The sequence below is a fragment of the Amphibalanus amphitrite genome, unplaced genomic scaffold (assembly GCF_019059575.1).
Source record: "Amphibalanus amphitrite isolate SeventyFive unplaced genomic scaffold, NRLGWU_Aamphi_draft 000640F_arrow, whole genome shotgun sequence".
NCBI lineage: Eukaryota > Metazoa > Arthropoda > Thecostraca > Balanomorpha > Balanidae > Amphibalanus > Amphibalanus amphitrite.
This window is the reverse complement of record NW_024882134.1, coordinates 1-280,366: the sequence shown is the minus strand read 5'-3', so window position 1 is coordinate 280,366 and position 280,366 is coordinate 1. Positions and strand designations below refer to the sequence as shown.

Below are 280,366 nucleotides of genomic sequence, written 5' to 3'. Positions count from 1 at the left end.
GAGCTCCGATGCCAGGCCTGCCCCAGTGTCCTCGTCCTCAGCAGCAGCTGGTTGGCGAGGACTAAGGTAGCAGTCTGGGAGGCCATCTGCCATCTCCCTATCACCCATCTACAGACTGGTAAATGAAAGATAACAGAGGTCACTACTTGCACTAGTCACTACTTGCAAACATAGGCGTCGCCAGACATTTTCGGTTGGGGGGGCAAAACCAAGTTTTGTGTTAAGTCTTGCCTTTCCCCAGTCGGTACTCACTTGTTTTACATATCATTCGACGTGCAATGGTGCGAGGAATCCGATGGTGACAAAGTTTTCCTTCTAGCTATGACATATATTTTTTTACAGAAAAATTCGAAATTTTGAAATTTCTGAACAAAACGACCGGTAAAATTACAGTGCAGCTGACATTACCCGACGCACTGCAGAGGGCCCCTGTGCAGACGCTCGTCGCCCATGATCATCACTCAGAAAAAGATGAAAAAACACTCCATTTAATCGGATCACCATGCTAAAACCTCCATTCACGCATGCATGCAGAGGTTTTACATGAAATGCATAAGGCTTATCCGAGCCGCCGATTGTAGCTAAGTTGGGCATTCGGCGGAGAGTGAATGTCGGGAGTGTGAATCGGAAGTAATTCATCTTTGCTCCAGTGAGAGGAAGTGTTTTGTTCACTCGAGTGTGAACAAAAAGTTTCTCGTTTTTTTCGTGTGAAGGGAAGCGCTGCAAACGCGAACAAAAAATGTTTAACGGAAACCAAAGTTACGCACGGCATAGCGACAAGGGATCCCTTAGAGATAGGCTTGGGACTTTCAGGCCATTTCAGGCCACTCAGGCTCAGCGTAGACTCTCAGAAGCCTGCTTAGGATCCCGGAGATCGGCGTGGGTTACGCCAAATATTTACGCGTATGTGGTGCTTTAGGGCTTTCCGAGCCTAAGGTGGGGCCCTCAGAAGCCAGTGTGGGCGGCGGGCGCTAGGAGACTAGGCCCAGGTTGAGCCTGGAGCCCTCAACAGTGTGAAGTGTGAACCCTCGGGGTCTGTGTCGAATCCCTAAGGACCCTACGTAGGGACATAAGACACGTGTTTCGCGGCCCTCAGAGGGACACGTGAGTTGTGACCCCTCAAATGCCGGCTTGGGGTTAGCAGTCTGTCGCCTCAAAAGTTCGCTGCTGAACTATCAGAACTTTTCAGTTAAGGTTCTCAGAAATTTTCGAAGGCATCCTCAAAGATTCGTGTGGCCCTTCAGAGGTCTACGGATATATAATGTCCTCAAAGATTCCCGTATGGGCCCTCAGAGAACATGGACACCAGTGGGACCCTCAGAGGCCGGTTTGGGCCCTCTGAAACCCTCTTAGAGCTAGCTCAGTGGAGCTCCTTAGGAGCCTGTGTGAAAAGCAAGCTCATGAGCCATGCGGCACTTGAACGGTACTTGAGCCTGTCCCAGACATTTGACGTCAGTTTAGAAAGGCCCCGAAGATTTCTTGTCCCGCTTTGAACGAAAATTATGTGTCAGCACTCCAAAACTTATGAAAATCAGGTAGACAATGTAATACAGAACCAACTAGGAACAAGGAATGAATCACAGCATTGACATTTCCGGGTCTGGAGTCGGAGTCTTAACCCTATTCCTGGCGGGGGGGGCCTCAGGAGCCCCCCCCCCCCTGAGGTTTTTTGGTTATTTCTCCCAAACGCGTTGAGCTAGGAAGCTCAAATTTTCTGACTTTTCCTATAAGGCTTCTACACAACATGTCTGAAAATTTTGAGTTGATCTGACCTCAGGTCAGGTCACCAGAGGCGGTTTGGTGACCCTACCTCAGAAAAGTTTGCAATCACGCCAGAGCTAGAGTTTTTGACCGATCGATTTCTTCTCTTCAGGCTTTAGTTAGGGTACCAGTATGTGCAATTTGTACATCTCGGAATTTTGATATCGGTGACCTAAGGTCAGGTCAGTTTCGCGACCTCCCCATTATAAGTCAATGGGGGAAAATCAACTCCCTGTTTTTACCACTAAAACGGGTCGGAATGGCCCCATATACCATACATGACTTCATATACGATCAACCTTCACTACCTTGAGGTCTGTTTTGCTGTTGGGCAGCTGTGAGGTCATGTGACGTCATCAAAGGTCACCAAAGGTTTTTGGCCAATAACTCCGTACAGGAACAAGATACAGACGCGTGGATGGTCTCATTGTGTTCAGCTCGTCAAGACGCATCGAATGATATACATGATGACCTCGAGGTCACGTGACCTGAGGTCAACCTTTGACCTTGACCTTTCGAGGTCAACATATATATCATTCGATGCGGATTGACGAGAGGATCACGATGATGCCCTTAGTTTGTTCCTATCTTGACTAATTCGAAAGTTATTCGAGAAAAACTCTCTCCATATCTAGCGCCGCCATTTTGACTTTTCGACCCCTGTGACGTCATCTTTGACCTGACCTGAAAATGACCTAAGTAAAAATTGTAGACCTTGTCCATGCGTATCCGATGCCGTTTACCGCTTGTCGCTATCTTGCTTCGTTCTCGAGATCTCAGGGGGGGGCCGAATCAGCCCCCCCCCCCGCCAGTTTCTTGTCCCGGCGGAGCCCGCCAGGAATAGGGTTAAAGATTTTGGTGATTGCAACTCCGACTCTTGTGTGAACTTCACGCTCCAACCGAGTCTGACCTCACAGGCATTCTCAGAAAGGTACCCCCATTTTTTTCCCTACTCCAAAATCTCATCGGATCTGTATCGATCTCAGGGGGTGCCCGGTCCGAGGTTGGGGGGCAAGCTGCCCCGCTTGCCCCCCCGTGGCGACGCTAATGCTTGCAAATATCAAAATCAACATACTACAGGAACTAGGAAAAGCAAAAGCTGATCATGATCAGAACTAAGACATAGTGAGTTATGCAATCAAGATATCTAGAGTCAACAACATAAAACATTGTTGCTAAATTGACCACAGCTACATAATGATAATGTACAATTGAATCAATTCAATTGAATTCAATCAATTGAACAATTGAATCAATTGTACCTACCTATTTAAATCAAAGGACCATTGCAATGGGTTCTAGCTGGTATAGTTGTTTTTACATTAACATTATGCAACCAAACTTAAATTACCTTACTGATGTATTTTGATGAGACAGACAAAAGCCAAATGAAGATTAAAAATGGTGTCAAAATTTTAATGCTTCAAAATGCAATTTGACCAGCTTGGCCCTTGGGTTAACAATCTTTTATAAATTTGGTTTGAATGTTTGAATGCACAGCTTGAAATAGCCAGAGCCTATGCTAAGCAGAGCTTGTTGCATAGACTGAAGCCCCCTTCTGTCCTATTGAGCAATTTCGGGTAATGGGAGAATTAAACGCCAAAGTTGAACCTGCCCTTCAAAGCCAGACACAGCCTGTCCTCCTCAACTAAATTCAACTGGCTGCAGCAGCTACCACCAAACAGAACCACAGCCCATCTCTGTCTAGAGTCTTATATATTGAGCGCCCGAGCGACTCAAACCCAGGCTCTCACTACTGGCCACTGGGAGTCCAAGGCTCTACCAACTTGAACTGAGCTGTGGGACAGGCTTACTAAGGTAAATCAGCAGTAAATAAAATAATTATGCCTTTTCAAAATTCAATGCATTCATAGATTCAAAACAAAATACATCTCTTATCACAAATGAATGATGCAGCTGCTGCTAAGGCACTTTGATTTCACAAGCAAAATAATGTAGAAGACACTCTGATATTTGAAAGCCATAGAAATGCAAGTCCCCTACCTTAAAATACCACTGGTCACCTAAATCCAATTTACTACCATCATCAAAATACGATTTTGCTGAAAATATTTGCATAAAACAGCATACAGCGCCACCGAGAGTCGCGACTCGCGAGGGTGTCGCTCGATTTTGAATTGAAATGTAAACAAAGACAAGGCTTATTTATTGACGTCACTTCCAGCTTCGTTCTATTCTTCACATCTTTCAGCTTTAATATTCTGATATTATTGTTGAATAGCAGCTTTAAATATAAAGTTTATTTTATTTCCGATTATTTCCGATATTAAAAATCGTGGTTATCATTTCAGCATCTACGTCAAGCATTTGTGACTGCACTTTTTGCGTCGTTTAAGGTATGCACCTTCTAGTATCATGGCAATAAATTAACCTTTTGCGGTTTGCCAGTTGGCAGTTATCCAAGTCCTGTTTGCATGCCCTCGACTTCTTTGAGGATAAGGTTATGGCAGCAGTACTCACAGTAGGATATGAACAAAACCGTGTCAGAAAGATCAGGGAGATCACTGATACTGATGTGTCTGACTGGTAGGTCGGTGACTGCAATTTCAAACTTTGGGACTGGTAAAATATGTCTGTTGGTCTCAAGTCTTTGCTGTTGCCTGTTGTGCAGGTGGAGATGGGATGGAAGAGGGAGTGCCAAGTTAGAACTCAAAAGGACAAATATACCCTGTGTGTAAGACACAACTATCTATCATTGCCAGTTAAGCATTAATCTAGGTGCAAGGCTCTGTCCCTTTAGTCAGTACTCACTCATTTGTAAATCATCACAAAATATATAAAATGAAATATGTCAAGAAATTCTTGATATATTTCAAGAGGTTTTAGAGAAATATTAGATAACTGATGTTTAAAAGACTTCTTTATAAACCTCATATTTTGAAGCATTTACAAATTTGGCACTATTTTGTCACTTTACACTAACACATGCAATGTGTACAGTGTACACAGCACCTATGCATTCCAGATATGTATATTTTTCATGAATTGGTGGTGAACAGATACATATGATGCATCTAATGGTTAAGTCATCATTAACTGAACACCAGCTTTAAATGTAGAGCATGTGTGATTTATCTGATTAGTGATCCACATTATTCAGGCAGTCAATAGTTGTGCCATTCTCCAGTGGCATCTTTGGCATGGAGGCCAAGCTTGCAGCCTATCGCGCTGAGAAGCAGAGGCGCTGGGAGGCGGAGCAGCGGCGCCAGCGGCTGGCGGGGCTGTACCAGACTGCCACCGGCCTGTTCCGGCGTCAGGCGCCCGCGCCGGCGGAGATGGAGCCGTCGGCGGCGGCCACCGAGCCCCTGCTGCCTCCCTCAGCGGCTGCTGACGGTCCTCCGCCGCCGGCGGAGCTCCGTGACGTCACCGGCAGCTCCGGCGGCGCGCTCGACTGGGTCATCCTGGCCTGCAAGATCGGCCTCTACCTCACCCTGTTTGGTATCTGCTGCCATTTCCAGTTCGGCGCTGCGTACGTCGTCGTGACGGCCATTCCAATCATCTACTTCAGGTGAAGATCGGGTTTTGCCATAGATAAACTTATAGCAGGCAAGCAGCGCACAGTGCGCACTCGAGCATTGGGTATGGGTACCTACACTGTCTGGTGTGTGGCGTATGTCGACTGTATGTTGTCTCCTTTGATAGATCAACTGAAATAAATGCATGTAATTTTCAACGTATTTGATAATAAGCCTATGTATTTCAGCGGATGACATTCTTCAATTCTACGCTTTTTCGATTTACTTTTTGCCCGTCAACTTGTATCACCACCTGACGCTGATCTCTGTTCACAGCACCAGCACGCGAGGCCGACGGCCGGGCGAGGCCAGTGCCTACTCTGTGTTTAACCCCAACTGTGAGGCCATCGACGGCACGCTGACGGGCGATCAGTTCCAGCGTGAGATCATGTACGGTCCCGGCGCCACCTAGCCGCGATTCGTGTACTAGTGGTGCCTGGAGTCGCCGCGGGACGATGGCAGCGTCAGACGGTGTTGGTGATGATCGGTGGTCTGCAGGATCTTCGTGAAACAAAACCTGAAAGTTTCAGATGTTATTCATAATCCTGCATTAATCACATGAATTTATTTTTGGTATGATAACAGCTCCAGGCTGTTTCTAATTCGTGTGGTTCTTTATATGTTATGTCTGCAGTGATGGCAAATAACTAGCAATTTCGAACACAGGCACTTAACATTCGCGTGGGATGGTCGCTCTAATGCCCTCATATAAGTTGCTAAGAGGTAGGCAATGCCTGCTAAGAGGTAGGCAATGCCTTGGCGCCTTTAATGTTATGACTGGCGAATGTCTGTGCTCTCTATGTAGAGCTATCGAATTACGGCGGATGGCCTTTGGGGAGTGAAGGATTTGCTTTACACTAGCTACCGTTTGGTTTAGTTAGAGAGTTGCGATGCTTCCGGGTGTATTTGGTCTAATTGATAGCTTTAGTTTCAAAACTCTTTCACTCTTTTGCTTCGGGGCTTGCCATTACAACGGCGTTTGCTGTTTTTCCTAGTAGGTATTCTAGCGTGGAGCATGGATAAATTCATGGTATGATATCTGTGGATTGGTTCAGCTGCGAGCTCTGCTTTACCGTTAGAAATGCGTTTCATGTTAGTTGAGCAAGACCAGGTTATTTTTTCGTGAAGGGTGGTCTGAGCAAGATGCATTTACCTGATAAGAGTGTATCTGTTGTCCTTGATATGTTCACTGGGTTGTGCTTGTTATTGCTCATATCATTTATAGTACCGCCTGTTTTAAATTCAGTTCAGGTGGGTCAATGTAGGTTGTGCGACAGTTGAAATACCTGCTATTATTTATTACAAAGGCTTGTAAGGCGTGTTCATAATCGTAAATGTGATATATTGAGCGGCACAAATTGCGCCTAATTACGGTGCCGACTGTTTGTCGTTGTTGTTAGTGTCAGCACGAGGGTGGCGTTGTTGTATGGTGCGTGGATTTATCACTCGCCGCTGCTCAATACACGTTTACGGACGAAATCGGCTCTTGATAGCACCGGCATCCCGCGTTGCCAGGTCATGACGGGTCAGTCAGCATATAGGTATGCGGATAAGGTGGGGGGGATATTGTGGCAATGAACTGGTGACAACTGGGGATTGGGATTGGCGTTGGTTCTAGTAGACAGCCGTGAATACGGCGAATGATTTTGATGTTTTTCACTATCCGTATAATCCACTTTAAACCGTTTTTTATCAACACAAGTGCATTTGTCCCAAAGCAGCACCTGAAACAGTCACTGGCATATGACTTGCCTGTCACTTCAAACTGCTAGGAAGAATAATTAACTTACAGTGTCTTATGTCAGAAGTGAGAAAAATATTACGCAATATTTCACTTTAAGTTCGCGGCAATTTTGTCACAAAGTTACCATCAAGTTGGGCAGAAAGACAAACAGAATAAGAGAGATTAAGGGCTGAAGTTGTTGCACGGAAGACGTCAGTTGACAGTCATGTATGAAAGTGTCTCTGAGTCGCTCGGTTCATCGTACTGTTCTCAGCTACTGATGCCTTTCCCCCAGGTGTATCCGCCGCAACTGGCAGCCCCCGGCGGACGGCTGTCCGCTGTTCACGTACTGCGGAGGCGGCTCGGCACCGGCCGCTCCCCGTGGCATCGATCCCCGCTCGGCGCTCCGGCGGCTGTACGGCCGGTCGTACCGGCAGGCCGTCGTACCGCGCCGCGCGGCCGGCTCGCTTGTTGACCGATCAGCTGACGCCGCGCCGGCCCGAGGGGCGGGGCGTCGATGCCGGGAGCAGAGGGAGAGGGAGAGAGCGAGGAGAGAAGCCGCAGCGCCGATGCCACTCGCCATGCGCACTTATCGATTTTGTCCGGCCGCTATTGTGGCGCGCCGGCCGCATCTGAGCGACGGCGGCGGCGCCGTCAGAGAGAGCGGCAGAGCGCGGGATGAGCGGGCGCGCGCGCAGTGGAGCCGCCGCCGCGGCCGCCGCCTGACCTGTGCCCTGACCCGAGCTGACCGGACGGCGTGCGCCAGCCGCCCATGTGAGCGCGCGGACGGCGGCGCAGCCAGCGGGCCAGAGCGACCGACCGGCACGTGAGTGCCGCTGCAGACAGAGGAGGTGAGTGACGTGGGTAGAGGGGAGGGACGGTCGCGGCCGGTCGCACCGCGCGGCTGCTGTCTGCTGGTTCAGTCCGTGCTCACTGCCTGCTGATTATATGTATGTGTCTGTGTGTGTCCCTATGTGCAGGGTTGCGCTCTCCATCCGCGGCGCGTCGGTCCAGCGCGCGTTGTTTGTCCGTCACAGGGAGAGGAGAGGAGCGCCGGCCTGAAATAGCCGTCGGCGGCCGGCGGCCGGTGCACGTCCAGTCAATAGCTGACTCACGCCGGCGCCGCCGCTCGGCCGCCCCGGCCGGCCGGACTCGGTGGAGCGGGGAGACCGAGACGCCTCCTCCCGTCAGCGCGGAGACGAGCGTGTGCCGTGACCGTGTCCAACCGTACCCGAGTGTCACCGTGCTGTTCGCTGCCGTCCTCCCCGCCGGCTGTTGGGAAGCGTGTGCTGCTGTCTGGATACTGACCGTCACACCCGACCTGGCACACAGCGAGTGGGCGGGAAAGTGGTGAGTTCACGCAGGGTTCCGTGCCGCGCACAACACCGACCGGCGAGTCTGGTGGCGCCGGATACCAGAGAGATACGCTATCGCACCCACCCACCCGGAAACCGGATGGGGTCGGACCGTTTTTCCCCGTTAACTGTTACTGTAGTATGTGAGTTGTAATGGTTAACAGTGTCGTCTTGTTGCCCAGGTTGAGCAGCATTGTTTACTCAGCAGCTTGAATAGATTAGCTCTGAGTTCGGTTTACATATTTATATACACTGTGGGGTTTACAGACCTTTTTTATTACACACGGGTCTCTTTGATCTGTGTTTGCCTAACTTTTTGTAAGTGATATGCCTGCATTTTCATTCCGAGTGTTTTGATCTCAAACACCCTTTCACTTTTGTGAATAGCTCGACGAAGGATCAATTAGTGTGTGAATAAAAGTCGTTTGTTTTACTTGCATAATTATCCAATAACCCCAGTTTGCTCATATCCTCCGGCAGGGTAGTTAATCACACGATGATGTGTTTCAAAGGTGTTTTCGTATTCAAATGGTTCTGCAGAGGGGCTCCGTTATCCAAGCATACTGTGGCAGCCGCTTAGTCTAACTGAATGGAGAGCTGTGTGAACTGATTGAGTCATCTCCCGTGTTTGTTTGACCTTCCCCTGTGGCGTGAGTACTGACTCGACCGTGGCACTGCTGGCTGTCGACAGGGGCCGCGCCGCGCGTCCGCCGCCGTGGCTGCGCTGACGGCGTTTCCCGTGCTGGACTCTGAGCCGGCGGCCGGGCCGGCCTGGAAGGGCCCGCTGGCGCCGGACGCGGGCGCGCCGGCCGGGCCGCCGTTCGGCCTGGCCGGCCCCGGCACGCCGCACTCCCAGCACAGCTTCACACCGCCGGCTGGGCCCGGGCCCGGACAGGCGGGGCCCGGACAGGGCCCCGGACCCGGGCCCGGGCCGTTCGCCAGCCCCGGACACCCGGGCACGCCGTTCGCGCCGTCCCCGGCGCCGTACCCGCCCGGAGGCCCGAACGGCGGCCCGCCGGGTCTGCCCGGACCGGGGCCCGGACCCGGACCCGGGCCGCCCGGTCTGCACCCGCACTTCAATGGTCTGGCCGGACCGGGCGGGCCCGGCGGCGGGCCGGGCGGCTTCTCGCCCCTGCCGCCGTTCGGCGGGGGCCCGCACGGACCGCCGGGGCCCCACGGGCCGCCGCAGGGGCCCCCGGGCGGCTTCTCGGGCCCGTTCCCGCCGCACCCGGGCCCGCCGTTCGGACCGCAGCACCTGGGCGGGCCCATGGGCCCCGGAGGACCGCTCGGACCCATGCCGATTGGTCCGGACCACCGCCTCGATCACGGGTGAGTTATTGAGCCGCCGAGCTCGGCCCGGCTTACTACTACCGCCGCTATCACTATGCTGTTACGTTGGCATTGCACAATGCACATTGCACAGGGTTGTTGCCTGTTGCACGGTTTCCTTTGTAGTGCCGTTTAATTCCCTCTGATTTTCCTCAGTTTTCTGCAGTCTGCAGAGACTCGGGTTCTCCCTCAGCTAAGCATTTGACCGATTCTGTTCAGCTCATATTATGCTGTCTACATTTTGCTACGTTTGGGGATGTTCGACTTCGGACCATGCTCCCCCGCCGTAGCTTCCTGGCTCAATCGTTTCTGTGCCTTTATAGGAAGGATTCATACATCATATAATTTATTCATACATTATGCATTATACAATTTATAACTATCCATCCTTCATAACGACACTTCGATGTTTTTCATTATAACGATCACAAGGTTTACGGATAGGCTTCAACTCCAACAGAAGCAGTGATGGAGACCATCCACAAACTTTTGTGTGGCGTGTCAACAGTGGGAACACAGTCTGCAAAAGTTCGCTAACCCTTAGAAAGTTAGTCTTCCTTGCTGTTGTGGTCGTTGGTCGTTGGTCGCCTGGCTGCATTGACAAACAGGCGGCTGCAATGGATGTTGTTAGTTGTTACCCTGCTGTGTACTTCCATTTGCTTGCGTGAAATGTGACTTCGAGATTAAATCCATTCACTACAGTGCCGTTTATACACAGTCGTGCGATTCCCATTGTAAATTTTGGAGGTTATAGTTTGTTACTGATGGATGTGAACCACATTTTCGACTCCTCTTCATAACCGTCAAGACACGATCGGAATGTCTCAAGTCTCGACTCTCAAGACTCCCTCAAGACTCAGAATCGTATCTCTTCCCTTCCTTCTTCAGTTATCAGATTCGGCACGTTAACCATCTTCCTTCGACCTCCTAGTACCGAACGTCTCACGGTTCTCCCCAGCCTACATTCAGTCCGCGCCGACCGGCGCCGCTCCCCAGTGAGCCCTGGACTGGATCCGCCCCTGCTGCCCGGCGGCGACTCCCCTGCACCGGCCGCCTGGCGGCGTGCGTGCGCAGGCGGGCCGGCGCTCCGCACGCGCGGGCCGGCACCTGGCCGCCGCCGCCGCCGCCGCCGTATTGATAATCCAGCCGGACACTGGCGGCGGCTGCGCGGAGGCTAGCGCGCGCCGGCGGCGTCCCGGGCGGAGGGTGCCGGGCGGCGGCGGCGGCGGCCTCGCCGCCAGTGCGGCCGCCGGCGCCCGGCCCGTCGACAGCGCGACGCCGCGCGCCGCGTCGCTGCAGTGTTTGTGTCGGTGCGTGCGCGGCCGGTGGGCGGTGCCGAGTGAGGCAGCGGGCGCGCTGCAGTGTCGCTGCGGGTGCAGTGTGTGAGAGGAGAGAGGTGGTGATCGGTGGGACACGGAGCCTCCCTTCCTCCTTTCCGGCCGGCGGCGGCGGGTTCCTTTGTACTGGGGCTGCAGGCCGTCCGACCGGGTGACCCGCGTCTCCCGGCTGTAGCGGGGTCAGCAGCCCCGTCTCTGTCCGACCGGGAGGGGCCGTCCGTCCAGCGCCGGAAACCTTACACAGTATTCGTGTCACATCACACAGAGATGAGAGCTTGCATTACGCATTCACATCCCGGATCAGCTGCAAGTTTTTTATAGGATCAATCGTCACTGTCCTGTCCTTTTCGGTTTCTTCATTGTTTACATCGGACTGCTTTTAGCTCATTTTTATAGGGAAATATGTATATTTAATGGAATAACCTTCTGTTCAAAATTCTAAAAATTGCCAAAAGTTACCCGGGAGGAGCTCGCTGTCATGCGTGCGCGGCGGGTCTTCGAGGACGATGTCACACATCCGGAGTCATCTACCAACTGACGTGTACCCTCTGTCAGAAGACATACATCGGGGAAACCGGCAGAATGGTGCGACTCCGGTACAATGAACATTTACGAGACGCGAAAAACCAACGCAGAGATTCACCTCTCGGGGACCATTTCCGGGAAGATCACCGTGGCATACAACCGAGCCCATCACACGTGACAGCTGCAATAATACAAGTGTGCAAGACTGAGCGCGAGAGAAAGATTGCTGAATCTCTTCATATTAGAGACGAGCGACCAGCACTCAACACAAACGTGGCATCATGGACGATCGTGTAAACCGTCAAGTAGTGGTGTCCATTACGGGTCCCCGGTAGGAGCTAGAATACCACACGGTTATTGATCACAGGCTCTGGTATAAGACGTGTTTCGATTTGTTGAACGACCCCCCCCCCCCCACACACACACACAGACACACTTCTTATGTGAAGCGATTATTATTGTGTGTATTTCTCTCTCTCTCTCTCTCTCTCTCTCTCTCTCTCTCTCTCTCTCTCTCTCTCTCTCTCTCTCTCTCTCTCTCTCTCTCTCTCTCTCTCTCTCTCTCTCTCTCTCTCTCTCTCTCTCTCTCTCTCTCTCTCTCTCTCTCTCTCTCTCTCTCTCTCTCTCTCTCTCTCTCTCTCTCTCTCTCTCTCTCTCTCTCTCTCTCTCTCTCTCTCTCTCTCTCTCTCTCTCTCTCTCTCTCTCTCTCTCTCTCTCTCTCTCTCTCTCTCTCTCTCTCTCTCTCTCTCTCTCTCTCTCTCTCTCTCTCTCTCTCTCTCTCTCTCTCTCTCTCTCTCTCTCTCTCTCTCTCTCTCTCTCTCTCTCTCTCTCTCTCTCTCTCTCTCTCTCTCTCTCTCTCTCTCTCTCTCTCTCTCTCTCTCTCTCTCTCTCTCTCTCTCTCTCTCTCTCTCTCTCTCTCTCTCTCTCTCTCTCTCTCTCTCTCTCTCTCTCTCTCTCTCTCTCTCTCTCTCTCTCTCTCTCTCTCTCTCTCTCTCTCTCTCTCTCTCTCTCTCTCTCTCTCTCTCTCTCTCTCTCTCTCTCTCTCTCTCTCTCTCTCTCTCTCTCTCTCTCTCTCTCTCTCTCTCTCTCTCTCTCTCTCTCTCTCTCTCTCTCTCTCTCTCTCTCTCTCTCTCTCTCTCTCTCTTTCTCTCTCTTATTCGACTGCTCACCTATAATATGTTTATGCCCCTCTCTTTCATACTTCATTCATTCGTGCATTCATTCAAGTCATTCATTCGTTTGCATACTTATTTATCCTGTCAGGCAGCGGTGTTTACTTTTGGTAGGCATAGTACTGATGTGACCTGCCTAGAATTCTCCCCCCCCCCTCATCCCTGCCCGCTTTCTCTCCCCCTATATTGTAACCTATTAACATTGTAAGTGTGAATAGTATCAACATTATGACCTATTAACCTGTTAAGTGTAGGAGCTAATTTTGTTCGTACGCTGTAAAGGTAATTCTGTCGATGTAAATTAGAAGACACATCTCAACCTAGACGCGAGATTTATATTTAAAAAAAAAAAACATGGATCAGATATGTTAACGGCAAATGTGGCGCTATAAATGTTTATCACTTGAACCGATGAAGGAACGCCTCCGAAATATATTCAAGTGTTTTTGGTAACTTTTGGCAATTTTTAGAATTTTGAACAGAAGGAAATATGTATAATTTGTTTCATGGTTCACTGGTATGAACTGAAGATCCGCCCTCTCCGAAGAGCCCCTCATGGGATGCTGTACCGATGAGGTTTGTCAATGAAGGACGCCAATTTGTTTCGGCTCGCTCCGCCCTTACTTTCATACATTTGGTTAGACGTTGAGTACGTAAGTTTCCGCGCTTGCCGAGCTGGTCAGACAGCATAAGCTGGATTCAAGATTGTCATCAAATATATACCTTTTGATTGATATCGTCCTCGCGCGAAGATATCTCTTTAGGCTTTCGTTGTTCGACTGTCGCGCTACTCTCGATTCGATTTGTCGGCTTTCACCGATCATCTGAACCGTTCATCTGACTAGCCACAGGCAGTATGTAGGCCGCCCGCGGCCGGGGTCCCTGTAGGCCCGTCGGGTCGCGCATGAGGATGAGGCTTAGCTATACCACCAGGGAGTGGTGGATCCCCTGGGGATAACTGAGGGCACACGGTCTCAGTCATCAGGCACTCCTCTGTGTACATCTGAGAACCACTACTCCCTCATCACCGCTGGGAACCACGGCTCGGCTTTGCCTCAGAAGGCGTTGCCTTTAGGGTGTATTTGAGAACCATGGTTCATAATATCACGGTGCCTCAGAACCACAACCTTTTCCAGGGTCCCTCAGGGAACCGCAGCCGGAGAACCGGCACCGGCCGATACGGCCGGTGCTCCGCTCGCCGCTCGGTCGTTAACGAGCATCTCCAACCAATTCTTAGTGCCACTATGAATCAGTCGAAGATAATTAATACTCAGATCGGATGAGGGGCTTTTACAGCCCGTGCTCTGAAGTTCACAAAATTAATTTTTCATCGACTCGTAACGCCAGGAGCACGTAATGTGTATGGTTACATGACAGCTGTACCGGTTGACCTGAAAGCGTTTGAACAGGTTTGTACCTCAATATGTGAGGTCTCATCTCGTCATGCTGCTTTTGACACGAGAATGGCTTGCACTCTTGGGTGCCGTAGGAGGGTGCTCTAAGATTCTCTTTAGAGCTTATTCGCCGACATTCCGCTACTCCTTTCCCTCTGACTGGTCCCAATGGTAATGGTACGTCTTGCTCTTTTCGGGCTATGTCTGGATTCTCTGTCTCGATTCTGCCGAGCAGGTCTTTTGGAAACAATGGAAACAGAAGCCACCGCTCTGGAAACGGGTCGTGCCTCCACGCCTTACTCTGGCCTTCAAATCTGTCTTGGGAAACGTGCCTGCTGCTTGACTTCGTCTGCACTGCAGGCACTTTTCACAATAGCCGTTTTCACGACGGGCTATCCAGCGAATGAACCTAATTTGACCAAATCTGCACCTAATCTCTTTTACAGCAAATATCTTCATTTTATGAATTTATTTCAGTGTTTAAATCGATGATGCTCTCCGATAATATGACAAAGCAGGCATATAAGCAATTAGCGCAACCCTAGCTGATAGCTACTAAGAGATACACTGAACCTAATTTGACCAAAGCTGCGCCTAATCTGCACCAAATTTGCACCAAATGTGTACCAGATGGCCGTCGTGGAAACGGCTAATATCGTCTCGTATCGGCTCAAGATGTCGTCTCATGTATCTCACCGCCCTACAGCATTGTCCTCCTTACTCGTGATTTTACACTTCCCCTCAGTCCTCACACAAGGAAGCCTACATCGAGTATTCGTAATTTCAAGAAACATTTATTCCATGATCCGACTGGCCTATTTGCACGCAAATTTATTAATGCGTTTTGGCTGACCAACGATGAATGTTCCAAGTGATTGGGAGCCAAACTTCTGGCACCTTTGCTACTTAGCTCGCCCTTTCTATATCCTGTTCCCCTTCAGCGTTTTCATGGTTCGGTTGACCCGGTGTTCTGTTGGATCACACCTTTCGTGATGGTACAATGCACAATGCACGTTACGCAGTACGTTTCTGCGGCTTACGACTGTTATATGTTGTGAGTATATGTTAACTGCTCTGTGCTTAGTTCCGATTCCTTTTCCAGTAAGCTATCGTTCCTTCTTTTCCTAGTCGGGATCCTAATCCAGCGTTTTTGTCCCTAATGACCGGATACCCGGGCCTCGGACAGCCCCGCCACATGCAGGGTGCAAATCATCGCGCTGAATCGCTGGATCGATGGTAGCGAGCAGCGCAGGCCGGCCGGCCCGACTTACTTCTGTATCTCATTGATTTAATGCTGGGCCCGTCGGCGGCGGAGCGGGGCGAGCCGCCCGGCCGGGGCCCTTACTTTGATCCGCTGCTGCAGGGAGGAGGGCTGACCCGGACCCACTAGTGTGGGTATGACCCACCCGGGAACCTCCTGGTCAAGGTATGACCGAACCCGAAAGTGTTACCGATGGGGGACCCGCCGCTGGAGCTGGGTACCGGAGTCTAGTCTATACCCACCGTAGCATCTTTGTTGCGGATTATGGGGTCTTCTCCCGGACACGGGACCTAAGACGGATGCACTGGCGGAGGTGGGAGGCATTACCGATCCCGGATTCAACACCCACCCTTGTCATCAGCTCGCACCATTTTCTGCGAGATGCGCCGGCGATCACAATCAGCTCTGCAGTAGGTGGTGCCAGCGATCTGACCTTGGCAGGCGCGCCGGTCACCCTCCCCCGTACTGACGGGGAGGGGAGTATAGCTCCACTCTCTGCACTCTGCAGCCAACCGTGGCGGGGTGGTGCACGTGCACACGGCTGGGGCGCTGCCGTGCCCCATCTGCCTCGGCTGCCGTGCCCCACTCCTGGCTGCAGCCGGGCAACCCGCACGGTGCACACTGGGGGTAGAGCTTCTGAGGAGCAGGAATCGCAGTCTGCCGCACCACAGATCCCGCGTTCCTCGCGTACTCACCAGCGGACGTCACTCTCGTCGGGGTCCTTGTGTTCTCTCGCCCGGTCACTTTCCCCAAACTCCATTTGTCCACATGCTGATTCACCCATCCGCGTCCCTCGTGTGTCCCCGACCAAGCCCTTTTCTATTCACCATCTCTCGTCCCTCGCGTATTCACTCCTACGTATTCACCAACCGGTTCATGTGTTCAGTGAGCCTGCGGCGGCCCTCGGCCGTTTTACGACCTCCCAATGAAGGCTAATGGTCCGGCTTTATGACACGGATACACGGGGTCTCTAATGTGCACTCAACTCTGGCTACACGGAGTTCGTTGGGCCGCGGAAATATCAGAGTGTAGGGGCGAGTCTGGACGTCCCCTTGGGTGGGTCGTAAAATGCACCGCTGTTACAGGCTGGTTATATATGACCTTCATATAACAGCCCGACTGTAGAAGGATGTGGATTGTGGAGTGGTCATTTCCTTTGTTATCCTTTTCTTGTAATGGAACTCTGCCGGTCAGCATACAGCTGGCATTGACACCGTTTCAACCAGCTTTCGCTCTGCCATTCACGTTTATGCAAACGAACTGAGGACGACACTCGAACTCATTACATACTCTAATGCATCATCTCGCTCATTTCACTACACGCACACCACAATCCGGCCACAAACGCATGTTACCCAGTGTCCCTATTTATCGCTGAGGCCGCCGCTGTCCGAAGAGGAACTGGCTCTGTGTCCTACCGGATCGTGACCTGAACGTGACCTGTGAATCGCGATCATCAGCGGAGCGTCGCCCTATCGCCGGGGAACCAGCCATGTCGAGAGACGCTCGGTCGTGTGCGGACGCAGGCTGGTGGCGGGACTGTGTCGTCGCCTGCAAGAGGCCACTGGTAGCGCCGTGAGCGCCGCTGTGACTGTAACCAGTCTGTGATACCGTCCTCCGCGCGCGGCGCGACCCGTCTAGCCGCAGGTCTCTGTTGAACTGAGTGGGTGCATCCGAACGGAGCTACAGCTCAAACGAGCATCAGAGGAACGTCAAACGAACAACAGAATAGCGTCAAACGAATAGCAGAGCGTCGTGAAAGTTTGAGCCAAGTGCCGTTAGACGAATAGCGAGTGTCGCCAAGCGAGCTGCGGTGCGTCTGACTCGTGACAGGAGCGTGTGGTGCGTTGACTGTGACAGTGACGGTGACAGTGACAGCAGTGACAGCAGCGCGGCTGTCTGCTGACAGTCGCCCCGGGAGCCGGCGCCGTTGGCCGGTCAGTCAGCCGCCACCCGTGTCCGTCCGTCCGGTCCAGCGGCCCGCGCTGTGCCGCGGACGCGTGGGAGGCGGGCCCAGCGAGCGAGCGAGCGTCCGCGCCGCCCGCCTGCTATGCCCGTGAAGACAAAGGGCGAGCGACGTCCCTCGAGCCGGCCGTCCAGCCGCCTGGCGATGCAGGAGCCGGGGCCGCCCGGGCCGCCGGTGGGGCCGCCCGGACCGCCGCAGGGCCCCCCCGTTCCCCATGCAGCACCCGCCCTTCATGCACCCCATGATGAGGTATATACTCGGCTTCGCTCTGCCCTGTCGATTTAGAGAGAATTGTCGCTACTGTTTGTTCGAGCACCAAAATGAATCAATCCACCCAGTTTTGTCGGATGATTCCGAACGAATCCAGCACGTTTGCCGTTTGACAGATTGACATGTGTTTTACATCATGTATCATGATGTTGCTTTTGCTGATTAATCGACTCCTGATCGTTGACTGACAAGTCATCAATCAGATGTTCATTATTGAACGATAATTCATGGGGACTTTTTACTAGATGATCGGGCGTTTAGTGTCAATGTCAGTTCTGGCTTCTGTGGCTGACGTGCTGTGATGTTTGGGCTTCCTTGAACATTTCCCCAGTTGTGATCTGTGGATGAAATGGATGGACTGAGTCAATTTCGGCAATAATCATCGCGATAGACCGTGACTAATGTGGGCCGTAGTTCATTAGGCTGGGATAATGAGCTCCTGGGCGGGCTGGTGCACGACACTTAATTGAAAATGGATGACCAATTCACCTTTTAGTAGAAGGTCTATCCAAAGTTTTCAAGATTCTATTAGCTATAAATCGCTCGGACCTGTGCTCCTAGCTCTGTGCAAAGGAAGTTTACGTTTTGACGCATAAGTGACAAGTGTATGGTTGGAGCATGTATTGTACCTATCTATCTTGCATAAAATTCACTTTATGTTTCTGTTTCAGGCGTCACACTCCCTACTTCAACCAGCCCGACTACAGGATACACGAACTCAACAAGAGGCTGCAGCAAAAGTCGGAGGTAAGTCTGCCAATGTGTTCCGCCCGGCTGTGGGCTCACTACCGACCGAGTTTCAGCGTTCAACGACTTATCTGTTTGTTGTTACATGTGCTGCCGGGACCGACTTCCGCGTTGACGAGTGTCTCTGGCATGTGTCAATTGGACCAACGGGACTCTGACCGTTATCAGCGAGACGGTCACCGGAACTTACAAACTACTGTTAGCTAGTCGGGGTTACGTCTTCCTGAAGGTTGTTTCTAATTATTAATGGGTAGTACCCCTGCAAACAATGGTATCTTTTCGCCGCATCTGTTTTCAATCAGTGGCCTTGAACGTGACTAATCACACCCCTGTCGTGAGCGAAGCGGCCCGGTAAGATACAGTCAATCGCTAACTCTCAGGTTCAGATGTTAACGGTTCGCAGTGAAGCCGCCGCTTCGCCAGCATACTCAAACACAGTCCTTATACACAGCCTTAGAGATAAGAATCGGTCATTCCAGTCCTGTCAATTGGGACACAAGTTTTGAACTTCTAAATTTGCTTGATATGGCTCAGCTAAATAGCTCATATTTAAACTTGCTTTTTTAAACACGCCCTGTTGTCATTTTCATCGTCACATGCAACTAACCACTAACGACTTAGGTTAGTTGATGTCCTGCATTATGGTTGTTAAGTCTTCTAGGACAGTATGCCGTCGCTTATCGCGCTGTGACTCATCGCGGTCCTTCGAACGGGAGTCCGGGACCTGCGACGTCCGGAACAGTTCATTCAGAAACAGCAATGACACTGGCTATCTCCATAACATATCTTCCCTAGTTGAGCCGTTCTGTGTCGCAGTCACAAATTTGACGTGGCCCCTTCTCCCCCATTTCAGGACAGTGACAGTCTGTGGTGGGATGCGTTCGCCACCGAGTTCTTCGAGGACGACGCCACTCTGACCCTGACATTCTGCCTGGAGGACGGGCCCAAACGATACAGTGCGTAAATACCTACCGCCGGCTCGCAGACGGGTGGCGAGTCGCTAGATAATGCGATATAAGAACGGAGTAAAAGACACATAGCTATGGTATATAACTTATTACGATAATAGAGCAAAGCCAAACCGCGTCAGCGTCTTGGTGCTGAGGATGTCCACCGTATGGTGAAGTGCCATCGGCTGTCATTTATTCGTCATCTCGGCTGTCGCGTTTGTTGGATGGGTCACGGTTGAAGAAGCCGGTTTTCATGCTAATCAGACACATGACCTGCCTGTTCATGCGCAGTGCAGAGGATAAATCATCGGACTGTCATCTACAAATAGCAAAGACATGTCGGCGCCGGCGCGCATGGGGCGATATGTTTGCATGCAGTGGCAAGGTTCTGGCCTATTCATGCATACTCGTGATCGGTTCCGCTATTGAATGCCATTCGTATGTGTCATAACCACGCCAGTTCTAAAAAGCAATTTACACGTTACAGAAACTTATAAAGCAGTATGACCGGTAGTTAGTGACATTGGTTCATTCGAATGTATTCAGTGCACTTACATTGATGTGTCATTTCGCCGCCAAAGTTTCTCAAATAGCTAGTGAGCCAGGTTGACGGGTAGCACGTCTACCCCCCCCCCCCCCCCCTCTGGCAGCCATCGGACGCACGTTGATCCCGCGCTACTTCCGGAGTATATTCGAGGGCGGTGTGACCGAGCTCTACTTCAGCCTGCGCCACCCCAAGGAGTCGTTCCACAACACGAGCATCACGCTCGACTGTGACCAGGCGTGCATGGTCACCCACCACGGCAAGCCCATGATCGCCAAGGTAAGAGAAGGACCGGGGACTGGCCCCGTGGGTGGGACAGGGAACGGAGGAGTGGGAGGACTGGTGCGTCCTGCCCTGCCTCAGACTGCCTGAGGGAGCTGGGTGCAGCGGGGGTGGAGGTGATGTCGTGAGCGTGTGCAGAGGAACGGGATGTGGCCTGTAGATGTCATGTACCCGACATGAAACATAACGGTTCCATGGCTGTGAAACATTCCCTGTATTTCACTCGTAACAAAATATATAGACTGCTGCAAGTATCTCGGGTGGCAGGATGCTACATATCTACGTTCCCCATATTTTCCGTAAAAAAAAATCATTTCCAATATTTTGTCTTCATGCAGCTAGGCAACAGGCATGCTGAAAGATACGTATTTCGTGGATCGGTATTTCCCAACTATGCACTACCTAAATATGTTTCGGATGTTCAGATAGCGTTGTTTTGTCGTGGTGTCCCTACTGTCTGCGCCATCTTCATCATCACACACAGTAACACACAAGCCTATTATCCGCGCCGCCCGGGCCGGCGACGGCCGCCCGCCAACTAACCGGTTTTTTCGCTCGGCCGCCGTAAAAAGGCATACCGCCGCTACCGTGTTAGCCGCTAATGCTCCCAAATCCCCGGGCGCCGCGCTCGGGCGGTCTCAAGTAGCTGCCGTTTTCCGCACGATCGATCCAAGCACGTCATAGTCCTTTCGTCCTCCCGCTTCTGTGTGCATGTGTTTGAAAAAAAACTCCGCTAGTCCATTCGTCCGTTCGCGTATAGATAGCCATTCGTTTGTGTCTTGAGTTTATACTGGCCCGGTGGGTGTTGCAAGCAGTGGTGAACCGTGAGACTAGATTCAAGCAGATTGTTTGATTGAGAGTGCTATAACTCCACTCCCCTGACGGATATTGATGACACATCTTGCTCCCCTGCCCCCTCAGGTGTGCGCAGACGGCCGCTTCATCGTCGAGTTTACCTTCGACGACCTGATGCGGATCAAATCGTGGCACTTTGCGACGCGCAACGTCAAGGAGCTGATACCGCGAGCAGTGGTGTCGGTACACCTTCAGCAGGATCCCGGCCTAGTGGAGCAGCTGAGCAAGAACATCACCCGGCAGGGGCTCACCAACGTCACGCTCAACTACCTCAGGGTGAGCGGGGTAGGCGGGCAGGCTACTGCGGTCAATGCCTGATAGAGCGGCGAAGTAATGGACATTGGACACGCCAGGGCAGTGGTGATGCGTGTCAGGGTACGGCGAGGGATAGAGGCGCTGCTCTTCAACCGACGACTTTGATGAGCTTCTGCATGATTTATGCAGACATGGAGGATGGCGCCTAATGATTTTCCGAGGCAAACAGGATGTTCGCTTTCACGTCAAGTTCAGAACATTAGCTTGAGTTGTGTCTCAGCTGACAGCATGAGTGCTTGTCCATGTGTCTATCGTGTTATTAGCTTGCGATATAATAATGGCTCCTATTCACATGTCGCATTATGCCCTATGCAACTCTAATCGAGCTGTCTCGGTTTATTGAATTATTGTGATCCCCCTGGTTGTAAACTAACTCATGCCACCAATGTATGCATCTAGAATGGCCATATACGATGATTGTCTCCTAAAACTGAAATGGTTATCGATCTGTTAAATGGTGCCTCCAGTACGATAACTGAGGCCGTTCTCAGACCTGCCGTCAGTAGTAGCCGCCAGTTAGCCAGACACCCAGCGGGTTGACCCCTCCCTCCCGACTCCTCAGCTGTGCGTCATTCTGGAGCCGATGCAGGAGCTGATGACGCGCCACAAGGCCTACTCGCTCAGTCCGCGCGACTGTCTGAAGACCACCCTGTTCCAGAAGTGGCAGCGCATGGTGGCACCCCCTGGTGAGTGACTAGAGGGTTCCCTCCCCACCCCATCGCTGGCCTGGGGCGGCTGGGTCAGCAGCTCTGCCCCGTGTCCAGTGGAGCTAACCGGTGCTTACGAGGCTTTAACTCGCTTATACATGTCCTGTGTGCTGACCTCTAGAAACTCAGAGTGGGACAGTAACTATGATGTCCATTTGTTATTGTAAAATGACAAAATGGCAAACGTAGCTTAATCATACCCGAGTAGTTAATTAACGGAATTGCATTGCACAACACCAGGCAAGTAAACATTGTCGTAACTCCCAAAGCAGTAATTTCAACGATGATGATCTTGGGGAGAATGCACAACAGGAGTCATTAAAATGTACTATTTTATTTATCAAATGTTAACTAAGTCAGTCTAGTTTGGTGGGGTCCGTAGAGCCATGCAACAGACCTGTAAGATTGCACATCAGCTTGATGTCGCCTCTGGCCTCGCCCTCGTCCTACCCTGCCCTTTCCCCATGTCTGTCTGCTGCTCCCGACTGACCGCCAGCCGCCTAGTATGTGTTGAGATGGCCAGTTTTCGTTGCCGTTCTGTTTCGTTTGGTTGATTCGATGTTTTGTGTTCCGCCCGATAGGTGGGCCAAATCGCAACCCTAGCAAACCAGAAGGTAGGTCGCCGGTCCGCCTGTCGAGGGGCGGTAGGACGCACCCCTCACTAACCGCCTGTGACCCCGAGTGACCTGAGCCCGCTGACCTGCCACTCACCGAGCCCTCACCATAAACCCACCGGTCCAGCCGCAACTGACACAGCCTGGTGGCTTCGGTTCGTTCTTTGGTTTGCTTTTTCTTTGTTTGCTCGTTATCTTTCTTTTGTGCTATGATTTCGCTGCTAACCCCACACCACCTGGATCCCGCCCAAGTTCGGAGTGAGCACGCGTGCGGTGGCATTGGTCATGGGATATGGTGGTTCAGATTCACTGCACTGCACGTACACACCTCACGCACACGGGACACTGTGCTGTGTGCGCCTGACCAAAGGACGCCGAGGAATACTGGCAAACCCATCCGATCGCGTATTGTTTTGTGATGATAAACTGCAAAGATATTTAACTGTTAAGAATATAGCATGAGCTACTTAAAATATTGACATAATCGATGAATTGTTATACAAAATAGCCGTATCATTAAAAAATGAGAATCAAAACCAACTTCCCAAGCAGCTACCCTCAGCTGTGTTGCTCTTTATGTCCTTGTTGAGTTGTGTTCTCTCCGTATAACCCCACCACTCCCTCCCACAGAGAGCCAGCGGCCGCCCAGCAAGCGACGGAAGCGGAAGGGCGCCACGGGCGCGGCGGCCGGCGGAGGCAACAAGAAGGGCCGCCCTCCGATCAACCTCGCCGGTCAAGTCAGTGTAAGGGCCGCCTGATGGCGGAGCGGGCCCCGCGCCGGCCGGCCGGCCCGCCGCCTCCCCCTGTCCGTCTGTGTGTCTGTCTTTTTGTGTATGTCTGTCGGTTCCCCTGTGTATTTGTATTTGCCGCTACGTCCAACCCTAGCCAGACCCCGGTATGTGTCGGTGGCCGCTGCATGGAATGTCGCGAGGGTTTTGTAGCTCCCTGTGTGGTTGTCCCAGAGCTCGCATGCGTGAAGACTGAACCCCACCCGCTCGTCCCGACCATCCGCTTACCTACTAGCGGCCTCTAGAGCCGTCGGTTAGAGAAGGCCCGAGCGGTAATGCCGTCGCCAGATGTCAGTCTGTGCCGAACCATAAGGCAGACCGAGTCCAGACAGTTTTCCACTCTGCGAGTCTGTGTGACACAATCTTGAGTGTTGTGTTGTTCTCTCCCACTGTCGAGGTTGCCGTTTTATGCTGATCAGGCATACAAATGCACTTTTTGTTTAAATGCAACCTTGTCCTGAATGCTGAGCAGTGTCTCCAGTTTTGGACGCTTTCCGTATTTCGGAGATTGTAAAACAGTTTCGTGTGTGGTTGGTTACTACACCTTTTTTCAATCCGAATCGGCATCCGTTCATTCAATTACGGCAGCGGGCACCTTATATCGACAGGCACTCCAACAACTCGACACTGGAGCACGCATTTGGACACGTTTCACGGATTTAGACTAGCATCTGTTGATATTCGACCAGGGTCATTGAACAACGGCAGGGGCATTTAATATCGACAAAGGACATTCTGTTTTGTCATGTTGCATTTTACGTCGGCAGCTTGCAGCCAAGCTAGACAATGGTCAATTTATCTCATCAGTGAATTAAGCAACTCTTATCTTTTCGGAAAGGCATTTTAAGAATGTGCGCTAAAATGTTCCACGGTACTGTAAAGAGACACTCAATATGGGCGCTTGGTTGCTAAGTAACCACACCTTTTTCCCAAATCGGCAACCGTTCATTGGAATACGGCAACGGGCACCTAATTTCGTCAGTCGCTCTGGAACCTTAACACCGGTTCGTCCCTAACATCACCCGTTTCCGACACACAAGCTGACCTCATTCGAGGTCACCATCCTTGCGTCACTCTGTGACAATGTGGAAGCACTGGCGAATCCAAACGGCGACGGGGGTCATTCGGGGCCACGCTCCTGGCGAATCCAAAGGTTGACGGGGGTCATTCGGGGCCTCGCTCCTTTCAACGCATCTAAAGTTGACAATGTTTTAGCCGTATTTCTTGCATGAAAAACAAAAATATTTATTTTTTCATTTGTGTCGATCTGTCGACACATTGTGAGTGGCGCTGACCGCCAGCGCGGATGGTTCAGGTCTGCCGAGATGGGAATGGGCGTGTCACCGGAGAGCGGCAACAATGTTTGCAGGACGGCGGTGTGGTCAGTCATGGTCAGCTGTATTTCCGGACAAAGAACTGCCCTCTGGAAAGGTGGAAACCCTACGGGCTGACCCATCGATCGCTTTGGCTGCATATTTTGTGTTCCATTAATCCAAGGGAATTCTAAAAAAAGGAAAAATGCTATAAATTCTAGTGGTGAGCATTGAAAACGCATCAATATAAAAAATATGGTTTGAAATTTGTTCGATTTAACTAGTTATACCACCAACGAAACTGCATGACCATTGCCATTGTAAAATGAAATTTGCCTTTTTCCAATGCCCGATGTTACAGTCCTATGCCGTGTGCCGAAATCCATTGGCCAGTGTCGAAATCACGCTCATTGTCGACATTAAATGCCCCATGTCACGCTGCTGCACTATGCCGAGTTTGAGGCGTGGTTTGTCGAAAGCGCACTCCAGCTGACGTTCCTAATGCAGATCTGCCGAAACTAACTGACCAGATGCCGATTCGGATCGAAAAAAGGTGTAGTAAAAAATGTGATGTACATTAATGGCCATTAAAGCTGTGAATATTCATCACTAGAAATTCGCCTACGACCCCTGCATTTATGCGTAACGCTAGCACCATTTCAGGTTGTTTGCGATGGTTGGTCATCGTCCTTGTCCGCTGCATGTTGCTTCAGTATTGTGTGTTGTCAGTGTTATGCCCCCCCCCCCCTATATTCCCTTATGCTATGCTGGTGTGTAATGGTGCGTCTGCTCCCGTCCACATGTGCCCTCTCGCTTAGCATTATTCTTACTAGTTTTCTAAATGCCTGACATCCCATTTTTCCGTTCAAAACATGCTTTATCTCAATTCCTATCACGCTGCATCAGCTCAGCTCATGACACCCCTTGTTCCTGTCAGTGCCTGAGAACATAGCGAGATATGACCGTTGGCATTAAAATTCATCTGAGGGCTCATCGACCGCGCCATTTGTTTTGAGATGGGTATTGGAGCATAAATATGACGCACTTTTCTACCATAACGTAACACTGCTGCTTGTTATATTATGACGATACCCTTCCCTCCGTTCTCTCACTCTGCCACACCGTCGTCCTTCCCTCACGGTGTCCTGTCACCGGTCCCCTAGTCTCAGCACGCTGTGACACATGTCCTCCCTCGGCAGGACGTAATGATGGTCGGCGAGCCGTCTCTGATGGGTGGCGAGTTTGGCGACGAGGATGAGCGACTCATCACGCGGCTGGAGAACACCCAGTGCGACCCGGCGGCGGCCGGCGGCGGCGGTGGACAGGCCGCTCCGCCTGCCGCGGGGCTCCTCGAGGAGAACAACTACACCTCGTCACCGCTGACCTCCGGGGGCAGCTGGACGAGCGGCGAGCGGCCGCTGCCGCCGCAGGCCTCCACGCCCAACTCGCAGGATTCGGACAAAAAGTCGCCGGCCGTCGGACAGTGAGCCGGCCGTCGGACGACCACCTCAGGTGTACAGACGATAACTATTGACACAAGTCAGATACCCGGCGATTTGTGGTGCATCGGTGCAATGGAGAAAATCAACTAGATGTGTCGGAGAAGATTATTGGACAAGATTTCGGAGGTTTTTGGTGAACAATTCGTATCTTTTATAAGGTGTGTTTGCTAGCACCTTTGCGAACCACTGCTGTTTTGTCCTTGAGAGCTGATTCTTGCGACGCCGGATTAGACGGGTCATTGGACATCTGGTGACGTCAGAATCAGCTGATGCGGCTTTCGTGGGATGACGTCACGGGGCGGGGTGGCATTGTGTATTATTGTACGTCGTGCGCGTGCGGCGATGCCGCCAGCTTCTACTATGTTCCATGCGGCGCTGGCCGGCGGCGTCGCGTCTCTCGTGTCGGTTGCAGTGTCTCGATGTTTTTGTGTTACATTGACTGCGTTGTATTGCGTATATCGGCTATATGTCGCTCGCGGCTGACGGTGCATGGTTCGCCGTTGGCCCGCTGGGCGGCGCTGTCGGCACCGTCCGCCAGAGGTCGACGCATCTGTACAAACGGCGAATACAGCGTCTGAAGCTGTCCATGACTGTGAGCGTCACTGCCGGGCTGCCCTCGGCCTCACCGCGCACTATCGAGATAGCCTCCTCACTGGACACCTGTCTACCAGCGGTTCCATCAGCCACACACGAAGCAGTACAGCTGTCACTCGCGGTACCTTGGTCCGCCACAGTTCACGTGCGAGGCCTCTATCGCTCGCGAGCCGCACGTATTCCCTGTCCGGTCACCATTGGTCGTTACCTCTCATAGTGAGGTCAGATGCCACGCAGTCCGGCCTTTTGACGCGCCCTTGGTCCGTGAGTCCGGCCGACCGGCCGCCTCGCCTTCACTAGGCCGGGTCGCTGGACGTGGTAGCGTCCCAATCGTCGGTCTGTCGCAGACAGCCCATCCGCGTCACAAACTTCTTCAGCTTCCCTATGGCGTCCTCCTGCATCAGCGAGAAACACATGGCAATGAGCGACATACCTAGCAGGAGATACACCGCACACAGACTCAGCTTGACGTCGACACTGGTGCTGTCCGTATCGCGTACCGAGAAGCCGGGGACGAGGTCGCCGAATCCGACCGAGACGAGCGAGATGAAGCAGAACCAGCAGCCGTCGAGGAAGCTCCAGCCCTCCCAGCGGCCGAACAGCACGCCGCCGGCCAGCACGTAGCCGGTCATGACGAGGACGCAGCCGGTGATGGGCACGGTGGTGGGCTCCGGCCGGCGGGCCAGCGACGCCAGGCATTCCTCCACGCTCACAGAGGCCGCGCCGCCAGACGTGAACGCCAAGTAGTCGGAGCGCAGCTGGGCGCGCCGCCGCCGCCTGCCGACACGGGTCACACAGCGGGTCAGGTCAGGTCAGAGTTGCAAGCACTGTCGTTATTGAGCACACCAGTCATGGTACGCTAGTGCTGCACCAATTATGGTTTTATTCATTCGTACATTTCACAGAAATATGAAAAATATCAAATTATATCTGACAGGAAAAGCGGGGAGAGAGCGAGACAGGGGGAGAGAGCACATGACAGCACGACTCATTACACAGCGTCTCAAAACTGGCTGACATACGGTCTCTGGGTATCGCCGGAGCGCGGGCTCCTGGACGCCGTCCAACTTGTCAGCGACAACCCTGTCAACCAGCTATCTAATCACCCGCGCCGCTGAATGCGCCGCTTTGTTAGAGCCGTGAGCCGGCGTGACGTCACGGACGGCGGCGGTGACGTCACTGAGCTCACGGTGAGCCCCGGAAGGTCGTTACGGTTCACGGCTCTAGGCTCTAACTCTAAGTGACATCAGTGTCTCATGGGTGGCAGCAAACCTAGAGAACGGCCGCTGAAAACAAAAGTAAAGAAGGAATTACAGCGGAATCGCAAAGAGAACAAATGTAAAAGTTAGCAGTCCAGTGCAGACATATGCCCCCCATTAGCGTTTGGAATGGCGTTGACCTGGCCGGAATGTGGGCATTTCATCATGCCGGACAGACCATGTCACAGTCTCCACAAAACGTCTCGGTCCGCAGCGAAACGTTGTGACAGCTGGCCAATAGATGGCGCCTGGCGGTAGCTCGATGTCCACCTAGAGTGCCCGGGCATGACTTTATTCGTGATACGTGTAGTGTCTACGCATGATAAATTAATTACCATTCGCACGCCGATTGCAACATAAGGTCGAGTAGGATTTTGCGTTTCCAGTCATTGGCTTTTTAATTTAAAATATTTTAAACAGGGACAGGTTGTAGGAATTTTCTCGCACCAACCGACTCAGATAGCGCAGTTGGGAGTTGAGACCACGAGCATGAGCAAAGAAAAACGTCATGATTTAGAAAGACAAACGGCGGCCTGGTGGCAGAAGATCAATGGTGGTTGTACAGGTGTGAGACGGCAGGTCAAATCCTGACAAATGGCACACCTCCGTCTCAGTCGGAAAGTAGACCCCAGCGGCCGGAGACGGTCATCACGGTCGGTCCCGCGGTAACGCAGGTTGTCGAGGTGACGGGCCGGCGCAGCGCACACTGGTCGGAAACGCCCTCACGAGAGGCCACGGGCGATTCCGGAGTTTCGGATTATTTTTTATATAGATCGATTTGAAATTGATCAAATTATTATACTTAGGCCAAAAAAACTAATTCGGGTAACCAAAAATAACTGTAATCAGCCCCCGAAGATGGGGTATCCCAGAACTCGGAAACTGACGCGGAGCAAGAGGTTTCTTGAGCCGGATATTCAGAGTCTTAATGCTGATAGACACCAAATTGAAATCCCACATATTATGCAGCAAAATGTTCGTTATGAAGTTGCCGACTGGTCAGTGCAAATTTTTTGGTATACTTTTTCCCTAACTAAGATTTACTGTAGCTTTTTTATGAAGGCTCTCCTACAGTGATTCTGGAATATAACTGCAAAGTTTAGGTAAGGAAACAACAGGTAGTCCCATCTAGTTCCACTCTGATTTTTTGTGAGATGAAGCAGGATTTAAATTTACACCAGGGCAACATAAAAGCTAACTGCGCATATTTGCGCAAAATTTGCAGGAGCCGCTCTTCCTACCCAACTACCGCCCGCCCCGCCCCAGTTTCGGCTCGGCCGCCGCGCCCGGCTTACGCTGACCTGTGTGGCCTGCACGCATCCATGCGTAGTTGACTGGTCATTAAAAACAGATGCGCTTGAGTTTATGAACTTTGTGAAAAGCACGTTTTATGTATGCATTTAGGTATGTATGCATTGACATCAAAAGCCTTCCACAAATTGCGTGGCAATTACGGCTTGCATTTAGAGAGCCTTGCTCATTGACAACCATCACTCGGCTGAAGAAGAAATTGAAACCTTCGTGAATATAAGACGCTGCAAATATAGGACACCTGTCACTGACGTCGGGTTACCTTGGGCCGTCTTTTTACATTAGCTCACAATTCCGGTATTTAACCCATGGCCGGACCGATTGGTTTTCTATATTGACCGGGGAGGGTTGGTAAGTACAACTCCCTCGCCGTTTCGCCTCTAATTGAGCTAGAGCCTCGCGGAAAAAACGAGCTTGTGTGCCGTTATAAGACGCAACAATTAGGTACTACCCGATTTTAAGGTCTTAGGTCAGCCAGTGGCCTCTTAGGTCAGGTAAGTGCCATAAGGCACGGGCTCGGTTTTAGGTTAATTACTTTGCCAAAAATGGTCGCACTGCCGCGATTTTGGCATCATCGTGTTTGTCTAGCTCAGGCGCGTTGAATGCTATACTTGGTGTTCGGGTGAAGTCAACTTAACCCTCGCCTGTATTGGTGTTTTTCCAGCCGCGAACGTATAAGGGGGGGGGGGGGTCCGTTGGACCCCCCTTGCCGTTTCGCCCCTGATCGAGCTAGAGCTTCGCGGAAAAAACGAGCGTGTTGCCCGTGACGAGAGGGAGCCGATGATACCCAATTTTAAGGTCCTAGGTCATTGGTTGACCTTGCAGGTCAGGTCAATGACCTAAAAGTCGGGAAAATCGGGACCTGTTAGAACGTCGCAAAGTGTAGCTGCTATGGGGTTTTTTGGGGTGCTGATCACGAATATCATGTTAGTTTTGATCACAGATGATGTCTTCATGCATTTAGTCCAGGTCGGCTCAGGTCAGGTCAGGTCAACCAGTAGGGGTCCTACCGGGTATTCCTAGTAGGTGTCAACCGCCTCTGACAGCTTCGTAACATGTTACGAAGGCACCAAAACTACTTCGTAAATGTTCATATGGTTGCTAAATTCGAATTCAGCTCCAAAAACTGGCCTAGAAACATGTAAAACTCGAAAAAGTGAACCGAGGTCATCAAAGGTCAATGACCTGACCTGACCTTCAGGTGACCTTGACACCCACCCTAATGCATGGGGGCAACACCATATCACATGTTTGAACGCTTGAAACCACGAAAAGACTGCAAACGCGCCGCTAATGCGAGCCGACATACGCCGAATCGCGATTCTGGCCAAACATGGTCTCGAAAAGTAGGTCACAGGTCAAAGGTCATTCGGGTCAGGGTCATGAAATTTTCAGGGTAAATGTAAAATTGAATAACGCGAAGGTACTGAAAGTTTCATCGCGATCGGCCGCTTTTTACGCGAGTTATTCGCGAAAAACCATGGGGGCGGTCCGTTCGACCCCCCTATACGGGCGAGGGTTAAGGTGTTAACCTCGGGTCAAGGTCAAGTCGGAGCCCCTCAGGTCACAAAAATGGTTGAAGGAGGTCATATCGCATATCATTCGATTCGGTAGGTCTTCCTGAGTCCAATGGTGGCTTTCCCGACTCTCTAGCTCCACCTGCTCAGGAGTTATTGACGAAAAACTTATATGGCCTTAGTGACGTCATAAATGACGTCACGCAAAGTCAACAATGCTAAAGTGAAGCACTGGACCTTGCAAGGAGTGCATGAAACCATTCCCGGTGCCCGAATAGCAGCTCCCAATTTCCCTTGTTGACTTAAAGTAGTGCTAGATCCTGTATTTTACTCAATTATGACGTCATAACTTAACAGGTTCACGTCATATATTTAGTGCTTGACATCCAAATGATAGCTTACATATGACAGAGAAGGTATGCAAAGTTTTATGAAGTTTGCTTCACTAGTTGTGGAATAACAAGCAAAAAACTTTTGCGGAAAGGCCGCTGGCCTCTCGCTGGAGCGTTTCCGACCAGTGTGCAGCGGGCCGGTCAGCGGCGCGGCCGGCACGCGGTGACCGGTCGCCCAGTTGGAGGGGACCCAGCCGGAGTGGCAGGCGGCGACACCGGCCGTCAGCCGGCCACCGGCTGCCAACTCCGCCGTCCGTCCGGCCGGCCGGTCGGCCCGCCCTCCGCCGCCGGCCGCCGGTCCGCGCGCTGACGGCTGCTCGCGGAGAAATGCGTCCGTCTCGGGGTCGGTCCGGCCCGGCCACCGGAGCTGCTCTGTGTCACGGACCGTCGGACTGCACTGGGCCGGACCGAGCCCTGAACTGCAGGCGGATGTGGCGGGGGGGACCAGACCACCCCGACGGCAGTGGTGTGACCGTCCGTCCGGACAGCAAACCAAACAACAGCGGACGTGTGCTGGGGCGTCAGCGAGACGACGGTCATCTTCACGTGACATTAACTCTCGCCATAGAATCCACTAGCCAAGCGCAGTAAAATGGAAACCATCCACGCACGACCGGACGCCGGGCTCGTGTTTTCTCACGGGACGCGTTCACGGCTTTACGAGGTGATCACGCTCCAGTATCGACGGGCGTCGGTTCTCACGGAGCTGGAGGGTTCCCACGGCCGGACCACGGCACCACAACGTCACTACAGCCTCATTCTGCACTGCGCAGCAGAAGCCATGGAATCTCCCCTAGCGTCTACCATGAGTAGGTACCGACCGATATATACCTACTCCTTTACCACGGCGCTTGCCACCGACTCTTATAAGGTGTTTGCTATAAAAATGTGCATGCTGCACTGTCTTCCCACGGAGTCTCCCACCGTTCCGCTGCCAGCAGTTGCAGCCCGCAGTGGTTTACTACGGCGTCTGGCACCGTTAATAACTATCCAGTACCTAAGTAGCAAACAATCGGTCATAAAGACGTCTCAGCCTCGCATTTCATTTCGACCCTAAGGCCATTCTCCAGGCACTGCTGATAACCAGGGCCTATTTTAACATGTTAACTGGGGGGGCAAATGCCCCCGCACTCAACAGAATTGCCCCCCTAGTCGTCGAGATTTGCCCACTATAAAAATGGGCATAAAGGAACAGGGTGACAAACATACTACGTAACTACTGTGACTTGTTTTGCAATGGATGTCAAATGAGTCAGTCTGTAAGTAAATGACCAGTGGTGTATCTAAGGGTGGGTCATATGGGTCATGACCCCCCACCCTCTTGGGGCCCGGGGACACCACAGGCCTGCCAGGGGCACCACCGGCCTGTCAGGGGCACCACAGGCCTGTTGGGAGCACCATCAGCCTAGCAAGAGCACCATAGGTCTGCCAGGGGAACCACAGACCTGCCAGGGGCCCCACCGGCCTCGCAGGGGCACCACCTTGGGCCTGTCAGGGGTACCACCACAGGCCCGCCAGGGGCACCATAGGCCTGCCAGAGGCACCATAGGCCTAGCAAGGGCGCCACGGACCTGTCAGGGGCACCAGAGGCCTAGTATGGACACCACATGCCTGGCAGGGACACCACCGGCCTCGCAGGGACTGGGACACCTTGGGCCTGTTAGTGGCACCACGTGCCTGTCGGGGACACTCCAGGCTTGTCAGGAGCACCACAGTCCTGTCAGGGCCCAGGGGCACCACCGGCCTCACGTGGACACCACCGGCCTCGCAAAGGCATCATGGGCCTGTCAGGGGCACCACGGGCCTGTCGTTGGAACTTCAGGCTTGTCAGGGGCACCACAGTTCTTTCAGATGCACCGGCGGCCTAGCACCATGGCACCATGTTTGGCCGAGGTCGCGATTCGGCGTATGTCGCCTCGCATTAGCCGCGCGTTTGCAGTCTTTTCGTGGTTTCAAACGTTCAAACATGGGATATGATGTAGCTCCCATGCATTAGGGTGGGTGTCAAGATCACCGGAAGGTCAGGTCAGATCATTTACCTTTGATGACCTCGGTTCACATTTTCGAGTTTTATATGTTTCTACTTTCTAGGCTAGTTTTTGGAGCTGAATTCGAATTAAGCAACCATTTGACGTCCGTGAAGTTAGCGTCGTATTCCGCGACGGATTCAGCGTCGAGTCCGAATTTCAACTAAACCCAACCTATCCGATGCAGTTTGGGACGCTGATTCCGAATATCGTATTCATTTCAAATTTCAAGGTCATCTTCAAGGTCAAATCAGGGATTGAAATTGAGTCCCCGATTTTTCCTACACCGATCGTCCGATCCGATTTCTGAAGGTCGCATTCGAAAGCTAGGGTCAGAATCTCGAATTCCCTAATATATACCTTATTAAAAATATTTGACCTTAAAGGTCAAATCACGGATTGAAATTTTGAGTCCCCAATTTTTTCTACACCGATCGCCCGATCCGGATTCTGATAGTCGCATTCGATAGGTAGGGTCAGAATCTCGAGTTCCCTAATATATACCTTATTAAAAATATTTGACCTTAAAGGTGAAATCACGGATTGAAATTTTGAGTCCCCCTATTTTTTCTACACCGATCGTCCGATCCAATTTCTGATGGTCGCATTCGATAGCTAGGGTCAAAATCTCGAGTTCCCTAATATATACCTTATTAAAAATATTTGACCTTAAAGGTCAAATCACGGATTGAAATTTTGAGTCCCCTATTTTTTCTACACCGATCGTCCGATCCGATTTCTGATGGTCGCATTCGATAGCTAGGGTCAGAATCTCGAGTTCCCTAATATATACCTTATTAAAAATATTTGACCTTAAAGGTCAAATCACGGATTAAAATTTTGAGTCCCCCAATTTTTTCTACACCGATCGTCCGATCCAATTTCTGATGGTCGCATTCGATAGCTAGGGTCAGAATCTCGAGTTCCCTTATATATACCTTATTAAAAATATTTGACCTTAAAGGTCAAATCACGGATTGAAATTTTGAGTCCCCCTATTTTTTCTACACCGATCGTCCGATCCGATTTCTGATGGTCGCATTCGATAGCTAGGGTCAGAATCTCGAGTTCCCTAATATATACCTTATTAAAAATATTTGACCTTAAAGGTCAAATTACGGATATTCGACCTTAAAGGTCACATCACGGATTGAAATTTTGAGTCCTCCGATTTTTTCTACACCGATCGTCCGATCCGATTTCTTAAGGTCGCATTCGATAGCTAGGGTCAGAATCTCAAATTCCCTAATATATACCTTATTAAAAATATTTGACCTTAAAGGTCAAATCACGGATTGAAATTTTGAGTCCCCCTATTTTTTTCTACACCGATCGTCCGATCCAATTTCTGATGGTCGCATTCGATAGCTAGGTTCAGAATCTCGAGTTCCCTAATATATACCTTATTAAAAATATTTGACCTTAAAGGTCAAATCACGGATTGAAATTTTGAGTCCCCCTATTTTTTCTACATCGATCGTCCGATCCAATTTCTGATGGTCGCATTCGATAGCTAGGGTCAGAATCTCGAGTTCCCTAATATATACCTTATTAAAAATATTTGACCTTAAAGGTCAAATCACGGATTGAAATTTTGAGACCCCAATTTTTTCTACACCGATCGTCCGATCCGATTTCTGATGGTCGCATTCGATAGCTAGGGTCAGAATCTCGAGTTCCCTAATATATACCTTTTTAAAAATATTTGACCTTAAAGGTCAAATCACGGATATTCGACCTTTAAGGTCACATTACGGATTGAAATTTTGAGTCCCCCGATTTTTTCTACACCGATCGTCCGATCCGATTTCTGAAGGTCGCATTCGATAGCTAGGGTCAGAATCTCGAATTCCCTAATATATACCTTATTTAAAATATGTGACCTTAAAGGTCAAATCACGGATTGAAATTTTGAGTCCCCTATTTTTTCTACACCGATCGTCCGATCCAATTTCTGATGGTCGCATTCGATAGCTAGGGTCAGCATCTCGAGTTCCCTAATATATACCTTATTAAAAAATATTTGACCTTAAAGGTCAAATCACGGATTGAAATTTTGAGTCCCCAATTTTTTCTACACCGATCGTCCGATCCGATTTCTGATGGTCGCATTCGATAGCTAGGGTCAGAATCTCGAGTTCCCTAATATATACCTTATTAAAAATATTTGACCTTAAAGGTCAAATCACGGATTGAAATTTTGAGTCCCCCTATTTTTTCTACCGATCGTCCGATCTAATTTCTGATGGTCGCATTCGATAGCTAGGGTCAGAATTTCGAGTTCCCTAATACATACCTTATTAAAAATATTTGACCTTAAAGGTCAAATCACGGATTGAAATTTTGAATCCCCCTATTTTTTCTACACCGATCGTTCGATCCAATTTCTGATGGTCGCATTCGATAGCTAGGGTCAGAATCTCGAGTTCCCTTAAATATACCTTATTAAAAATATTTGACCTTAAAGGTCAAATCACGGATTGAAATTTTGAGTCCCCTATTTTTTTCTACACCGATCGTCCGATCCAATTTCTGATGGTCGCATTCGATAGCTAGGTTCAGAATCTCGAGTTCCCTTATATATACCTTATTAAAAATATTTGACCTTAAAGGTCAAATCACGGATTGAAATTTTAAGTCCCCTATTTTTTCTACACCGATCGTCCGATCCAATTTCTGATGGTCGCATTCGATAGCTAGGGTCAGAATCTCGAGTTCCCTAATATATACCTTATTAAAAATATTTGACCTTAAAGGTCAAATCACGGATTGAAATTTTGAGTCCCCAATTTTTTCTACACCGATCGTCCGATCCGATTTCTGATGGTCGCATTCGATAGCTAGGGTAAGAATCTCGAGTTCGCTAATATATACCTTTTTAAAAATATTTGACCTTAAAGGTCAAATCACGGATATTCGACCTTAAAGGTCACATCACGGATTGAAATTTTGAGTCCCCCGATTTTTTCTACACCGATCGTCCGATCCGATTTCTGAAGGTCGCATTCGATAGCTAGGGTCAGAATCTCGAATTCCCTATAATATACCTTATTAAAAATATTTGACCTTAAAGGTCAAATCACGGATTGAAATTTTGAGTCCCCCTATTTTTTCTACACCGATCGTCCGATCCAATTTCAGATGTTCGCATTCGATAGCTAGGGTCAGAATCTCAAGTTCCCTAGTATATACCTTATTAAAAATATTTGACCTTAAAGGTCAAATCACGGATTGAAATTTTGAGTCCCCCTATTTTTCTACACCGATCGTCCGATCCAATTTCTGATGGTCGCATTCGATAGCTATGGTCAGAATCTCGAGTTCCCTAATATATACCTTATTAAAAATATTTGACCTTAAAGGTCAAATCACGGATTGAAATTTTGAGTCCCCCTATTTTATCTACACCGATCGTCCTATCCAATTTCTGATGGTCGCATTCGATAGCTAGGGTCAGAATCTCGAGTTCCCTGATATATACCTTATTAAAAATATTTGACCTTAATGGTCCAATCACGGATATTCGACCTTAAAGGTGACATCACGGATTGAAATTTTGAGTCCCCTATTTTTTCTACACCGATCGTCCGATCCAATTTCTGATGGTCGCGTTCGATAGCTAGGGTCAGAATCTCGAGTTCTCTAATATATACCTTATTAAAAATATTTGACCTTAAAGGTGAAATCACGGATTGAAATTTTGAGTCCCCATATTTTTTCTACACCGATCGTCCGATCCAATTTCTGATGGTCGCATTCGATAGCTAGGGTCAGCATCTCGAGTTCCCTAATACATACCTTATTAAAAATATTTGACCTTAAAGGTCAAATCACGGATTGAAGTTTTGAGTCCCCCTATTTTTTCTACGCCGATCGTTCGATCCAATTTCTGATGGTCGCATTCGATAGCTAGGGTCAGAATCTCGAGTTCCCTAATATATACCTTATTAAAAATATTTGACCTTAAAGGTCAAATCACGGATTGAAATTTTGAGTCCCCTATTTTTTCTACACCGATCGTCCAATCCAATTTCTGATGGTCGCATTCGATAGCTAGGGTCAGCATCTCGAGTTCCCTAATACATACCTTATTAAAAATATTTGACCTTAAAGGTCAAATCACGGATTGAAGTTTTGAGTCCCCCTATTTTTTCTACGCCGATCGTTCGATCCAATTTCTGATGGTCGCATTCGATAGCTAGGGTCAAAATCTCAAGTTCCCTAATATATACCTTATTAAAAATATTTGACCTTAAAGGTCAAATCACGGATTGAAATTTTGAGTCCCCCTATTTTTTCTACACCGATCGTCCGATCCAATTTCTGATGGTCGCATTCGATAGCTAGGGTCAGAATCTCAAGTTCCCTAATATATACCTTATTAAAAATATTTGACCTTAAAGGTCAAGTCACGGATTGAAATTTTGAGTCCCCATATTTTTTCTACACCGATCGTCCGATCCAATTTCTGATGGTCGCATTCGATAGCTAGGGTCAGAATCTCGAGTTCCCTAATATATACCTTATTAAAAATATTTGACCTTAAAGGTCAAATCACGGATTGAAATTTTAAGTCCCCTATTTTTTCTACACCGATCGTCCGATCCAATTTCTGATGGTCGCATTCGATAGCTAGGGTCAGAATCTCGAGTTCCCTAATATATACCTTATTAAAAATATTTGACCTTAAAGGTCAAATCACGGATTGAAATTTTGAGTCCCCAATTTTTTCTACACCGATCGTCCGATCCGATTTCTGATGGTCGCATTCGATAGCTAGGGTAAGAATCTCGAGTTCGCTAATATATACTTTTTAAAAATATTTGACCTTAAAGGTCAAATCACGGATATTCGACCTTAAAGGTCACATCACGGATTGAAATTTTGAGTCCCCCGATTTTTTCTACACCGATCGTCCGATCCGATTTCTGAAGGTCGCATTCGATAGCTAGGGTCAGAATCTCGAATTCCCTATAATATACCTTATTAAAAATATTTGACCTTAAAGGTCAAATCACGGATTGAAATTTTGAGTCCCCCTATTTTTTCTACACCGATCGTCCGATCCAATTTCAGATGTTCGCATTCGATAGCTAGGGTCAGAATCTCAAGTTCCCTAGTATATACCTTATTAAAAATATTTGACCTTAAAGGTCAAATCACGGATTGAAATTTTGAGTCCCCCTATTTTTCTACACCGATCGTCCGATCCAATTTCTGATGGTCGCATTCGATAGCTATGGTCAGAATCTCGAGTTCACTAATATATACCTTATTAAAAATATTTGACCTTAAAGGTCAAATCACGGATTGAAATTTTGAGTCCCCCTATTTTATCTACACCGATCGTCCTATCCAATTTCTGATGGTCGCATTCGATAGCTAGGGTCAGAATCTCGAGTTCCCTGATATATACCTTATTAAAAATATTTGACCTTAATGGTCCAATCACGGATATTCGACCTTAAAGGTGACATCACGGATTGAAATTTTGAGTCCCCTATTTTTTCTACACCGATCGTCCGATCCAATTTCTGATGGTCGCGTTCGATAGCTAGGGTCAGAATCTCGAGTTCTCTAATATATACATTATTAAAAATATTTGACCTTAAAGGTGAAATCACGGATTGAAATTTTGAGTCCCCATATTTTTTCTACACCGATCGTCCGATCCAATTTCTGATGGTCGCATTCGATAGCTAGGGTCAGCATCTCGAGTTCCCTAATACATACCTTATTAAAAATATTTGACCTTAAAGGTCAAATCACGGATTGAAGTTTTGAGTCCCCCTATTTTTTCTACGCCGATCGTTCGATCCAATTTCTGATGGTCGCATTCGATAGCTAGGGTCAGAATCTCGAGTTCCCTAATATATACCTTATTAAAAATATTTGACCTTAAAGGTCAAATCACGGATTGAAATTTTGAGTCCCCTATTTTTTCTACACCGATCGTCCAATCCAATTTCTGATGGTCGCATTCGATAGCTAGGGTCAGCATCTCGAGTTCCGTAATACATACCTTATTAAAAATATTTGACCTTAAAGGTCAAATCACGGATTGAAGTTTTGAGTCCCCCTATTTTTTCTACGCCGATCGTTCGATCCAATTTCTGATGGTCGCATTCGATAGCTAGGGTCAGAATCTCGAGTTCCCTAATATATACCTTATTAAAAATATTTGACCTTAAAGGTCAAATCACGGATTGAAATTTTGAGTCCCCCTATTTTTTCTACACCGATCGTCCGATCCAATTTCTGATGGTCGCATTCGATAGCTAGGGTCAGAATCTCAAGTTCCCTAATATATACCTTATTAAAAATATTTGACCTTAAAGGTCAAGTCACGGATTGAAATTTTGAGTCCCCATATTTTTTCTACACCGATCGTCCGATCCAATTTCTGATGGTCGCATTCGATAGCTAGGGTCAGAATCTCGAGTTCCCTAATATATACCTTATTAAAAATATTTGACCTTAAAGGTCAAATCACGGATTGAAATTTTGAGTCCCCTATTTTATCTACACCGATCGTCCTATCCAATTTCTGATGGTCGCATTCGATAGCTAGGGTCAGAATCTCGAGTTCCCTGATATATACCTTATTAAAAATATTTGACCTTAATGGTCCAATCACGGATATTCGACCTTAAAGGTCACATCACGGATTGAAATTTTTAGTCCCCTATTTTTTCTACACCGATCGTCCGATCCAATTTCTGATGGTCGCGTTCGATAGCTAGGGTCAGAATCTCGAGTTCTCTAATATATACCTTATTATAAATATTTGACCTTAAAGGTCAAATCACGGATTGAAATTTTGAGTCCCCATATTTTTTCTACACCGATCGTCCGATCCAATTTCTGATGGTCGCATTCGATAGCTAGGGTCAGCATCTCGAGTTCCCTAATACATATCTTATTAAAAATATTTGACCTTAAAGGTCAAATCACGGATTGAAATTTTGAGTCCCCTATTTTTTCTACGCCGATCGTTCGATCCAATTTCTGATGGTCGCATTCGATAGCTAGGGTCAGAATCTCGAGTTCCCTAATATATACCTTATTAAAAATATTTGACCTTAAAGGTCAAATCACGGATTGAAATTTTGAGTCCCCTATTGTTTCTACACCGATCGTCGGATCCATTTTCTGATGGTCGCATTCGATAGCTAGGGTCAGAATCTCGAGTTCCCTTATATATACCTTATTAAAAATATTTGACCTTAAAGGTCAAATCACGGATTGACATTTTGAGTCACCCAATTTTTTCTACACCGATCGTCCGATCCGATTTCTGATGGTCGCATTCGATAGCTAGGGTCAGAATCTCGAGTTCTCTAATGTATACCTTATTAAAAATATTTGACCTTAAAGGTCAAATCACGGATATTCGACCTTTAAGGTCACATCACGGATTGAAATTTTGAGTCCCCCGATTTTTTCTACACCGATCGTCCGATTCGATTTCTGAAGGTCGCATTCGATAGCTAGGGTCAGAATCTCGAATTCCCTAATATATACCTTATTAGAAATATTTGACCTTAAAGGTCAAATCACGGATTGAAATTTTGAGTCCTTTAACCTTTAAGGTCAAATATTTTTAATAAGGTATGTATTAGGGAACTCGAGATTCTGACCCTGGCTATCGAATGCGACCATCAGAAATTGGATCGGACGATCGGTGTAGAAAAAATAGGGAGACTAAAATTTCAATCCGTGATTTGACCTTTAAGGTCAAATATTTTTAATAATGTATATCTTAGGGAACTCGAGATTCTGACCCTAGCTATGGAATGCGATCATCAGAAATTGGATCGGACGATCGGTGTAGAAAAAATAGGGGGACTCAAAATTTCAATCCGTGATTTGACCTTTAAGGTCAAATATTTTTAATAAGGTATATATTAGCGAACTCGAGATTCTGACCCTAGCTATCGAATGCGACCATCAGAAATTGGATCGGACGATCGGTGTAGAAAAAATAGGGGGACTCAAAATTTTAATCCGTGATTTGACCTTTAAGGTCAAATATTTTTAATAAGGTATATATAAGGGAACTCGAGATTCTGACCCTAGCTATCGAATGCGACCATCAGAAATTGGATCGGACGATCGGTGTAGAAAAAATAGGGGGACTCAAAATTTTAATCCGTGATTTGACCTTTAAGGTCAAATATTTTTAATAAGGTATATATTAGGGAACTCGAGATTCTGACCCTAGCTATCGAATGCGACCATCAGAAATCGGATCGGACGATCGGTGTAGAAAAAATAGGGGGACTCAAAATTTCAATCCGTGATTTGACCTTTAAGGTCAAATATTTTTAATAAGGTATATATTAGGGAACTCGAGATTCTGACCCTAGCTATCGAATGCGACCATCAGAAATTGGATCGGACGATCCGTGTAGAAAAAATAGGGGGACTCAAAATTTTAATCCGTGATTTGACCTTTAAGGTCAAATATTTTTAATAAGGTATATATTAGGGAATTCGAGATTCTGACCCTAGCTTTCGAATGCGACCTTCAGAAATCGGATCGGACGATCGGTGTAGGAAAAATCGGGGACTCAATTTCAATCCGTGATTTGACCTTGAAGATGACCTTGAAATTTGAAATGAATACGATATTCGGAATCAGCGTCCCAAACTGCATCGGATAGGTTGGGTTTAGTTGAAATTCGGACTCGACGCTGAATCCGTCGCGGAATACGACGCTAACTTCACGCACGTAACCATTTGACCATTTACGAAGTAGTTTTGGTGCCTTCGTAACATGTTACGAAGCTGTCAGAGGCGGTTGCCACCTACTACGAATACCCGGCACTCCCTTACTGGTTGACCTGACCTGACCTGACCTGGCCTAAATGCATGAAGACATCATCTATGATCATAACTAACATGATATTCGTGATCAGCACCCCGAAAAACCATAGCAGCCACTCTTTACGACGCTCTAACAGGTCCCGATTTTCCCGACTTTTGGGTCAATGACCTGACCTGGAAGGTCAACCGATGACCTAGGACCTTAAAATTGGGTATAATCGGCTTCCTTTTATCACGGGCAACACGGTCGTTTTTTCCGCGAAGCTCTAGCTCGATCAGGGGCGAAACGGCAAGGGGGAGGGTCCAACGGACCCCCCCCCCCTATACGCTCGCTACTGGAAACACCAATACGGGCGAGGGTTAATGGATTATTAAAGACAATTTTCCAGGTTGCCCCCCCCCCCAGTCAAATTCCCTTAAAATAGGCTCTGCACCGGTTGAACGGTGCCGCGTGAGCTACTTCAAACGTGACTGAAACGTGAAAGGTTATTCGCATGAAGAAGTTAAGAAAATAGCAACAACCATTCCGCACTAACTTAATGTTCTGTCAAACGTACAAAATAACAATTTTCGAGTCAATGAACGTGTACCGTTCAGCCTCTCTATTGTGTTCGGCTCAATAGCAGTGTCTGCCGGAATTTACGGCGCGTTCTGCCGTGACGCTGTGTTGTGACGCCGCGTGACGGCTGGTGACGGTGCCGTGACGGTCGTCCGTCACCTGTCCGGCAGGCCGCGGGCCGGGCGTGCCGTCCCGAATGACACCCCGCGGAGCCTCGCTCCGCCCCGACCCCGCCCGGCGTGCCAGACCCGACCGTCGCGTACGCCGCTCGGAGACGGGAATCGCTGCGCATCTTGCCAGAGCGGAGCAGACGGGCAACTAGTAAATGAAAGGCACCTGGTGACTTTTCAGCTGCTCCACAATGACATGAGACAGACACTAAGGCCAAAAACTGACGAAGGAATTGATCTGATCGAAGTCGCAACGGTCACCGACACATTCGTCACGAAACAAATAAGCATTTTGAAGCGGCGATAAATATTATCCGACATGAGTATGTATGCAAGCATTAAAGGGACCCTCCCACCTTCAAAAAAGTTTATGAATTGGCATGAAAGTGATGTCGCTCGGTTCAGAAAGAGCGAAAACAAATATCTACCAAATTTCACCGAAAAATATCCACCGGTTTTCAAGATATTATACTTTTACTTTTGTTTACTTTTTTGGTATCTCCGCTGTTTCTAGCGACTTTATTTTAGAAGTGCGGCGTTTGCGGCAGATGTTGCGCGCAAATAGCATATACCACCGCGTGCTACAAAACGTTTTAGTCAAGCATTTAACCCTCGCCCTGGCAGGGCATTTTTCATAACACGGCCTGGCAGGGGGGGGTCGATGCGACCCCCCCCCTCGCGATTGGCTCCTATGGCACCTAGAAACACCAAATTTGGTAGGTAGGTGGGCCCCCTGGAGTTCTCGCCCCTGTGCAAATTTGGTTGCTCTAGGTCAATATTTAGGGGGGTTTGGGGGGTATAAATGCAAAAATTTCGCTAAAAACAGGTCAAAAGTTTTTCGCTTATAACTTTTGATCTAATTAAGATAGAGCAAAAAGAAAAGCACCAGTGAACTCAGCACGTCAAGGCGCGTCGAATGATATACTTTTTAGATTGCTTAAGTGTACTTAAAGTTTTTCTTAAATTTTAAGTAAACTTAAATTAATAAATTAAGTTAAAGTTAACCAAATTGCATCATATCGCATATCATTCGATTCGGCTGATCACCAGGAACACAATGATACCATTTTTTAAGCTCTAGCGTCATTATGTGCCAAGTTATTGGCAAAAACGTCATTTGACCTCAGTTGACCTCATTTGACCTGACCCATGGATAAGTACACCAAACAAAGAAGCACCAAGTGACCTGCTGTTAAGTACTTTGGTTTCAAAGCACAAAAGTGATAGAACGAAGCGGATATCTCCAGTATTTTCCGAATTTAGTATTTTCCCATAGGCTTAACATTACGACGTTATGACCTCTAACTGACCTCAGGTCAGTGACCTCAAAAAACCCGAACTATATGTAATACAACTCGGTGACCTTAGCACATCCTGAAAGTTTGAAGGAAATCAGTGCAAAACTGTGAGTTGGACAGGTGCAAAAAGAAAATTGAAATTTGACCATGACCTTGTACCGGTTTTTCTGACCTGGTGACCTGACCCAAGGTCACACGGACCTGAAATTTTCAGGTCATATGTAAAAAGGTTGCCCCATAGGCTGTGCCAAATTTGGCGGCGCTGCGCGCCGCCGTTTTTACGCTATCCTCGAAAAACCTTAGGGGGGGGGTCGCATCGACCCCCCCCTGCCAGGGCGAGGGTTAAAAATCGTTAGATATCTGCTCTGACGTCACACATTCAGAGGGGTATTCCTAAGCATTAGCCCCTCTGAATCAAAATGCTGCAATTTTGAAATTCAATATTTCCGATTTAAGGCATTTCTCGATGTTGTGAGTGCCGAAACCGGTAATTGTGAGCCAGGGACCCCATTTTGGCTATCGCAACTCAAATCTAATGTTAAGGTGGGAGGGTCCCTTTAAAGGTTCATATGTACATAGACGTTGGAAAAATTATGTACTTACCGGAGCATTTTGAAATAGACGAACTTGAAGCAGTTGGCGAGCACTGCTCCCACGTTGGACATGTAGAGTAGCATCAGCGGGATGCCCACGATGGCGTAGATGATTGTGCAGATCTTGCCCCAGGTGGTGTGCGGCGTCAGGTAGCCGTAACCTGCGCGTGGACAGAGAGATCAACCGTCAGATAATCCAGCTAAGGGTCAGAGTGGTCGGCATTGCCCGTTTCATTGTTTTGGCCAGACAAATCAGGCCAAAACTCGGCTAAATTTTTCATATTCATCGTTTAATTACTCTGCTGATTCGTGGAATACGGCCATACGAAGCCAGATGTGGAGTATTTATTACCAATGAGCGCACCAATGGAACGTTTAATCTGTGGCTTATGATGTGGCCTTCAATCCCATCATTCAGTGGATCCGGTTATATTGGCCCGGAAATGTATCTCCGGTATTACCAGTTCGTGCGGCTCGCCGTAGAGCAGTAAGCGCGGCCCCGTGCTCGGCGACCGAAACTGCCGCCGTCTCTGACCTTCGGCCGTCGTGACCGATGACCCGTGACCGGTGACCGGGTGACCGCGGCTGGCTTTCTGAGAGGCACCCTGTCATCCGATGACTCCTCGCCCAGGTCCGGGAGCACGTGACGGCGGCGCCCCGCGCTGACGAGCGTCATTACTGCGGCCCACGAGCGGTGGCCCGCCGGGGAGCCTGTTTGTTTGCACGGGGTCCTCGGCGGCCCGCCGACCGCCCGCGGCGGCAGATGGGCCCGCAGGTCGGCTGAGGTCAGACTCCGTCCGACGGCGGCGGTTCGGTCACGTGACAGTGCCCCTGAGCCCGGGGCGCTGGTGGGGCGTCCCTGTGAGGTGGGAGGGACGGGCCGCGATCCATCAGGCGGGCGGACACCGCGCGTCATGTCTGGCCGGCTCGGTGGCGACAGTGGCCGGCCGGCTGCTCCATCTCGGCTGTCCGCCCCCGCCCCTGCCAGAGGAGGAATCACGCCCCGACACACCGGCTCCAGACGAACACCGCCGTCCGATCACCCGAGCGAACCGTCTCAGAAATCCGGACGCCGTCACGGCCGATGTGTGTGTAGTTTCCGAAGCGGCATTCGTCAGTGTCAGAGGTTGTTTACTGTCGACGGGGGATCATCGGCAGCGCGGCGGACCCGCTCATCTGTCGGGACTGCAGGCGGTGGGATGATGCCGTATGTGTGTATGGAGGCGGGTGGGAGAGAGGAGAGTAGCGTGGGTGGGACAAACGACGTGCACAACACGCCGATGGACTATGAGGATCGTGGCAGCTCTTATATTTAATTATTGGCATTGACAACCGGGTGAGACATGGGATAAGTGCAGAAATGTGATCTCAGAGTCGAGTGCTGCAATAGTCTGATTTCCTGACGACACGCACTAATTCTGAAATTTATATGTTGAAACGGCACGCCCGTTATCAGTACATGCCTCTTAACATTGTATTATTACCTGCATCATTTCCTGGTATATTTCCTGCATCACACATTATTCCCGATTTCGCAGCGCCAATCGACAGCAAAAATGCCCTAAAAGGTTATAACTACTAACGTTTCATAGGCATAACCCGCCAGCAGTTGCGCTGCGCCGCCGTATAAACGCCTGCATCTATACTGTGCCGCAAAGCAAACGCCTGCTAAGTAGGCTGCACCGCAATGCCCGTAAAAGCGTCTGCGCTGCACTAGACTCGTTCAACGGCCGTGGACGCGTTGTGCGGCACTGCAACGTCGTGGTAACGTAGCTGGACTCAGTGAAGTCTATCATTGCAGTAAATGCTAGATAATTAGGAGGACCAAGGTGTAGCAGAGAATTTGCTTTATTGGTAATTGTCGGGACGTTTTCAATTAACAGGTCGGTCAGAAAAGTCACCATGGTCGTGACAAGATATCCAGCACGGACAGGTTGAGTGTGGTCGAGGTTCCTGAGCTGAGAGAGAGCTGATGGAGATATGACGCCGCTCCATATGATTTATCAGCGGTGCCCCAATGGGCGACGAGCGCCGGCGAGATTAATTGTTCCGGAGACACGGAACGAGCCGAGCACGGGCCGCCGCCGCCCGGGAGACGGCATGGCGGACCGTGTCCCCTGTCGCTCGCCGCCAGCCGTCAGCTCGCGGCCCGATTAGTCAACGGAGCTCCGACAATCGCTCACTGTCGCCCGACGTCCTACCATATGACAGCCAGCGCGGACAAACATAGCTGCAGAAAGGTGACCGTACAACCTCAACCCTAAACGACTCAGCTGTTGTCGGTTTAAATCGGAGCAATTAATAAGTACAGCAATATGTCGCCACTATATATGTCCACAGATAGAAGCCAGGGGACCGTAGATGTCAGTTTTGTTTTCGCAATCATTTCATATTCGTGATTCGTGAAGGCCCCCAGTTCGGTGAAAACACTCTCGGGAACCAAGCCCGGTCAGAACTGATCCGCTCGTCATGATTTGGAGCCTCAGAGGGCTCTCGTCTGTACGTATTATACTATCCGTCAGTAACGTGGATCCTGGAGCACACACCAGAGTTCCGAAAGATAGTATCGTCTGTAGGGGAGATCCGTGTAAGACGCCCAGGGTCGGTAAGAGGCCCCATCGCTTTTTTTACCAAACCAATAATGTTATTTATTTTTTAATGTACTTGTAAAGCAGAAGCCCTCTTGAAACAACAACTCACGAAACCTGAGGTATCAGGTGCGTCGCAGAGACTTTTGGTAAGCCTGTTTCTGTTTTTGCCCCTTTACTTGCCAGATATATGCATCTTTATCACCCTTATATTAATATCTGAAAAAACAATGGCTATCAAATGCAATCTTATCTCATCGAAATTTGTCACATGTTAGCTTCAGAATAGACCATGTTCTGGTGCGCTGCAAATGTCTCATAAACCATAAAGATTGTGACGTTAAAACACTGCATTTTTTTAAGAGGCCCTCCCTTCGAGGATGATAAAACGCCCCCCCGATAAAAAATGCCCCCGATGCTAAAACGCCTGCACCTGCGGCAGGCGTGGCATTCTTTTTTCAAGGAGTTTGTTTTTGTTTCTTTTTTCTGTTTCTTTTCTTAGAGGTAATAGGTACAATTTTCGTTGGTCATCAGCGTTTGGTTGTGCTAGTTTTCGCATTGTTCGAGCGCTTTGGAAGTGTTATTGGTTTCGACAACACCGTATTTGCTTAGCGTTTCGAAATAAAAGGCCTTGCAGCTGTGTTCGCAAAGCGTCTTTTACAAGTCGACTTGACTTGTAAAACGCCCGAGGGGGGGGTCTTACCATACCCATAGGCCATAGTGTAAGAGGCCCTTTTGCAACTTTTTCCGAAATGTTAAAGTTTACGGTTTGTGTACCCCCTAGATTCATTTTGAATGCAAATATGTATGGGAAAATGATGCATGCTCACAGCGCATGCACACGTTAGCTCTTAAATATTATCATTTGTCTAAAAATAGCAACTGAGCTTAAGGGGGGGCCTCCTGCACCACTCTCCCCTACATAGTCTGTACCGCAGACACCGTGCAGGTCTGTGCCAGCCGTCGTTCGCGAGTATAATGGAGGACACCTGTCTTTGATAGCTATGTTGCAGGCACTTTAGAAAATCAGTCATTTTGTAAAATGCCTAGGCATTTTGCAAAATGACTGATTTTCCAGGCTTTTTGCAAAAAGCCTAGGCATTTTACAAAATGACTGACTCTCCAGTCATTTTGCAAAATGCCTAGGCATTTTACAAAATACCTAGCCATTTTACAAAATGACTGAGCAGCGTGTTGTAGATACGAGTATCTAATTATATACGTTTTGGTAGCGTGTAGGTGGACCGAGGAGTCCAGCATTATGACCAGAGGAGTCCAGCAATGGGAAGTCCATACCTACCTCTATTTTGAGAAGTGCAGGCCCGCGACATTTCCAACCCCCACGTCAGCGACGCTGCTGGATTTAAAATGATCGATCTGGAGCGTCAACAAACGACTGGCCCTATGCCGGCCTGCATCTGTAAAACTATTAGAGGTCGCGAGGATTCGATCCCACACACTTAGGCGTTAGTGTCTTCTGAAACCAACGCTCTCGTCCTACGCCAAGCGACCTGATGATTCTCCTGATGTGGAGCTTGATACTCGTATTTTTAACTGGGACCATGCAAGTAGGTACTCAAAGCTGTTGCCACAGAACAAAATTAATCGTGTTTTGTTCATTATTGCTTTAATATTCATTGTGATCAGAAAGCTTTTTTATTCCAAAGAAAAGTTAGGAAGAAAACCTAAACAATAATGCTGTAAACAATTGCGTGGACTAGGCCTAGGGTAGACTTGTTGAAGTTCCTTAGAGCCAATGAGCGCTGTCTAGTCAACTGAGGAGGGGAGGGGTGGTCCACACTGGGCTTAAGCCACACAATGCTTTATGCTACAGTCGAGTCTGCAACTCAACCTGGTCGTTACTCAGCATTGTCGTCATCACAGAGCTTCAAATCGATCAGCTACAGACTGAACACGTTCCTATAGGGTATAGGAAGACGTCCAAAAACTGTTGGCCATAGTAGGTATCTGTAGTGAGATCTACGTTCCATGCTGGTCAGGCATTTTGCAAAATGCCTAGTCATTTTGTAAAATGGCTAGCCATTTTGAAAAAAAGCCTGGTTGCGTTCAGTCATTTTTCAAACAGCCGTCTTTTTGTAAAATGCCTAGGCATTTTACAAAATGACTGATTTTCTAAAGTGCCTGCAACAGCTATACCATGGAGGGCGCCCGTCCGCACCAGCCCGTGCCGTGTAGGGCGCCCGTCTAATGGTTCCCGTGTGACGGGGGTGCCCGTCCGCCCCTGCAGGCATGACGGAGGGCTAGACGTGGTCTTTGCCGGCCCGTGCGCTGTAGGGCACCCGTCTAGCCTGTGGTGTCCCGTGGGGGGGGGGGGGCACCCGTCTGAGCCGGCCCGTGCGCTGTAGGGCGCCCGTCTCAGTCTGTGGTGCCCCGTGTAACGGCGGGTGCCCGTCTCAGCCTGTGATGTCCGTGTGTCAGGGGGCGCCCGTCTGCGCCGGCCCGTGCGCCGCACAGTACCCCGTTGGCCCGGTGTGACGCGGCCCGGTCAACCCGCTGAAATACTGGGCCATCGCGGTGAAACAACGCAACTATAACGACCGCCCGACGTCTTGGACTACTCCAAAACCAACAGATTTCGGCCGAGTGGCTACCAGCGACCGACGCTCAATGTCGGCTCTAAATAGTCCGAGGTACACAGTGTGAACACCGCGTGGCCTGATCCCATTCCCGGAGAACTATGTACTTACAGGTCGGTGAGACCGAGACGGGGTCGCGAGACGAGAGTCGGAGAACGGCTATTGACGGAGCTAATCCAGTGTGGCAAAACACCAGGGTGCCATCACCAGTGAACTCGACGTGGTTTTAACAGACACAAAATGGTGTCTTATTCTTCCGTAATGTGATGACAGATAGGTGTCTGTCAAAACTATCGTTTTCACCGTGGAGAAACAAACATGTTTTATAATGGATCAGCAGCACGGCGTAATTTAAACACTGGCCGGTAGGTATGTTGATAGTGAAAACGATGTCACTGACACCCAGGTGACATTTACAAGTCAATTAGCGTTTTACAGCGAGGGTGCTGAAAAATAAACCTTGCTACGTCGGCGCTTTGAATGAGTCTGAAATCCCGGCTCGGTTGACAAAAACGCCCGGCCGCTGACGGAGCTTGACGGGCACAGGTCGGTCGCGCAGTGGCGCCTGACGCCGCGGGGCGGGCCACGCCGTTCTCCGACCGGTGACGGCAGCACGCCGCCCCGGGCCGCTCCGTCGGCCGTGCGCGCCGAGAGGCCGCCTCTGTTTTGCCAGGTATAAACAGTGGGGTGGGTCGAACGGCCGCGATTCCGCACTGGCTGACGGACCGCCCGCCCCGCGGGATGCCACCAACAAAGCGCCCCTGAGCGCGCCGGGCTCGCGGACAAAGCGCCGCGGCCGCGCCGTGTATTTAGCGAAGGTGGGCGCTCCTCCCGATGATCGTCGACCCTCCAAACACCTGTCGACGTCCCTCGGAGGTGGGCGGACGGCCACCGCCGACGGAAGCCGTCACTTGGCTGCAGGATCTGTCCCGGCGGAGAGGCACGCTCCAGGGAGACACGCCCGAAATTTTCTGCATTCTGGTGAATCACGGTCCACAAAAACCCGAATTCCTCCTTCATGAATTGTGCAAATGCCTTAGTAAGGTAAAATTCATATGAAGGTGAAGAGAAAACGCCCCGATATCCGCGATTTTCGGTAAATAAACACTTTTTACCATTTTGTACCTTCTTTTCTGTTAATGAAAGGTAAAATAATAGCTATCCCGCACCGTAGACAGTCAGTGGCGGCGGAACACCTTCAATTAAAGGGAGGCGGGGGCACCGCCGACTTTTGGTCCCATTCTTTCCATGCAACGCGCATAGGGGCGGGCTTATGTTAAAATGCCAAAAGCAAAGGGGGGGGGGGCACGGTGCCCCGGTGTCCCCCCCCCCCGTTCCGCCGCCTATGTAGACAGTGTTTACAATTGCTTCACGTGCAAAGAGAGAAAATTATCAGATGTCGTTTAACTGATTTGTTAAACGTTTAGACGATTAACAAACTTTTAAACGTCTAGTAGACATTTCGTCTAGTCTGAAATATGTCGTATTTTTTACATAAAAGCATTTTTACCTTAAGCGCCCGAAAGAAATCGCGGTATGGGATAAAAATAAAACCATTAAACTGCTATAGGTACAAAAATCTTTTAAACGTCTCTCCTATAGGTACGGCTCGACGTTTAAAAAAGTTGTTCTAGGTACCTACTCGTGGTTCAATACCTATGCCTATAGGTTATCGTCCTTCTCGAATCAATAACGAAAAAACAGCCACTGTGGATCCCGACTTTGGTCGTGTCACTGCCGCGTCGCCCCTCTCACCTATGGTTGAGTAGATGGATATGCAGTAGATGATGGAGGACGGCACCGTCCAGATGCTCTGGTCGCTGCTGCCGCCCAGGTAGCCGCGGCGCACAAACTCGATGACGTCCTGCTGGTATTCGGCCGTCAGGTTGGTCACCAGTCGCCACCAGTCCGGCTCTGTGACGTTGAACTGGTTCATCTGGCGGGTGAGCTCCCAGAGGTCGCGCGCCGTCGTCTCGCGGTGCATCTCGACGTGCGCGGTCAGCTGCCGGTCGTACTCGGCCTCCGTGTGCCGGAACACGAACGCGCCGCTCACCGTGTAGCCCAGCAGCAGGCAGCCCACGCCCACCTGGTTGAACAGGAAGATGATGGTCTGCCGGCAGATCTCGGCCAGAGTCTGTCGGATGGTGCGACCCAGTGGACGGTGCCGGTCCTCGCTCAGTCGCAGACGGTCCTTTTGCCGCTTCGAGTAGGCTGACTGCATGGCTGCGGCAGCCGCGGGCCTCCCCGGGCCGGGTCGGGCCTCAGACGGTCACCCACCAATCAGGCACCTCCGGTGCACCGCAGAACACCGCGATGTGCTCTAAGGTCGTCACGCCGAGCCAGCGACTCTCAACACGCGCCACGTCGGGCCCGCCGCACCCACATCGCTACCGGACCCGTCCCGACCGCCGCCGGCGCGCGCTCGACGGTTCACTGAGCGCGCCGTCGAGTCCGACGAACGGCGGTAGGGGCGGAGGCCAGCTGGGCGGTGGCGGCGGTGGCGGAGCGGCTAACGCGCCCTGACTGCCGCGGATCAAACCAGGGCCTCGGTGTGGCAGATAGTTTGTTTTCTTAAATCAGTTTAATTAAGTCCCGATAAAAGTGCACCTATGTAGGTACCATACCATGCCATACGGCGAATTGAATAACCACTTTAGTCTCGATTAGATAGATAGTTGGTAGGTGATCGGATGACTGCAATACCTACCTAGATATGCAAAAACTCCAAGACCCATTTTAAGGTCACCCGAGGTCACCGTATTCGATTCAAATGGTGTTACTTTCTTTTCGACCGGCCACGGGCCATGTAGGCTTACATTGGGTGGTCTCGAACCTTGAGGTTATAGGACTAAAGGTCATAGGTCATAGGATAGGACCCTTCTAGTTCTGCCTCTGTACCACTCTGCTTGGACCAAGCTTGGACTCCCTCGACCTTCAGTAGCGGCGGAACACCTTCAATTAAGTGGGGAGGGGGGCACTGCCGACTTTTGGTCCCATTCTTTCCATGCAAGCCCATAGGGCTAATGTTAAAATGCCCACTGGCGGATCCTGGGGGGGGTCCACGGGGTCATGACCCCCCCCAAAAGGTCTGAGAGGGTCATTTGACCCCCCCCAAAAAGCCGAAGACCTAAATGCGCTATAGACGCCGTCTTGCATGCTCAAAATCACCTGTCAAACACTTCTGAGCTAATACCTTTGTTTTTCTGGATCGTGTTGCGTGAAAAGGCGTATTGAAGACCAGAATCTTACTCGTTTTTGTCTCAACCGTGCGAGCACCAGGGGATGATCCAGGAAAACTCCAAGGGGATGGTCATGAATTTAATTCGTGGTGCCCCTACCTATACGCAAAATTAAAAACTCAACGGATTTCGGTCACTTAATTTTGGTGATGTCCTATTTTCATTTTTTATTTTGTTTGTTTTATTTTTAGTGCCCCTGGGCCCTGGCAGGTCAAAATCACGTCTGAGGCGAAAGAAATTCACGGGAATCCCAAAAATCACGTCAGGACATTCAGGGCCCTCTGACCAGCCTGACAGCTAGGGCCCTTCTTACTTCCTGGGGCCTCCAGTGAATAACCGCTAGTGTCTGTGTCTGACCGCTAGGGCCCCTCTGACTCCTCAGTAGGTAGGAGGCCCTCTGTAGAGGAGGTCCTCTGTAGAAAGGAGGCCCTCAGTAGAGAGGAGGCCCCCTGTAGAGAGGAGACCCCTTTAAAGAGGAGGCCCTCTGTAGAGAGGAGACCTGCTGTAGAGAGAAGGCTCTATGTAGAGAGGAGGCCCTGTGTAGAGAGGAGGCCCTCTGTGGAAAGGAGACCGCCTGAATGCAGAAGGCCCTCTGAAGAGTGGAGACCCGCTGTAGAGAAGAGGCCCTCTGAAGAAAGGAGGCCCTCTGTAGAGAAGAGGCCCTCTGAAGAGAGGAGGCCCTTTGCAGAGATGAGGTCCTCTGGCTCTTTGAAGAGAGGAGGCCCTCTGTAAAGGAGGCCCTCTTAAAGGGAGAGACCCTCAGTAGAGAGGAAGCCCTCTGTAGAGAGGAGGCCCTGTAGCTTCTGTAGTTAAGAGGCCCTGTGAAAAGAGGAGGCCCGCAGTAGAGATCGGTGGTCCTCTGTAGAGAGGAGGCCCCCTCTGTGTTTTGACAAATGTTTTTGCAAATTTTTCGCGGCGCTTCGCGCCGCCGATTTATGTACATACGTACAGGTCAATACGAAATCTTGACTGTAATTACATAAACCAACCGTGTCAAATTGAATCAGAATTCATATGTGTGCTGTAAAGGAACTCCGGCTTGTACTGCAATGCTAAAAGGGTGGTAAAATTTGTGTTTTGGAGCTGTGTTTCGACACATTCTTTTGCAAATTTTCTCGGCGCTTCGCGCCGCCGATTTATACACCAATCAATAAGAGAGAAATAACAGTGACTGTAATAACACCAACCGTGTCAAATTGAATCGGAATTCATATGTGTACTGTGAAGGAACTCCGGCTTGTACTAGCATGCTAAAAAGGTTGTAATATTTGTGTTTTAGAGCTGTGTTTTGACAACTTTTTTTTGCAAATTTTTGCGGCGCTTCGCGCCGCCGATTCATACACAGGTCAATAAGAGAGATCGTGACTGTATGCTACTATTTACTAATGCATTAGGCTAAAAGTGAGGTAACTATATCTACTTCTGGGTTTTTAAGTCGGTCGACCCGCCTCCCCCCCCCCCCAGTAAAAAATCCGTGGCGACGCTGCTATATAGGTGGGTTTCACTAACTAAAACTACTGAGCCGAGTGACTTACGATAAAACTTCATCTTATAAACGACGAAGATCAAATGTCATTTTTTGATCTCGACATACTCGCTCCCTACCCCCCCCCCCCCGGTCGTCAGAATTCATTCACCAGACCTGGTATGTCGGCCGACTGGTGACCCCCCCCAAAACGACCCCCTAGATCCGCCCTTGAAAATGCCAAAATCAAAGGGGGCCCGGTGCCCTCCCCGTTCCGCCGCCTATGTCGACCTTCCCCAATCCCCTGGCCTCCCACGCAGAGCCCGTCATCCCCTTGCACACTCACTCATTTCTACTCTACTCACCGACCAGCAGTCGGCAAATGGCAATTGGCACTCGGCAGGCGCAGCAGAGATAGGTGCCAGGTGGTCAGTCACGCTCAGTCGCTCACGTGGTTCATCTTTGGCTTAGCTTAGCGTGCTTGACTTGATTCCGGATTAATCAAATCCTTGACCTTGCATCGGTAGGAAACCATGGGAGGATCAACTCCGGAGGATCTGTTATGGAGGAATCTGGCAGGGGCGTCGACGCGTAAGGAAAACTGGTCCGACTTTTTCTCGGGGGGCCCCCACCGGTGGGGGCCCCCAGGTGTTAGGTTAGGTTAGGTTAGACAGGGGCCCCCGTGGCCGCAGCTGGGCCCCCGAGAGCCCCAACAGGGGCCCCCGCGGCCACAGCAGGGCCCCCGCGAGCCACAGCAGGGCACCGCCTAGTCGAAAAAGTGGTCCGACTAGTCGGAAAAGTCGGACCGGTGTCGACGTCCCTGGAATCTGGAATACGCTTGCGGACAGTAGCGGCGGAACACCTTCAAATAGGGGGTGAAGGTGTTCACTGTTCACTACCGACTTTTGGTCCCATTCTTTCCATGCAACGCCCATAGGGCTAAGGTTAAAAAGTCAAAGTCAAAGGGGGGCACGGTGCCCCGGTGCCCTCCCCATTCCGCCGTCTACGCTTGCGGACGAGAGTGCAGGAGCCGAGGAGACTGGAGAGCGGAATAGCGCGAAGAGCGTAGATTGCGTAGTTCCAAGGTTTGCCGCTAGAGGTACTAGAAATTGATTACTGTTGTGGTGCATAAGAGACATTTAGTTGCGCAGTGTTGGCGCATATACCCTGCGCAGTGAAAGTGGTAGGAGGTGGACGCTGCGGTTGTGTGTTGTTTGCCGGAACTTTTTTAATTCGGCGTTAGATTTCAAGTATTTTCTTTACTGTCATACCTGTACCTATGTATCTGGGTATTTGATAAATGCACTGCAGTGAGGAATTTCAGGTAACTAGATCATCTGGTCACTGGTGCGACCGGCGTGGAAACAAAAAAGTGGCCTTCAAAGTCAAAAGTGTGTGAAACACAAACAACAATATCGGTGAATCATCTTATGCCTGTGTTGTGTTGGTTGTGCCAGGCAGCCAGGGACATATAAACTAGCTGTGTTAGAGTAAAAAAAGTTATTTCTTGAAGGTCTACCTATTTAATTTGAAAGTTCTGATTGAAGCTCAGTGAGAAGTGTCGAGCATTGACGAAAAACAACAAGAAAGAAAAAGAATAATGAAGACCAGTTACAGGATAAAGGGGTCAATTTTTGCCACATTTTTTGTGTGCTGCATAATCATTGTTCTCCTTAGCTCGTCATTAGCTACAGACCACTGGATCAGTGCATCAGCCAGGAGAAATATTTCAAATCCTACAAGTGGAAGCATCGTGTTTGGCCTGTTCAACGGCAAGAAAATTCTCAATTCTGGATTAGGAGACAGAACAACAGTATTTAAATGTAAGTACCTACAATTGTTTTTCTTCTTTCACTAATCATTCTTGGATGCTGTGGTTTGGGTGCTTTATTTTTGCTGAAATCTACTAATCAAGTAATCCAACTAATTGTTATGCTCTCTTGTGCCTACCTATTAGCTGACAAGTGAAAGTTCTGAATATTTCCAATTTAACTGAAAAGAGTTTCTGAAAATATTTATAACCTAAATAGGTTGTTATAGTATTTAGAGGTAGATAATTTCTTCATCTTTCAAGATGTTAATATTTGTTTTATTTTCATCAGAGCTGATATCAGCAAAGGGGATTCAAAACATGAATGTCATCCACAGATGTCATCTAATAACTGAAGATGAAGCTGCTGTGGTCAGTATTGCCAAAAATAACTTTTCTGTGTGATTTGTTCTCTGCATCCACCTGATTCTGCTTAGTGCTGGTCATTGGCCCTGTGACCCATAAGTCATTAGTTTTGTAGCTTTTTTTTAGGAGGGATCAGGGGTGTTGTAAGTTCCAATTGTTGGTATGGCATGGTGCATGCCAGTGGTGGCTTCCAGCAGTGTCAGTCAAGCTCACTTTATTTTTTCAACATAGTGGAAATTTCATTTTATTATGTAAGTTTTAGGAAGTACATCATCACTGTGGAGATGATTGTGATCTCCCTCTCTGGTCTCCCATTTCAAGTTGTTGCTGGTAAAGTACCTAAAAGGTATTCTTTAAGCAATTCTGGGCTGGCTTATCTCAAGATAAAAGATTCTCCTGGACAAGTACAAGAAGTCATACTAGCATTGCTGTAAGTGTATATGATAGTGGATGGTTGGGACTTGGGGGCATACTCCTCCCTCTCAAAATCCAATGCCTGTTCAAAAACCACTTGGACATCATTTCCTTATTCAGGCAAATTGATCCTTCCATCCATATTCTGTAGGCATGTCTGACCGTCTGTTCGTCCGTCTGCTTGTCCGTTCCTCTGACTGCTTCAGCCGTCGGCATCGGCTCAGTTCGTCCATGTTATGTGTGTCCGTTCGTCCGTCTGTCCCTTCGTTTGTTCGTATGTTTGTCCGTTCGTTCGTATTTTCGTCCCTCTTTCTGCATGTCTGCCCACTATTGTCCGACGTAGTCTGTGCTTCCGTCTATCCGTCACAGCAAATCACATAGGACCGTACGACGAGACTTCTCAGTTAACGAAAGCCACATCACGTCATTGACCTTACACAAAATTTGCGTTGCTTGCTTGTCTACTTGACTATTAAGGCCGCCCCACACTGGACCTCGCCTGTTGGTTGGGAGTTTATGGGTTTTCGGGTGTCTTTAAAGTTAAAGAATACAATCTACGTTGATTGACCCGCACTACCATCTAGCGAGGGAGTCTGCGAGCTTTCGACCTGCGAGCGACCTCGCTCGCATTCCAAAAGTCGGTTTTCCTCGCTGCGAAGGCTGCGAGTTTTGGTATGATTTGTTGGTGTCGGTTGCTGGTTTGCTGTGCTGTTATTGAGACAATATGTAATTTTCTGAAGGTGTATCGGCTTAAGGGCATTCATAGAGTGAGTTTAAGACAATAGTGTTCTCATTCCATGAATGAGTATGATACCCGCAAACCCATAACCCCCAGACTCGCAACCCGCATGCGAGGTCCAGTGTGGGTCGGCCTTTAGTCGCAGCTATTGGTGAGCCTCGCCTTGACGATGATTACATTTTAGTGCTAAGTGACGGAGGGGGAGGGGGGAGGGAGGAGTCCCACTCTCCGCCTCGGCCCGTCTTAGTCGCAGGGGCCGAGCACAAGTTCGTCCGGATTCCAGGAGCTTGTCGAAAATGAGCACACATTTACACAGATACTACGCCAGGTCATAAGTCAGGCCAACAGAATCGAGCTTGGAATCGTCCACACTTTTACATTCGTTGATAAATAACGCAGTCCCTGCAGAAATAGTCCGTCCACAGCTCATTTAAAGGAAACAGTTCACTTTCCTGAAATTAGTATTTTGCTATGGATTTATGATTTGTTATGCTCAAAATGATCAGAAAATGAAATAAAACCTTTTTGTAAAAACAATTATTTTCTATATTTTAATATAGGACGAACTATATTCTATGTAAAATAATGTTTGACGCGGAAGCTTATTACGCGTTGACCAATCATATTGCGTAGTTCAAACTTACGCATGCTGCATTGGCTGTAAGCAGCATGCTGATTGGCTGACGATGACGTGGCTGCATTCCTGTGCAAGGCACACATTCCTCTGCAAGGCACTCTTTTCGGAACGAGAAATGGAATATCTTCGTCTAGGGTGATCGTTGAGCCGTAAAAGCTCCTGATTTGTGCTAGTCTCAGCTCAAGCTACGAAACTGCTATTCCAGTTCAAAACCCCATGTTAAAAGTGAACTATTTCCTTTAATAGATTGGCGGACTCCCGGTGGTTAGAGCCCTGGTTCCAAGTCGCTCCGGCGTTCGGTAGTCGATATACGAGACTTCTGACGGGTGAACTCTGCGGTTGATGGGAGCAGCTGCAGCCAGTTGAAGTCAGTTGAGTGGGGCGGATCGACGGACCGTGTATGGTTTTGATTGCACGATTTTTTTGCTTCAAATTTTCGGAATTGCACGATTGGGCGGTAGGGGTAGGGCATGCGCAGTGCACACCAAGCTCTGTGCCTTCGCGTGAGCTCTGGTACGTTTATCCAAACATTTGAGCTTAATTTATAAGACCGACAGATTGGTGTTAAACCAAACAGAAACTCTGTAGTGATGGGAAAGGTTTCTTGACACTTTCTGTGACAAAGTTTTGGCACATTTTGGGAATGGCAGTATGTGGTTTCGCCAGTTATCACGGCCGTGTTTTATCATCAAAATTATCATCGCTATCATTGTTGCTGTGACGGCCGTGACGCGGCCGCTCATGGTGACGTCACTATCCGATGGCCGGATAGCCGGCCGGTCGGCCACCGGGGGCATCGTGCCGCGATAGGCTGCTATCTGGCCGTGGTGCCGCCGATACCGGGCCGGGAGGTGCGCGCCTCGGACAGGGACGGCCGTGTCTGCTGCCGCTGTGTCTGTGTCTCTCGCGCCGGCCAGCCTCTGTTCCCTGGACGCCGGCTAACTCCTGCTAACTCCCGGTGCTGAGCTGAGTGTGTCCAGAGACTGATAACACGCACGCCACCGGCCGCGCGATGAAGTCGAACCTGTGGGCCAAGGGTTCTGTGTTCACCTCGTTCATGGTATGCTGTGTGGTGCTGGCCCTGCTATCCTCCTCGCTGGCCACCGAGTACTGGGTCACCGCCACTGGTATGGCGCCGAAGAACGCCTCCGACTCCAACCCCCAGCCGACGGCCGAAATCAACCTCGGACTCTTCAAGGGACAGACGGTCAAAAATAACCTGGCTGGGGCACAGCAGTTCACCCTGACGTGTGAGTCTGGTCAACAGGCGGCGAAGTCGAGCGCTGCATAAGTCGAAATGGTTAGGGTGTCGGCCCGGGTGTTGCGCAAAGCAAGGCTTGCTGCGAAGAACACCAAAGGACGAGTACTCCACGTGACAAACGCTCGGTTCTGCGCCGTTTATTTTAACCGAAAGTGAACCATCAAACATGTCGCAATTAAATGACATTGCTGTCCTTCTCGTCTGTCGAGACCCTCTCTCGCCAGTCGCGAGCTGATTTGATATCCACACGCAGTTCAAACGATGCATTTCTCTCTGGCATCGAACCATTTACCAAAGTGACGATTTTTGGTTAAAAGTCTAACGACTAAATTTGCAATGTCGTGTAGTATGAGGAACCATTTACATTCACCAGGAAGCTGCTGTGTTTGGCGTTTTTTCATGGTTTTTGTTCGTGATAACCACTGCTCGATATCGCCTCACTTTCCCGTTTGAAGGGAGTCGGCGTTTGCTTACTTCCTCGCATTACGATTGACATTCATTGAAAATTGCTAACATGTCAGTTTTGTGCTGTACTCGAGGGTTTGGTATGTTTCTCATGACAAGTTGGTACCTACCCTCAAGATCCTACCCCTGCCGCAATTTGGTGATAAATATGCTAATATTTAAACCAGTCGACTTATATGCTAATGTCAGCCATAAACTAATAATGCAATGCATTTATGCGTGCTGCATTTGTCAACTGCTCTACTTCTCTTCAAAATGCAATCGACGAGCATGTGTTTTGTAAATCTGATCACTACATTAACGATCAATGCATGATCATCGCATGTAGGCCCGCTTATGCTTTCATGCGTGGTGCTGGGAGCTCAGTCTCTTCAATAACAAGAGCATGTTTATTTCTGGTAGTGTTGCATATCTAAAAAGCACAAATTGCTCACCAAAACTAACAGCAGTTGCATGTGTCGCCCTACCCTCACTAACCGCCCGCCCCGCCTCCTTCACCGGCTCTGTCGACCCAGTGGTCTGTCAGAAAAACGAGAGCCTCTGCATGTACAGCTGCGGTAAGACCGCCGAGGACCGCACTGACGACATCGTGGACCTGCTGTACAACAACGGCGGCTCCTTCAAGCCCGGCATAAGCTGCGACACCAAGACACTGAGCACGTCCCGGCCGGCGGCGTCCGGCGGCGGCGGCCTGCTCTTCAGCGTCAGCCGCAGCCTGGCGCTGCTGCCCGAGCAGATCGTCTCCTCCGGTAGGACCGCGGCAACCCGGCGGACGGCACACGCACCGTCACAGGCGGGCAGCAGTACAAACTGTCCCAGCAGACATCACACAATGTCCCATACTGCATCATACACCGACCCTGCGGACGGCACACACACCGTCACAGGGTGCAGCAGTACATACCGTCCCAGCAGACATCGCACACTGCCCCATACTGCATCATACACCGACCCTGCGGACGGCACACACACCGTCACAGGCGGGCAGCAGTGCATACTGTCCCAGCAGACATCACACAATGTCCTAACAGACAGCACACACTGTCCCATACTGCATCATACACCGACCCTGCGGACGGCACACACCGTCACAGGGTGCAGCAGTATGTACATACCGTCCCAGCAGACATCACACACTGCCCCAATCAGCAGACATTGCGCACCGTCGCAGAATACAGCACACCGTCCCAGTCCCAGCAGACATCACACACTGCCCCAATCAGCAGACATTGCGCACTGTCGCAGAATACAGCACACACCGTCCCAGTCCCATCAGACCTCACACACCGTCCCAGAAGACATTACACGTCACAGAATACAGCACACACCGTCCCATTCCCAGCAGACATCACATTCACACACCGTCCCAGTTCTAGCAGACATTACACACCGTCCCATTCCCAACATACAATACACAGTGCACACCGTCCCAACTAAGGCCCTAAAACTACGGTCCCAGCAGATGCTACACAGTAGATAAACCCTTAAGCTGGGCCAAAACTGGGCCAACACTACTACTTGTGACTCCACACATTGAACGTCCCGCACTTCCCACACCACCTTACAACTACTAAGACAGGTAATCCTTCTTCAGACACTTCCAAATCTATATGTAGACCGTCGCAACACACGCTTGTAAACTCACAACCTAGTGGTTACCGGTGGGTCCTTTTGTGATTCAGCAGGCTGGTGGGTTGATGCACGTTTGAAGGTCGCATGTCAGGTGACGGTTCAGCTTTTTAGAACTGAATGCTTGCCTGTTCATTCTTCTATTTCTTAAACTGTTAACATGACCTGGTTTGCAACAATGCTGGTGTGACAATTGCCATGTGATAGTGATTACTGTCATTTGGTATATCCACCACTCTTTTGGAGGTGCCAAGACTTCTATACATGGCTCTTTTCTAAGAGAGGAACCCTTTTCTTTCACCCTTGCCCAGCTTCTGTTCGCGACAGACACAACGATCCTAAATTCCTTTCACTCTTGATTCTCCATTCCAATAGCCTTGATCGACTTACCATGGTCCGTTTCAGTGGCCCCCGCTCGGCTGCCCCGTTCCCTAGTGACCCTACCGCTCTGTTCCATTGACGCTGCCTCTCCCTTCCTCAACGACCCTCTCCGTTCCTCAGCGACTTCTCCGTTCTTCAGCGACTATCTTTGTTCCCCCAGTGACCCTCTCCGTTCCCCAGCGGTGCTCTCCGTTCCTCAGTGACCTTTCCGTTCTTCAACGACCCCCTTCGTCCCCCAGTGTCCCTCCCCGGCCGTCTCTGTGTCCCCCAGTGACCCTCTTCGTCCTCCACCGACCCCCTTCGTCCCCCAGTGTCCCTCCCCGGCCGTCTCTGTGTCCCCCAGTGACCCTCGTTGTTCCTCGGTGACCTTCTCTCTGCTCCTCATTGGTCCTCTTCTCTCCTCAGCGACCGTCTCCATCCCTCAGCGACCACCGTCCCCCCCAGTCTCTCCGTCCCCCAGTGACCCTCCCCGACCGTCTCTCCGTCCCCCAGTGACCCTCCCCGACCGTCTCTCCGTCCCCCAGTGACCCTCCCCGACCGTCTCTCCGTCCCCCAGTGACCCTCCCCGACCGTCTCTTCGTCCCCCAGTGACCTTCCCCGACCGTTTCCAGTGGCGGATGTGCCACAGTCGGAGCCCGAGTTCATGAGCTATGGCCTGTGGCTGTCGACGATCGTCATGCTAGGCGCCGCCATCGCCTTCACCCTCGTGGCCGCCATGTTTGCCATTCTCAACACGGCCACCACCCCTGTGGAGACCATCTTCGGCGTGATCGGACTCTACGTGTGGAACGCCATTGCCAGTGAGTGCGCACTGGGGAGGGGGTGTCCGACGGGGGGAGGTGTTAGGGATAGTAGGGGGGGGGGGGAGGCGGATCCAACTGACGGCAGGCGGACAGTTTGTTGACAAGTCCCTAATCCTATTCCTATATACCGTAGTTGATAGTTACGAGCGAATGACGTGTTAGGTTAGGGCGACTGCGGCGCTGTGGGGTCTGTTCTTACCGTCGTAATTGTCGGCATAGGGCTGGATGGGGAGGAGGGGACACCTTCAGTACAGGGTCTCCAGGTAAGCTTCGCCCCTGAGTTAGTTTAGTTATGGGCTATTTCAGCTCAGTTTGACGATGAGCCCCATCAGCGCTGGGTCGATGAACCCTACCTATTGGGCCAGACAGTGGGCTGAAGTAATGCACAAATCGGCTCTGGTCCACTGGCCACAGTCCGCCCCGTTCGTTGTTCAGTAATGGCCGACTAAGCTCTCTGCCACTGGTGGCAGAGGTGCGTACTCATTGTATCTCGGCCGTCGGTGCGCTATCTGAATCCCCGGGACTATCTCGGTTAGCGGGCGGCGGGCTCAGCTGTATCGGCCGGCCGGTGGTCGATCGTCACCTACCCACGCCAATCAGCGGACAATCACGGTGGGGCTGCATTATCCGCGTGACTCAGCGATCAGCTAAACTCCTCAGCTGACGGCCGGGGTGCCGTTACGGATACGGAAAGGTATGCTCGAGCAATTCTGATGCACCCTTACGTAGATATGTTGATGTGAAATAAAAGTATCCCTGGCCGTGTGTGTGACGTATTAGGTACACTTAATTGCTACATTTTTAGCATTTTGTTTTTTCGTTATTACAGTGGTGTTTGAGCTGCTGGTGCTGTCGCTCTGGGGCGCCCAGTTAACCAGTGTGTGTTTGTCGTGTTACAGTGGTGTTTGTGTTTGTCGTGTTACAGTGGTGTTTGTGTTCCCGTGTTACAGTGGTGTTTGAGCTGCTGGCTCTATCGCTCTGGGGCGCTCAGTTCCACCAGCATCTGCAGCACTCGGTACTGTGGAGAGACGAGCTGACACAGCAGTGGACCACCGACGGCATGGCCAACCTCGGATATTCCTACTGGTGAGCGGGGCGGAGTGGAGCGGGGCGGGATATACCGGGGAACGGGATGGGGTATAGTGGGGCTGGCTACACAGGGGAGGGGACCCTGCGCTGCTGGCCGGGCGCTGCGGATACTGGTGATCGGGTTGGGTTTCACGGGAGCGAGATGGTGCGCGGCGGGCCAAGCTCGGATACTCCTGTCTGGTGAGCAAAACGGAGCAGGTCACATTGGTTACATATGTTGAGCGGGGTGGGTTGGTGTATGTTACACCAACTACTGATTTTCACCGGTAATCAGAGTTGGGTGCTACGGACCTCATTGGCTTTTCCGAGTTATCAGACTGACCAGGAGAGGCACGGCCAACCCATACCCTCACCGACCGCTGCTGGCTCGCGATTCACAGCGGCCGGCAGGGTCGGCTACGACCGAATACGACTAAACTCGGTGAATGTGAGTGATGTAACCGAGACCGACGGGCTTATGTGAGCTACTGGATCGTTTCGGTCTCATTCGGTCGTGAAATTGGCCATGTGGCCGTGAAAGATTTGCGCTATGGAGCAGAAGGGAGGCAAGGGGTGATCGAGCTTCGATCAGCGGACAGAAGGTGGCAGCACCTTTCGTGGACGATAATCGCGGTAGAATTTTCCATCTAAAGAGACTTGCTTAGATTTGAGGCCGATTCATAAAGCTGGAAATTTGTCTTACACTGCAGATCGGCTACTTAATAGAAGCGGATCAGCCTGCTAGCATTTTTTTTTTGTTTGTTTGTTTGTAACCTACCGCTCACCAGATTCGCATCTGGACTGTCATATGTTACGTAAAAGGGGTGGCATTGTTGTTCTCCCACTTGAACCTCCAGGAAACCCTTCTTGGAATTTCGCGATGGAGCACACCCTTGACGCTGCATGGTCATTGGTCAGTGGCATAAGTAACTACTGAATTCATGCACTAGGACCAGTGACTTATTTACTGAACCCCAGTCTCCCGATCCGTAACACTGAGTGCAGCCACAACATAAGACGAAGAGATCGCACACGTAAACAGCGATCGTGTAGCTTACGAGTTCTGCTCGTGTAGACTGAAGCGTAAACTGTGTTTGTTGAATCCGGCACAGATCACTTGGGTTAGGGAAATAAATCATCTGCCAAACCAATCACCCAACTGGGACTTTTGGCCGTCATTAATTGCAGGTGTGTTGTGTTTAGTGTTTCGGAGTAGTGTTGTTTAAGTAACAGGAGGCCGTCAGAGATAATATTGCTCCTCAACTTGTTAGTTCTGTTATGAGCATAAGACAATATTGACAAGACGGAATTCAGCTGTGGTGATAGATAGTTCAGTTAACTTTTTCTGGGTGTGTGTGAGTTGCAACAGCTTTAGTTATGCGAAATTATGTTTACTTCCAACTTTTTTAGCGTGATTTGCTGAAAGAATTCTGATCAGTCACCGCCGCCGTCTCTAGTCGACACCATTTTGGACCATCCCCGATGGGCGGTTCGTATGCTCGTAGCCTCGTACCCCTCTGACGTCTCTCCCCGCTCGTGCTCACACCCCCTGACGGCTCTCCCCGCCCGCAGGCTGGTGTTTGTCGCCATGTTCCTGCATGCCGTCAACATGGGCGTGCTCTGGTTCGGCACGCACCAGAGGAAGCCCAAGACGGTGCAGGTGCCGGTCGACCGCGGCGCCAACAACACCAACATCATCTACTAGACGACGCTACCAAGTCGTCCGTCCGCCTGTCTGTCTGTTCGGCTGCCGGCCGGTGCCGGGCTCCGCGCTGGTTACGGAGACTGCCGCCAGGGGCTCCTACCGTCACCGACGTTAGGAGTGGCAATGTGGTGAAGTGAATGGGAAACCGTTGTCCATCCGTCCTCTGTTTGTCCGTCCTCATGTGTGAGTGTCGACTCGTCCATTCATGTTTCAATACATATCGTGTGTGTGAGCGTGATGATGCTGGTATTTGGATTATTATGAGATGATTGTTGAAGCGTTTCGGCGGACCCTTTTTGTCCGTGAGATATCCAGTAAGTGCTCGCCGTGCTACGGCGATGTTTCATATCAATTAGTGACGATCTTTGCTATCGATTTCTGCTCTGTGACATGCAGCCATGAGTGTTGATCGTGATGAGATAATCAAAGAGGTGTGTGTAGAGCTAGTGAGGACTCGGACTCTTGGGTTGTGATTAATTTCCTCGATGTATTTCTTGTCTAAGTTGGACATGTCTTGGCCACTGCGATTAGACACCTTGAGTTAGGTCGAATGACTTTGCCGTCTGTGCTTTTTGGAACGTGTTGTGAGACTCCGCTATTGTGATTTGTATCAATCCATGTCATTGCTCGTCAGGGCTCATCTTTTTATACGAGTGCTCCTTTTATTTATCTGCGATCAGACGATGCCAAAAGTTCCTACTCTTGGTAGTACCTTTTTTACCGTCTGATGAAATTAGTACGGTAACACAATCGACTGTGTAGGCATCATTGGCTCACGTCCCTCCCTGATCTGCTTGCTATAAGACGCTTGCATGATGTCCTCGGTATATACACATTCCAGAAGATAGATGACTCATTTTATTTAGTGACGAACTGAGTGAGAAATTGTCGAGTGGATGCTCTCTGCTGTTGTTCCAATGGCGACACGATACGTTGACCGACCGATCGTAAGATTCTTCCGTTCATTGCGCATTATTTCGGTAAAATCGCACTGCATGTACTCGCTATGATTGTGTGTAAATATAATGTATTTCTCGGCAATGTATTGCAAAACGCTTTCGGCAGCTACATTGGTTAGCTATCACGTCTCTAATGGTGATACACGTGCCTGAGCCTTTCATGCCTAACTTTTCGCTCGATCATGGATATAACTACCTACTTTGCCCGCTTTAGTGTCCGGTGCACGAACCGCCCTATATCAGCGCCTGATATCGCATTATCTGACATTTGACCGTCTCTGATGAATAAAGTGGCGTTCTAGTGTTTACGGGTGTTAAATATCGAACAAGGGAGAAAAATGACTCCGGCTCCCGGGGGTGATTTTTATACGGTGCGGATAGAATCGCCTCTCGTACTCATTTATCAGCCGTTCATGGTAATACGTGTGCTGTTGACTGCGGGTGATGCTTTCATCGTTCGTATCATTCATATGACTGACTAGTGATGAGGACAAAGTGGCAGGTGATCGCGGTATGATCTAATATCACCATGTCAAAAACCGGTCGTTTGGAACAGATGTACATCATCAGATGTGGCGTGCCCTTGTGTTGTGACTCGGGTCCTTTCATCCCACTGGCTACTCATCAAGGTCCATCGTAGAGCGTTCTATTCTTTGCTTGCGGCGAGGTCAGGCGATATTTTCTCTGGGAGTTTTAGTTTTCCCTTCTCACTTCTATAGGTGGGGTAAAGTCGGTAAGCTCGATCGCTGTTATCAAGTTACTGTTTGACATGCTAATGATGTTGGACTAACTGTGATGTGCGCCTGGCTGGCCCTCTCGCAATTGTCTTCGATATGGCCTACTGGTGAACAGGGTTTCGTACTGTCACAGAACGATCGCGTCGGTAGTGAACTGCAAGTGAGGCTTCCAAAAACTGTTTCTGCCACCCTGTCTTCTGTCTTGGTATAGCTGCCTGAAGCCCCGTCCCGCCCCACTCCTTTCGACTAACCATGTTATCGACCTCCACAGCGCCAGCCGTGAGAACCGCCAGCCTTGCGCGCCCTCCATAGTCCCTTACCTGGGACCGCCACTGCACCCGGCCGACGGAGCGCAGCGCGCATGCGCGGGGGAGGAGTTGCCGTCGCCCCACTGTAGCGTCACTCGCTCTGTGACCGGCGTCGGCGGCGCAAGGGAGCGAGTGTGGTCGTCGGGGCGGGGCGGGCGACATGGCGACCCCGGCGGAGGGCGGTGCCGCCGTCCAGTACCGCTCCTACCGGCGCCGCTGGGTGGTACTGTTCGTCATCGTGGTCACTCAGGTCACCAACGGAGCGGTGAGTCTGCTGACCGACCCCCGGCGCCGGACGGGTGAGCCGAGTATGCATGACCGAACCGCCGTGTGACTGCCGCCGTCACGCTGGTAGATTGGTCAGACTCAGCGAATAGTGGGTGGCGTCGGTGTCATTGTGCTTAAATCGATCTGATTTGATGATAAATGATGATTTGATGATTTGATGAATGATCTCTAATCCCAATCTCTGGCCTTGGCTGTACCTATACAACTTCTGACCTGACCTCCGGCCTGGTTCCCGATCTGACCCCGTGGATTGAACCCTGATTACCCCAACTTGCCCTCGACCTGACCCATCGCTGAGCTCTGACATGTAACCCTTCTCGCGGCCGCCGGACAGGCATGGCTGTCGTTCTCGCCAGTCGCCAACTATGCGGCCCACTACTACGGCACATCGATCGACAACATCAACTGGCAGATGACCCAGTTCATGATCGTGCAGCTGATCGTGACGCCGTTCATCATGTGGGCCGTCGACCACTGGAGCTTCCGCTGGGTGGTGAGTGCAGCTGAAGCCGAGACATCATGATCGAGTCGTCTTTCCTTTTACTTTTCCTTCAGGTTTGAGCAGACCTGACGAAAACTGACAACTTGAGGTCCTGCGCTACGTGTTAATGATGCGTGCTCGTCATTTTTGTGGATCGTAAATGGAGCCTGAGCCTTATCCTTCATAAACCTTATCCTCTACTGCCCCCTACTGAGCCAGTAGCGAGTCAGTCCAATGACGCCGTTTGACGTCACGATTCGATTTTTGATGATGTGCTGTATTGTATTTCTGTCAAATAACAGTTCACTATTAGTAGCAGCCTCGTCCTAGTCTGTCTTGCTCCGTCATCATTGATGTCCAATAGTCCCACATGACCCTGTGCTCATGGCCGGTCGCGGCCCTGTCAGTGTAGTACGACGGACTCCAACGATGAGATAAGGAGGGCGTCATTTATCGGCATACGCCTGTCGGATAGGAGGGTCCGGGACCTGCCACACACCCGATATGCCAGCTGACGTGAATGTAACGACAGGTGCTACCTGTACCCGCCTGCTGGGTAACGATGGAGCGTACACTCATTATGCATGGGCCGTAACGTCACATCTCCTATAAGACAGTTGGCAGGGAACATAATTCATGCATCGTAGATATTATACCTAATAGATAATTGATGTTTGTTTTAAGTGCACGTTATTCTCCGTAATTTCCCGTTGCCCCATATTCTAGCAATAGCTGGACGTCTCCCAATATCCCCGCCGAGGCACTTAAACGTCCCTGTTACAGGCAATGTGTGGAATCAGGCATTCTATAGAATGCCTAGGCATTCTATAGAATGCCTGACCGACCAGGCATTCTATAGAATCCCTAGGTATTCTATAGAATGCCTGACCCACCAGGGATTCTATAGAATCCCTAGGCATTCTAAAGAATGCCTGATTTTCAGGCATTCTATAGAATGCCTAGGAAATACACGAATCTTTCCAACATATTAGTGTATGTTGTATAAGATTATGAGAACAGACCGACATGTAACATTATTATTTTCTGCCAGGTACGGACGTCGGACGGACGGTCCTGACTGATAACACCGGCTCGATTCCGTTCCTTGCGGTCAGCTATTTATGTTCATTCAGTCAAATGTTCATTCAGTCAAATTTTCCGGTCAGGTATTCAATCTGACCTTATTAGGTCAAATTGTATCAGGATTTCATTCTGAGAGTACAGAGTATTTATCTTAACGCTAGAAAGACGATGGTGGTAATGTCAATATCGGAAACGCCTTTGGTAAAAAAAATACACAGAAAAAAATTGGCAAATCGTCCATTTTTGGAGGTGTTTGCCTTCTAAGGAATTGATTTAAGGTCAAACTGGAGAAAACGGCTACGAGCCAAAAATGGACAAAAATTGGGCTGACCTAAAAAATGGCTTAGCTATTTGTTTTAGAAATGGCACCCTTTCGAACATTGCCAAAGAAGAACTGAAGTAAAATTTCATAATTTTGAGTCTTTGACGACCTTTCGAATACCGCATGGCCCAGAAGTCAAGCTGGAAGGGGAGATCGAACAACACCTAATCCGGCTCTTGTTACGGCCGGGCCACCGCCCGGACGTGGAATAATGAACCATTTATTCAGGTTATTCTCTGACATTACGGTGTAGGTTGAGCTGTCCATGTATGTATATTGAGAGTCGTTACACGAAGTGCTTATAACGACATAAAATGTGACCTTTGGTGTATTTTTCACCTTCATTTCTAACATCAGAACAAAGCCATCGTCATTCGCAATCACTTTCGATTCAAGCCTACGGTCCACGCTCCCAGCCAACACTCTTCTAATGCAGCTTCGTATCTGTAGCAGCATAATCCTCCGAGGGTAACCGTTTAAGCGACTGGTTGGCCTGTGACTCTCCCGCGTGCCTTGCGCCGTGGCTCTCCCGTGCCAACGGAATTGGATCAGCTGCTGGCTGCTGCTTGCGGCGCACCATTTGGTGGTCGGCATAGCCCAATACCTCCCTCGCTTCCTCTCAGCTCATTGCCCTGAAATGGTGTGAGGTGACGACCGGCCTAGGCCAACAATGAAAATTAGGTAAACAAATAGCATTACTGCCACTGACCCCTAATTTTCGAAGTGTGTTTCGGACAATCAAAATATTTAGGCATTCTATAGAATGCCTGGGAGCTTAAGCCAGGCATTCTATAGAATGCCTAAGCAGTCAGGGATTCTATAGAATACCTAGGGATTCTATAGAATGCCTGGTCTGTCAGGCATTCTATAGAATGCCTAGGCATTCTATAGAATGCCTGATTCCACACATTGCCTGTAACATCCCTACCATAGTACCACGAGATCGTATACGTCATTGCCGTCGCACTGAGCCCGCGTCTCTCAGGTGTTTCCGTCCCTCAGGTGGTGATTGGCGCCGTGCTGAACGGCGTGGGCATGGCCATCAAGGGCCTGAGCACCTGGGATCTGGTGACTCCGGCCGACCTGCGTTTCACCATCACCATGGTTGGATCGGTACGGTTCCTGCTCGGTCATGATGCTACCTGTCACGTGACGCCCAAACTGAGTGACGGTGGTAGATGGGTACCCCTACCCATGATAGACCGGTCCCCCCATCACCCGTGGTAGATGGGTGGGACCGAGTGTTTTAATATTTGGAACTGATAGGATGTAGCTGAGCGGTGCTGATATTCAACATTCACAAGCACAGTGTCGACTGAGTCCGAAATAATTAATTGATCGATCATTGTCCCCGAAATCATGTTGCTAATCGCCAAGTCTAGCTTCTATCGCTCGGAGCACATGCCTTTTGGATTTATTGACAGACACCTTTAAGAGCAGGGAGATTAGTGGTCGATTGAGAGTCGAGTGCATCGCAAGGTTTGACAACGACCAGGGTTATTAAAACCTTGATACGATTATCGCAACCTGTCGAGTGTGTGCGGTTTACACCGACTATCAGCTGAATAATCACTATCTGTTACCATGGCAACGTTACTGGTGAACGGCCGTGGCGTGATCGGCATGATCGGCTGAATCTAACCAATCCGTGGCTCGTGACTGCTCACTTGTGACCCCCTATTCAGCAAAATGGTGCAACTATGTATCTGGAACATATTAAGTTTTCAATCATGTCGCCATGTAAATATGCCTCGTCCGTCCCGATATCTGACGGCAGTCATCTGTTGCAGGTGCTAGCGGCCATCGCTCAGCCGTTCACGTTGGTGATCCCGACTCGCTACTCACAGGCGTGGCACCCGCAGAGCGAGCGAACCGTCAGCACTACGCTCTCGTCACTCGGTCAGTCTGCGGCACACTTAGCGCACTCCTAAGTCCACAGTGAGAGAACCGTCAGAGCTACTCTCATCACTCGGTTAGCAGCAGTTTCCTTACTCCTCATTATAACCGCTATTAGTCAAGATTGAGCATTAGATCAAGCAGGTTCAATGCGAATGTCGCACACTACTTTAGTAGGCAACCGTTTGTATCGAAGTCCCATTTCAGGTCGCCCTGTCCTGTGTAGTGCGATATGCGTAAGCCCGTGCTTGGTGAACTTCTGCTTCAGTTTACCCCGCGCCCATAATTGTGACCTGCGACTGTTTAACCCTGCCTGTATCGTGCGCCGGCAGCTAACCCGATCGGCTGCATGCTGGGCATCTCGGTGACGCCGCTGTACGTGAAGAGTTCGGCCGACGTGCCGCTCATCAACACGGTGTGGGCCATACCGGCCATCGTGGCAGCGCTCACCGCCGTCCTAGGCGTCACCATGTGCGTATGTACCAGGGATGCGACTTACAAACTTCGTACTAGTGATACAAACCAAGATTACTTTACTACCTGAAGTGATACGAAACTTTGTTTCATTTTTTATCACTTTGAAACATTTGAAAACTTTCAGTTCCACCTCTTGAGCTCTTGCGTTTTTATTAACTGCTTTAGTAGAACGTTTGGTTTGACTACAATAAGTAATACAAAAGAAAGACACTTTAGGAGATAAATATTTTGTGCAAATTTATTTTCGATTGATAAAACATGTAATGCTGTGTCATTAGCGACAGACTCGTAACTGCAGATGCTGTTTCTGAGTGACCCGCCCACTGCGGCTGACCCGGTGCCACCGTCCCGGTCAGGTCGCACCCGCCGACGCCGCCCAGTCCCAGCGCGGCCGAGCGGCGGGCCCCTGAGCCGCTGCTGCGCACTCTGCGTGCCCTGTGCGCCAGCCGGCCGCTGGTCATACTGTCCATCTGCTTCGGCCCGGCGATCGGAGCCATGAACGGTGTCGCCACGCTGCTGGGCCAGATGCTCTGCACCACCGGCTACTCAACGGTCAGTGCGCGGCGCTAGAGCTTATGCATGTCTTTGGGGAATGATAGGGACGCTAACTTAGCTTTTCATTCCAGGCCGGGTGCAAAACCGCCGACACTAAAAAGTTAGACACTAAAGGTTTAGCCTGTCCAGTATCAAATCTATTCAAGCGAAAGCCTTCAGCTTCGGGCTGTACGCATACCATCTCATTGAGCCCATTTTGGGTCAGCTGTTGTGAATGTCGGCTTTCGCCGACACATAATAAGCATGATTTGCACCGTGCATTCGCCAAAGAAAGACGTGTACGCGCAATGAAACCTCACATTCCGTCTTCTGCCAGGGTTTCGTGGGCGTGTGCGGCGCGCTGCTGTTCGGCTGCGGTATCCCCGGAGCCATCCTGCTGGGTCTGATCGCCACCAAGACCGGCCGGGCGGTGGAGACGGCCAAGGTCTCCTACTCGCTGACCGCCGTGTTTCTCATCATGTTCTGCCAGGTGGGATGGGAGCCTAGATTTTTATCAGGAGGTTTATTTGCGCGTGTGCCATTGGAGCGTTACCAAGATTTATCAAGGTGCTTCAGCTTCATCATAACTAATAACTTGCTTAAACACCATCCTCAACGTTTTGCTTTGGCCACAAATCAAATCGCATATTTTTGCTCGAAAAGAAACTTGTGACAGAAAAGATGGTGGTTTGGCCGTTTTGTGTGATAAAATTTGATGCCATCCCTGACTGTTGATCGTTCTCGTTCGCAAGTCCGACCGTCAACTCGCTTAAGTGTTCCCACGGTGTTCCGCTGTCTCCTGCCCATACGCTCGTCTCACCAGTCTATCTACTACCCGCCAGGCGGCCCGGTACCCGGATCTCGAGTGGCTGGTGGGCCTCTCCATCGGTCTCGTCGGCCTCGTCGGTGTCGGCACGTACCCTCTGGTCATCGAGCTCGGCGTGGAGGCCACCTACCCCATCGACCAGACGTACAGCAACTCACTCATCTTCATACCAGGTCAGTGTGTGAATCGGGGACCCGAAGCGACTGCGAAAGATCTTGTCTTCGCGCGTTCTCTGCGACAGGAATAAGCTGATCTGGCCTGTTAATCTCCATCAGAATTTATGCTGGTGCCATTAGTGTTTTACTTTTGGATGACATGAACTGAACTATCCAATATGTCCTGACCTCTTTAGTCTTTGACCTCCCTCTCTGAGGGGACGTGACCTACCCCTACGCCCCCACGGTCTCCCACGGTCGCCGGTCTCGTGGTGTCCTGACCTCCCGCTGCTTCCAGGGTCACCGTTTACCTGACCTGACCACCCCTACGCTCAGGGTCTCTGGTGTTGACCTAACTTCCCCCTGCCTCCAGGGTCGCTGGTGGGCGCCGCTCTGGTGGTGCTCGGCACGGTCATGGGTCGTCCCGTCTCAGAGGCGGCGCGTCAGTACGAGGTGTGCTCTGTGGACGGAGCGGCTGGAGCCGTCGAGCCGCTCGACTATACCAGTGAGTTCATAGCGTCATAGAGCCGCTCGACTGTATCAGTGAGTTAGTAGCGTCATAGAGCCACTCGACTGCACCAGTGAGTTAGTAGCGTACAAAGTCGCTCGACTACACCAGTGAGTTTATGTGGTCAGCACTTTTCACCTATTAGGCAGAGTAGTGATCCAACAGGGGATCAAAGCTGGCCGAACGCTGGGTGGTGACATGGATTAGCTGTCGACGACTGGACCGCCAGTATCCCCTCCCCGTCTGACATACCCGCCCCGCCATGTCTCCTCAGACTACTACATGCTGATGACGTCTCTGCTGTCCGTCTCTGTGATCGCCTTCACTCTGCTGTTTGACACGCCCTACCACCGGACGGCGAGGGACCAGGCCGACGGCACCCGCTCGGAGACTGTCAGCGTGGCGCCGGCCGACGCTACGGCGTCACTGGACGACCGGGGGACGGAGCAGGCGCCGGCAGTATAGCGAACGGGAGCTAGAGGGCGACGCTCCGGCGTCACTGGACTGTGGAGAGGCGGGAAACGGAGCAGGCGGCTCCCGAATAGCAAATGGGAGCCAGTGACAAAGCCACCCGTATAGCAATTTGGAGGCGGAGCCGATGCCGGCAGCATAGCGAACACGAGTCAGGACCAGCGACCCCCTTGCGCTCTGTTTAGAAAGAACAGTAGCCTGGGCGATGCCATTCGCATAGAAAGAGAGCAGAGTTATTGAGATGGTTCCTTTTCTACACCAGCCCACCGGAAGACTCGGAAGAGGAGCGGACTTGGCTAGCCGGCTGAGGCTCAGGGGACGCTGAAATGTTATCATCGAGAAGGGAACTGGGTTGGATTGGGTACATTCCTGTGGTGCAGAGATGGTGTTCACATTTCACTTCAGGCTGTGCTGTTAAGACCGACAGTGATGTGCGTAGTTTTACTAGCAACACTGGCCTCAGTGGGGTGGGATTTAGGAATGTCAATTTTGGAGATAATTTAAACATGGTTTGCTGTCAAAATGAAGCTATTGGGCTCAACTCTCAACTCAACTCAAGGGTAAATACCACCGTAAGACAACGGAAGAGTCCCACTACCCGCATGCCGTCGATATCCTTTGCTCTAGTCGTGCCGATAGCGGATGTTACTGACAGGAATGGTCATCCGGCTCCTTATTTCAGTTACTTGTGTGGCAAGTGTAAACTGAATTGTGTTCCTGTCACTTGTGTCCGCAGTCCGGCGTCCGCCGGTACCGTTTCTCGGCAGGCGTCGTCACTCAGGTTTCAAATGTATCGCGTTTACGGGACCGTCACGGCCAAACCGGAACAAACAGGGGCCGGGGCGTGGTTCACGGTTGTCACACCAAACAGCGCATCAATGTGCCCGAACGTGGCGCTGGCCTCGTCCAGTGAACGGCGAAGTGACATAAAGAACATTTAGAAGATACTCTGTGCATGAGGCTGAGATCATTGTTTCCTTCGAGCGCGTCCCAGCGGGGTAGGAAGATGGGCTGACGTGATCCAGGCCAAAGGTCTTGTAGTAGCCACGAGTGCTGAATAGTCTAGCAAGGATAGTTACATTAGACATGTATTTATGAGCCGTGTTAGTCTGTTGTTATGCTGAAAATGTACAAACGACGATGTGCGCCTTATATCCGCCTTTTGACGTTATTGTATGTAACAATACAGTGTTTATCATTCACAAATATCATGTGACGTTATCGTGCCCCGCTTTCGGTGACCCCGACCTGACACCGATGAGCACGCCAACGAAAAGTACGGCAGTGATAAGTCAGGCATGAGAAACTTTGAAAGCCTCGCCTAAATAATCGTGGCCTTAGCGCGGCTGACCCTAGGGCATTGTCGAAGTGCAGTTTCATTCGGAAAATTCCAAGCTCCTTCAATTGGCCTCTCCAGTGCGCTGGATAACGCTAGTGGATTGGTTTGTAACTATTTATTGCACTTCACATGTAGTCTCGTACCTGTGTCAGTGCCAGCCTGGCTGTAGGCAAATGCTCGATGCCCGGTCCGAGGTTTCAAACGATAAAACAATAGATGTGCTGCGCACGTAACGTTACGGTTGTATTTACCAACTTATGTGTGTTTGCCTAAGCTAAGGTGAACATAACTAATATAGCTCGCGCTGTGAAACCCCATCCTCACTTCGCGATACGGAACGCCAGTGGTAGGCTACACTTGTAATTTCGCTTGAATACTAAAAACAACCACTAACGTTGCAACGGGCATACAAGCATATTCTTTACGGAATGCATCTGGCAGGCAAATATTTCATTCCTGTGGCAGAGGGAACCCCTAACGACCTTGACAAAGAAAAGCAGCCAAGTTGTACTCTGCGATCGACCTTTGCAAGCTTACGATGAGAATGAATGACACGCGAACATCACAACATGAACATGAAACGTATGAGCTATTCATATATGAAATGGAAGACCACAGCGACAAGCGCAAACCTTTCGGATATTGCACTGCCACTTTCGCCAGCGCACGGTAGGGTTCTGTTCATTTTTGGCTGAAGCGAATGTCATATACTTACATCCTCCGCAGTAAGTACGATCTGGCAGTGACCGGCACAGCCCACTGACCCAGTGACAAGCCCAGGGCATCACTGCTTAGACACTGATCACACTGGGGAGCACGAACCACCAGACATGGCCGTCCGACCCACCTCGATCTGATGATCCCGGGCCGCCACTCTGGGTCCGCAGCGCGCCGCGGCCGGTCTCAGTCGCGCAGAGGGTGCCGCGGCCGCGCGTCCCCACCCACAATGGTCTGCACGATGTGCGGCAGCTGCTGCATCACTCGGCGAATGCGGCTCGGCAGCGCGTCATGTTTGCCGTAGTGGCGCAGCCGGCCGTCCGTGTCGCGCAGCTGGACGGCGCCCGATCGCGGCTCGATCGTCAGATCGGTGCCGTCCTCACAGGTCACCTGGAGCCGGCCGTCCGGCAGCTGGGTGGCCGTGCCCACGCCCGGGAAGTGGGCGCGCCGCGCCGCCTTCCCCGCAGCGGCCGCCGGCGCCGACGACGCCGTCCGACCGCTAACCACCGAGCCGTCGAACGAGCGCATGGCGCCCAGCTGGCTGGCACCGCGCTGTAGCGTCAGCGGACTGCGGTTCTCCTGGTCGTGACGCGGTGACGAGCCGCCGTCCGAGCTCGACGGACGGCGCCCGATGATGGCCGGGAAACAGTCGAACGGCGCGGCGGTGCCGGTGGCCGACTGCAGCCGCTCCAGGGCCGCCTCCAGCTGCTGACAGTGGCTCAGACACTGGCGGTAGTGCTCCCAGATGCAGCGGCCCGTCTCTGAGAGGCACGGCGGCCCGCCCACGTCCTCCAGCGTGTACGGCTTGCGGCCGGGCTCTGTGAGCGTCACCTTCTCCGACAGTCGCGCCACCTGGCAACCGTCGTAGAAGCTGGCCACGAAGTCGGGCACCGGTCCGTTCTCCATCAGCACACACTTGGCCCGGTCCGTGTACAGCGTCAGCTTGGGAGTCTTGGTCTTCACCAGCTTCACGAAACGGGCGGCGTAGATGTACTTTTTCCAGTGTTTGCTGGGCAGTGTCTGGTAGCTATAGAAGGCGTCGGCGCCGGAGTGGGGCATCGGCGGCGGCGCAGTGCCCACCGGCACCGGTCCGCCGCCGTCCGGCTGGTACACCACGATCCGCTGCCCGTCCGAGGTGATCCGGCAGACGTCCACCACGGCGTCGCGGCCCTGGCGGCGGCGCACAAACTCCAGACACACCTCGCCGTCGTCGGCCAGCGTTAGCACCGCGTTCTTGGTGCGCTGCCGGGTCGGCTTCAGGCGGCGGGTGTTGAGCGGTGAGATGGGCGGTCGCGACTCGCCGCCCGGCGGCTGGAGACCCTGCAGCACGTCCCCGGTGTTGGAGCGGCACTGGTCCGTCGAGCGCGCCGACCGGGACGCCGAGCGGCACGAGCACTCCTCCTGCTGCGGCGGCCGCTCGCACCAGCTGCGGTGGCTGGCGGCGGCCTGCTCGGGCCGCCGGCCGCTCGGCCGATCGCGCGGCGCCGCCTCCTCAGGCGGCATGGGCGCTAGCGGCCGGGCCGGCAGCGGCTCGAACCGGCGCCGCAGGTGCGCCATGCCGGCCGGCGGTAGGGCGGCCTCCCTGGCGGCGCCGTCCTGCTGCCGCCGGCTGAGCCCCCGGTCCAGGCTGTGCACGCGCGGCGGCCGGCGCGTCCGCGTCTGCTCCGCCGAGCTGGTGGTGTTGGTGGTGAGCACCGAGCCGACGCCGCTGTCTGCCGCCGACCAGCTGCGAGTGCCGGCCGCCGACGGCGCGGCGCGTCCCACCGTCATGAACGGGTGCTGCAGCACAGCCGTCAGAGGCAGCCGCTCGGTGGGCCGCTTCCGCAGCAGGCCCGTGATGAGGCCGGCCGCCTCGGCGCTCACGGTCGGCGGGATGCGCACGTCCGACATCACCACTCGGGTGAGTGTGCTGCGCACGCCGTCCGTGTCGAACGGCGGCCGGCCCACCAGCATGGTGAACAGCATGCAGCCCAGCGCCCACACGTCGGCCTCCATGCCGTGCCAGCTGCGCGTGGCCACCTCTGGCGAGATGTAGTTGGGCGTGCCGCACATGGTCTTGTGCCGCTCCTCCGGCGAGCTCAGCTGCGTGGCCAGGCCGAAGTCGGCGATTTTGGCGCGGTAGCGGCTGTCGAGCAGCAGGTTGGACAGTGACAAGTCGCGGTGCAGGATCTTGTTGGAGTGCAGGTACAGCATGCCGTCCACGATCTGCCGCACGTAGCCGCGCGCCTCGTCCTCAGTCAGTGAGCCCTTGCTGCGGACGTACTTGCCCAGCTCGCCGTTGGTGCACAGCTCCAGAACCAGGTAGACTGCACTCTCGTCCTCGAAGAACGTGTACAGCTCCAGGATGCTGGGGTGCTTTAGGCGCGAGTGAATCTGCACCTCCTGTCGCACGCGCTCCACCATCCCCGCAGCCTTCATCAGCTGTTTGTCGATCATTTTTATGGCCACATGGGCCCCAGTCCACTTGCATCTTGCTTGGTATACACAAGCAAAGCCTCCTTTGCCTATGGGATCAAGCACTTCATATGCCTCAATATTTTCTCCATAGCATGAGTGTGCCATTACACACTCACACTAAGTCACAGATTGAAAACACTGTTATTTGAACAGGCTACAACCAAGAACAAGAAATACAAACTTCTTATTGTTCATCAATCTTTGCTGCAGGTGCATACTAAGAAACACATTTGCTTCTTCCAAGCAGCTATACATCACATCTGGAAAAAAAGAAGTGTTATGCATCACACTCGTCCTCTGAATCATGAATGATTAATCAAAAATGCCCCTCAGAATGTGGAACTGCACTTAATGTGCACTTTAACTAGTTAGGTAGGTATACAACAAGACAGATTATACCTACCTACCTAAAGACAGATCAAAGTTACATCTAGCATCTAGAGATTTAGTGCACATGGACATTTCAACACTCTCAATTCTTTTAACAGACATACCTAGGTTACAGGTACCGTAAGATCACAGGTCCACAAGGGCCGGCCAGTATGGCACTGGCCATCTAGTGTATCACAAGATGGCAGATATTGTGTAAGGGTTTGTTTGAACTTAATGGTTTCAACTTACTACCAGCATTACTGGTACTTCAGTTTTAGAAGTTTTAGAAGGGCAAAGTTAAGTCTACACAGTTTTATAAGGGTAGCTTTTGTTCATCTCCATGATTTTTTTCTTCCGTGTCCTAAATCCAACAATGATGCTTATTAGTGCAGCAAACATCATGATTCATTGAAGGGAGATCACCCAACCCAATAACTTAGCTGCCCTAACCTAACCTAACCTAAGCCCTCACCCTACACCTACCTAACACTTTCCTCTGGCTGAACTCCAGGATGGGTTGGGTCAGATGAGGTTTGGTTGCATGACCTCTCAATGAATTTTGATGTTTACTGCCCTTATGAGCATCATCTTTGCATTCAGGACATTGAAGAACATGGAGAACAACAGAATTTACCCTTCAAAAGCTGTGTGCACCTCAGATTCAGTAATACCACACTTCTATGCTGAAAAGGAATTGGTGAATTACTGGCTACTGCACACATGAGCACAACCTATAAGAAGCTGAGGAATGGCGGTAGGCTGGGCTGTCAGCATGCTCATAAATGACATTAGCACTGACATTCAACAGCATTATGAATTATGATTTTAGAACAAAATGAGGTTGAAGTCATGCTCAGAGGATATCTGTGACTTAGTGAAGTTGGCAGTCTTGAGCTGTTCCTACCAGTAGTGGCAGAACACCTTCAATTAAGGGGGGGGGGGGGGCACTGCCAGGTCCGACCCACTGCCAACTTTTGGACCCATTCTTTCCATGCAACGCCCATAGGAGGGGTGTTCACGGGCACCGCACACTGCTGCGTGCGGTGTGTGCGGTGCGTCCAGCAGGCGTGGGGTAGGGGATGGGTAGCCGGTTCTGACGTCACGGCTGCATGAGGTGGACGGTCCGCTGTGGCCAGTCCCAACTGACCACAGCGATCGCTGTGTGCGGTGACGGAAGGCTGACGTAGGGACGCAGTGGGCGGAGCTTGGAGGCTGTGTGCGGTCCGACAGCACACAGGGCCCGTGAACAGCCCTAGGGCTAATATTAAATGCCAAAATCAAAGTGGGGCACGTGCCCCCGGGCCCAGTGCCCTCCCCGTTCCGCCGCCTATGGGCTATGCTTCCCAACCCATTACAATCCTTCCACATCAAGTCGCAGTCAGTCAGTCCTCTCAGTCAGGGCATACTAGTAAATGGATTATTTGCCAGCTGGCGCTGTATGGTGGCAATGTATAACATTTTACACCAAATATTTATAAATTACAATCGACCGCCCGGCGCCCGCTGAATCAGAATCAGGCGGTGGTCCGTGGTCGGTGGTTCCATAGTTTTGTCAATCATGCACGGCCATGACCAAGGCAATAAAATGCCTACCTTATCTCATGTGATAAGTGGAGACTTCAGCACATACGGCGCTTTGGTATATTGATATAAAACCTATAAAGCCCATCCCAAGACCCAAGGTATATAAAACACTAACCAATCCAAAACCAATCACAGTTTTCAATTGAATTGGCCGCCATGTTTGTTTATTTTTCAATTCGAAACGATTCCTGCTTTGGTTTGTCAGGATTTTTCATGGATTTATTTTTTGACAGGAATATTTACCCTTTAAATTAATTTAATTTTCATTCATCCGGAAAAAGCAAGAAAAACAAGAAATGCTTATTTAATACGTGGTAAATACATACTTATTGAATTGGAACAAAAAAAACTCTTTGGCGCAGAGTCGACAAAATTGGCGCCGAGGTTGCAATTGCTGCGTGCAATCGTGCAAATGCGTGCTGCGTTGAATTGATTAAAAAAAAATAAAAATTGATTGAAGAGTGAAGACGGGTTCCTTGGAATTTGGATTGAAGTGCAGTAGGAAATTTTCTATATAGATATTGTGGTAGGTATGTGTATTATTTTGAGCCGGGCCCAAATACAAGAATTTGTGGCAGCTCATGAACAGAAAGAGCCCATTATTTTGGGGAAAAGTGATGCATAAATAAATCCTAGGTTTCCGTATTTGAGTGGTATCGTGGGTCCAAAATTTTCACCTATAGCAGTGATGGTGTGGTCTCAATTGTTATAAGGTCTTAACATTACAGAGATGGTTCGGCATTGCCCAAGTTTCAGAGGGCTGTTCACGGGCCCTGTGTGCGGTTGGACCGCACACAGCCTCCAAGCTCCGCCCACTGCGTCCCTACGTCAGCCTTGCGTCACCGCACACAGCGATCGCTGTGGCCGGTCGGGACTGGCCACAGCGGACCGTCCACCGCACGCAGCCGTGACGTCAGAGCCGCCTACCCATCCCCTACCCCCACGCCTGCTGGACGTACCGCACACACCGCACGCAGCAGTGTGCACTGAAAAAATTTTTTACTCAGGCCAGGCATTACTCAGTAATAACTCATGAAGAAACTCAGTGAATACGATAGTGGTGCTCACTTATTGGCTGATCTAACTCACATCACCAGGGTGACTTCGTTATGCGTGAGTTCTGAGTGCTTAGTTTCGTGAATTCGAACTGAGTCGGAAATGAGTTTTGCTTGGGCAAATCTAGTTTCCTGCGCAATGCATGAGTTCTCGCGAATTCACGTGCAGTTGTGCGTGAGGTACCCCCGGCTTGAAGATGCGCGCATGCGCGGCAGGGTGAGTTTCCTGCGTGATGCGTGAGTTCGCGTGATGAGTATTATAGCCGTTGCGTTCGAAAACCGCGACGCGCGCTTCAGTCCGTTGCGGTGACTCGCGTAGTTCACGTTGAATTGTTGAGGCTATTGTGAAATTGTGCGGGAGAGTGCAGGAGCGGGGAAGGCGTGCAGCGAAGGATGGGACCGGTAAGTTATCTGTGAAGAGCTCGGTGATTGTCGATGAAGCCTTTATCAATCGCATGCGCCGCGGAGAACAGGGAGGTGAACTGATGGACCAGCAGACATTCCCCGCCGGCGTCAGGAGGTCGGTGCCAACCGTGAACGGCGGAGCAGATCGATCGAGAAACTGAGGGATACCTACCCGGCATAGTTCGAAAAAGAAGAGGTGAGTTATGTTATATTTAAATTTAACCCTTGCATGTGTGCGGCGTTTTCCAGCTTCTAATGTGTAGGGGGGGGGGGGGGGGGGGGTCGGTTGGATTTAACCGATTTGGTCGGTTAAATTTAACCCTTGCCGTTTGGCCCCTGATCGAGCTAGAGCTTCGCGGAAAAAAACGAGCGTGTTGCCCGTGACGAGAGGAAGCCGATGATACCCAATTTTAAGGTCCTAGGTCATTGGTTGACCTTCCAGGTCAGGTCAATGACCCAAAGTCGGGAAAATCGGGACCTATTAGAAAGTCGTAAAGTGTGGCTGCTAAGGGGTTTTTCGGGGTACTGATCACGAATATCGTGTTAGTTTTGATCACAGATGATGTCTTTAAGCATTTAGACCAGGTCGGGTCAGGTCAGGTCAGGTCAATCAGTAGGCGTCGTGACGGGTATTCGTAGTACGTGTCAACCGCCTCTGACAGCTTCGTAACATGTTACGAAGGCACCAAAACTACTTCGTAAGTGTTCAAATGGTTGTTAAATTCGAATTCAGCTCCAAAAACTAGCCTAGAAACATGTAAAACTCGAAAAAGTGAACCGAGGTCACCCGAGGTCACCAAAGGTCAATGACCTGACCTGACCTTCAGGTGACCTTGACACCCACCCTAATGCATGGGAGCAACATCAAATCACATGTTTGAACGTTTGAAACCACGAAAAGCTTGCAAACGCGCGGCTAATGCGAGCCGACGTACGCCGAATCGCGATTCCGGCCAAACATGGTCTCGGAAAAGAGGTCACAGGTCAAAGGTCATTTGGGTCAGGGTCATGAAAGTTTCAGGGTAGGTGTAAAATTGATCAATGCGATGGTACTGAAAGTTTCGTCGCGATCAGCCGCTTTTTACGCGAGTTATTCGCGAAAAACCATGGGGAAAGGGGGGTCAATCCGACCCCCCCCCCTACACATGCGAGGGTTAGAAAAAAAACATGTTTGTGGGATAATGTTGTCCTTATCCTAAAAGAACGTTCATTTGACCCTTTTTACTTCTTTAAACAAGAACTCCGTCACGACCCGATGTTTTTTTTTGGGGGGGGGGGCGAAGGTTGTTTGAAGTCGATTCTTTCCATGCAGCATCCATAGGCACAATGTTAAAAATGTAAAATATTGGGGGACACGTCCCCCGTACCCTTCCCCCCCCCCGGTGGTGGAGCCCATGGTCTTAATTCCGCTCGCTGAACCGTTTAAGATTCTTTTGTCTCGTTTGTGCTTATTATTTTTCCACTGTTATTATTTTTTCCGACTGTTTTTTTTTTTTTAATGCCTACACACATATTTTCGCACACTATTCGATTTCAGCGAGCATTTTCAACCTTCCTTACATATTAGATTATTAGATACCGCGGCGAGACGCGTTTGGACGTGACATACTTATTTCCATTACTGTTAAGTATAACACATTTTATGTGATTGTTTCAAGCTGATTTTAATATTGGACGCCCATGGAAGTGTTTTGCGAGACTAAAACCCGAATGTTAAGGTGACCATCCGACCTTCACCCGCGCTGTGCTGGGTGGCGTTTTACGCCCCCCCCCCCCCCCCACCCCGCCCCCTCAGGTTTTTCGCGAATATCTAAGAACGGCGGCGCGCAGCGCCACCATTTTCGGCACACCTGCTCATACATTTGTTTCTGCATATGAAGAAATTTTAGACCCAGGTCGTTCAAGGTCAGGTCACGTCAAATGACTTAACATCGGAAAAATTTCAATGGTCGCTGACGATCGCACCGTTCGCAACGTGCCATGGAAACCGTTCGATATTTTTGTCATTTTCGCTCAGGGAATTCACCGCTCGATTTCACACCAGTTTGAGGTAAAATGTCAAAAAAATATCGAACGGATTTCATTGTATAGCGTTTTTGATACTGTCCCATCACCATGTCTCAAGTATCAACCTTACGGCATGTATAAAATATGTTTGCTAGTGCAATAAAACACCTCATATGTGTTCAGCTTGACGGTTTGGATCGACTGATATGCAACATGACCTGGTCAGGTCAACCTAAGGTCAAGTTTTAAATATGGCCTTTCAAGGTCTAATTATAGTTCATTCGTCCCGACGAGAAGAACACTATGCTAACGGCAAAATAAATGTCGTGACTCTTGAGTGGAAAGTATTACAGAAAACATTTTGGTAAAAACGGCTTTTTAGAGTTTTTGCTCTCTGGAGGCTTAATTGTTGACCTGAGGTCAAATCTGAGATCAAACGCCAGCAAGAAAAAAGTCGAAAGGGCTTTTGACTGCATTTTTCCGCGGGCAGCTCTTTTGGTTCCGAGTTAAGCACCAGTTTTTCGAAAATATTGAAATAAGCAAAATTTGGCCTTTCCTGACCTCTGGTGACCTGGCACTTGACTTGACCTTAAAATTACCCAAGTATTTCCTTAAATATCTTTAATGCTTTTTCGAAAGCCGCTTACGGCGTGTCGCTACGTGGCCCAACCCCAACAGCCGAGTTAGAAGAGGGGACGTGAAGACGACCCCCTCCCCTCAGTACATCACGGTAAACTCAGAGCACCAGCACGGCGCGGTTTAACATTAATTTTGAGCTGAGGTAACTTGATAACTTTTGATATTTCAATCACCTTGCATGCCCTATAACTTCCGTTTCTCTTACTGGCAAAAGAAAATCTGATTTTTTATTGTGTTTTCAGGGAACGGCCCATTGAGCCTCCTCTGCATCTTGGCGGAGAAGGCGTCAGTGGTGGCGTACACGGGTGACGAAAATTTGGATCACCCCTATCATAACAAGTCTGAAGAAAACGAACGGTGCCGCCTCATCGTGGAGCGAACGGAAGTCTTGTGGGGATCCATGGTTTGGAAGGGAGTCTTTTGCTGTGGGCGACGGCGCACTTTGTGCTCAGTCAACAAACGGCGCACAAAGTGCGAAACACGCTGTGGTTTGTGTGTATCCATGTGCTCCACACACCATTCAATGCTGAGCGCCAGCCACCTGTAGGCGCGAAGACTGAGGTCGAGAAGCTGGCAAAAGAGTGAAGCTGAGCTGACGTGGAGTTGATCCCCCCCCCCCCGACGCAGTTTGGCGTGTGTCAGAATTGAAATACAGCGCAATGCGACCGTTTCTACAAACATGTATTTCTTGTAAGGGCTGGGGCGAATAGTGCAAGACTAGACGTTGGTCGGGCATGGTATAATACAGATATGTATGCTGGTTTTGGGCAATGATTCGTTATATATTGGCCAATCCCAATATATAGACTAGCTGCCTGGTAGTGGCTGTTGTATGAGCATCATGCATGCATATTGCATAATGCTGATGCGGCAGCTGTTATCATGGGCGGCGAGCCTATACATTGGCTTGAGCCAATATAAAACGAATCCGATCAGCCGTTTCAGGCGGCGCCTGAGTAACACCCGAGTATCGTATGAGTTATCGACGTGAGTACGTCCTGAGTACAGCCCTAGTTTTCACTGAATAACCGATGAGTTCCAACTGAGTTATGGCCGTACTACCACCTGAGTTATACATTAGTACCAGCTGAGTTACATGTGAGTTACTTCCTAGTTTTTCATGAGTAATGACTTACTAATACCTGAGTTTGGCCTGAGTTGTCTGAGTAGGACATGAGTTACGCATGAGTACTTACTGAGTTTTATCTGAGTTTTACCATCGGACAAAATGGCAACTCACTTTGTTACTCACATGCTACTCACTTGCAATGAGTTTTGCCCGAGTTTTACCTGCGTTCCGCCCTGAGTTTTACCTGAGTACGCGGATTTAGAGTGAGTTTTACCATTGGACAAAATGGCAACTCAGTCATTACTCAGAAAAGTGAGTAAAAATTTTTTTCAGTGTGCGGTGCCCGTGAACACCCCTCAGGTTTTGTTTATGCTTGGTAGGTATATTGCTAATTGCCCTGGTTGCGGGTATGCCCCCCAAAAGCAAGACCTAAACAAGAGGGCTGTTCACGGGCACTGCACACTGCTGTGTGCAGCGTGTGCAGCAGGTGTGTGGGTAGTGAAGGGGTAGTTGGTATGACATCACACGGCTGTGTGCGGTGACCGAAGGCCAATGTAGGGACACTTTGGGTTTTGGTGGAGCTTGGAGCCTGTGTACAGTCCTACTGCATACAGGGCCCATGAACAGCCCTAAGGACTATTGTGATGGCACTAATAGGCATAGGAACAGGGGCATGGCCCCCACTTTTCAGCTGAGTAGGTATGACATGAAAGCTCAAACAAGGCCAACAAACCTAACCTAACCTAACCTAATCTATAACTTACAACCTACAAGCTAAAAACCTACAAACCTACCCAACACTACAACCTGCAAACCTACAGTGCCTCTCCTCAGTTGGGAAACCTTTGCGTGACGTCTGCTCTACCAATGCCTATGCATGACTCAAGTATGATCCAGTTGAAAAGGTGGCAGCCATCTCAATGAGATGTCTGGGGCAGCCAGTATCCTGCCCCAGATATGATCAGAGCACTGCACCAGCTGACTTTTTCTGGTTTGATGTTAAAAATCCCTAGTCACTAGTCAGTGCACATGCATTTGGTGAGTTGGGGGGTGGTTGGGTGCCACCATTTGTGAACTTTGGAACTGCTGCCCAATAAGGATGCCTCAATGCTGATTGCTGTAACACCACAGTCCACAGGACCTACATGATGTGTTACAGGGGTGAGACAGTGCTGCCCAAAAAAGCATAAAGCAATGACCTCAAAAAGCCTTGTAGCAGTGAACTTGAACCAGGCTTCAGTAAGCAAATGACCTATTTGTCATTTCGTTATCTCTGGCCCTCTAACATATTTCCATTTCTAGAATCTAAGGTTAGAAATTTGATCATGATGACAAACAATTATCCAGTTGTTAAATGGTATATTTTCATGACAACATATGTAAATTAGCATAACACCTATATAGTTATAGCAAACAATAATTGAACACCAGCTTTTTTCTTTATTTAATAGGAGCTTTCGAATGCTCCAATTTAAGTGTTTTTTACCAAGGCTGACGAAGAAAGCTGCAAAGCTTTCAAAAACTCCCAGTAAATAAAGAAATAGCTGGTGTTCAATTATTGTCTTCTATAACTATGCAACCGTCCCAGCTAAATAACAATATTTACAATTACACAACACCTATATCTTGGCCCTCCTAGTCCTAGGTCCATTATTAGCCCGCGCCGGGCCGGTGCTCGGAGATTCCGCGCCGGGCCGGGGGGGGGATGTCTGAACACCCCCCTTCTAACTCGGCTCCTGGGTCACGTAGCGACACGCGGTAAGCGGGAATCGAAAGAACTTCCAAAATAAGGACGAAAACACTTTAGTCATTTTTTGGGTCAGGTCAAAGGTCAGGTCACCAGAGGTCACCAAAGGTAAAATGTTGACTATTTCAACATTTTGGAAACTGCCAACGGCAATCTCGAGAACCGATAGAGCTACAGCGCCGTGGAAAAGCGCATTCGATAGCCCTTTTACAGACCTTTCTGAGTAATGTTTTCAGATTTGACCCCAGGTCAACGGTTTAGCCTCCAGAGGGCAAAAACTCCAAAAATAGCCGTTTTTACGAAAAGTGTTTTCTCGGCAATAGCTTTTGACTCAAAAGAGCCATGACATTACTTTTGCCAGCATCGTGTTCCTCTCGTCGAGACGCGTCGAATGATCTATAATTTGACCTTGAAAGGTCAACTTGAAAATTTGACCTCAGGTCAAGGTTATGACTTGACCGGAAAAGGTCATGCTGCATATCAGTCGATCCGCAACGTCGAGCCTAACACTTATAAGGCGTTTTCAGCGCTCTAGCACGCCTCTATGAGAAGTTATTAGCGAAAAACTGTTAGATTCTGTTCGTGACCTGAGATGACCTCGGGGACATAACGAGGGGTCACAGTTGCCATTTTCCGGTTCAGTGCGTCAATTTTACCTACATCTCGATGTTTGAGAGTGTCTAGAATAGCGCTCGTGCAAAACAGACGCTTTTCAATTTTCTCCGATTGACTTATAATGGAGAGGCCGCAAAATTGACCTGACCTTAGGTCACCGATATCAAAATTCCGAGATATACATTTTATAGATAATGTTACTCTTATCAATCGCTGAAAGCTTCAAGGCGATCGATCAATCGGTGTAGCTATGACGAGCATTCTTATTTTTTTTCGGAGGTGAGGTCACTTGGCGTGACCTGCCACCTGGTGACCTGACCCAAGGCGACCTGGGTCTGAAATTGTCACAACATGTGCGGAAAAGATGCATAAACAGGTGTGCCAAAAACAGCGGCGTTCCGCGCAGCCGTTTTTGAGATATCTGCGAAAAACCGCAGGGGGGGGGGTGTTCAAACCCCCCCCCCGGCCCGGCGCGGGTTAGTCATACCACTTGTGCAGGTACCACAATTGTACTACACTTTTTTGTTGCAGAGAAGCTGCTTCCCTGACATGTTCAATGCATCTTTGTTAATGAAAGTGTTGGATTTAAGCAGACAAGCTTGTAAAGGGAAGTCGAGAATATATTATATTGCACCTTATGAAGATCTCACTACATTTTCTCCTTTTCATGGTACACTTTTACAAAACAAGATGTCCCAATGGATACCTATGTCCAGAAAACGACACCTAAGCTCAGTTTCAAATGATGATAGAATTGTTGCCCAGAAGATGGAAGAAGTGCATGAAAATACTGACCATGAAAATACAGAGATTCAAGATCCAACCTCAAATGAATTTAATATCACTGGACTGTTTGTTGAAACCCATGCTTCAAATAAACACATGAGTTGTAATGAGCCTACTGCTGTGAGTAGTGGAATATCCATGTCAAATGATGCTTGTCAGGAAGGCAGTGATAATGTTCCAGCTGACGCAGGAGGTGATCAGAATGTTGCAGTCAAAGCCTATGCTGACAGTGAAAAACACATATCAAGGGACACTGTAACTGCCCAAATCAAGATACCACATGCTGTACACACAGCACTGAAGTCAGGAGGTGGTGAACTGGCAGCCAGGCTGGCTGAGACTGGCTGCACTGTCCAGCTACCCAGGAAAATGAAGAAGCCTGTCACAGTCTGTGGCAGCTCAGAGGAGGATGTTCAGTTGGCATGTGAACTGCTTAAGACTGGTTTGACTCCTAGTAAACAGGCGCGGCCGCTTTTGACCCACTTTGTGTCTGTTCGTCTGACGGAGGAACCGTTACGCCGTCGGTTCGAGGAGTTCCGCACGCTAGTGCGCGACCTGCAGCCGGACCACGATCTCCTGCCGGACCGGCTCTTTCAGCGGCCCGAGAAACTGCATATCTCACTCGCGATGCTTCAGCTACCCGACGAGGCGGCGCTGCAGGCGGCTCGTGACGTGCTCGACATCTGCTGCCGTCAGCTGTGCGACCAGCCGCCGGTGCGGTTCCGGCTGCGCGGCCTAGGCACGTTCGGTACTGCAACCCGGTCGCGGGTGCTGTACTCGCGGCCGGAGCCGGCCGAATGTCTGCAGTCAGCCGCCGAACTTGTGTACAATCGGCTGAGCGAGGCTGGTCTGACGGGCCGCCAACAGGAGAGCATCACGCTACACGCCACCCTGCTCAACACGACCTTCCTGACGCGGGGCGCCGCCGGCCGCCGCTGGCGCAAATTCCGCGGTTTCGACCACGGCCCGCTCGTTGAGAAGCTGGGTGAGTTTGACTTCGGCGAGGTCCAACCTGCGGCGTTCGAGATATCGTCGCTAACCGAGAAGGCCGCTGACGGCTACTACGCCACTGCCGGCTTGGGCCATCTCCGTGTTAACGAGTTACCGCAGCTCGATAGCTGCCTGTCGTCAGGAGTTGGCGTCGGAGAGCTGCGGCCAGCCGGCGGAGAACTGCAGACAGATGTCGAAGAGTCGCGGACTGACGTTGTAGAGTCGCGAACAGACACGGTAGAGCCGCGGACTGACGTTGCAGAGGTGCCGACAGACGCGGTATAGCCGGAGACTGACATTGGAGAGCTGCAGGAAGGAGAGCTAGGAACAGGCGTCGAAGAGTCGCGGTCAGACGCCGGAAAGTCGCGGACTGACCTCGGAGGGTCGCGAGCAGGCGATGTGGACTTCCAGGAAGCTTCAGCTGCAACTAGTGAAGAGAGCGACTTGGGCGTGACAGTTGAGACGACAGTTGTAGAGTCACCAGCAACACCGCTAGGAGACATGTCTCGACTGGCGGGCTTGACTCTGAGCGGTTACCATGGTGCATCACAGCCTACGCCCTCTGATCCTGAGCCACTGTTGCATGTTGTGGCCTCGGGATCAAAGGATGGAGCGGCAACAGAACCGCCTTGAACAAATGAACACCTCTTGAGGCGGTGAGAACTTTCGGGTGAAAAATTCCGATGTACAAATACTTGTGATGTCCGTCTGACGTTGAACTGAGCCATCCGAGCCTAGCGGAGCTCTTTGCACTTGTATGTCCGGCGTCAATATTTGATAACGGACGATGGATAACGTATTTTGTACTTTGTACGTACTTTCTTGGTAACAATATTACTTGTTTTGAAAGTCATTTGCTAACATATTGTTGATAATTAATGGGTATTTATTTACAATGCGCCACTACAGCTCAATACACCTAAACCTACCTACGGGCTACGGTTGCACGTTTATTCTTGGTTGGTCTTTGTAGTGCTTGAGCAAGTGAAATTAAGCGATGCGTAGTTTTTTGTGAAACGTCCGTGCCTATCACCACCGATCCTGGGCCCCAGTAATCTTGCTATGCCATGCCTTTAGCGTACCGCAAGTGGTCGCAAGGTGTAGGGGAGATGACCATTGGCCATGTAATATCATGGGCGAGTGGCGAGTGCGGAGTGCAGCCCTTCACCTTGTCCAAGGCTATGTAAACCCCGGGCCCAAGATTCCTACAGACACCCTATATTTGCTTGCCCTATGTATAACCTTGCAGATCTGGCCTTGCCCTGGCCCAGCGCAAGATTCTTGCCCAGCGGTCAGTATACGGCGTATGGAGTTCTGAGCACACGTCCATCAATTGAGCAGCAGATTGATATTCGCGAATATCAAACTAAAAATTCGATATTCGGACGGGGAACGCAATAACTCAAGAACCAGTGAACCGATTTTGATGAAAGTGCCCTCATTCGATTCCTCGTTCCTTATTGCAGGTTGACAGCGATTTCCAGGTCACTAGGTCATGACCTTCAAGGTCAAGGTCAAGGTCAAAGGACGGGGAACGCTCTACAGCCTAAAGTTACCGTCCGATTGGCTTGTAAATGGTCTCAATCGATTCCTCGACCCCGATTCCAGCTTGACAGCGATTTCCAGGTCACTAGGTCATGACCTTCAAGGTCAAGGTCAAGGTCAAAGGACGGGGAACGCTCTACAGCCTAAAGTTACCGTCCGATTGGCTTGTAAATGGTCTCAATCGATTCCTTGACCCCGATTCCAGCTTGACAGCGATTTCAAGGTCACTAGGTCATGACCTTCAAGGTCAAGGTCAAGGTCAAAGGACGGGGAACGCTCTACAGCCTAAAGTTACCGTCCGATTGGCTTGTAAATGGTCTCAATCGATTCCTTGACCCCGATTCCAGCTTGACAGCGATTTCCAGGTCACTAGGTCATGACCTTCAAGGTCAAGGTCAAGGTCAAAGGACGGGGAACGCTCTACAGCCTAAAGTTACCGTCCGATTGGCTTGTAAATGGTCTCAATCGATTCCTTGACCCCGATTCCAGGTTGACAGCGTTTTCCAGGTCACTAGGTCATGACCTTCAAGGTCAAGGTCAAGGTCAAGGGACGGGGAACGCTCTACAGCCTAAAGTTACCGTCCGATTGGCTTGTAAATGGTCTCAATCGATTCCTTGACCCCGATTCCAGGCTGACAGCGATTTCCAGGTCACTAGGTCATGACCTTCAAGGTCAAGGTCAAGGTCAAAGGACGGGGAACGCTCTACAGCCTAAAGTTACCGTCTGATTGGCTTGTAAATGGTCTCAATCGATTCCCCGACCCCGATTCCAGCTTGACAGCGATTTCCAGGTCACTAGGTCATGACCTTCAAGGTCAAGGTCAAGGTTCGCGAATATCAAACTAACAATTCGATATTCGGACGGGGAACGCAATAACTCAAGAACCAGTGAACCGATTTTGATGAAAATGCCCTCATTCGATTCCTCGTTCCTTATTGCAGGTTGACAGCGATTTCCAGGTCACTAGGTCATGACCTTCAAGGTCAAGGTCAAGGTCAAAGGACGGGGAACGCTCTACAGCCTAAAGTTACCGTCCGATTGGCTTGTAAATGGTCTCAATCGATTCCTTGACCCCGATTCCAGGTTGACAGCGATTTCCAGGTCACTAGGTCATGACCTTCAAGGTCAAGGTCAAGGTCAAAGGACGGGGAACGCTCTACAGCCTAAAGTTACCGTCCGATTGGCTTGTAAATGGTCTCAATCGATTCCTCGACCCCGATTCCAGCTTGACAGCGATTTCCAGGTCACTAGGTCATGACCTTCAAGGTCAAGGTCAAAGTCAAAGGACGGGGAACGCTCTACAGCCTAAAGTTACCGTCCGATTGGCTTGTAAATGGTCTCAATCGATTCCTCGACCCCGATTCCAGTTGGACAGCGATTTCCAGCTCACTAGGTCATGACCTTCAAGGTCAAGGTCAAGGTCAAAGGACGGGGAACGCTCTACAGCCTTAAGTTACCGTCCGATTGGCTTGTAAATGGTCTCAATCGATTCGTCGACCCCGATTCCAGCTTAACAGCGATTTCCAGGTCACTAGGTCATGACCTTCAAGGTCAAGGTCAAGGTCAAAGGACGGGGAACGCTCTACAGCCTAAAGTTACCGTCCGATTGGCTTGTAAATGGTCTCAATCGATTCCTTGACCCCGATTCCAGCTTGACAGCGATTTCCAGGTCACTAGGTCATGACCTTCAAGGTCAAGGTCAAGGTCAAGGGACGGGGAACGCTCTACAGCCTAAAGTTACCGTCCGATTGACTTGAAGACCTTGAAGTTTGACTTGATTGACCTTGAAGGTCATGACCTAGTGACCTGGAAATCGCTGTCAAGCTGGAATCGGGGTCGGGGAATCGATTGAGACCATTTACAAGCCAATCAGACAGTAACTTTAGGCTGTAGAGCGTTCCCCGTCCTTTGACCTTGACCTTGACCTTGAAGGTCATGACCTAGTGACTCGGAAATCGCTGTCAAGCTGGAATCGGGGTCGACGAATCGATTGAGACCATTTACAAGCCAATCGGACGGTAACTTTAGGCTGTAGAGCGTTCCCCGTCCTTTGACCTTGACCTTGACCTTGAAGGTCATGACCTAGTGACCTGGAAATCGCTGTCAACCTGGAATCGGGATCGGGGAATCGATTGAGACCATTTACAAGCCAATCAGACGGTAACTTTAGGCTGTAGAGCGTTCCCCGTCCTTTGACCTTGACCTTGACCTTGAAGGTCATGACCTAGTGACCTGGAAATCGCTGTCAACCTGGAATCGGGGTCAAGGAATCGATTGAGACCATTTACAAGCCAATCGGACGGTAACTTTAGGCTGTAGAGCGTTCCCCGTCCTTTGACCTTGACCTTGACCTTGAAGGTCATGACCTAGTGACCTGGAAATCGCTGTCAACCTGCAATAAGGAACGAGGAATCGAATGAGGGCATTTTCATCAAAATCGGTTCACTGGTTCTTGAGTTATTGCGTTCCCCGTCCGAATATCGAATTGTTAGTTTGATATTCGCGAACCTTGACCCTGACCTTGAAGGTCATGACCTAGTGACCTGGAAATCGCTGTCAAGCTGGAATCGGGGTCGAGGAATCGATTGAGACCATTTACAAGCCAATCGGACGGTAACTTTAGGCTGTAGAGCGTTCCCCGTCCTTTGACCTTGACCTTGACCTTGAAGGTCATGACCTAGTGGCCTGGAAATCGCTGTCAAGCTGGAATCGGGGTCGAGGAATCGATTGAGACCATTTACAAGCCAATCGGACGGTAACTTTAGGCTGTAGAGCGTTCCCCGTCCTTTGACCTTGACCTTGACCTTGAAGGTCATGACCTAGTGACCTGGAAATCGCTGTCAACCTGGAATCGGGGTCAAGGAATCGATTGAGACCATTTACAAGCCAATCGGACGGTAACTTTAGGCTGTAGAGCGTTCCCCGTCCTTTGACCTTGACCTTGACCTTGAAGGTCATGACCTAGTGACCTGGAAACCGCTGTCAACCTGCAATAAGGAACGAGGAATCGAATGAGGGCATTTTCATCAAAATCGGTTCACTGGTTCTTGAGTTATTGCGTTCCCCGTCCGAATATCGAATTTTTAGTTTGATATTCGCGAATATCAATCTGCTGCTCAATTGATGGACGTTCTGAGCACATTGAAAGTGCAATAACGTAGGGGAAAACTTGGGGGAAAACAGATTTGGTAGCACGTCTGTCAAACTAGCAGCGAGCAGCGAGCAGCGAGTCCAGCAGCGAGAAACGGGCCATCCCGATTTAGCTGAAAATTGGCTCACAGAGCCTTCTCAGCACGCTGATTCCGAAAATCATGGTCTCTATGGTGGAAATATTGACCATTCTCGAGATAGAACCCTCTAAAGTTCTTACCATCCATGACCGGGCCATCCCGATTTGGCTGAAAATTGGCTCACAGAGCCTTCTCAGCACGGTGATTCCGAAAATCATGGTCTCAAGGGTGGAAATATTGACCGTTCTCGAGATAGAACCCTCTAAAGTTCTTACCACCCATGACCGGGCCATCCCGATTTGGCTGAAAATTGGCTCACAGAGCCTTCTCAGCACGCTGATTCCGAAAATCATGGTCTCTAGGGTGGAAATATTGACCGTTCTCGAGATAGAACCCTCGCAGCGAGTCCAGCAGCGAGAAACGGGCCATCCCAATTTAGCTGAAATTTGGCTCACAGAGCCTTCTCAGCACGCTGATTCCGAAAATCATGGTCTCTAGGGTGGAAATATTGACCGTTCTCGAGATAGAACCCTCTAAAGTTCTTACCACCCATGACCGGGCCATCCCGATTTGGCTGAAAATTGGCTCACAGAGCCTTCTCAGCACGCTGATTCCGAAAATCATGGTCTCTTGGTTGGAAATATTGACCGTTCTCGAGATAGAACCCTCGTAGCGAGTCCAGCAGCGAGAAACGGGCCATCCCGATTTAGCTGAAATTTGGCTCACAGAGCCTTCTCAGCACGCTGATTCCGAAAATCATGTTCTCTAGGGTGGAAATATTGACCGTTCTCGAGATAGAACCCTCTAAAGTTCTTACCACCCATGACCGGGCCATCCCGATTTGGCTGAAAATTGGCTCACAGAGCCTTCTCAGCACGCTGATTCCGAAAATCATGGTCTCTAGGGTGGAAATATTGACCGTTCTCGAGATAGAACCCTCTAAATTTCTTACCACCCATGACCGGGCCATCCCGATTTGGCTGAAAATTGGCTCACAGAGCCTTCTCAGCACGCTGATTCCGAAAATCATGGTCTCTAGGGTGGAAATATTGACCGTTCTCGAGATAGAACCCTCTAAAGTTCTTACCATCCATGACCGGGCCATCCCGATTTGGCTGAAAATTGGCTCACAGAAACTTCTCAGCACGCTGATTCCGAAAATCATGGTCTCTAGGGTGGAAAAATTGACCGTTCTCGAGATAGAACCCTCTAAAGTTCTTACCACCCATGACCGGGCCATCCCGATTTGGCTGAAAATTGGCTCACAGAGCCTTCTCAGCACGGTGATTCCGAAAATCATGGTCTCAAGGGTGGAAATATTGACCGTTCTCGAGATAGAACCCTCTAAAGTTCTTAGCACCGATGACCGGGCCATCCCGATTTGGCTGAAAATTGGCTCACAGAGCCTTCTCAGCACGCTGATTCCGAAAATCATGGTCTCTAGGGTGGAAATATTGACCGTTCTCGAGATAGAACCCTCTAAAGTTCTTACCACCCATGACCGGGCCATCCCGATTTGGCTGAAAATTGGCTCACAGAGCCTTCTTAGCACGCTGATTCCGAAAATCATGGTCTCTAGGGTGGAAATATTGACCGTTCTCGAGATAGAACCCTCTAAAGTTCTTACCATCCATGACCGGGCCATCCCGATTTGGCTGAAAATTGGCTCACAGAGCCTTCTCAGCACGCTGATTCCGAAAATCATGGTCTCTAGGGTGGAAATATTGACCGTTCTCGAGATAGAACCCTCTAAAGTTCTTACCACCCATGACCGGGCCATCCCGATTTGGCTGAAAATTGGCTCACAGAGCCTTCTCAGCACGCTGATTCCGAAAATCATGGTCTCTAGGGTGGAAATATTGACCGTTCTCGAGATAGAACCCTCTAAAGTTCTTACCATCCATGACCGGGCCATCCCGATTTGGCTGAAAATTGGCTCACAGAGCCTTCTCGGCACGCTGATTCCGAAAATCATGGTCTCTAGGGTGGAAATATTGACCGTTCTCGAGATAGAACCCTCTAAAGTTCTTACCATCCATGACCGGGCCATCCCGATTTGGCTGAACGGTCAATATTTTCACCCTAAAGACCATGATTTTCGGAATCAGCGTGCTGAGAAGGCTCTGTGAGCCAATTTTCAGCCAAATCGACATGGCCCGGTCATGGGTGGTGAACTTTAGAGGGTTCTATCTCGAGAACGGTCAATATTTCCACCCTAGAGACCATGATTTTCAGAATCAGCGTGCTGAGAAGGCTCTGTGAGCCAATTTTCAGCAAAATCGGGATGGCCCGGTCATGGATGGTAAGAACTTTAGAGGGTTCTATCTCGAGAACGGTCAATATTTCCACCCAAGAGACCATGATTTTCGGAATCAGCGTGCTGAGAAGGCTCTGTGAGCCACGTTTCAGCTAAATCGGGATGGCCCGTTTCTCGCTGCTGGACTCGCTGCGAGGGTTCTATCTCGAGAACGGTCAATATTTCCACCTTAGAGACCATGATTTTCGGAATCAGCGTGCTGAGAAGGCTCTGTGAGCCAATTTTCAGCCAATTCGGGATGGCCCGGTCATGGGTGGTAAGAACTTTAGAGGGTTCTATCTCGAGAACGGTCAATATTTCCACCCTTGAGACCATGATTTTCGGAATCACCGTGCTGGAAAGGCTCTGTGAGCCAATTTTCAGCCAAATCGGGATGGCCCGGTCATGGGTGGTAAGAAATTTAGAGGGTTCTATCTCGAGAACAGTCAATATTTCCACCCTAGAGACCATGATTTTCGGAATCAGCGTGCTGAGAAGGCTCTGTGAGCCAATTTTCAGCCAAATCAGGATGGCCCGGTCATGGGTGGTAAGAACTTTAGAGGGTTCTATCTCGAGAACGGTCAATATTTCCACCCTAGAGACCATGATTTTCGGAATCAGCGTGCTGAGAAGGCTCTGTGAGCTAATTTTCAGCCAAATCGGGATGGCCCGGTCATGGATGGTAAGAACTTTAGAGGGTTCTATCTCGAGAATGGTCAATATTTCCACCCTAGAGACCATGATTTTCGGAATCAGCGTGCTGAGAAGGCTCTGTGAGCCAATTTTCAGCCAAATCGGGATGGCCCGGTCATGGATGGTAAGAACTTTAGAGGGTTCTATCTCGAGAACGGTCAATATTTCCACCCTTGAGACCATGATTTTCGGAATCATCGTGCTGAGAAGGCTCTGTGAGCCAATTTTCAGCCAAATCGGGATGGCCCGGTCATGGGTGGTAAGAACTTTAGAGGGTTCTATCTCGAGAACGGTCTATATTTCCACCCTAGAGACCATGATTTTCGGAATCAGCGTGCTGAGAAGGCTCTGTGAGCTAATTTTCAGCCAAATCGGGATGGCCCGGTCATGGATGGTAAGAACTTTAGAGGGTTCTATCTCGAGAACGGTCAATATTTCCACCCTTGAGACCATGATTTTCGGAATCACCGTGCTGAGAAGGCTCTGTGAGCCAATTTTCAGCCAAATCGGGATGGCCCGGTCATGGGTGGTAAGAACTTTAGAGGGTTCTATCTCGAGAACGGTCAATATTTCCACCCTAGAGACCATGATTTTCGGAATCAGCGTGCTGAGAAGGCTCTGTGAGCTAATTTTCAGCCAAATCGGGATGGCCCGGTCATGGATGGTAAGAACTTTAGAGGGTTCTATCTCGAGAATGGTCAATATTTCCACCCTAGAGACCATGATTTTCGGAATCAGCGTGCTGAGAAGGCTCTGTGAGCCAATTTTCAGCCAAATCGGGATGGCCCGGTCATGGATGGTAAGAACTTTAGAGGGTTCTATCTCGAGAACGGTCAATATTTCCACCCTTGAGACCATGATTTTCGGAATCAGCGTGCTGAGAAGGCTCTGTGAGCCAATTTTCAGCCAAATCGGGATGGCCCGGTCATGGATGGTAAGAACTTTAGAGGGTTCTATCTCGAGAACGGTCAATATTTCCACCCTAGAGACCATGATTTTCGGAATCAGCGTGCTGAGAAGGCTCTGTGAGCCAAGTTTCAGCTAAATCGGGATGGCCCGTTTCTCGCTGCTGGACTCGCTGCGAGGGTTCTATCTCGAGAACGGTCAATATTTCCACCCTAGAGACCATGATTTTCGGAATCAGCGTGCTGAGAAGGCTCTGTGAGCCAATTTTCAGCCAATTCGGGATGGCCCGGTCATGGGTGGTAAGAACTTTAGAGGGTTCTATCTCGAGAACGGTCAATATTTCCACCCTTGAGACCATGATTTTCGGAATCACCGTGCTGAGAAGGCTCTGTGAGCCAATTTTCAGCCAAATCGGGATGGCCCGGTCATGGGTGGTAAGAAATTTAGAGGGTTCTATCTCGAGAACGGTCAATATTTCCACCCTAGAGACCATGATTTTCGGAATCAGCGTGCTGAGAAGGCTCTGTGAGCCAATTTTCAGCCAAATCGGGATGGCCCGGTCATGGGTGGTAAGAACTTTAGAGGGCTCTATCTCGAGAACGGTCAATATTTCCACCCTGGAGACCATGATTTTCGGAATCAGCGTGCTGAGAAGGCTCTGTGAGCCAATTTTCAGCCAAATCGGGATGGCCCGATCATGGGTGGTAAGAACTTTAGAGGGTTCTATCTCGAGAATGGTCAATATTTCCACCCTAGAGACCATGATTTTCGGAATCAGCGTGCTGAGAAGGCTCTGTGAGCTAATTTTCAGCCAAATCGGGATGGCCCGGTCATGGATGGTAAGAACTTTAGAGGGTTCTATCTCGAGAATGGTCAATATTTCCACCCTAGAGACCATGATTTTCGGAATCAGCGTGCTGAGAAGGCTCTGTGAGCCAATTTTCAGCCAAATCGGGATGGCCCGGTCATGGGTGGTAAGAACTTTAGAGGGTTCTATCTCGAGAACGGTCAATATTTCCACCCTAGAGACCATGATTTTCGGAATCAGCGTGCTGAGAAGGCTCTGTGAGCCAAGTTTCAGCTAAATCGGGATGGCCCGTTTCTCGCTGCTGGACTCGCTGCGAGGGTTCTTTCTCGAGAACGGTCAATATTTCCACCCTAGAGACCATGATTTTCGGAATCAGCGTGCTGAGAAGGCTCTGTGAGCCAATTTTCAGCCAATTCGGGATGGCCCGGTCATGGGTGGTAAGATTTTTAGAGGGTTCTATCTCGAGAACGGTCAATATTTCCACCCTAGAGACCATGATTTTCGGAATCAGCGTGCTGAGAAGGCTCTGTTAGCCAATTTTCAGCCAATTCGGGATGGCCCGGTCATGGGTGGTAAGAACTTTAGAGGGTTCTATCTCGAGAACGGTCAATATTTCTACCCTTGAGACCATGATTTTCAGAATCAGCGTGCTGAGAAGGCTCTGTAAGCCAATTTTCAGCCAAATCGGGATGGCCCGGTCATGGATGGTAAGAACTTTAGAGGGTTCTATCTCGAGAACGGTCAATATTTCCACCCTAGAGACCATGATTTTCGGAATCAGCGTGCTGAGAAGGCTCTGTGAGCCAAATTTCAACAAAATCGGGATGGTTCGTTTCTCGCTGCTGGACTCGCTGCGAGGGTTCTATCTCGAGAATGGTCAATATTTCCACCCTTGAGACCATGATTTTCGGAATCACCGTGCTGAGAAGGCTCTGTGAGCCAATTTTCAGCCAAATCGGGATGGCCCGGTCATGGGTGGTAAGAACTTTAGAGGGTTCTATCTCGAGAACGGTCAATATTTCCACCCTAGAGACCATGATTTTCGGAATCAGCGTGCTGAGAAGGCTCTGTGAGCTAATTTTCAGCCAAATCGGGATGGCCCGGTCATGGATGGTAAGAAATTTAGAGGGTTCTATCTCGAGAATGGTCAATATTTCCACCCTAGAGACCATGATTTTCGGAATCAGCGTGCTGAGAAGGCTCTGTGAGCCAATTTTCAGCCAAATCGGGATGGCCCGGTCATGGATGGTAAGAACTTTAGAGGGTTCTATCTCGAGAACGGTCAATATTTCCACCCTTGAGACCATGATTTTCGGAATCACCGTGCTGAGAAGGCTCTGTGAGCCAATTTTCAGCCAAATCGGGATGGCCCGGTCATGGGTGGTAAGAACTTTAGAGGGTTCTATCTCGAGAACGGTCAATATTTCCACCCTAGAGACCATGATTTTCGGAATCAGCGTGCTGAGAAGGCTCTGTGAGCCAAGTTTCAGCTAAATCGGGATGGCCCGTTTCTCGCTGCTGGACTCGCTGCGAGGGTTCTTTCTCGAGAACGGTCAATATTTCCACCCTAGAGACCATGATTTTCGGAATCAGCGTGCTGAGAAGGCTCTGTGAGCCAATTTTCAGCCAATTCGGGATGGCCCGGTCATGGGTGGTAAGATTTTTAGAGGGTTCTATCTCGAGAACGGTCAATATTTCCACCCTAGAGACCATGATTTTCGGAATCAGCGTGCTGAGAAGGCTCTGTAAGCCAATTTTCAGCCAATTCGGGATGGCCCGGTCATGGGTGGTAAGAACTTTAGAGGGTTCTATCTCGAGAACGGTCAATATTTCCACCCTTGAGACCATGATTTTCAGAATCAGCGTGCTGAGAAGGCTCTGTAAGCCAATTTTCAGCCAAATCGGGATGGCCCGGTCATGGATGGTAAGAACTTTAGAGGGTTCTATCTCGAGAACGGTCAATATTTCCACCCTAGAGACCATGATTTTCGGAATCAGCGTGCTGAGAAGGCTCTGTGAGCCAAATTTCAACAAAATCGGGATGGTTCGTTTCTCGCTGCTGGACTCGCTGCGAGGGTTCTATCTCGAGAATGGTCAATATTTCCACCCTTGAGACCATGATTTTCGGAATCACCGTGCTGAGAAGGCTCTGTGAGCCAATTTTCAGCCAAATCGGGATGGCCCCGTCATGGGTGGTAAGAACTTTAGAGGGTTCTATCTCGAGAACGGTCAATATTTCCACCCTAGAGACCATGATTTTCGGAATCAGCGTGCTGAGAAGGCTCTGTGAGCTAATTTTCAGCCAAATCGGGATGGCCCGGTCATGGATGGTAAGAACTTTAGAGGGTTCTATCTCGAGAATGGTCAATATTTCCACCCTAGAGACCATGATTTTCGGAATCAGCGTGCTGAGAAGGCTCTGTGAGCCAATTTTCAGCCAAATCGGGATGGCCCGGTCATGGATGGTAAGAACTTTAGAGGGTTCTATCTCGAGAACGGTCAATATTTCCACCCTTGAGACCATGATTTTCGGAATCACCGTGCTGAGAAGGCTCTGTGAGCCAATTTTCAGCCAAATCGGGATGGCCCGGTCATGGGTGGTAAGAACTTTAGAGGGTTCTATCTCGAGAACGGTCAATATTTCCACCCTAGAGACCATGATTTTCGGAATCAGCGTGCTGAGAAGGCTCTGTGAGCTAATTTTCAGCCAAATCGGGATGGCCCGGTCATGGATGGTAAGAACTTTAGAGGGTTCTATCTCGAGAATGGTCAATATTTCCACCCTAGAGACCATGATTTTCGGAATCACCGTGCTGAGAAGGCTCTGTGAGCCAATTTTCAGCCAAATCGGGATGACCCGGTCATGGATGGTAAGAACTTTAGAGGGTTCTATCTCGAGAACGGTCAATATTTCCACCCTTGAGACCATGATTTTCGGAATCAGCGTGCTGAGAAGGCTCTGTGAGCCAATTTTCAGCCAAATCGGGATGGCCCGGTCATGGGTGGTAAGAACTTTAGAGGGTTCTATCTCGAGAACGGTCAACATTTCCACCCTAGAGACCATGATTTTCGGAATCAGCGTGCTGAGAAGGCTCTGTGAGCTAATTTTCAGCCAAATCGGGATGGCCCGGTCATGGATGGTAAGAACTTTAGAGGGTTCTATCTCGAGAATGGTCAATATTTCCACCCTAGAGACCATGATTTTCGGAATCAGCGTGCTGAGAAGGCTCTGTGAGCCAATTTTCAGCCAAATCGGGATGGCCCGGTCATGAATGGTAAGAACTTTAGAGGGTTCTATCTCGAGAACGGTCAATATTTCCACCCTAGAGACCATGATTTTCGGAATCAGCGTGCTGAGAAGGCTCTGTGAGCCAAATTTCAGCTAAATCGGGATGGCCCGTTTCTCGCTGCTGGACTCGCTGCTCGCTGCTCGCTGCTAGTTTGACAGACGTTTTGGTAGCGCTATTTGTTTGAATCCCTATATGGCGCGTATTTCGTCTCCAAGCTGTTCCCGCGAATCTTCGATCATTCCAATTTAATGACGTCATAGATATCTATGTGCTTTGATGAATATTTTCCACAAACCATTTTTATGACCCTCAGGTGTCATAGTTATGAACCTTTCAATTTGCTTTTAATGATGTTTGTTGAATTAAATTATGAATCTTGGCGATATTTCGAGATATTTCTGTAAATAGCTCTCTGGCTGCCACGGTTACTATACCCAACGAATTTCAAACCTATGACGTCAATTTGAATACACGTGAATGTTATTGTATGAAAATATGCGGAGGTCGAAATGTCTTTATGCAGTCGCACTTTTTGTGTTGATGCGTGATGGTAAGCAGGATACGATAATCAGTGTTTTTATATACCTTGCGATAATCCTGGGGGATGAGGATGTGTGTTGGTGGGCTACTGATTTATGCTGAAAGCTTTTTGAGAATGTACACTTTACATATATTATGCGTGCTTGCTGCATGCGTTATGCCTGGTTGTATCTCTGGAAATCTTCACCAGCTACCACTGAACAAGACTGAGACATAAAATATCTGCTACAAAATGTAGACATTTGCATTTCAGTAGGCGGAACTATGGTCATGAGTACCCAAATATAGGAACGTTCCCATTTTTGGGAACGGAGTTCCCAAATATGGGAACGGGCGTTCCCATTTATGAGAACGGAAGGCAATTTTTCGGCCGTTCGCCCACTAAAACTCAAAAGTGCATCACGTCTCAAAAAAGTGCACGCTGATTTAAGTATCTACTAAATCTCCATAAAGTTATCTTTAATCTGACCATGGAACAAGGAAATTGACCGTGGAATGATATTTTTAATGATTTTTTAAAAATGACAGAATGGTGGAAATATGGGTTATACGACATTTAACATGCCATTTTAAGGAAAATGAAGCATTTTTTACATTTTGAGGTCAAGTATAATAATTTTCGCCTGGTTATGAAGTTTCATTCTAGCGACACCAGATGCTGACATATGCAAGCGAACACGCGGACAGTCCCGAGGTAATATTGTTGACTTTTGGTGTCGGGGCGATCGACCGCGTGGAACGTCAGTGATTTTACCGAACTACTGTTGTAAACTCAGTTTCAGTGGTTTAAAATCATTCAGCTGTATTTTATCAGCCCTGAAAGACATATTTTATTTGGATGCTAGCTGTTTAGCGTTGTTTTATAAGCAGCGTCATGAGCGTGGTTTTGGCTTCGGCGTTTCTAAGCATGATCGTTTGGGGGGATTTTCTCTGATATAGGTCGCTCTGTGTGGCTTATTTATAATTTTTATGCTGATTTCGATCATTCCTCGTGCCCATCCTACCAGGCCTTTTGCCACTTACACTCATTAAGAAAGGAAAAAACTAGATTTTCATTGGGACTAGGTGTTTTGAGGGTGTAACATATTCAGCGTTCCCATTTTTGGATACTTCTTGTGCTCGTCAACTCTCGGTGATTAGCAGACAGGTGCTTGACATGTCTCCACCCTCGGCGCGGACGGTGGATATAGGTATGGAAGACCTTGTTGAACATCGCTGAGCGTTGTGGATTACGTAATCCTGCAGAGGGGGGCGTGCCCGCTGCGAGATCGACGGGAATAAAAGCGCAGAAGACCGGGCGAAACATGCAACGGTCTTGCCGGAAAGGTCATCTGATGATTGTTGCGTTAACAATAATTTGCGGCGTTGGACGTGATGCTTGTTAATGAAAAGAGCCCCTGAAAGGCGTCGGTGAAATCGTTCCCAATTTTGGGTACGCCGTTCCCATAATAAGGAACGCTTGCAGCGCCAGTGTACGAGAGCGTTCCCAAATTTGGGCTCGCGGCCCGGGTGATGGACTGCTTTAGAAATAGGGGAACGATTTGAAACTACGATGGGCCTTACAATATCAAACTCTTTCCCAACAATATTGAGACAACTATCAGGCGGTTCACGATCGTTTTATATTTTTTGGACGTCATTTAACGGTTCTTTTTCTTGTTTTAAATAATGCCTACATGGCGTTCCCATATTTGGGTTTATCGTTCCCAAACATGGGAACGAAAATGCGTTCCCGAAAATGGGTACGCTTGACCATAGTTCCGCCTACTGATTTAAAGTGTGAAAAACTGCAACATGAGGTTGAATATTTAATCCATTGAGGATCCAACTGGGTCTTCTTTTAAGCATCTTGTTTGGACAATCATGTGTTTAAATAGATTTGCCTCAGTGCAGAGTCCGCACCATGACGCCAAAAATCAGTGCAGTGCCATCCACATCGAAGGTTTTCCAACCAAGGTCAGAGGTGCCATACCAGGAGGTGCTTCTTTCTAGGAAAACCTAAGCAAACCTATTCTAACCTAACCTAACCTTACCTACAACCTATAGCCTACAAACCTACAAACCTACCCTACAACCAACAAACCTACAGCACCTCTCCTCGGTTGGAAAACCTTTGTGTGATGTCTGCTCTACTAATGCCCTTAACTCTTGCGTGCCTGAGTTGAAGCTTCCCCATGATATTCTTATATTTTTCAAGTTTTTGGTATGCATTATAATCTGATGATCCTGCAGTGATCTATTGCCCATAAGTCAGCTGCAGGGGACCATTCTGTCATTCTAAATACCTTGATGTTTTTAGGGAAGTGCTAAAATGCTGATTGAGGTAAATGCCTGGTGTGTGTCTGTGTGCCTGATGAGGTGTGTGCCTTTTATAGCTCCAATGTTATGGCAAGTTAAGCAATGTCAATATCTAACTCCACTGATAAAATGTGACATGTGGTCATTTTTTAGGCTATGTCTATGAAAAAATAAGGTCATGGAAACTCAGCAGTTACAAAATGTCTGCTTGTACAAGTTATGGGTAAATTGTTGCGTTATTCTAATGCTATGCCATGACTTTATGCCATGACCTAAATGACTTGCCATGACCTAAATGACTTTTGAAATATCACATTTACATTGAGATACAATTTAAAGTCAAAGTCAGTATTGATATTTTGAAAACTAGTGCTGTGTGATGTAATGCTCCCTTTTTAGCCTACTCAGACCAATTGTTTTATGACTGTTCATTTCCCTTACTCTGACTCTGAATCCCATCAGTAGCTTTTGGCAGAACCAGTTAATTTCAGTTTATCCAGTACTTTTTCCTGGAGCAGCATCACTATTTTTGAGGCAGCTGGCAAGTGGCTGCAGGGCTGTTTTCAGTGTTATGTGGTTGTTACCTAGATGCAATTGCAAACAGTTTTGTACTCATTTTTGTTAAATTCCTTTTTTCTGCAAAGGAAAATCAGTTAAGCAGCATTTCCTGTGAGCATGCTTTTTTGTTGCTTATAAAATGTAACAAGAAGAAAAAATTTTGCCCCCAAAATAGGCTTTTCTACCACAATGATAGAGTCCTTCATAACATTTCTTTAGACACAAACTCTCATACTTCCTGCAGTTTTAATTTCATCAGTGTTTTCAAATATGTATGCTTCCCCTTAGCTACCATTTATCACATTGATGTCTGTGTTTTTCTGTTTCAGTGTACTACCTTCAGTAATGAAATAACCATTCTACTAAGCTTCATTTAGCCACAGATCTGACCTTAGCCATGAATCCAGATTCAAAGATGATGGATTAGCACTGTCTGCAGAGGTGCTTGTGTGGACCAAGAAACAACGCCATCATAGCTCACTGTTGAATTAAAGAAGAAACAAAATGCCCGGAAAAAGTTCTGCAGTCAACAAGAAAGGTGGGTTGACTGCATTAATGTATGTACTGGTACCTAGTGGTTGAAGGGAGTTTTCCTTGGGTCAATATCAACTTTTGAAAATTGCCATAAGTTGATAGTTGTTTTACTAATACTCTACTCACAGCTTTTTATCACATAACCCAGAGCAGTTCATGTTCCTCAAATCCTCACCACTGCGACTCTCCTGCAGCGTGGAGCAGATAAATCTGACTGCAATGAACAATGTATCTCCTTCCAGTAGATGTGTTATCATAGTTCTTCCGATTAAATCCAGGCAAGCTGTGGTTAGGTGAAGAGCAAACAGCTCTATCCTGCTAATCCATTTGCTAAGCTTGGGTTGTTGGTAATCATGTTTGCATTTTCGACCTATACTGTCATGGATTTGACTTTAAACATCTGTATTCACAGTGAGAGCGCTTCAAGCTAAGAAGAAGCGGCCGCGGCGTCCCAATGCCAAGATAAAGCAGCAGGGACCGCCGGCTAAGACCAAGGTGCCGGGCCGCGACAGTCTGAACCGCTCAGACAGGTGAGTGGGACTGTGACCGGTAGACCAACACTAGGGTGGTCCACATTTACATGGTAAAAAATAAAGTTCGTCAGATTCATCGGGCCGGGTCGGAATTCTTGTCGATACTATAGCACAAGCTTCTGTGCAAAATTTCATTAAGATTGGATGATTTTTTCCCGTCCCGCAAAGCGGTCAAAGTTTCCATTATACGTACCAGCCTTCAGTATAGGGCGAATACTTGTCTTTCAACATTGCCCAGTCGCGCCAGCGGCTATCTACCAAAGAGCTTGCCTGCTCAACGCACCAACCCTCTCTAGCCTTCTCAATGATAGATCTAGTCTTCCTATCAGCCACAGGCAGGAACGATAATCCACAGTTCCTGTTGTAGTTCCTGTTCTCAGTGCCAGGAGCAAGGCCCTGTATGCCAGGAGGTGCGAATGCATTACGCTAGTTATGAATTTGCCTGCGTCTGGGATGGCCGCTGAAGCTGGAAAAGGCACACGCTCAATCACCGAAATGTGGCGCTTGTTTTGGCAGACAGAAGCAAATCCTTGCTGGGTGAAACAGCCTCTTACGAAATGCATGACGCATCTTTTAACTTTTCACACCATCCGCCTTCCGGCCCGGGACTCCCGAGATCCCGTCGTTCAAGCGGTTTGTAAAGTGGTGGCAGCTCACGGACCTAGTGTCGTTCAAACCGCTCAATGACTTCATCGACTTCGCCGACAAGATGATCCTGACGTGCATTGCTGAAGAAGCAGCGGCCCCGTGATGACTACCGTGATGGACGGTGACTTGGAAGCGAGCATCCTGAAACCGGTTGCCCTGCAACGTGCTCGTTGGATGGCAAAGGTGATCAACACGTAAGATCTCTCAAGTCAAGTACACTCTCAAGAACACTCTTCTGTCAGCTCGCGCTCACCGAGCACGAGAAGAGGACGATGGTCCGGTTCACCACCTTCATCGTCTCAAGGTAAGTAGCACCGTGACTGTCTGCCCACTGATCGACCTCAGCATCGTGAACTGACATCGCCCTCCGCAAAGGCTCCTACCGCTTACCACACATATATCGGACGGTAACCGGGCAAGGTGATGGGCAAGGCCATCGGTCTCTCCTTCAACGACGGGACGACGGTCGAGGAAAAGAGGCGATCGCCACCTCCATGCAGCAGCGACTGAGAGAGAAGAACCCTGCCGCGCCGAAGTCGCCCTCGACGCAGTGGGACAGCGCTCGCTGGCGTCGTTTGCATCTGTCGGTCGGTACATCCCTCGGGGCCAGCCACGATTTCCTCAAAGTCGACTCGGCCGAGTGGTCAGACAATGGCGACTTGACCACTGCTCATCGGCGGCCGGCACATATACGGGTGGTGAACGACTTTGCGAGAGCTGGGTATTGCACTGTTGCCCTCACCAGTGGGAAATTTTTAGCGCCATCGCGCACGGCAAGGAATAGTGAAAGCACTTCCTTCAGGTCGAGGAGCACCACTGCACCGGGCGTTGCATCCGAGAGGGATATTGGTCCTATTGGTCTCAAGATAAGGGCCCAGGTGACCTATAGTTCGGATGTGGTGAATACCCTCACCTTCGCCACAATTCGAGTAGGGTTACGCTGGGTGGGAGGAGGGATGCACTCGGCCCGACCTGTGGCGAGGGTAAGAATTCACCGCATTAAAACTACAGGTCGCTGGGCCCTTATATTGAGACCAATAGTACATGATGGCATGCACGGTGGATTTTGTTCTTTTATCTATACCAGATATGCTATTTTCACGGATGCCTATTCCACTTTGATGTGTTTCTCTCCTTTGCTGTTCTTTTTTTAATGACTGCCAGTGCGTATTGAGCGAAACATGTGGACTGAGTGGGATAATTTGTATTATCGCTCATCCCGTTATTGTTAACATAGGGAAAACTTTGGTCGCTTTGCGGGACGGGATAAATTTATCCGATCGGAATAAAATTTTGCACACAACCTTGTATCATGGTATCGACAAGAAATCCGACCCGGCCCGAAAGATCCTAGAAACTTTTGCAAAATGGACCACCCTAACCAACACACGAATTGACCTTTGCGGTCGGCGCGCCCAAAAAAACCCAACAAACAACTGGTCAGCGCGAACCGCCAGGCGGACTGCTGGGAGAGGACGGCTGCCATTCTGAACCGTTAGGAAGTCGGTCCTGACGAATCTACGCTCCTATCCTTCCCTGGCTCGGCGTGACCTGTGCTCTGTGCGACACCCCTCTCCTCTCCTGGTGGTCGATGCATGAACTGAGAGCGGCCCGGAGGCCCAGATGGCGCTATTTTATGCCAGGCAGCATACAGCAGGTCGATAAGAGCCAGGATTTAGATCGCTCCAATGCTAAAAGATATACGGAATGTGTGATGTGACGGTAGCGTATGCTTTCTGTCTGTGAAAACTGCTTGTTTTCTGTTAGAGGATTTAGCTAGTCCGTCGTATTGTTCGTTATACGGTGGCGTGTGAAGGCGTCGTTTTTACCGCTGACACCGTATCGTCTCGTATCGGGTCTCATATGGGTCTCTCGGACACCTTTCCGCCGGCGGCTGCTCTGCCCGGGTGCCGGTGAGTGCGGTGTGCGGGTGTCGCGTGTCTCACGCTCACCGGACCGCGACCGGGTCGGCTCGTCTGATATTTCAGCCGCCGAGCCGCCTCGTATGTGCGTGTTTCCGTGCCGCGCCGGTGGCGAGGCCGGCCGGCGAGTCGTGCGTGAGTCTGATGAGTAGCTTTGCTGCCGGGGGAAGGGTCGTGTCGGGTACACAGGGCGGACAGCGGGATAGCTTCTGTTGTGCTACCTGCCCAAGGTACTGTATATTTATTTTCGCCGTGCGCCGCTCCGATTTCCTCGAGACTCGACATTTACTGAGCCCCGATATCATCCCTCATGAGGTCGATTTCATTCCCTTGGTCACAGTGTCCAATGTATCATTTTCAAATCTGACATGCAACTGGAATGCCAGATTCTTGACAGCCAGACTCGGACACGGATGTTGAAGCATGTAGATGTACATTTTCTATTGTTTGCCATATATTCCTATACTAGAAGTGTTGCTATATAGTCATTTATCCATATAGTGTTGTAGTCAAATCCGAGACTTGTCATTGGTGCAGCTAGGGAAGATATTCATTGATAAAGCGGAAATGAAGGTGGGTGGACAACTGTCGGCTGGCCGCGGACCCGCTCCGCTGCCGTCTCTCTCGGCCAGTCAGCTGCTGCTTGTTTACACCGGCGTGTGATCAGCTGCGTCGATCGCGCCGCGCCGCTGCAAAAATAACCGCACCGGCCTGGCACCGCAAACAAGAAGAGCTGCGCGCTGAAATAGCCGCCGGCCGGGCTTTCGCCGGCAGTGTCGGCGCTGTTTATGTCTGGGCTGGGACCGCTCGCCGTGGCCGCTGGGTTGGTCATCTCGGCGCTGGGCTGGGAGGACCGTGCCGCTCTGAGTCTGACCGGGTCAGGGCGGCGGCAGGAGAGGACCGATACCGCCCGGCTGACCTTGGCTGACCCAGTGGGCCGGCGGCGGCGGGCCGGGCCGCCTCTGACGTCACCGGTTTATTTCGGCGGCCGTCAGCTCCAGCGGCGGCCAATGTGTCGGCGCCGGCTGTGTACTGGGCGGCGGCCGCCAGTAGTAGCCATGCTGCCGCCGTGGCCGGCACTGGCCGCCGTGCTGGCCCTCTCCGGACTGGTGGCCTTCTGCTGCGTGCTGGCCGAGCTCGTGTGGCGCGTGCTGGGGACGGCGCTGAGCTGGCGCAGCGGCCGGCCGGCCGGCGGTCCGGGCCGGCGCCGCCCGGCGGCTCGACCGGCCGCCAGTCGGCGCCCGGCGCCCGTGCCGCCGGCCGGGCCCTCCCGCCCGGCACCGGTCATGGCACCGCCCGAGCAGGTCCCGTGCGGCCGACCTGCCTGTCCGCCGGCCGTGCTTCAGTACGCCGAGCAGCTGGTGCGCGATGTGATCACGTGCGCTGTCCGAGGACTGCGCGGCGACGCCGAGGAGGTGCGCTCGCAGCGGCACGTGTCGCCCCGTGCGGTACGTGATGGCGCGCGCGCTGATGCCCCCGCGGCGGTGGCGGACGTGCCTCAGGGAGAGTCTGAGCCGGCGGCGCCGAGGGGCGCCAGTGCCAGTGACAGTGTGGACAGACAGCAGGGCCCGGAGCGATGTGATGTGCCGGCCGGCGCCGAGCCGTGTGATATCCCGCTCTCCGGGTGGACAGCCGAGTCGTGTGCCGACACGGGCGCCAGCTCGCCCCTGCGCTCGAGCTGCTGCGGCCTGGCGTCACTAGGTGATGGCCTGGACGTGAGTGACAGCCCCGTGCCGGACCCGGGCCTGGCTGCCTCGGCCCGCTCCTGGAAGGCTGCCTCCACGGGTGAGCTGCATCAGCTCATGGCCTGCTCGGCGGCGGCGGCGGCGGCAGCCGATGTCGAGTTGAGCACCGCCTTCCTACCGGTGTACGGTGTGTGTGCGGCGGCCGGCCCGCAGCGCTGCCCACCGGCGGCGGCGGCCGGCCCCGACTGCGCGGCCGCCTCCATTGATCGTGGCCCGCCGCCGCGGCCGCCGGCGCCAGTGCGGAGTCAGCCGGCCGGGCCGCCACAGCGCCCGCCGCCGCCCACCGCCGTCATCCCGCGCTGCTGCGCCGACGCCTATGGGCGGCTCTCGCGGCCGCCCGAGCGCACCTCAGCCGCCGCCGCCGCCGCCCTGGACCCAGCGTCCTCGGCCTCGGAGCCGTTCGCCTCCTGCGCCGGCTCGACGGGCTCGGCGAGCGGCGAGGAGGCGCCGGCGGCGTCCGGCACGGCGGCGGTCTCGTCGGGCCGTCCGGCGCCGCCGGCCGAGCCGGCCTCCGAGGCGGCCAGCACCGACTGCGACCTGCTGGACGTGGACGAACTGTCACTGGACCAGGAGCTGGCCCAGGTGGTCAGCAGCGCCGGCCGCGGCCTCCGCGACGACGTGCTCGACGAGATACTGGCCACGGCCGGAAGGTACGGCTCCGCACGGTCGGCGCCCGACCGGCGAGCCAACGGCACCCCGCCGAAATCGATGTTTCTCCGTCCGCCCGCCCTCTCTCCGCTCGTCCCTTTCCCCGACTCTGTCTTTCTGGGTGTTTACCTGTCCTTTCGTCGGACCCTGCTCGTCTGTCTGAATGTTTGCCGTTCCTGGTAGGCCCTATCCGTCCGTCTTTCACATGTAATCGTCGATGACGCCGGTTTACGACCGGGAACACGGAATGACGCTCAGTCGCACACAATGACAAACAGCAACAAATGATAACAGATATGCCTTACGTACACGACTTGAACCCGTGAATGAAAAACATGCATGTCCGTGTTTTCCCGCGCCACGGTGTGTGAATGACGACCGTTTTTGTTGATCCCTCCTGAACCCCACCCCCTCCACTGATCGTCACTCTCCGCATGACGGCCTTCACCGGGCCTGGCCGCCTGTGTGGTATGCGGCACTCCCGTCACGCCGATTTCGCTCGCGCACACCCCGTGTCGGGTGTTTTGTTCCGATGGTTCCGGATGGCTCCACTGGCAGAGGGAGCGGCTGCCGCGCGGGGTGGGTCAGCTCCACCGTCGTCAGGAGACTGCCGGCCGCGTGGCTTTGTTGTGTCCCGCACTGGCGTCACGGCCGGCGCCCCGGTGGCGTGACGACGTCGGCCTCAGCTGGCCGGTCGCCAGCGCTAATATTGATCGGACGCTTCAAAACGGGCGCCGTCTGTCCGGCCGGGCCGACCGACCCGGCCGCGGACGGTCGGCGCACTCGGGCGACAAGAAATTCAGCGGTGTATATGGGGCTGTGCCATTCCAACTCCAAGTGACATCCGCGCGTCGTGTTATGGTCGCGTTTTGTCGGTTACGGCTTATTCCTTGTCTCCCGGGATGAATATGAAGGCTTGGCAATCTGCATGAGACATGTCTCCTGAGCCTATTCGATTCCGCCCCATGTCCCCCTGCCGTTCTCTCCCGTCCGACGGTCGGTGAGGCGCGCTGCGGAACTGGCGCTCCCCGGTCGTTACCGACGCGGTACCGGAGGTCACCCGTGTCCCCCGCCTCGGTAATGTAACCGAGAGGTGTGCCACCATCGGCGGGTGCGGCCCACCGGTGGTGGTCCATTCGGCGGAACGAGCGATTGGACGCCAAACCATTTCGGACAATGTGCTTCCGTGCGGCCGCCGTGCATTCTGATAGCTGCCGGGCTACGTGGAAATCCACCCGACTCTGTTTGCGCAGTCTCTGGAAGACGAGCTGGATACTCGAGTGCCGGCTTTTCACCGATATGGTTTCTGAATCTGATAGCCTGCCAGACCGCGACTCGAACCATACTTTAACCCGTCATGGCTCCATCAGCGGCCACTTTGTACCGCCAGAGTCTCTCCTCTCACGGAGAGGGCGCCGCGAACGGCCGGCCACTTTTTGCGCCGCTCTGTGGAGGCAATTTGCGGGCTAACCTGGCTCCTTGCGGCGGCTCGGGACGGCCGCCGCCTCCGTCGGGGACTCAGCTCGGTCGATACACCCACCATCGACGAGCGGTCGGTATGGGTCCGCTGGTGTGGGTCCGCCGGCGCACCCCTGTCGGGCGACGGTGATACACGGGGAGGGACACGGGCTTACTGAGGACCGGAAGACAGGACCTAGGAGAGGCTGGGAAAAGGCGAATGTTGACGGATCGCTGGGAGCGGCGGACATGGGACAGAAGCTTATGTGAATGTAGTCAGAGGCAGGGAACTGAAATTTTGGTGAGAGACTGATAATGGCTCTCCTTCCGTGAAGCTTTTTTTTCGTTGCTTGCCCAAGCTTTCTCAGATCATTCAGTGCAGTGGCGGATCCAGGGGGGGGGGGCAAAATGGGCATTTGCCCCCCCAAACGGCATAATTTTAACATTACGCCTATGGACGATGCATGGAAAGAATCGATAAATTGTTATGGTTTGCCCCCCCCCAAAAAAAACTCTGAGCTGGATCCGCCTCTGATTCAGTGTCAGGTATGCGCCGTGGTTTTATGACACAACTATATGCGACTCCGAAATGTTTTCGATATGCAGCACTGTCACTGGTGTTATTTGAATTACGGTCGTTGTCATGAACTTTGGCTTGAGATGCAATCCGAACTTTTATTTATACACCAGCATGCAGTGTTAATGAGACAGATGATGACATCAAATCCACCAGCTGATCTAAATTGAGCACCGCGCTGGCATTTTGTGATTGCTCGCTGGGATCTGGGTCAGCCATTAGCATTCCTGGATAAACATTGCTTGTCGGGCGTGAATTCATTCATCACACCTCGATCCAGTGCAACAGGCACAGCTTCCCTCTGTTTGGACCGATCGCACCTAGTCGGCCCCTGAAACGGGTGTTGGTGGGTCGTGGGATGACTGGCCATAGTGAATATGGCAGGCCAATGATGCCTCCATAGCAAGGATGGGTGCCCCACCGTGGTGCGGGCCTTGGCAGCCATCAGCTTCTGTCACCAGCCCGTGATGAGGTTTGCGCACTGAAGTGACCGTCCACTGGCGCCGGCCTGTCGTGGAGTTTGGTAACTGACTGGCCGGTGGCCACCGGACTGTGGGCTTCTGGCGTATCGCACGTTGGCATCCGTGCTAGTCAGTATCGTACACAAACCATACGCCTAGGGACGCTGACCGGCCCAGAACGGAGTGTCTGCTTCGGTAGCCTGTGGCTGCCATCGCTGCATTGGTTTGTCATCGATTTTTTTTTCACAGTAGCCGTCGCTGTGTTGAAGGAGTGACTTCGTCGTCGTATTGGTGTATCGCCTGTTACGTAAGCGTTGTGGTGTCCGAGACTTTTCGAGAGTGGCGACTACAATGGATGTTTATGTCGGAACCTACGCATTGCAGGCATTGTTGCGCAGGTCTCATCCCTATCACCCGATCAAGTTATTTATTGTTACCCGGCACGTGTCTACTCATCGCCACCGCTGACACCAGCTGCATATCGTTCTTTCCATGAGTAAATAGCTAACTCTGGAGCTGCTCGAAGTAGTTTCTCATCACATGCTGAATCATCGGTCCAACGCCTTCTCAAATGAATTTCTCCGTTGCATCGTCTATATTTGGTCCGTTGGTGCAGCGGCCAGTTGGAGCGCTAGTTCACTGCCCGGTTGAGGGATCGGATTGAGCGGATGGTTCGGTGACTCTCACAGCTGTGGGTTCGCTGGTGCAGTGCCCGGTGGCCAATCGGTGTGAACTGATGACCCGGCAGCCCTCCAGGCGGCCGGTCGCCAACTGCGGACCATTAGGCGTGTGTTCGCGGCGCGTGTGTATGTGTGTCGAAGGGGCTGCCGGGGGCGGGGCGGGGGCAGGTCGTTTGTGTTGGCAGGGGTGGTCAGTCGGCGCCGCGCCCGTGGGCTCGGCTGGAGCCGTGCAGAGCTCGGCGCCATGAATGAACGGCCGACCGCCCGGTGGAGGCTGCAGGGATCAGCCGATGGGGGCCACAGACAGCCTCACTCGCTGGGGCGGGGAGCTGACTTTCGTGTCCTTCCTACGCCAGCTCCGTTGGCTGGTGGAGAGAGGGTAGGGGTCAGAGGGGGTGCCTTTGGACGTGACTCCAGCCAAATGATGGGCTCTGCAGGCGGCTCATTACAGTTTCAGAAGTTATCAGCAGCCGTAACGGAAACTTACGAACACTTATGTCGCTCTTTGAGATTGTTTCTGAGCCCTTAAAGAGTGCGACAGTCGGAGCCAGCGCAGTTCTGATGGCGTCAGCTGCAGAAAATGACCCCGGTTTCTCGGAGACCGTCCTCTGAGCTGCCGACCCGGCTCTCGACTGTGACCGCTGACCGCACGTGCCGCCCAGTCGGTCACGGGAAGCCAACCGGTCACCCAGTGGCACACTGAGCGAACGGTGTGGCTTCCCTGGCGACCCGACCCGCCCTCAGAGAACCCGACTCAGCCGTTTCAAGGCAGCACATAGCAGGGACGGTGTGGCTTCCCCAGGTGACTTGGCGCTCCTCAGGGAAACTCCAGTCCAATCGTGCGCTGGCCGGTCCGTTTCACATTTGCCTGCTTGCCACAGGGAGAGGCGGAACTGCCGTGCATGTGATTGCAGGATTTCCTGATCGCCTTTAAAACAGTTAACTATGTGCCGTGAAGATCCATGGGCCTACCAAACTGAACCGAAGCTTGAAATTACAAGCTGTCTATTGCTCAAAAGCTAATCACATGGTTGGGACATGTGTTGTGCGCGCTTGACTCGACAGCAAGCCACTTGCAATGGTAAACAACAGGCACCAACTGCCCGATTTGGGTAACCTCACACGAACAACCACCACAATGGAAGTTGGAGTTGTTTTGATAAGCAGTCATGGTGCACTGCCTATGACTTGTGCTTCCGTGGCTCCATCACCGAAAAAAGAGCGCTGGAACATGAATCACACAGACCAGGAAAGCTGCCGTACCGCGGCGCCTCCAGTTCGCTGTGACACTACTGACAGAGGCCGTGACGGTCGGTCTGTCAGCCGGCGATGGCACATCTGACAGACCCGCCCCTGACCTTCTGCCGGGCGACAGCACGGTCGTAGCCCGCTCGCTAACCTCTAGTTCCGGTATGTCAGTCCTATAACGGCTGGTGGTCGGCGTCACTCCTACCACCGTGGTGCCGGCGCAGTCCGTGCTATCTGCAGTGACCCAGACACCGTGGCTCGCCTGGATGTGTCTGTGTGTGCCGGCGTCGCTGATCGGCTGGCTGCAGCGGCTGGTCGGCCTGCTGTGGCCGTCGGAGCCGCTCGGCCTCCGACCCCGGCCCCGCCTGCGACGGTGCTCCGCCTCGCCCGGCGGCGGGTCACCCGCCACCTCGTGGGACAGCAGCAGCTCACAGTACGTCACTGAGAGAGACGCAGTGTGTGCCCGGTCAACTGGGACCGGCGACTGCCGTCTCCGGCCGCGCCGCTGTCGCCGAAATGTCGCCGCGCTGGGGCTAGTTAGCTACGGAGCTCACCGGGCTCTCGGATAATGAGTATTTTTCGTCTGACCTGCCACGTTTCCCAGTCCCTGACGCGACACAGTCATGTCGTCACAAGCCACCCATGACAAAGGTCCAAACTTCATGTAGAGTGGCTGCTATGGCATCTTGACTGGCTCGCTTCGTGCTCCGGAATGCGATCTATATTTACCTCCGTGATTTGGCCATAACTGTTTATTGATGGCATGTGGCCATAACTGTATGTATTGGTAGCGTGTGGCAATAGCCGTGTGTTTGGTTAGCTCCGCCGCGGCCTGGCGTAATCACCTCAGTGTCTGCGGCGCCGGCCGACTGACGTCAGCCTGGGTAAGCTGCGCCGGCTTGGTGCCCCTCATGAGCCGACCATCGCTCACCGTGCCGCCCGGCCTCCGGTAGCTCAGAGGAGCTGCCCGTAGATCAGCGCAATGACCGCGCCGCCGCGACTGACCCAGTGCCGGCGCCGGCTCGTCCTTGGCTTGCCGTGGTGGCTGCGCTGCACGGCCGGGCGATCCGCAGCGGGCCGGCGGAGTGACTTATCCAGTGATCGTGAGACGAGCTCGCAGCGGGATCGTGGATTATTTTTCAAGGCTTAGGTCATAAATGGCTCATAAATCTTTACTCGTTGGGCATCGGTTTATTGAGCTGCGCGGCCTGCACACCTAAGTCGTGTTGCTTCATGTTTTTTACGTCCCTCGAACCCGTGACTTGTCTTTTATGACCACCTGTTGGTCTTCCGGACCCGTAGCTCGTTTCCTCATGACCTTTGATTCGTCTCGTGCACTCAGTGACTCTTTCATGGACGCATTACTCGTTTGACTGAACTCTTCACTCGTCTTCCTGAACCCGTGACTCGTCTCCCTGAACCCGTGACTCGGCTGACCGGGCCCGTGTCCGGGCGTGACAGTGACAGCGCCTCACGGACGGACGGCCGTCAGTGACGGTCAGTCAGCAGTCTGCCGGCCGGTGAGTCACGCCGTCAGAGCGCGGCGCCCTCTCCGCCGACCAGCTCATTGGTGTGATCGGCCTAATGGCTGTCAGGAGCAGCGGCGCCCCTTCCGGGCCGGCCGGCCGCGCTGCAGCGGGGCCGAGCTCAGTGTTATTCATGGGATCAGTCGCACAGCCGGCTCCTCCACAGATCAGGGCGGACGGCAAGCGAAATCGGCTGTACATTATATGAGGCAACGCTGCGGCAACTGATCTTAGATAATATGGTCAACTCTACGAATACCACGAGGGAGCTTACCATCATAATATTTTTCTTTTTCCTATTGTCTTCCTTATTTTCTTTGACAAGCCACGGTCCAGTATTGCGCTGTGTGTGTTAAGCTGTGCGGCATCTGAGGAGGCTTGTGTGTTGGCAGTTGGGTGGCAATTGATGGTATGGCGGCGCCGCTGGGCTAAATGTGCTGACCGACGTGTAATTCTGACTTCTGACTTCATTTGAACTTTGCATGTAGTTATGTAATATGTAACAGTCGCTCATCCCACGATCTATGTATAGTTCTTCCCGCCGCCCCCGTTCACCGATAATCGACCATTCTTTCGTATGCAGAGCACCACCCCCAGACACAGAGCTCTCTTTAGAGCTCCATTCGTCTCCGTGTTTGCCTTGTATTCATGATCTGCCTACTCACACCGCTTCTGTGTTTTGACCACTCTGTCGTAGCGTTCTTCCAGAGCCGAGTCATCGCTCACAGCTCTGCCTACTCCTACCACTTTTAGCAGTGTTTTGACCGCCCTTTCCCTCCGTCTCTTCAGGACCGAGTCGTCGCGCACGGAGACGAGCGTCTCTGAGAAGGACAGCGTGCCGAGCGATGACGAGGACGAGGGTGAGGAGGACGAGGAGATTCGGGGGTCGGATGACGACGAGCAGGAGGCACCATCCGACTACAAACCAGGTGAGAGACGTCCTCCGCCTGGCGGGACATACTTAGAAGCCAGGCTGTACGGTTCTGCCTCTGCCCTCTGACTACCAGCCAAGTCAGAGCCGTCGCGTCGTTGCTCCTGCTCCGACTTCCGTTTTGATTATTTGTCCGGTAATCCTGCCCACCACTCAGATCAGAACCGGCTCCGTCCTCAACATGCCCTTCAGCTACAAGCTAGTGAGAGTCACACTCCATCCCCTGCCCCCTCCACCTACCAGTCAGGTCATAGCTGCTCCCCCCCCCCCGCCTCATCCCCCGCCCGGGCTATCAGTCGACTGGCCTGCCGGTCGCGGGGACGATACGACGGCGGTGGCTGGCGATGGATGGGCTGCAGGGATACACGGATGGCGCGCCGCCGCGGGCTACTCGCGAGTCGCTCGCGGTCGCGGTCCCAGACGGCCGTGGCGCAGTCAGTAGTGTCCACACCGCCTGCAGCCCTGCAGCCCCGGTCGGTCCCGCTGCCCCGAGCTCTGTGTCGCAGTGCTGTGTGCTGGGCGAGAGAGGGGTGACGAAAAAAGGCTACGAAAAGGTCGACCCCTGGGGCAGACTCATTTATCCGTGACCTGGCATTTCTGTGGTGATTACACCGTTCAGGTTCGTTTGAAATGAGATCGATGCCCACCATCACGTGGTATGAACTTTGAGTAATCGCTTGTCAGCCCTGCAATGATGTGCTGTAAGTCTATTCCTGACGAAATGAGCAATCATTCTGCCAGGCAAGATACGGCTTAAATTGCAGCTTTTACGGTATTTTATCAATGGTTTTATGATTGCGTCTCTCGGGTCATTTTGTGATATATCGCGTACCATAAATTAGTGACATCGACCCATGATAAGGTCCGATAGCCGCGGGCTCGCACGGTAACACATCTGAAAGATATCGCAGCCTTCAACGCAGAGAGTACTGTTAGCGTGGTGCTTTCAGTGGTGTCCAGAGTCTGTTGTCCGCTCGCTGCCCCTTTTTTCATTCATGCTTTTCACAGTTTCCGGTTAGTTTATTTTCCAGTCATCCAGTCATGAAAGCTCAGTCACCGACTGAGCTGTGTGCTCGCCGATCCTTCCTCGCCGGGTGGCACGGTGAGGTGCCACACGCACGGCGTCTGTCGGTCATCGTCGCCGTCACCGCCGGCGGGAGCCGCCCCTAATGAGCGCGCGGTCCAGCGGTCCTGATGGCCGCGGGGCACGACCGGTCGGCACGCCACCGACCACTGGTCACCGGGGCTCTGACCACCCGTCAACACCGTGCTGGGTAGACTGTGCAATGTTTGCAGAGGGAACGGTGCCGCTTTGTGACTGCATTTGGAAGGAAGGTGTCTAAGTTTGCTTCAGGACTAAGCACGGTGTTCAATATTTGACTCGATATGAAGGACGGTGCCGAATAACCGACTCGGGATGAAACACGGTGTGGAAGTTTGACTGGGAACGGAACATGGGTCTCAAAATTTGACTTTGACTTGACAGTCCCTTGTCTGGGACTGAGTGAGTCTGCCCGCGCTTCCGGCTGCATCATCCAGCTGATGGCTTTGTCCGCCGCTCTTTGTGAAGACACGCGCCTGGACTGCCCGGCTGACTGTCATTCCGACCGGCAGCAACGGACTGATGGTCTGTGAGGTGGTCAGGTGGACAGCAGAAGTCTGACTAACAGCTCAGTTGGTCGGTGAACTGAAGTCAGTTGTAACATTCACTTGTTGCTTTGACCCAGCAGAGCAAGGTGGATATTGATTTGTAACTTCTTTACTGGAGAATAAACGGACACTGTCGCTGTTGCCCTAGCCGTTCCAATGCTGTCACCAACCCCCTTTCTCTTTCAGACGGCGTGGTTCTCTGATATTATCCCAACCTGATCATTGGACGAAGCTCTTTGTTCCGGACTCCGCCCCACTCTGGTCGTATGGCGGTCTTTTCAATGATCTCCCCCGGTACTCTAATGCCCTCCAGCGACGCAGGTCCATTACGGGCCCGGCGCTCCGGACCGCATGTGAACCAGCTTCTGGCATCCGCGCTCATTTCAGCGGCAATAAACCGGGGATAACGGCGTCCACAGGGTCTTAACCCGGAGAGGTGGTACGATCCGGGGGGGGGGGGGATGGGGGAGTCGCCATCTTTGGAATGCACTGCGATTCGATAAGTTTAGGACAGAGGTCGGGCACTGAAATGGCACAAGAACTGAAACTGACACACGAAAATGCCACCAAATGCAGTTAATATGAGCCTGCAAGCCGCAAGGTGTTCAGACCTGCCACCGTTACCGGTTCCCTGGTGCTGAGTGGTCAGCTCAGCCGGGCCCGGGCCATGCCGCATGCCGCATGCTGGCCAGATATTGACTTGACAGGCGACCGCAGCGACTCCCGACCAAGGCATCCTTCTCTAGCTGTGGGTAATGAAGATACAGTTGGGTCTGTGTCTGTCAGGTGGGGCTCAGGTATCCGCCAGTCAGACAGAATCAGTCAGAGATTGGTCAGCCCGGTCGATGGAGTTCGCCCGGGTTCTTTTCAACAGTCACCCAGCATTCGTCTCGGCATTAGTACTGGGTGGATCCGAAGCATGCTAACAGTCAGTCCGGCCTCACTTTGCAGTCTGTCCGCTCAATCTTTCTGGAGTCTGTAAGTCGCTGGATACCGTCCTCTGCCGGGTCAGGATGGTTCTGGAAACAGACTGTTTGAGTGCTCTCTCAGTTCCTGGGCCCTGACACTGTGGCTTTGACCTGGAGAAGACAGCCGACAGCGCTGGGAAATGTGGCAGCTGCCAGAAATCTGGGCGGCGCTGCAAAGTGTGGGTAATATGGGTGGCGCACCTGTGGTGTTGAAGCGAGCGACTCAGCTGAACAACTTTTCATGGACAGTGAACACCTACATTTCCGTTTCGAGTGATTGGCAAGCGTTTGGGTGGGCAATACTGGGCAGGTAGTAATAACATAGTGGGCTGAACATACGGCTCATGAACACAGTGAAATCGCCGGTCGTTGGAGGGGATTTACACCACATGTGTGTGGGCCGTGTAGATTGTTCATCCACCGGCTGTGTCGATGCTGGTCGGTGATTGCGCCGCACAACTGTCGCCGGTGAATCTGACAGCCCAGGGATGCCTACGGAGTGGAACATGGGGGTGGTGGTTGACATCAGCCGCACCTTGCATTGTCTCAGTGATTTTAGACACCTCGGACCGCCGCTGTGACGTCACTCAGAGCTCCCACTGGCGCTGTGACGTTACGCTCACCTCTGACCGCTGCCTTGACGTCGTGTTCACCTCGGACCGCCTCCGGCGATGTCATCACACGGCGGCCGCCGAGTTGTGGCGACTCCCCGGACCGTAAAGACCCCTAATCTCGGACTGAATGAGTTTTCAGACCAGCGGAGCCAGTTCTCGACATTGCTAACTTGTTTTACGGGCTCGTCTTCTCGGTGGGGAATCACAGAGTCATTACCTCACTGCAACCTTCGGCGCTATATCGCTGTGCACGGCGCTCCGACCGTGTAGATTGTTAGCTGTTTCGCCATTCCCCGGCTGTCCGACCTTTGTTTCAAAGGCCGACGTCTTTATGAAATTCTGCGCGGCGCTGAACGTTGTGAGCGTGTGGGCGTCGGTGGTTCCCAAACCCACCGTTCAATGGTCTGGGAACTGCTGCTAATACGGGAGCGGCTGGAGCGGCTGCGAGTTACCGCCTGTCGTCCTACCGTGTCAGCTGTGGGACGGGTGGCCTGTCGTGACCCGTGGGACCCTGTGTCCCGCCTAGTCCGGTCCCCACGCACCCACTGCCGCACGGCCGCCCATCCCGGCGCTCCCCACGGGAAGTGCGGTCCGACCAGATCTGTCCAGCGCCCACCGGGGCGGCCCGCTGCGGCCGAAACTCCGCCGACAGATTCCCGAAGTTGGGCGGCTATTATTAAGTTTTCAAACCCTCTGCTGGACTTTTCGTAACGAGAATCTGTCATGTGGTTAAAGATGTAACGCCGTCACCATCACATGAGATTCATGAGAAAATGAACTTATTTGATGTCATTGAAATACTAAAAAGAGAACACTCATTGATTTAGATTCAGAAATGTATTTCGTACTTCAATATTAGTTGCGCTGCATTGAAGTGTATGTTGTGTTCGTCCTTAGAGGTCCAGCTGCTTCACAGATACGTTTAACGTGTTTCTCATCGTGCAAGATCTCGCCTGACTCATGGTCCGTGTATGTTTGTGCCCTCAGGCGGCTACCACCCGGTGCGGATTGGCGACATGTTCCACGGCCGGTACCACGTCATCAGGAAGCTGGGCTGGGGACACTTCTCCACCGTCTGGCTCTGCTGGGATATACGGTACGTGGGCAGGAACATCTCGCGCTGCTGGTCTTGCTAGATAGTGTTGTTGTCTCTAGCTCACCGTATTATTAGCATTTGCAATGTTTGTAGTTTGTCCGTCTCTTCAGCTGCCAATTGTCACGCATCAGGTTTGGAGTGCAAAACCTATGCATGGCTGTTTCATTGCGTCATTTCTGGGCATCGATTATCCGTTCAAAACTGAGGACTCGCTAAATTTGCATTTCATTCCAAGTGCTGGCAGACATATTTTAATATCAGACTAAGTTTAGACTTAATCTGTTGACCTACGGCTTCATTTCCTATTTTCTGTCGTTTCAGGGATAAGCGTTTTGTAGCAATGAAGGTGGTGAAGAGTGCCTGCCACTACACGGAGACGGCGCTGGACGAGATCAAACTGCTGAAATGCGTAAGTGGCGCTCCATCTCACTGTAGATGTGTCATTCTCCTCTCAGTGTGCATATTTACCATGCCTCCAGGGCAAAACACACAGTCTGCGTCTGCCGACTATTCCCCTCCTCCCTTCCCCTCTGCTCCCCTCCTTTTCCCTCTCCGTCGGTAGTTTTCGCGTCCATCGGCGGCCACTCAGAGCGGCCGAACGTGATGAGAGGCGGCCTGCGTGCCGCTGCCGCTCCGGTGATCCATATTTGATGACCGGCCCGGCCCGGCACGGCGAGGGGGCTGTTTGCAGCCGGCGGCAGGGGCGCACTGACGGATGCATATGTCCTGACCCGGCATCGCGTCTGTTGTAATTAACAGAGAAACTGCCGCTGCTGGGTAATCTTCTCTAGAGGAGACAAGTTGTCAGCTGGGGTCGACGTTTAAAATGTCACGTTTACAGTCAGAGGATTTGCCGAGACAGACTTTCTGGTGCTGCGGATTTGGCTACCGGCTGCAGTGATTCCGTCTGCGATTGACTCCGGCCCGCAGATTCCCCTGGATCGTTCCATGGGGATATCTGGGGACTGTGACGACTGGACTGACTGGGTGGACGCCCGGTACAGGTGGACTGACTGGGTGGACTGACTGGGTGGACTGACTGGGTGGACTGACTGGGTGGACGCCCGGTACAGGTGGACTGACTGGGTGGACTGACTGAGTGGACTGACTGGGTGGACGCCCGGTACAGGTGGACTGACTGGGTGGACTGACTGAGTGGACTGACTGGGTGGACGCCCGGTACAGATGGACTGACTGGGTGGACTGACTGGGTGGACTGACTGGGTGGACGGCCGGCACAGGTGGACTGCCTGGGTGGACGCCCGGTACAGGTACCGAGTCTCAGGGCAGCACGGGTCGCGGCTGGCGTGCGCAGGACCTGATGGATGACTGCGTGGGGCCGTGGAATCGATCTGGGTCGGCCGTCCGCGACCCCCGGCCCCGGCCGCGGCCCGTCCGTCGGTCACGCGGCAGAGCTGGTCCTACTGTGTCTGCTGGGGCTATACGTCAGCGAGAGGTCTAGCTGATGGCAAGCGTCTAAATGAATGAGCCCAGCTCACCCGATAAATCGCACAGGAATGAATAAAACAAGCTCATCTGCTTGATGGACCAGTCAGTAGGGAATGAACTCACCCATTCGCATACTAATTACCTATTCAGTAATAAATGAAATACACTCGTATTCGCCGCATGAGCGAGTCAGACTGAATGAAATCGCGCATATTTTCATGTGGAACCACCTAGTATTGCATGGAACTTGGCCAGACTAGCGTGCTGAGCAGGCTGCTTTTGCGTGAAGGTTTTGGTATTACGCTGAACAATTGGATCAGTCGGTAATGAAGCTAACTAGGTTTCGTAAACAGCCAATCAGCAGTGCATGCGACCAATATACTCGCCCAGAGACCAGTCAGAACTGGATATTCGGGCTGGGCAGGCGGAGTGACGTCTTGTTCAGATGTGGGCTCACTGAGATATCAACTCTGGTAGGTCCAATGAGCCGATCTTGAATTCCAAACCAGTCAGCTATTTCGTCATGGAGCCTGGAAGGGTCCGGGAGGTACGCTCGCCCCTCTCATGATTCCCAGCTCGGTATCGACTATCGTTCGGAGAAGACAGCGCAGTGGCCCGTCCGCAGCTGATCCGACGGCCCAGGAGGGCAGCTCGCGCGGAGGGAGCTCTGTCGGAGCGGGCTCGCAGCGTCATGGGGCACGGCTCACCCGTCCGATCGGGCTGTGTCACTGGCAGTGTCGACTGGAGAGCGTGTGGGCGCCGGTGGGTCAGTGGCCGCTCGCCCCCGCCCCCGCCCCGCTCTCAGCTGACGCAGTTGGCCGGGGCGGGGCGGCGCCGTGACTGATGGCGGTCCTCGCAGCCGGCAGTTCACACTCCGGCTCCCTCCCCCGCGCGGCCGGCGGCGGGAAACCAGCTGGTCACCGGACCACCCAAATGGACGGTTCTATCGTTGTTCCGTGCTCTAGACAGTTCTACTGACAGTCTAGACAGTCTAGTTCGTGCTGGCTAGACAGTTGGACACGACGATGCCGATGGTATTGGTAGACTTACTGGTCGGAATGTCGGTACAACTTATCATCCCCCCCATCACGCGCATGGACGTCACGTACGCCGTGACGGCGGTCCATGACGATTCTTGGGAAGCAGTCGGTATGGAAGACTCCTGATCGGTCTCCGGTGACCGTCATTACATCGGGCTCAGCTGGTGGTTATCGACGCTGCCCGGCCAACGGGGCAGGGCGGCCGGCATGGGGTCGACGAAGACGGGGCACGTACCGAAATATCTTAATTACCAGTACCAAGTTGTCCCTACGGTCCGCTGCTTGTTGCACTGTTACCACGTAACTTTAAGCATTTGCGGTAAGTTATGAAACTAAAACTTGTGAGGACTGAGGAGAATTGCACACATGCTAATTTTGGCGCTGTTATACCCTGGTAATCCGTCTGCGAGTAGACGGACTGTGTGAAGTCCTGGCCGTCTGATCTGTCGGCCGTGTGGCCGTCGGTATGCGGCTGTCGTGCGGGCGGCGACTCGGTCAGGACGGCAGAGTGACACGCGCCCGCCGGCCGCGCTCCGATCAATGGCTCCCCGCGGCCAAAGGTCGGCCGGCGGCGGACTGTGGCGGCGTGTCCTGCGAGACTGCCCGGCGCGCTGCGGCTCATAGCCCGTACGTGATCGGCGCGGGGCGGCGGTGATTGCCGGCGATGGGCCTGATTTGTGGCCGCTGCCGCCGGCTCGTTCCCGGAGACGCGCCGCCAGCCCGGTGCGCCGTGCCAGGGAGGACGTCGTTAGGGGCGGTGACGGAGGGAAGGATGATCCAGAGGTGCCAGTGGGAGGGACGGTCCAAGGGGTGTCAGTGGATTAGATGGTCCTGGGGCGTTCAACGGATAGACGGTCCAGGGGATCAGTAAGAGGTACGGCCCATTGGTGTAGGTTTGGGGGACAATCCAGGGGTATAAGTCTGAAGGACAGTGCAGAGGTGTCTGATGGGTGCACTTTCCAGGGCTGCCGGTCGTTGAGACGTTTCATGTGTGTCGGTCGATCGGGGAGAGTGGGTCCAGCGGTGTGGACGGCTGAGATTCAGCCGGCGCCGCCGTCCGCCGCGGCGGCCGGCCGTCTCGGGTCGACCTCAGCTCGGCTCGGGCCCGATATTGACCGGGCCGGCCCGGGCCACGGCCGGCCGCTCGGCGTGCCTTTGTCTCCGTCCCATCGGCCATGACTGGCCCGCGGCGGCGGCAGCGCGGCCGCGGTTTATCTCAGGCGGTGTGGCAGATTTAATGTTACTGCCATCGGCCGGCGATGGTCTGTTATGATGGCTTGCCTGCGTGTGCCGTGTGACGATCACCGGTGACTGTGTATCAGGAGTTCTGCCTTAGCGTTATGAAAGGCTGGAGACCGTATTGCTTTCATATTGCGGCGGCTTTGTGTCGCTAATGCCTCGATCTCGGAAAGCCATTCAGCTAACAATGGAACCCGATTGGAGACCGGAAAGCATCATATCATAAACACTTGTTTGCCGCACCGCATTGACTGTTGACAGTGGCAAACTGGAACTGGCAAATGGTGGTAATCCTGTGTTATATCATTGATTTATCGCTGGAGTGCTCTTGTTCTTTCAGCGTGGATACCGATCAAATCTCCTCCGCTTGGGTCGGATCCGTAATGTGATAGACATCCAGTCTCCTGAATATACGTGGGCAGCCGGTAGACGATCTTTCCCGTTCAGAGTTCCAAGTCTTAGCATCACCAAGTCTTCCTTAGTTAGATATAGGCAAACGCCGACTCCTGTCCCCTTATTTCCCAGGTCCACACCTGTGCTAGTCTTTCTTCGGCAAGATGTGAGCAGACCCTAATTTTATCCTTGCATCCTGGTCCGTGACAGTGACTACAGTACCATCTCAGCGAGCTGTTGGCAGACGCTGACCCCGTATGCTCGAGGTCCATAACATTGCTCAGTCTCCCTCACTGACCCCTAAACAGTGGCTGACTCCTCTCTCCGTGTTCCAGGTCCGCGACAGTGACGAGACCGACCCGTTCCGGGAAGGCACCGTCCAGCTCCTGGACGACTTCAAAATCATCGGCGTCAACGGCACCCACGTCTGCATGGTGTTCGAGGTGCTCGGGCACAACCTGCTGAAGCTCATCATCCGCAGCAAGTACGAGGGCATCCCACTGGAGAACGTCAAATCTATCATCAAACAGGTACGGAACGGGATTATAGAGAGGGTGATCTGCCTGACCAGGCAGATCACCCTCTCTATATCAGCCAGAGAGGGTGTCTTAGTCTGGGAAGGATGGGGGAAGTGAAGGGCATGGTGCAGCGTTTCAGTGTGTAATTTATGACGGGTAACATGCTTCGTCAATTGAAACCGTTCGACTAGTTCTCAGAAGAGTTGAGGCTGCTGACTCATGAAGACTGTCACTCGCGTCGCCTGACCACCCCGCTCCTCCCCGTCCGTCCACTAGGTGCTGGAGGGCCTACACTATCTCCACACCAAGTGTCAGATCATTCACACGGACATCAAGCCGGAGAACGTGCTCCTCTGCGTGGACGAGGCACACGTCCGGCGGCTGGCGGCAGACGCCGCGCACTGGCAGAAGATGGGACTCAAGCTGCCCGGATCGTTCAGTAAGTGATTGAGGAGGATGAAGAATCGATGCTGTAAAAGCGAGATTGTGTGTTTGAGTGGGATTAAATTTGAATCGATTGAATATCACGAAAGATGCACTTTTTATTTTTACAGAAAGCTTACTCCTGCTCTGTTTGCTAGCATCAATATGTTCTTAACATGCTCTTGGCTCCGTATTTACGACAAGGACCGTGTTTTGGCCCGTGGTCTGGCCCTAATTGTCGATGTTCCAGCGTCAACACCGAGATGTTGCTCTCTCCTCCAGTGTCCACGGCGCCGCAGCATCTGCAGCAGCCGGACCCGTCCACACTCAGCAGAAACAAAAAGAAGCGTCTGAAGAAGAAGGCCGCCAAGCAGGCCAAGCGTCTGGAGCAGATGGCCGAGCTGACGGAGCAGTGGGAGCGGGAGCAGACGGAGCAGGCGGCGCTGCGCCAGGAGCCGGCCGCCGCTCCCGCAGATCCGGCCGGCGCCGACACGGGCTCGGCGGCAGAGAACGGCAGCCGCGCGCCGGCGGCCGACTCGGCCCCTCCCGCCGAGAGGAGGCCGCCCGCCTCGCCCGCCACCCCGGCCGGCAGCCAACAGAACGGCTCCTCCGCGGAAAACTGCGACTCGGCCAAACTGGGTATGTGTGAGACACAGGGCGGTCGATGGGAGGGCCAGGACAATGTTGAGGGTGGATGGCGATGGAAGACAACGTCGATTTGACTCTGAAAACTGCAAGCAAACATAACAAGCAGTACACAGTTATATCGGTGTATATTGGTGACGTGACTACCGTGGATGTCCGCGATCGTTGTATAACTTGCGCTGTAATTAGCTATCTTTTGCTGTAGCGTTCTCAATCGATGCCTCCTGGCGTGTTTTGAGAGACTGGCAATTACTCTGAGCCGATCGCGCCGTGTGGGCAGATTGCAGCCCCGATTGTTTGCTGTCTGACCGGCCGGCCGCGTCCCGTCTCTCACACCTCTGGTCTCGTCCCGGCAGCGAACCGGCAGAGTTTGGCCAACATGGAGGAGGCGCTGATTGAGCACTCGGGGGTCGGTGAGACGGTCACACTGCCGTACGACCTGGAGACGGCCGGCGAGGGTGGCTGTAACGGCCACCGGACGGGCGCGGCCGGCGCCAAGACGACGGCCGCCGGACCGAGCGACGCGCCGCACACAGGCGACGGCCCGACAATGGGCGACGCGGAAGGTACGACCGGTGACCGGGTGCTGCACACGCAGGGGTCAGCACACCACCTGCTATCCTTTATTTCTTTCTCTTTTTTTTTTTGCTGCGTTTTGTTGTTGAGTGAGTGGTAGCCATCTACAAGGTCGTTCATTGACCGTTAAGCTTGTATCATTTATTTCTTTTTTAGTTTCTTGATGATTTAGAATGTCATATTTAATTATTTAGTGGTACTTGGAGTGGCTTTCCTTACCAGGCAGATTGCGATGAGTGACATATTTGCACTTTCGGTATAATGCTGCAGTTGGCGCGGATTTACTCGCGTCTCGGTGGCGGGTACTTCATCAAATGGCCTAACTAGATTGGACCACATGGTTATATATGTGTTTAAGCTCATTGCAGCGCTTGTGAATCCCCGTCTAGAAATGGGTCTCATCTAACAAGCGATACATCATTTGTGTGATAGATGGTCGGGTTTCCGCCCAGTCTTCCCGTCTGATATTGTAGCCTGCGTGGTAACCGACTAGGAATAATAGCAGCTCACTCTATTTGTAGGCTCTGCGCGATGGTGCATTGCTCTAGTTTCCACTTGCGATATATGCTAGGGGCGAGCTACGGGTCCAGTCTTCGTCACTGACTGGGAGCGGGACCCGTCCACTTACATCCTTCTCCACTGGATGTAGAGGTCTCGCTCTATCCACCCTCCACCCTCTACTATCCACCCTCTATCCACCCTCTACTCGCTCTATCCACCCTCTCTCAGTCCCAGGTGACACCCCACTACCTGTGCTCGCTGTCCGTCCCCTGTCGTCTGCCGCAGCCGCCGCGCCCGCCGGCCAGTCCTCTCCCGGTCCTGCGCCTGCTCCTGGATCTCCTGCCGCGGCGGCCGGCCACTCCAGCTCTCCTGCTCCTGGTGCGGACTCTCCCGCCTCGGCCGGCGGTCCTCAGACCAGTGCCGTGCCCCCGGCGCTCGGTCCGGCCGCAGGGGACGGTGTGGAGGCCGACCGTGACCTGACCGAGGTCACTGTGTCGGCGGCCGCCGCCGAGGATGACCTCGACTCGTCCTGGGTGGACATCGACGAAGGTCGGACCTCCCCTCCCCAGCTGTAGTTTCCTCTCTCCCCTCCCATCGACGAAAGTCGGACCTCCCCGCTCCGTTATAGCTCCCTCCCTCCCAATCGACGAGTGTAGGATCTCCCGTCCCCAGCTATAGCTCCCGCCCTCCCATCGACGAAGGTGGGACCTCCTTTCCTCGTCTTCCGTCCTGCCGTCCTATTGTCCTTTCCCGTCAGTCACCGCTGATGGTCCATTCCCGCTGGAATCAAAGGTTAACCACGCTTACATAGCTTCAGCCTTGATGTAATTAATCAATTTGCCAAGTGTTTCCCATTAAGCTCAGCCACAACTTTGTATGTCATTCACCATCTGTAGCAATGCACAGATGTTTCAAAACGTTTTTTACTGGTTTGTCGCTGGTGCTTTGCCGGTGCCCACATCATCTGATGCTGCATTATTTTCTTCTTCATGCGATTACGGTTGTGATGAGATCAAGTCATGGTAGATATTAGATAACGCATTGTGGTTGCGGATTCCGGCAAACTTTGAGCTTTATTTGCTGCACCGCATCTGCATGTAGCCTCTAAAGCTAGAGGCTACATGCATCAAAAGTAGTTCTACATTTGTAAGTGACGGGATGCATTTTGATTATTTGCCACGCTGCCACATGTTTTATTCGTGTGTTTCTTCAGTAGCCTGTCATAGGTTATTTATCGTCATTTGTTGTCTGTACAATATCTTCATATTCTTCTGTTGCGAAGACCCACTACCGTGTTCCTCTCCGGCCTGTGTATGTGTGTCTGTGTGGTGTGTGTCAGCAGACGGCGAGGAAATACCTACCGCGCCTGTGCCGTCCTCGTCTAAGGAGTGGATCAAGCTGGCTCAGACTCCCGCCGCGCCCAGCAGAGGTATCCTGTCCCTCTGTCCTCTGTCCCGCTGGAATTGCCTCTCTGGGACCCGCCGCGCCCAGCAGAGGTGCCCCGTCCTTCCGTCCCGTGGGAACTGTCCTTTAGTTTTCCGCAGCCGCGCCCAGCAGAGATGGCCTGATCCTCCTTCCCTATGAAATATCCTTCAGTCCCTCGTTTTTCTCTCTCAACAGGCACTGCAGGCATTCTGTAGTGTTTTGCGTCATTACGGCCGGATGTGGATATTTATCAGATGGCAGTATTCCGTTGACGTTCTTTTATGACTGAGTCACTGTAGCCATTCCTAACATGTGCTAATTACGGAGACATGCTATTGATTACCGATGTTGTTACTGCCTCTCTCTCTCTCTGGCCGGGCTGCCGGGCTGTAACTGAACCCGGTGGGCGACTGTGCTCCGTCCCACGACCGTCCTGTTTATTTGTTGTCTGGGCTGTCAGAGATCAAATCACGGAGCTTGTCTGGTACAGTTATCTGTGCAGCTCGTTGCCCGCTTCTCCCCGTACGGATCTGAGGACCCAGCGCTAGGTCCGGCCTCGGTGACCGTCCCCGCCGGGGTTCTCTTTCTGTCCGCCCCATTGGTCGCACTAGCCCGGCGGGCCGACCGGCCTGGATTCTCATCCCCTGGGTCATACAAAAACCCGGCGAACACACATCGCGGCGTATTGGCGCAATGGCACAACAAAGACGACCGAGAAAAACCAACTGGGTCCGTCGGAGCGCTGCTAAATTGACTGGTCACTGCGCCTTTGTACAGGGACCCGCAGTTGCTACTGTACACATATATTACCAATTTAGAATTGCGCTATTATTTGCTAAGTGCTGGCCACTGGAGAAAGGAAATGTAGCGCAAAGTATGGAGGAATAACACATGTTTGCTCCTAGCACGTATGTTTTGTATAATTCCTCTTACCGCAACAGATATTCTTCCAAAACTACAATCGTGCTATTTTTCCGCACCGGTTGCCTCCCCAGAGCCCGTCCTTGGTATCGCCTATAGCTTCCGTTCCCGCTACGTGAATGAAAGTCACGTGACTACTACAGGTTTGCGCTCAATACTAACACACCTAGCCCGAGGGCCGGTCCGTAGCGGGGAGGGGTAGAACGCCTGAGCTCCAGCGCAGTGGAGGTGGTGGTGGCCCGTATCATAAAGAGGCAACCGTAAGCAGAAGTCAGAACTACAATTGCCGCAGTATAAGATTATGATCAAGTTTTCTTTAAATGTATTGATTGACAAGAAAGTGCAATGTTTATCCGATATAATAAAACGGTGTGCAAGGCCTTGGAAGAACTATAAAACATATTCAGCAACGTATAAATTTATGATACAGGCCATGACCTTTCACCTTGCCTCCGGGGAGGACCGCTCAGGAAGCCACATACCGAACGAATCGAGGCCTCGCAGCGCGGCGGCAGAGGAGGTGGATAAACCATCGCCAGATCTTTCGAATACTTATGTTTCCAGAAGAAGGAGGGGGGTGGAGGGGGGGGGCTATTTTCAACCCACTCACCAATCCTTTCCTTATTAACTTATAGCTTACCGAAAAATGCAACACAATGGTGGCCGTCACGAGATGTAGCGAAGAGTGCCTCAGCCACACCGGTTTTGAGTAAACTTTAAGCATTCGAATTCAGGCCAGTGATCCTGAAGCATTATTTTATTTTTGTCGTGCATAAGCTGGGATGACGTGGTCCAAGTTAATTGCGAAGAAACGGTTTTAGTTTCAGAACATTTATGAGGCTAGTCGCGCCAAATAGTATACGTTTGTTGTAAAATGTCAAATTGAATGTTGACGTGCTATCCAGATGATGGAATTTATTTGACACAAGAAGTCAAAAAGTGGCATCGTTAGTCATCCTGCATACATATAAATCGATTCGTCACCTTGGTTCGAGCTCAATAGTTCTTTTCGCGGATGATCGGTTTCGTTTTCTTTTATTTGGGGGGGGGGGATAGTTTTTGAGCCAGTAACCACCCTCCCCAGCCTCCCAAACAACCATTGTTGACAAATACTGTGATGACCTAAAAAATCCTCCTGATCCTGATGGCCTCCCTCAATTTTGTAACATAGGGAAGAATGAGGTAAGTTGAGCCGCTTTTGTTTTTCGTAAGCTACAGGCTAACTTACTGATCATTTTTCTGCGTTTACGAGTTGGACGGACAGAGTGGTCATTGCGCATGTAATGGTGGCCAGAAATGTTTCATACCGCTTATTTTTGTACTGAAAGGCTACGTCAAAAATCATCTTGCACGTTGCTCATCTTACCCCATGGGCGGGGTAAGTTGAGACACGTCGTGGGGAAAGTTGAGCATGGATGGAAAAAGCGAACCTCTTCTTTTCCCGGGCGCGGCGAAGAGTGGGCTCTTTTATTTACTCCATGGCATACATACTTATGGCAAAGTTCTTTTCCTCCATCAAAAAGTGACTGTTTTAAACCTTCCAATAACTCGTCAAGTTTTCTATCACGAAAGAAATCATTTTATCCTTCAGATAATCTGCAAATCACTAATCAACAAAGAAAAACAATTTCCTACCATTTTTATTCAGCAGATACAAGCGCAGCTCAGTTTGGTTTTCGACAGCGGAGACAACAATGGCTTATCCGGCTCATCTTCCCCCAGGTAAAAATGGCTCATCTTGCCCCACCCGTGGCCATTTTCGATTAATGACACCCGCACCGCAGATAACCATGCACCGCAGATAACAACCATCTCATTTTAAAGGCAAAACATGTCTTAGTTATCAGGGGCGATACCACATGTTACCGGGTGCTGAGCGTGAGAACGTTGCCGTCTCACGTGAAAGAATGCAGCATCGTAAGCGAACGGCACATGGAAGCTCAAGTCAATCAGCGCCATAGGAGCTGAGAAACATGGGGTGGCTAAACTTGCCCCTCGGCTCATCTATACCTCACTCTCCCCTATTTGGGGCTCGCAAGCTTGATTCGTTAAAATTATTTGTCTGTTCATTATAAATGCTGTCAAATTTGCCGTATCATTAAACTTTTATTGAGTTTGTATTTCACACTTATCTAAAATGAACAATTTTGTCACTGGCTTCTTTTATGAATGGAATTGGATGGTCGCATGAATGAACGAATGAATAGCTCCATTTGAGCATCAGCTGAAATCAATCCTAAAATTTAATCTACCAGTCTGCCACGAAAAGGCTTAAAAACCAGTGCAAGTTAGGTGCAGTTTCTAATCTATGCCGTTTTTTATTAAGTGTCTCATAGTTCCTTAATCTTGAGCCGCTTCTCTCACGATTTATTTAGACATACAACGACTCCACAAGTAGGTGCTGTGGCTATTCTGCCGAGGTGATTATGAAGGATATGAGACATGAAGGATATGAGAGATTCATTTTATGTGTTGCTTACATTGTTCAAGAAGTTATATTATTCGAGCTCGTTGGTCTTAAAAACTGCTATCGAAGTAAATTAAAGTGTTTCGGGCTTCGGCACTTAAAAAGCAATCGATATTTAACCCTCATCTATTTAGGCATTTCTTTTCAGCGTCTTACATGTAGCGGAGGGGCGTAGAAACCCTCAGCCATTCGGCCCTTGATAAAAAGAGCCAGAGCTTCGCTGAAAAATAAAAAAGAGCGTGCTGCTCGTGACGAGAGAAATCCGATGATTTGAGGGTCCTGGTCATCGCTGACGAGAAAAAGCCAATTATTTTTATGTCCTGGTCAATGCTGAGATCCTAGGTCACTGGTTGACGTTCCAGATCAGGTTAATAACCAAAAGCACGGAAAATTGGGTCCTGCTAGAATTTCTACAAGTGAAGTTTGCGGGGACTTGGCTTGCTTCTGACTCCGAATTTGCACTTGCTTTGATCAAAGATGATGTATCAAAGCATTTGGGGTAGGGCGGGTCACGCCAGATCACCCATTAGGCGTTCTGCCGGCTATATAGAATGTTAACCAGCACTTACAGCCTTGCAACATATTGCATAGGCACTATAACTGATACCTAAGTATGCCTAGTTTTCAAATGCTAAAATGGGTGCTAAATTTCAAACCAACACTTCCTAAAAACCACAGTAAAAAGGTGTAAATTTAAGGAAGTTAACCGAGATCATTTCAAGTAAATGACCTTAACCTGAGTTTCACGTGACCTTGGCACCCACAACAATTAATGAGACAAACACTAGATAGTATATTTCACATGTTGTCACGTTGCTAGTCACGAAACGACTATGGAAACACACAAGATGAGCGCTGACTTTCAATTGCTATTCTGGCCTGACATGATCTTGAGAAAAATAATCACAGGTTAAAGGTAATTTGGTTCAGGGATTTAAAATTCTCAGACAAGATGCAAAAATGATAAGGGCTATTTAATTTTCCGGGAAGTTGTAAAATTGATTAACTCCAGGGCACCAAAGAATCGTCGCAATCCTTCGCTTTGCCGCGATTTATTGGTGAAAAACAGGGGGCGCGGTCTACTTACCTCTACTTATATGTGTGGTGAGGGCTAATATTCATTTTATCTGTGTTGATGAATGTGCAACAATTTCTATATGAACTGAGACCAGTCCATATGAGTATGTTTTTCTCACGGACAATGACAATATAAAAAACAATGCGAATAAAACCAAACGTTTCGGACAACAACGTGCCTTCGTCAGTGGAGAAAAATGAGTGTATAGGTTTAACATCGATGAGAACTAAATGCGGCACCGTCTCGGTCTGGCCAGCCGGGTTGCCGATAAAATACACAAATGTTTATAAACTTCCATGATGTGCTTAAAAAACTGCTGAAAATATATCTTTAAAAAATAAAGATAACTACTTCATCGATGTTATCGAAAGAAAACATGTATGCCTAATTACTCATTTCTTGCCACTGACGGAGGCACTTTTTCGTGCGAAACGTCTGGTTTTATTCGTATTGTTATATTGTTATTGTATTGTCATTCCCTGTGAGAAAAAAAAGGATAACTCTTCAGTTAGTAGCCATAACAGCGAAACGGCTTATTGTAACACAATTCACTGTGTATACGAAACTTATAAGTCCCTAAAATAATTATATTTACAACTTTTAAAAAGATACAGCTTATACAGCTTGGGCATAATTTTTTCTGCATTAAGATAATATTAATTTATCTCCACAGAATATGGTAAATTAGTGCTGCTGAAGTTCACTTTCGAAGCGTCTCCTCCAGACATTCCACAGCTCTCGTGCCATTTTGGATCACGGAACATGGCTGGGCGCAGGACAGGTCAGGTCGTCTGCGAGCTTGGACGGACCACGTGACCACCTCCTCCACTCCCCCTCACTCCCGTCCCCTTCCCCAGCAGGGCGTCCGATCTAACCGCGCCCCAGGCAGTCGGCTCGGTCCGACCCTCCCCAGTCCCCATGGTCGAGCCACGGCCCGGTGCCGTCTGAGTTTGTGCCGGGTGCAAAACTGGAGCAGTAACTAGCGCCGGAACTAGCAGTCAGCACGACCATCGTCAGATGGCAGGAGTAAATGGAATAAGCGGTTCCAGGTTTCAGAAGGAATGGGGCAGGAAAAAGCGCTGAAAACAATGTTTTGCTGATATAGCCATAAAAAGTTCACTGAATTAGGAGAGCAGCACATCAGTTTAAAGCCCTTCAGATGGTGGTTTTAATAAGCACACAATCATTTCCCAATTCGCCTCCAACGGTGTCACAGGCAAAGAATACGCTGAAATACTAGTGTGTACAGAAGCAACTGCGGGTCCCTGTACGTGATGGCTCGTGCCGGGCAGGAGCGGGAGGCGAGCTCGATAAAGTTTGCCTCATTGATCCTTGCCGCGTCTCGGCAAAGTTAGGACAAATTGTCTTACGAGTTCTTTCTACCTGCTTGCCGGTGGTCCTTAGCTGAATGATATGATGAGCCGTGTTTTTCGTTCCCTATGATCTAAATCTCGAGGCCAGACCACCACCCTCAGTTATTATACCTCTGTTTATACCTCTGAACTCGCTTAGCTACACCTGGCTGCCGCTAACAGCTGAGTGACGACTATGTCCATCGCAACTGACTCTTCCCCTCCCCCTCGCCAGGTGACAGCACAGAGCCGGCCGCCGGCGCACCAGTCAAGGAGGAGCGGAAACCCGACCCCGTCCACGAGGTGTGCGAGATGCGCGTCAAGCTGGCCGATCTCGGCAACGCCTGCTGGACGGTAGGTGGACTGCTGGCCCGCGCTGGGACAGGACAGTGGACAGGAAGGGATGCGGATGTAAAAGGGGAGGTAGGGATGGGGATGTAGAAGGGGATGGGGGCTGTAGAAGGGAGGCAGGGAGGGAGATGTCAGGTCACACGGCGGGTGTCCTCCGACCGGTCGTGACCGAGTTAACCCAGATCTGCCCAGAAGAAAAATGTTTTCGGATTTTTTTGTTACGCTGGTTTTGGGGTACTTTTGAATCACATTGCTTACCAGCATGTGTCATTTGTTGTTGGCTGTACTCGTTTTGTCGGAAATTGCCGTATCATATATGATACGCTGGGCATTTTCGCACTTTTATGGCACCTTTGCATTTGCCTATAATTTTACTTGTGAAAACGTCTCAGAATTGCCAGCTTTGAGTTTATTTGTAATAATGACACCAAGGAAACAGTAAATCGTAATTGACCAGACCCATAGATACCTATAGGTGAGTATGTCAACAAGTGCTTTCTGACATAATGCTTACTTTTGTGGCTGGAAGGTATCAAATACAAATTCCGTGGCCAGTTCTTATACTGGTAACATACCTCGATAGACAGTAACATACCAATTAACGTCTGTCTTCAAGTCACTGGGACTTACCTTGGCAGAGAATCTAGACATTCCAGTGGTGGATGACCATGTTGATGGAGATGATGTCTTCGTAAAATCCACCGGAGGCGTCCTAAGACACGTATGAATACTCTGGTGATAATGAGGATGTCACAAGAAAACGTGATATCAACCGTCATCCTGCTCGGCAGCTGAATGCTCGGGCTGACCGCCGAGGTGCGAGGAAGAGAAACTTTCCGGGGCACTATTCCGACGGAAAACATCTCGGAGACCTTCAGAGATGCGAGGTAAAGGGGAGACGCTGCTGGCCCAGCGTCAGAGCTCGGGAAGGTCCTCGAAGCAAAGAGACGAAAGGTCTGAAATGGAAGCAAGGGCACTGCCCTGTGATCATCTTCACCGGTACGCATCTTTCATGCTTCGAGTCACACAAATACCGCGATTCCTCTCTAAATGAGACATCCCTTCCTTTATACATGACGAAGTCCTCGAGCATGTCCGGAAGGCCATGGTGTTTCACGCTTTTAACATCGAGTTCCCTGACACTATAAACAAGAAGGAAAAGATATCCTCCTTCGTGACACTGCACTCGACGTCAGACTTCAGGCACGTGCTCCATCTCATATGAATGTGTTCCCTTTTGTCCACTTTTCATGTCGCTTCAAGGACCTTCTGGCTTCTCGACTTCTGTTGCTGGGATGCAACAACGTCGCTGCTTAGCCTTGCATCTCTGAAGGTCTCCGAGACGTCTTCGTACTCGGAATCGCGTTCCGGAAAGCTTATTCTTCCTTGCACATTGGCCCTAACACACAGCTGCCGAGCAAGATGCCGGTTGGGGTCACGTTCTTCCGTGACATCCTCGTCATCACCAGAGTACTTGTCCGTGTCGTAGGACGCCTCCGATGGTTTTACCAAGACGTCACCTCCATCAACATCGTCATCCACCACTAGAATGTCTAGAATTTGCGCCAAGAAGGCCAGAAAACGTACGGATTAGGGGCAAGTAATTGTGTAGGCTAATGTGAGAAACTGCCCACCGTATCATATATGATACGAATATGTTGTTATCATTCCTGACACGCCAGCTTTGGCGCAAGAATCTATTCAACCACGTCGTGTGTGAGCTTGAACATTTGGTACTATGCTGCCACAAAATTGAGTAGTTTGGCAGAAAGCACTAGTTAGCATACTAACGTCGGCGTTATTGGGTCTGCTAAATTACGACTTCTGTGGGCAGCTGTTTTTGTTTGATCATGCTACACGGAAAATATATGAAATATAGAAAAGGTTACCCACTCTAGAAATAGTACACACGACTGACAACACAACATCACAAAATAAAGTTTCGGCGTCTTTCGGATGGAAGTCGGTTGCCTAGCAACGGTCGAGCGACTCATTTACATATATAAAAATCAAAACGTCTGTACGTATGTATGTATGTATGTATGTATGTATGTAACGCGTCAGTCACGCTTGGCGGGCTATTGCTCCGGAACGGTGCGGGCTACGGAGGTGAAATTTTTGCGCCGAGTCGGACGCGTGCATCTGTTTGTTGTATTAAATTTTGGTGGGGGTGCGCTCGCCGGTTTGCACGTGGCGGGCGCATCTTTGCAGCATTTTGGGCCGCGGCCGGCGCCGAGCAGACGGCACGCGCCCTAGGCTCAGATTGTTCGCTGCGAAAATGAGGGAAAACAGAGTCGGAGGTCGTTGACCTTTGGCAATGAATACCGGAACAGAGCACCGCCGGCCAGGAGGAGACGCCAAATTTATTCTGGCCATAACCCGGCCGCTACTGGGCCGATTGCAATGAAACTTGATTTATTACGCTGCGCGTAATTACATATATAAAAATCAAAACGTCTGTACGTATGTATGTATGTATGTATGTATGTAACGCGTCAGTCACGCTTGGCGGGCTATTGCTCCGGAACGGTGCGGGCTACGGGGGTGGAATTTTGGGCGCAAGTCAGACGCGTGCATCTGTTTGTCGTATTAAATTTTGGTGGGGGTGCGCTCGGCGGTTTGCACGTAGCGGGCGCATCTTTGCGGGATTTTGGGCCGCGGCCGGCGCCGATCAGAGAGCACGCGCATTAGCCTCAGTTTCTTCGCTTGCAAAACTGAGCGGAAACAGAGCCGGAAGGTCACTGACCTTTGGCAAAGAACACCGGAACAGGGCACCGCCGGCCAGGAGGAGACTCAACATTTATTCTGGCAATAACTCGGCCGCTACTGGACCGATTTTATTGAAACTTGATTTATTACGGTGCACGTAATGCTGTCCCTCTTTACGCTGCGCGTAATGCTGTCCCTCTAGTTACATATATAAAAATCAAAATGTCCGTATGTATGTATGTATGTATGTGACGCGTCAGTCACGCTTGGCGGGCTATTGCTCTGGAACGGTGCGGGCTACGGGGGTGAAATTTTGGGCGCAAGTCGGACGCGTGCATCTGTTTGTTGTATTAAATTTTGGAGGGGGTGCGTGCAGCGGTGTGCACGTGGCGGGCACATCTTTGCAGCATTTTGGGCCGCGGCCGGATTCGAGCAGACGGCACGCGCCTTAGGCTCAGTTTCTTCGCTGCAAAACTGGGTGAAATCAGAGCCGGAAGGTCACTGACCTTTGGCAATGAATACCGGAACAGAGCACCGCCGGCCAGGAGGAGACGCCAAATTTATTCTGGCATTAACTCGGCCGTTACTGGGCCGATTTTAATGAAAATTGATTTATTACGCTGCGCGTAATGCTGTCCCTCTTTACGCTGCGCGTAATGCTGTCCCTCTAGTCGTATCATAAATGATACGGTGGGCAGATCTGGGTTAAGGCAGCGGACAGTGAAGGAGTCGCCCCGCCGACCACCCAGCTCTGTGGTGGTTTGCGACCCTCCATACAGAGCAGAACGGGAACCCCCCCCCCCCCTCCCATGACCGCCGCCGCGGGGATTAGCGGGCGCACCGGCCGATTACGGTCGCCGCCGGCTATCGATTTGGGCGCCGTATTGCCGGGGCCGATTGGAGGCACCGCCGCCGGCCGGACCTTTGTCCCCGGGAGGGTGCAGATAGGGAAGTACGGCGGGGGCATGCGTACCTACATCTGGCCGGAGTCGGGGATATTGCAAACGGGATCGAGATGGGCATAGGGTGGTACATCTCTTTCCGTAAAAATGTTTTATTTCTGTTTTATTTCTGACATTGGGGCCTGTTTGTCCCTGTGAGTGTGTAAAACGTGAATCACCCTTCTGCTGTTTTGGTCAGCTTCCGCTGTTTGTTTTCATTCCAGCGTTTGCGTCAAAAGTTGATAACAGTTAACAGTATCTCCCACCACCCACAGCATCGCCATTTCACGGACATCCAGATGCGCCAGTAGCGGTATCTAACCTGGCCTGACCTCCCCCACAGCACCACCATTTCACGGAGGACATTCAGACGCGCCAGTACCGGTGTCTGGAGGTACTGCTCGGCGCCGGGTACGGTCCGCCGGCCGACATCTGGTCCACGGCGTGTATGGCGTTCGAGCTGGCCACGGGCGACTACCTGTTTGAGCCTCACACGGGCCAGGACTACAGTCGCGACGAGGACCACATCGCGCACATCATCGAGCTCGCCGGAGACATCCCCAAACACATCATGTTCAGCGGCAAATACTCGCGGGACTTCTTCACCAAAAAAGGTGTGTACGGGGTATAGTGTCAGCCCATCGGAGTCTTGGCGTCGTTGTGATTAAGGAATTTGGTTTTGAGATGTTGACTTGGGCGCTGATGTTTTTGCCTTAGTTGTCTTGGTTTAGCTCCGCACCGCCTTCATGGCAGTCCAGCACCACATTGGTTCATCTAAGGTGTTTTCCTGTCACGTCTTACCTTGACTCGGGTCATCTTGGATCGGATCATTTTCGGTCCGGCTGCCTCTATGCGGGTCACTGACCCGTCACTCAATTGTTCCGCCACTGCTCGATCCCCTGACCGAAGATGACCCATCTACTGTCACTCTCTGGTGTCGCCTTTCTGACATTCGTCCGCTCCGCCAGGCGAGCTACGTCACATCACCAAGCTGAAGCCGTGGGCGCTGCACGAGGTGCTCATGGACAAGTACGAGTGGCCCGAGCAGAAGGCGCGCGCGTTCGCCGACTTCCTGCTGCCGATGCTGGCGTTCGACCCGGCGCAGCGCGCCACGGCCGCCGACTGTCTGCGCCACCCGTGGCTGACGGGCGGCAGTGACGGCGGGGACGCCAGTGACGCCGCGGGAGCCGAGGACACCGGCGGCGGCGGCGGCGGCGGGTCGTGACCAGTGACATTCCGCCGCCCTGCCCGGACACACGAACCCTTGTGATAGGCCGGCGCCCGCCGCCCGCCCGCCCAGGCGCCGCCACCTAGTTTTGTACAGTGGGCCGAGAGAGTGGCGCGGAGCGCTGCATGATGTGCCCACCCAGCCACCCCTCCTGCCCTGCCCCGCCCCGCCCCGTCCTGTCCCCAGTCAGTTGTTCTCCTTTCCCTGCCGGTTCATGTTCACTTAGAGTTAAGTTGCTGTTTTAAGGAACCTGAATCAATAGTGTTTAATATAAAATTCAAGATACGGTGATCTGGTTGTTTTGTCGCCTTACGCTTCGCAACACACACTTGGTCAATGGTCAGGCCACTCGACTCAGTAGTTTCACCATCATGGGCTCCAACGGCATCCCGTCCGCAAACCTCGCCTTCCCGGTTCACACATGACACCAAAGAACCCCCTCTGTATTTCATTCTCAATATAAATCACTTGGTACGCGGCGCGGCGATATCAGCTGATCAGCGTCTCGTCGAGATCACGAATCTGCTGGACGGCCGTCACGTCCTTCCGCAACACCTTACTGATCACTTCCTGAAGCGAGTCGCGCGCGCCAGAGTCGAGCATCGCCAGCATCTCCTGCAGCGGGGCACACCGGGGGCAATGGGTCAGATCGGAGGACAGGTCATAAGACCGGTCAACGTTTTCAATCGCGAAGGGCACGCTGTTTCCAGCCAATGGATGTCTGGTATAGTGACTGAACACGTTACTCAGTGAAATGAATAATAAAAGCTACGCTCTTTGGATTTACATGATTTCACTCGACACGGCACAGTTAATTGAACTCGACACGGCTATTAATTTCAATTGATGAATTACGGACTCGGATTCAAAGGTCAAGGTATTATTCGCCATTCACTGTGGGCATCCTGTCTAGTGTCTACCAAACACCGGCTGGCGTCATTTAAGTGCTCACCTCTTGCGTCGCCTCGCCTTCCTTGAGCCTGAGCACCGCCACGAGCGCGCTCTCGGCGCAAGTGCGCACAACCGTGTTCTTCTCCTTGGTGCCGTTAACCAGCATCGGGATGACGAGTCGCGCCAGCTCTGCGGGCAGCGGCTGCTCGCGGCTGACGGCCAGTAGCTCCACCACCTGTGCGGACAACTGCTTCACCTGCGGGGGAGACAGCGGGGGTTAGAGGTGCTGCACAGAGACACCTGCGCAGACAGTTCAGCTGGTTCACCTGCGGGGGAGATGGCGGGGTTAGAAGTGCTGCACGGGGATGTCTGCGCAGAGAACTGCTTTACGTGCGGGGGAGATGGCGGGGTTAGAAGTGTTGCACGGGGATGTCTGCGCAGACAGCTGCTTCACCTGCGGGGGAGACGGCGGGGGCTAGAGGTGCTGCACGGAGACACCTGCGCAGACAGCTGCTTCACCTGCGGGGGAGACAGCGGGAGTTAGAGGTGCTGCACGGAGACACACACCTGCGCAGACAGCTGCTTCACCTGTACCAGAGAGATAGCGGGGGTTAGAGATGCTGCACTGAGGCACGGAGACACCTGAGCATACAGCAGCCTGCTTCAACTGCACCCGGCGTGGGATCGGGATCCAGTCCCAGTCGGAATCGGAGTACTTTCAAGAGGATGTTAGATGTCCTGCAAGGTGGACGGAATGGAAGCAGTGGCCAGCCGGGTGGTTAGCGTGTAGAAAGTATCATCGCATTCGCCGTCCTAGTCGGTCGCCCTAAACCGAAATACAGCCGCCCTAGGTCGGTGGTCGGACAGATGGCGGTAGAACCACCAGCGTCGGAGAATGGGCGGTGCGACAGCTGCAGCCGGCCCGGGCGACATAGGAGGGGCGGCGTACCCAGTAGCCATGTAGGATTGTGCTACTTTCTTCTATGCTCAATGTTTGAGACGCAAGGCGAACCCGCCGCACCACCAGCTGGGAGCCCTACACCGACCCGATTGCCTATAGTCTGTAGATGGCCGCCAGTTGCTACCCTACGGCTGGCGGCTCCACCCGACCTCAACACCCCAGTCCCAGTCTCGGAACCACCTCCCGTGTTCCACCCCAGTCGACGGCTCGACCACTGAAGGGTACAAATTTCACCATTGCTAGTCCTCCCCGCGACCTACAGGCACGTGCGGCCGAGATCGACTCGCACCCGGCCAGCGACAGCGAACTCCACTCGGTCTCCGGATGAGACATGTCCGTGAGTGGCCGTCCCGTGTCACAGGCGGTCGATAGCCGTCCGGTCTGCCAGCGTCGGCAAGGCGGCTGTCTCAGACCGTGACAGGACACAAAGTACCTCCCCTGACGGACCCAAGGGACCGAAAGGAGCGACAAGTGAAGGGAAAAGACGGCTGTTGGGAGCCGCAGGTGATGTGGAGGCCAGGAAAACCGTGGACGTCTGCAATGCTGATGCTAATCTCATTCAGCGTGGTAATACCGTTTGACAGCTGCACTGCCCTGCGACGACTATCGAGTGAGCGAGCCCGGCCGTGCCTTTGATCAGAACTGAATGGAGCCGACACACAGGGCCCCTTGGCAGAATTACAATATGTGTGTTGGACCGCGGAGAACAGTCCGCCCCACCGCCGGTGACAGGAAAGTGACAGACCAAATGATCCACGGCATATTGCTGGCAAGAGCGGGGCCAGAGGCGCAACATCGCGTCAGGGGGACAGGAATTATAGAGGCTCGTCGAAATGTCTTCGGTACGGTCAGGGACGGGTCACCGATAGGCCTGCACTCTTTAAATAGTGATAAGGCATCGATACGGCAAGCGAGCTGCTTGGATTATTAACGACAGACGGGCTATTGCTCTAGTGAGACGCCCAGTGTCCGGCAGCAGCGATCTGGATGATCGCCGGGCTCACCTCGTTGCTGTTGTTGTTGATGGCCCTGACGAGCGGCGTGGCCAGCGGGGAGCCGGCGGCCCGTCCTGCGGCCAGCTGGTGGCGCAGCATGTAGCCGGCCGCCCGCAAACCGTTCATCACCAGCGGCGGACGGTCAGACTGCGGACGGGCAGACGGGTCAGATGTGTAAATTAAACCAATAACGTGGTGTGGTAACAGTGAACACTTCAACAGCGTACCGTCCGCTGACCGGTAAGACTGGAAGCAGGCAGCTGGCAGACGGAAGGGTCAGATCTCTGCACAAACAGCTGGACGCTACCGCAAACCGGTGTGGCTGGGCGCACGCTGATTGGCATTCAACACTCGAGTGCATTCTTCCACCCTGCGCACAACACCAGCTCCCACCCCCACCTCCGCTCATGTCTCGTAACATTTCCGCTCGCGCACGGTGCGACAAACGGAGACTAAGCAGTTGTAGTCTGTAATTGTATCCTCCGTCCGTACCTGCATGTAGTTGACGATCACCCTGGCCGTCTTTTTCTCCCAGTCCTCTGTGAGCACCTGATCGGGCGCGCTCTTCAGAGCCACGTACAGCGCCGCGCTCCGGCCGTGGCGCACCGTCCAGTCCAGCATCGCGTCGTCATCTGCGACAGGGGCGGGGTCGGTCGGTCAGGACACTCGCATGGTGCAAGCGGCAGTTAGTGATGTGATAGAGTGGTGTGTGGGATGGCATAGTTATATGATAGATGTGATTGGCCACGGCCTGACAACAACGACGCGGTGCATCAGATATTAGCTAGATCCGAGGTTATTATCAGCACATTAGTAGTTAGCCCGGTCCATCTTTCAGCCCATGGCAGCCGAGTCCGCAACCAGTCCCGTTCCAGCTCCAGAGCTCGCTCGACGTACCGGCATCGTTTCCAAATAACTGCCCCCGACATCACCTCCGACAGGAGATCCATAGCGGCCGCGCCGACCGGCGGCCTTTCGCGGCCAAAGTTCATCGGGCCGCCATCAGAATGGATGGCCGCGTTCAAGCGGACCTTACCAGTCCGTAATTCTCCGCGCTCGGCACGCGCCACCAATGGAGATCTACGGAGGTGGCTCCGCACCCATCACATTCTACACAATGCCGCGCTTCTTTACAAAAAAATCTTGACACGTCATAAATTACGTGTTTAAAATGGATAAGACTATGATAAAACACTGTAAAAGAACAAGAAAATGATGCTCCATGTCATGTCTAATTGCATGATATCCTTCCAGCATTACCGCAGGTAGCCTTGGACAGCGCGGCTTCACTTCAGTGAAACACAACATATCGTAATGGGCAACTTTCCGCTGCAGATGATTCACACATGGAATACGCTAGCTCCCGGTTTGCCGATAGCTGACTGAGACCGATGCACAGATTGACGGCATAAACAGCGAGTGTTGCAGCGAGTGTACAGTTATACTGTGCAGGAAGCTTCACCCACCTAGCATTGTGTCCCGGTAGGCGACATGCAGCTCATCGGCAGGCAGCCAGCGGCACAGGGTGCCCAGGCAGCCGGCCGCCGCCAGCCGCGTGCTCTCCTCGGGGTGCGACAGCAGCTCCAGCAGGGTGGTCAGCACCGGCGAGCGCACCGCGTCACTCATCTTGTCTCCGGCCGGGCCGACCAGGTTCCGCAGCGCCTGCAGTGTGGTGTCCCTGCAGCGCGCAGACGAATATAGTCAGACGGACAGACAGACAGAATAACAGCGAACAATCCTAACCAGGGTGAACAGCTGCAAACTAATGCAGCATCGCCTAATATCCGTCCACCTACCATTCAAGGAATGCCATTCGGGTAGTCTTCTGAACAATTTCCCGCCCCAGTACCCTTCCCTGACCTCAATATCCTCCCTTGACCCCAAAACCCTCTCCTGACCCCGATGAGTCCTCACCTGACGCCGGTGTCCTCTGCGGTGCGGATGCTGGTGTGCAGCTCAGTGAACAGCGGGTCCACTCGCGTGTGGATCGGTATGAGCCGACCGAGCGCCGTGGCGGCGCGCAGGCGCACCTGCTTGTGCGGGTCGCTGAGCGCCTTCAGGAAGGTGGTCTGCAGCTGCGGCAGGAACGGCTTCAGCATCAGGCCCACCTTCTCCAGCAGCAGCGCCAGACACTCGAGCACGGCCACCTTGACGTTCCAGGCGAACCGGTCGCCCAGGATGCGGATCAGCGGCCCGGTGATGTGCACCACACTGGTGCGCAGCGCCGCCGCCGACGTCAGGCGGATGATCTCGGCCAGTCCGAGCGCCGCGGACTCCTTCAGCTCCGGAGCGCCGTTCAGCACCGCCTCGCGGAATATCGGCAGGATCGGCGTGATGCCCTGCAAAGGCGACGTAGGGAAATCATCAGCGTACGTCTGGCTGTGACGGGAAAGGACGGCGAACAGTGAAAACACACTGCTCCAGATATCACTGAGTGAATAATATTTGACCAAGACGTCATATTGAAGACTGAGCCATCCGCTCCACAGATCATACGCTGCTTGAATGAATACATTTCAATCTACAATTGACTCTCGAATCGGTCCCAATGACACCCAATTCATATCGCCATGCAAAGTAGATATATATCTCACCTTGGCCAGACAGAATCCGGGCATGAGGTCGCGTCCCTTGAGGTCGCTGGCGGCGAAGCGGACCGCCTGCCGCACGTCCGGGATGTAGTAGCTGTGCTCGTCGTCCAACTCCAGTCGCTTGATGACGGCGCTCAGACCCTCCCAGGCAGACTGGAACGGGTGGAAGCGGCGCGGTCAGAACCAGAGTATATAAAACAACGTCAGAACGACGGCTTAGAAAATTAGGGCTGTGTCCTGATGCGAGTGATGCCTAATTACTAGGTTCGTAAGTGATATGGGTTATAATTAACCGCACCATTCAACAAGTACAAACTGATGAAACGTTTACACCAATCCAAGTCCATCTCACGTCATCCCAGTATGGCTCACCTGGAGCAGCTTGTCGTCCTCGTCGATGAAGAGGTGCGTCAGTCCGCGCAGCAGCTGTGACACGTGCTGCTCGTACTCTGCGCGCGTCTGGCCGCAGAACGAGGCCAGCAGCGCGGCGGCGGCGCGCCGGCGCGGCGTCGAACCGGCGCGCGTCGCCTCCAGCAGCTCGTCGATAACGACACGCACGCCGGCCGGCTCTGTGACGGAGAGGATCACCGACTGGCAGTAGCCGGCCTGCTCGGCAGCCGCCTCGCCCGGCTCGGCGTCGCCCATGGCCGACATAAGCGCCGGTAGGATGCGGTTGAGGTGGCGTGTCAGCGCGTCGCCGGCCACCGAGGCCAGGATGCTGAGCGCCTTGGTGTTGACGGGCGGCGCTACGAGCTGCGGCACTAGGTACGGCAGGACGACCCGCGACTTGATGGTCATCACCTGACGCAGGCCGTCCAGCACGTACTCCGCCTGTCGAGAGGGAAGAGGGTGGCGAACGTCATACATTAGTGCTAGGACATGAACGACGGGGTTACGGGATGTGTAAATGCTCTGCTGTGCTGTCGATGCTGACAAAATAGGCTGAACGCCCAAAGAGTGAGAGTCCAATTGCTGAGGTCATCGGTAGGCGTGGAGATTGGCCAGAGTAACGTAACTTGATCTGCTGGTTATACTGCAGAGACCCAGCATCGTTCATAACTAAGACTGGACCATCATCAGCCGTCCCACCCCCCCCCCCCCCGACCCACATCACCGTACCTGGTCGGGCTGGCTGAGCTGCTCCATCAGCGGCGGCAGGATCTCGTCCAGGGCGCGCGTGCCCACCGTGTTGTGCAGCGAGTCGAACGTCTGTGCGGCGGCGGCGCGCACCTCCGGCAGAGGGTCCGACAGAGCCTTCCTGTGGGTATGGATCAGTCAGTACTCAGCAGAGGCCCGCCAGGCTCAGTCCACGCACATCCGCCTGTGAGTCAGTCCCCGTACCGCTAAGGCATCATGCCTCAGCGACCTCGCAGCAGGTTTGTCGGACCGAAAGGGCCAGGGTCAATAAAAGAAAAGAAATTCCCACGTCCATTCCATCCCCCCCCCCCACACACACACACAGCCATCCTATCTCTCCCAGCCCATCAGTAGTACACCCTATTCCTCTCGACTCCTTCTCACCGGACTGTGGACTCCGAGCTGTCCACTCAGCCACTCTACCAGGCCCCCAGCCCTTCAGTCTACCCCTCTCCACAGTCCACTCACCGCACTGTGGGCACCAGGCTGTCCACGAAGGCCAGCACCATATCCTTGCTAGTGGAGGACATGATCTCGCTAAGTCCGATACAGACGCCCTGGCGCTGGTCGGCCTCCTCAGACTCCAGGCCGCGCTCCAGGATAGGGATGATCTCCGGCAGCACGCGCTCACCCAGCTTCCGCACCAGGTCGCCGAGCGTGCGGGCCGCCACCTGTCGGAGACGACAAGAAACGTGCCGGGTGAGGACATACTGCGACAGGGTAGAGGTTTATGCATTTGAAATGTGACGTGGCGTAGCAAGCATGATTGCCATAAGCGTAGCGAGCATTGCCATAAACATAGCAATCGGTGATAGCAAACATTGTAAAGCGAGCTGAGAGGAAGTCATTGCCGCCCGCAACGGACCCCACTAGCAGACCCGTCCCTCGACACCAACCAATCGACTGGCTATCATTGTCTGCACGCCCTGTCCCAGCCTCCTGCCTCTTATACCGACCTGCCGCTTGTCGTGGCTGGTGCTGGCCAGGTGGCCGAGCAGCAGGGTGAACAGCGTCGGCAGGATCTCGCGCAGCGTGCGCGGCGTGTTGGGCACCACGATCTTCCACACGTGCAGCGAGTTCTGGCGCACCATCAGCGCAACGTCCGAGCGGCCCATGTACAGTCCGGAGAGCACGCGGTTCCGACGCTCCGGGCCCAGGATCTTGATGATACTCTGGCGGTAGAAATGGAGTGGTTAGTCCGCATGACTCTGAAAGCACAGATGATCAGGGGATACAGAGGCAGATGCAGCAAAATCTGTAACAGCAATTTATTTATTTGGGCGATACATAATAAGAAAACACAAAGGTTTTATGGCGCTCAGGAATTATTTCTCGTATACATACTTCTGAGGTAATGGCTTCACTAAAGAAAAAAGCTGCACTTTCGCATGAATGTCGACATGCGGCTCCTCTTACCGTCAACTCTTTCCACCCCACCACCCCACCAAACCCTCACCTGCTGGCTCTGCTCCGTGCCGAAGTTGTCGTCGTCGCCGGCAGTCTCCGTGCTCATCTTACCCGAGACGCCGGAGATCTGGTACAGCAGGTCTCCCAGCAGTTTGATGGAGCTGTGAATATACCAGGCCAGAGTTACATCATAGGACAGACCGGGACCTGACGTGAGTGTAACTAACAGGCAGCAGATACTGGACGACTACTCGCAGCAGTGCCTACAGTGTGGTGCAAATACAGGCGACGAGGCTGGTTGAGCGCCCGGATTGCATCGGCATGGATGGGAGGCACACATTTCTCATCCAAGGCATTGGAGATTGTCAACAAGGGTCACAAGCAAATGAGCATTCTCAAATCGGTATTCGACAATGTGTTGCATCTGCTACTCACAATCCAACGAAGGGGACAGCTGATTAAAGCTTCATGGAGTAACATATGCTCATTACCAATGTTGTTACCGTCAGCGATAAATGCTATGCATTATGCACACACGGCAAATACTCATTTTCAGTTGGCAATTCTGCAAGGTGCACTTCATAACATGCACCTTCCATTGCAATTGCAATTTGCAACCGCTTCAAAACGCAGGGCTCGTCCGGGATTTGAACCCGGGACCTCTCGCACCCTAAGCGAGAATCATACCCCTAGACCAACGAGCCACGAGCAAAAGCCGCCGGAGTGCGAGGAGCGAGCGGCCGGGGCGCTTTCGTTTCACAGATCCCGCCCACTGACCGCATTTTTCGGCAATCACGGACCGGCTCAGGCCTCAGCCGTGACGTTATCAGTGACGACACGGCCGCCTCACAGCCCGCTCGACACGAGACGGACGGCCGCGGGGCGGCGCTCGGAGCGGCGCAGCAATGCCGCGCGCGAACGTCAGAGCTCCAGACACGGCACTGCGACGAGCTACTTCTATACGTACTTATACATGTACTTCCAAATAAACAAAATATATTAAGCCAAAAATTGCGGCAAACAATGTAATGATTGACTTAACAAGCTGAGCATATAACTTAGACTTGTCGAAGCGACACTTCGGGGCCATAGCGCGACTGTTCCCGTCCTTCCACTAACAACAAAAACCACACCGTTCCGTGCTTCTATCCTCAGGATACAGAAATCCTTCTCCTCCACGCCGCAACCCCCTCCGGGCTGGACAGGCACCTTTATCTCATGCGGGCTGCTCCCTTGGAGCGGCACCGCTGCTCCCGAGGGAGCGCACCCCGTAGCCGGGTGCAGTGAGTGCCTTGGGGCTGGGTGGCCTGTCCTCTGGACGGGCTCAGCCCCGGCGACTCATTAGGGTGCCTGCCCAGACCAATGTCTCCCCCTATATCCTATCAACCTCCCGGCTCTGAAATGATCTTGCCAGACCGAAAGGGCCTAACCCAACAAAACAAAAAACAAAAACAAATTACCCATTGTACTGTGACCTTCCCCCTTCCACCCATCACCGCGGTACCAACCTGTGTCGAATGCGCCAGTTGTCGTCGAACATGCCCGTCTCGAGCTCGGGCAGCAGTAGCTGGATGGCCGAGGCGGCGTACGTGTGCACGATCCGCTGGCCGGCCTTCAGCGCCGTGTCGCGCACAAACTCGGTCTCGTCGGACAGCGCCTGTCGGGGAGGGTGTAGGCGCGGTCAGAGCGGGCAGTGGGTGGAGACCGGAGATCAGTGTTCTACCAGAAACAGGATGGACAAACGGTTTGTGAAGGCATCATTCGATCCGGCCGGGTTGTTGTGCCAACACGCGACAGACATGTGATATTAAACAGAACTGCTGTAATTGGAGTGAAGATAACATGAAGGAACCATAGATATTTCTCATCTAAAATCTGCTAACCATTCAGCACAACCCAGCCAGCATTGTCCTCAGCAATAACACATCAGGTGGTAGAACATCCATCGGCCGGCGGTCCCACCTTAAGGCTAGCCGGGATATGCTGTCCGATGTAGGGGGTAAACTCCTCTTGGAATATAATGAAAGGACCTGTGGTTATGTAGACCAGCTGTAAGAAGCCGTCTGTTGACCGCGGGTCCCACCTTGAGGATGGCCGGGATGATCTGTCCGATGTAGGGGGTAAACTCCTCCTGGAACACCATTGGCATGTAGATGAACATCATAATGTAGCCGTCCTTGACGTGCGGCGCGATGTCCGTCCGAGAGGCCGTGGCGATGATGTCTGTGAACACACCGGAGAGCATAAATAAGTGGCCACAGTCGGGCTCGAGGTCAATGAGGATGTGCACTGTGCAAAGCTATTTGTGGCAAAATATTGATGGCAAGCAAGACGCCAGTCACTGGCGTCTCCTCGCGTCACCATGACACCAGCCACTGGCGTCCTGGTGCAAATCCTCTACAAAAAAAAAAACGCTTACTTTGTAGCAACCCAATGAAAGAAATTTGGAGAGACTCAGGCAATTACAAATAAAATGCCAATTCTTCAGCTTTCTAGCTTCTCACCCCAGAAATCATGTTCCTTTCATTATTACATCACTGCCCGTTTGCGCTTCCCTTTTCATTCTCCACTCACCCGGCATGAGTTTGTGCAGTTTCTGGACGCCCAGTCCTCCGACCACCTCGCTGAGACCCTGCGCGGCGCCCGAGCGGTCCACAGAGCTCTGCTCGGAGGTCAGCGTCTGCATCAGCCACGGCAGCAGGTCCTCGAACGACGACTCGCCGATACCGCGCACCATGGCGCCCAGCGCGCGAGCGGACTTGCTGCGCACCTGTGCAGGAGATGGTAGGAGGCCGTTACGCACGGTAGGACACCGCTACATACGGTAGGGCAATGTTACATTCGGTAGTCTAAAAGAGGCCGAGACGCTTTAACACACATGCTGCACTTTGAGAGCAGTCTGCCACCAGTCAAGCTAAGTAAGAAATCCTTTCGGAACGATTGGATGAATGACTACATATTTTATCTCTAGCATCGATCGGTAAAGCTCCTTATATTTTCAGAATCGGAAAAGTTCCTCTTCTTTTCCGATCCACTAAGTAGGTTGATCCTTAAATCCACTCCACTGACACCCCGGCGGCGGTCGGCGCTCACCTCGGGCACCGGGTCGAGCAGCGACGACTTGAGGCCGGGGATGATGCCCGGCAGGTAGGGCGCCAGGTCCTTCTGGTCTGTCAGAGAGTACATGTTCCCAATGATCTGCGCAGCCATCTTGCGCACCTCGGTGGAGCGGTCCTGCGGGACGGGGAAGGCACAACTCAGACATCGCAGTAGTCACAGTCCGCCGCAATACGAAGTGTCGGAAAGCACGGCTCAAGCTAAAACTTACTCTTTTTGATAAACGAACTCTCAGTTTTGTAATGCTTTCAGTCAGTTCACCTGTTCAGAGGCCAGAGTACAAGTTCAGTTATTCTGTGTTCTTACCAGCAAGCTTATTTCTAAATCAAGCTACGAGACCGTTTAATCCGTGCTCGATGGAACAAGTGAGCATCCGTAACTCATGAACAGAGCCCCGAACCGCCCGTGGCCGTACCTGGAAGGCGCGCTGCACCACGGGCATGATGAGCGCCAGCGACGGCGCGTCAATGACGTGCACGAACTTGGTGTCGATGAGGATGGTCAGCGCCAGCGAGGTGCGGTTGGCCGGGTCCTGCAGCGCCGACAGCAGCGTCGGAACGATCGCTGCCGGGGGAGGCGGGGGATGTCAGAAACGAACCGACACGGCGGGAGACGGCTTGGCATGACAATGGGCTGCATTGCTCACAATGGACAAAGATTGTGTGCATTATCACCCCGAACCGGAATATCCTGTACAGCCAACTTCCCTGGACCTCGAGGTTCCTTGCCGTCGTCTACCCTTGAAGTCTGGATCATATACCGCACCTAACACGTATCTCGGTTTCCCGTGATATCACCTAGCACCTACTATGCATCTCCAGGGTTCCATATTATCATGAACAATGGATCTCGGACTTCAATGTAATCACCTACCCTGGATCTCAGGGTTCCATTCAGCCACCTACCCTGGATATCGGACTTATATATTATCAACTACCTTGGATCTCGGACTTCAATATTATCACCTATCCTGGATCTCAGGGATCCGTACAGTCAGCTACCTTGGATCTCGGTATTCCATATCAACACCCACCCTGGATCTCGGGGTTCCTGATGACGGAGCCGATCTGTTTGAGTGCCTGTGCGCCAGCCCGCTGCACCCGCTGGTGGGAGTCTCCCAGCACCTCGATCAGCTGTGGCACGATGCTCGGCAGACAGGACGAGAGCTGCTTGGGCGCGCAGAACGCCATCGAGCCCAGCAGCTCCACGGAGCCTGTCAAAGGCGCGAGACCGAAAGGTCAGTTCAAGTAACGAGAGGAGAGGCGGGGGAGGGAAGAGCACAATGGTGGTCCCATGGCGGTCCCGTACAGCCTTAAAATATGCGCGACAGAAAACGCGCAAAGGGTAACGTTTTCCTCGATTCCGTCCTTTCTTCCTTCCTTGAACCGATCGCAAGACTTATCAACAAAATTTGCTGAAAAAAGAAGACATGGGTTACGTAAAAAAAATGTGTACCTAAGTAGATTCATCACACATCGATAAGTAATTCAAAATCAACACTCAAGCATTACTCTTACCACCCTAGAAAAGCCCGCTCCCCCTTCTCCTCCCCACCCTGCAGCTCGGTCAACTCACCGGCCTTGGTCCTCCACGAGTCCTCCTCCAGGGCGGCCAGCAGCGAGGGCAGCACCAGCTTCACTCCGTGCGCAGACAGGTTGGACATGACGGCACGCGCCGTCTCGTCAGTGGCCTCACGCACGTACGAGTTGGAGTCGCCGTAGCAGAGCAGCAGGTGCGGCAGCACGTGTACGATATACGGCTCGAACAGGCGGCCCAGCATGTTGCACAGCATGGTGAAGGCAAACAGCGCACCTGGCGGACGAACAAGAGAGGTGTGGTCACTCAGTCACTCAGTCATCTGACAGAGGAGGAGGTATTTCTCATGGATAGTCAACGGTACGCGTGGGAGGCAAACAGGGTGACGACTGATCAACATCGGGGAAACCACCAAAGGCGAGCAAATTCAAAACATCAGCCGGTATCAGATACACTAGCTACTGGTTAAGCTATCATTTGTGAAACGAGAAATCAATAGTGATTTTCAACCTACATTACGTTTATATTCCCACCACACCACACTGCTGCAGTAGCAGGTCCGTCGCCAGCATCTGATCGTACGCACCCTCTCGCTTCTTGCAGTCCTTCTTGTCCTGAATGGCGTTGATGAGCACCGTCATGATCTCCAGCTGTTTGAGCGCCAGGATGCCCAGGCCCTTGACAAGGCCGGCGATACCGTACGCGGCGCCGCGCCGCTGGGAGAACTTATCCGACTCGAGCAGACGGCCGAGCATCTGACGGACCATGGCCGGAGCGTCCTCCTTGATGGCGGGCACCAGCGCCGGCAGACAGGACGCCACGGAGGTTTGTACCTGAGGTCACAGGTTAGATCGGGTCAGACAGGAAACCACAGAGGCTTATAACTGAGGTCACAGGACGTCAGGTCAGACAGCAGCACCGGCAGACAGGACGCTACAGAGGTTTGTACCTGAGGTCAGAGGTCAGGTCAGGTTAGACAGGACGCCAGAGGTTTTGTAACTGAGGTCACAGGTTAGGTCACGTCAAGTCAGACAGGACGCCACGGAGGTTTTCAGTTTGTACCTGAAGTCACAGGTCAGGTCAGGGCAGTCAGGACGCCAGAGGTTTGACCCTGAGGTCACAGGTCAGGTCAGGCACCAACGCCGGCAGACATGACGCCACAGAGGTTTGTGCCTGAGGTCACAGGTCGGGTCAGGTCAGACAGGTTGGCAAGGAGGTTTATACCTGAGATCATGGGTCAGGTCAGACGGAACGGCAGGAGGTTTGTACCTGAAGTCACAGACCAGGTCAGGTCAGATAGTACGACCATGAGGTTTGTACCTGGGGTCACAAGTCAGACCAGGTCAGGTCAGACAGGACGCCAAGGTTTATACCTGAGGTCACAGGTCCGGTCAGGTCAGGTCATGCCGCAAACCGAAACCAGGACACAGCCAATGCTGTACCTGGGGACTGGTGGACTCCAGCTAATATCAGGGTCTCCTCTCATCCACTCCCCACCCCCCACACTCACACAAAAAATCCCCACCTTGGCTCACTAGAGTCCAGTCGTCCAAGCCGTCTGTCTCTCCATCCGTACCTGTTCGGAGGGCGTGTCCAGCGCCTGGATCAGCTTGGTGACGATCGGCTTCACCTTGGGGTCCGTCTTGCTGAGATGTTTGGCCAGCGATCCCATCAGGATGACGACCGACTGGCGGACAGAGTCGTAGTTCTGCGTGGCCGGCGCCGAGTCCAGGAACTCGTCAAACACGGGCAGCAGACTGGTGGCCGCCTCCTGCGCAGACATAAACAGATGGTCAGAGGGCATAACTGGTGACGACTGAATGCACATACACATACGACGGGTCAGTGGGCATAGCTGGGTGGCGGCCAGCCGCATAGAATTTCAGAGGGCGGAGAGCGAGTTAAAAGGCCAGATGTTCTTGTGGGAAAGCCCTGAGATCAGCAGGGGCTGAATTGTGAGAGTCCAGGTTTCTCATTACTCCAGCCCTGCCTCACTGTCATGAGAACCCAGGCCACCGCTACTGCAGTATTTCCTGCATATTTCCGTGTTTCTCACGACTCACACGTCCATCGTATACAGAACACATGCCTCCAGAGCTAAACAGTGGGCTCGTCCGGGATTTGAACCCGGGACCTCTCGCACCCTAAGCGAGAATCATACCCCTAGACCAACGAGCCAGTTACCACAACAATTTTTCCGTTGCCGGCGAGCGCGTGGACCGAGCGCTGTGCCTGCTCTCACAGCCCGATAACCGGCACCAGTGAAAGTGAAACGATTGTCTGAGCGACGTCAGAGGCCACACCCACCTTCCCGTTAGCCTCGACGCAGGTGAGAGCCGCCGAGAGCATTCCGTTTCGGACGTCGGCCGCGCGGTCACCCAGGCCGGTCGGTACGAAAAACGACATGATCCTGCCGAGAGGCGCCGGCCCGGTCAGCACATTCAGCTGGGACTACTTCTCAGGGCATGGGCTGGAGCAAAAAGACTAGACACAGAAGCAGTTGAGAAAAGAAGGGCACAGGTCAGAGGATAGCGCCTCACCACACTTTTGGTGAGCAATGGGCGACAGCTGAGTGATCTTAGACGTACTTTGCGATGAGGTCGTCAGTGCAGAACGGTCCAATGGCTTTGAGGGCGAGCGCCACACCGACGCGGGGCTGCCAGATATCCAAAGACTCCTCCACCACCCGGCCGAATTGGTCCAGTACAGGCGGAGTCATCTGTAACACAGAAAACAACAGTGAATCATACAACCCTCCATCACCCGAGTAAGCTGGTTAAGCACCGGGGGTCATCTGTAACAGAGTGCCAGACTGAGTCATGCATCCCTCCACCACCCGACCGAACTGGTCCAGTACTGGGGGTGTCATCTGTAACAGAGAGTCAGACAGAGTCATATATCCCCCACCCGACCAAACTGATCCAGCACCGACAGAGTGATAGTCATCTAAAACACAAAGTGTCAGACAGAATCATATATTCCTCCACCACCCGACCGAAGTGCGCATCTAATAATCCTCAAGCCCTGCCGTCCATAACGGCGACGGCATCTGCAAACTGAACACGAGATTAAATGCACTTTGGTCCAAGGCTTACATCTGAAAAGCGAAAAAGAAGGTCATTGCCACTGTTCATATGCATAAAGATACACGACACAAAGCACAAAAGAACTGCCGACTATGAGCAGCTTTCCAAACAACTCAAACATCCACCATTCCGTTAGCCACAGTGCCACACGACGGCGTTCCGGTCTGACCTGCAGTTTGTCCTCGTAGAGCGCCAGCAGCCGGTCCAGCACGGGCGCGGTCTGGTCTCTGTGTCCGTCCACCAGACTGGCCAGCGCGCTGGCCGCCGCCCGCTGAACGCACTCCTCCGGGTACACCACGTCCTCCAGCAGCGGAGCGATCATCCAGGGGCCCTCGGAGAGCGAGAGGCGCTCCCACAACAGGTCACCGGCCGACCTGGGGATAGGGAGCAGCACGGGTCAGTCAGGGGCCCTCGGTGAGCGAGAGGCGTTCCCACAGCAGGTCACCGGCCGACCTGGAGACGAGGTAAGGAACAGGTCAGTAAAGGGCGACAAGCGGCCCAGACAGCCGTCGGGTCATCACAGCAGGTCACTGGCCGACTAAAAATTATACGGCATTGTTCGTCGCCGGGCACAACTGACAATGTTGCAATGGTTCTGTTACAGAACATTTATATCGGAACTATTCGTCTATAAAGAAAAGGTAGTAAAACAAACGGCTGAAATCAGATCTCTCCCAATGTCACCTCTCGGCGATCATCAGCGGTAGGAACATACTTGATCTCCTCGGAGACGTCGAATCGTGCGAGGAAGACCCGCTCGGCGAGCACTGCGGACAGGTCGGAGCCCTCCAGACAGTCGAGCACGTCCGCCAGAACGTCCAGGCTCTGAGGGAGACGACGAGATGTGTGAGTCAGATGTGGGAAACGGGTCATCAGTTGCATGACTGAATGATCTGACGGATACTGTGTACGGCTGACCATGATAGACTAAAGCTGTGAGTACGACTAAGTTAACATGGAAGAAGAATTAGCATACGCTATCGCAATTATGCGAGTAATATTTTGTTTAAACTCATAAAGTGGTCCTAAAACCACTACCTTAACGGCCAGCATACCCTACCTAACCTTCTTGCAACGCCCACACCCACTCCACTTCCCGCCCCCCCCCCCTCTCCACTCACCCGGAGCGCGGCATCCCGGACCGAGTCGACCGGACTGCGCAGAGCGTCCAGCAGCACCTGCACCTCGGCTCTGCCGGCCACCGCGCAGCCCTCCTCGCCGGCGGCGGCCGCTGCCAGCTCCAGCAGGGCGCCGCACGCCTTCTGCTGCACGCGGCCCGACGCCGTGCCTGCCGTGGTGACGGCGGTGGTGGTGACCGAGAGAGGCGGCGGCGGCGTGACTTCGGAGGCCAGCCGGCGGCCGTGCACGGCTGGAGGACGGGGAGGAGGGAGAGGGGGGAAGGCGGCGAGAGGGCGGAAAGCTGGTCAGGACGGGCGGAGACGGACAGACTAGAGACGAGCGTGGAGCATATAAAAAAAAAAACATAGAGACGCCAGGTTGGAGTGGTGAAAATGCGGTGGTGCGACGGAGCGGGGGTCATGGATGATTTGATGCTTAATCTCGACAACCAGTTAGACGTGAGCTAGCATCATCTGGGATATTTTTACTTTATTTTTACTTTACCAGTAAAACGCCTTTTGGGCGAAGAACGAGCGAGCGAGATAGTGAGCCCTGCACGTGCGGAAGGGCGAGAGGGTACTTCCAACGAGCTTGTGCAAAGCACCCTTCTAACCGGTCGCTAGCGGTGTGCCAAATTTGAACGCAATTGGCCCAGCCGTTCCTGAGATCTGGAGGCGGCATTCTGCACGTGCGCACGTGCAAACGGGTTCCAAAATGACTTTTGCGCGGCACCCTACTAACCGGTCCCCAACCGTGTATCAAATTTGAGCGCAATCGGCCCAGCCGTTCTCGAGATCTGGAAACGCCCCCTGCACGTGCGCACGTGCAGTAGCGCCCTAACCGCAACACATGGGAATGCATTGCCTGGTGGGTGCCTACCTGTATGCCAAGTTTCAGCGAAATCGCCCCAGTAATTACTGAGTTATTAAAATGGGAACAAATTTGACACCTCTTATTGTTGTATTTTGCACGTGCACTGGGGGTGACCCACATGCATCGAGAGTATCCTATTTTTGGTAGAAGAGATGCTGCTACCCTACAAAAATTACCGCAAGTCAATCGCCCAAGCGGCTGCTGAGATATGAGCCTCTCAAAATCATTACTTTTGCAAAACAGCTTGAACACCCTTGACTTTTCACGTGGCACGTGCCACGACGGTCACTGAGATGTATCAAAAGGAGTCAATTACGGGGTAGAAGGGATGGGGCTACCCAACAAAAAAGACCGCAGGCCAATCGGTCCAGCGGTTGCTGAGATATAAGCCTCTCAAAAGCGTTACAGGCCGGGCCGGGCCGGGCCGGGCCGCTCATACTGAGATTTTTTCGTTATATTGAAAAGACTCACTTCGCTCGCTGCGCTCGCTCGCTCGTAATTATTTTTACTTGATGTGGTAAGATGTTACGTCATGCAGACAGTCAAAAAACGTCTGTCGTCTTGAAGTCCAGGCAAAGTTAGAACTTGCACAAAAATTAAAATTTTATTTCCTAAGTTATCTTACATCCTGGACACTTTAACCCGCGAGAACAACAATTATGGATCGCATCACGAGAACCTTCCGAGTCAGTGGCTTCGTGACCGGTTGGACCGCCACTTTATCCCACCCAACCTGACCTGACAAGTGACATGACCTACCGATGATGCGCAGGACAAGCCTGTCGAGCGCCTCTCGCGGCAGCAGGGACGGGTCCAGCAGGTCACCATCGCCACGCAGCTGGGCGTGCATCTCCACCAGCTGTCCAGAGGGGAGACGAGACAGCGTCAGACTTAGGTGAACGGGACACTTGTCACTTACGAGTTGTCTCGTGAACGGGATACGCGCGGATAAACGGGTGAAACAAACAAGGGCGCAAGCTATCAGCCAGCTGTAAGAAGAAAACAAGAGAAATCGACCTAGGCCATCATGGCATAACTGAAATAGTGACAAGCATAAGAATATCCGTTCTTAGTTCGTAGAGCCATTAGTACGATGAGTTTGCCTGTCAATTATGTGTTCTGTAGCTGTCCCTATCCCTCCACCGCTCCTCACCTTGAGTCCCTTGATCATCACGTCCTCGTTCTCGGTGTCCGTCTCCAGCACATGGCGCAGCAGCGGGAAGCAGACGATGAAGGCGGGCGCGCTGAGCGGCGAGCCGTCCCCGGCCGAGCAGCGGTCGTACAGCGCCAGCACCACCCGCCGGTAGACGGCCGACGCCGGCCGCTCGGCCTCCCAGCCGGCGTCCGTGGCGCACTGCGGCGCGCACAGGCGCAGCGTCACGCGCGCCACCGTCTCAGCTGCCGGGAGAGAGGAGGGGGAATGTGAGGGACGCACTGCGGCGAGCACAGGCGCAGCGTCACGCGCGCCACCGTCTCAGCTGCCGGGAGAGGGGAGGGACGGTGAGGGGGACGCACTGCGGCGCGCACAGGCGCAGCGTCACGCGCGCCACCGTCTCAGCTGCCGGCGGAGAGGGGGGGGGCTGTGAGGGACACACTGCGGCGCGCACAGGCGCAGCGTCACGCGCGCCACCGTCTCCGCTGCCAGGGGAGAGGGAGGGACGGTGAGGGGGACGTGCATTGGTGTGGACGGGGACGGCAGAGGTCAGTGCGGTGCGCTGTTGAGAGGAAACGTAAATATGGATGAAATTATGAAGCTGCAAAGAAATCGGGTATAGAATGCCGTCACCGAAACAGCTGGGCTTCAAGACCTAAATAATAATAAAAAAAAAACACATCAAAGTAGGCACAATCTCTTCGCCACGAAAACCGTCTGACTCCCGGCTTCAAAGTTCGCTACATCTACCAAGCCGCCCCACCATCCCTCTCGCCAGCTCTCCTGCCCAGATCAGCCCTCCGCCGACATCCCGTCACCCACCGAGTACGTGGTCCTCCTTGGCGAAGGCCAGTCGGACGAGCCGCAGCCAGAGCTGGCTGGTGACCGGCGCCGCCAGAGCTGACTGCAGGGAGGCCAGCAGCGCCGGCACCAGCTCTGTGTATTGCTGCTGCAGGGCCGCCGGGTCGCCGCCAACCGCCCCTCGCAGCAGGGAGGCGGCCACGCTGAACTGGCTGTCCACCTGGTGACGGGAGCGGGGAGGTCAGAACGGGTGACAGAGAGGTCACAGCGGGTACTGGAGGTCAGAACGGGTACTAGAGGTCGCAGAGGGTACTAGGGGTCACAACGGGTACGTGAGAGGTCAGAGCGGATACTGGGGAGGTCACAGCACAAAAGACGTGTAGGTATCCTGGAGAGGCCGTAGCGGGCACCGAAGGAGTCACAACGCGCACCTCAGGGACACGCCGCAGGAACACGATGGTGCAGATCAGAGACAAAAACAAGGACACAGCACACACGGAACACCGACAGAAACAGACGTCAGGCTGTGAACAAAAGCGGTCACCGACTGACCACCGGACACTCCGAACCGGTGTCCGTCAATCAGCCCACCGGAACGCTCACCTCTGCAACACGGCTCCGGATCTTGCTCTCCTTCTCTAGCTGTTGGGCCACCGCCTCCTTCTGCTTGGGCGTCAGCTTCTCGGGCCCTGCGCGGCCCTCGCGAGCCCGTTTCGCCTCCAACTCCTTACGAAGCGCAATCTCCTCCATCTGCTCCTTGTACGAGTACAGCTTGCTCTCACGCGCAATGTTACCTGACTGCACCTCCTTGGCGCTATGGGAAGACAGGAGGCCGGGAGTCAGACGCACGGCGAGGAAGAAGCGACAAAGGACGGCAGAAGAGTGTCCTTAGTGCATTGCTACTTGCTAGTACATTGGGAAAACACAGCTCACCTGTCTTTGACGCTGGTGTCGTACAGCGTCCCCTCGGGCGTGCGATAGATGTTGAACTCCTCCAGTGTGACGGCCATCAGGCGCTCGTCGCGCAGTCGGCTCAGCACGAACTGCGATACGTCCGGCAGCAGCACGTCGCCGGCCAGCGTCGTCAGCGTCGAGAACGCCGCCTCCCACGTCTGGCGGCACCGACGACCGACAGTCAGCGGGGAGTCAGCTGGGTGACCCGAGTCCGGGGCACAGGTTGACGCGCGCGCAGTGCGACGGCCGCGGAATGACAACTATTTTACAGAATGAATTGATTCCCGCTCCGACTCCATCGGCTCGTTGGTCTAGGGGTATGATTCTCGCTTCGGGTGCGAGAGGTCCCGGGTTCAAATCCCGGACGAGCCCAATCGTTCTTTTTCTCATCGCTGTCTGCACCAGCTGCAGCCTATTCGGCAATGCAACAGCATCCCCCCCCCCCGAACTCCCGTACCCAATTATTATTATGCAAGTAAATTAAACGCGACTCATCAAAACAATAGAAATAAGCCCATCGACTCTTAAATTTAAACATGTTCAATCATTCATTCATTCATTCAATCATTCATTCAATCATTCATTCAATCATTCAATCATTCATTCATTCATTCATTCATTCAATCATTCATTCATTCAATCATTCATTCATTCATTCATTCATTCATTCATTCATTCATTCATTCATTGACTCATTCACCCATCCGTTCATTCATTTATTCATTCATCCGTTCATTCATTCATTCATTCATTCATTCATTCATTTATTCATTCATTCATTCATTCATTCATTCAGCGCCTCGAAGTCCGGGTATCCCGCATCAGCTGACTGTGCTGTTGCGATGCGAACGTACCGGCGTGGGTTGATAGTCGTCGGTGAACAGTTTGACTAGATTGGTCTGACGGTGACGGATGAACTCGGCCGGCTCCAGGCCCATCTTGGTGACGATCCGACACCACAGGTCCGGGTGGTCGGCCGCTGGAGGTCACGCAGAGGTCAAGGGGTCAGACGGGTGGGTCAGGTCACAGACAGACCACCGGCAGGGTAATCTTACTTCAAGTTACTCTCAAACATGGAGAGGAAGCATATGAGAGGCACACGAGCGGGACTCACCGAGTGCGGGGTGGTGGGCCGGCTGGAGCAGTCGCAGCGCCAACATCTCGGCCTCTGCCGGCTGCACGGCCTTGTCGGAGCACACAGACGCCAGGCAGTAGGCCACCAGGTCGGAGGTCAGGTCGGTCGGCTCGCGGTCCGCCGACGACCGCTGAAACAAAGCCAGGACAGACCAGGTCAGATCCGGTCAGCGGGGTATTTGTAAAAGCGATTTTTTTCAGTGAGTGGCACTGACAGATCACAGACTACACAGAGCTACATAACTATTCAATGCATTTTTGCAATTAGTATTTTGGGACACATCTTTTGAGCGCACTTCCATTGTCATCAATCAGTTCCTGCCCCACCCCCCCCCCCCCCCACCCCCGGCGATGATCAGACTAAGGACAACTTTCACACTTCAAATCTTCCACTCCCTTGATTTGGTGGCTCATGAAATGAGGGCCTCTTGCCTTTCCTCACCGCAAAGTTGCTCACCACCTTTTGGGGGGCTTCTACATAAGTGTTACCAGAATGCTTGGCCCCGCAATCCGTAGAAGCCCTCAAGACGGTGGTGAGCAGCTTCACAAGCGAAGTATCTTTATGCAGCGAGGTCAACCGAGCGAAGGCATTCAGGCGCGAACATCATCCTGAATTTGAGAATTGTTTGGATTTTTTTTCAAAGACAAGGTGCTCGGGAAAATATTATACAATGCCAATGATGATCTATATTGTTATGTGTTCATTTGTCTTTCCCCTCAGTCAGTGCCGCTTACTTTTTAATAAAAAAGTAGTCTTGTTCTGGTGCCTCGATATTTTTGGACACACCATTTACTCACATATCGAAGCTTCTCTCCCCGACCGGATCCCAGCCTGACATATCAATGTGTGCAGAGCCACAAATCACTCTTGCATTGCTGCAAGTGCAAGCCAAAACCAACGGGCTCGTCCGGGATTTGAACCCGGGACCTCTCGCACCCAAAGCGAGAATCATACCCCTAGACCAACGAGCCGAGACCCCGTTTCCGAAGTTGGACTGATCGGAATGGAGCGCGCTTTACGATTGCTTGCGAATTGAGTGACGCGCCAAGCATATTGCAAATTGCAGGCGCAGCGGTGCACGACTGCAGAATCATGAGCCGTATTAAGCCAAAAGTGACACAGGCAGATCTGGGGGAAGGGTGTTTTGGGCCTGCCTCTCCCATGCAGCCCCCGAAATCGATGATGAACATTTATTGTTTTGTGAAAACGTCATGATCACAGCGTTTATTACGAATAGTTTGCTTAAACTGCTCAGCATAGCCAAAGAAATCGAAATTCCAGGATTTTTCCTGATTTGGAGAAGCTTTTTTGGGGATATATTGATAGGTACATCCATAAGCGTCGCCACGGGGGGGGGCAAGCGGGGCAGCTTGCCCCCCCCCCCCAACCTCGGACCGGGCACCCCCTGAGATCGATACAGATCCGATGAGATTTTGGAGTCGGGAAAAAATAGGGGTACCTTTCTGAGAATGTCTGTAAGATCAGACTCGGTTGGAGCGTGCAGTTCAAACCAAAGTCAGAGTCGCAGTCCCCAAAATCTTCAAGACTCCGACTCCAGACTCGGAAATGTCAATGCTGTGATTCATTCCATGTTCTTAGTTGGTTCTTTATTACATTTTATAGCTGATTTTCATAAGTTTTGGAGTGCTGACACATAATTTTCGTTCAAAGCGTGACACGAAATCTATGGGGCCTTTCTCGACTCGTCAAATGTCTGCGACAGGCTCAAGTACCGTTCAAGTGCCGCAGGGCTCATGAGCTTGCTTTCCACACAGGCTCCTAAGGAGCTCCACTGATGTCTAAAAAGCTTTCAGAGGGCCCAAACCGGCCACTGAGAGTCCCACTGGTGTCCATGTTCTCTGAGGGCCCATACAGGGATCTTTTAGGACCTTATACATACGTAGACCTCTGAAGGGCCACACGAATCTTTTAGGATGCCTTCGAAAATTTATGAGAACCTTAACTGGCCTCTGACAGTTCAGCCGAACTTTTGAAGCGACAGACTTTGCTAACCCCAAGCCGGCATCTGATGGGCCGCAACACATGCTTCTTATGTCCTTACATAGGGTCCTTAGGGATTCAACACAGACCCCAACGGTTCACAGTTATCCGAGGGCTCTAGGCTCACTCTGGGCCTAGTCTCTTAGCGCCCGCCGCCCACACTGGCTTCTGAGGGCCCCACCTTGGGCTCGGAAAGCCGTAAAGCACCACATACACGTAAATATTTGGGGTGACCCACGCCGATCTCCGGGAACCTAAGCAGGCTTCTGAGAGTCCACACTGACCCTGAGTGGCTTGAGATGGCCTGGAAGTCCAAAGCCTATCTCTAAGGGATCCATTGCCGCTATGCCGTGCGTAACTTTTGGCTCCGTTTAACATTTTTGTTCACGTTTGCAGCGCTTCCCTTCACACGAAAAACAAGAAACTTTTTGTTCGCACTCGAGTGAACAAAACACTTCCTTCCACTGGAGCAAAGATGAATTACCAACTAATTTACTTCCGATTCACACTTCCGACATTCGCTCTCAGTCTCCGCCGAATGCCCAACTTAGCTACAATCGGCGGCTGGGATAAGCCCTATGCATTTCACGTAAAACCTCTGCATGCATGCGTGAATGGAGGTTTTAGCAGGGTGATCCGATTAAATGGGGCGTTTTTCACCTTTTTCTGGGTAATGATCATGAGTGACGAGAGTCTGCACAGGGGCCCTCTGCAGTGCGTCGTCTTTTGCAGCCACTGTAATTCTACCCAGGGGTGCGGAGCCGGAGCCGGAACTGGAGCCGGCACATTTTGCCCGGAGCCGGAGCCGGAGCCGTGAAACAATATAGCCCGGAGCCGGAGCTGGAGCCGGAGCCGTCAAAAAAGGGGGCGATTCCGGCTCCTTTTTTTAAGAGCAAAAATTATTGACCTAGTTCGGTTTGACAGTTCATGGCAGTAAAACATGCGGTATTCAAAATATGAAAATAGCCCTGTTATGCAAATACAGAAGCAACTTGCACCAATCCCATCGTCTATTTTCTTCGACCCGTATTTAACTGTATAGGGGACGTACTGAGCATTTGGAGCCGGAGCCGGAGCCGGAGCCGCCATGGCATTTCACCCGGAGCCGGAGCCGGAACCGATTTTTTTTTCTCCGGAGCCGGAGCCGGAGCCGTCTGAAATTCCCACGGCTGCGCATCCACGAATTTCTACCGGTCGTTTTTGTCCACAAATTTCAAAATTTCGATTTTTTTCTGTAAAAACATACATGTCATAGCTAGAAGGAAAACTTTGTCACCATCGGATTCCTCGCACCATTGCGCGTCGAATGATATGCAAAATGAGTGAGTAGCGACTGGGGAAAGGCAAGATTTCACACAAAAGTTGATTTTGCCCCCCCCCCAACCGAAAATCTCTGGCGACGCCTATGGGTACATCCCTCGCAGCATCCGAGGCCACGATTCTGGATCCGCCAGTGGAAAGTGATGAGCCTGCAGTGGCGGATCCAGGGGGCAAAATAGGCATTTGCCCCTACCCTCCAAACGGCATAATTTTAACATTACGCGGCACGCCTATGGACGATGCATGTAAAGAATCGATAAATTGTTATGGTCCCCCCCCAAAAAAAAAAAAACTCTGAGCTGGATCCGCCTCTGTGAGCCTGCAGCCGGTCATTTGTTCCTGAGGCCGAATTAGCTCCATGCATTGCAGAAGGCGGTCTGGGTCGACCGTTTGTCATCGTTGGCTTATCCCAGGAATTGTCCAGTCGCAGCTCACGGGCCTGTCCTCGCTCGCGGGGAGACTGCCTGGATGGGTAGACTGTACCTGTTCCCGCTGGCATCAATTTACTGCAGTGGTTTAGGTGACCACCAGCGTGGCCCGCGTGGGCCCTGTTTTTTGCCGCATCTGCGCAAGAAATGTTATTGTTTTGAACGAAAAGCGAGCCGAGGGACATGGGACGGAGTGAGTAATGTATTTTCTTTAATATTTTGGTATGTATGCTTTTGTTTATGATTAGATGATGTTTTTGCCGGTAAATGTCAAGTTTACGTCCTAAGCACATTTCAATGATATTTCTTTCATAATCTTACATATTTTGACATGCTGAATCCAAAAATCATACTTACATGTCTCGCAAGAACAAAATTATCACCAATACACTAAGCAATTACACCTTCCCACAACACACGATCAAAACAAATCGAGAGGAAATTGAAAGTGTCCAGCGTTGCCATTTGTGAAAAATATTTTGTCTTTTTTTAATGTCGAGAAATAAAAACATTCAATATATTATAAAAATAGATAGGAAATATGTAAAAAATATTTATTTAAAAAGAAATATTATTATTAGAAATAGAATAGCAAAACAACAAAGGGGAAATGTTGGGAACCGGGGTTATTGGGTGGGGAGGGTTAGAAAAACAGGGAAATGTTGGGGATCGGGGTTCATGGGTGGGGGAGAGAAAAAATGAAAATGACGTCATAGGGAAATGTCGGGAACCGGGGTTTGTGGGGAGGGGATGGAGAAAAATACGATAAGAATGGTTACAATATTTGGGAAATTTTAGGAATCGGGGTTCTTGCCTCAAATCTAATTGTTACCTAACCTAACCTTACCTGACTTGACCTAACCTAACCTAACCTAACCTAACCTAACCTAACCTAACCTAACCTAACCTAACCTAACCTAACCTAACCTAACCTAACCTACTGATTTTTGCCTACCGGGGATAAGGAAAAAGTTGCTTGCAGGAATAGATTGCAGGCAAGAGTAAATCAAATATTTTTAGGTTAAGTGGTTATGTATCTGGCTTCAGGCCGAAAGGCAAGAGTAAATCAAATATTTTTAGGTTAAGTGGTCATGCATCAGGCTTCAGGCCTTCGGCCTGAAGCCAGATACATAACCACTTAACCTAAAAATATTTGATTTACTCTTGCCTGTAATCTCTCCTAAGGCATTGCCTTCGGCACTGCGCTGCTTCGCCGCGAGAAATATTATGACGTCATTATTCACAGTTGAATAGCAACTGTTAGATATCATTCTTGATTTTGGCCAACTTTGCACAAGTAATCGCCCCCCAGTTCTCAGGATTTTCCTTTCCTCCCCCCCCCCCCCCAGCCAATAACCCCGGTTCCCAACATTTCCCCTTTGTTGTTTTGCTATTCTATTTCTAATAATAATATTTCTTTTTAAATAAATATTTTTTACATATTTCCTATTTATTTTTATAATATATTGAATGTTTTTATTTCTCGACATTAAAAAAGGACAAAATATTTTTCACAAATGGCAAGGCTGGACACTTTCAATTTCCTCTCGATTTGTTTTGATCGTGTGTTGTGGGAAGGTGTAATTGCTTAGTGTATTGGTGATAATTTTGTTCTTGCGAGACATGTAAGTATGATTTTTGGATTCAGCACGTCAAAATACGTAGGAATGTGAAACAATTATCATTGATATGTGCTTAGGACGTAAACTTGACATATACCTTTTTGCCTAAGTTTGTTATGTTGAAGAGTGAACAAAAACATTCTAGTCAGATATTATAGTCAGTTATCAGTTGGTTGCGAATGTGGCGCAGGAATGTTGAGGAAACGAGGGTTATAATACCGTGTTGTGTCTTTTCAGTTTTTTACGTGGCATTGCGGATCTGGATGAATATACTGAATTAAAAGGAAAACTGATGTCCTATCCACATGCTGCTACAGTAAAAAATCCCCCAATCCGAACAAAACCAGATGAACGTTGGGACCAATTTCTGAACCTGTAGGTAGTTAGATGACCCGAACTAACAATCTATACACCGAGTCGAACTTTATTTGCCTCATATTATTTCAGTTCTTCCAACGACCTATAAACCTGTACCTGTAGTGTTTACTTTTCTTTTATTTTTTGTTTGAAACTGCTTTGAAATGGATGAAAGTAAGAAGATGGAAGGTCTGGAAGGTGAAACGAAGGAAGGTGGTGCAGCACTGCTCGCTAGAAGGAGTGGGAGAAAGGTCACATTAAATCCGAAAGGTGCCGCATACCAGTTAGAAACCAAGGAGAAGAGCTATAATGTTCTTCTAAAGGAATTGAAGAAGACAGGAGCTGAACTGTTGGAAGAAGATGTGTCCGAAAGGGTCAAGGCAGATGAAGTTTTCCACAAAACAGTGACAAAGAAGGTGAGACAGTGGCTTCATGGATATGTGACGCTCATGCAAACAGCTATCGATTTGCAAGCTCTACTTCCTGCAGACAGAAAGGAGGAGCATCTGTCAAGCCACGCAGAAATAGGGGTACAGTTGAACCAGATGAAAGAGGGTGTGGATGCTTTGCAAAAGGAACTTGCTTTGACTGATCATGAAACAAAGCTTGAAGGCTCTGTGGCAGGAGCTAGTACGACATCAAGTTCAATGAGAGCAAACCTCATGATGCTGCGTCTCCAGGATGAGAGAAAGAAGGCAGAAGTGAAGGCGCAACTGATGGCCGTGAAGAAAAGACAAGAACTTCTGAAGGAAAGACAGGATCTGGAGCTGAGAGAAAAGGAGTTGGAGTTACAAGTGCAGCTTGACATTCAAAACGCACAAGAGGATATCAGCGAAAAGTTTGAACAAGAACTTCTGAATGAAGATGGGCCAGATGAGTATCAAAAGGACACACAAGTGAAGACAAATGTGAAAACACAAGAGAAGAACTCAGATGGCAATGCTCAGGCCGAAGGAATTTTGACAGGACTGGCACATATCATATCAAAGTCACAGAACCAGCTGCCTGTTCTTGAACCTGAGGTATTTAAGGGTGACGTTGAGCAGTTCGCAATGTGGCTCAAGTCATTTGAATGTTACATTGAGTCAAGGACTACTGAGAGCACAGAAAGACTGCACTATCTTGCAACCTACACAGGTGGAAGTGCTAAACGTGCAATTCAAGGACTTCTCCAGTTGAGAAGTGTGGATGCCTACTCTAAGGCAAAGCAGAAACTGATTGAAAGGTATGGAAACGACTTTGTCACAGCAAATGCCTATAGGCAGCGGCTCCACAGCTGGCCACATGTTCGGCCTGGAGATGGCAAGGCCCTTCGTGAGCTGGCAGATTTCCTGGAAGGTTGTCTGGTGGCAGCTCAGACAGTACCAGGACTCAACAATCTTGGGAACATCGATGATATTACCCAGCTGCTGAAAAGACTTCCACGATATCTTGTAGATCGCTGGAGGAGGGTTGTAGATGAGCACATCTATGAACGCGACAAGTCAGAGTACCCAGGCTTAGAAGTGTTTGTCAACTTCTTGACCAAAGAGGCTCGAGTCGCCTGTGGACCAGTATCGCTGGAGACAGACCAAGACAAACTGAAGAAAACAAGAGACAGAGCTGGAGCATTCGCTTCTTCGACTGGTGCAGTAGCTGAAAGGAAGTCGGACAGGAATTTCAGAAGAACTGATCCCAGCTACCAAGCAACCAGCAGTAGCCAATCAGCTCCTGACAGCTACAGGTGGAAGTGTGTCCTGTGCGTAGAGAGGCATCCACTGGACTCATGTGAGGTCTTCGCAAAGATGTCCCTGCCAGAGAAGCATGTTGTGATTCGCAAGCATGGAGTGTGTCGTGGCTGCCTGCGTATAGGCCACATCTGGAAGGAGTGCAAGAGGAGAAGAGAATGTGGAAAGTGTCACGGTGCTCACCCGACACTCCTACATGATGATGATTTCAGGTCATCAAGAGGGACTCCCGGACGATCGGTGTCAGTCGAAACACAAACGGCTACAACACTGAAAACTGAAATCAGATCACCGCCCAGCGATGCAGATGATGGAACCCCATGTTTTCATTCACTGATCGTGCCTGTACTGGTCCATCACCGGACAACACCGGAGCACAAGGAAATGGTTTACGCCATTCTGGATCCACAGTCTGATGGGACGTTCATAACTGAGAGCGTCTGCGACAAGATCAAAGCACCCGGAGTGGAAACTTCTCTGGAATTGAGTACGATTACTGGGAAAACCGAGGTGAAGGCGAAAGCAGTAACGGGACTGGTCATCGAAGCGCTGGACTCCAGCAGTGAGATCAGCCTCCCCACAACGTACACCCGTGAAGACATGCCTGTAGATCGACAACTGATCCCAAGGCGTGAGACAGCAGCAAACTGGTCTCATCTGAGAGAAGTAGCTGAGAGTTTGCCTCCCTACTACCCGGAGGCGTCGATTGGTCTACTCATTGGCTTGAACTGCAGCAAGGCCATCAAGCCTCAGGACATCGTGACAGGAGACGACAACGCGCCGTGGGCAGTCCGCACAGCGATGGGCTGGGGTGTCGTTGGCCTCGCTCGCGGCAACAGAACGTGCTGTTTTGCATCGTGCGATGGTGCGGCGAGTAGGCAGTGTCACTTCACGCTGAGGACCCGAGCGAGGGAAGTCGGGCCGTCACATTTGATTGAAATGTTGGAGACAGGGTTTCAGGACCAACCTCAAGAGAGGAAAATCTCACAACAAGACAAGAGATTTGTGGATCTAATGGAGACACAGATGCATGCCACAGAAGATGGTCACATGGAAGCGCCACTTCCACTGAAGGACCCAGAGGTTGTGCTGCCAGACAATAAGAAACTTGCAATGCAAAGGCTGCAAGGGTTGAAGAAGAGATTTGAAAGGGATCCAGGATTTCAGGCAGAATACAACACATTCATGACAGAAATGCTGGAGACCGGAGTCGCTGAGCCTGTGCCTGAAGAGGAACTTGGTGGAGCCGGCAGCAATGGAGTGTGGTACCTGCCGCACCATGGGGTCCGTCACCCTCGTAAACAAAAGATCAGGGTGGTCTTTGACTGCAGCTGTGAATTCGATGGACGGAGCCTAAACAGTGAGCTCATGCAGGGACCGGACATGGCCAATAACCTCTGCGGCATCTTGACTCGATTCCGTAAGCTCCCCGTGGCTCTCACTTGTGACATCAGAGGGATGTTTAACCAAGTGAAAGTGAACCAAGAACATCGGAACCTGCTACGCTTCCTCTGGTGGAAGGATGGAAACCTGCAGGAAGAACCGACAGAGTTCAGAATGACTACGCATCTGTTCGGGGCAACATCGTCCCCATCTTGTGCGATGTTCGCGCTGAATAAGACAGCTGAGCTCTATGAAGAAGAGTGTGGCCCAGAAGCTGCAGCCTTCGTGCGCCACGATTTCTATGTGGACGACGGATTGATCTCAACTCCGGACAAGACGTCGGCGTGTGACCTGGCTGGAAGAGCAACAATTTTGTGTTTCAAAGGTGGTTTCCAGTTGCACCAATTCACCTCGAACGAGCCGGATGTCATCGCCAGCATCCCCGAAGAAAATCGATCGAAGAATCTTCAGAACAAGGACGTCGTGGACGAGTACAAACCAGTGGAACAGGCTCTTGGACTTTCGTGGAACATTCAAGATGACACGCTCCTTTTGACAGGAGACCTGCCCGACAGACCAGTGACTCGACGAGGGATTTTGTCTACCGTCAGTTCCCTATACGACCCCCTGGGGTTGGTGTGTCCCTTCACGTTGCAGGGAAAGCAGATACTGAAGCGACTCTGTTGTGATGGCGGTGGATGGGATGAGCCGGTACATGAAGAGTGCTGGCTTGATTGGAAAGCAGACCTGGCTACACTTTCCACTTTTGCAGTGCCCAGGTGCTACGTTCCATCCTCATGTCTGGTGGAGTCCTACGAGCTGCACAACTTCTCAGACGCCAGCCTAGAGGGGCTCGGGGCCTGCAGCTATCTGCGAATGAAGACTACCGATGGACAGCTCTATTCGTCACTGGTGCTGGGGAAAGCCAGAGTAACGCCGAAACGCGTGACGACTGTTCCAAGGCTGGAGCTGGCAGCGGCACTTCTTTCGACAAAAACCAGCCAGTTCCTGAAGCAAGAGCTGAATATTCCGAACCTGAGAGAATACTTCTGGTGTGACAGCAAGGTAGTATTGGGTTATATCGGAAACGAAGACAAACGTTTCCACGTCTTCGTGGCGAATCGTGTACAGCAAATTCGCCAGTACACATCACCTGATCAGTGGGGATTCGTATCCTCTGAAGTCAATCCAGCAGACTACGCTTCCCGCGGCCAGAGGGCGTCTGACCTGAAGAAGAACGACATCTGGTGGAAGGGACCCGAGTTCCTTAGGAAACAGGACGAGGAGAGGACGCCTAGTACGTTCGAAGTCCCTGATGACGACCCAGAGGTAAAGAAGATGACGACGCTTGCAACTGCTGCTTCCGTTGCACAACAGTTTGCGAGTCTGAAGGAGCGGCTGCTGTACTTCTCTGATTGGTTCAGAGCTCGTAGAGCTGTTGCCCTCTGCATCAAGTTTGTGAGACGTCTCCGACATCGGATCAAATCGAAGACGACGAAACCAGAAGGAGATGAATCCGAGGAGGGCTTGTGTGCTGAAGATCTGCTGAACGCAGAAAAGTTGATCCTTCGACAGGTCCAGAAAGAAGACTTCAATGAGGACGTGGCTGCCCTTTCAGCTGATGGAGAGCGATCTGGTGACCCCCGAAGAAAGAGAACCGTTGGCAGCCTGCGAGGACTAGATCCTTTCGTGGATCAGGATGGGCTACTTCGAGTAGGAGGACGTGCTCGAAAGAGCAGCTTATCAATGGAGCTAGCTCACCCGATCATACTACCGAAACGAGGACACATTACAGATCTGATTGTTCGTGAGTGCCATGAGCGAACTCACCACAGTGGAAGAGAGATGACTCTGAATGAAGTCAGACAAAGAGGTTTCTGGATCGTGCAGGGAAGATCGGCAGTTGTGAGGATCATCCTCAGCTGCGTGAAGTGCAAGAGGTTACGTGGAAATCCCTGCACTCAGAAGATGGGAGACCTGCCTATGGAGCGTTTGGAGGCGACGGAACCTTTTGAAAACAGTGGAGTGGATGCGTTTGGCCCATTCTTTGTAAAGGAGCGAAGAAGCGAAGTCAAACGGTGGATACTGCTCTTCACTTGCCTGAGTTGTCGTGGGATCCACCTGGAAACTGTCAACAGCATGACAGCAGACGCCTTTCTGAACGCATATAGACGATTTGTGTGTCGCCGTGGCCCTGTGAGAAAGCTGTTCTGTGATAACGGCACAAACTTTATTGGCGGCAAAAGCACATTGGAAGCAGCCATGATGGAGATGGAGAAGGGGAAGATCAGGCGAGAGCTGCTGAAGGATCAATGTGATTTCATTGAGTTTTCCTTCAACGTCCCGTACGCGAGCCACATGGGCGGCTCATGGGAAAGGCTCATCAGGTCGACAAGAACAGCATTGACTAGTATCCTGGACGGACACAGTCATCATCTGGACGACGAGCTGTTCCGGACGTTTGTCGCGGAAGCCGAGAACGTCGTCAATAGTCGGCCCATTTCTGTTTGTAGCATGACTAACACTGATAGCGTAGAACCTATCACTCCAGCACAGCTACTCACATGTAAATCCAAGGTCCTTCTTCCTCCACCTGGTGTCTTCTGCCGTGAAGACGTCTACGCCCGTCGAAGATGGCGGCGCGTACAACATCTGGCGGACGTATTCTGGTCGCGATGGCAGCACGAGTACGTCCCCACTATGCAGGAGCGACGGAGATGGATCGACAAGGAGCCTAACATGAAGGTCGACGACCTCGTCGCTGTGGCCGATGACAGTCTTCCGCGCTCTCAGTGGCATCTGGGACGTATAGTGACCACGTACCCGAGTGCGGATGACTTGGTGCGTAAGGTGCGAGTGCGGATCGGCGCAGCCGAATACGACAGGCCAGTGCATCGTCTGGTCATGATCATGAGGGCGCACGACGGAGATTCCCGGTCGGGGAGCCTCTGAACGCCTGGTGAGCGGACGACGAACTAGAGGTGCTTGGCGTAGGATTAGCGGTCCACATGCCGTGAAAGGACAGCTGTGAGAAGTGTAAGATGCATTGAGACCGTAGTCTATAAGGACTTGATCCTTGGAACAACTTCTGTTTCATGGTCTCATACTTGTTCGTGTAATCGACGTATCTGTTAGTGTTATCCGAAGAGAAAATTCTGTTGAATTTTGGGGAGCCATGTTCCCGCTGGCATCAATTTACTGCAGTGGTTTAGGTGACCACCAGCGTGGCCCGCGTGGGCCCTGTTTTTTGCCGCATCTGCGCAAGAAATGTTATTGTTTTGAACGAAAAGCGAGCCGAGGGACATGGGACGGAGTGAGTAATGTATTTTCTTTAATATTTTGGTATGTATGCTTTTGTTTATGATTAGATGATGTTTTTGCCTAAGTTTGTTATGTTGAAGAGTGAACAAAAACATTCTAGTCAGATATTATAGTCAGTTATCAGTTGGTTGCGAATGTGGCGCAGGAATGTTGAGGAAACGAGGGTTATAATACCGTGTTGTGTCTTTTCAGTTTTTTACGTGGCATTGCGGATCTGGATGAATATACTGAATTAAAAGGAAAACTGATGTCCTATCCACATGCTGCTACAGTACCGCAAAACACGCGGGTACGGCGGGACAGTCTAACGTCCAGTTGGACATACATACTGCTCGGGGATCGGGGATACGGGGAGAAATACTGACTACTGAGCTGAGAAACATGCAGGACAGTATACGAGGGGCGTTCAAAAAGTTCTCGGCCCGACCATGAAGGAGCAGAGATACGACGTCGACTTATTAGACCAAAAACGTTCATTTAGTCAAATAACCAGCGTTTAGACCAAAAAAATTCGCGCAGCGCTTCGCGAGAGGCCCCTGGGTCTCCATAGCCAAGTGGGTTTTGGACACATCTGGCACGTCCAAGACGGCTGCTTTTGTCTCCTTGCCGTCAGCGAAGTTGGCACTGCTAAGCAATTTCCTTATGTTGGGGAAGAGGTGGCAACCTGAGGGTGCAAGGTACGAAGAAAAAAGTGGCTGTGACAACAACTCGAAGCCACAGCTCACTGCTTCGCTGATCGTCACCCTGCTCATGTGTGCTGGTGCGTGGTCCTGGATCAGGCGCACACTTTTAGTCAGCTTCCCTAGTCTCTCCTTGATATCTGCTGCTCGCTACTGTTATCGAAGGGAGGTGTAGCATTCATCATTAATTGTGCGCCCCTATTTTTGAAAGTTGACGAACAGAGCCCCGCCATCATCCAAAAATGCAACCACTGTCACCTTGCCGTCTGACTTTAACACGTCGCACACATTTGGTGGCCTTTACTCAGTGTGCTTCCACTTGTGCAACTCGGTCACGCCCTGAGGGTCAATGTGTGACACCCACAATCCCTCCACGGTAACAAGAAGTTCAATGAACTCTTTTGGATCTTCGATATAGGGGCCAAAATTTTGCGTTACGCCTCCTTTCGAGTTTGCCTTTCCTCTGGAGTCAGCAAACGGGGGATGCACCTTGCAGAGATCTTAAACATATTAATACGCTGTCGAAAAATGGCTTTGAGGAACCTAATAGACAACTACGCTTCTGCTGCGTTGTTTCAGACCAGAACATTCGTCATTTTTCACAAAGAAGTGCTTATTTTTCATATTTTCTTGAGTCAATGCTGTTGATGGCTGGCCACTGCGGGGGTGACCATTAATGATCTGTTGACCAAAATTGAACAGAGATGCCCACTTTTTGACGCTACTGTAAGAAAGACGAACTTCAACATGTGTTGGCACTAGCTTTTCGTGAATAACGTTTGGTGCACTTTTCTGCAATACATGAACCAAATCACTGTTCTATTCTGGGCGTCACCCATTCTGACCGGGAATAGCAAACTATGTTACGATTAATTAGCAGCCTGAACCAATCACAGGGCAGATTGGTTAATGGCTACGTAAGTGGACATCCCAATAACACATCATTGAACACACCGCGTTGCAGGCCGAAATTCCAACTCCTTCATGGTTGGGCCGAGAACTTTTTGAACGCCCCTCGTACTGAGATACAGTGGAATCCGCTAAATAAATCTACCTTCGTGACACGGTGTTTTGGATTTCTTAAACGGTTGCTTTTTAGCCGAAGTCTCTATGCTTCCATAGATAAATCCGTGAACAACTCAGGGGCCACAACAAGCGGTTGGATTTATTATCCGAGGATTTATTAAGCCGATTCTACTGTATATAAAACAGGTCCAATAGCCAGTGTGTTTCAACGTGACTTCCTACACCTATAAAATGAAATCCGGAGCGAAAGAATAGCCGCCGACGCCGCGGCTGCCGTTAGTAAGTCCTATAGCAAAATCATGTCTGGTATATCATGAAGAAAAAAAATACGGTTCCATGGCGTAAAGTGAGGGTTACTTACTGTAGTACCCCGAACCCCCATTTGAAATACGACTCTCGGGATGTCTAAAAAAAAAAACTGCCTTTATTTCGCTCCAGTAAGTAATGTCTGAATTGCCTTTCAACTGTACGAAGTGCGATAAACGCTTCAAAAGGAGAAAAGTAAAAATATGACTGCTCCAATAGAAGTATCCCGCAGTCTTCTTTCTTCCTTATGTTCAGTGGTGTCAAAAGCTAAAAAGCTAAAGATCGCCGGCAGTCAACGGTGTCAGCAGCCTCACCTAGACGTTAGCTGATGTAGTCCAGACGGCAGCCTCACCTGCACGTTAGCCGATCTGAATATGTTGTCCTGACGGCAGCCTCACCTGCACGTTGGCCGCGCTGATGTAGTCCTGATGTAGTCCTGACGGCAGCCTCACCTGCACGTTGGCCGCGCTGATGTAGTCCTGACACTGGTCCAGCAGCAGCGCCGACAGCTGGGCGCCGCCCAGAGCGGCCGACAGACGGCGCGCCGAGCCGGCCGCCGCCGAGCGCACGGAGGCCGCCGTCGGCCTGCAGAGCGCCAGCACCAGACCGCGGGCCACCGGGCCGTCCGCACCGGGCGCCCGGCCCAGTCGCTCGGCGTGCGTCAGCAGCAGCCGCTCACAGAGCTGACAGAGACACACCACGGCTGGAGGGAGAGAGAGAAATACAGTCAGCAGCCGCTCACAGAGCTGACACAGACACACCACGGCTGGGGGGAGAGAGAGAAATAACTAGTCTTTTTTTTTGAATATTTTTGGTGCCCGACTCGGGCTTTTGTCGTTAGTAGCACACATTCATACTGGGTTAGTACACTATATACACGGCAGTGGTACGAATCGTTTTCGGCACCCGCTACGCGGGACAGCCTTGACCGCACGCTTCCTGTCGCGTGCCCCAGGTGGCACCGCACTGGTGCGCACGCTGGGGCTATCCCGATTTCTCGGGCCCGGCAGGTCAGAGGGCTGCTCCGGGACATGAAGCGAGGCCGTGCCCTCTGGACATGTCACCGGACCGAAGGATCTGTTTAAAGGTGGATCAGGCCCGTGTACCTGCGGCCGGGGGCGCTGGTTGGCACAGCGTTAATCCCCACGACCGAGCGAACACTCCCCAGTTACTGCCATCTCCTGGGTAGGAGCCGGAGAAATAACTAGTCAGCAGTCGCTCACACAGCTGGCACGGCTGGGGACAGAAATTCAGACAGCAGCCACTCACGGAACCTGACACAGACCCACCAAGAAATACAGACAGCAGCCGCTCACAGAGCTGGCACAGACACACCACGGCTGGGGGGAGAGAAACAGAGTCAGCAGTCGCTCACAAAGCTGACAGAGATACACCACGGCTGGGGAGGGAAATAGGTACAGTCAGCAGCCGCTCACAGAGCTGACAGAGACACACCACGGATGGGGAGGGATATATAGACACACTTAGCAGCCGCTCACAGAGCAGACACAGTCCACAGACACACCGCAGCTAGGGAGAGAAAGACAGATAGCATCAGCGGATAACCTCCGCTAATACAGCACACCACCATTTAAGATATAGACGGCAGCGTAGACCAGCTTCGACATAACGAAATCAAACACATCCATACCAGTTCCATTAATGAAATAGGTAGGAAAAGATCATCGCCTGACAACTTACACATTCATTGGCAGCTCAGTCCCGCCAACCGAAAACGTTCGTCATAATTACCGTCGTCGCTGGCGGAGTTGATGAACTTCTCGTTGAAGAGTGTACGCTTCTCGTCTAGCACCAGGTTGAAGACGCTGTCGAGGTTGACGGAAGGGTCGACGTCCGTCATGCGGGAGAGCAACAGGGCGGCCACCACGCCCTCAGACACCATGGGCAGCTGCCGAACACAGGGCAGCGTTATACGCAGGCAGTCGGTGGCCGGCGGTGAGGGCAGTGCTAACAGTATGTTGTGAGGCATCGCTACCAGGTGGGCCCTGGACAGTGGGCTTTTGTCCGTTGTAAAGCCAGCGTTACCTGTACTCTGCTATTGCTTTCCTGAGTGTTTTTGGCGATTGTGAGGGTACCGACCGTAACCTGCGTACTGTTACCAGTAAGATGGCGATAATTACACACTACACATGTTCTGTGAGTTCAGCATTACCTAATGTGTGCTGTTAACCGTGAAGAGACAAAATTACCTCGGTGCGAGCGACTTTAGCGAACTTTAACTGACTGAACGTCATCTGAGCGAACTATTTTCAACGACTGCCGTGAGGGCAGCGTTACCTGCGAGTTGCGAGAGCACCCCTCACCTGCGTGCTATTGGCAGCGGCGCGCTCCACGGTCTTGTTGAGCGGCTCGGCCAGCCCCTGCAAGCCCGGCAGGGCGGCGCCACGGTACGTCGTCTCCATACAGAGTAGCTGGCCCAGGCGCACGGCCGAGGTGGCCGACTTTTGACCCAGACACGTCTGAAGGAGACGGCGAGGGAGGGTGGTCAGTCAGACTCATGGGACGAAAATAAACGGCAGCTATGACAGCTCTGCTCAAACACCTTCTGTCTGTTGGGTATTACCACACGAAAAGAACGATACAAACTAAGTCTTGGCATCATTACTCTGGCAAATGGCTTTCACATCACGTATGAACGTCTGAGATAGCTCTATTGTTTGAACTGAGTTGTTTGGGTGAAGGCCGGGGAAGAGCGGTACGCGACGCGGTCTGACTGACCTGGAACCAGTCGGCCAGCTGCTGCGGCGGCTGTCCGGTGATTTTGGCACACCACCGCCGCAGCTGGGCGAGCGCCATCACCACGGTGCCCTCGTGAGCCTCCTGCTCAAACACCCTGAGCAGCGCGGCGGCAGCCGAGGACACCAGGCTCTGGGTGCTGCTGCCGGCCACACAACACTGAGACACGCCGCCGACCGCCTGCGAAACGGACAGCGACGAGCGTCACACGCCTGCACATAGTAATTCCTTTCTCGGTTCACCTGAAGTGTTTCATCCAGCCCCTCACTAATCGACTTTCTTCAGCCATGCCCATTATCAATTCTCATTTCTCCTCACAGAGAACAACCCCGTGCTCCTATCAAGCAGCCCACCTTGAGAACCGCTATCTTCTGGTCGGCCACGGTCAGTTTTCCGTCGGCTCCGTCCAGCACGGCCACCAGGCGAGCCAGCAGCTTCTCGACGGCCGAGGCGTCGCTGCAGCGGGCGGCCAGCGCCTCCAGCGCGCCCACCGCCTCATCGCGCGTCCGCTCATCCTTGCTATGCGCCTGAGCTGCGGGTGGGCCGGGCACGCACACGGTCACGTGAGGGTCAACACGCGGGATATAGGTGGATAGTGGTCCCGCTGAGCAGAGCGACAGGGAACCGATACTGCTGTAGGCGGGGAGGCAAGGCTGCAACGCTGCTCTGTGCCGCCTAACCAGACAATCCCGATCGGCTCAATGCTGTGGGAGCGCCCTGCCAGCTCTGGCGTGTGGGTACTGGGTGAGTGGCTGTTGACAGCTCTGCAAACCGGTAAAGGGGGCGGGCACATTTTGTCAGCGATACCGGCGGCAGCCCTGCTGACCAAACAGGTGGTTAGCATTCTACCACTGGCTCGTTGGTCTAGGGGTATGATTCTCGCTTTGGGTGCGAGAGGTCCCGGGTTCAAATCCCGGACGAGCCCTGCGTTTAGTTAAGACCTGCCAGGCATGAGAAGCAGTTCCCATGAATTTAAATATACAAGGGTGTTTTGCTACTTAGGAGGAAGATGCTGTATATAACACTATGACCTTTAAATAACAACAGACCCGAAAACGCCTTCTGGCCTACCACCAGTTTCTCCAGCAACTGAGCTCGTTCTCAACATATTCAGTAATTTACTAAATGGCAGCACCCATATGGCATGTCATCCGTGAGCCGTTACCTAAACGTCATCGTCTCGGAGTGCCGGCGTCCGGTACGCTGAACGGTCTGACGCGTCTGACGTAAGCCAGCCGGTCCAGCCCGCCGGCCGGTCTGACCCAAATACCGGAACCGTTTGATTGGTCGCCGCACGGGTGAAAGGAACCACAGCTCGGCGCCGCAAATGGAGACTGCAACGCCCCACACAGCGGCTCGTTGGTCTAGGGGTATGATTCTCGCTTAGGGTGCGAGAGGTCCCGGGTTCAAATCCCGGACGAGCCCACTTCTTTGCACGCGAAACAAACTAATTCTGATCTTGGATTCAAAATACAGTCGAAATTCAGCCAAACCATTTTCCTCCCCAGTCGCGTTACAGCTCATTTAATGATTTAAGTTTGGTTCTTTCAACAATTCATTCATTCATTCATTGGTTCATTCATTGGTTCATTCATTGGTTCATTCATTGGTTCATTCATTGGTTCATTCATTGGTTCATTCATTGGTTCATTCATTGGTTCATTCATTGGTTCATTCATTGGTTCGTTCATTCATTGGTTCATTCATTCATTGGTTCATTCATTCATTGGTTCATTCATTCATTGGTTCATTCATTCATTGGTTCATTCATTCATTGGTTCATTCATTCATTGGTTCATTCATTCATTGGTTCATTCATTCATTGGTTCATTCATTCATTGGTTCATTCATTCATTGGTTCATTCATTGGTTCATTCATTCATTGGTTCATTCATTGGTTCATTCATTCATCAGTTCATTCATTCATCAGTTCATTCATTCATTCATCAGTTCATTCATTCATTCATCAGTTCATTCATTCATTCATCAGTTCATTCATTCATCAGTTCATTTATTCATTGGTTCATTCATTCATTGGTTCATTCATTCATTGGTTCATTCATTCATTGGTTCATTCATTCATCAGTTCATTCATTCATCAGTTCATTCATTATCAGTTCATTCATTCATTTGTTCCTTTAATTGTGCATTCATTTACCGGTTCATTCAATTATTTGCTCATGCATTCATTGGGTCATTCCCTGTCCAACGTCCATTCATTCATTCATTCATTCATTGGTTCATTGGTTCATTAATTCATTTATTCATTGGCTCATTCACTCCATTCAATGGTTCGTGCATCGGTTCATTCATTCATACATAGTACATACATACACTAATTGATTCAACCACTCATTCGTTGGTTAATGCATCGGTTCATTAATGCATTCATTCATCTAGTTATTGATTCATTTATTTATTGTTAGTCATTCATTCACTTATTGATTCATCGATTCATTTGCTGGTTCATTCATCCATTCATTCACTATCCATGACCGCTTAAATGAAGGAATCGATCCATGGATGAATATTGTTGGGCTGAATTTAGTTCACATTTCAAAAGCCGGTCCCGTAGCTCAGTTGGTGGAGCGTTGGACTCCGCGTGGTGGGAGCACGCGTTCCCGGTTAAAACAGTCCGGGTTCGAAGCGCTACGGGGCTCTACATTTATGGGCCTCCTGACAGGTATGGCTGCGGTTGGTGGCAGGCCGTAGCCAGGCCAAGTCAGTGAGGGTACCGGCCGTGCGCGGCTATGTGCTCACGTTAAACTTTGGACTTTAAATTCTGCCATAAACCTGGAATTGCGCGATCGGAGGATAGAGGGCAGGGTCACCGCAACAAGCTTCCCTTAGCGGTGGCTCTCTCCTTGTAAATCCTTCCTATCAAAAGGTTCGGACTAAATTTATAAAAAAGCAAGTATAATTTGACATTTTTTTGCCTCGCCCTTCCCCTAGACCAACGAGCCGTCATTTAAGTTGTTGCTGTCTCCATCTGCGGCGCGTACCTTATTACACGGTTGACGGTATACACATCATTCTTCCCAAAAACGTTTTCCCAAGCGCCCTCATGAATGAATAAGATATTCTACTTATGGAACAAGTCAATGAATGAATCAATCAATCAATGATTTATTATTTCAAAAGGTTAATCAACGAATCATAATCGACATTTCGGGAGATAGCATAACTAGGATAATGGGTTGTGGGTGTTAGTGTTACGTGGTGTTATTGTCCTTTTTATAGTTGTTTACTTATTTACATATTTATTTATTTGTTTCTATTTTTGCCAAGAACGACGTGAAAAGTTTTAGCGAAAATGTCAAACTATTGCTGAATGATTAAAAAAGAGAAGTCATGAGTCCAACATTTTCAAATGGCCCATAGACCCAGAAATCGGCGTGAAAAAGTGTGGTTCGCAGACGAAAAAAAAAACTTCAAGACGGCCACAGATGCAAAGTAGAAAATGATCACCCGGAATATTCAATCAGCAGTGTTTCAAGGCAAAAATATTGAACCAACTACCAGTTACCATGTTCTCGATAAAACTATAGCTTAACCCCCGCCCGTATAGGGGGGGTCGAACGGACCCCCCCGTCCCCCCCGGTTTTTCGCGAATAACTCGCGTAAAAAGCGGCCGATCGCGACGAAACTTTCAGTACGCTCGCGTTAATCAATTTTACACCTACCCTGAAATTTTCATGACCCTGACCCTAATGACCTTTGACCTGTGACCTACTTTTCGAGACCATGTTTGGCCGGAATCGCGATTCGGTTTATGTCAGCTCGCATTAGCAGCGCGTTTGCAGTCTTTTCGTGGTTTTAAGCGTTCAAATATGGGATATGATGTTGCTCCCATGCATGAGGGTGGGTGTCAAGGTCACCGGAAGGTCAAGTCAGGTCATTGACCTTTGATGACCTCGGATCACTTTTTCGAGTTTTACATGTTTCTAGGCCAGTTTTTGGAGCTGAATTCGAATTTAGCAACCATATAAACATTTACAAAGTAGTTTTGGTGCCTTCGTAACATGTTACGAAGCTGTCAGAGGCGGTTGCTACCTACTACGAATACCCTTACTGGTTGACCTGACCTGACCTGACCCGACCTGGCCTAAATGCATGAAGACATCATCTGTGATCAAAACTAACATGACATTCGTGATCAGCACCCCGAAAAACCCCATAGCAGCCACGCTTTACGACTTTCTAACAGGTCCCGATTTTCCCGACGTTTGGGTCATTGACCTGACCTGGAAGGTCAACCGATGACTTAGGACCTTTAACCCGCGCACCGACGGGGGTCTGCGCCAACTTAGTACCGACGGGGGGGGGGCGGATGACCGCCCCCCCCTGAGATCTCGAGAACGAAGCAAGATAGCGACAAGCGGTAAACGGCATCGGATACGCACGGTCAAGATCTACAATTTTTACTAAGGTCATTTTCAGGTCAGGTCAAAGATGACGTCACAGGGGTCGAAAAAGTCAAAATGGCGGCGCTAAATATGGAGAGAGTTTTTCTCGAATAACTCTCGAATTAGTCAAGATAGGAGCAAACTAAGGGCATCATCGTGATCCTCTCGTCAATCCGCATCGAATGATATATATGTTGACCTCGAAAGGTCAAGGTCAAAGGTTGACCTCAGGTCACGTGACCTCGAGGTCATCATGTATATCATTCGATGCGTCTTGACGAGCTGAACACAATGAGACCATCCACGCGTCTGTATCTTGTTCCTGTACGGAGTTATTGGCCAAAAACCTTTGGTGACCTTTGATGACGTCACATGACCTCACAGCTGCCCAACAGCAAAACAGACCTCAAGGTAGTGAAGGTTGATCGTATATGAAGTCATGTATGGTATATGGGGCCATTCCGACCCGTTTTAGTGGTAAAAACAGGGAGTTGATTTTTCCCCCAATGACTTATAATGGGGAGGTCACGAAATTGACCTGACCTTAGGTCACCGCTATCAAAATTCCGAGATATACAAATTGTAGCTACTAATGACCTAATAACATCCTGCGACTTTCAAAGGCCTCCGACATCTACTGTAGCTCTGGCACGGTGACAAAGTTGCAAAAAAGTGACTTGAGGTTGGGTCATTCAAAGTGACCTGGTGACCTGACCTTGAAAGGTAGGAGGTTCAAACTTGCACACCATGTGTAAAATTGATAAGGGAATAGTCATACCAAATTTCGCGGCGCTACGCGCCGCGGTTTTCCCGCTATTCGCGAAAAACCTCAGGGGGGGCGGATATCCGCCCCCCCCCCGTCGGTGCGCGGGTTAAATTGGGTATCATTGGCTTCCTCCCGTCACGGGCAACACGCTCGTTTTTTCCGCGAAACTCTAGCTCAATCAGGGGCGAAACGGCAAGGGGGTCCAACGGACCCCCCCCCCCCTTATACGTTCGCGGCTGGAAAAACACCAATACGGGCGAGGGTCAAAATCAATTTTAATCACTCCTACGTCAGCAAATGTGAGCCACTCCGAGCAAAAATGAGCCACTCCGAGCCAAGAGGCACGCGTCTCCCGTGTCCGGTCATGTGTGCCGGAGCGGTGCATCGGTACTCACTGGAGAGCGGCTTGGCCAGCTCCTCGGCGTACTGGCTGAGGTCGATCGAGAGGCCGGCCAGTATGGAGGCCGTGTGACCGACGGCCAGCTCGGGACTGCGCAGCAGCGCGCGCCCCAGCGCCGGCAGTAGCTCGCCAGAGAACTCGGCGTGGCTGACGTGGCGCAGCGCGTGTCCGCAGTAGAGCAGGGCGGCCGGCGGCGCGCGGCTCTTGCCACCCACCACCAGACGCACCAGGCCGGCTAGCAGCGGCTTCTGCGGACGGAGGCCGCGCGGAATGCGTCAGACCACAGCGGCGCAAGGCACAACGAGCATCGGTTACCACAATTAAGATGATAGGCACATGTCGCCTTTAACACAAAAAAGATACGCTATACAATCAAGACCACACCTATTCCCGAGACATACATATCCCCATTCGGTGTCATTTAAGCCTCAGTCTCGCCATGCTGGACCTTGGTTGAAAACCAAGACCAGTCTATGGCTATGCTTGCTACTATTCGGCGCCCCTATCGACCAAAACAATCATGTGCCCGTCCCAAGCCACCCACTGTACCTTGACCTGGGCGATCTTCTCGGTTTGCTTCCTCTCGGTCAGGCAGCGGCTGAGATGGGCACCCAGCACCAGGTCGGGCAGCGACACATCCGAGCGTGACAGAAACTCCACGTAGCTCGCTATCTGGGCGTCCGATCGGAGTGCCTACGAAAACAGGTCAGTGTCAGTCGAGTGTCAGGGTCAATGTCCAGTCACTAGTCAGTGTCATAGAAGCCAGTGTCAGTCCGGTGGTAAGTGTCTGGTGTCAAAACAGCGGCCAGTGTCGGCCAGGCGATCAGTCTAATTCTAACAGTCAGCGACACCCCAGCAGTTGGCGTCGCGTGCCGTCACAGCTCCTCACCTGGCAAAACATGCGGTGGGCCCTGCTGACGAGAGCCGATTTCTCGGAGGCCACCACACTGGCCAGCAGACGAGCCTGGGCGCCGGCGAGCGCCGCGAACTCCTCCCGCTGTTCGGCCGTCGGCGCCGCGAAACTCAGCTCCAGAAGGGTGCAGCACCAAGAGAACGCCGCCAGATGGGTGCCCGCCAGCGTCTTACTGCGAAAAAAAAAAAAACACAGAAAAGGGCTACAACTGCGCACCAGGGGCCAGGGAACACCAAACAGCGATGAAGGCTTAGCGAAAAAAGCTGACTTTCTTTAGAGCCCTGTACAAAGAAAGCAAGAGCCTACTCTGTATACTGTATACGACTGGTATACGACTCGTACGTAACTGTATACGAATATGGTTGGGGATGGCTGAGCATGGGCTCGAATGCACCAATCCTAGCAGCATATCAAATATAATGCATAATTGCATATGTATGTGTATCTCAAAATCACAAATCTTGCCCTTACAATGGGTGGAGATGAATCGCATTTCCTTGGCGTTATATGTTTTACCCCAATATCTAATCAGTGAAGCTAAGAGCATTATTGACTAGGGCAATATATCAAACGAAGGATGATCGACACAACTAGGTATTTGCTGCGATGTCCGCTATGACAGGCGTACGTACGAGGCGTGTGCGACGCTGCAGGGCCGCGCCAGCTCGGCCAGCACCGGCGGCAGGTGTTTGCCGGCGGCGGCGCCGTGGGTGGTGGCCAGCTGGCGCACGGCGCCGGCCACCAGCGCGCGCGACTTGTGGTCGTGGTAGCGGTGCAGCGTGGAGCCCAGCAGCTTGCAGATACCACGCACTGCCGGCTCGGGCAGTTCTGCTGTAAATAATAAAAATACAAATTCAAAGTGTGAAAACCATAGGTATGTCAACATAGATAGGTATGGAAATTAAAAATAAATTGGAAAGTGGCTACATGCCACTAAAAAATAAGAGAAGTAGATTTCAAATCACATACCTGTCTTGATTGCCTTTTCCAATTGTTCAAACACATGCTTTCGCTCCTTTAAACTTGCAGACCCTATTCTTCCAGGGATTTCTTTCAGCAATGCTTTTATTTCCTCCATTTGTCTCCTGAAAAACAATAGTTCAGGTAAGCTTATCCCAGGGTGATTGTCATTTGGCAGAGGCAGCAGAAAATACTGAGATAACAAGGAAATAATTAATAATAAGAAAATAAATAATCAAAAATAAAACAAATGAAATAAGGATAGCATTCTAGTTCCTACCCATATTCATCTTTCAACAATGCATATTGCCAATTGAGCCATCACTTGATAAAAGCCTTATCATTTAACAGAAAACAAAACTACACAGAAACTTATAATCTAACATGCACAAAACAAAGGCAAATAGAGCATAAAACAAAAGGTTTTATGACCAACTCATTTAAAATGACTGAGACAGAAAAAGTAGCCTGTGCCCCACCAGGCTCCTCCAAGAGTGCAAAGTATGCAAGTACCTATGGCAGCAGATTTACCAAGCCAGACTAGCCAAGGTGCTAATTCACAGATTGACAGCCACAGGTCTGCATCAGCCCATACAAAACAGGCTGTAAATCAGTAAATCTGCACCTGCACAGCTGAACACAACCAATTAAATTCACAACTAAAATTGAGAAATCTTCATTCAGTTAGATAACAAAACTTCAAAACAATAGCATATAATATCTGTCTGGTTCATTGTGTCCCACATATATCACTGTTTGACAAAGTCATGCCAGCACAGCAGTTTAACACAGTGCTTAGTTAGGGCCCAAACTTTCCAAGGTAAATCTGGGTAAAACTTCAGTTTTTTACTAAATCTGCATTTTGCATCACACCATGTGCAGTCTAAGTGCCCAGTTACAGACAAGATTGTGTTGACATTGCCATCCAACCTGCATGGTGAGCAATGTGGATTTGAATTATAAAATTGTAGTAAAACTGTTAAACTTAAGATTGTTCCAGGATAGGTCATAATTCAAGCCTGGTGGGTGCAGGGAAAACAATAAACATAAGCTGGTGTACTTTTCCGGCCTGGCTAGTGCATCTTGTCAAACTTGCTGCCATGTTTTGGGATGACAGTGAAAACAGGGCACCTGAGGCGATTTGATCAAGGCTCTAGAAATTCACTCGCAAGTCGCAAAAACCATGTGACAATCGCTGTGTGGAAGCCGGAAGGCATTGAGAAGGGGGGAACTTCTCAATTGTCATGTGTCCAAATATGCCCTCCTGCACCCTGTTTTCACCAGTGTCCATGTTTTGCAGCCTGGATTGTCGTGTTTGGACTTTGGAGTCTAATGATCCAGACTTCCTGTGCTGGGGGCCGCGGGGGCAGGGCTTGACATCAACTATTAAAGGGACCCTCCCACCTTCAAAAAAGTTAATGAATTGGCATGAAAGTGATGTCGCTCGGTTCAGAAAGAGCAAAAACGAATATCTACCAAATTTCATCGAAAAATATTCACCGGTTTTCAAGATATTATACTTTTACTTTTGTTTACTTTTTGGGATCTCCGCTGTTCCTAGCGACTTTATTTGAAAGTGCGGCATTTGTTGCGCGCAAAGCAGCATATACCACCGCGTGCTACAAAACGTTTTAGTCAAACATTTAACGGACGTTCGAAAGCCTGATGACGTCATCAGATTCCCGTAATGGTTAAGAGATAGGGACCACGCTGGTCCCACCCTGCAAGTAAAGGGAAGACATTTCTTGAACACCATAAAGCTGCGGGGGTTGCGACCAGGATAAATGGTGGTTTCTGAGCCTGGCCGCAAACTTGGCTATCTCAACTCAAAACTAATGTTAAGGTGGGAGGGTCCCTTTAAAGTAATCCTGAATCATTTCCGAACTAAATTACTTCTACATTTAAAACATGGGCCAAATATCCTGAAAACTGACCATATAGTCATAAGATTTAGGAAAATTAAATCATTAAACATTAACACTGAACAGACATGCAGACGGGAACCCATAAACAAAAGTTCATAAAAGCAAGTTATTTCTATATCAATTCGCTCACCTTAACCTTCAAAAGTCGAGCTTGAAACTGCCAATAGATAAAATCCTAGCACCGGATGTGTCCAGCCGGCAAAATTCTAATGCAAAAGGAGGTACACAGAGGGTTAACCGGCTACGCATGTGTTAGAGCCTGGGCAGATTGTAGGCGTTATTCAGCGTCACGATTGTCGAGACATGCAGCAGGATAAAGTATTATTTTTACCATATTTCTTCTAAAGGGAAATTTTTTCCTAGCAAATCCCTTCTAGCAGTACTTCGAGTGTTTTTTCATAAAACTTATTGAGAAAAACGTACCTGAGTTCCTTTTTATGCATACATTTAAGCAAATAAACAATCATTTTATTCAAATGAGCTAGCCCGTTAATAGATAAAATTCTTTCATACTTTGAAAACTCTCTACAATGCTGCCATATTCTGCAGAAATGTAAACTGGCGCATGTAAGACGTGATCTAATTATTCTTTTTCACGTGTAACCCTGATGGAAAAGAAAAAGTGTTTCAATGCATTTGCTGGCTCCCCTCAAATACATATTACCCTTCGTCGTTAAACTTTGGCTCAGGTATTGATGCTGTAGTTCAGTGTGGGCCCTCGGCCGCTGTTTCATGGCACTGTGCCACAGCATGCTATGTGTCGCAGTATATTATGTTTCCATGGAAATATCAACAAACTGATGCTTGCAACACAGAAGCATCAAGGCGAGTTCGTATCAACCGCCGCACCAAGACTGTGGAGCAGAGTAGCGCACTGTAGTGGCATGCATTGAAACTGAACAGGGCCCAGGTTTCAAAGAATGGCAATATCAATGAAAACTCATCATTGTGGGGGTACTAAGAGTAAGCTGATGTTTGGTGGTGTGAGCCTGTAAATTTTCAGAGTGGTGTGCAGATATATGCTGTTTGCATTTAGTGGTCTGTACTCTGTGGTCCCCAGCATCAGCATGGTGCTTACCTACCTACGGGCCTTGGTAACAACTGGATTTCCATTACGTCATGGGTGATGATGTCACACTACGGGTGACGTTTCACTGCTGCTGCTGCTGTCCACGGAGGGCAGCGTTTGTGAGTGGAAAACAGTAGCAAAATTGTAAATGAAGGCAGTATTGGCGCTTGTGCTACATATGAAATTTATAACAACATATTGATATTAGTGAATGTTTATTTTTGTTACTTTTCATAAACCCTCCATTCCAGGGTCTGCATGGAAAAGTTCTGTTATTTTAGAGTCAAGCTATTGTACTAAGGGATTTATCTTGGCAATTTAGTCATTTGTGAGGTTATAAGGCTGCAGAAACTTAAAGTAGAGGTTGGTATCCACTATCCAGTTGCAGCTATAATTGTGTCATATTTTGTATCATTTTCTGAACATGTAAACACCTACCTATATGAATTCAAATATTGTGATTGTAGAAGAGCAGTCACCCTCACATTGCAGCGGGGATTAGAACAATTAACCACACTTGTTATACAAAAAGCCTGTTTGCCATCAATTTTAGGAATTCAAATTAGGTATTGGTAAGGTAGGTGTAGCACAAGCTGCCTGATGCACGAGAATGGGTCTTTCTAACCAAACCTTACCTAACCTGACCTACAACCTACAGCCTTAAACCTAAAATTTACAACCTACGACCTAGTCCTACGGTATGGCATATCACAACAGCTTGTGTTACGTCTGCTACCATGACCCAACTTTGTTCCAATTCATACCAACTTGGGATGACAGTCACTGCAGATGTGTGCTGACCATGCAGGTCTTTGTTACAATTGCAATTCTATTGTGCTACAGATTCGGCGTTCTACAGCTGCGACCCGCCATAGCTGGGCCACCGCGGCGGCATCACCTTCAGGGTGGACCTGCCCGTGGTCACCCGCTGGTCGGACCCGCCTGCAGTCCGCAGGGAAGCTGCCCTGTGAGCCATTGCAGAGCTCCCGCACCCGGACGTCACTATCTGGTCGGACGGCTCGGCTCACGGCGGGACAGAACAGGGCGGTGCAGGCGCTGATCCAGTTCCACCACCTCAACATAGAAGAGACCGTGTGCACTCCTGCAGGGGCGGTCTGCTCCAGCCTGAGAGCAGAACTGACCGCCATGCGCGAGGCGTTCGCGGCTGTGGCCGGCCTGGAGGACGGGGAGTTGGCATCGACCAAGTCGGTCCGCCTCCTCACCGACTCAAGGTCTGGGCTCCAACTACTCGGCCGCGGCCCAGCTAACCAGACCATGGCCCTGGCCGCCGAAGTGTGGAGGCTGCTGAGTGCTGAGCACCCTCGCCGAGAACGGCACCGAGACGGTGCTCCAGTGGGTGCCAGGCCATGCCGGGCTGGACGGCAACAAAACCGCCGACCGCCTGGCTGGCGAGGCCACGGCGGGCGACCAAGACAGCGCACCGATCGACCTGTCGAGTGCGCGGGCCGCCGTCACGCGCCATGTCCGGGAGCTGTCGCGACAGAGGGCAACCGCTGCCCACCCGCACCCGGACCCCACGCCTGGCCACGACTCCCTGGCGCGCTGGGGGTCGGTGACGCTGTCCCAGCTGAGGACCGGCACATCACCGCTGACCCGTGACACGCTCCACAAGATTGGCCCGGCAGCCAACGACGAATGCCCCGCGTGCGTGGAGCCCGAAAGCGCGGCGCACCTACTGACCGATTGTCCGGCCTATGAGGCGGCCCGCCGCCGCCGCTGGGGTGTCGACCCTCGCCTGGTCAACGTCCTCGGCGGCCCGGCGACGAAGGTCGTCACCTTCATCGAGGATGTTGGGCGGGCCGAGCCGCCGCTCGACCCGCCGCCCCCCTGAGCGGGTTGGCGGTGGGATGCAGAAGAAGAAGCAACTGCCAGCGCGCCACGGCGGCGAAGCCGAGTTCCGCCGCTGGACCGCCCGCGCAATGGCCAGCACAGACAAGAGACAACCGAATCACAACACCTACAATTACGTTATTGTTATGGTATTGACATTGTTACAATTAACCCTGCTCTTTCGAGCGTGGATGCACGCTGAACTTGTCGCATAATTCCATGCAGCTTCCACCCTTCTGCAATACAAAGTTGGAATACAAAGTAGTCTTGCAATAGGTTTAGAACTTATGTGCAGATTGTCGATGCTGGTTGACTTGATGATTGGAATTGTGTTTATCTGTTTCATCTGTTTTGACTTAAATATATGTCCATGGACACTATGGCCTACCTTGGGATGTGTCTCTGATTTCAGCAAAACATTTTTCATCAGGGTACACTGCAGTGTACATACGTAGTGAAACTTTTGAGCATGTATGGGTGCGCATGTGGAGATGTAGACTGCGAATGAGACAGACTACGACGGTTTTTGAACTAATTTAATCTGATTGACAACATAATGTAGGACTAAAGACTGACTGTCAGAAGAATATTCAAAGAATATTCACTTCACCCGGTACAACGAAAAGGGAAAGTCGGGGAACAGAGAACATCTCGAAGATCGAATTGCAGTTGCCGCCTGCAGGTGCCGATTGGCTATGGATCATCGCAGCTCAACCATGCAGCAGTGCATGGCAGCGCAGCGCCCCGCAGCTCGGGGCCGTGAACCGCCGCCTTGACAAAGTGTCTGCAACCCGCGACCTCGAGACCGGCTCGCCATCTGGCGGGGTGTGCCGAGCGCCACCTGGAGCAACTGCCAGCGCGCCTCAAGGTACTGCCATGTGCTGCTTTATTGTTAACTGAAATTGCTTCCACCTTGTATTGAAAGAAGTCATTATGGAAGATTTTAAAACGGTCCTTAAAATTTTTGAATACTTTGAATTTATATTTCTGCAGAATTATAAACCCGTATCATTCTTTACATGTAAATATTTGTATATTATCTAGCATATAAGAAAATAGTGGCCTCAAGTTTCTAGAAAATATCTGATTTTGCTCTCTGGGCCATTGCAGATCCCTAAAAAGTTAAGAGCCGTATTCATTATTTAATGTATAAAACCAAATAAATTATCACTGCTCAAAAGTGGAAGAAATGACAAATGAAAAAAAAGTTTTCCTACAGCGTTGCAATCCAGATTCTGAGATAGTGATGGGCATACTAGAAAGCAAGTAAAAGGTATTGTAAAAGTACTCCACAAGGTAAAAGTAAGGAACAAGAATATCCTTATACTGTTTCAGAATTTGGTAACAAACATTTTTTATGTGTTTTAAATACCCGAACGAATTGATTCCAGAATCAGTCTTGATGATATTATATGGTTTTTGTATGGTACTGGTGGTACTTGAATGGCCAGAGTCAGTACATGTCCATCACCTTTCGATATTTCCGTGGTGCTCGCTCCCATTTCATAGCTGCTCACGGTGTTTTCTGCTGACGTCATATGGTGCTGCTCCACTAGCGCCACCATACGGCGTCAGCTGGCGAATTATCCAGTTAATACCAGAGCCCCTACCTACTGTTAAGACTTAAGTGTGTAGAACTTCTCTACTGACTGCTGATGTGCTGTTTAAAAAGAAAAATGATGTATAGGAGACAATGGAGTGTACCAGGAAATAATTGACTTTTTTATCTTGCTACTAAACAGGTTAGATTTTCACTACCAAAATATGTTTGTGCCCATTTTTAGTAAGGGTTTGAACATCACTTTTCTTGGCTCTTTTTGTTGTTGCTTACCTAGATGCTCACAACCAAATCTCATGTTATCCACCATATCTATCCATTTTTTCTCTATCTATATTTATCCTATTTAAATTCTATAAGCAACGAGCCTTTTTATGCAATGAAAAGTTGTGCATTGAATGGTGTCTCCTCTCAGCAGGTCAGGATGCTGGCCCTGCTGAAGGGCGGACGGGCGGCGGCGACCGCCTCTGCGTCGCCGGTGGCGCGTGCCGCCGCCGGCCGGCTGCAGCCGCCGCTGAGTCAGACGGCCGCCGGCCGCAGCCAGCCGCTGGTCAGCAGCGCGGCGGCCGCCCAGCAGGTGCTGTCGCTGCACCGCCGGCTGCTGGCCATGCTGCGCCAGCAGTCGCGCGCCCTGCTGCGGCTCTCCGTCATCCAGTGCGAGTTCGTCATCATCTACAGAACTCGGCGTACCATGCAGGTCAGTTGCGGCGATCGAAACACGGTATCACCCTCGAGTAAATAGACAAGGAAAGAACTTGACTGGCTTCAACCTGTGCATAAAACGCTTCATATGTGCGTTAGTGCTATGTTCATATGTCGAGTTTGATTCTGTTCCGCTAACAGCTGTAGCGGGTGACGACGTGACGCTGCCGGTAGCTGTTCGAGCTCTACTCGGGTCTGTACAGCCGCGAGGCGCTGCGGGAGATGCTACGCGCGGTACGCCGGCTGCTGGCCGCTCAGGGCCGCCGGCTGCTGCTGAGCGCCGCGCTGGTGGTCGGGACTGAGGCCACGCCGTCCCCACCGCCGGCCGACGGGCAGAAGGCGGAGACGGAGAAGGAGGCGGAGCAGGAACAGGAGACGGGAGGAGCTGACGGTGATACCGAGGATGCGGATCAGCCGCCGCCTCCGGCACGGTGAGAAGGGAAGGGCGGTTGACCCAGTATTGCTCAGCGTTTGAATTGGCCATTTTAGCCTGGATATTTTTGTTATCAATACTAAGCGTTCATTCTGCCTGTCAATGAAAAATGGAAATCCACATGCTTCGTACTACTTTTTTGTGCTACTTAGTGGACATTCACCGTTTTCAGGCACGGTTACGAGGGCGAGTTCGAGCGTTTTGCAAAACTTTGCAAAGAAAGCATCATTTGCCCCGAGTGCGGAAAACGTCAGGTGCTTGACAGACAGGTGAGAACTTATGATCTCTCGGCTAAGGGGTATGTGCTTTTGCTATTTATGTAAAAATCCGTGATATTACTCCAAATGAAACTTATTTTCTGCGATCGTTCGTTGTCCATTTTGCGTTGAAAAGCGTCTTCCTTAATTTTTTTTTGGGGGGGGGGCACTGCATTACTTAAGCATAACATTCTATTCGGGGAGAATTGTAGTTTGGAAACAGACACAAAAATCACCCCAATTACTTTAAAGCACACAATCGCTATGAGCTCTGACCATTGACCTCTGTAAGTACAATACCTACCTAGTAGGTATTATAGAGGTTAATGGCTCTGACCCGTGCCTAACCGCCGCTCGTCCCGCGGAGACAGGTGGAGAAGATCGCCTACTGCGCCTGCGCCAACGGCGGACCGACGGCGGCGGTGAACCGGGGTCCGGACGCCACCTGGGAGCCGTTCATTGAGCGTAATCACGTGGTGGTGTGGCGTCAGCGTCACGGTCAACAAGACCACCTCTACTCGTACAAAGGTGCGGGGAGCGGCCGATGGGTGGTAGGCCGGGCGGATTGGGCAGTGCTGCTACTTGTGGGTGGACATACCCGCCCGGCCTAGAGTGCTTGTTACGGCTGCGTAGTTTTTCACCACAGCCCCATTTTTATTGTTACCGATGCATAACCCCGAACCCGGACTCCGAGCAGAACTCGTTACGTCATGTGTGCATTACTTATATAATATGATGGCGATGGCCTGGTGCGCACATCCCTCGCCGATTTGACACGGCAGTGTGATTGACCGGGTGTGCCTCCCGCTCCGGCAGTGTACGGTACCTATGACGATGTGACGGCCGAGTCGTTCTTCGAGGTGCAGCTGAACACAGAGTACCGCACCCAGTGGGACCCGAGCGTGATGGAGCTGCGCGTGGTCGACCCGAAACCGGGCGACGACGGCGACGTCATCTACTGGCAGGTCAAGTTTCCGGTGAGTGGCGGCCATTGGAACCGGTGGGCGGAACCGAAAAGATGCCGTACTCGTCTAGACACGCTTGCTTGACGGGGATTTTTTGGACACAAGGAATGAAATTATCACGCGAATTCCGTCAGCACGCTTTGCTGTTGTAACCTCGGTGATGTGATCAATCATGTAAGTACTCTGTTGCCTTCTGACAAGCTTTCGGCCCGTCCTCAGACCATGTTCCAGAACCGGGACTACGTGTTCGACCGCTCGTACCACGTGGACCGTCGAGCGCGCCAGATGACCATCGTATCGCGCTGCGCCGCCCGTGACGACTGTCCCGAGCGGCCCGGCGTGGTGCGCGTCAACAACTACTGGTCGGTCATGGTCATACGACCACACACCAACTTCGATCAGGTGAGCCTGCGGACAGGTCTGGGCTTTCGTGGATGAGGGGTCGTTGACGGTCTTTGTGTGGTATGATTTCGACGTGCGGTACCGGTGTATTACATGTTGATTAATTTGTTATCCAGTTTCTGCTCAACTTAGCGACATTGTCTGTTTCAGCCGGGAATGGACTTTGGTCTGACGTACTTTGACGATCCGGGCACGTACCTGCCGCCGGTCATCACCAACTACGTGGCCGCCACGGGTGAGTTCAGAGTTAAACCTATAATTAAATACACCCCGCACTACCACGCACGCCCTACGACCTACCTGCCTACGCACTACGACGGTCCATACGGTCGACTGCCACTGCACACCCCAACTCCGCCACCAATTATCAGTAACCACACTACCCGCTTACCCCGAACCAATGTTGAGTTGCCTCAACTTCCTAAACCACTGATAAGCTGCTTCCAGTGTGTGGTGCCCCTTCCTTTGGCTGGACTGTCCATCCATCTGTATCACCGATAACTATTACTGTTACAATTCCAAGTTAAAGAGTGTATAGATACACCAGGAGGATTTATTTTAGCAACTAGAAAACCAGACAAACCAGATCACTCACCAGAAAACAACGCCCACTGTCAGAGACTCTAGAGCCACCAATCGCCAGCGGAGCAACGGCCGCAGTGCCGGCTCTACCCTTAACCTATATGACAAATGAATCCCGAGAAGATATGCTCGAGGACTACCCCAAAAATACCGCCCTTCAAGCCGACATGATGTCGGGTACAAAGTGAAATGGTTAAGTTGTGCGTTGGGTCCAAATCTGTCACAGAGACCGGCAGATCAAACCGATCCCTTAATTTTGCAGACGCACGTATAAACGAGCCTCCTTACCCCGGTAAACAGCCAGGCAGACCGACTACCGATTTTCAGACACCCGTTTATACATGAATCTGTGGATCTGAGTTTCTGAAACGGCCGGGCAGACCGATCCTTCCACTGCGATCCAGCGACGCACCCGGCCGCGTCCAATGCTGGAGCCCAATTCCCCGCGCACCGCCGCGACCTAACTCGACTACAGCTCGAACCACGTGATTCAACCGGCCAATCCCGAGGCACGCGTGCCCCTGAACGCAGGCTGTGCCGCAGAGCGGCGCGGCGGCTCTGCTCGGCGGCCGGCTGGCGAGCCCAGCGCACACTGGGCCGGGGGCCCGGAAAAGTGCTAGAAATTATTTGTGATTAAGTTGTTGATCTCAGCGACAAGCAAACATGCTAAAAACGAAGTGGGGCTGCTTAACCCTCGCCGGACCTATTGTCGGACCCCCCACCCCCTCGGCCGGCCGAGGGGGAGGGTTGGTACGACCCCTTTTCGCCGTTTCGCCCCTAATGGAGCTAGAGTCTCGCGGAAAAAGCAAGCGTGTGCGCCGTTTCAAGACGGAACGATTGATACCCGATTTTAAGGTCCCATGTCAACCGGTAACCTCTGAGGTGAAGTCAAAAAGCCCAAGGTAGGGTTTGGTTTTTGGTTAATAATTTCGCATAAAATGGCCGCAGAGCAGCGATTTTGGCACCATCGTGTTTGCCTGGCTCAGGCGCGTCGAATGGTATACTTTTTGTTCGGGTGAGGTCAACTTAAGGTGCTGACCTCGAGTCAAGGTCAGGTCAGAGCCCATCAGGCCACGAACTTAGTCGAATGAGGTCGTATTGCATATCATTCGATTCAAGAGGTCTTCCCGAGTCCAGTGGTGGCTTTCCCGAGTCGCTGGCTCAATTTGATCATGAGTTATTAACAAGAAACTCCTATGACCGTAGTGACGTCATAAATGACGTCACGGAAGGTCAAAAATGCAAAAGTAAAGCATCGGATCTTGCAAGGAGTGCATGAAATCACGATTTCGTGTGCTTGAGATAGTTTGAGATCAATCCATGCGCAAAAACAACAGTTTCCTTATCTCCCCATTTACTTTTAATGGTGATGTCACGTGACCTCGAAGAGTAGCAGGCATTAGCAAAAATTGCGAGTAGGGCATGACTTAAAGATGATTACTGGTTTGTATGGCACGGTCATTTTTAGCGGCTCGAAATAACATTTCTCAAAAAGTCTAACTTAAGAGCAAGTTGTTGTTGATTATTACTTACTTGTGTTTGGGGGTTAATAATGACTGAATTTTTTAGTTTGGCCCAAATATTTTGACAGCATTGTGTGCGTTGATCAATTCTGAGCTCAGGGACATATATTTTATTCAGATTATAAGCGTTAGTTTTTCACAACTTCCAGCGCTATAAAGAGCGCCGGGCATTCAGTAGAGCGGCGAGGTGACAATTGCCCCTACATCATGTGGTTTACTGGCGCATATCTCGAAAAGTAGCAGGGAAAAGCAGCAAAGCACCTATATGGAACGAAAGATGAGTAATCAGCGGCTAGTATAAGATGTTTATTTTTAGCTGCTCGAAATAACGTTTTTATAGAAGTCTATTTAAAAATTTAGATATGATTTTTATTTAGGTCTTGCAGCTGCTTGCAAAAAGCTAGCTTATCTTGCAGAAAAGCGATGCAATATGTAAGAATGTTGTTGGTACAGTGAACAACAGTGCCCTGAACTAGTCTGACAGAAAATTGCGTTCAAAACGACAACTGGTCAACTAATAAATATCAACTAAAGATTAGCATTAAAATCGGCAAATGTGGTGGCCACTAGCGAGTCTAAATAGTCTTGTGTTTGGTGACAACTGACCACCTCAATTTCGACCTTAGGGCAAAAATGGCATCGGAATCGTATTCTTCGATCAATTTGGGATTAAATGATACCTATTTTGTTCATATTGCGGACAGTCAGTTTGGGGGAATTTCCAGCGCTTTTTCGGGCTGCCGGCCTACAGTGCAGCGCCGGCACGGGGTACACGATGCACACAATACACATGATAAAAGAAAACACTTCTCAGGCTAAAGTAGCAAAACTTAACAATTACAGACCGTGTCCCCGCAGCGGCAGGAGACTGCCGCCGCGGCACGTGCTATTGTGAGGCTGCCCAACAGGTCGATCCTGTCACTCTGTTGACGACAGCCGCTCGGATCGGGGCCAGCCGGACGTGCGACATTTATGGCTGTTTGCCAGTTTTTTACCCATCGTGCGTCATAACCTCCCTGACAGCGCTCTGACAGAACGCTTATAGTTCACTAGATTTGATGAGGGATTCAATGATCTACTTTGCAGTGATGAGATGTTTGCATTATTTGTTTGGTTACCTGTGACCTTTAGTTGCTGTTTTATCTGATTGAGTGATGTGGGCTTTCCGCTCGCCAGGGCTGCCGAATTTCCTGGAGCGTGTGGCGGACGCCGCGCGGACGGTACACCGTCAGATGGTCTCTGGCCAGGTGACGGTACCCCTGCAGTTCCTAGAGAGACCGCCCTCCGAGGGCCCGGCCGCCAGCGCCGCCGCCCCGCCTCCACAGCAGCAGCGGGCGGCCACCGGCCGGGCCGAGTTCACCTCCTACAGCGCCCGAGCCGACTTTGTACCGGTGGGGGCCGCCTGACAGCGACAGGAACGGGAACAGGCTGAGGGGGCGGGCCGGACCGAGTCGTGAGACAGCGAGAGCCGAGCCTAGCCGGGCCCTGAGAGAGCTGAAACTGAGGTGGGTTGGATCCTGAAGCGGCCTGAGCAGCACGACGGCCCTTCGTGGCCGTAGTGAACCCGCAGAACCCGTGGGTGCGGTGTGACCCGGCGTCTGAGCAACCGACAAGATCTGACTTGTTACCCACACAATACGGATCGATCAGAAAACAAGACCCATTGTACCGTATCAGCATATACCAATGTTATCGAACTCACTATGTGAGATTTGACCATTATCATCGCAGCTCTGAGCTTGGCTTGGATGGTTATCCGTGAGATGTAATCAGAAGGTGTATCATGTATGACCAACGTCTGTTTGTTATGGGGCGATGCATCTGAAGTATGTATCTGCAATCGTAAGCATGTGAAGTATGAATGGCTTTTGATCTTTTCCAGCTGTGACTGGTGTTTCTGAGTAGCTGCGATTGCGTACTAACTCCTGACAGTGTGCGTGAGCGTTTTGTTATCAGTTTAGGAGTTCTCGCTTGGCTGTAGTCAGTCGTATGATGTGGTTTGTCGTGTACGCGTGTCAGGAGTTTTCGAATGTTTCTCCAGTCATCCTACATAGTCGCGTTGTTGCGCAGTCAAGTCAGTGAGTCAAGCGAAGTAAACTGTGAACGCCCTGGCCGTCGGCAGTTCCTACATCAGATAACAAAGCGCTCCTAGCCTGGGAGTGTTTGGACCTCAGACACAAGTCAATGCGACTGTATGGCTAATACCTCCGCGGCTCTCGGCCCGTGGCCTGCCCACATTGTGATACCATTTAGCCAGTCTCAGTTAGCCGCCCCCCACTGACATATTTTTTGCTCAGCGGCGGTAGCGCCGTGAAGACTTCATTCGGAAGAACCGAGTCAGTGCCGTCAGAACGAGTGGGTTGATCAGTCATCCATGTTGCTGGCGTCTAACGTTTGTAACAGACGGAATGCAATGACCGTGTGAGGTCGCGAACCGGCGGCAGCGATGGCTGGTCCATTGACCGTCGCGCCGCCGTTCACGGCCGAGTGTAGGGACTAGAGTGACGTGTGTGTGCGTCCGTATCTGCAGCTGTGAATTGGCCCGGTCGGTGCCCTCATACGTGTGCTACAGACTCACATTACGGCGTAGCGATATGAATTGCAGTCACCAGGAGTGTTCATTTTAAATGTAATCCGGGCCACAGTGCAACTTCTTGCCAGTTATTAGAACGTGGCACGTTTTGGAATATATATTTGAAACGCCAACTTGTTTATAAAAATCGCCCATTTAGGTGTCGGTGGAGCGTAACACGAACGCTGAAACTCCAGCGATGCTGCAAGGGTGTCGCACAAGCTTAGACTGCCAGATTGATTGATCAGATCACAAAACGTAACTGCTTAGACCCAGCTTCACGTATGTACATACATGCCCGCATGCGATGAGCTCCGAGCTATGTACTGAGGTGAATCGTAGCAATCCACATTATTTCGACATTTCGACAAGTGCGCCCGTAGTCGGCGAGTTACGGTGATATTAATCTATACAATATCGATCCGGGACAGTGTCATGCATCAACTACGCAACAGCGTGGTAGCAAAAGCTGTATGATGCCATCCTTCGATACACGACAAGCCAATATTCCGTTTTCCCAAAAGGCGAATAGCACGTATTGCTGGCTTGCTCTGTCATTTATTGTGGTTGACACATAAATACAGCAGATCCGGTCGCCAGTCAAGCCCGACAGATACGTGCTACAACAGTCGACAGACCTCATCTACTGAACGGAATCGTCCCTCGACTACCAATCGCATCACTGAAGCAGACGATTCCGCTGGATGCAACTGGAAGATAGTCATTGTAATAGACAGAATCATGGAAACTGACGGGGTTCGACATGCCAGCCACCGAAATGGCGCAGAAGGCATCAGGAGCTAGAACGGCGTGCAAATATGCTCGTAAAGCCTGCTTATAAAACAAGCAGGGTCCGTGTCTACAGTTCCCTCGCGTTCAGACTCAAATACCTACAATGCATCACAGTCGTAACTGAACTGTCCTGAAGTATTATGCACGGGAATCAGCCGTGAAACTCATGGTTACGTTATTTGCAGAAGTGTGATTGTGAAATATGCAAACATCCAGTACCCTACAAGGTGTCAGAAGAGACATCAAAATCAACCCTTAGAACAAACACAACAATGGTCAGAATCTCGCAATTCTGGTGCCACAGCCATCATCAGATTTCAATACATTAGGATAGATAAGTACAGACTGGGTGAAAAGTTACCAAACCATTTCCCCTCGGGAACGAGACAAAACAATGACGAACTTTTCACTATTCATAAGTTAAGCACACTAAAGAAAACACCACAATCCACACCGGCAGTTTCAAGCAAAGCAGAATGGTGCTAGGGGCCAGTCAGGCGGCCAGGTCTGGATCTGGGACCAACTGACCGACCGAGCACCGCGTCCCATAAATAGTTACCCACCGCGCCGGCGATGAGATTAATTGACTAGTCGCCGGGCGATCTCCTTCTGGAATTGGGCGCCGTCGTTCAGCGTCGCCTGCTTGTTGATTTGCTGGTGGCGCCGCTGGCTGACGACTTCCTCCACGATCTCTCCCCGTCCGCGGATCAGCCTGCCAAAATGTATCAGAGCGTGATTGGTCACCGATCAGAGACAGCCCGCACATTAGCTTACTTATAACACATACACCACGGCTGGAAGAATTAAAAATGTATGAAAATACTCAATAAGGTCGTTAAGAGGTGCCAGGTCACGTTTATCTTGTCATGCATGATTAACCAGTAAGCTTGAATTGAAATTATAACGCACTGGTTAAGCATTAGATGGCAATCAGAAACCGACTTAAAGCCGAAACGGGTAAAAATAAGCCCGTCAAACAGTTAACAATAAAATTGGACAGAAACACAGTAAACTGGCACCGAGATGCAAACGTTCCTCATTGGCCTGCGGCGGCGTGAGTGGCCGGCCGGCCGAGCGGCGAGCACCCACCGGCTGCGGCCCGTCTCCGGGTCGACGACGCGGCGCAGCTCGTTCCGCTGCTTGTCCCACTCCTCCTTGGTCATGGGCTTCATGGCCTGGCCGACGCCGGCGTCCGGCAGCGGCGGCCCGATCTCGGCCTCCCCGTCGGACCGGGCGCCCGCCGCGGCCGACTGGGCCGCCCGAGCCTCCCGCTTCAGCTGCTTCTTCAGCTTCTTCTTCGCCTTCTTCCGACGCTTCTTCTCCTTCTTTGCACGCTTCTTTTCCGCCTTCCGTCTCCGCTCTTCCTCGCTAGTACTGCTGCTGCTACTGCTGCTGCTACTGCTACTTCTGCTACTGCTGCTACTGCTGCTGCGCTCTCGCCGTTTCCGTTTGATCGGCGGGAGGGATAACTTTTTGATGGCGGGGCGGCGCTCCGACGAGCTGCTACTGCTGCTGCTGCTGCGCCCGCTCTTCCGCCGTTTGCATTTGGTCTTATGCGGTGGCCTGCCCTGGGAGCGGCTGCTGCTGCCCGATCGAGCCCGCCCGCGGCGATCGTCCGAGTCCGACTCCGAGCATGCCTTGGAGGCCTTCTTCTTCACTGAGCCCATGGTTTACTGCTGAAAAACAGAAACATTGAGAAAGAAGGGTGAGATAATGTTATCAACAAATGTAAGATGTAATTGCAAGTTCGCTTAGTGTGTCAAAGTCATCATGTCAAATCCCATTTAGCATCCATGTTTACCAATATAAGTTGGGGATATTTCTATTAATAACAAATATTTATAAAAAAGAGAGCTCTGCTAAATTAACATGTGTTTGCATAGGCATTGTTACATGTTGGCAAGTATATGCTCCTCCTGTAGCTAAGGTGGTGAAACATGAAGGACTTTCTGTAGTTGATGGAGCCAGAAACAAACAAAGCCACTTCAGGTTGGAGCCTAAAAGTACTGAGTGAGGGTGTTTTGAACAGTGTTATCCACTGATACGCACCTTTTACTGCAGGTTTACAATCTCCCCAGCCACCAGTCACAAAAAAGAGTGGACATTAAGTTCTTGTGAAATGTGAAGTGAATCTAAAAAAAAATATCACCAATATCACCCAGAACTCTGAACTCTGAGCTCATCAACATTCATTTCAAGTATGTGGTAAACATCAAATGATATGTTTCTTTTATTACAAAATAAATAGGGCTCACGCCTGATAAATGAAGTGTACTGACCGCTGGATACTTTCAATTTAATAGAAGCCATAAGTTCACATTCACCCATATTGTAAATGCATATCTATTCAGTGTTTCACAAGCCTTCAAAGCAGAAAATTTACTGGAGCAATTAGGGTTCGATCATACCTGCTTCACTAAATCACTTAATTTGTGACAAATGAAAAACAGGGTCCCCAACTGAATTTGAATTGGAAAGGTTGGCGAATGATCACCAAACAAAAATATCAACGATACATTTTGTCTGAACTAGTGTTTGCCATATTAATGTCAGCAAATCATGAAAAATACTATCTATTTACTTTTTACACTTCAAAGGCATTCAGTAAATTGTAACTGTGGTTATTCTGCATGAATTTAAGTAAGCCGAGTCATGAAGAGACACACAAATCACAACTAATGCTGGTGCAATTAAGCCTCAGAACTGATATCGAAGGCACATAACTTTCCGAATATAATCACTTGCATTCAAAAATGTCAATAAATTTAGGCTGATTGCCGAGAAAAATTCAAAACACGCATAAAATAAGTTTTCACCCTGCCTACTCAATTTACCGCGCCGCCGGAAATCAAGCGCCACGAAAGCAGCGCGAAGCTGAAGCTTCCATATGTAAACAAGGCACCATACGAAGGGAAAATAAAGGATTTCGGGTCCGTAGTAAAGGAATCTTGTCGGGTCCTTCGTTCGAAAGTAATCCTGCTCCGTTTGCGGTCATAGCAATAATGCAATGTGCGCAATGACTCCGTCCCTAGTCTTGTCGATTCCGGCTTAACAGGGATAAATAATACCGAAACATTTATAATCCAACCAAAACCAGTCAATTCATTACAAAGGAGACGATGGAGCCCATTTATTTATTCATCAATCCTCAACCATAGGTATTCACTCGACGCTTGACATCATCGGCATCAGCTCGCCACGCTAGTTTATACGAGCCTAAACACGGCGCCCAACACTTCCGAATGGAGAGCAATATAACGCTACTACGAGCCGCGAGAGGTTCTCTGAGAAAGTCATCGCTAGTACCTAAGGAGATGACGATGCATAAAAAATTACGTCAGATAGCCGATGAATCCGGTCATGGGACAGCTGGATGGTAGTGAATTGTCGCAAGATACGAGATATTAAAGGGACCCTCCCACCTTAACATTAGATTTGAGTTGAGATAGCCAAAATGGGGTCCCTGGCTCACAATTACCGGTTTCGGCACTCACAACATCGAGAAATGCCTTAAATCGGAAATATTGAATTTCAAAATTGCAGCATTTTGATTCAGAGGGGCTAATGCATAGGAATACCCCTCTGAATGTGTGACGTCAGCGCAGATATCTAACGATTTTTAAATGTTTGACTAAAACGTTTTGTAGCACGCGGTGGTATATGCCGTTTTGCGCGCAACAAGTGCCGCACTTTCAGCTGCCAAACTATTGCTTCCAAATAAAGTCGCTAGGAACAGCGGAGATCCCAAAAAGGAAACAAAAGTAAATGTCTAATATCTGGAAAACCGGTGAATATATTTCGGTGAAATTTGGTAGATATTCGTTTTCGCTCTTTCTGAACCGAGCGACATCACTTTCATGCCAATTCATAAACTTTTTTGAAGGTGGGAGGGTCCCTTTAATCAACGAATGAAAAAAAACATACTTGTGCCAGCTTAGCTGAACGGACAAGAGAAATGAGCAGGCATCTAGCCAATTCCCACTCAGCATTTACTGAATATACTACATTGAAACAAATGCACAGTAGACCTTAGTTTACCACCAGACAGTGTTCACTTCAAAATGCGTGGCGGTTGGTTAATTACGAGGGGGTATCGAAAAGTTCTGATCATCACATAGAAGATATAGACCGATTTTGATGATTTTTGGTTGGTATTATATTTGGTTCTTAAGAACAATGTTCCCGCAAAGAGAATCCTGAGAAGTGGTTTTATCTTATGTAGGAGAGACTTAGAAGTAAAAAAGATGAGTATTGGGCCCATTGAGGACCGAACCGTCATCCAACTAATGCATTTGAAACGGTATCACACTGAGAAAATACATCAAGAAAGTGAAATTAGTTAATAGCTGGGGAAGCCCATCTAATGTACTTACCGAAAATGAAGAAATAATTTTCAACTTGGTTGCATTACCCTTGCAGGGGAGTCAAGAAGTGAGTGACTACCAGTGACTGACAAGGTGGTGACTGTGAAGGAAGTGGAGGACCTCATCCTTACAGATCGTCGTGTGACCTTTCAGATGATTGTGCAACAGAAAGGTCTCAATGCTGGCAGCGCCTGAAAATATTATCGGCGAAGAACGACAGACGATAAAGGAGTCAGCCCGCTTAGAAGTTCGTGTATCTACTTTGTTCAAGAGAAAAATGCGTCTTGGCCTTTCGAAATGAAAACTAGGTTTTTTTAGGAAATTGAAGACATCTTCGATCATTTAATGACTTGTAACGAATGCTGGGTCTATGTGTATGATCCAGAGACAAAAAGATGATCAAGAAGTTTAAGCACGGCACATCTGTTCTTCATAAAAGGCGAAGATGCAGAAGCCGATATGGAAAGTCAATGCTATCAGTGTTCTGGATCTGGCGTAGGATAGTCATTACCGACTGTCTTGATGATGGTCGGATAATGATAAGCAAGCACTACTGCACACTTTTGAAGAAGTTGCGAGATGGCCTCAAGCAGAATCGCCGCAAAAAAGCCCAAGAAAGATGTTTTATCCGCACCGACAGCGCCCCCGCCCATTCGTCCTGAGCTGCGATTTAAGAATCAACATGATGTGGACATTAAATCCTACCGCATCTAAGAAATTCACCTGACTGGGTATTAACTGACTCTTGATTGTTACAGGAGATGAAGAATCCACAGTATGGCCGGTGATTAAAGGCCAGAAATGACGTCATTGATGAGGTGGAGCAGTGATTTACGGGACAAGGCGAAGGTCCTACAATGACCGCCTGAGGCATCTCAAGAAACGATGCAATAAGTTTGCGGTCGTGTGTGGTGACTTGTAAAGGAGTAATGAACATCATGTAAAAAAATCAAATTTCTATCACATCTAATTCATGGTGATGATCAGAACTTTTCGATACCCCCTCGTACAAGGTCCATGCCGACATGTCCTGACCTTCAGTTGAAATACGACTGAGACTGCCGTCTGCCGACCAGGCTGTACACACGAGTGAAGGAAACGCGAAAAATGGGTTCCTTATCCGGAACACCGTCCGCACGGCTCCACTCACAGAGCTTTGCACCATGGAACTGCCCAAAGTGGACCGGATCAGCTAGTCAGGTCAGCTCAGTCACCGACTACGGGACCTAGTCCGAGCCGTGACACGGTTATCTCCAGCTGTCTATTTGTACGGGTGCGTCTGTATGTTGGCCTTGATGTTAGTTTTGATGGAGCTCGGAGCTTTGTTCACTTGCGGCACTGAAACGCAACGGACACTCGTCAGTGATTCGATGCATTATCACGTAGAGACGTTGAGCGGTCAGCGAATCGCACGTTCTGAGTTGTTGATATTCGACGGTTTAAGCCTAAGGTGTATATACCATTGATCGATAATTAATCACTCTTCAGCCAATTACACATTGCAAAGCATGCGGCGATATGAGCCGATGTACCGAAACGCATGGGCAAAATTTGCGCTAGCCCTTCACTGTAAAAAAGCAATAGACGATACATAAAACACACGACACACAGACCGCAGCAGAAAAACGCCAAAAACATGACCACCTAAAACTGCCGATCCCGCACACAACAAAGTACTAGCTACGTAACACGTTTGTCATTTGGGGAGGGGTCTGGCCAAGAGTCTGGCAACCACTTACTCTGAACAGGAGCTGGCGCGGGCATAGGGGCTGGAGCCTGCCGGGCGGACGGGCCGCTCTTCAGACCCTTTCCTATTGGCAGAGTAGAAACCACGCGGTTATAGCTTACAAGCCAGTGATGCCGGGCAACGGCGCGGAAATGAGCACTAGCAGTGTCTTGGACATGAATTGATTTGAATACCTCAAACTAGCCACTGAACACTGGACAGCATGATGGTTTAGGTCGGTGAATGAAGCAGCTTTAAGGGGAAAAAACGATAAGAGGCGTCAGAGTGCAGCAACAACATTCGGAGACCAAACGACGGGACGGTCAGGGTCGGTCGACAGAGGACACCAGGTCCAGTGGCTGTTAACGGTCCCTGTATGAGGACAGAGGGCAGCACGGGGTGCGGCGAGCCCTTCATTTGCGGGCAGTCAGCAGCTGGTAGTATGACGGCACCATACCCGGAGCGAGCCCGCCCACTGACCGGTGCCGATGGCGGCGATCAACTGCTGCGTGTCTGCCACCGAGGAGGTCTGGCTCAGCTGCGCGCGTGCCGACTCGCTCTCCCAGTCCTCGCGGGACTGCTGGATCGTGTCCAACAGGTTGTTCACTACCTTGTTCATCGCCGTCACTTGTTTCTGCCAAACACCAGCAAGATATTACGTGCATCTTACGAGATGTGGACATATCGATAGCATTTCGAAACATGTCCTCACACAGCTACTATGTATTTCACGAAGAAGCATTAAACACGTCTCCATTTCACAAACTATTCCCAGCACTGACCCCTCCCCCCCCCCTTCACTCCCTCCCCATCCCCGACAAACAACGTAACACCGGCATTACTCTGGCACTCCGGCAGTAAGACCGATCACATACTGAGACAGGGTGCCGGAAGCCTAAGGTGAACGAACTCGGAACTGGCGAGCTCACCTGGGCGGCGTCGGCGCTGATCGAGGCGGCCTTGCTCTCGACCATCTGGAGCCGCTCCTCGACCATGGGGTCATGCTTGGTGCGCAGGTAGTGCGGCACCAGGTCGTGCGCGAAGGCCGGCACGCGGCCCTCGGTGAGCCGCACCAGCTGCTCGTCACGCTCGGGCGACAGCAGCAGCGGCAGCGTCACGCGGTTCCGCAGCAGCGGCGTCTTCTCGTTCTTCAGCACGCGCAGCAGGTTGTTCAGCTGGTGATGAGTGAGGGTTGTGAGCTGAGTGTGTAGTTGTTAGATAGTGACTAATTAAAGAAAACTGAATGCACTCAACTATTCTGGCATAGGAACTCTTCATGCTAATAATCATCCATATTTAGGGGCATTCTAGTCAGACACTTGTTTTTGGCATGAGTATTGAAGAATAAAACAAATACCCCCTATATTGATCCTTTGGTTGATAAATTATGTAACATATTTGTTTTGGAATGTCATGCAATCCAGTTGTTTTCCATCAAGGTGCAATCACATTGGCTCAGCACATTTACTTCTCTATACATTGACAATGACACATGTTACCTTGCACAAGTCATCAGTTGGTTAGAGCCAGCTACCTAGCCTGCAAGCCTGCACGTTGACTAGTGATGACTGCTCACCTGACCAGAAAGTAGTGCAAAGCTGTCCAGCAGAGATGGCCAGCTCATGTGCTCATGACCTGCCTCCAGTTTCTGCAGTGTTTGCCCAATGGACTGCTTCAGATCGTTGAGCCGCTGTGAGAAGGCATCCAGAGCAGCATCCAGTGCCTTCTCTTCCCTCTGTCCACCACAATCAGTATCATAATCACATAATCACAAGGCATGAGTTTCTGGATACAAAGATTCATTTGCATATGCATCTGCATTGTGAGTAGTGTGAATGTGCTAAAAAATAACTTTAGCAACTACAGGTATGAGCTGTTACAAACTTATTTGAAAACCTGGTGGTCCAGTAAAAAGAACTGAACCCTCTTAAAATAGAACACAAAAAAAAACTACTGAATATTTTTATGTATTGTGGTATTGCCCGACTGGAAAAAAATGCACGCTTTCGTCGAGAACTCGAGCGTAGTTGGGCGTTTGCGCCGAAAATTTTCGGCGTACTTCGGCGTAAATCGACGGCTTGCGCCGAAATTTTCGGCGTACTTCGGCGTAAATCGCGAAAAAAACCGTCAGGGGGGTGGCACCAACCCCCCCTCGGCTGGCGAGGATTAAATGTCTTCGGGAGTTAAACATCTTAAATATCACTTATCTTGTCTCGTGTTCGTCTCAGGGTATTTAAGTCATGTTCAGTGAACCTGATTGTGACTCTCCCACGGCGGGAACAGTTCACCGATCGAGAGTGAGGTTATGGATTGTCGGATTCCCTAGTTCAGATAACGTATGCTATCGTGTGCGTATTGACCGTTGTGATTTCTGTATTTTCGGCGTGTGGTTTGCGAGCGGACGCTGGCAATCGGTCCCGCGTGGCCTGGTATCTGCCCGATCCCATCGGCCGTGCTTGCACCACGCCTGTTGAAGGCCCCGTCAGGCGTCAGTCACCGGCTGGGCACTACTGCTGATCAGAGCCGGGCAACAAAATAAAGGTTACGTTATGGAACATGCCAGTGAGTTTGTGAGTCAGGAGATTTTGTGATAGCGAACGCTGGTGCTCGGTCCCGCATGGCCTGCTGATGTCTATTGTCTGCCCGATCCCGTCGACCGTGCCAACAACCGTCTGTACTTGTACAGTAGCCACTGGAAGACAGCCACACACACACGCCAGCCCCCCTCGACGAAAAGTGCGTGGCTACAGCCTGCAACCATCAGTAAGCCTTGAAAATTTTCGGCGCATGAAGCATGGCTTGGTAAAATAATTTCGGCGCATAAACCCTTGCGTCGAAATTTCGGCGCATCACCTCCGCCGAGAACTTCAGCGTAGTGGAGGCATTTTTTCCAGTCGGGTGGTATTGCAATGTAGCGTCTACAAAAAAGTTCAGAATTCTGAACTTTTTTTTAGATAATGTGATAATGTGTGAGCAATATTGAATGACATTCAATAATGTGATTTACGCAGTGTGGCTCAGCGCATCTATTTGCACTAGACAAACATTATTTAGCATCACCAAGGGCATTACATTGACATTCTTGCGTAATCTCAATATCACACAGAAAATCGTGTAGTGGAGCCTGGGAATAATGGGTCAAATGAGGTCGTCTTATCTATTTTATCCATCAAATACATCCCACTTAATTACATATTTGCAAATAGGGCACCTTTTTACCTTCAAGTAAACTTGTATTGAAAAATAAAAAAGATATAAATCTTCCTCATACTCATGCAACCATTTGTTTAAAACCCACCTGCATACTCATTTTCTTAAGCTTGGATTGGTTTGTTAACAGCTGCCAATGCTCCTATTTTGATTTGCTTGGAAAATAACAGAAATTAGCATATCATTCCAACGCAGCCGTCATGCATCTACCAACTCAACAACAAGCAAATTTCATCATGAGCCTTTCCCGTTCAATTTTAAGAATTAGCCCAGGCTAGCTGCTTGTCTTTATCTTATACAGGATTTTCATTGGCTCTTTGTAGTCGTTGCTATAACAACACAGAAGTAAGCAGTAACAGCAAAAAATATCGAACAGTAAGCTCGGTCATCGTTTGTGAAACTCTTGCGTATTTTATGTCTACGTCTGATTAAAATGCTGTTAGTAATTTAAAATTTGCCTGTCTATCATCTTGATGAAAAATATGTATTCTTTTGGAAGGTAGCTTAGGATGTGAAACATACTGTTACAAACGAAGCTCACGGTACTATAACTTCATAGAACGAAATAAATATAACAAAATCTGCTCACACCAGCTAAACAAGAATGCGAAGACTAGCTTGACCTGCCTACACCAGAGCTGCGGCACAGTCTAATATCAGGCGTACTCAACTAATGCCATCTATGAACAAGAATACAATACTTGGTGCTCGCGCTTCGGTAGTCGGCGACTCGGCCTCGGTTCTCGTCACAGACGCGTTACAGTTGATGCAACTTCAAGCGATGCAACAATGCACGTAGTGGTAAGGTAAGAATGACGTCGACTCGACGTGGTTTGACCTCTTCTGAACTACGGCTATTATGGGGCCGGGGGACCGGGGATGTGATGCCGAGCCAGTTTCGGCTAATGACATATTCCCGTTTATAGCTAAATTGGTACCATGACATCACATGACATAAGAAAGGAAGAGAAAAATGGCAAACATTCAAGATGAACAGCACCTATTATCTATAATTACGCTCGCCAATGCTTGAGCGTCTAATCATAGTCTTAGTTCGCCGGACATTGGACTGGCAACGGCTTATCGATATCGGATCGGGTGACCGGCATATTCCATTTGCCCACCATGAGGACTGACGTTCCGGTTCGGGGCCTCATCGGAGCAATCTCAAGCCGAAACTTTTGGCACTGGTCAACGAATGTTACCTCTGCGTGTGCCTGCGAAGTCTGAATTGTTCTACCTGTTATTGACGTGAAGAAGTTGCATCGACTGTCGGATTCGCGTTGCAGAATCGAATGTGTGGTTTTCGTATTTGTTAAACGTAACTTCAAGAAGTGGATAGTCAACGAAGGGTGAATATTATTTAAGCCCCGACAGTAATCGATTTTTCCATATAGGTATCGATTCTAAATAAACCGCTTCCCGAATAAAGCCATAAGAAGCTGCAACATGGCTGCAACAGTAATCGTACGCGTGAGCAGTACCTAGATAAAGGACGGAGCTCTTGTATTGTTCCATAACGTAAACATGCACCATCAATTATGGAGCGCGTAAACTACACTTAACAGTATCACCGAATAAAGTCATCTCTACCCATTAGTACAGTTCACACAAAAGTATGTATAAAAATCACACCAAGACATTCGCAAAACAGCTCACAGGAACACTAAATCATGGATAATTGTCCCTGAGGCGGGCGAAACGTGACAAATGCCGCGTTATCATACATTACAACAGGGGCAACACAAAGTCGTGACTCCTCTGTCATGGAATGTAAGTTCCAAATCACTATCTGGTAACAATCGGTTCAACCATGACAGGTCGGGTCAACATTGGACAATAACATTTCGTGACAATAAGTCCCAACGAGATCCGCAACGGGAGTTTAAGCTAAGCCACAGCGACACGGAAGTATATCGCAATGTCTCAGCAGCACTCCTAAACACATTTGTGAAACATCATAGCTGCACAGTCACTTAGTACCCGTATACGTGAACACCGGCGTGCAAACAATTGTCGGCGGCGCCCGATGGCGACCCGTATCGTCCCTCCCCTCCCTGTGTACGTATTGATGCTCTGGCTCGGCTGGCTGGCTGGCTGGCTGGCTCAGCGCTGCGGCGAGGCTTACCACGAACATGCAACAGACGTCAGACACTGAGTTCAATTGAGGCAGTAGGTTGTATACTGGGTTACTTTCTGCGCCGGCCCTTGGGTTTCGGTTTGGGCGGCGGTAGCAGACCGAGGTCCCTGAGACGCGCCTTCTCCAGCAGCACTCGGCGCAGTGTGCGCAGTGTCTCCGGACTGGCGCCCTGGCCCTGGCGCACGTGTTTTCCGGTCAGCGTGCGCGGCGCCCGCCGCCGCTGCGGCGGCTCGTCCGCTGAGCTTGACGTACCGGGCGTGCCGGGCGTGGCCGGCGGCGTACCGGCCGAACTCGAGGCCGGGCTGACGGAGCCGGGCCGCCGCGGGGGCGGGCACGCCGCCGCCGATGGCGACAGTTTACCCGCGTGCTGGTGCCGCAGCGCCTGCTGCAGCTGCAGGCTCTGCATCATGGCGCAGTACTGCAGGTACAGCAGCGAAGGGTACGCCACAGGGTCGGTCTGCTGCTGCTGCTGCATCATCAGCATCTGCTGCATCAGCTGCGGCGGCGGCGGCAGCGTCGGCGGCGGCAGCGGCGCCGGCTCGCCGTCCTCGTCCCCACCGGCGGCCTCGCCGTCAGCTCGGCTCGGCGGCGGCTTCTCGTCGGCCGCCTCGCGGTCCCGCAGCAGGCTGACCGTCTCCTCCAGACGCTGCCGTTTGAGGCGCGCCCGCGATCCCTTCTGGGCGTGTTTGCGCAGCTTGTGAAACGGGATGATACTGTGCGAGGGTCGCACCAGGCGCAGGTCGTGCGGCGTCTCGTCCAGCGGCTCCGGCTCCGGCGGCGGCCCCATCGCCCGGTCCAGCAGCGCGTTGTGACCCGTGGTGATGCTGACATCAGGCGAGGGCGACCGGCGCGCGGCCGAGCGACTCAGGTCCATGGGCGCCTCCTGGTCGGCGGCCGAGAGCGCCGAGAAGGAGCCATGTCCGCCGGCGGCGAGCTCCCGGAAGGTGCGGCCGTGCAGCGCCGAGTACCGGCCGCCGGCCAGCGCCGACTGCAGCGTCAGCGCCATCGTGCACAACCTCTGAAATGGACATACACAATGATTATTTACTGAGGCGTACGAGGACAACATAAGTGCGTTGCTCTCATTTACTTACTTAAACGGGTCTCTCAATAAAAGCTGGAGAAATAAATGATATTTTTGTGTTAGTGGCACTGCTCACGAATGTGTAATTATTTTAGCCAGTGGCATTATTGTATTCTTTTTGTTAATTTTAAGAACCTAGGTATGCAGTATGTAGCATCCATTGCATCGAGAAAAAAAAATATTATGTAAGTAAACAGTGCCTTTTTATATAATGCTTCTCATTTTTGTTGCTCTATAACTAATGAGCAAATGCCATAAATTGTAATAGAATACTGTATTAGAATAAATAAGCACTAACATGCCATCACTGTTCCGTGCTATATCTCACCTGTGTCGCCTTGGTCTCCGGCGCGTCGGTGCGCGCTGCTGGGCCGTCCCGTCTCCGTCACCCCGTTCGGCCCCACTGCCGGCCGGCGCGGCCCCACCGGCCGGGCAACCCTCTCCCGGCGGCCGGGCCGGCCCGCTCCACCCCTTCGGCCAATCAGCGCGCCGGCCGCGGCATTCTCTTCGCTTCAGTTACTTTTAGCTTTTTACCCACGGTCCCACGCCCGGCCGGCGGAGCGCCGCCCCCGGGCCGGAGTAAACAGGCCCACCGACGCCCGAATCGATAGCGCCGGGGTCAGGGGCCCCGCAGCCAACACAGGTTGTTTACGGGTGCGCCGCCGCTCGGCCGGTGCGTTTTGATAAGAAACTAGGAAGGGTCAGTGCCCGACGTCGGCGTCTTGGCGCGGTTTTCCGCCGGTAAGCCGTCCGTGCCGTCTGGCGGTGTGACCGCCCGCAGTGCCCGTCTCGGACCACGCGGCAGCTCAGACCGGCTGGGTGGCGTCAGTCTCTCTCCAGCTCTTGACATCGGACCGGTGCCACAGCGGAAGGCTGATCACTGTTTTGTTGCGGCATGATCAAAACAGGCATTGTTTCCCACGTTGCCTGTCCCCTAGGGAAGGGTGGGGCGCTGCGACACCCTTCCTGCCGGCGGCTCGCGGCACGCCCCCTCCGCACTCCCCTCCGACTCCCTCCGCGGGCGATACACTGCGTCGCGCGTGGCCGCGGCGCCCGACCCTCCCGCGCCGGTCGGCGGGACGTTTTGTCGCCGCAGCAGTGACTAACGACCGACGGGTGGGTATTTTGGGGGCGTGACGGCCACCCACCGCCGCGGAGCTGTCGCCACGTCCTCACCACGAGAGGAGCAGTCTGCAGGGCGGGCAGGATGTCGCCGATCGCCCGCCAACTGCCACTGTCGTCCCCCCTCCCCATCCGCTCACCTCCGTCGGCCGGGGAGACTTCAACGCAGCATCAGAGAGGAACCCAGCTAACGGGACTATGGGAGAGCTCCCAGGCTGACGGATAGTGGGTGCTTAGCGAATTGAGACCGAACCTATTGCGTCTTTGCACGAACTTGTTGCGTTTTGTTTCGCGTTCTCACATATTCACATATTTTCTCCATTTGGCGAGCTTTTACTTGTGAAAGTTTGTGCCTTGCAAACTTCCCAAGGCCCTTGCATATTGTCCATTTCGTCTATGTAAAGTATGGAATTCATGAGACTGGCGTCTTTATTACAGATCATGTGTCAAATATTTCCTGAATCATTTATCTATATTGATTTACACTTTATAGTTGTCCTAATCATATTCCATTCATTATTTCATTGGTTATAGATTTGTGATTCCATTATTATTTAGAGGCTCATAAATGCCCCACACAAAAAACCACATAAACGTTCAAACGGCTCCAAACATAGTGTCACTATTTTGGCTTGCAAAAATTCGTAGACTGTTAGCAGTGCATTTGAAATATGAACTTATATCGGTAATTTCAATGAACTAAATAGTGCAATCACTCATTCGTCATTCACAACACTGTAAGCGCAAGGTAAAAATTTCGTATCGCACGTTCACAGGTTAATTAAGTTAAAATCAATTTTACCTTCATGCAGCCTTTCTTCAGATCCCCTAAAAATGTTCATCGCAACAAGCAAGCTAAGTGAATGGTAATGCACGGTGAAATGCTAAATCTCAGTAAAGATAAAGGTGATACGAATCATGATTGGAAGCAAATTATGTCAACATTATATGTATTATAGATCCTTCTTTAGTGTTTCATGCGTTCAGTTAAATGAAAAGCCAAGACCCTTATAGGAAGAGCAATCTTAAAGGTACAATAGGTATGACAATCTTATTTCGGCCGACGCGATGTAGGTGTGTAGGGATTATAAAGTTTTGTTTGTATGTAAGTACATTGGTATGAACCTATGCAATGCATTGTTAGTTTAACCCGCGCCCCACTGGGGGGCTATTTATAGCCCCCCTCCCGTTTTTCTGCAATAACTTCCAAACCGCTTGACGTATCGACGCCAAACTTTCAGTACCTTCGGCTGCATCAATTTGACACCTTGTGTCAAAACTTGAATTTCGTACCCACCATAGATCGGCCGGAAATGACGTCAGAGTGACGTCATGTTCGGCCGATTTCGACGCAAAACATTGAACCACGGCAATCGCTCCCAAGAGCTCAGTTTTTAAGCTAGATCCAATTTCTTTGCATGAGAGGACTCAGAATAGACTGCGCTATCAATTTTCGGATTTTCACAATTTTAAAAATTTCGAAAATTTTATATAATAAAATTCAAAATTTATATTTTTGCATTTTTTTTTTCAGACAAGTTTTGATTTTTCAAAAAAACCGGAATATATGTGATAGAACGTATTATTATGACTAACTCTAGCAAGTTTTAGCTAAATATCTTCAAAAATGGCCAAGTTATACGTATTATTGCAAAAAATTAACAATTATTAATTTTTCAAATCAATTTTTCAGCACGAATTTGACATCGTACGCCAATATAAATAGCACCATCGTGTTCCTGAGCTCAAACTGCATCCAAAAGACACCTTTTTTGTTGAAAAATTTTAACTTCAAAATTTGACCTTTTTTGACCTGAAAGTGACCTAACCTAAGCTAAATTTGACTCAAAATGACCTCAAATGACACAGACGACATCAGATTCGAAATGTTTGGCCTAAATGGACCATAAAACATGTGTCACGTGACCGACGGATGATATAATATTTTCGTGACCTGTGATGACCTGACCTTGACCTGAAAATCAAAGTACAAGTTTGGTACCCTCAGAGTATCTAGAGCATCTGTTCACGAGTGTGTGAACCAAAAATGAGCCTGATTTGACTTGTAAGACGGCGACCAGAGCCCAAAACGTGAAGAAGCCAAAATGCTAATAATTTTTACTTTGACCTGACCTGTGACGTCATTGGTGACCTCGAGGTCAATGAAATTAGGTTTCGCTCGACAGTTTTTCCGGGGCTACCAGACGCCGTTTGAATTTTGACGATCGGCCCAGTAGTTTCGGAGTTAGGAGGGGGGCTATGAATAGCCCCCCCCCCCCCCGTAGGGCGTGTTATACGCAGACCCCAGTGGGGCGCGGGTTAATGAAGCCAGACCCAGAACCAAAAGACCGGGTGGCTTTTGCTGGCTGCTCGCCAAAACCCACGGCCATGACAGCTCTTCTCAGCCGCGTCTCCCACGCCCCGTTCACCGACCTCATCCCGCCTGGAATGTCGCTGCTGTCAGTTCTTACTGCCCGCTGCCTCTGGCTGGAACCGTTGACATATAGTCAGCACTGATAGCACCTCCAACTAGGGGTGTAATTTTCCTAAAATGATTGTGGATGCCCAGCTGTAGGGGCGACAGGCCGCTTTGGGGCGCACTGGATAGGTATTCTTTATGTGGGAGCCGAATTTGATAACATTGCTAGCCGAAGGGCGCTTCAAGTGACATGTCTGACTAAGCAAATACACGGTTAAAAATGTAAAGTGACCGGAAGGGCGTCGAAAAAAATGTAGAGGGGCGGCAGACGGTTTCGAGGGCGCCGTGAGACCATGGAAATGTTATCATTCTCCAAGAATGGCGCCGAGTGATTAAAAACGTTATATGGTCCAGGGGCACTGAGAGGCCAGAAGGGCGCCGAACAGTCGAGGAATGCACGGTGGACAGAGACATGAGGGCGCGAGACGGTCAGGAGGGCGCTGTTAGACCATGGGAATGGCGCAATGCTGTCAAAAGGGCGCCATTCTCCCAGAAGGGCGCCGAGTGATTAAAAACGCTATATTATCCATGAACGCGAGACGGTCAGGAGCACGCCGTTAGAGCATGCGAAGGGCATCGTGCTCTCGAAAGGACGCTTGTAAAAGACTTGTGGGTGCATTTTTACCAATGTGGGGGCATAATTAAGGATTATGGGTGCATCTGCTCCCACAAAGAGATATAAGATTACACCCCTGCCTCCAACTACGAGTACCTATTCAGCGCCACTACACATTTGTTGAAACTAGTTTCGTATGTACTAAGGTTGAGTCCAATTGAGCTAAAAGGAGCTATAAGTGAAACATAGTTACCGTGAGTGAAACAATGCTGACCTCTGAGTACCACAGTTAGAGAGTCACTAGGGTTACCCGCGTGCTCCGCAACGCGAAGAAGGGTTATTTTTGACCCGTGGGTATTGGGTTGGTCTGTGTCGATTTGGTTGGTATCCATTTCGTTCGATTGCTTTTTGACGGCCAAACATTTTGTAGTGAAACAAAAAAGATCCATCGAATCGAGGTGCCCGTGTCGTATTATCATGCGTTCTACTTAAGAATGATTCGAAAACTGGCGTGAAGTCTTTTGAGGGCCATCGATGAATTTCGCTAAAAATGGCAATGTAATGGTTTGGAACATTTACATTTTTAAGAATACTGGTGCCCGTCATGCAAAAATGAAGAGTGAGTATTGGACAGAATGGAATGCTCTTTCCAACGGTGCCATTTTCAATTGCCAGAGATATCAGATCATGGAGCAAAACCCGTGTGATTAATAAAGTGGCACAAAATTGACAAACACCATTTTCTCCCGTGATTTGTACCACCTTGATTTGGATCAATCAGCTTTTCACAATTTTTCCATGAGAGGCGGTACATTTCTCTTGCCAATAGGCGTTGTTTCAACTCGCTCCATCTGACGGTCACCTGAAAATAATATAGATTCCGAAATCCGTCCAAAACGTCAATTTTCCAAATAAAAGTGCCCTCCCCGGTGCACGTGGCGTGTGCTATCCTCTGTATCGCACACCATTCAACTGCCCATTCAATTATCTACACGATGCTGTTTTCCCGGTGCCGGTCGAACCCCTGGTCACCAAGATATGGCACCGAGACCGGACCCGTGTCGGGCAAATTTGGCCGTTTTCGCCCGAATTCGCACGCCGATTTATACATGTAAAGTCTATGACGCGATTTTGCACTTCTTGGGCACGCGCCACGCGCTCCCTATCAATCCGATCGAGCTGAGACCCCTCAAAGGCACGTCATGCATCCTTGATCTATAAGTTGTGCAAATTTCACCGGGCTAGGTGCAACGGTCTGGCCTGTAGTCCACGCAAAGCACCACCAAGTCGGGACCTCGGTAACGGACAGACGCACCCTCCTCAAATAGTAATATAGATTGCCTTGCGCTGCCCTAACCTCCTGTGCCCATCTCTTCTGTTTCCTCTCCAAACTATTGACCAGGGGCCGTATTCACGTCGATCATTTTCGTAAGAATTTCCTTAAGTTTGACCTACTTCTTAAGTAAATTTTTACGAGCGAGCGAGCGTAGCGAGCGAAGTGAGTCTTTTCAATATAACGGAAAAAATCTCAGTATGAGCGGCCCGGCCCGGCCCGGCCCGGCCCGGCCCGGCCCGGCCCGGCCCGGCCCGGCCTGTAACGCTTTTGAGAGGCTTATATCTCAGCAACCGCTGGACCGATTGGCCTGCGGTCTTTTTTGTTGGGTAGCCCCATCCCTTCTACCCCGTAATTGACTACTTTTGATACATCTCAGTGACCGTCGTGGCACGTGCCACGTGAAAAGTCAAGGGTGTTCAAGCTGTTTTGCAAAAGTAGTGATTTTGAGAGGCTCATATCTCAGCAGCCGCTTGGGCGATTGACTTGCGGTAATTTTTGTAGAGTAGCAGCATCTCTTCTACCCAAAATAGGATATTCTCGATGTATGTGGGTCACCCCCAGTGCACGTGCAAAATACAACAATAAGAGGTGCCAAATTTGTTCCCATTTCAGTAGCTCGGTAATTACTGGGGCGATTTCGCTGAAACTTGGCATACAGGTAGGCACCCACCAGGCAATGCATTCCCATGTGTTGCGGTTAGGGTGCTACTGCACGTGCGCACGTGCAGGGGGCGTTTCCAGATCTCGAGAACGGCTGGGCCGATTGCGCTCAAATTTGGCACACGGTTGGGGACCAGTTAGTAGGGTGCTGTGCAAAAGTCATTTTGGACCCCGTTTGCACGTGCGCACGTGCAGAATGCCGCTTCCAGATCTCAGGAACGGCTGGGCCGATTGCGTTCAAATTTGGCACACCGCTAGCGATCGGTTAGAAGGGTGCTTTGCACAAGCCCGTTGGAAGCACCCTCTCGCCCTTCCGCACGTGCAGGGCTCACTATCACGCTCGCTCGTTCTTCGCCCAAAAGGCGTTTTACTGGTTTTAATCACGTGAACTTCGTCGATAAAAACTTAAGAAGTGTCGACGTGAATACCAAATTATACTTACGAAAGAAAATCGACTTACGAAGTCGACGTGAATACGGCCCCAGTTACAGCGCAGCCTATACAAATATGCATTTTTAATTACACAATACACGTGCTTATAAAGAAAACGTTAACATTAACGTAATACGTTATTACGAGCGAGCGAGCGCAGCGAGCGAAGCGAATTGTCTTTTCAATATAACGGAAAAATCTCAGTATGAGCGGCCCGGCCCGGCCTGTAACGCTTTTGAGAGGCTTATATCTCAGCAACCGCTGGACCGAATGGCCTGCGGTCTTTTTTGCTGGGTAGCCCCATCCCTTCTACCTCGTAATTGACTACTTTTGATACATCTCAGTGACCGCCGTGGCACGTGCCACGTGAAAAGTCAAGGGTGCTCAAGCAGTTTTGCAAAAGTAATGATTTTGAGAGGCCCATAACTCAGCAGCGGCTTGAGCGATTGTCTTGCGGTCATTTTTATAGGGTAGCTGCATCCCTTCTACCAAAGGTCGGATACTCTTCATCTATGTGAGTGACCCCCACTGCACGTGCAAAATACAACAATAAGAGGTGCCAAATTTGTTCCCATTTCAGTAACTCGGTAATTACTGGGGCGATTTCGCTGAAACTTGGCATAGGTACAGGTAGGCACCCACCAGGCAATGCATTCCCATGTGTTGCGGTTAGGGTGCTACTGCACGTGCGCACGTGCAGGGGGCGTTTCCAGATCTCGAGAACGGCTGGGCCGATTGCGCTCAAATTTGGTACACGGTTGGGGACCGGTTAGTAGGGTGCCGTGCAAAAGTCATTTTGGACCCCGTTTGCACGTGCGCACGTGCAGAATGCCGCTTCCAGATCTCAGGAACGGCTGGGCCGATTGCGTTCAAATTTGATACACCGCTAGCGACCGGTTAGAAGGGTGCTTTGCACAAGCCCGTTGGAAGTACCTACCCTCTCGCCCTTCTGCACGTGCAGGGCTCACTATCTCGCTCGCTCGTTTTTCGCCCAAAAGGCGTTTTACTGGTTTGTTAAAACATTACGTGCTCATCAAACGTTTAGGTAAGTTATTTACGCTATTTTCGAGCGATACAAAATGCAACTAACGTCCAATGGTGGAATGTCTGAATTATATGTATGCATAATGCAACCAGTATAACGCCTTTGGGGCGACTAACGGAGCGAGCGAGAGGGTGAGCCTTGCACGTGCGAAATTTCGAGGGGCTACCTCCAGCTGACTTGTGCACGGCACCGTACTAACCGGTCTCTAGCGATGTGCCAAATTTGAGCACAATCGGCCCAGCCGTTCTCGAGATCTGGAAGCGGCACCCTGCACGTGCGCACGTGCAAAATGGGTCCCAACTGACTTTTGCACGGCACCCTACTAACCGATCCCTAACCATGTGCCAAATTTGAGCGCCATCGGTCCAGCCGTTCTCGAGATATTCTGGAATCGACCCCTGCACGTGCGCACGTGCAGCAGCACCCCAACTCTGGCACATGGATATGCATTGCCTAGTGGGTGCCTACCTATAGCCAATTGCCAACTTTCAGCGCAATCGGCCAAGTAGTTACCGAGATATCGCAACAATTACAAAAGTGACACCACTTCGTTTTGCACGTGGCACGTGCATAGGGTCACCCACATGCATCGGGAATAGTCCAATACTTGGCAGAAGGAATGAAGCTACCCTACAAAAATTACCGCGTGTAAATCGGTCAAGTGGTTGCTAAGATATAAGCGTCGCAAAATCGTGACCACGGCCGGCCGGCCGGCCGGCCGCTCATACTCAGAAATTTCCGAAAGGAAAAAGGAAATTTCAGAAAGGAAAGACTCCGCTCGCTTCGCTCGCTCCGTAACTACTCGTATGTAGGTAGGCGCTTGTCATTTTATAACTCTGAATTAGGTTCTTTATGTCAGGAGTCATTTTGCCACGGGATGTTTTCCTGGTGGTCCCACCCAGAAACTCAAATAATCCTCTTGTCTCTTTACACCGTACGGGTAAAGCCGAGGACGAAGGATAAGTCGGAATAAAGCTGAAGATACTATCAGCAACTGGGTCCCACCACTAATGCATGCGTTACAAGTCGACAAAGAAAAACAGCCGATAAGACCTATGTGTCGTTTTTCTTTGTTGTTTGTTCAAAGTGCAAACATAAACACTGCTCCACCTGCCGCTATATGATATATCACCATTTGTAAGCCAGGCGCCGCGCTGGCGCAGCGTTCCGCCGAAGCTCGCGATACTGCTCCGCCGGACGCCGGTGTCGGGCGGGTCAGTCTACCTCCCCAGTCCGCGGCACGGATGGAAATAGCCGCTCCGCTCGGCTCCCGCGGCCGGACACTGAGCGGGCCCACCTGGGCCCACCTGCTGAGCGATAGCGCGATCGCTGAATGTCGCACATGAGACTGGAAACGGCGGTAATAGTGCCTCTTGCTACCTCTTTACTCTGCTAGGTGTAAAGTAGGGGAGAGTGGGGCAAAGCGGCCACCCGGGGCAAAGCGGCCATCCATCGTTTTAGCCCTCCACAGCTGGCGTCAGTTCCAATTTATGATTTCCAATTATACTTCTCTTTGCGGTCGTTCGAATGAGCCAGACCGGGGTTTCAGGCCCATCGCCATTGTTCTGTGAAACACGGAAAAGCATTTCTTGCCAGGTTACCAATTATGTCTACAATTTTTAAATGTTATTTTATTCCATAACCGTTTGGAATTTTTATAAGCGTTTTTGTCCATGCATTGCGTGGTTATCGTACATGCCTTCTACCAATTTTAATGCTTTTTACCCCACTAATAGCTGAGCTGGAGTATTTTTGTCTCGGACGGTATGCGCGGGGCAAAGCGGCCGGGGCAAAGTGGCCAGCCCCCAATTGGCCATAAGTTGTTTCCATCTGGATAAAAACATTATTTATATTCAAATGTGTCGTCATGCATTCATCTTGGCCACTTTTCGGTTACATGAGTTACCAAATTATGCAATTAAATGTTTTTCCAAGAAAATTATTTCTTTGTTTAGCAATAGGTGGGAAGATAACAAAGTAAACATCCATCTTCCCTTAAACCTTGTCACCATCAAATACCCTAGCCGTGCATGAGGCAACTATTCTGTTTCTCATATCGGGACTTGAGAAGTCGCCAGTGGCCGCTTTGCCTCAGGGATGGGGCAAAGTGGCCAATATGCTATAGGTTTAAAGTTTTGTCAATATCTCCCATATGTGAACGCCTTTGGAAATGAAACGCAGTTGGAATAAAAGACAATTTAATAGGGATCACATTGGTATAGAAAGAATCTTTCCAAGTTTAAAAATCAAGCGTCGGCATCGTTAGAAACGTTAGGGTGGCCGCTTTGCCCCACTCTCCCCTACGTTGAAAAAAATAAATACCATTTACCTTTTACTTTTTAGTTTATGACGCTACGGTAAAATAAAATGAGTCAGGCGGACACAGATGTAATAATTGTCGCTTTTCCCTAGCATGTGACGGCGCATTACAAAACACACAATCCCTTAATCAATGAAAAATAAATCCCTTAAAATGGGTTTTGTCAACTACGCTGTGTCGATAATGCAAAAGGGCAATGAAAAGCGCATAAAATAAAATTAATAGTTTATTTTCAGCCATTCAACGTGTCCAGCCAATTCGATCCACCTTTGATGGACAAGATAAACAGCAGAATGAGAAAGAGACCATTTTTGCTGGATGTCTTCCAGCATGGTAATTGTAAATTTTATTTTCTAAGAGCTTAACCACGCGAAAAAAAGATGAGCCGGTTCTCTTACATTCTTTGCACGCGCCAATGAGTATCAATCACACTCTTCCGTCCGTCTCAATGTTTCAACTATTAGCTATTACACTTACCCTGCCCTCCCCGGTCCCCTCCCTGTCACCCCTCCCCACCCCGCCACGCGCACTCGGCGGGCGGCCCGGGCGGCGTGTCCCGCTCGGCGCCCCGCCCCTCGGCCCGCTCCCCACCCGGTGGTTGGCCGCCGCCGCCCGAGCGGTCGTCGACATTCCCCCGCTGTTTACGCACAAAAGGGTTGGCCGCTGTTTACCAAAAATTCTGCCGTTGGTAACTTGAGGGGACCGGCGCTCAATAGGATAGTTAGATAGGAGGTAATTTTACGGCGGGTTCAACGTCCGCGGGTGACCGAGGCGCCGGCCGGCCGGCCGCTCTGCGAACGGTACATGGGGGGGGGGGAGGGGCGTGTGCGTGTGTGCGTGTCCGATAGGGAGGGGAGAGGACTGACGGCCACGCGGCGGCGGAGGTGCCGCGGTCACTGGACGGTATACCGGCGGAAGGGGAGAGAGGAAGTGGCCGGGCCTGCCGCGGCTCGGAACAAAGGCACCGAGATACTCAACACAAGCGCTTGCTCGGGCTTTCTGGGGAGCTATTTCATAACTTCCAATGAGAACCTTTATTTCCAAGTGACGGGCAGACATGGGCAAAGTCATGCCGTGGGACCGTGAACCCCCCCCCCCCCCTTCCCCCGCAGCTGACGGGGTCGATTGGCCAGGTCACGTGATCACCTGTTTTTAATTGATCCGTTAGGCCGTCTCCGCTGAACGCGTTACCCATTACCGCAGGCTTCATTAGACAGGTTAAGTAGGTAGTTAATATGCTTACCTACTTGCAAGTCAGATAGGTAGAACGATTGTAATATAGTGCTTAAAGGCCTGGGCAATAATGGCATTGCTTACTGCTTAGCTATCACTTAATAATGTCAGAAATTGGAACGCTAAGCTTGTTCATGCTATTTTTCATCTCAGTTACAATTAGGTAGGTACTAAACCAAAACAGCACAAACCTTGAATCAATAAAATTTAACCTTCTTAGGTCGAAATTTAATATATAAACTTTATTTACGATAGGTATTTATTCCATTTTATTTTTATCGTGATATCTTTTCAAATGATATGAATAACGGCGATCAATATCGGCACAGAATATAGGTAGATACAGTCTACGACAGACTATAGACAATTTCAAAGACTATATATTCCGTGTCGCACACTATATATTAGCCGTTTTCACGACGGACTATCCGACAAGTGCACCTAATTTGACCAAATCTGCACCTAATCTCTTTAATGCAAATATCTACTTAATGAATTTATTTCAGTGTTTAATCGATGATACTCTCTGATAATATGACAAAGCAGTCATACAAGCGATTAGTGCAACCCTAACTGATAGCTCTACTAAGAGACACACTGAACCTAATTTGACCAAATCTGCACCAAATGTGCACCAAAAGTGTATCAGATGGCCGTCGTAAAAAGGCTATTAGGTACGTGATATCGGTGTTGATGGAATGGTGCTACGTGAAAGTAAATATATTACGAAATATTAAATATATTACAAAAATATATCATTATATATTACGAAAGTAATGATATGGTTAAGCTTCTCAAAAACGTTACAGGCCGGGCCAGGCTAACTATTCCAAGTCCTTTTTGTTATATTGTTAAGACTCGCTTCGCCCTCGCTCGTAACAAAAATGTCTATAAATATATTTTTTAATCCTTTGAATATTATCGAATTCGGTCAACCTCACAGCAAGTGTCCATTCGGAGGATGGCGGGAGAGATTGAATAGGGGGTTGTGCCCCGGCTCGAATGCCATAGGGCACATATTTTTTTCGTCATCAGGATTCCCAGTATCGAAAAACTTCGATCGGTCGTTAAAGTGAAATCGATCGGTGAGATAAACAACTTATAAGAGGTTTAAAGTTGCAAAACGCTAAGATATTCAGGTGTCACCTTCCCAGCGTCATTTACCGAATAGTGTTTTACCTATCCTATACCATGCCTAGTTATACCTTTATTTTTTCCTACATATACTTACAACAACACTGAAGCAATTTTTGAATGCTAAAAAAGGTATTGAAGGAACACTTCGTTTTAGTATCTTTTGACATTCTCCTTTGAATTGCCTAATCTAAAAGTGAGAAGGGTAACGTTCGATGCCTATGTAGAAAAATCAATACAACGCAGTGCACACTGTAAGAAGAGTGTCCCACCCGTCGCCGTCTTCTTGCGGTAGAAATGGGACGTTTTTCCATTGAGCTGCAGTCGATACCCTCTGATATCCAGCCGACGCCGGACGTCCCCCACCACGCCCGTCCGGCTGCTCCACCGCCCACCGGCGACACCGGAGACGAGCGCCCTTTGTGTGACCCAGCGGCCTTTTTGGTGCAGGTGCCGGTTTATTGGCGCCGGTGTCGGTACCGTATTTGCGCCGCCGAGGAGGGGTTTTCCCACGCTGGGACGGAGCCGGCCGCCCATCGGAGGCGCACTCGACGGTCGCCGACGGACGGACTCGCGGCGGCGCGGTGCGTTCAGCCGGTGGCAGTGACCGGACGGGGCTCTGCGCCGCTTCCTGCGCGCGACAGGTTGGCGGCCGGAGCGCGGAGCGGCGGCACCGCCTCGGGCGGGGTTCTGTTTACTGCGGGCCGCCTGGGAAGAATTTGCCGCGCGCTGCGCACAGGTAGGCGACGGAGCGACCACGCGCTTCCTGCCGAGGTCGACCAAGGGCAGCGGAGCACGCAGAGGGCGTCCACCCTTTGGCGGCGCGGCGCAGTCGACACCCACCCCGCGAGCAGCCCAGCGGTCACCGATAGAGCTAGAGGACTGAGCCGGCTGATTGTCTCGGTCCGCCGCCAGCACCGGCAATGACCCCGGCACAGTGCGCACTGAACGAGGCGGTGCACACGAATCAGTCTTCAGTTGCAGTTCGAGGCTTTGGTGAATTGGCAATTTTGGTTGCATATGTACCTGTACATACAGTGTGTCTGTTTCGTTATATGTCTCCATTTTCAATGATTAATTATTGAAGCACCTTAGGCTATGCACTTACCAGACCTACCAAGACCTGGGTTAGGATATGCACTATGCAAATGCAACTATCACCTTTTTATAGCGTATGGCTCACCTTCAGGTCAGCAATCGACGTTCAGGTAATAACGCATTGGAATCGGTATGTTATAAGGTAGATAGTTTATTTTACCGTTTCAAGTTTCTTCATCATCCGTTCATTCAAGCCGTTTATCCGTTCATCCCTTTCGTTTTTTTTTTTTTGCTTCCATTGCAGAGCCGGGAATATGATAGGAATTAAGGGTGAGTCACCGGGGCTGAGCCCATCCGTTAGGACAGACCGACCAGCCCCCCCAGCCCCCCCCCCCCACTGCACCCGGCTACGGGTGTGCTCCCTTGAGAGCAGCGGTGCCGCTCCAAGGGAGCAGCCCGCATGATATTAAAGTTGCCTGTTCAGCCCGGAGTGGGGGCTGCGGCGTGGAGGAGAAGGATTTTAGTATCCTGAGGATGGAAACGACGGACGGGTGATCCGTTTCAAAAGCGACACTGTTGAGATTGGTGAGATTATTTGAGGACGTTATTATTTTGGTTTCATTTATTTTTATGTCACTGATGATTGTTTTATATAGCAGGGTGCACCAACAATGAGGCTATATCGTGACTTTTATGTCGCTATTTCATAGAGATGATTAGGAATTGCTATTTCACTGAAAACAAGTTGAAAGAACGTAATGCAAAAGCATCTTAAAATATTCCACACTTAGGTTTTTTGGGTATTAGGGTAAACTGGCTAAGAGGCGAAGCAGAACGTCTGGCTTATGAAGAACACACACAGTGTTTCACATAGACCGAAGACACGTGCTGCTTCTTCGCGTGCAGTCTTAGCGGCCCCAGGGGGCTTCAACTCGACCAACACCGGTTCTTCTTCGTTCTCCCTAGTCACGTGATATTACGTCACACAAAGCGCGCGAAAGATAAACCCTTTGAAGGTTTTGCACGAACTAGCATCGGGTTTAAGAAGAAGGGGTTGTGGTTTGATCAGTATAATGGCTTTCATCAACACCACGCCCGCGGTACCACGTTCTAGCGTCCACCGGAAGCGATCGCCATTTTTCGATCGCGTTGGATCACGCTTTGTGCAGTGACGAGCGGCTGGTGCAAGATTGGGTGAATGGCAAGTAATCGAATAGGTATTGAAGAACTGAAATAAGGTTAAATTTTGGCTTGTCAAGTGTTGTGTATTATTTATATTACTTGTGATTGACAATGATAAACAATATCACAACACTCTTCAAATGCATGGATGAATGCATTGGATGAAGAAAATTCATATGCAAGACCAATCAATGCGGTAAGTATTTATATGTTGTATAAATGCCCCATAGCTTAATTATGCATGTGGCATTTAGACAAATCTTCCAATTGAAGATAAATCAGGAATGGAATCAGCTTGCCATTTTGGGGTCAACTGATTTAGGTAGGGGAAAGTGGGGTAAGACGGTCAAGGTAGGTAAGACGGGCACCCCCTCTGCAGACCAAACCAATAGCGCTACGAGCGAGAAAAATTAGGACCAGAATAGCCTTTCCCACTACACACCGCCATTGAAGTCTGGTGAATTTGTGTTCGGTCAATAATCTTTTATTTTGATTTCTTTAAAACACTCATTTCATTGAAAACATTCATAATGTATTGTGCAAGCTTTTGTGTGCAGCACTATAGAGTTAAAAACTGGCAATCACTTGTGGCACACTCATATGCCTCCAGTGTTCATTCACCGCGGATTTGCTTTGTCTGCATCAAATTGTCCACAGAGAAAAATCGTGCTGAACTTCTGACATTGAGTTTGGGGTAAGACGGGCAACTATGAATCCGATGGGTCTGTAATGGTAAAAATATTTTTGTTGCTGTAGGAAAAAAGAAGCATTTCTGATAAGAATATGTTCGATTCCGATACTCACAGACATGTTAGCAATATTCCTTCGGCACAGTTTATTCTCGAATAATGAATGTGAAAAACGGCTCTACATGGCTTCTGAACTAGGGCCTATATACGAGTATACGCCTTCTGCACGAATCTCGTATACTGCCATTTCCGAAGCACTTGAGACCAACGAGCGACTGTATCAATGCGGCTAATCTCGGGCATTTGCTGCGAGCTGTGCTGGTCGGTGAAAGAAGCTGGCCGTCTTGCCCTACCCATGTGACCGTCTTACCCCATGGAGTGGGGTAAGATGGGTTTTTGCAAGGTTTTGCAAAAATAGCTGCAGTTTATTTGTTGAGTCAGGTCTAAGTCTCATCTTCTGGCAAATGGAAGTAAAATGTCTGTAAAAGGTTTTCACTCAGTTTCCCGTTTCTATGATGTTTCTAACCGGCCGAAAAATGGCTCCAAAGTTAAGGTGCCCGTCTTACCCCACTTTCCCCTACCTATAAATTTGGCTGATTTTAATAAACATATGTTCTTGCTGATTAGTGCAATATTTTATCTAGCTGCACTTTATATGTTAAGTGCATTATTTTATTTTTGGAGTAGGCTCATGGTCTCTGAAGTTAATCTAAGTTTCTTTACTCCCTGCCTGTTGAAAAACGCTCTTCATTTCTTCATTCTAGGGGACGAGGTCATCTCCGCTCTGATTGAGGCCCTGGAGTCTGAGGAGAGCGTCCTGGCGCGCGGAGACGTCGACATCGTCGAAAACGCTGGCTTGAAGCTGGTGGTGGAAGGAGAAACTGTATGTGATTTGGGAGAATGCGATATCGCCACCCGGCTGCTGACATGGGCGATAGCGCATACTGTGTTTGGGAAAATATCCACTTGCTAAAGCTAAAAATGTGTTCATATTTGTACAGAAAGCAACCCTGAGCGTGAAGAAATCAACCTGAATAATTAAACATGCCCGAAAGGCTCTGGAGTTCTTTGGCTTGGATGTGTAAGGCAAGTGACGCGGACGAATGGAAAGCGTTCCTGCAGGCTGATTGCGGGCTGATCGCAGACTGAATGCGGGCGGGTTGCGGGCTGATCGCATGGGCTGGTTGCGGGCTGGTTGTTCCTGACTGGAGACTTGCAGGCTGATTGCTCAGAGTACCTAAAGAGGAAGGTAATACATTTTCAGGTGTATCAAGTAGGTACTGTGTTTGCGCAGCAGATGTGACGGCGCAGGTTGATAGCCATGCATGGGAGGTTCAATAGACGAATGAACGGGGATTTTGCGGTATTGCAATAGAACTGAAAGGGTTCTACAACCGATATTCAGAACACAGGGTGGTTTCCCTATAAACCTCAGGGACTTCTTCACAGACCCTTTGGGGTTCTTATCTAGGTGCTAAGAACGCTCTTATTATAAACCCTAAACCTCATAAGAGTCTTTGGAAGAATCGTGTGGATTCTTTTGATGAGAATGCAAAGCCGTCTACGTGAAGAACCATGGAGGTTCTGAAAAACGGTGGCATAACATTTTACCCCACAGGGGTCTAAATACCCCTGTACGTTCTTAACGTTCTTCCAAAGTGTTTTCAGTGTTCATTCAATTGATGAATTATTGCAGCAATACGATGGAAATAAATTCCTCGGCACTTGTACTACCTTATAAGTGTTTCGAGGTCGAGGCACTCGAGAGTCTGTTGTTGTTTTGCTTTCACTTCACTTACACAAGATGCAGGAAGGTAATTGAAGCCTTTTTTTATAAATTTTGTCCGAATGGATGAATGAGTGGCTATGGGCTCGGGTGTCCCGCTAAGTAGCGCTTGCTGCGAATGGCATCACTGACCCACAACCCCACCTTGCCCGAGCCCGGTTGACCTTTAATTAAAGTCAACTTTTGATGACTATCCCCTTTCATTTTACTATGAGTTGAGATAACCACGGTTATCTCATGGTCTGGTCCCATGGTTTTACATGCATGTAGGTAAACGGACAACTCGAGAAAATACCGACTGTAATGGTGCATAAATTATTAGAGCGACCGCAGCGCGCATAACGGAGAAGTAGAAGAACGACTGCGGCTGAAGTTAACATGCACCATAATAAAACCACGGTCGGAATGTACATACCTAAGTGTAATTTATGTTAGCAGCTCGCCTAACCGTTTGAATTTAATGGATATTTTGGTAATTACTTTGATACGTTGACAATTCATTTTTCGATATTTTTTCCTTGTGACAAGTTGGTAAAATGACCCAGCATTGAACTGCGATGAAGCGCAAAGCATCATATAAAGCCGCCCACATCTCTAGAGAAGTGACATAAGTCATGGGTACAACTCCTCTCTATCTTTTCTGCGACTAACTAGCACATTCAACTTCAGCGTTCCTAGCTGTCGCTCTCCTCTCCGTCCATGCGTCAGCGTTTCTTCCCATTTCTTTAGGTTGCGAAATAAACAAGACGCGAATGTTCGAGGTGGAGGCTGAATAAGACCGTCATGCCGGAGGGCACGGAATGCGGCGGATGACGGCCGGTGCCTGCCTGTTTACCGGCGGCCGCCCCGAGCAGCGGCGCGTCGGTCGGCCGTCGACCGGTCACGGCGCATCAGCCGGGCGCGCCGGTCCCGGGACGGCCGCGCCGCGCCGCCGCGGATTACCGCCCGGCCGGCACCACCCTATAACACATGTCTATCATGCTTATGCGCGTGTTTGTCGCGGACACTGAATGGGCCGACTCGAGTTACCGAACAGACCGCCGTAACCAGAGCATCGTTTATTACGGTCGCCGGCACAGAAGGGTTTCGGTCGGCCTGTTGTGGGCCGGAGAACAGGGCTGTGTGGGTGGCGCGCTCCATTCTCACGGGTGGCACTGAACACCCGTAATCGGACGGTGCACCGTGTCTGAAGCGCCGCCGTGCCCACGTGGGATGAGCAGCCCGCAGCCGAGTAGGTACTGTCGACCTTGAGGGGAGACTAGAGTTCACAACTTGAGTGATATCTGAAATCTGGATCGATGGGATCTTGTGTATCTTGAAATGCGATGTGCCCACACTGTGAAGGAAAGCAGGTACCTTCTTACAAATTTAACATGTAAAAAACAATATAATCATATAAACAGTAAAACTGATTCCGGGTCTATCCCAGGGTTCTATTGTGGGGGATTAAAAACGGCTACCTAATAGTAATTTGTCTCCGTCCATGTTATCAGATATCTGCCACCATGCTGTCGGCGTATGTTCGGGCACATCACCGTGTCTCTGCTGGTGGTACCCCGGTGTTTGTCACTCCCTGCCAACTATATTTAACACGAACCGAGTGTTTGCCGAGTCCCAACGGCCACTGCAGCTGACGGGTGGCACCCTATTTTCGGCACCGCCCCCAGTATTATTGTAGCCCTACGCGGTCGTTTCGCCCTGGATTGGCCGGCCGGTCTGGAAATAGACGGCGGGTGGCGGGCGGTGGTCGGCCGAGTGATGGTCCGATAGGCGACAGGGTGCCGTGCTGGCACCGGCACCCCGACACGGTCCCACTCGGGCTCGGCGCGGTCCCACCCCACCCCCGCATTACTACACCTGTCCTGTACCTACCCGACCGAGCGGTCCATGAACCCGACCCTCTAAATAAACCACTTTCACTTGCCGACCCTTTATCTGGCCTTGGCCGGCGACGGCCGAACGGCGAAAAGTCGGGCTGTTTTTTAATTGTCGGGCCAGTTATCTGCTCTGGCGTCGGCTACAATGGGATGACTCGGGGCGGGAGCGGTCAACACATTCCGACGTTCACGGCCGCGGACGGCGGCTGTTTGGATGCACGCCGAATCGGGGTGACAGACGAGCGACAACAGACGCGACAAGGCGACGGGGCCGGCCACGAAGTCGTATACCGTACCGCGACTTCACCGTCCATTGGGAACGAACGCGGACTACAGTACACGGACGTTAAAACGTGCAAACGTGCGACTTAAACGATAAAAAGTGCTCGTAATTTGCGATTTGTCATTTAAAAGTTCCGATGTGCCACATGCCTATAAATTGTATTTAATTTATTGTTTAAGTTTAGATTTGCCTGTCTCGTAGCTCAGTTGGTAGAGCACCGGACTCCCGGTAGTGAGAGCCCGGGTTCGAGACGCTCCGGCGCTCGATATTTGAGACTCCTGACGAGGATGGTCTGCGGTTGGTGGGAGCAGCCGCAGCCAGTTGAAGTCAGTTCAGTGCAGGATAGGCCGTGTCCGGCTTTGAAGGGCACGGTAAACTTTGGCATCTAAATTCTCCCGTTACCTGGAATTGCGCGATCGGACGGTAGGGGTCGGGGTCTACGCAACAAGCTCTGCTTAGCGTGGGCTCTGGCTCTGTTAATCCGTCCATTCAAACATTCGAGCTAGATTAAAAAAAAAGATTGAACTAGATTCATTTCGGCAGATCCCCGTAAATCAAGAAGAAAAAGATAAGGCCTTAGCTAAAAAGAACACGAACCCTGACTCATGAACCTCATGAACCCTGACCTGTGGGCACCTAAACAATTTTAGACTATATAGTCTTTTTAAATTTTTTCCTCTTCGGGCTTCTTCTTTGAGCAAAAACAAAAGTATGTAGTGTATGTAGTGCAATTATTCGCATTTGCCGACCCATTCATATTCACATTGCTTTGTTTCTATTCACGGTTGCGCACATTCGACCACAATATTCGCTTACCTATCTACCTATAGGTAGATGTTCAACAGTCTACGTCCTACGTGCCTATAGGGACGGTAATCGGAGACCCGGCATAATAACCTTCGACAAATATTTCTAACATTAGCATGCCTTACGACAGATACCCGACTGGGATATTTAACTTCCTATTTTTGGTTTCTACCCGTGGGAGGTATATACCGGGTGGCCCAGAAAAAAAACGTTCCCAATTTTAAATCAATATTTCTCAGAAAGTGATAAAGATACAACATTGAAACTTCCAATAGTCAATGCGGCATATATTTTCAGCAAATGGTATGATTTTTATGTTATTCGGTCGATTACTTTTTAAACGGTTCGTGTTTCTAGCATGTCATGTAAAAATCGCTATTTTGCTCAGATGTTTACTAAAAATGTGAGCGAACGGGCCACTTCCATCTCGGCACCACGGCCTGCAGCCATGACTGCTACTGGCAACTAGCCTCATTGATGGTTCAGGCCTCAGGGTGACACATTCCCTCTCGCTTTTTTCCTTTGTCGGTCGATTTACTATTTGATCTTCTTGAAGGGAGGGCGATCAGCAGTAGCCCATGCACCGTGCCGCTCCTTCTCTTCGAAACAGGACTTGTGTTGAAACGAATGACATCCATTAAAGCAATTTTGGCTTAGCATTTGAATATTTGGCACATAAGTGGGACAAAAATATTTAAAATAACAGCACACGTGCTGGTATCATTCACGTGTTCTATTTTTCTATTTTTATTCTAACATGGTACGTCTAAGCCAATCATTACTACCGTTCAACAACGGCAAAAAAAGCAAAAACGTCTTACTTAATTCAACATAAGATTGCTGGCTTGAAAATGATGGTACAGTGTTATAACTTAACAAACCACTGCGCAAAGAAGTGACGCAAACTTGATGAAAATTTTGGCTCGTTATTTGCACTCGAATTTGAGATATAGGCCTCCAAAGTTCGGAACGTTTTTTTTGGGCCACCCGGTAGGTAATCACTAATGAGCAACCAACAAATTAGGATGCAGGCAAATAAAACTATTTGTCTTATTTTGGTCTGGGCCATATACATATGATCCCATGCATAATATCATGGGCCATGGTTGTCGAACTTGTCGTTCACCGTTTCGGATTCCGAGGCAATATTGACTTCTGCTGCCTTTTTAACATTTGTTAATTATCAATTCCTCTCAGCTTAGACATATATCTATGCACACTGTCTTGTACTAAATCAAAACTATGAAATAGGCACTGCCGTCAATCTCCGATATCAGCCCGCTCAGTTGGGCCGTTTCACGGGGGCCTGCTACGCCTACAACTTGAGGGCTCGATGTGGCACGTCAGGCAGGGGCGGTAAGATGCGGCTTATTTATTATGTACTTACCGTCTATAAAATTGACCCCAGTTCGGAAACGGCAACCCGGCTTAGTCCCGTCATGTGTATGAGTCAAATCGAGAAAATCCCTTGCCTTCATATGATGTCAGACCAGGCTCGGTGCATTTAGACCCGAGTTTGGAACTTGGGAATGTCACAAAGTTTGGTTACTACACTGTTTACCTAACCCTCGCCGGCCGAGGGGGGGGGGGCGGGTGCCGCCCCCCCCATATGGTTTTTTCGCGATAGCTCCGAACACGCTGGCGATAGAGAGCTGAAACTTGGCATACCTGACCTTTGATCCAAGCCGGATCTTTTGACACCAACCGCATTTTTGGGTCAGGTCAGGTCACTGACCTATGACGTCATAAGTGAACCTCTGCACGGTCTTCAGATGTCGCAACTTCGCAACGCCCTCACTGCCAGAGGAGATGTCACAGGGAAATGAAACTTGCAGGATCTAGTATCCATTATGAGTCCCACAACTTGTATATCTCGGATTTTTCCTAAAGGTCATGTGAGGTCAGGTCATTTTCGTGACCTCACCATTACCTACCTATAAGTCAATGGGGAAAAATGAAAACTGCTATTCTGGCGCCGGGAACGATCTCCAACATCTCAAGCACACAGAATCGTAATTTCATGCACTCCTTGCAAGGTTAGATGCGTCACTTTTGCAATGTTGACCTTGCGTGACGTCATTTATGACGTCATCAAGGTCATTTTAGTTTTTCGTCAATAACTCTTGATCAAATTGAGCTAGCGAGTCGGGAAAGCCACCAATGGACTCAGGAAGGCCTGCCGAATCGAATGATATGCGACACGACCTCTTTCGACCAACTTCGTGACCTTGGGGTGCTGACCTGACCTTGACCTGAGGTCAACACCCCAAGTTGACCTGACCCGGACAAAAAGTATATCATTCGACGCGCCTGGACGAGGCGAACACGATGCTGCCAAAATCGGCGCTCTGCGGCCATTTTTGCGAAGTTATTCACCAAAAACTGAACCATACCTAGGGGCACTTGACCTGACCTCAGAGGTCACCGGTTGACCTAGGACCTTAAAATCGGGTACCAATCTCTGCGTCTCGTAACGGCGCACACGCTTGTTTTTTCCGCGACGCGCTAGCTCCACCAGGAGCGAAACGGCGAGGGGGGGTCGTACCCGCCCTCCCCCCCCCTCGGCCGGCGCGTATGTAGAAAACCAATAGGTCCGGCGAGGGTTAATCAGCAAAAGGGCATTTAGGTAGGTAGTTATGCTCGTAGATAGACGCAGATAGCCCGTTTGGTAAGACGCTATGTATGCCATGAATCGGGTAGAAGGGCTTTATCTTATTAGAAGGGCTATAGGCACCCATTTTACGGTCAAAATATAGGTGTTTGACTTGACCGGGTCCGATCCAATAATTTTTTCGGTCCGACAGAGACCTGGATTGATAGGTGCCTGGTGCCCTGATCCAGAAAAGATCCGCTGAATTACAGTCGGCCAATATGAATCGTTACGAGAAAGTGAATTGTCTGTCAGTATAGGTATTGGCGATGATAGCGGTAAGTTCCATCATTTCTTCACTTCCGGAACGCCGTAATAATTTTGAAGAACGGGGAGCAGATTCTTTACCTATAGTCTATACCATATACTAGTAGGTACATTTAATTGTACTGTACCAAGCAGCAGGCAGCTGCCGTTACATTGCTGCCTCGTTCCTCCAGGATAATTATACTGACATTTATGGAGGGGGGAGGGGTCGAACGGACTGACCCTCGGTTTTCGCAGTAACTCGTGCAATAAGGGGCCGATCACGACGAAACTTTCAGTGTTGCGATCTTTTTGTGGTTTTAGACGTCGCTCAAACATGTGAAATGATATTTTTCCAATGTAGATGGGGGTGTAACTGGTAAGGTTCGCTGAAGGTCATTGACCTTAAGATTGACCTTGGTGCACTTTTTCGAATTTTACATGCTTCTGGGGTAGCCTTTGGAGCTGATTTCGAATTAAAGGAAATAGTTCACTTTTAACATGGGGTTTGGAACTGGAATAGCAGTTTTGTTGCTTGCGCTGAGACTAGCACAAATCAGAAGCTTTTACGGCCCAACGATCACCCTAGACGAAGATATTCCATTTTTCGTTCCGAAAAGAGTGCCTTGCAGAGGAATGCGTGCCTTGCTGAGGAATGCAGTCACGTCATCGTCAGCCAATCAGAATGCTGCTTACAGCCGATGGGTTTGTCCTACGCAATATGATTGGTCAACGCGTAATAAGCTTCCGCGTCAAACATTATTTTATATAGAATATAGTTCTTCTTATACTAAAATATAGAAAATAATCCTTTTTACAAAAACGTTTTGTTTTATTTTCTGATCATTTTGGGCATAAAAAAACATAAATCCATAGCAAAATACTAATTTCAGGAAAGTGAACTATTTCCTTTAATCATGCACATTGACACATTCGAATATTTAGGAAATAGTTTTGGTGCTTGCGTAACATGGTACGAAGCTTTTAGTGGTGGTTGACACCTATGACCTAGGTATTATGGATAGCCAGCACAACGCAATGGTTGACCTGATCTGACCTGACCCGACCTATCTGGAATGCGTGAATATGTCGTCTTTGCTAAAAAAATAACACGGACTTTGTAATCAGGCTTGAGGCTTCTGAAAACGTAACAAAGTCGCTTAACAAAATTTTAGCAGGTCCCGGTGTTCCCGAATTTTGGGCCATTAGCCTGACCTTATAGGTCACTCCATGACCTAGGACCTAACAATTGAGTATGTTTAAATTTCTCCCTCTTCAGTGGCGGCGGAACACCTTCAATTAAGGGGGGCCGGGGGGGGACTGCCGACTTTTGGTCCCGTTCTTTCCATGCAACGCCCATAGGACTAATGTTAAAATGCCAAAATCAAAGGGGGGCACTGTGTCCCGGTGGGTGCCCCCCCCCCCCTCTCGTTCCACCGCCTTTGTCCCTCTCGTCTCATGCTCATCACGGGGGTAGCACGCTCGTATTTCCCGCAAAGCCCTAGCTCGATCAGGGGCCGGTCAGGGACGGTCAGGGTACCTACGGAGTACAGACCCCCCCCCCCCCCGACACATTAGAGAGACGCTGTAAAAGGACGTGGGCGAACCGATCAGCCCGCCACCACATCAAAGGGGACTAGTAAAACAGCGCCACCTACTGCTTCAATTGAATTATGTAGACAATGGGCGAACACTAACACAACAAATGCGGAAACATACGGAAATGCGAGGAAACAGGCATTCAGGAATATTTGCATGTAGGTAGAGATTATTCGGCAATTTTTGTCTTAAAGATAGGTTCACTCTCAATCAGCTGCATATGCAGAGAAAAACGGATCGCATGCGTAATGATGCGTAATGTATCCAAGTCAGGGGTCGGCAAATGGTGGGGCATGCCCCCTTTGGGGGTAATGGCGCCCTTCGGCGGGGGGTAATGAGGGCCTCTGAGAAAGCCTCATCTTTTTTAGAATTAATGGCTCCCTTGATGGGACAAACATCGCAACTGTTGTGCCCCAGGATTCAAAGATTAGTCGAGGTCAAACGCACAAAGCATGAACTGATTAGCAGGCGCATGCCAATTTTCATGTAGCTGCTCACCATTCCGTACAGTCGTGGAAAGTAACTGTCATGTACCTACGCCGGCGCTCGTCTCACATTGGCGTTTTCACAGTCACTAACGCGAGGGAGAGGAGTCGTCCATTACACCCTGACCTGAGCGTCTCGGTCTCTGAGCTGGAGCTTTGCAGAAAAATTGAGCGTGTTGCCCGTGAAGATAAGCAGCCGCTGCTACCCAATTTAAAGGTCGTTGGTCATTGGGTGACCTCCCATAGGTCAATAACAACTGCCGAGTTAATCGGGTCCTGCTGTAACTTCTTGAAGTGAGATTTTGTGGCCTGCCATGATCCCAAGAAAATCTCACAAATCAACGGTTATTTGGGTTAAGGTCATGCCATTTTCAGGACAGATAAAAATGATCGGCTCGATGGTACAGTTTTTTTTCGTGATCCGACCCTTTTAACGTGATCTATTCTCGAAAAATACCCGCTACCCATATACGTATGGGGGTTAACCCGCGCCCTGCTGGGGCTCCTGGATTTCCACGCCCTGCTGGAGATGGAGGTAGAACACCCCCTATTAACTTGGCTCCTGGGTCACTAGCGAAACGCCGTAGTCGGCGATCGAAAGAGCGTAAGAAATGATGAAGAAAAAACTATGGTCACCTTTTAGGTCAAATCAAAGGTCAGGTCACCAGAGGTCATCGAACGTAAAATTTCGCCAATTTCCAGGTCAACCTTTGACAATTTTCGACAAACTGGCCTATAGCTCAGGAAAGGATAGAGCTACAGCGCTGCGGAAAAACGCATTCGATAGCTCTCTTAACGTTTTTTCTGATGCCTGCCCTCAGATTCAACCGAAGGTGGTTTAGCCTGCAGGAGACAAAAGCTACCAAAATGTACGATGCTTGCTGATAGTTTTTCTTAAATAACTTTTCACTCAAAACTTGCAAGAGCTCACTTTTATCAGCATCGTGATCCTCCCGTCGAGAAGCATCGAATGTTTTGTTGCACATCAGTCGATCCGTATCGTCGAGCTGAACACTTATATGTAAGGCATTTTCATCGCTCTGGGATGCCTTTATCAAAAGTTATTAGCGAATAGCTGTTAGATACCATTCATGACCTGAAATGACCTCAGGGACATACAGCGGGGTTACGGGTGCAATTTTCCGGTTCAGCGGTCATGTTTACTTGTAAATAAGAGTGTCACAGTGTTAGGAATGACACTGGTCCAAAAGAGGCGCCTTTCAATTTTGTACCATTGACTTTGCGCCCTCTCCCATTTATAATGGGAGAGGGCGTGAAATTGACCTGAACTTTGGTCACCGACATCAAATCTCCGAGATACAAATTTTGTACATGTTGTTGCCTTTATCAATTCCTGAAAGTTTGAAAGAGATCTGTCACTCAATGCAGCTAAAGTAGGCGTTGCAGTCTTTACTGAGGTGAGGTCACTTGACGTGATCGATCTGGTGACCTGACTTTGAGTGACTCTGGTCTGAAATATTCACAACATGTGCAGAAACGATGTATGATAAAATGTTCCAAAATGGTGGCGCTCCGTGCCAACGTTTTTGAGATATTTGCGAGAAACCGCAGGGGAGGGGCCTGCGGTTTCTCGCAGATATGGTACCTACCCAAAGAGTCACGGAAAAGTATGGAATTTCAGTAACATTGGTTGTATCACCAATGGTGTCTGGTAGGGTGGGGGTAATGGCCCTGCCTGGCGCCAAAAAAGGGGGCACGACCCTGGAGGACCTGCCGACCACTGATCCAAGTGATGAGGGCTGTCCTTGCTCGAGCCGTCTCAGTGCTGAGTGCCCCTTTTTAGCTATTGGAAAGAAAAAAAGCAAGATTTATTAAAAACCAGCTGCTAATGGTGGGCCTTACGAGCAATATCTGTCATTTATCACCCGAATAGACTATGAAGCTTAGCAAATATTTATTTAGTGGTCATATTTTTAGGAGCCATGGGCGTCGACATAAAATCACACAATTTTGATGACGTCAATACTCTTTTAGTGGCATTTCGTTGGTAAGATGATCGTTATTATAATCAATCATTAGTTTAACATATATAAAAATTTAAATTTAATCATAAGAAATAAAATTTGTGTAGAAATATTTAAAAATTGCTAAATGTACGTTATTTTGACAACATACGGGATCTTGGCAGTGAGACGTGTAGCATCGAAAGTTTGTAAACAACAAACATCTGTGTGCGATTCTCTCAAGGTTCGTTGGGTTGTTGTCTATGGATAAAAGTTAGTTTGCTGGATGTACTGGGTTGTGGATTATTCGAATTGGTGGGTTATATCGATTATTTTGCCTGATTGACCATCTTATCCAATGAAAGTCAAGGGGCCTTTCTGGGCCCAGCAGAGTTTTTCATGTCAATATCAATAATGTCATGATGTGTTGGATGGTGCCTTTGCATAATTTCAAGGTCATTGCTCATTTAAGAGAATTTTCTTCAATCTGATTTGTTATTCTTCTGTGTAATTTCTGTTACATTTGATATCTAATTTAAGTTTGATATTCAGTTTTTCATTGGCACTTGCATAATGTTTCTTTCCAGTGATATGGACGTGGCGCAGAGTTCTAGCCATCTGTTTTAGTACCTACACAATTTATATATATATATATATATATATATATATATATATATATATATATATATATATATATATAACCTATGAAAATTATAAGAGCTAAGGCCAATCTAACCATCAGGAAAAATCACAGGCTGCTTTCATTTATTGCCAGAATTTGATCCAGGATTTTGGCACCCAAGCTTAACATGAACAACTGACGTGAAAAATGATATCACCATGCTAAACTGATTTGCTTTTATCAGCAGGTATTAATTTGTATTATTGCAAAACTTGTTGGAGTCTAAGATAAAAACAGCAGCCCACTTTATCCTATTGGTAAAACTGGCTTATCATATCCACTGCAGCTGATCACTGATGTTGTTATTAAATTTCAAGCTTCATGTTTCAGGTGGTAATTTCATATCATTCCTGAGAATGTTACATTGACGTTGAAATTCAAGTCACCTACCATAATTTTTCTACAAGCTTATACAGTAATGCAGTGTGATAAAAACATCTATGAGTCATTTCTTTGAATACCTATCTACTTGCTTTGTCTCAGGCTGTCCCTGATGGTAACTGCTAGGCATGTCTCCTCAGGCTTGACACAATTTGTTTTCACAAGTATTTTGACAATAACAATGCATTTTTTTCAGACACATCTTCATTTGGCAACCTTTAAATTACTTGTTTTCTCTGAAAATCATAACAATCTTTGAGTCAACCAGAAAACAAATGTAAGTACAAGGAAATTTAATGTTATTTATTTCTAGGTATTGTCTACTATTGGTAACTAAAAAGGGTAAGGCATGAAGCTTATGTAGTAAAGCTGATTGCTAAGAATTGTCTCAAAAGAAGTATGTACCTTATTCTCATTTATCTTGTCTGAATAGTAATTTTGATTTTAAAATGGGTCCACTTAACATTGCAATAATGCATGATGATTGTGTCAAATTTGCAGCAGATTGTGGTAAGGTGCTGGATGTCTCATGTGGTAATGGTGTTGTTTCAGATGGCTGACGGATATGACCCATGTGCGTGCATCTGGGACCATGGAATGGCAATGAGGAGACTGATCTCACTGGTCAGTTGTCATTCACTTTTTATGCTTCTTTGTTGAGTAGTTGGAACTCACCAATACCATTTATTGTTTGCTTATTATGTGTGGTCATGCAAAATGTCCCTGGCATTTTATATGATTTGATGTTCTGCTTTCTATTAATAAGCCTTAAAAGATGCCAATGTTGTATGAATTCCTGGCTACTACAGGAAGACATGATGCATCTTTAATGTTTGGTACTCGTTTTCAGCTTCGTGGAATGCAGGGATTCTGCACAGACAGTGAATGTTTTGGAGAACGTAAGTGGTTTTATTTCTCCGAGTAGTTATCTGCATTTTCAGCAACAATTTTTTCATTGATTGTATGCCTGCTGTCATGTAAGGACGATTTATTTGGCTCTGTGTCCAATTCTGAATCTGAAACCTTAATACTACATCACATATACATTCTAAATAATGAACTTTTCAATAACGCAAATGCGTTGAGTACCAAGGAGGCGTGAGTTGGCTCAGGATGCCTGTAAACAAACAGCGGTTTAGCGCGTTTACCGCACGCAGCTGGTGGACAGTGTGTTGACGCGTCAGCGGCTGTTGTGCTCGCCCCGCCGTCTCCAGTCACGCCCGCGTGTGCCGTGTGCCGGCAGTGCCGGGCCCGCAGGCGGACGCCTCCGGCGGCGGTAACGACCTGTTCCTGATGGCCATGGTGTGGGTGGTGCTCGGCGTGCTGCTCTACCTGTTCAGACCCAGCTCGCTCCGCAACCGCGGCGACACGAAGCCGGCACGACTGGTGGGTTCACGCGTGGTACGGTTCCAGTGTCCCTACATGAGTGTTGTGCTCCCCGATAAGTCGCGAGTTCGGGGAGCACAGGTGTTTTAGATGGGACTTTAACCATCATGAGACTGGTTAAAGTCAGCCTTCCTGAAAGCTGCTACGTTTTGTACGCGCATTGCTTAAAAATTCGACCGCTTTTTGTTGTGTTCCTGCGATTGACTTCTGTGTTCCTGACCGGTGTCTGTGTCTGCGTTCGTCAGGACCAGGGCGGGCCGGGCAACAACCCGCCGCCGACGGCCAACTAGCGGCCGACCTCGGACCCAGCCCGGCCTCCGACCAGCCCGCTCTGCTGTGATATCCGCCCGATTCTGCCGGCGGCGCGGCCTGGCCGCCGCCGCCGGCCGCCCCGTCTCACGGCTTGTACACGGTCTATTGGACACTGAAGGTTTTACCGCGGCTCAGGTGCCGAGCGAGCGGCGGCCACCGCCCGCCGCCGGCCGTCAGCAGCCGCCCGCGGTAGGTAGGTCAGTGGGGTCAGCCGGGCCGGCGGCAGTGACGGCACCGGTCGCTCACAGACGCCGGCACCGCTCCCCCCATCGGCCCCTCTCCCGCTGTGGACAGGGACACCGCCGAACGCTCTCAGTACGTCCGGAAAGCGCCTCCATATCCGTGGACGTCACTGACGCCGGCCCGAGTGACGTCACTGGTACTGACCCGCGCTGCGAGTGACGTCACCGCCCGTGGCACCCGAGGACGAGCATACTGACGTCATCACATAGCTGCACATGGGGTCAAGATTGACATATTTATAGCCATGCTCCCTTGATCGGTTGCATTCGGGTAGATTTTGGAAATTGCTTTAAGTTCTGTGTGCACTTTGGCCGGGATTGAGGTTTTGCTGTGGGGCAGAAATTTTTGGGTCGTCATTCGTCACGTGCGTTCGCCTGATACCAATAGACAATATAGCTAGCTATAGATATATTATCCCATACGAGGTAGTTCATTTGTTAGCGCGTAACTATCTAATATTTATAGATACTGTCGTCGGAACTTTTCAAATGTCAGTACATTCCCGGCTGTTTGTGAAGTTCCACCGTGTCCGCACCCGGTGTTGAGTATTCTCGCGTGCCTTTTTTCTGTTACCGACTGCGTGCGCAGCCGCCTGGAGTGGCGGCCGTCTCCGTCTCGGTTGTGGCTGGAACTTCACTGGGGGATGCATACCGCTGTTCGTTGGCGCCCCTCATCTACAGTCGGCACCGCAGCCGGCGCCTGAGAGGTTCGCCTGTCCGCGATTGGTGCGCCGGGAACGGACCATCTGTCTGTCGACAGCTCAATACACAGCCGACACTTAAAAATGGAGTCTTACCACCGACTCAAGGCCAAAAGTGGGAGATATTGGCATCTGCCAATGAAGCTACGTAATTCAGGGGACAGAATGACATGTGTTTTACAAACCAGTCACTGTCACTCATTAGTCAACTCCTCCATTGGGTATTCGAAGGGTTACCGGCTACCGGAGAAAAAAATCAACGATCGTGAAGAGGAAGACATTGCCTGCAATTAATTCTCATGCATTGCGCCAGCTTTCTCGATTTAGTACCCAATAACTATCAATGTATTTCTGGGACACATCGCCTACACCCTACGCCGTTCTTGGCTTACTTTGCGCCAGACATTTGAGCACTTTGCTCCTCACAGGTCTCGGGATCACAGAAGCTGTTGGGACTGCTGCCAGGACATCACGTCGCCAATAATCCCGGCTTCCGTGACATGTTATACGCAGCTGGGATCCCCGGAGAAGCACGTGCTGTCTTTGTTGTGGCGTTATCGTCGGAAAAGGCCGGGCGCGGCTGCCAGACGGTCTGTGCGGCTCTGTCCCGGAACGGCCGGGGGGTGTGACCTGAGGGGGAGGGGAGGGGGCACGCTCGGCACCGGTTGGTCGGCGCGGCAGCGCTGCGTTGACGTGGAGGGCTGCCGCCGTGCCCCGTCCGAGCTGCTGGCGAGCCGACAAAGGCATTCCGCACAGCAGGGCCGGCAGCCGCGGTGCAGAGGCTCATCGCAATGGGAGGGGAACGGGGTAATGTCAGATGGTCCCTTCCTGTCAGGTGGCCGGTGGAGGCAGCTTGGTCGGATTGGGGAGGGGAGGGGAGGTAACAAAATATGTGCACGGGACCCAATTAAGCCAACGATTTTCTATCGGTGACACTCAAGCAACACTATCTCGTCAACAATCAATCCGCGAAATCCGCTCAGTGCTCACTATCTGTATTACGGCCCGGTGTAGCGTCCCAGCCGTCCTTCTCGGCGCCGTCGTGACGACTGCCTTGCGCAGAGCGGGCGGTCCACGCTCACCACTGTGGGTCAGGTGGTACCGGTTAGGACGGACGGAACTGAGCGCATCGGACCGGTTCGCCGCCGTAGCCGGACAGCTCACCCCACATCCTCTCCGACTGAGCCAGTCCTAGGACCGAGTATCCGCTCCGTGACTGCGCTGAACAGCGGCGATAGCGGGGCGGAACTCGCTGCAGCTATCCCTCGCATTTCTGAACGTCTTCAAACATCGCAAGTTACCGGTTTACTGGCTGCGTTGTTTCCTCGTTTACCAATGCTGAATGCGATATTTCCTCCCCGATCCGCTCGCTTCGTTGGCTGTGTAATTCATTTTCCTTCGACACCCAGAGGTGAAAGCTTGAGGTTTTCGGCATATGGCACACAATTTGAAAACAATGTGTCGACTGTGGGTATTTTACATCGTATTTATGAACGTTTAAAAATCATAGAACGTTAAGTTCGTCTGATTTTGTGCGATGTTTTACATGAATGCTGTGACACAGCATGTTTTGACAGTGCACGACTGTGCTGCAGTTGTGCTGGCCCGACTGGGATCCCCGGCCACGTCAAAGGTCACAGGACCAAACAGTGGGCTACAGGCCAGTCCACCAGTGCAGTGCCGGCAAATGCCAGCTGGTGTGACTAACGCTCGTCATGGGCGGTTGACTAGCTCACACATGGTGCACAGGGATTAAACAAGACCGTACTGGCCAATAATGCAGAAGTGATGATAAAACTGTTCTTGAGCTTACGAATGTACGGGCACTCGCAAGAGATTCTACTGCTATGATGTAGTTCCATAGCACTCCCTCCGTTCGGACGTTGAGATCCGGGACGGCCCTGGGCAAACTCCGTCGACTCGCCGTTTGCTCTGCGCGGACCACTCCAAGATCTGCCGTTCCGTCGTGTATGCAACAGGAAAGGCTGCCTCAGTGTATGCAGTGCACAATAGTACCCGACGACCCGACACAATGCCTACTAAGCGCCGGACTCCTTCAGTGAGAGTCGGGAAAGTGTCCCGCCCGGCCGGCCGACCGGCAGCGGTGGTGGCGGCGTGACGGCTCGGTCCCGGCCGGCCGGTCCGACCCGACACGGTGACATGACTGCCGCGGTTACCGGTGGCACGACTGTGGGTCAGGTCACAACTCGGTCCGGTCTCAGTCTGTGGAGGGCCGCGGGTCGCCCCAAGTCAGTCGGCTCACAGTGGCGCGTAGGTACTGTCCCCCTCCCCCTCCCCAAGTCGGCGGTTATCTGCAATCGGCGGCTGACGAATGCAGGCTGTCGGCAGCGTCTGCACTAAACTCCCCACCAAGGTCTGGCCTGTCAGCGCAGAACGCCACGTCAGCTCACACTTCACAGCTGTTCGGAGCAGCAGACAATGCCGTTCCTCCGACCCCACGCCAGAGTATTTGTTTATCAACTGGCCAGGATTTCTAATGGTGAACATCAATAATACTTTGACAATCGGGAAGATTATAGGCCGGCTTTCAAATTAACGTTAGACTGGTTTGGGTGTGTGTTCATTATAAGCGGTTTCTGTACTGATTCTGCATCAGGCACATGAAAATTAATCCATTTAGGTACACATGGAGGAAACAGCTGAGCAATATTTGACGCATACCATCAGCCATCGTGCCAAACGTATGCACTATTAAGCTTTACGTATGGACGCATTGGTCCGCTTACACGGCCAGGATTCACGTAACGAGGCGCCCCGGCGGCGCTCTGCGGGATTGCCAGGCGTCTGTTTATCACCAGGGATCAACACTGCCAAACGCTGCCCTGGGCTCGCTGACACTAATTAGTAATTACCAAAGTCATCTCTGGCATTCAATATAAGCGCTGAGTTCCGATCTCATTTTCGGCTTAGCGAGGCGACATCGAAACTATACAGTATACTTGGCAGTTGGCAGGCATGAAAGGGAGTGATGGAGAACCTACATAACGTGAAAAACGAGATTTCTTAGCTCGCACGAGCATGGAAAACAGTAGCCCGGAAACGGAGCGATAACAAGTGGGTCGTGTCTACTGTGGACGTCAAACCGCGTGGGACGCGACTTTTTCGCAATAACTTTTGAATGCGTTGCCTCTCAAGAACGAAACTTCGGCAATGAACGTTTCAGACCCCGGCCTAATTTTTATTACTAAGGTTTTTCAATGTCCGATCAATATTTAGGGCACTTCCCGTTCACTCGTAATGTTAAATTTTGCTCCTGAAACTCTCTCGGTGAGCAGAGGCTACTCCACAAGGGGCGGAGCCATAGTGTGACGTTGGAGCTAAGCTCCGCCTCGGCTGGCCGTTGCCTGAGGCGCTACCTGACCCAAGACCGGTCAGTCGCGGTCCGTAGGGGTTGGTACGCGGTGCTTCCTGCCAACACACCCAGCCGCATGGCGTACGTTATTCATGCTTGTGTTGACTGTTCGCACTTCTATCAATGAAATATTTTCTTCGACTCGCTAAGAATGTCACCCAGATAGGAAGACTATGCGCGTACGCCAAATATTACGATGATTTAAGAATAACAGAAAATAATTAAATGATTATTTAATAAGTTTGTCAACGTAATTACGTAAATGAGATACATAATAATATAATATATTTACACAGTCAAGTTAATTTTTTAATTAAAATTTTAATTTTAGTTTCTTGTAGATACCAAACCGTCAGGAACGTTAGTACACTTCCTGTTATCCTGCCAAGCCCCAATATGCCCCAACTTAAATGTTTCCGTAATGCACCGGTACGCATAGCCGGAGGGGATCCGGATCCGCCGGAGCCGTCATATTTTGCCCTGAGTGGGAGCCGGAGCCGGAGCCGTATTGCCATTTTATTCGGAGCCGGAGCCGGAGCTGGAGCTGACTCAAATGTTCAAGGCTCTGCATCCCTGCTGCTAAGTCAATCATTCGTAGTTAATTTGGTAAAGGGCCATACTGAACAATCTCGTTTTTTTCTCGGATTAAAAAACCTGGTAAAAGGCCATACTGAACAATCTCGGTTTCGAGATGTCCGCCCATCTGAGACCCGACGCACACAGCATGCAGAACCCGTTCCGAGTGAGGATCGACCGACAGATGGCAGTCGTGTCTGAACGGTAGATGGCAGGGAATTCGTAGTTCGTAGGCGGGGCTTCGCGAGCAGCCTGACGATAGCCGCCATCCGGGCTGATATTTCACTTAGCATTACGAGTGAACGGGAAGTGCCCTAAATATTGATCGGACATTGAAAAACCTTAGTAATAAAAATTAGGCCGGGGTCTGAAACGTCCATTGCCGAAGTTTCGTTCTTGAGAGGCAACGTATTCAAAAGTTATTGCGAAAAAGTCGCGTCCCACACGGTTTGACGTCCACAGTAGGCGCCTGAGCGCGCACAGGACCTTGAGCTCCCGCACAGTTCCTGATCAATTATTTAATGCTTCATTCGTACGACAGACGAGACGTGCCATGGGTTGATAAAATGCCAACACAAACCACTTCAATTGAGTTTAATGTCAGTAAATTCGTTGAGGGCGACTCAGTCGGCCCAAAATAACATATTCCACCTCTGCGACACCTCTGACCCTACACTATCCTGCGCGAATGACCCGTCTGTAAAACCCAATTAACGTACCACTAACTAACCCTATCGGCTATCCCAGCCGTCAGTCTGCCTCTCGCTGTGCACCCTTCGCTCGCTCCCAGCTGTACGGAACGAGGCCGGCCGGGGGTGAGACACCTGCGCCACCCCGTGACACCTGTACCGGCCGATTAGACTCGGGCCGTCAGCACACAGACTGCTCCCTACATATACGCGCGTCCGACCGGCTCACAGCTCGTGGAACTGACGGCATACAAAATAAGACAGCTGCTGGGACCACGCTGACCACGGTTACATAACAAAACACAATTGTGTTTGGTGAATGATCGAGGCTCGATGTTCTATTTGATTTGTACGCCGATGGAAGCACGCGGTTCCCGCCCTGGGTTCCTTTCGATCACCTCACCGGCAATGTTTGGTAGTTCGTTTCGTTGGATGCAGCGGAAAGCATGCTGCCTGACTATGAACTGACAATCAACCTTCGTACAAACAGGGGTGGTGGGCTCAGCGATATTTTATTGACCTCGGCTGCAATAAAAGTGGAAATGGCAATGGCAAATTTCTGAACTTTGCGTGAGCGGCAGTCGGTGAGGCGATGGACATTAACACTCAAACAACAAACATCATCCATCTAATTCATTTAGCCTGACCATACTGACGGCGAGAGGTTTTGTAACACAGTCGCCGACCAGTGTCGGCTAGGCCGGAGTCTACCGAGCACTTCAAGCATAGCACATTCACGCTACCGCACTCAAACTATTATCGCACCATCTCCTCGGCTCATTTAATGAATTTCCTGCAACGCTCCAGTATAAAATCGCAAAACTGCCTACTGCACTGCTAAGCCACACTAAATGTACTGTAGTTTAGGTACTAAAATATGTTGAACTTTCAGTGGCACCTGAAGCGATGCATTTCGCTCCGCATGTCCTGCTGCTCGGTAAGTTACCATCACTTCTGATCCGGTCATGGTCACAGCTCTTAGGATCGAGGTCTGCTCGGAAAGCATCCAACAGGTAACATCGATCTCCGAACTGTGCGACCTCAACCGCAGCTGGTCACTGCGGTCCCCTCAGTCGCTCTTTTTGCCGACTCGTCTGTAACCCCCGCGGCGGTGGCGCTGCGGACTGACCCCGTCCCGACCATCTTCCGGTCAGATACGTCACCGCCGCTGACCGCCACCCACCGAGACCCTACTTCTTACCGGTCAGATGGTCGCGCACCTTCTTCATCAGGGAGCTCATGCGGTCCCAGGCGCCGGTGGCGCCCGGCAGGTTCTCGTACGGAATATGCTCGGTGATGCCGGCCGACCATTTCTCGGCGTCGTAGACGATGTGCGGGCTGGCGGCGGCCACCGGGGTGCCGAGCTCGCGGCGCCGGGACGCGCCTGGGGTTAGTACTGGCGCCTGCGGCGTCGAGCAGGCGGCCGGCGGCGCGTGCACCAGCTCAGACACCTGCTCCTGCTCCTCCATCTCCTCCACCTCCTCCTCGTCGTCATCCAGCTCTCCCTCTTCTCCGTCGGCGGCCGGCGTCTCCAGCGAGTCGAGCAGCGCGCGCCGCTGCTCCTCCAGCGTCTCCAGAGAGGGAGAGCCCTCCTGCGGCGGACGGAAGGCACGATCAGACGGGATCTCGAATGGGGGACTGACCGCCCCCATACATACACCAGCTCATGGCGGGCCGACAATTGCCCACGCCTAGGGAAGCTTATATAATTTATGCTTTAATCGCAAGTTTGTTAGATAAGTGGTTTAAGTGATAAAATTCGTGTAATGGGGATGTGGTCAGCCTTCACGACTGAGCGATTATCGGCACGCCCCTGGCATGCATCTGGACAGCCGTACCTATGCATTCTCGCAGATCTCAGAAACAAAACTATTGGTTGGGGTTTCGGGCACTACAAGGCTGCTACAACCATCGGCGCCCATCAGGAACTTAACCCTATTCCGGGCGGGCTCTGAAAGGTTCGATTCTGGGCGGGGGGGGGGGGGGGGGCTTTTCGGCCCCCTCTTCAGATATCAAGAACTACACACAAAACGGCGTTTGATAGGTCGTTTGAAGATCTACAAATTTTACATAAAACATTTTTGGGTTAGGTCAATATTGAGGTCACCAGAGGTCATCAACGATAAAATGTTTTGGAATTAGTTACTTCACAGATAACAGTAGTACTAATGTTATCTGTGGTTACTTATATAACTTTTAAACTAAGAAACATAAAGACATAAAATTAATACATTTTTTGTTGCTCTCGTCGAGGCGATGCGAAATAAGTATGCGGTGACCTTCGCAGGTCAGTTTGAAATTTGACCTGAGGTCAAGGTCAGATCATTCACCAATGCGGTTGTGGCGTATGGTCATGCTGCATACCAAACGACGCGCCTTGACCAGGCGAGCAGTTTCGTACCACTTACAAGTCTTTAGCACCATCATGTCGTGATTTATTGACAGAAAACGATTTATGACGTCACATGACCTCAGATGACCTTTCCCGGTGCCCCTGTCAATAAGCGGCACCAGGATCATTACCGATGAGATAATCTTCCATAATACTAAAAGAATTGGGTGGTTTTGACTCGTTTACACGAAGCAGGAGGCATTTCAATATTTTCCCATGGGCTTGCAATGTAAAGGTCACGAGTCTGGCCTGACCTCAGGTCACAGATATAAAAATTATGAGATATATAAATTGCACATACTGGTACCCTAACTAAAACCTGAAGAGAAGAAATTGATAAGTCAAAAACTCTAGCTCTGGCATGATTGCAAACTTTTCTGAGGTGGGGTCAACAAACCGCCTCAGGTGACCTGACCTGACCTTACCCGGCAACTTTTTTTTTGTCAAAAGGTGCGCAATGAATGTTTAGAAAAAGTCACCGAGTACCTATGAGCTTTCAGTCTTGCGGCGTTTGGCAATGGCACAAGAAAAACCTGAAGGGGGGGGGGCCTTAAAGGCCCCCCCCCCCGCCCGGAATCAAACCGTCATTTTAGGCACTAGTAACTCCAAACCGAACACAGGATCGGTAGGCCTGAACAGAACACTGAACAGTTGTATACAGTTACACACAACGCACAGCGACAGGAGCCAGGCGGGCAGGAGGGCGACATGTCGCCCAGGGAAACTGATGACGTCATGCCAATGGTTCACACGGCTGGGTCGGTGTAATACTGCATGAAATCACGTCATACAATATTGAGCGGAGGGAACACGACTTCAGTGAATGAACAGCCGGCCCGTGGTGGAAGGCGCCTTGGTTTCACCGATCGGCGCGGTGGAACCAAGACAACCATAGGTTGTAGTACAAAGTTTTCGGCGATAAGAGCATATTATTTTTCGTGGTGTTAGTTGGACTGGGTAAGACGTGTCTTTTTTTAAATTATTATTGAGGCTTTAGACTTTAGAGCGTGTTACGACCCACATAATCCCTGACGCAGATTCCCCAATCAATCGGCGTTCCCTGGCGCCCCTGTCTGGGTTTCAGAGAGGACGGTGCCGTCTCCGCTGCGGCAGCGGACGGTGGCGGCTGTCGAGGTCTCACGGTCGCGGCCAGGTGCGGCCCGTGCCGACACCTGGGTCACGGCCACCGGTCGATACGGGCCGCAGGGACACGTCAACGTACCGCCGACCACCGCCGACACCGGGCCGCGGGGACACGTCAGCGTACCGCCGGGCACCGCCGATACACGGACCGCGACATGTGGGGACCACCAGAAGCGAACAGACGCAACCGACTCAGGGGCGCGGTCAGGGTTCGCAGCATCGAAAAGTCGACAAGTTATAGTCGAGACACGGCTTTGAGTGGGATAAAAAATCGTTTAACAAGTGGAGACAAGGATTTGGAATATTGCAGACTTCTCAAACCGTCCATTGGCTGAGTCAATGACTGGGTGACCGCTGTCACTCATTTTAAGTCAAGCAGAACAAAGAATGGTTCGAGTTCTTACACTTAGCCATAAGCTTTTTCACCGATCAGGTTAATTTTTAAAGATGCTCGAGGTTTGACGTGCAGCCGGGAATCTAATGGTAGATCCGAACTGGATGTGCATCTCAGCGGCAGACAGCTACCGTGCCTAACACGGTCCACCTAGGCATCATACAGGTCCTATGCACAGACGCCACCTGGTGGCAGGCCTGAACAGCTCTGCACCCACCGCCCACCCGACAGCCAGCTCTGCTCTCCAACAACAGATATACCGACGGCTGTCGGGTGTGCCGAATGGCATCAATCCACAGCCACCGAACTAGCACCGCGGCCGGATATAGGTGGCCCACTCACCCTGTCTCCGTTACCAGTGGTCCCCGCCGCCGCGTCAGTCGGCTCCGGACCCTCGCCTGCCGACAGACAAAACATTACTGAGTTTATAGTCACTGCTGAGACACACGCTAATGATACATCAGGAGACAGACGTGATCTTAGCGGTAAACCGTGTGCCAGCATGACGAAACAAAGCACCCAATGATACAACTGTGGCCTCAATCCTTTGGGATAATCGAGCTGGCATGACAAAATTATGCTGTATTAATCGTGTATGGTATACATTGGTCATTGGACCAATCAAAGATGCTTTTAATGATTCGACCAGATAACACATTTTAAGGGTCGATTGCGCCAAAGTAGTCATGCCATCACAGCCCATTCTCTAACACGAGCTGTTGGAGCACTGAGCAGCCGCTAGTGCTACTGACCGTTGGTGGTCGGCTTCTCTCTGACACTAGAGGGCAGGTCGGCCGGCTGCTCGCGCTGGAGACCGGCCCTGCGCGCGGCCGGCGCCCGCCGCAGCCGCCGCTTCATGGCACGCAGCGACCAGTACCTCGACATGGGCGGGTAGGCGTGCCGCCGTGGGTCCTGGAGCAGATAAACCGGTGATATTCAGCGTCCGTAGCGACAGGATACCGTCCGAAAGACGAGGGCGAACCGGACGGTCAACACCTTAATAAAATGCCGAGGTGGCTAGGATCTAGTGACTGCATGACTATCTACTTCTAGTGACTTGTGAGGTGGCTCAGCACAGCTTGCGGCAAACACATATGTAGCCAAAAACATTGGAATTACCCAAAACGCTAGAGTAACAACTTACTAAGAAATGCGCAAGAACAGTACATGACCTATGATGACATTAAACTTACAAATACAAAACTAATTAGGTGATATCAGACCTTGAAAGCTGACGGTCATCGCGCAAATCACTCGAAACCTACGTAGTCGCCTGACTTACCACTGGGAAGCCATTTGGACAATCGACGTTGAAGCCAGGGTACGAGATGAGCTTGGTCAGGTCATAATGCTCCTCCTCCTTTTCAGACAGTTTGCCGTCTTCTTTGGCCGACTCTGTAACGCATAAATACAACATTAATCGAGCGTTGGACAAATGACTGTTAAGTACCGGTCCTATATAGTATATTCGCTATACCCCCGAAATTACTGCTCTGACCGTTATTGGTTCCAGGGGTGGACAATTGTGCCGAGTTGGGGTAGCACGAGTCTTCCCAATTCCACGCCGGCTGCGCCGGCTTGGCTTTGGAGCCGCACCAGACAGCGGAGGTCAAGGTCACCGCCAGGGCGCCGGCGGATTTGCTGCGCCCGTGCAACCCCAACTCGGCACATTTCTCCACCCCTGATTGGTTCAACTGAATAGTTCGTCCGCTGCACATTCACAAATCATAATTAGGTAGCGGCTAAGGATGATCAGCTATGAAACAAACTTGAATATGCAAGAGCACTTCGGCGGTAAAACTAGGCAAAACTTGAAAAGAAAAATGTGGTAAAAAGATATGGCCGTGAGGTCAGAGGTACAAAGTATCACAGATGCTCTCATCCAATATCGTTTTTCAAGAAATGGCAAGCTTATAGCGATTGCAGTGCTGGAGCAAAAGTTTTCAAAAATTAAAATTCACGCCCCAATCACACTTTATCACACACTCTGCTCTCCTGCTCTAAAGACACCCATTCTGCCCCCGACTGAACAGCCCTCTGGCCGCTCCTCTGCCCCGTCACCGGCCCACCGTCCGCTCACCGGGCGCCGGCTCGTGGTGAACGGAGATGTTGGAGCGCTGCAGACGCGCCGAGCGCAGCCAGCCCGGCGGGTAGCCCTGCACGCGCATCCGGTAAATGTGCAGCGGCAGCTCCAGGTCCTGCAGGCCGAGCGCCTCGCGCAGACCGTCGCTCAGGGAGCCGGGCGCCAGGTGACCATAGCGCTGGTCGGCCTCCTCGTGGTAGCGGCTGTAGCTGCGCCCACACCAGTGGCCGGCGACACCGGGTCAGGGCACGGCAACACACACCAACATACAACAGTACACGAATTGTGCTTCATCAGAATATTGGGGATAATGATCGTCTAATATGCATGAAAACCACTATCGTACAAGTTTGCATGAAACATTGTTTCATGCGTTTTTCATAAAAACGCCAATTTTCATTGTAGTTACTCTGTGACGGCTAAACCCTTTAAAAGTGTAAACATACAGAGAAAATGCAAAGAAGAGCTATGTTTTTTTTTTTGCAATATAACCACTTCTATTAGTCTACGAGCTATGAGCACTCATCCAAGAATGAAAAAAAACGGGAAAATTAACCTTCAATAACCTCTGTTGATCTAACATTTGACTTCATTAAAAAAATGGCCATAGTATTCAGTGACCTTTGATGCTCTTGAACAACACTTACCGCATGTCACTACGTGGCCCAGGAGCCAGGTTAGAGGGGCATAGAAACGCCCCACCACAAGGTGTTATAATCAGACAACGGCACTGATACATATTGAATTACAAGCAGTTGCTAAAATGGCTGGTAGTTAACATGCTGCATGGTGGACATTCTGCAAGAATGCTCTGGTAGCACAATCAAACACTTTAAGTCACTTTAAGTGACCATCCCACATTAACATTAGTTTTGAGTCGAGATAGCCAAATTGGGGTTCCTGACTTTCAATTACCGGTTTGGGCACTCATTATATCGAGAGATGTTTTAATTCCGAGATATTTAATTCCAAAATCAGCAGTTTTCGAATTTCTAAGGCCTAAAGGGCTAATGCGTTTGAATGCCCCCCCCCCCCCTAGAATTTGTGACGTCAGTGCAGATCTAACGTAACTTGTACTAAAACCTTTGGTAAAACGTGTTAGTATATGCATACTGCTTTGTGTGCAATATCTGCAGCACTTATAGGATGCCAATTTATTGCTTCCAAGTGACGTCATAGGAAAAGTGGAGGCCCCCCAAAAAGTTCAGGTGTAATATCTTGAAAACAGGTGAATATTTTTTGGTGATTTTTGAAAGATACCCATTTTTGCACTTTCTGAACAAGTACATCACTTTCGTGTCAATTCATTAGCTTTTTTGAAGGTGGGAGGATCCCTTTAACAAGTAATTACACAGCGTATACGGTTTACATTGTTTCATTTGACAGCACAATGGGCCTCAAACAGAACATGTGTTGACTTACACGGGATTTTTGCTGACATGTGCACTGCGGTTTTTGGCAATTCTTGCTCCATCACGAGGCAGCTGGCACTCCGCGATCATATGGTCGCCCTCACAGTTGAAACAGACATTTTTTGGCTTTGTTTCAGCTTTATTTTTAACTTCACCTCTTCCACCAACGACCCCTGTAAACATCTGAAAGAGAAATAGAGAATAATATGAGTTATATTTTAGTATCAGGCCATGTGTGTTCATTTTAGTTTTTGTTCACCCAGACAAGGAAAATACAACAAAAAGCATTAACACATGTAGATTCGCCGATGACCACTGTAGTCCGGGCGCCCAAAAACCCCAATTCATCATCATCAACACATGTAGAAATATCAGTAGGTACAACAAGTTAAAGCTGCTGACCTGCTCATATTGTGGTGCAGAGTCTGTTTGCTGGTTACCAGCAGCCTGAGAGTTTGCAGCATCTCTCTGCTCCTCAGGGTCTGCAAAGAACTCCAGGCATGGCTTGCCATCCTTCTGGACAGATGTAGCAATTTCTGACTTTGTAAGCTGAGAGATAAAGTCAGTTATGTCCTTGCTGTACTTTCTGAAAAAAGAGTATAACACCAGTTGTTAAAAAATAGATGTAAAATACCACTATTCCCCAACACAACTACAATAAACCACAGCACAAAATACCACAATGTGACCTCTTGAAGTCAACAGAGCAAAGTTACACAATCACGTAATTTAGCATATATGTTGCTTAAGCTTCTAAAGGATAATTAAAGATAATATTGTGATGAGAAGCATATATGAACAGCTGTTGTAAGAACATATCAAACAAATTAACATTCAACTATTTGCCAGCTGCCATAAAAACAATCATGCTTGCTGTGTGTGCGTGTTTTTTTTTAGTGCCAAAATGGGCCAAGTTCCAAATGGGTACTACTTTTTCCATTTCCATGATTGAGGTCTACAAGCTGGTCCATGGACATGACAAGGTAAATGCTGGAGAAGAGTTTTTGAAATTAGAGATCAGCACAAACCGGGAAAGGACACACGGACATGCACTCAGACTGCACAAGCCAAGACATCGACTGCACAGACGCAATCAATTCTTCTTTTCAAGAGTTGTGGACCAATGGAACCAACTGCCTGAACATGTGGTACTGAGTCCAAACATCGACACATTCAAAAACAGATATGACCGTCATATGACATCGAGAAGAGGCAGCATCCCATGAGCATCCGCTCCCTATGCCTCTTTCCTATCTACTATGGTGAGCACTACCATGGTGAGCATTTCAGCAATTCCTCATTGTTATCATGTTATATAGCATGGAGAATAGATAACTGATAGAGAATAGATAAGTTCTGGCTATAGATAACATGTCTTTTGATAGGCATAGGTCATAAGATTCACCCTAAGGGCATGAACATTATACCCACCTTGAGATGTCTTCAGACTGAAAAGCTACAGTCATGATTGGAGAATCAGTGAGACTGTTAGTTTCTTCTCCATGACAAAATCGTTTTCTTTCTTGGACAGATTCAACAATACATTCTGAATCATCCTCTGCCTTTCTTTTTGAATTATTTCCCAGGCTAGAGTCACTAGCAGTCGAGGTCTCGTCCAAAGTAATGACCTCATGTTCGTCTGTCTTCTCCATTGTTGAGCCAGAAATATATCAAAATCTTCCTTGAAATCAAATAATTGAAGTCAGGCACATTTCAGCCAGACCCTATGCTTCGTTAAAAAATATGCACAATGGATGCAATTTTTTAAAATCGTAGCAACTCTCCTCCCAGAACAGAAACTTATGACAGAAATAGCGGAATAAACAGTAAACGGCACACCGACCAGCCTCTAGAGAATAAACAAATGTTCACTTGATAGTATGACGTTATTGATAAAGCCCATCAGAGACTCACGTAACAAAAAACAATCCAAACTTTTTTTTTGCAATTTCTGTTACTGGAATTATGTGACAAAAAAATGAAAAAAGATTACTTTGAAAATTAGATGACAACATGTCCTCGTCAAAAAATTGAGGAAAATACATAATATTGAAAGAAAAATATCTTTGACGTCATAGGAACTAGTTCTCAAGAAAACAAAAACAAAAATCAAAGGTATGAAACTAGTGCGCAGAGTTCGCAACAAATCTTTCACTTTATAAATCACATCAATATCACTTGTCCGCTGCAAGGTCCGCTGGTCTTCTGAATTGGAATCCAGGCTAAATTTTCCTTTTGCTCCTCGCATCACAAATAGCTCAGGCTCTTGTTCGTACTTATCGATCATTGAAGTACTTTATAGCAGAAATAGGGTCATATATAGGTTTCTACTGTGCGCGTGCTAAATTAAAAAATAAAATAATACCCTGATAGCTTGCCGGTTGCCGACACCACACTCGTCTTTTTGATATGTCAAACGATCAAAAAGCGCTAAAAAATGGACCAAGGGGAAAGATATTCCTCCATAGTGGAACATACAAAGGGGACTGGCTCAATGATCTAAAACATGGTAAGTCTATTGATAATAAGGCCTTTTTTCTCAAAAGTTGTAGATTCATTGACATACTTTCGATTGAAAATTGATCTTTGGCATTTGCGTAACTCTACCATAGTTTTCTTTTTCACCTGGTGAAAATGTGCTTGGGTATAGGTCTCTTGATAAAAATCGCACATGCGGTGGTAAATCGATTGGGCGTTTCCATGGCGACCGTAGCTCCAGTATGTAAACAGTAAACACAGGATTCCTCGCTCGGGCCGCTCGCGCAGTATGGGCTGTGTCTCGGTTGCGGTCGTGCTGTACCTATCCGATTATTGCCGACACTGACGAAGGCCCTTTCGATTTGCATCGTGTGTTGATGTTAGTCAATTGTCTAGTGAAACAAGAATCAGAAGATATTTCGGTGCAGATACTACGTGGATCTTCAGCACGTCTTCCGGTATGTTAGTGATTTGCAGTCCGTGAGACACCCGCCTATCAGAAGTTCAAGCACGACGATAGACTGCCCGAGGGGAGGGCTGAACTGTTCGAACTTTTAGCCTCAGGAATGCTCATTTCATCCTCGAAACTTTCAGTTTGCTGACGATGAGTACAGACAGCAGAAAGAAGTTCATTTTAACAACCGTCGCAAACTACTTTGAGGTCAGTCCATCAGACAAAAATATAGAAGCGTTGGAAAACAGTGCCGAGCTCAACACATTTCTCGATGATGGAAACTGTTTCGTGCTGATAGCATGCGGGGAAAGCAAAGACGGTAAGAATGCAGTTCATCTGAGCAACAAAATAGACGTGGGAAAAAATGACGAAAAAGTGTTGGTCTTCTTTAAGATCAAACCAGAAGCCATCACTCCAGACAATTTACACACGAATGTCTTCATGTCATCGATGCTGGACTCTCCAATAAGTGCGCTGTTTTATACCCTTCAAAAGGTGTACTCACCAGCGCTCCTGCAAAACGAAGAATGGAGCGGAAAGGTGGACCCAAAACTACAGGATCTCATATCTAATTTGCAGTCGGGATTGGGAAGCATTATCAGGCGTTCCGATTCTAAACAAAGGAAGGGCGCCGATGACTCCATGAGTACCATTTTCACACCATCTGACGAGTATGAATATTGGCTGGAGATGTCCAACACTGGGGACCGATCTGGATCGGTGTTTGCAAGTCTGCTGAGACCACTAGATTTGGCTTTCAAGAAGCTGGAGTCAATGAGCATCGGAGAAAGTGAAGACGTCGTCGAAGAAGCATTCAATGCCTTGGATGACCTGTGGAAAGCAGATGAGGCAGAGTATCCCGAAGCGCGGATGAAGCTGATGATGGATGTGGTTGGAAACACGCTGTGTCGATTCATTCAGATGCGGTTGTCTGACGCAGACTTGTGGCGAGGTTCGTACAACCAGGTGGAAGAGCCCCTGAATCAAGCCGTGACCGTCCTCGAACAGTGGATCGAAAATTGCAACCGGCTGACAACCGTGTTCTGGCCCAACTTCTCCCCGCACAAATGGAAGAGCCCCGCCTTCGTACCCGAACATGCCAAAAGCATGGTGCAGCGACTCAACGAAGTGATGAACCTTCGCATGCTGCACAAGCAGCTGACCAAACTGCTTTCCACGGCCGAGCAAGATGAACTGAAGACAAAAGATGCCTTCGCGCCCTTCTCTGGACTTAACCCTCTGCAGTACAACCCATACACGGAGCCACTATGGAAAGCAGCTGTGCAACAGTTCCAAAACTTGCTGAAGCCAGCAGAGCAGAAAATTGCCGGAAAACTTCGCATGCAGCTGCGTAACATGCAAGGCAACGCCCTGCAACTCATGCAAGAGTTCAAGCGCTATCGTGAACTTATCAAAGAGGAAAGCATTCGGAAGGAGCTCATAGCAGAGCGCGAGATGTTATTAGGTCAACTGCTGGAATATGTAAAAACAACACAACAAAACTTTCGTAGTCAACAAGGATCAGGACCACGCAGAATACTTGATGTACCTCAAGTGGTGAACAACATCTACTGGGCTCGACATATAGAGTCGAAAGCTAAGGACATCGAGAAGACCGGTGAAGCAATCCTATCCGATCTAGATGGGTACAGTGGCCTGAAAAAGGACACAAGTCACCTCTTAGACGAGTTGCAAGAATATCACCGAGAGCAGTTTGATTCGTGGAGCAAAGACACTATGGAAATGATCAAAGACAAGACACTCAGTCTGGCAACTGAAGAGCAAGTCGTTGAGTTTGAGAAAGGCAAACACATGAGAGTAAACTACAATCGTCGGTTGGTAGGACTCATTAGAGAAGTAAGACAGCTGATCGTTCTCGGCTACACTATTCCATCAAGAATCATTGAAGCCACTAACCTAGCCAAAAAATTCATGACACAAGCAAAGGCACTGGAACAGGTCGCAAACTTTCACAACACTATCGGTGATCGCATCATCAAGTCACAACGTCCAATGATGCTGGAGGCGGCGATGTCATTCGCTCAGCTAGTTCAGAAGCAGCAGGGCATCACATGGAATAACACGCAAGCAGTGGACGAGTACATTGTGAAACTGCAAACTGCTGTTGAGAGGCTGTCAAGGGACAACAACCGACTTGTCACGTCCCACAACCAAATCAAGGACAAAGTGCTCCTAATGATGGACACGGATCTTCTGCGGCAACAACAGAAGTGGAAAGACTTGCTCAGAGAAATAAGGAACATTTTTCAGCAGCTTGAGTCGGCTGGGTTCAAAGATCAGAAGACATGGCGGGCCCACTGGGACAGACAGATATACAAAGCCCTCGAGCACCAGTACCAGCACGGCCTTGAGGTAGTGAACCAGCATCTCCCGGAACTGAAAGTCGAACTTGTCTACAGAAACAGAAAATTACAGTTCTCACCGCCCATTGAAGAAATTCGCTTGAAGTACTACAGCCAGCTGAAGCGTTTTCTGAACATCCCGAACAACTTTCGTGGAGTAGGGGAAGGCGGATCGGAGGCCAGCATCTACCCAATCATCATCGAGAGGAATGCTTTCCGATACAACAAACTGTTTCAAGCCGCCGAGGAGCTTTTCCAGCGCTTGGAGTCCGTGAAGGATAAATTTGAAGACTGGGTCGCGCTCGGGTCTGTGGACATGGATGACCTCATCCAGAAGCGCTGCAAAACGTCCGAAGACTATGACAAGAACTTCAGGGCATCAAAGAGCAAAGGTCAAGAAATTGGCAGACTTCCAAGTACTGAGGAGAAGATAGATTGCATCACTGTTAGTTTCTCTGCCATTAGATCTGAAATCGAAATCATCAACAGGCGGTACTGGGACGCGCTGGTTTCGCTGCTCCAGCACAGCATCATCAGAGACTGTCATGCCTTAAACAGGTTCGCAACAGAGTCTTCAGAAGGACTGAAAAGACAACCACAGACGATCGAGGAAGTTGGAGAGTCGGCAGCTAGAAGAAATGAAATCGTCGCCGAAATGCCAGAATATGACAATCTCATGAAAGACGTGGAGAAAAGGAACAAGATGCTGGCAAATTGGACAAAAGACAAGGTTGACCAAGTGTCCAAGGTAACATCAAAATGGGATAACTTCCAGAGCCTTGTTACGAACTATGACGCATTGATGTCAAAGCAAATCGAAGGTCTGAAGTCCAGCATGAAATCGCAGGTGAAAAATCACCTCAAGGACGTGGAGAGATTCGCTGCCAAGTGGTATCAGTTCAAGCCCAAAGATGACATATTTGACCACGATACAGACGAAATCCTAAAAGGCCTTGCAATTGTCAAAGAAAAGAAGCGTGAGTGGGACGTTCTGGTCGAGGAACGAGAGAAGCTGATGGCAGGCTTCGAACAATTTGGAATGGAAAAACCAGACATGAGCGAGGCTGAAAAGGTGGAAAAAGACTTGTTCGAAGCAGAAGCTTCCTTTTCACTCTTCGAGGAGTATCACAACGGCATGAACGACATGCTGAAGGAGGAGTGGATTGTTTTCAGGAGCAAGTTGTACCGCTTTGAAGAATACCTGGGTCAGTGGAACGACAAACTTCAAGAAGAGCAGAAAAACCCCTTGGCTGTAAAGCTACTGAAGGAAATAGAAAAAGATTATGATCTTGTCCCAGCTATGAAGTTTGTCCGAGGAGATGCCTTCAGCGAGAAACATTGGAGCGAAATGTACAACATTCTAGGCATTCCTACGTCTCTTGGCATCGATAAACTGACATTTGGCGACCTTATGCGTGTGAAGTCCAAAATTTTGGACAACAAAGAAACTCTGAAAGAGCTCAATAGCAGAGCAACGGGAGAAGTAGCCATACGTCAAGCCCTACAGGAGCTAGATGCGTGGGAGATTGAGGCCAAGTTTAGTCTGGTCGAACAAACTGACTCAGGAAACAGACCCATCAAACTGATCAAAGACTGGAAAGAGCTCCTGAACAAGGTCGGCGATCTTCAGTGTCTTCTTCAGTCGCTGAAAGACTCTCCATACTACCAAGCGTTTTTGGATCGTGCTGGAATCTGGGAGCGCCGACTAGCAGACTTGGATGAATACCTGGCCAACCTGAATCAGATTCAGAGGAAGTGGGTGTACCTGGAGCCCATCTTTGGAAGGGGTGCCCTACCCAACGAGCAACCGCGCTTTAAGCGTATCAATGATGACTTCAGGGCAATAATGGGTGATGTGGAGAAGGACCCGCGGGTTGTTTCTCTTTGCAAGATATCCGGACTCAGAGACATGCTGGTCACCATGATGGACCAGCTAAGCAGGTGTCAGAAAAGCCTGAGCGAATTCCTGGAGGAAAAACGGTCTCAGTTCCCTCGTTTTTATTTCATCGGTGACGACGATCTTCTCGAAATTCTGGGACAAGCAACAAACCCCACAATTATCCAGTCTCACCTGAAGAAGCTATTCGCTGGGATATACAGAGTGGACTTTGACGACAGCAACTCCAAAATTATTGCGATGAAGTCTCTTCAAGGTGAAACGGTCAAGCTGAAGAAACCAGTGCAAATCACCAAGAACGTAGAGGGCTGGCTACAGGAACTAGCAAACGAAATGAAAAGCACATTGACAGCTCTGCTTGTAGAGTGTTTGCAAGACGCGCATGGAAAAGGACCAGACCCACTCGCATATCCAAGTCAGATCCTGTGTCTGTCAGAAAGCATTATGTTCACTGAAAGGTGTGAAAAGGCTATCGAAAAAGGGACCCTAAAAGAAGCTCTAACGGAACTCAGGGCTCAGTTAGAGAGCTACACAAACCAAGATATTGACACCAGTGACGATGAAGGAAAAGTGCTCCAGCTGAAACTGAAATCATTGATATTGGATACCATCCACAATGTCGCAGTAGTGGAGGAACTCATCGCGTCATCCGTCAAAGCACTCGATCACTGGATGTGGCAAAAGCAGCTGAGATATTACATGAAGAAAGATGTCGCTGTAATGCGGATGGTGGATGCCGAATTCGAGTACACCTACGAGTATCAAGGCAACGCCCCAAAGCTCGTCCATACACCGCTCACCGACAAATGCTATCTTACGCTCACTCAGGCCATGCACATGGGAATGGGAGGAAACCCATATGGCCCTGCCGGTACCGGGAAGACAGAATCAGTGAAGGCTCTCGGGAACTTGTTTGGACGACAGGTGCTGGTGTTCAACTGCGACGAAGGCATTGACGTACAGTCCATGGGTCGCATTTTCATAGGCCTGGTGAAGTGCGGAGCATGGGGATGCTTCGACGAGTTCAATCGTCTGGATGAGGCAGTGTTGTCAGCCGTCTCCATGCAGATCCAAGTGATACAGGCCGCGCTGAAAAACAAGGAGCCCCGTATCAAGCTCCTGGGAAATGACCTCGGGATCGACTACAACTCCGGCATTTTCATTACGATGAATCCCGCTGGCAAGGGTTACGGTGGGCGCTCAAAACTACCAGACAACCTGAAGCAACTGTTCAGACCGGTGGCAATGACTACACCCAATAACGAGCTTATCACAGAGACCATTTTGTACTCTGAAGGCTTCAAGCATGCGAAGACTCTGGGCAAAAAGCTCACCGCTGTATTCAATTTATCGAGACAGCTTCTGTCTGCTCAGCAGCATTACGACTGGGGCTTGCGGGCGCTGAAAACTGTTCTGGGAGGATGTGGCAACCTTCTGTCGCTACACAAGGCGTCATTGGAGGACGGTGCTCAGGTAGACGAAAAGACGGAGGCGAAACTTATCGTACAAGCGGCCAGATTCAACACCATGTCCAAGCTGACATTCGCAGACACAAATCGTTTCGATTCTCTTATCAACGATGTCTTCATCGATGTCAAAGTTGATGACGTTAGCTACGAAGAGCTTGTAAATGCCATCAAGGAGACACTGAAAGAGTTGGGTCTGATGGAGAGTCAAACTCAAATCAAGAAGGCGATTGAGCTCTATGAACAGCTGAACCAACGAATGGGCTGTGTTGTCGTGGGTCCAAGTGGCTGCGGAAAAAGCACATTATGGAAAGTGCTTCGACTGGCTATGATCAAAACTGGCCGGACAGTGAAGATTCACACCATGAATCCCAAGGCCATGCCCCGCACTCAACTTCTCGGGCACATTGACATGGACACACGAGAGTGGTTCGACGGCGTTTTGACCAACAGCGCCCGTCAGGTTGTGAAGGAGCCGAAAGAGGTTCAATCTTGGATCATCTGTGACGGTGACATAGATCCGGAGTGGATCGAGTCACTCAACTCTGTGCTCGACGACAACCGCCTGCTTACGATGCCGTCCGGAGAGCGCATCCAGTTCGCTCCAAACGTCAACTTCCTGTTCGAAACACATGATCTCAGCTGTGCTTCACCTGCGACAATATCTCGAATGGGCATGATTTTCTTGAGCGACGAAAACACTGATGTTGATGCTGTCGTCTCAGCATGGGTAGCTCGACAGCCGGAAGAACGCCAGAAAGTGGTGGGTCAACTCGTAGAGGACCACTTCCACAACGCTGTTGAGTGGGTTTTAGATGCCGACGCATTTGAAACAGATACAACCCTCATTGGCACTGTGATGAATGGTCTATCGCACTTGTCCAACGCAAAGACCAAAACCGGTTTTGCTGTGTCCCTCGTGTATGGTTTAGGCGGAAACCTGAAGAAGGAAGCAAGAGCCAAATTCGCTACCGAGGTCTTTGGGTGGTTGGGTGAGTCTCCTCCAGACCCACACAATCCCCTCAACTTCCACTACAATGAGCGAAGAGATAGAATGGAGGCGTATGGCATGGGCGAACAGGCCAAAGTGACTGTCGAAGCCCTGTTCTCGTCCAGCCCGCCGCTGATTTTGACACCAGACATTCAGAGAACGCTGGATTACTTTAGGCCGTGGCTACAAGGAGAACAGCGTGAACCTTTCCTCATGGTAGGACCAGAGGGGAGTGGAAAAACTCAGATGCTATACGAGTGCTTCAAGAAAATGAAATCCACCCAGGTGGCTACAGTCCACTGTAGTGCGCAGACAACACCGCAGCACGTCCTCCAAAAGCTGACACAAATGTGCATACAGATCACGACAAACACCGGAAGAGTCTACCGACCGAAGGAAACTGAGTGGCTTGTGCTATACCTGAAGGACATCAATCTCCCAAAGCCAGACAAATGGGGAACATGTCAGCTCATCGCTTTTCTTCAGCAAGTCGTCACGTACAAAGGTTTCTGGGACCAAAGCCTTGAGTGGGTGGGACTGGAAAACGTCCAAATCGTGGGAAGCATGATCGGTGGCAAGGCCCTCGGAAAGCATGAACTGTCGACTCGGTTCACGTCCATTATTCGCCTTCTCTCTGTGGACTACCCTGACATGGATCAGATGCAGAACATCTACGCCTTGTACTTGAAGCCCATCCTGCAAGGCATGTCTGGTGGGGTTGGTGAAGCTCTCTCGGCAAAGACAGGGCAGCTGGCTGAGTCAACCCTGAAGGTGTTTCAGCAGCTGCAAACTTCGTTCAGCGCAGATGACCACAGTCACTATGTCTTCTCGATGCGCAACCTCACAGACTGGCTTCTTGGACTCATCCGGTACGATATCGACGAAGGAAACGCTGTTGAGGAAATGCTGGAAGTTTGGGCATACGAGGCCTGTCGCATGTTCAGAGATCGGCTTGTCACCGATGTTGACCAATCGAAGTTCGACAAAATCATCTTCGATGTGATTTCGACCGACTGGGGCATCAACCTCCACGGTCATCTTGACGCAAAGTTTTTCGTGACACCAGGAGCCCGATCCACATCTCAAACTGGGGTCGGTCGCTCCTTGCCCATCACTGGTAAACACCTGGGCAGCCTGGAACCAGACGACTGGCAGGCGTGCATCGTAAAAGGTGCCAACCAGTTCGTAGCTGAGCATTACGACCTGGATATGTTCGTGTTTCGTGAAGTGCTTGAGAACATCGCCAGGGTCGAGCGAGTGCTCTCATTTCCAGGAGGATCCTTGTTGATGGCTGGCCGTTCCGGAGTAGGCCGTAGAACATCCGTCGGTATTGCTGCCTGCATGTTGGGAGCGACTCTAGTGTCGCCGAAGATGGGCAAGGGATACGGCGTGAAGCAGTTCCGCACCGATCTCAAGGCTTACATGCAGATGGCTGCCATCGAAAACCAGCAAGTGGTTTTCATCTTGGAGGATCATCAGGTACCGATTCGTCGTTCCTGGAGATGGTGAATTCTCTGCTGAGTGCAGGAGAGATCCCGGGTCTTTTTGCACCCGAAGAAATCGAACCGATGGTCGCTCCACTCCGCGACGACGCATCCCAAGAGGGATTCAGAGGTCCTCTGTTCTCTTTCTTCTCATCGCGTGTGAAGAAAAACCTGCATGTGGCTGTGATCATGGACTACACAAATCCCTCGTTCACGGTGAACTGTCAGAGCAACCCTGCCCTGATCAAGCAGTGCAATGTCATGTGGATGAGCAAGTGGAGTAAGGAGAGCATGTGCTCCCTGCCAATGATGGTCATCACTAAGAGCAAGGACTCGGGGGACGCAGCAGGAGTCTTCACACAAGAGAAAAAGAAGAAAAAGGACAAGAGAGAAAGACGAGTTTCAGGCGGAGATTCCCTGCTAAATGGATTCCTCTCCATCCACCAGTCCATGCCAAGCAACGCTGCGACACCGAGAAAGTATATGCAGCTGATGAAAACATACCTGAAAGTGTACAAACACAAGAAGCAGATGATTCTCGACAGGCAGCAGCACTTGAAAGGTGGTGTCGACAAACTGAACGAAGCAACAACAGTTGTGGACAAGCTGAAAAAGGAGGCTGGAGAACAGGAGGTCAAACTAAACCAAAAGCAGGAGGAAGCAAACAAAGCACTCAAGATGATTACCAACACCATGAAGTCAGCAAGTAAACAAAAGGAGGAAATGGAGGTTCTGAAAGACAAAGCAGAGAAAGAAAGTGTCAAAATGCAAAAGCGGAAAGAAGGCATCGACAAAGAGCTGGCAGAAGTGGAACCCGTTCTGGCAGAAGCCCGAAAAGCAGTTGGAAACATCAAATCCGAGTCTCTTTCCGAGGTCAGGTCACTTCGAGCACCACCAGATGTCATCCGTGACATTCTAGAGGGAGTGATGGGACTCTTGGGCATAGCTGATACTTCATGGAACAGCATGAAAAGCTTCTTGGCACAAAGAGGGATAAAGGAGGACATCATGAAATTTGATGCCCACAGCATCTCTGTATCACAACGAAAGAAGGTAGAAAAGCTGCTGAAGGAAAGAGGAAAAAGTTATGACCCAGCAAATGCCAAGCGAGCGTCCCAGGCAGCAGCGCCGTTAGCATCATGGGTGAAGGCTAATGTCACTTATGCAGTGATTCTGGAAAAGATCAAACCACTGGAAGACGAACAAACGCCCTGCAAAAGAACATTGACGAAGCTCAAGAGGCGATGGATCGACTTGGGGATGATCTCGGGAATGTTGAAAAGCACGTTCAGGGGCTCACGGAGCAGTTGAACAAGTCGACCAAGGAAGCTGCTTCAATTGAAGTCGGCTTGACCAAGGCCAAAGAAACGTTGACAGCGGCCGAAAATTTGGTTGGACAGTTGTCTGGGGAATATGACAGGTGGACAAAACAGTTGGATGAGCTGCAACACGAGTTGGAGACGCTACCTCTCAGGTCACTTCTAGCTGCGTCTTTCATCAACTATCTATCGGATGCATCTGAGGACGTGCGCACGTCTAAGACGCAGCAGTGGTGCGAGCTCCTCGGCCTGGAGAAGTTTCAATTCCGTGGTCATATGAGCACTGAAAGAGAAATGCTGACATGGAAAGGCGAGGGTCTACCATCTGACGACCTGAGTGTGGAAAACGGCGTCGTTGTCATGCACAGTGGAACAGTCACTTTCCTCATTGACCCATCATCGCGTGCCATCGAGTGGCTGAAAACCCATCTGAAAGATTCAGGAGGAGTAGAGGCAGTCACACAGCAAGATGAGAAGTTTTCAACACAGCTGGAAATGGCTGTGCGATTCGGCAAAACGCTGATCATACAGGAAGTTGACCACTTCGAGCCGGTGTTGTTCCCACTGATGAGACAAAATGTGTCTACACAGGGCACGAGACAAACCATTCAGGTGGGCGACAAAATGCTGGACTATAACGAGAACTTTAGACTGTTCCTCGCCACAAGAAATCCAGAACCAAGCATTCCACCAGATTGTGCGAGCATCCTGACCACCGTCAACTTCATCACAACCAGAGCTGGACTGACAGGTCAGCTATTGGCGCTGACGCTGCAGTCCGAAAAGCCTGAACTGGAGGTGAAGAGAAGAGAACTGTTAAAACAGGAAGAGGACAACAAAATCAAACTGTCTCAGTTGGAAGACAAGCTTCTAGTGGAGTTGGCAAGTGCCAAAGGTAACATCCTGGAGAACAAAGAACTTCTGGCCTCTCTGAACGAGTCAAAAACATCTTCGTCAAAGATCGCAACTTCCATCAAAGAAGGACAAAAAATCCAGGAAACCCTCGGAAAAGAGCGCGACGCATATCTTCCACTCGCAGAGAGTGGCTCCCAGTTGTACTTCATAGTCACGGATCTCTGCAAGATCAACAACATGTACCACTTTTCCCTGTCTTCGTTCATGGACCTGTTTTCACAGGCCTTTCAGGTAAAAAGCGATGGAGTCGATACTGGCATGCGTATCACCACTCTCAAACGAGCGGCCACTGATGCAGTGTATACAAACACATGCCGATCTCTATTCAAAGCCGATCGACTGATGTTTGCGCTACATTGTGTGCACGGAATGAATCCAAAGATGTTCCAGGCTAACGAATGGGAGGCGTTCACAGGGCAGCTGCTGTCCGACGTCAAAACTGATGCAGAAACTCTGCGAAAGCAGATGCCATCATGGGTAACTGAAGATCGAGCTCTGGCTGTGTCCTTGTTGAAGTCCAACCTCCCGAAACTCTGGGAAGTGCTGAAACTCGAGGACAGTAATGCGTGGGCAGGTTTCGCTACTAGCCCCGAGTGTGAGCGCAACCTCCCTGCACATCTGAATGACAAGCTTACGCAATTCCAAAAGCTGCTGGTAGTGCAAGCACTTCGACCTGACAGACTGCAGACGGCCATGATTGAGTTTGCCTCCTCGGTGATGGGACATGACCTGTCTCCACCTCCCCTCGATCTTCGAGAGCTACTGACGGAAACAACTGCATCAACACCGGTGCTCATCCTCATCTCTCCCGGATCCGATCCTTCAGAAGAGTTACAAGAACTCGCAAAGAACAAAGTGGGACTCGACAAGTTCTCCGAGGTGGCCATGGGACAAGGACAGGCCGAGATTGCACTGAGAAAGCTGAAATCGTGTAGTGAGTCAGGCGAGTGGCTGTGCCTGAAAAACCTCCATTTGGTGACTGCGTGGCTCCCTGTTCTTGAAAAAGAACTCCTGAAACTGACTCCGAAGGACACGTTCCGACTCTGGCTGACTGCTGAAGCTCACACAAAATTCACGCCGACGCTCCTGCAAAGCAGCATGAAGGTCACATACGAAGCCCCTCCAGGTGTGAAAAAGAACCTCCTTCGTTCCTACACGATGGGGGACCAGAGTACATTGCAGCTGGAGGCGGAAACGCTCAGCGAGCTCAGGCGCTGTTTGCCCTGGCATGGTTCCACGCTGTGGTCCAAGAACGACGAACGTTCATTCCTCAAGGTTGGACCAAGTTCTACGAATTCAACTTCGCTGATCTCAAGGCAGGTGCAGACATCCTCGACCGCTTGGTGGCGATGGGAACCTTGCGCTGGGACTACATGCACGGTCTGATGGAAAACGCCATTTACGGTGGCCGCGTGGACAACTCATTCGATCTTCGTGTGATGGTGTCATACCTCAAAGAGTTTTTCAACGGAGAGGTCATCTCTGGGTCGTCCAAAGCTCATCGTCCTCTGGGCCCGAACATCAACCTGCCGACGTCCGCAGACTTCAAGGAATACATCCGCATCATCAAGTCATTCAGTGAAACCGACAAACCCATCTACTTCGGCCTTCCTGCGAACATCGACCGTTCGGCACAGCGCATGATCAGCGCGAATGTCATCAGCCAGCTGAAGGTGCTGATGAGATCAATGCAGGCGACTGACAAGTTCGACCGCGACAAGTGGCAGAAAGAACTGTCACCAGTGCTAAACCTGTGGAAGAAGCTCAACTCAGAGGTCAATCTGACGAAGCAAATCACGCGGCAGTCAGCACATCGAATGTCGATCAGCAGCACCAAAGAACCAATCACCTCTTTCATCCAGCTCGAACACTTCAACGCGCTGCGTTTGGTACAGGACGTGCATCGCAGCTTGGCAAACGTCAGCAAAGTGATCCGTGGCACTATGCTTCTGTCCCCTGACGTCAAGAAGGTGGCAGATAGCCTGATGCGCAACGAAACACCGGGCGCGTGGCAGGCGGTGTGGGAGGGACCAGAAGATCCGTTCCAGTACCTGCGCTCCCTGGTCAGTCGCACGCTCGCCTGCAAACGCTGGGTGCAGAAAGCCGAGTCGGGCACACTGCTCAACGAGCCGCTCGATCTATCTGAGCTGTTCCATCCAGACACCTTCCTGAACGCACTACGCCAGCAGACTGCGCGCTTGCACAAAACAGCCATGGACGGATTAGTGTTTGTCTCGTCCTGGGCGAAGATCGGAGTCAACTCGAAGATGCCGGTAAAATTGACTGGCCTGCAGCTGGAGGGCTGTGCATTCGATGGAGCACGACTGACAGAGAGTCGTGCTGATTCGCCTAGTGTCACTAGTGTACCCGTCTGTACAGTGGCTTGGGTGCCTCGTGACGATGCCGAAGCCAAAGTCCCGACCGAGGTCATCTCAATGCCGCTGTACATGACTCAGGAGCGCGAAAAGGTCGTCGTGTGCCTGGATGTCCCCTGCGCTGGGGAGACCGGGCGCTGGATTCAGTCGGGTGCCGCCATGTTCCTCAAGGATTAGCTGTCCGACCCGTCACAAAGAGCTGGTGTGAGGTGCCGACGTAGGACTTGGCGCCCGCCAGTACGATTGCCGTAGATTTCCTGTGAGGAAGTCAGATGCACTTGCGAGGAAAGGCCCATTTACTGGGAAGAGGATCGGAGCTGCACCGTCGCCGTCGCAAAAAGAATGCGTCCGGACTGCCTGAGCTATGTTTCTTTTCGGTGTGCGACTTACTGTGATCAGCTTACGGCAAGGTCGCGCGATTTATGTGGTTTTCTTAATACCACAACTATAGTAGTGTTCATGCTTGCTCGCGTTGTGATTGTGAAACTGTCAAGTTAGTGCATGAACGTGCAGAAAATGATGATTTCGTTATCAGCCATATTCAGGGTGTGTTATCGAGAAAGTTTATAGCGTGTTATTCAGCATTGAGGAGAAAATGATGATCGTGATCAACCGAATGATGTATACGAACTTTGTATGTAGAAGCGAATATACTGAATAGTGAATGTATTAGCAATAGCGTCGTCTGGGGTTTGGCGTTAAATTTGGTTTACGGAATACATACAGATGATACGAGGTACATACACATGAAAACGAAAGCGCACTATATCGTGTTTAACCCGGCGGCCGCTGGGCCTCCGCGCCACCCGCCGGCCGCTGGGGGGGGGCATATAGTTGCCCCCCCCTTTACTTCTGCGACGATATCGTCGCAACGCGAGGAGATAGAGAAGCGAAACTTTGCACACATCTTCCTGAATACCTAGCCGAGGTTGTGTCCAAATTTGGTGTTGATGCCATTTGAAATGACGTCATAGTGACGTCATAAGTGAAATTATAGTTTTGCGACTCTCATATTCCTCACGATACATCAGATATATGGGACCGAATATAAAGGACCGATTATTGGTCAGAAACTAGATGGAAGTGTAGTTAGATGTTGAGGATGACAGCAGTAGTTCATTTACAGTTGAGTTTCATGCTCAGCGTCGTCAGAAACGGTCCATATCGGAAAACGGCAAAACTTTATGACGTCATTGTGACGTCATCTTAGGCGCTAAACCACCAAACTTTCCTCAAACATTGCCTAGGTATTCATTTGAAGCTATGCCAAGTTTCACGTTCGTAGCTCATCAGGTTTCGGAGATATTCACAAAACGTAAGGGGGGGCAACTTTATGCCCCCCCCCCCCCAGCGGCTCGTGGGTTAAAGAGTGGTGTGGACGCCTGCTAATAGTGACTACTGTTCACACTCCTTTTTGGTACTTACGCTGACTGATGTGTGCGCTCCCTGGTCGTACGGTGCGAAACTGTTCCAACAGGAAAGGGCATTTTCGAGTGGTCGAACGGCGCGATCTACAGCGGCGACTGGGCGTGGAACCGGCGCCACGGGTACGGCGTCTACACGGAACTGTGCCCCCGCACTGCCAGCTGATCCAGTACAACGGACAGTGGTGTGCGACAAGAGACAGGTCAGCGGCGGCGTCAACCATATTCACACAGACACACGATCCCCGGACACAACAGTCCACCGCTAAAAAAAAATGTGAGGCTATGCCAATCTCAGCAGATGGCTTTGACCGACGATTTTTAAATACGGAGTGATCCAGAGGAAGACAGCAAATAGTGGGCTTGCAGGCTGTAAGCTACATTCCAAGTTTCATGGTAGTCTGACAAATAGTTCCTAAGATACAGATGCAAAACTTAACCGCTACTGACAGTTGACACCTCCCCTTACTTTAGCGGTGAACTGTACAAACGAGGCGTTTCACCTACTGACGTGCCATTTAGATACGAGCGTCTCCAAAACATTGATGATAAAACAATTAATTGATTTTATGATTGTAGATGCTCTGAAAAATTAGCTCCCAACTTAACCCTCGCCGGCACAGGGGGGGGGGGGGGGGGGGTTGATGCAACCCCCCCTAAGGTTTTTCGCGAATAACTCGCGTAAAAAGCGGCCGATTGCGACGAAACTTTCAGTACCTCGCATTGATCAATTTTACACCTACCCTGAAAATGTCATGACCCTGACCCCAATGACCTTTGACCTGTGACCTCTTTTCTGTGACCATGTTTGGCCGAAATCGCGGTTCGGCGCATGTCCGCTCGCATTAGCCGCGCGTTTGCAACTTTTCGTGGTTTCAAACGTTCAAACATGTGATTTGATGTTGCTCCCATGCATTAGGGGGGTGTCAAGGTCACCTGAAGGTCAGGTCAGGTCATTGACCTTTGGTGACCTCGGTTCACTTTTTCGAGTTTTACATGTTTCTAGGCTAGTTTTTGGAGCTGAATTCGAATTTAGCAACCATTTGAACATTAACGAAGTAGTTTTGGTGCCTTGTAACATGTTACGAAGCTGTCCGAGGCGGTTGACACGTATTACGAATACCCGTCACAACCCCTACCGGTTGACCTGACCTGACCTGACCCGACCTGGTCTAAATGCTTAAAGACATCATCTATGATCAAAACTAACACGATATTCGTGATCAGCACCCCGGAAAACCACATAGCAGCCACACTTTACGACTTTCTAACAGGTCCGATTTCCCGGTTTTCGGGTCATTGACCTGACCTGGAAGGTCACCCGATGACCTAGGACCTTAAAATTGGGTATCATCGGCTTCGTCTCGTGACGGGCAACACGCTCGTTTTTTCCGCGAAGCTCTAGCTGGATCAGGGGCCAAACGCGAGGGGGGGGGAGGGTCGTACCAACCCCCTTGTGCCGTCGAAGGACTCAAAATGGGCTGTGCGGCGAGGTTAAGAATGCCTGCACATCGTAACAAAGAACCAGGTCCGTTGACCGTTGATCATGCATGTAAGATCCCATAACAATCAGACCCTTTACTTCCTACCAACCATGAACAGCACTTGAAAAATCATTGAATTCCTTCCGAAGCATCCTTGCCCAGCTGGTGTGACCCCGCAGGGACATGGCGTGCAATTCTACGCAGACGGCGAGAGCTACGAGGGTGACTGGCACAACAACAAGCGGCGCGGCTGGGGCAGGATGTTCTACAAGGACGCAGTCTCTACGAGGGAGAGTGGCACGACGACATTCGGGAGGGCAGAGGACTCCTGAGAAAGGGTACGTCCAGTGATCCAAAGTAAATCAGCGTTGGTTCGCGTGATTCCGACCCGGCTATGGGAAGGCGGTGCATGTTAGAAAAAAAATATGACATGGACACTCATAACAGACCTATAAACAACATTATCATACCTCAAGCGCCATGTTCATCAAGCGCAAGAAAATGCATTTCATGCATTACACTATGTAGTTACCGTTATCACAGACCCCTGTGCAGAATCTGTGATTGCTTAAACGTTTAAAAATCAATCCATGAGGTCAGATAATGCTCTGGTGCTGTGCTGGCATATGTATGTTAAATCTGCCAAGAAAGTGGTCCACACGCATGACGGTGTTTGCCGGCCGCAGCTGACGGTAACTGTACGAGGGCACGTGGCACCGGGACACCAAGCACGGCCCCGGCCTCTACCAGCACAAACGGACGGGCAGATGCAGGAGGGCATCTGGGTGGACGGCATGGTCAAGTGCAGCGCAGTGGAGGACAAGAACCGGCTGTTTGCCTCCGAGCCCACGCCGTACCCCATACCGCTGGTCAGTGGCACTGCGCTACATGACCTCGCTGAGGCGGCCATCAGATTAGTGTACGTTTGGTCAGTCAACTTAACTCCATCAGGGATCAGAAGTGATCTCACCTGTCTCCAGGCCAGGATATTTGCCCAAATGACATCGATTCGTCTAAAGTAAGCTAAACGAAAACTACTTTTACGTTATTGAAAACCACAGATTATAGTCTCGTGACGACTACGCAGTCATCGATTACAACCATTGCAATAACAATTTTGACTCTCCGGGTTTCTGTACATGACAATTTTCTGAGCAACTGACACTTGACAGTCACATTGCCTTTGCGATTCTAGGAACTGTAGCCGGCCGTTTCAATCGATCAAGTGGAGCATTCCGCCGCCACAGCACATCGAGCGGTTGGTCCTGGCGACGGCTGGCGTTGCCCGTAAGCCTGCCGTGTTGACCGGCAGTTGCCGCGCTGTCTGATCGATACGGCGGTGGCCCGCCGGCCCACCTGACCGTGTCTGTGTGTCTGGTGTCCAGCTGGAGCTGCTGCAGCCGGTGGCCGTGCTGCGCGAGGCGGCCGCCGAGTTCGTGACGCTCATCCCCGAGCAGTACCGCCAGGCCGGCCGAGACGGCCTCCTCCGCCTCCTCCACGTACTCGTCACCTCCAGCGTGGCCTCCGAGCCCGGCACGGAGCCTCCTCCAGTGACGCGGCCTCCTCCGACACATCGCCTCCAGCGCTGCCAGCACAGACACTCGTTAGAACGCTGCGCCCGCGATCTCCGAGCAATAGCGAATAGCTGGGCCTGGATCATCATGAAATTCATTGTTAACATAATAAACATAATCATGCGATAAATCTGATGTAGCAACTCACCAAGTGTTCAAATCGTCATCTTGTAGCAACTGATGAAATGATTCTGAGTTGAATGATACATATTTCGTTGACAACATAGACGATATATTGCCGAATAAAGGAGCAGTGGACACAGCTTGTAATTGCAGAGGCCAAGCATGAACACCACAAAGGTCTAACAGGCTTGAACACAGTCGCATTGGCAAAATAGGTACCTCGTAAAGCTTTCGTTCAAAGAAAAAAAAATGGTACGATGTAACACAATGTGATACATTGTGACTATTTTGATAAATACCTTAGTGTATATGGAAGACACGCATACAAACAAAAACGGGTGCTACACGAAATAGCATCAGATCCCCATCAGTCCTTTTGTAACACTCCATGATTTGCCTCGAGCACGGCACTAGGCCTATCACAAACCCGTCTGTAGCCCATTGGTGGCACCACCTCAGACCGTTCGCGCCTGCTGTCCGATCAGAGCTGATCCGTCCACGGCCACCTGGGATTCTATGGGGGTATCACGCCACGGGGAGGCGACGAGTGCTGCCTGCCAGGCGCTGGAACAGGGCAAGGATGCCGGTAGGAGGCGG

General features: G+C 50.5%; 19 protein-coding genes, 1 long non-coding RNA gene and 6 other non-coding genes across 102 annotated transcripts in view; 15 read left to right on the top strand and 11 right to left on the bottom strand.

The window, feature by feature from the left end:
- Positions 1-3,930, bottom strand: part of LOC122363811 — a 78,988-nt gene extending 75,058 nt beyond the window's left edge. The window contains exons 1-2 of the mRNA XM_043333538.1: positions 3,766-3,930; positions 1-115 (exon numbers count right to left, since the gene is read on the bottom strand). The exon at positions 1-115 is cut by the window's left edge and continues 2,064 nt beyond it. Coding sequence (XP_043189473.1) covers positions 1-108 — 108 coding nt within the window. The 5' untranslated portion in view covers positions 109-115; positions 3,766-3,930. The remainder of the gene's footprint in view (positions 116-3,765) is intronic.
- Positions 1-6,776, top strand: part of LOC122363812 (SAYSvFN domain-containing protein 1-like) — a 15,556-nt gene extending 8,780 nt beyond the window's left edge. The window contains exons 3-5 of one of the 5 annotated variants that reach the window (XM_043333543.1): positions 4,034-4,118; positions 4,910-5,290; positions 5,574-6,776. In XM_043333543.1, the coding sequence (XP_043189478.1) occupies positions 4,923-5,290; positions 5,574-5,709 (504 nt within the window). In that variant the 5' untranslated portion in view covers positions 4,034-4,118; positions 4,910-4,922 and the 3' untranslated portion in view covers positions 5,710-6,776. Of the gene's footprint in view, positions 1-4,033; positions 4,119-4,138; positions 4,313-4,333; positions 4,453-4,882; positions 5,291-5,573 lie in introns of those variants that run through there. The other 4 variants (XM_043333541.1, XM_043333539.1, XM_043333542.1 and 1 more) reach the window with 4 other exon arrangements.
- Positions 6,777-7,605: 829 nt separating this feature from the next.
- On the top strand, positions 7,606-26,829 carry LOC122363809 (LIM domain-binding protein 2-like). Of its 13 annotated transcripts, none has more exons than XM_043333527.1 (10): positions 7,606-7,871; positions 9,067-9,704; positions 18,301-18,376; positions 19,230-19,332; positions 19,977-20,149; positions 21,074-21,283; positions 21,885-22,008; positions 22,611-22,643; positions 23,274-23,386; positions 25,944-26,829. In XM_043333527.1, exons 2-10 carry the CDS (start codon positions 9,643-9,645, stop codon positions 26,229-26,231), a joined length of 1,182 nt encoding a protein of 393 aa, XP_043189462.1. In that variant the 5' UTR covers positions 7,606-7,871; positions 9,067-9,642; the 3' UTR covers positions 26,232-26,829. The 13 variants fall into 13 exon arrangements, with proteins under 13 accessions (XP_043189462.1, XP_043189458.1, XP_043189457.1 ...); XM_043333523.1 differs by lacking the exon at positions 7,606-7,871 and adding an exon at positions 8,240-8,370 and having other exon boundaries at positions 23,274-23,380; XM_043333522.1 differs by lacking the exon at positions 7,606-7,871 and adding an exon at positions 8,240-8,370.
- Positions 26,669-52,588, bottom strand: LOC122363810 (potassium channel subfamily K member 18-like). Its single transcript, XM_043333537.1, has 3 exons — positions 51,736-52,588; positions 44,806-44,956; positions 26,669-27,617 (listed from the first exon to the last, which is right to left on the bottom strand). The coding sequence occupies exons 1-3, from the start codon at positions 52,199-52,201 to the stop codon at positions 27,137-27,139; spliced, it is 1,098 nt and encodes a 365-aa protein (XP_043189472.1). The 5' UTR covers positions 52,202-52,588; the 3' UTR covers positions 26,669-27,136.
- Positions 52,589-55,858: 3,270 nt separating this feature from the next.
- Positions 55,859-67,225, top strand: LOC122363806 (clarin-2-like). Of its 3 annotated transcripts, XM_043333519.1 has the most exons (6): positions 56,489-56,507; positions 56,833-56,866; positions 60,892-61,125; positions 62,998-63,186; positions 64,140-64,275; positions 65,830-67,225. In XM_043333519.1, exons 3-6 carry the CDS (start codon positions 60,921-60,923, stop codon positions 65,960-65,962), a joined length of 663 nt encoding a protein of 220 aa, XP_043189454.1. In that variant the 5' UTR covers positions 56,489-56,507; positions 56,833-56,866; positions 60,892-60,920; the 3' UTR covers positions 65,963-67,225. The 3 variants fall into 3 exon arrangements, with proteins under 3 accessions (XP_043189453.1, XP_043189454.1, XP_043189452.1); XM_043333518.1 differs by lacking the exon at positions 56,833-56,866 and having other exon boundaries at positions 55,859-56,507; XM_043333517.1 differs by lacking the exons at positions 56,489-56,507; positions 56,833-56,866 and adding an exon at positions 59,469-59,900.
- A 129-nt stretch (positions 67,226-67,354) lies between these two features.
- Positions 67,355-76,229, top strand: LOC122363805 (solute carrier family 49 member A3-like). Its single transcript, XM_043333515.1, has 10 exons — positions 67,355-68,231; positions 68,589-68,747; positions 71,143-71,253; positions 71,931-72,039; positions 72,369-72,507; positions 72,870-73,065; positions 73,385-73,537; positions 73,890-74,046; positions 74,402-74,533; positions 74,811-76,229. The coding sequence occupies exons 1-10, from the start codon at positions 68,127-68,129 to the stop codon at positions 74,999-75,001; spliced, it is 1,452 nt and encodes a 483-aa protein (XP_043189450.1). The 5' UTR covers positions 67,355-68,126; the 3' UTR covers positions 75,002-76,229.
- On the bottom strand, positions 75,216-81,732 carry LOC122363804 (serine/threonine-protein kinase PLK4-like). Of its 3 annotated transcripts, none has more exons than XM_043333513.1 (2): positions 81,720-81,732; positions 75,216-79,780 (listed from the first exon to the last, which is right to left on the bottom strand). In XM_043333513.1, the coding sequence occupies exon 2, from the start codon at positions 79,623-79,625 to the stop codon at positions 77,250-77,252; it is 2,376 nt and encodes a 791-aa protein (XP_043189448.1). In that variant the 5' UTR covers positions 79,626-79,780; positions 81,720-81,732; the 3' UTR covers positions 75,216-77,249. The 3 variants fall into 3 exon arrangements, with proteins under 3 accessions (XP_043189448.1, XP_043189449.1, XP_043189447.1); XM_043333514.1 differs by lacking the exon at positions 81,720-81,732 and adding an exon at positions 81,592-81,629; XM_043333512.1 differs by lacking the exon at positions 81,720-81,732 and adding an exon at positions 81,486-81,623.
- Positions 81,042-143,740, top strand: LOC122363801 (SRSF protein kinase 3-like). 40 transcript variants are annotated; one of them, XM_043333501.1, is made up of 15 exons: positions 81,042-81,075; positions 107,284-107,492; positions 107,901-108,018; positions 119,724-119,863; positions 124,085-124,193; positions 124,515-124,602; positions 128,650-128,844; positions 129,109-129,271; positions 129,538-129,894; positions 130,257-130,466; positions 131,263-131,526; positions 132,320-132,406; positions 138,456-138,574; positions 142,565-142,835; positions 143,190-143,740. In XM_043333501.1, exons 2-15 carry the CDS (start codon positions 107,459-107,461, stop codon positions 143,444-143,446), a joined length of 2,412 nt encoding a protein of 803 aa, XP_043189436.1. In that variant the 5' UTR covers positions 81,042-81,075; positions 107,284-107,458; the 3' UTR covers positions 143,447-143,740. The 40 variants fall into 40 exon arrangements, with proteins under 40 accessions (XP_043189436.1, XP_043189430.1, XP_043189444.1 ...); XM_043333495.1 differs by having other exon boundaries at positions 132,317-132,406; XM_043333509.1 differs by lacking the exon at positions 81,042-81,075 and adding an exon at positions 81,872-82,002 and having other exon boundaries at positions 131,263-131,355.
- Positions 81,908-91,748, top strand: LOC122363807. 2 transcript variants are annotated; one of them, XM_043333521.1, is made up of 2 exons: positions 81,908-81,937; positions 89,704-91,748. In XM_043333521.1, exon 2 carries the CDS (start codon positions 89,704-89,706, stop codon positions 91,072-91,074), a length of 1,371 nt encoding a protein of 456 aa, XP_043189456.1. In that variant the 5' UTR covers positions 81,908-81,937; the 3' UTR covers positions 91,075-91,748. The 2 variants fall into 2 exon arrangements, with proteins under 2 accessions (XP_043189456.1, XP_043189455.1); XM_043333520.1 differs by having other exon boundaries at positions 81,914-81,969.
- Positions 143,741-143,876: 136 nt separating the features above from the next.
- LOC122363799 (eIF-2-alpha kinase activator GCN1-like) lies at positions 143,877-191,761 on the bottom strand. Of its 7 annotated transcripts, none has more exons than XM_043333460.1 (45): positions 191,634-191,761; positions 189,588-189,703; positions 189,251-189,449; positions 188,595-188,790; positions 188,255-188,398; positions 187,701-187,953; positions 182,487-182,665; positions 182,116-182,313; positions 181,701-181,856; positions 181,129-181,285; positions 179,775-180,079; positions 165,185-165,335; positions 164,925-165,049; positions 164,050-164,228; positions 163,720-163,930; positions 163,138-163,336; positions 162,316-162,560; positions 161,922-162,021; positions 160,292-160,539; positions 159,886-159,995; positions 159,340-159,544; positions 158,673-158,803; positions 158,392-158,494; positions 157,661-157,855; positions 156,671-156,917; positions 156,124-156,360; positions 155,582-155,761; positions 154,964-155,112; positions 154,525-154,665; positions 154,006-154,201; positions 153,515-153,654; positions 152,940-153,088; positions 151,481-151,592; positions 150,981-151,196; positions 150,493-150,695; positions 150,007-150,145; positions 149,260-149,718; positions 148,891-149,040; positions 148,211-148,635; positions 147,763-147,974; positions 146,789-146,928; positions 146,306-146,443; positions 144,908-144,928; positions 144,402-144,575; positions 143,877-144,064 (listed from the first exon to the last, which is right to left on the bottom strand). In XM_043333460.1, exons 2-45 carry the CDS (start codon positions 189,694-189,696, stop codon positions 143,939-143,941), a joined length of 8,052 nt encoding a protein of 2,683 aa, XP_043189395.1. In that variant the 5' UTR covers positions 189,697-189,703; positions 191,634-191,761; the 3' UTR covers positions 143,877-143,938. The 7 variants fall into 7 exon arrangements, with proteins under 7 accessions (XP_043189395.1, XP_043189401.1, XP_043189394.1 ...); XM_043333466.1 differs by having other exon boundaries at positions 160,292-160,458; positions 179,829-180,079; XM_043333459.1 differs by lacking the exon at positions 144,908-144,928 and having other exon boundaries at positions 144,402-144,596.
- Positions 152,064-152,135, bottom strand: Trnap-agg. The gene has a single exon. It is a non-coding gene; the product is annotated as a tRNA-Pro (tRNA).
- Positions 158,191-158,262, bottom strand: Trnap-agg. Its single transcript has one exon. It is a non-coding gene; the product is annotated as a tRNA-Pro (tRNA).
- Positions 164,371-164,442, top strand: Trnap-cgg. Its single transcript has one exon. It is a non-coding gene; the product is annotated as a tRNA-Pro (tRNA).
- Positions 166,105-166,176, bottom strand: Trnap-ugg. Its single transcript has one exon. It is a non-coding gene; the product is annotated as a tRNA-Pro (tRNA).
- On the top strand, positions 169,021-170,865 carry LOC122363808. The gene is made up of 2 exons (XR_006253427.1): positions 169,021-169,147; positions 170,814-170,865. It is a non-coding gene; the product is annotated as an uncharacterized LOC122363808 (long non-coding RNA).
- LOC122363800 lies at positions 174,410-177,608 on the top strand. Its single transcript, XM_043333467.1, has 2 exons — positions 174,410-177,356; positions 177,557-177,608. Exon 1 carries the CDS (start codon positions 174,920-174,922, stop codon positions 176,993-176,995), a length of 2,076 nt encoding a protein of 691 aa, XP_043189402.1. The 5' UTR covers positions 174,410-174,919; the 3' UTR covers positions 176,996-177,356; positions 177,557-177,608.
- On the top strand, positions 182,987-183,058 carry Trnap-ugg. The gene has a single exon. It is a non-coding gene; the product is annotated as a tRNA-Pro (tRNA).
- On the top strand, positions 183,487-183,558 carry Trnap-agg. Its single transcript has one exon. It is a non-coding gene; the product is annotated as a tRNA-Pro (tRNA).
- Positions 191,762-196,086: 4,325 nt separating the features above from the next.
- On the top strand, positions 196,087-203,551 carry LOC122363797 (stAR-related lipid transfer protein 7, mitochondrial-like). Of its 2 annotated transcripts, none has more exons than XM_043333449.1 (9): positions 196,087-196,165; positions 196,400-196,678; positions 196,858-197,114; positions 197,289-197,385; positions 197,745-197,901; positions 198,190-198,350; positions 198,558-198,740; positions 198,891-198,975; positions 202,022-203,551. In XM_043333449.1, the coding sequence occupies exons 2-9, from the start codon at positions 196,406-196,408 to the stop codon at positions 202,249-202,251; spliced, it is 1,443 nt and encodes a 480-aa protein (XP_043189384.1). In that variant the 5' UTR covers positions 196,087-196,165; positions 196,400-196,405; the 3' UTR covers positions 202,252-203,551. The 2 variants fall into 2 exon arrangements, with proteins under 2 accessions (XP_043189384.1, XP_043189385.1); XM_043333450.1 differs by having other exon boundaries at positions 196,137-196,165; positions 196,397-196,678.
- Positions 203,552-203,948: 397 nt separating this feature from the next.
- Positions 203,949-207,077, bottom strand: LOC122363798 (ADP-ribosylation factor-like protein 6-interacting protein 4). 7 transcript variants are annotated; one of them, XM_043333456.1, is made up of 4 exons: positions 207,044-207,077; positions 206,259-206,341; positions 205,299-205,885; positions 203,949-204,921 (listed from the first exon to the last, which is right to left on the bottom strand). In XM_043333456.1, the coding sequence occupies exons 3-4, from the start codon at positions 205,874-205,876 to the stop codon at positions 204,789-204,791; spliced, it is 711 nt and encodes a 236-aa protein (XP_043189391.1). In that variant the 5' UTR covers positions 205,877-205,885; positions 206,259-206,341; positions 207,044-207,077; the 3' UTR covers positions 203,949-204,788. The 7 variants fall into 7 exon arrangements, with proteins under 7 accessions (XP_043189391.1, XP_043189387.1, XP_043189393.1 ...); XM_043333452.1 differs by having other exon boundaries at positions 207,035-207,062; XM_043333458.1 differs by having other exon boundaries at positions 205,299-205,882; positions 207,035-207,057.
- A 249-nt stretch (positions 207,078-207,326) lies between these two features.
- Positions 207,327-213,782, bottom strand: LOC122363795 (mediator of RNA polymerase II transcription subunit 8-like). The gene is made up of 7 exons (XM_043333448.1): positions 213,598-213,782; positions 211,876-212,034; positions 211,229-211,474; positions 210,780-210,933; positions 210,313-210,384; positions 209,578-209,911; positions 207,327-208,293 (listed from the first exon to the last, which is right to left on the bottom strand). The coding sequence occupies exons 1-6, from the start codon at positions 213,607-213,609 to the stop codon at positions 209,835-209,837; spliced, it is 720 nt and encodes a 239-aa protein (XP_043189383.1). The 5' UTR covers positions 213,610-213,782; the 3' UTR covers positions 207,327-208,293; positions 209,578-209,834.
- Positions 213,783-214,998: 1,216 nt separating this feature from the next.
- On the bottom strand, positions 214,999-217,141 carry LOC122363794 (atherin-like). Its single transcript, XM_043333447.1, has 2 exons — positions 217,062-217,141; positions 214,999-216,667 (listed from the first exon to the last, which is right to left on the bottom strand). The coding sequence occupies exon 2, from the start codon at positions 216,653-216,655 to the stop codon at positions 215,699-215,701; it is 957 nt and encodes a 318-aa protein (XP_043189382.1). The 5' UTR covers positions 216,656-216,667; positions 217,062-217,141; the 3' UTR covers positions 214,999-215,698.
- Positions 217,142-243,831: 26,690 nt separating this feature from the next.
- LOC122363793 (small integral membrane protein 14-like) lies at positions 243,832-247,445 on the top strand. Of its 2 annotated transcripts, none has more exons than XM_043333446.1 (6): positions 243,832-243,900; positions 244,916-244,996; positions 245,272-245,343; positions 245,570-245,618; positions 245,963-246,105; positions 246,351-247,445. In XM_043333446.1, the coding sequence occupies exons 3-6, from the start codon at positions 245,272-245,274 to the stop codon at positions 246,393-246,395; spliced, it is 309 nt and encodes a 102-aa protein (XP_043189381.1). In that variant the 5' UTR covers positions 243,832-243,900; positions 244,916-244,996; the 3' UTR covers positions 246,396-247,445. The 2 variants fall into 2 exon arrangements, with proteins under 2 accessions (XP_043189381.1, XP_043189380.1); XM_043333445.1 differs by having other exon boundaries at positions 243,894-243,971.
- A 5,046-nt stretch (positions 247,446-252,491) lies between these two features.
- On the bottom strand, positions 252,492-261,446 carry LOC122363792 (zinc finger CCHC domain-containing protein 8 homolog). 2 transcript variants are annotated; one of them, XM_043333443.1, is made up of 8 exons: positions 260,854-261,446; positions 259,825-260,008; positions 259,433-259,605; positions 258,008-258,219; positions 257,210-257,322; positions 256,680-256,839; positions 256,270-256,325; positions 252,492-253,590 (listed from the first exon to the last, which is right to left on the bottom strand). In XM_043333443.1, exons 1-8 carry the CDS (start codon positions 261,072-261,074, stop codon positions 253,189-253,191), a joined length of 1,521 nt encoding a protein of 506 aa, XP_043189378.1. In that variant the 5' UTR covers positions 261,075-261,446; the 3' UTR covers positions 252,492-253,188. The 2 variants fall into 2 exon arrangements, with proteins under 2 accessions (XP_043189378.1, XP_043189379.1); XM_043333444.1 differs by lacking the exons at positions 259,433-259,605; positions 259,825-260,008; positions 260,854-261,446 and adding an exon at positions 258,658-259,207.
- A 126-nt stretch (positions 261,447-261,572) lies between these two features.
- LOC122363791 lies at positions 261,573-280,195 on the top strand. Of its 2 annotated transcripts, none has more exons than XM_043333441.1 (4): positions 261,573-261,931; positions 278,252-278,410; positions 278,759-278,941; positions 279,458-280,195. In XM_043333441.1, exons 3-4 carry the CDS (start codon positions 278,840-278,842, stop codon positions 279,773-279,775), a joined length of 420 nt encoding a protein of 139 aa, XP_043189376.1. In that variant the 5' UTR covers positions 261,573-261,931; positions 278,252-278,410; positions 278,759-278,839; the 3' UTR covers positions 279,776-280,195. The 2 variants fall into 2 exon arrangements, with proteins under 2 accessions (XP_043189376.1, XP_043189377.1); XM_043333442.1 differs by lacking the exon at positions 261,573-261,931 and adding an exon at positions 276,765-276,791.
- LOC122363814 (cytoplasmic dynein 2 heavy chain 1-like) lies at positions 270,443-275,608 on the top strand. Its single transcript, XM_043333546.1, has 3 exons — positions 270,443-270,550; positions 270,721-271,253; positions 273,850-275,608. Exons 1-3 carry the CDS (start codon positions 270,443-270,445, stop codon positions 275,339-275,341), a joined length of 2,133 nt encoding a protein of 710 aa, XP_043189481.1. The 3' UTR covers positions 275,342-275,608.
- Positions 280,196-280,366: the final 171 nt, after the last annotated feature.

Coding starts and splice junctions, on each gene's coding strand:
- LOC122363809 (XM_043333527.1), top strand. CDS start 9,643: ATGGGCCCCGGAGGACCGCTCGGACCCATGCCGATTGGTCCGGACCAC. Junction 19,333..19,976: donor GGACGGGCCCAAACGATACA/GTGCGTAAATAC, acceptor CCCCTCTGGCAG/CCATCGGACGCACGTTGATC. Junction 20,150..21,073: donor GCAAGCCCATGATCGCCAAG/GTAAGAGAAGGA, acceptor CTGCCCCCTCAG/GTGTGCGCAGACGGCCGCTT.
- LOC122363810 (XM_043333537.1), bottom strand. CDS start 52,201: ATGCAGTCAGCCTACTCGAAGCGGCAAAAGGACCGTCTGCGACTGAGC. Junction 44,957..51,735: donor ATCCATCTACTCAACCATAG/GTGAGAGGGGCG, acceptor GTCCACGCGCAG/GTTACGGCTACCTGACGCCG. Junction 27,618..44,805: donor GTCTATTTCAAAATGCTCCG/GTAAGTACATAA, acceptor CCGTGTCGGCAG/GCGGCGGCGGCGCGCCCAGC.
- LOC122363806 (XM_043333517.1), top strand. CDS start 59,663: ATGAAGTCGAACCTGTGGGCCAAGGGTTCTGTGTTCACCTCGTTCATG. Junction 61,126..62,997: donor CGAGCAGATCGTCTCCTCCG/GTAGGACCGCGG, acceptor GACCGTTTCCAG/TGGCGGATGTGCCACAGTCG. Junction 63,187..64,139: donor CGTGTGGAACGCCATTGCCA/GTGAGTGCGCAC, acceptor CCCGTGTTACAG/TGGTGTTTGAGCTGCTGGCT.
- LOC122363805 (XM_043333515.1), top strand. CDS start 68,127: ATGGCGACCCCGGCGGAGGGCGGTGCCGCCGTCCAGTACCGCTCCTAC. Junction 68,232..68,588: donor CTCAGGTCACCAACGGAGCG/GTGAGTCTGCTG, acceptor GCCGCCGGACAG/GCATGGCTGTCGTTCTCGCC. Junction 73,538..73,889: donor TTCTCATCATGTTCTGCCAG/GTGGGATGGGAG, acceptor ACTACCCGCCAG/GCGGCCCGGTACCCGGATCT.
- LOC122363804 (XM_043333513.1), bottom strand. CDS start 79,625: ATGGCACACTCATGCTATGGAGAAAATATTGAGGCATATGAAGTGCTT.
- LOC122363807 (XM_043333521.1), top strand. CDS start 89,704: ATGTCCCAATGGATACCTATGTCCAGAAAACGACACCTAAGCTCAGTT.
- LOC122363801 (XM_043333468.1), top strand. CDS start 111,878: ATGGCACCGCCCGAGCAGGTCCCGTGCGGCCGACCTGCCTGTCCGCCG. Junction 129,272..129,537: donor CAAGCTGCCCGGATCGTTCA/GTAAGTGATTGA, acceptor TCTCTCCTCCAG/TGTCCACGGCGCCGCAGCAT. Junction 129,895..130,256: donor CTGCGACTCGGCCAAACTGG/GTATGTGTGAGA, acceptor TCGTCCCGGCAG/CGAACCGGCAGAGTTTGGCC.
- LOC122363800 (XM_043333467.1), top strand. CDS start 174,920: ATGAAGACTACCGATGGACAGCTCTATTCGTCACTGGTGCTGGGGAAA.
- LOC122363799 (XM_043333460.1), bottom strand. CDS start 189,696: ATGGAGGAAATAAAAGCATTGCTGAAAGAAATCCCTGGAAGAATAGGG. Junction 188,791..189,250: donor TGCAGCGTCGCACACGCCTC/GTACGTACGCCT, acceptor TTTTTTTCGCAG/TAAGACGCTGGCGGGCACCC. Junction 144,576..144,907: donor TGAAGCAGCTGTCTGCGCAG/GTGTGTGTCTCC, acceptor TTGTCCGCACAG/GTGGTGGAGCTACTGGCCGT.
- LOC122363797 (XM_043333449.1), top strand. CDS start 196,406: ATGCTGGCCCTGCTGAAGGGCGGACGGGCGGCGGCGACCGCCTCTGCG. Junction 196,679..196,857: donor GAACTCGGCGTACCATGCAG/GTCAGTTGCGGC, acceptor CGCTGCCGGTAG/CTGTTCGAGCTCTACTCGGG. Junction 197,115..197,288: donor CAGCCGCCGCCTCCGGCACG/GTGAGAAGGGAA, acceptor CACCGTTTTCAG/GCACGGTTACGAGGGCGAGT.
- LOC122363798 (XM_043333456.1), bottom strand. CDS start 205,876: ATGGGCTCAGTGAAGAAGAAGGCCTCCAAGGCATGCTCGGAGTCGGAC. Junction 204,922..205,298: donor CCGGAGACGGGCCGCAGCCG/GTGGGTGCTCGC, acceptor ACATTTTGGCAG/GCTGATCCGCGGACGGGGAG.
- LOC122363795 (XM_043333448.1), bottom strand. Junction 210,934..211,228: donor TCAGCGCCGACGCCGCCCAG/GTGAGCTCGCCA, acceptor GGTGTTTGGCAG/AAACAAGTGACGGCGATGAA. Junction 210,385..210,779: donor GATCGCCGCCATCGGCACCG/GTCAGTGGGCGG, acceptor CTCTGCCAATAG/GAAAGGGTCTGAAGAGCGGC.
- LOC122363794 (XM_043333447.1), bottom strand. CDS start 216,655: ATGGCGCTGACGCTGCAGTCGGCGCTGGCCGGCGGCCGGTACTCGGCG.
- LOC122363793 (XM_043333446.1), top strand. CDS start 245,272: ATGGCTGACGGATATGACCCATGTGCGTGCATCTGGGACCATGGAATG. Junction 245,344..245,569: donor TGAGGAGACTGATCTCACTG/GTCAGTTGTCAT, acceptor ACTCGTTTTCAG/CTTCGTGGAATGCAGGGATT. Junction 246,106..246,350: donor ACACGAAGCCGGCACGACTG/GTGGGTTCACGC, acceptor TGCGTTCGTCAG/GACCAGGGCGGGCCGGGCAA.
- LOC122363792 (XM_043333443.1), bottom strand. CDS start 261,074: ATGGAGAAGACAGACGAACATGAGGTCATTACTTTGGACGAGACCTCG. Junction 260,009..260,853: donor CAGTCTGAAGACATCTCAAG/GTGGGTATAATG, acceptor CTCTTTTTTCAG/AAAGTACAGCAAGGACATAA. Junction 253,591..256,269: donor CCACTGGTAACGGAGACAGG/GTGAGTGGGCCA, acceptor CGTCCGCCGCAG/GAGGGCTCTCCCTCTCTGGA.
- LOC122363814 (XM_043333546.1), top strand. CDS start 270,443: ATGGGCAAGGGATACGGCGTGAAGCAGTTCCGCACCGATCTCAAGGCT. Junction 270,551..270,720: donor TCATCTTGGAGGATCATCAG/GTACCGATTCGT, acceptor TCGCGTGTGAAG/AAAAACCTGCATGTGGCTGT. Junction 271,254..273,849: donor ATGATTACCAACACCATGAA/GTCAGCAAGTAA, acceptor TGACTGCTGAAG/CTCACACAAAATTCACGCCG.
- LOC122363791 (XM_043333441.1), top strand. CDS start 278,840: ATGCAGGAGGGCATCTGGGTGGACGGCATGGTCAAGTGCAGCGCAGTG. Junction 278,942..279,457: donor CGCCGTACCCCATACCGCTG/GTCAGTGGCACT, acceptor TCTGGTGTCCAG/CTGGAGCTGCTGCAGCCGGT.